Source organism: Lutra lutra, chromosome 16, assembly GCF_902655055.1.
Source record: "Lutra lutra chromosome 16, mLutLut1.2, whole genome shotgun sequence".
Lineage (NCBI taxonomy): Eukaryota > Metazoa > Chordata > Mammalia > Carnivora > Mustelidae > Lutra > Lutra lutra.
Window position 1 is genome coordinate 11513190 of NC_062293.1, and position 261463 is coordinate 11774652.

General features: G+C 47.3%; 5 protein-coding genes across 18 annotated transcripts; 2 read left to right on the top strand and 3 right to left on the bottom strand.

The window, feature by feature from the left end:
- The first annotated feature begins 34462 nt into the window (after positions 1 to 34462).
- On the top strand, positions 34463 to 67342 carry WIPI1 (WD repeat domain, phosphoinositide interacting 1). The gene is made up of 13 exons (XM_047708645.1): positions 34463 to 34656; positions 39428 to 39510; positions 41097 to 41266; positions 46377 to 46473; positions 54882 to 54979; positions 55617 to 55709; positions 56387 to 56457; positions 57067 to 57174; positions 61234 to 61398; positions 62390 to 62497; positions 63221 to 63339; positions 63831 to 63931; positions 66816 to 67342. Exons 1-13 carry the CDS (start codon positions 34577 to 34579, stop codon positions 66861 to 66863), a joined length of 1341 nt encoding a protein of 446 aa, XP_047564601.1. The 5' UTR covers positions 34463 to 34576; the 3' UTR covers positions 66864 to 67342.
- A 36-nt stretch (positions 67343 to 67378) lies between these two features.
- ARSG (arylsulfatase G) lies at positions 67379 to 168374 on the bottom strand. 7 transcript variants are annotated; one of them, XM_047708639.1, is made up of 12 exons: positions 167714 to 168374; positions 129655 to 130381; positions 108806 to 108993; positions 105010 to 105057; positions 103033 to 103144; positions 100318 to 100455; positions 92919 to 93115; positions 91943 to 92023; positions 82129 to 82237; positions 75483 to 75603; positions 71077 to 71167; positions 67379 to 68283 (listed from the first exon to the last, which is right to left on the bottom strand). In XM_047708639.1, exons 2-12 carry the CDS (start codon positions 129870 to 129872, stop codon positions 67961 to 67963), a joined length of 1626 nt encoding a protein of 541 aa, XP_047564595.1. In that variant the 5' UTR covers positions 129873 to 130381; positions 167714 to 168374; the 3' UTR covers positions 67379 to 67960. The 7 variants fall into 7 exon arrangements, with proteins under 7 accessions (XP_047564595.1, XP_047564594.1, XP_047564596.1 ...); XM_047708638.1 differs by lacking the exon at positions 167714 to 168374 and adding an exon at positions 162450 to 162548; XM_047708640.1 differs by lacking the exon at positions 167714 to 168374 and adding an exon at positions 142696 to 142712.
- On the top strand, positions 145746 to 163563 carry SLC16A6 (solute carrier family 16 member 6). Of its 3 annotated transcripts, none has more exons than XM_047708634.1 (6): positions 145746 to 145794; positions 152808 to 153046; positions 155439 to 155582; positions 156707 to 156835; positions 159411 to 160226; positions 161338 to 163563. In XM_047708634.1, the coding sequence occupies exons 2-6, from the start codon at positions 152815 to 152817 to the stop codon at positions 161586 to 161588; spliced, it is 1572 nt and encodes a 523-aa protein (XP_047564590.1). In that variant the 5' UTR covers positions 145746 to 145794; positions 152808 to 152814; the 3' UTR covers positions 161589 to 163563. The 3 variants fall into 3 exon arrangements, with proteins under 3 accessions (XP_047564590.1, XP_047564591.1, XP_047564592.1); XM_047708635.1 differs by lacking the exon at positions 145746 to 145794 and adding an exon at positions 145929 to 146123; XM_047708636.1 differs by lacking the exon at positions 145746 to 145794 and adding an exon at positions 151228 to 151379.
- A 520-nt stretch (positions 168375 to 168894) lies between the features above and the next one.
- AMZ2 (archaelysin family metallopeptidase 2) lies at positions 168895 to 178404 on the bottom strand. 6 transcript variants are annotated; one of them, XM_047708646.1, is made up of 9 exons: positions 178305 to 178404; positions 177758 to 177851; positions 177342 to 177431; positions 176524 to 176806; positions 176029 to 176202; positions 175794 to 175922; positions 172589 to 172752; positions 171248 to 171424; positions 168895 to 170309 (listed from the first exon to the last, which is right to left on the bottom strand). In XM_047708646.1, the coding sequence occupies exons 4-9, from the start codon at positions 176804 to 176806 to the stop codon at positions 170154 to 170156; spliced, it is 1083 nt and encodes a 360-aa protein (XP_047564602.1). In that variant the 5' UTR covers positions 177342 to 177431; positions 177758 to 177851; positions 178305 to 178404; the 3' UTR covers positions 168895 to 170153. The 6 variants fall into 6 exon arrangements, with proteins under 6 accessions (XP_047564602.1, XP_047564603.1, XP_047564604.1 ...); XM_047708647.1 differs by having other exon boundaries at positions 178245 to 178358; XM_047708648.1 differs by lacking the exon at positions 178305 to 178404 and adding an exon at positions 178018 to 178171.
- Positions 178405 to 204058: 25654 nt separating this feature from the next.
- On the bottom strand, positions 204059 to 244167 carry GNA13 (G protein subunit alpha 13). The gene is made up of 4 exons (XM_047706900.1): positions 243687 to 244167; positions 240604 to 240830; positions 213274 to 213324; positions 204059 to 208168 (listed from the first exon to the last, which is right to left on the bottom strand). Exons 1-4 carry the CDS (start codon positions 243967 to 243969, stop codon positions 207596 to 207598), a joined length of 1134 nt encoding a protein of 377 aa, XP_047562856.1. The 5' UTR covers positions 243970 to 244167; the 3' UTR covers positions 204059 to 207595.
- Positions 244168 to 261463: the final 17296 nt, after the last annotated feature.

Below are 261463 nucleotides of genomic sequence, written 5' to 3' on the forward strand. Positions count from 1 at the left end.
GGAGAGGAAGGAAGGGGGAGCAGGAGGCAGTTTTAGACATAAAATCCGTAAATGGATAAAGAAGGCCCTGGGAGAACACGTATCCTTGGGTCTGGTACCTGTTGTATTCACATGGTATATAGCTCTAGGGCTCTGTGTGTAAAATACGGTGGATTTAACACTTGACACAATATATACAAATATCTCAGTAATTTTTATATAGATTCCAGGTTGAAATGGTAACCTTTTGGGTAGACTAGGTTAAATAGTATGAAAATTAATTTTGCCGTTGTTTGTTAGTTTTTATTTATTTTTGTGTTTTGTGTGTGTGTGTGTGTGTGTGTGTGTGTTCTGGTTTGGGCCATCCGCTCTCCTATATCCACCAGGCTGATAAGGAAGGGTCCTGCTCATCAGAATATGTCTTTTATTCAGTTAAGGCTACTCCTGCTTTCAGAAAACCGTAGTCAGCATAGGCACCATCAGAAAGGGCTGATGAGGCCTGCAGGAGGGAAATGTAGAAGGAAAATGTCTCCTCCCCCACAGGGCCCCCACTGAGGGACCACTGGCCTTTCACCAGGGATGAGTGGAATGGGAGATTAAAGACAGAGCTTCAGTCATATAGGATTTCATCCTTGTCAGTACAAAGAACGGCTTAATAAACTGAATGCTGAGCTGGCAGGCAGGAGAGGGAATTCGATAGCACTGAGCAGGCCCAGTCATGTTATAAGAAGAAACACCGCAGGCAGATAAATCTGAGGTTAGTTGCAGGCTTTGCCATCTCCGGCAACTGACTTAATCTCCATGAGTCTCAGTTTCCCCAATCTTAAACGAATAAGCAGGGTTGTATTGAAATTAACCAAAAAAGCTAATAATGGCACACATGTTCCCAGCACTGCCCTAAGTGCTTCATGCATGATAGTTACCTTAGTCCTCATAATAACTCTGTGGTATAGGTGCTGTTGCTTGTGCTGCAGAAGGAAAATGAGGCCAAGAGAAGTGCAGTGACATGCCCAAGACCACATGGCTGTTGTGGCTCACACCCAGGCAAGGATCTTAGCCTTTGCAGAACATAGACGATTAAGTGCCCAACACATTGTGGGATGCAATGAATAAGTGCAAGTGTACCTCCCACGTTCTTCTCTTCTATCCAAAGAGCCACCCAAACTACTAGTCGAAGCTCAAGCTATCCTGCGTCTGCCATTAGTGTTACCTTCCTAAGACAATCAAGACACTTCAAACAGGGAAATGAGCAAGCTGGTGACATTGAACCACTGCGTGCTTTGAGTGACAGCTGCTTCCTTGCTAAGGCCTGGGTGTGTGTCCCCATTCAGCTGCATTCAGGCACCAGTCCAGCCATGGACCATTTCCTGTGTCAGTGGTGCTCAACCTTGTTCGAGCTGCCAAATCCTCAGATGCTGGGGCTTTAAAAGACAAAAAGGGAAACGGGCATTAGATAGTTGAGCCTGGGGAGGGGTCACGGAGACAGCTGTTCTGAAAAACCAAACAGCATCCGTGGTTTCCAAATCGTGCAAATGCTCTTTCAGTGAGGCCGTGAGGCTGGGAGAGTAACAACTTGTAAATTACACTTCGGAAGTGACACTTGTCCCACCATAGTTTCTGTGCCACTCTCCCTCCTCCAGAGGCCTTTTGCCCTTGATTCCAAGGTCTATCAGCCTTTCCTTTGGCTTGTGTCCTTGAAAAATACAACAAAAGCAGGTTCTAAGGCAGTTACAGTTAAACTTTTCTCTTTAAAAAAAGAAAAACCCCTTAGTTGCCATTACAATGTTTGCAAAATGATTGCAAACAATTTTAAAAGCAAAATAAATATCAGCGGTGCATTCAGGAAGCAGAAGTAGAACCAAGAAAGCCCATACGTAGAAGGAAGGAATATTCTGGCAGCCCATTTCTTCCTGTTTCTTATGCTTCGTTTCCAGTGGCGCAGGACAGATCCACATAGTTCAGATCTCCTAGGAGAACTTTTCAGACTAAGAAAAACCTATTTATAGTACACGGGAGGGCTGAGTATTTGTGCTTCTGAAAGAACCCAAGGTCGTGATTTCAAACATAACCCAAATCCAGCAAGCATTCAAATGCCAAAAGTCTTCCTACTTTTTCTCACTGGTAAATGCTTATGTAAACTCAGGAGGGGTGTTTACCTTGAGCATTAATTGAAAATAATGAAACACAAAACCAGAGGAGTGGCAATCCTGGGTCTAATAAAAGTTTTCCAAGCGAAAACAGCTTCATCCAAAACATAGCTTTATCCAAAGTAGTGTATTTAAATCCATGAATTTCAATGAGAGACAGAGAGAGAAAGAGAGTGTATTAAGTAAGGTACAGAGATTTATTGTAAGGAATTGGCTCAGGTAATAGTGGGGGGCTGGCAAATCCAATGTCTGCAGGGTATGCCAGCAGGATAGAAACCCCCCCGGGGAAAGTTGCTGTTTCAGCCTTGAGTGTCAAGGCAGCCTGGAGGCCAAACTCCTTCCTCAGTGAACCTCAGTCTTTTCGTTTAAGACCTTCAACTGATTGGGTGACGCCTGCCCATGGTACGGAAGATAATCTACTTTCCTTAAAGTCTATAATATAAAGGTTAATCATATCTGGAAAATACCTTAAATACCTTCTCAACAACACCCAGACTCACGTTTAACCAAAAATTGGGCACCAGGGACTAGCCAACTTGACATATAAAATTAATCATCATAAATATGAATCAAGTTCAGCCCAGATATCTGTATATATCTCTTCTAAATATTCTTCCTCTGGACATCCATCTCCTATGCCTATGTTATTTTTAACTAATGCTAACTTTATATCAATAGGTCATGAATATGGGGCTTAACAAAAACAGTGGTGGGTCCTTCATCCGCAAAGACCTTTTGGCTGTGTTGAGTAGGGTCAGGAACTTTCATTCTCTCAAATGAATGAAGTCAACAAATCTTGTTAATGTACCTCTATTGGCAATTTGCTAACCATGTATCCATACCTCTTCCAGGAAATCTAATTTTTTTAATTTAAATTTTTTTGGTCATGACCCCTTTGGAGAAGCTCATAAAACAACAGTCTTCCTGCCCAGAAAATATGCCTAAACAGACTCACATATGACATTTACCACCTGATTTCACATATTCTGAAACCCATCCATGCATGGATGCCAGGTTCAGAAGCCTTGAAAAATGTTCCTTGGCATCCACACAGCAGGTACTCGGGCGCCAAGGATGCAGAGAAGAATGAGCCATGGCCCCACCCTCAAAAGCTCACAGTCTTATGGAATCAGCAAGAACATAACATTTTTTAAAGACAGGGTGAAATGTGAGAGAGGGTGAGGAGTACCAAAGGGGCACCTAACTCAGACTCCAGAGGTCAGAGAAGGCTGCCCCAAAGAGATTCTGGGACACATAAAATTCTGCTTGAGTCCTGCCTGGTCTTTCTGGTAGAGGAAACTGATGGGCAAGAGAGTGTTTGGGTTCTTAGGGAAAATATTTTTCCGGATGACTGAAGGCTGAGATGGGAGGCAGCAGGTTGAGGAGGGAGCTAGAAGGGTAAATGATAGCCTCATGCAGAAGGGCTTAGACCAAGGGTCAGTTGGTTCTTTCCCAAAATGAGCAAGGAAGTAACTGATTTAGGCTTTTCTAGTTATCTGGTCACCATGGTAACTTCTCAAGGTGGACTTTGTAGCCCAAAGACAGCCATAGATAACATGTAAATGAATGATAGGCCCAGATTCCAATAATATGTTGGGAACACTGAAATTGATGTAATTTTTAAATCCGTAGTCTTTAGTGTTTGAGATTTAGGTCTACAAAAAAAATTGAGCGGAAAATCCAGAGAATTCCCAGATACCATCTCACCTCCACCCACCATACATTTTCCCCTATCAACATTTTGCATTAGTGTGGGACATTTGTAGCAAATGATGAGCCAATATTGATACAATGTTATCAACTGGAGTCCCTTGTTTATATTAAGATTTACTTTTGGTGTTGCGTGTTCCACGGGTTTTGACAAATGTATAATGACAGGCATCTGCTATTATAGTGTCCTATCGAATGTTTTTATATAGAAAGTTTCACTGCCCTAAAGGTCCACCAGATTCTGTTTATCCCTCCTTGCCTTCCCTGAGCTGTTAGCAACCCCTGATCTTTTTACTGTCTCCAAAGCTTTGCCTTTTGCACAACGTCATACAGGTGGAAACCTACAGCATGTAGCCTTTTCAGATGGGCTTCTTTCACATGATATTATGCATAAGGTTCTTTGGTATCTTTTCATGACTTCATAGCTCATTTCTTTTTGGCACCGATCACTTCCCATTGTGTGGCCAGACCACAGTTTATTTATGCATTCACCTGTTGAGGGACATCTTGGTTGCTGTCAAGTCTTGGCAATTATGACTTGGCAATAAACATTCATGTACAGAGTATTTTGGGGGGCAGGGGTAGAGGGAGAAGAAAAGAGAGGATCCCAAGCAGGCTCCATGTCCCGCGCAGAGGCAGACGCAGATCTCACGACCCTCAGATCATGACCTGGACCGAAACCAAGAGTCAGACACTTAACCAACTGAGTCACCCAGGTGCCCATCTTGTGTAGATTTTTATGTGGACATGTTTCAGCTCATTTGGATAAATACCAAAGAGCACAACTGCTGAATCATAGGATAAGAGTATGTTTAGTTTTGTAAGAAACCACCCAACTGTCTTCCAAAGCGGCCGCACCATTTTGCATTCCCCCAGCAGTGAATGATAGTTCCTGCCACTCCATGTCCTCACTAGCATTTCACGTTTTCAGTGTTTGGGATGTTAGGTATTCTGTTAGGTGTGTAACGACATCTCATTGTTGTTTGTGTTTGCAATTCCCTCATAGCGTATGATGTTAAACATCTTTCTGTATGTTTATTTGCCATCTTTGTATTTTGGCGAGGTATGTCTGTTAAGACTTTTTGCCCAGTTTTAAATTCAATTGGTTGGGGGTGCCTGGGTGGCTCAGTGGGTTAAGCCGCTGCCTTCGGCTCAGGTCATGATCCCAGGGTCCTGGGATCGAGTCCCACGTCGGGCTCGCTGCTCAGCAGGAAGCCTGCTTCCCTTCCTCTCTCTCTGCCTGCCTCTCTGCCTACTTGTGCTCTCTCTCTGTCAAATAAATAAATAAAATCTTTAAAAAAAATTCAATTGGTTGTTTTCTATTTGTTGAGTTCTAAGAGTTTTTTGTATATTTTAAACAAAGTTCACATCCTTTTCACATGTCACATTCCTTGGATTTTTTTTTCAACAATTTAAAAATGTAAAAATCAGAAAAAGAAGATTATCATGTGATCTCACTTATATGTGGAGTTTAAGAAACAAAACAGAGGATCATAGGGGAAGAGAGCTAAAAATAAAACAAGATGACAGCAGAGACGGAGACAAACCATACGAGACTCTTAATCAGGAAACCAACAGGGTTGCTGGAGGGGAGGTGGGTGGGGGGATGGGGTAACTGAGTGATGGACATAATGAGCACTGGGTACTATACGAGACTGATGAACCTCTGATCTCTACCTCAGAAACCAATAATACATTATACGTTAATTAATTGAATTTAAATAAAAAATAAACTAAAATTGCAGTAATTGTCAGCTTGTGGGCCATATGAAAACACATGGTGAGACAGATTCAACCCACAGGCCTGGCATGTGCCAACCTCTGCTGCAGAAGTTGGCTTTTCTTCTTAGAGTCTCTGGAGATTCACTGAATGGTCACGTGCAGTAAAGAGAAGTGGCCCACTATCCACTTAATCACTCTGCTTATAATGAAGCAAGGGAAGAAGTAGGAAGTATGAGGGGCCTAGAGCAAGGACACCTGTTAGGGGTTTTGTTGCAATAATCCAGGTGAAGGATAGTGATGGCTTAAATTTAATAAGTTGATGGGGCGCCTGGGTGGCTCAGTGGGTTAAGCTTCTGCCTTCGGCTCAGGTCATGATCTCAGGGTCCTGGGATCGAGCCCCGAATAGGGCTCTTGGCTCAGCAGGGAGCCTGTTCCCCCCTCTCTCTCTGCCTGCCTCTCTGCCTACTTGTGATCTGTGTGTGTGTGTGTCAAATAAATAAATAAAATCTTAAAAAAAAAAAAAAGTGTCGATACAGGTGAGCAGAGCTGGGCAGATTCCGGAGATATTAAGGAAACAAGAGGGATAGAACCCAGGGACTAATGTGTGGGTACAAAGAAGGGCATCCTGAGATGATGCCGAGGTTTCTGACTTAGACAGTGATTAACGCTGTTGCCATTCACTGATTCAGAGAACACAGGTGGGACAGAGAAGGTGGGTGGGAATACACTGAGTGTGAGGGGACCTTGGGACACCTGTGAGGGACCATCCAGTTGCTGGTTGGAAATCACCAGCTTATTCATTACAAAACCATGGGGGTAGAGGTATGTTGAGAGAAGAAAAGGAAAGAAGGAAGGTGGCATGAGAAGGACCAAGGTTGAGAGGATAAAGGGAAGAGAGGGATCCAGAAGGAACATTTAGAAAACAGGCAGCACACCAGGAGAGAATGGAGTCACAGAAACCAAAGGAAACAAGTGTTTCCAGAAGGAAACCGATGCTACAAAGGGATGGGGTGAGACATGAAGAGTTGGGACAATTCACAGCACAAGTGGGACACCGGAAACCAAGATGCCACTTCTGATCTGCCATCAGGGAGGAAGTGGGCTGCCTCTCCACATGAGCTCATTTGCATTGACCAGCCAGGGAGAGATTAGAGAATAAATAGTCAGGAAGCCGTCAGGCTACTTAATGTTCATTCGCGATCTGTATCAAAGGCACAGGGAAACCACACAGAATGTCAAGACTGCATTGCTTTCATTAATCACTTTTCTAGTCACGTCCCATAGAGTGAATCCTGAATGGTGTCCTTACCCAACTATTTCCGCGGTGTAACTTTGAGTGTTGCCCCAACTGGCACATTCCCCAAACCTGGTCGTCATGCCTTCCCAGAAGTTCTAGGAGTTACCCAATACCCGTTCAATAAATTCCTTTCCTACTCAGGTCATCCAGCCTTTATTTCTTTGCTTACATGTGAGAACACTGACTGATATAAATTTCTGGAAAACAACAGTAGAAAAGTCTCTAGACTTCTATTTGGATAATTATAAAGCAACATGTTAGTTCGAGTGCAGTCTTTATGTCATCTAAGAAAGGAAGACCATGAGACAGCAGTGGGTGAGCAGGTCAGGGAGTGAGATACTCACCCAGTCAAAATTACAGCCATGTGGAGAGCCCAGGCTGGCTAGCCACACTTTGACCACCTTGATCCAGCCATGCCTGAAGGTGGGAGCCCAGAGCAGGGGGGCTCTGCTCCATGGCTATTACTTACAACTCATCACTGTACAGTGGTCATCTCAACTGTAGAGGACCATTAAAAAAAATTCTCTGCTACAAGCTGGAGAAAAGCATAGACAAATTTCTAGCACCTGCACTGGGAAAACCTATGTGCCTTTTCCACTTTGAAATAAACATCTTATTTGCGCTCATCTTAATGATGGCTGTTGGTGAGGCTTAATGAAGCAGATCTTAAGGCTGGTCTTTCTGGCCCAAATCTTAGCTTGCTGCCTCACCCGTGCCTGCTTCTAGATTTGGATTCCAGGATAGAATTCAGTGCCCCGTTTCTGGATGTTTTCTCATCAATTCTTACCGAGTGGGTCTTACCTACTTCTTTCCCTCTCTTTTCCTTTCTCCCACCTCCATGACACCCTTGCTCTCTGAACTGAGTCCAGCATTCCAGATTTGCAACTGGCCTCCTGTCTACAACCCCAGGCTCTCAGAAACCCTTCTTAACTTCCCATCCCCTGATGGGGTCTAACCCCCTGTCTCAGTATTCCCTTGCCCTTCCCCATTTTCCTACTACCCATCACAGCATGCACTTGCTGTTCAGCCTTGATCAGGAGTACAAGGTGTTAGCCTTGTACGCAAAGTACAAGTTCCAGAAGCACTCATTATTTAAGACTGATCCTGAGGAAGGCTGTTCCTTATTCATGGCTAAAGTGGCGCCACCCAGTGGCAGTGGTATAAACAGGGGTTAGGATTCATGCCAGCTTTGAAATTCTGCGGCTGGAAATGGACATCATCTCATTTCCAATTGCATACATTTTTGTCTGGACTGTGTCTTGACTTGACCACGGGAGTCATCCAAGCACTCATTAACAGATTAATGTGTAGCTACTCTACCAGGAACTGTGATTATCCCTTCAAGGGTGAGCCAAACACAGTTTCTGGTCTTTAGGGAGAGAGACAAGAAAATTACAAGTGGGGAGGGAGGATGGAGGGTAGGCAGGAAGGGCTTCCCGGAGGAGGTGGCATCTAAACTAATGCAAGAAGAATGAGGAAGAGTTGGTGAAGTGGGGGAAAGGAATGCTTTCAGACAGAGGAAACGTGTGCAAAACACCCAGAGGTACAAGGGAATGTTCTGGATGGCACTTAGGAAATTGCAAGTAGCTCCAGACATGGGAGCCCAGATGCTGTGTGAGGACAACTGGCTGAAGATGAGTCTGAAGAGCTCATGACGATAAGGCTAGCACTCACACACATAGTGTTTACTTGTGTCTGGAACGACCCCCATGTTTTACACATACTAACTCAGCCCATCCCTCACCACAGTTTCCTAAGGTAGATGCTATTGTCATTTCTATTTTACACATGAGTCTGGAGCATGGAGATGCTAAGGAACTTGCTCAAGTCATAGAGATAGGAAGAGGTAGAGCTGGGGTGTGAACCTGGACCCAGAGCCAAGCCAATGCACTTGGGTTTTCACCTTCCGAGCAACTGAAGACCTCAAGGGGAAGAGGACCTCAATCAAGGTTGTTTTAGAAAGGTCACAGGATGCCAGCATGTTCTCTGGTGCCAACAGCAACACTGGCACCAAGGATGTTTGGGAGTTAACACTCGGGGGAGATATCAACACACATCAGCCAGTCCAGGAAGCGAGGGGGCAACAGCATGGGATGGAATTAAGGTCAGTTGCCAGGCTTCTGAGAACTGAGTAAGGAGCTCCCAGGATGCTAGCCACGGCTGCCGGAGGCGAGGGCATGGGGATTGCAGCTGACCGTGACTGCCCAGTGCCTGACACCAGACAGTCCTCTTATCTTTTCAGACTTACCTGCCTACACTCACCTGAGATACTCACCCAACCAGAACCTACTTTCTTTTTTTTTTAAGATTTTATTTATTTATTTGACAGATCACAAGTAGGCAGAGAGGCAGGCAGAGAAAGCAAAGGGAAGAAGCAGGCTCCCTGCTGAGCAGAGAGCCCAATGCAGGGCTCAATCCCAGGACCCTGAGATCATGACCTGAGCCGAAGGCAGAGGCTTTAACCCACTGAGCCACCCAGGCGCCCCCAGAACCTACATTCTTATGTATACCCAGACACATTCATAAAAGGACCGAGGACATTAGAATAAATAAGCTTAAAATAAAATTAGGTTAAAACATGAATAAGAATAAATAGTAAGATCAGGAAAAAACATAAATAAAAGAAGAAATCAAGCTGGGGGCAGGATGGAAGAGGAAACAAACATAAATATTAAAGCCCTAAGATTTTCCTAACTATTGCTATCATCAAGTTCAAGTGTGAGGCTAAGCTTCCTAGCAAGGGAAAAGAGAGACAAGGTCACTTACATGGTTGCTATTGATAGAAAAGAGGAAATGCACCCATCTGTCAAGAAAACGTTTGTGTCCTTGGCTGACAAAGCTCTGATATGGGTTTCCAAACTGGACTGCTCTCTAGTTCTTTGATAGCCCCTCCATTTTCCCAATGCCACACCCAGGTTCAGGTCATTGGACCCTCCTACTTTACAAGCGCATAGCTAACAGTCAAAATCCTGCCTGAATGTCAAAGACCAGCTTCAAGAGTCAGGCACCTACAAAGATGTCTGTTTCCTCCCTGGTCAGATGTTCTTCTCTCATGCATCTCCCTGTCTTGTCTACATGAAATCCACAGGACCCGTCATATTCTCCTAGATGTCATAGTTCAATGTGTCTAGGTCTTACCTTACTGAGACAGTATTGCTTCTTGGTTAGAGTGACGGCTCTGGAGTCTATCTACCCAGGTTCCACCTCTGCCACCCACCAGCCGCCTGACCGTCAGCAAATCACTCAAACTCCCTACACCCCAGTTTTCTCATCTGTAAAGTGGGAACGGTAAGAGCATTGCCCTTGCTCTGTTAGCGTGGCTCCGGGCACATGGTGAAACCATCAGCATCTTCATAATCATCATCAACCCTAGGGTTGAGCTGTCCACTGCAGTAGCCACCAGCCACAGCAGGCTCTTTAAACTGATACCAGTTATCATTAGAGTGTAAAAGTCAGGGGGTACCTGGGCGGCTCAAGCGGTTAAGAGTCGGACTCTTGATTTTGGCTCAGGTCGTGATCTCAGTGTCGTGAAATCGAGCCTCAAGTCGGGCTCTGTGCTCAGCATGGAGTCTGCTTGAGATTTTCTCTCTCTGTCTCCCTCTGCATCTCCCCCCTTGCTTGATCAAATAAGTAAATAAATAAATAAATAAAATCTTTTGAATAATCAATAAAGTGTAAAAAAAAAAAAACACTCACATATCAGTGACACTAGCCTACCTCATGCGGCTAGTGGCTCCCATCTTGGACAACACAGATATAGGACATTTCCATTATCACAAAAATTCTATTGGACAGTAGAGGTCTAGAGCAAAGATTGGCGTATTTTTCTGAAAAGGGCCAGATAGTGATTATTTCAGGCTTTGCAGCCATATGGTCTCTGTCATAACTACTCTGCCTCATCGGCGTAGCATGAACGCAGCTATAGACAACGCATAAATGCATAGACAAAAGGGCCTGGCTGTGTTCCAGAAAACTTTATAGGCACTGAAAACTGAATCTCCATGATTTTTGTATTTCATAAGACAACTGAATTTTTTCAACCACTTAAGCATGTAAAAATCATTCTTAGCTTGTGAGCTGTAGAAAAACTATAGGTGGACCATAGTTTGATGACCTGCGCTCTTGAGTATAAGCTCCCTCTAGAAAAACTCCCATCTCATTCACAGCTCCATATTCTGGAATGCCTACCCCTGAGATCCTGCTACTTAGCTACATAGCAGGCTCTCGGTACATGTTGGAAATGAGTCATGCGTAAGTCATAGCCTCTGTATCATAAGAGTTCACAGACTAGAGTCAGCCAGAATAATGGCCCCCAAAGATGTCCACACTCCCCAGAACCTATGATTGTTATATTACTTGGCAAAGGGGAATTAAGGTTGAAGATGGAATTGGCATGCTAATCAAATGACTTTAGGATAGGGAGATTATCCTAGATTATCTGGGTGGCCCCAATGTTATCACAAGGGTCCTTATATGTGAAAGAGGGAGACAGAAGAGCCGGTGTCAGAGTGATGTGATGGGACAAAGACTTCCCTGGTCATTGCTGAGTTCGAAGGAGGAGGGGGAAGTCAAGGAATGTGTGGACTCTAGACAACGTAAGATTCAAGAAAGCAAGTTCTTCTCTGGAGCCTTCAGAAAAAGAATGCAGCTCTAACCAACACCTTGATTTCAGCCTAGTGAGACCCACTGAAGACTTCTGACCTCCAGAGCTCCAGATAATGAATTTTTGTTGCTCCAAGACACAAAGTTTGTGGCCATTTGTTATAGGAGCAAGAGGAAACTAACACACAAACTAGCAGAAAAGACAGACAGGGAGCAAATGCAATGAGTAGAGGAGCACCAGAGAGGCAGGCACAATGGACAACATTAGCACAAGCGGTCCAGGCCAATGGAATACACGAGAAAAGAGGCCCAGCATGTAAGGGGAATCCTATGGTGTTTGTCCTTCTGAAACTGGCTTATTTCACTTTGCATGTAAAATTCCACTGATATGGGGTCTCTAACATAGTCAAACTCCTAGAAGCAGAGAATAGAGTGGTGGTGGCCAGGGTCTAGAGGAGGGGGACATGAGGAGATGCTGCTCAATGAGTATGAAGTTTCTGTTCTGCAAGATGAACAAGTTGTAGAGATCTGGTGTACAGCATCGTGTCTGGAGTTAACGGAGTATTTATTGTGCCCTAAGAATCTATCAAGTGGGTAGATGTCATGTTAAGTATTCTTGCCACACACTCTCATACATGCAAAGGGACCCAAGGACACTTTTGGAGGTGATGGCTATGTTTCCTACCTCGACTGTGGTGATAGCACCACAGGTGTGTGTGTATGTCCAAATTCATCAAATTGCATATATAAGCATGTGTAGTTTTGTGGGAGTGTTGGGCACCAATTATACTTTAATAAAACTATTAAAAAAAAAAAAAAAGAAAAAGAGCCCGGGCATGGACAAAGGCACAGAGAGTGAAGACCATGGTGGTTTGAGGAACCTATAAGAAGTCTGAGATTATAGGAGAGCACAGTAGGAGGGGAGGGGAATAAGAGGAAAGGTAGGCAGAGGCCAGATCCGGGAAGCCCTTAGCCCCACTGAGAAGACTTTCTTCGTCTACTACAATTACAGGTATCTATTACTACCTAATAAATTGACCCGAAATTTAAAGCAACAATTATTGTATTACATCTCATGATTTTGTGGATCAGGAATTTTGACAAAACTCGGTTGGTTAATTCTTCTGCTCCATGTGGTCTCAACTCAACTGAGTTCTGAGGTCTAAGGTCTGAGGTCTGAGGTCTCAGACCTCAACTGAGGTCTCGCGGTGGTATTCAGCTGGAGGGTGGGCAGGTCTGAAGGGTTCAAATGGTTTTTCCCCAACGTGTCTGCTACTGTGGTGGGGATGATTCAGTGAACGGACCCCACTTGAGCTGTTGGCTGGGGCACTGACAACACGGAAGTCTCAAGATGTCTTCCATGACAGCCTAGAGCTCCCAGAGTCTCAAGACCACCATGCAAAAACTGCATAGCTTTTTGTGACCTAACCTTGAAGTCCCAGAACATTATTCCTGCCACATTCTCTTCATCCAACAAATGACTTTAGCCAGCCCAGATTCAAAGGGAAGGGCATTGAACCCAGACTTTCTGTGAAGGAGTATCAAAGCTCCTTGACCACCTTGAATCTGCCATACTAGAAGTAGGGGAGCCAGTAAAGGGCTTTATTGGGGGTGGAGGGATTATGTGGATTCTTTCAACATTATATGGAAAAATACCAAAAAAAATTAAAATCATCCACAATCCCACCACCCAGAAATTAACAAAACATTGTGAAGAATTCTCTGTCAGTATTTTTGATGTTCCATCTCTTCAGACTCTCCATATGTTTTTGTACTTTTCCACTGAAAGATGTTAGATAGGAAATGGATATTATTAATTTGCTTGTCGAAATGTTACTTTGGCGTTGGTGCAGAAAATAGCTTGGCAGGGAGACCAACTGGATGGCTATTGCTATAATGGAGACAGTGGCCCCTGCAAGGCTGGAGGGGACAGGGGGAGCTCTGCCATTCCAGGAGTTTCTCCCCATTTCATTTTTGATACGGGCAATTTAACTTCAACAAATATTATATAAAGTGCTTCACAAATATAACTTCAAGACAAGCCCAATCCAGAAACAGGCTGGAAAAAGAGCCATCTGAAAATTTACCCCTTGCTCTCACCATACCTCTCCAGCGGGGCACCTGAAATCTGGTTCCATATTGTCTTCACACCAGTCTCAGGTTTAAAAAGTGACCTCTTAGTCAAGCACTGTGGCAGAGAGAAAGAAATGTTGGAGAAGCACATGCTGGCCCTTAAAGATTCTGCCAAAGAGGGGCACATTTCAGTCCTTCTTGCATTTCTCTGTCAAGGCCAATCACAGGACAACGAGGTTGTACATGGTGCAGAGAAGACTTGTGATGGCCCACAAGCCCTTATGGTGTGGTTGCCGTCAGCCTCTGATCTGAACCCTTTGAACGTCCTGATCATGCACTTCTCCAGGCACAATGATGTCCTGGCTGGTTGGCAAACAAGTCAGGCCCACCACCTCAGGGGATCTTCTCTCCCCCTGAAACATGGACTTCCCCAGACAGCCTCAGGCCTCATGGCCGCACCTCCTTCAGATCTGCGCCCAAATGCCACCTGACCACCCCCATATTCTCCCTTACTCCATATTTATCACTTTATGACATATTGTATGTATCTTACTGTTTGTTTATTCTCTATCTCTCCTTCCTTTTCTCTCTCTCTCTCTTTCTCTCTCTCTCTCTCTCTCTCACACACACACACACACATACAGAAATGTAAGCCTCAGGGGTGCCTGGCAGGTACAGTCAGGAAAACAGGCAACTCCTGATCTTGGGGTTGTGAGTTCAAGCCCCACATGGGGTGTAGAATTTACCTGAAAAACAAAAAATTCAAAAGAACAAAAAAAAAAAAAAAGAAAGAAAGAAAGAGAGAGAAAGAAAGAAATGTAAGCTTCATGAGAGCAAAGCTTTTGTTCTGATCACTGTATAACCTCCAAGACCTAGAATAGTATCTGGCATATAAAAGGTGCTAAGAAATATATTTGAATGATGCAATGATGGATGAATGAATACTAGAAAGAGTACTGGCACAAGAGAAAGTCAGAAAATGTTGACTTAAATTACAACCAGGTGCCTCTTAGAACATAGCGTAGGTCTAAAAAATATTGATGAACTAATTAGGTGACTTTCATTTGAAACTCTAGAGTATAAAATGTACCTGGAGGTAAAGTTTATTTCCCAGCAGTGGGACTGTGGATCATTTTAGTTATTTATGTTTTCCTGACTTTTATTAGTAAAACAGTGTTTTGAGTTCCTGCCATATGCCCAGCCCATTCGTGTGTGCATGAACATCTTGGGAAATGCATGCATCAGCTCTGGGATTACTGTACCCAGTGGTAGAACCAGATTTCAAACTCTGGTTTGATTCCAGAGAAGAAGTACAGCCACACTACGTTCTTACTTTCTATAGTGAGCTTAATTTCTTCTTCTATTAGAAAGGGGAAGGGGAAAGCTTATTTAAAAGGAAAAAAGAGAGAACATGCGGATGGCTCAGTGAAGCATCTGACTCCCGGTTTCAGCTCGAGTCAAGATCTCAGGGTCAGTGGGACAGAGCCTCCCACTGGTCTCCACGCTCAGCGAGGAGTCTGCTTGAGATTCTCTTCCTCTGCCCCTCCCCAACTCGTGCTCACACCTGCTCTTTCTCTGGAATAAATAAATAAATATTTTTAAAACCAACAATAAAAGGAAAAAAGGAGGAGGTGGAGGAAGAGAAGGAGAAAGCAAGGAGGTGGAAGAAGAAGAAATATCTTTGAATCCAGAGCTCGTGTCCCCTGACAGTAGAGCAGACTTCAGCCTGATGATTTTTTCATTAAACAGTCCCCTGGAAAGCCATTAGTTTTCAAGACTTCCTAATCATGCAGACATTGAAAAAAATCTCTCAGGGTCTTCTCTGCCTGGTCCAGACGTCAGTCTGACTAATGCGAAATTGATGGCAAAGTCGGCTGGTTCCTGAGAGAATCTTTTCTTCCATTTTGATCAATCAGAGGTTCAGTGAATCACTAAGTGTGCAATGGACCAGAGCACTCCATCATTGAGCTTAAAGCATATATGTTTAGAAACAATGAGAGGAACAGAATTTTTAAGTACAGAAGATGTAGCTCTTTTAGACTTTGCAAGAATAATTGGAATGATGTTCCCCCTTTATACGCAGTGCCCAAAATCTGTGGGTACAAAATGAAGTCTCTGTCTTTGTAGGTCAGGCATGATCACTGTTTTACAAACACAGAGAAGGAGGAGAGTTTAGAAGATCTCGCCTCCAGAATAAAAGATCAAAGGGTCAGAATAACAAGCTGTCACTTGAAGGGAAATATTTTTAGAAGGCTTAACTCAAGGGAAGTAACAGGTGTCTTCTTTTTACTTTGCCCCCTTTTACAAAGCAAACTTACTGCTCTACTAATACAACATAATCCAAGCACACTGAGTAACTCGGAAGTCTAAGATAATATCCTGTGCAGCCAGAGCTAGGTCTGGAGGTCACTTGACATTGGTCACGCTCTCTGACGGTGAACTCGGTCATGGTCTCTGACTCTTCAACTGCGTGGAACTTACATTTCATTCTAGACATTTTAAAGATGTGTACATTTAAGGTATCCAAAGTGATGTTTTGATGTAAGTATACCTTATATAATGATTGCTTCAATCAAGCTAGTTACATCACCCCACATAGCTACCGTGCACACACACACACACACACGTGTGTGTGTGTGTGGTGTTATTGGTTTCTACATGTTTTAGTCATCTTCGTATCACCTGTGCTTAACACATATGAAGTACTTCAGCGATACCACAGGAATAAATGAATGAGTGGCTGGTGTGATGAGTCATTATCAAGATGGAGACTGTGAGGGGCGCCTGGGGGGCTCAGTCATTAAGGCATCTGCCTTCGGCTCAGGTTCATGTTCCTGGGGTCCTGGGACCGAGCCCTGCGTCAGGTTCTGTGCTCAGCAGGAAGCCTGCTTCTCCCTCTCCCTCTGCCCCTGCTGTGTTCCCTCTCTCGCTGTGTCTCTCTCTGTCCAATAAATAAAATCCTTAAAAAAAAAAAAAAAAAAAGATGGAGACTGTGATAAAGAGGAAACATTCTGGCCATCCATAACTGGAAGTTTGGGATCAAATATAATAAGGTTCTTAATGCATAGCTAAGTTCTTGAAGAGGAAAAGGAAACCTCAGGAGCCAAAAAATGGCACAAACATAGGCAGGGGAAAAAGTACAAACAAAAAGGTACCAAAAACCAGACCTACGGGGGACGTGAGCTGATGCTGTAACTGGGTAAGGAGAGCTACGGCTGTTAGACTTGGTAAATGACAGGCTCAGATTGCACTAAACAGACAGGAGAAATGAAGCTTTGGACTCACCTGTGGCAGGAAATTAAACTGAGACCCCCTACATAAAACCAACATCTTCAACTACATTAATTGATTTTTTCTTAGTTCTCTCTGTGCTGTGTTCCACCTAATGTTATCATGATTTTTTTTTCTTCAAATTAACAAATTTTCTCTTTTGCTGCTCTTAACATGCTGTTGAACCAATCTATGAGCTTGTAGTTTCAATGACCCTGTTTTTTGTTTTTGGAAGTTACTCGATTCTTTTAAACATAGATCAATTTTTTTTTAATTTTTTTAAGACTTTATTTATTTATTTGACAGAGAGAGATCACAGCAGGCAGAGAGGCAGGCAGAGAGAGAGAGGAGGAAGCAGGCTCCCTGCTGAGCAGAGAGCCCGATGCGGGGCTCGATCCCAGAACCGTGAGATCATGACCTGAGCCGAAGGCAGAGGCTTAACCCACTGAGCCACCCAGGTGCCCCAAACATATATCAATCTTTTTAAATTCTAGGATCTTGGCTATTTTCCCTTCTCTTTTTTAAAAGATTCATTTACTTATTTTTAGAGAGACAGAAAGAGCACTAGCAGGGGGAGGGGCAGAGAAGGAGGGAGAAAGAGAATCCCACTTGGACTCCTTGCAAAGCACGGAACCTGACTCAGGGCTCTATCCCGGGACCCCAAAATCATGACCTGAGTCAAAATCAAAAGCCAGCCATTCAACTGACTAAGCCACCCAGGGGACCCTCCCTTCATTTTGAGTCTCTCTTCAACGTCTATCCTTATTTAAGCATACGTGAAAGTCTTTTTCAAACTGCTATATCATAAGAAGTTCTTGTGTGCTAATTTTCTATTGTGAGCTCATATTCACAATAGAGCTGTCAGTGGGAATCCTCTGTGGTCTGAGTTACAGTGTATCCCTCCAGAGAGCTGTTTGTTTCTTCTGCTAGGTACCCCAGAGCTATCATTATCCTGGGACTTTTAAAAATGTTAATTCATCAGTTCAAGGGTTCACGAACAACCCAGCTACTGTACATTTGAGGCCCAAACCCATTTGCAGTACAGTCTGGAAATCTCAGTGTCTCTAGAGATTTTTTATTTTACCCAGAACTCAAAGACACGCTTCTCTGTTTCCCTAAGCTATTGGATAGTTCTCCACTGAGTGACATAAAGATTGTAAAATTGAATAATAATAGGAAATGCTGTCTTATAATGAGTCTTGGTTCTGAAGCGAGCAAAATTTACATGGTCATTATGAAGTAATGGCAGAAAATGTAAAAATAAAAATAGAGTGAAGAAAGAGAGACAAACTGGAAGTAGTAGATGGAAGGGTATCTAATACCCTCTGATAGTCTGTGAGATTTTATACATGATGGGAAAAGAAATAAAGGTTTATGATATGACCATTGCTGTCATATACAAAGATGATCAGGGAGGATTTTCAAATTACTATATTATCAAGGAAGAGTGTGTTAAAGATTCCATCACCACACCAAACAACTGAAGGCATTGTCTAAAATTTATAAATGAGGGGCGCCTGGGTGGCTCAGTGGGTTAAAGCCTCTGCCTTCGGCTCAGGTCATGATCCCAGGGTCCTGGGATGGAGCCCTGCGTCGGGCTCTCTGCTCCGCAGGGAGCCTGCTTCCTCCTCTCTCTCTCTCTGCCTGCATCTCTGCCTACATGTGATCTCTGTCTGTCAAATAAATAAATAAAATCTTTAAAAAAATTTATAAATGAATAACAAAGGGTATGTTACTTTGATATATTGAGAATTTAGGAGAAATTTTGGGAAACAAAGCACTTTGAAAGTAAATGCTGATGGTGTGTTGAGCTTAGGACAAGGAAATGTAAGTTACTGGTCTGCTCCCTCTCTGAAGTTATTTTGTATCATTTGATTTTTGAATCCTGCACATGTATCACCTCTATTAAAACTTAAAATAAGCTTCAAAAAAAAACCCACTGTAGGATAATCTCTAAAAGAATAGTCAAGATGTATAACTTCCGAATCAAAACAAGTTAAAAGGGGGGTGAGGTAGGCAATCATGAATATTAATCAATGAGGGGCACCTGGGTGGCTCAGTCAGTTGGGCACCTGATTCTTGATCTCAGCTCAATTCAAAATCTCAAGGTCATGGGATCGAGTCCCATCTCGGGTTCCACACTCAGTGCAAAGCCTTCTTGTCCCTCTCCCTCTGCTCCTACCCCCACCCCCAATCGCACGCTCTCTCTCTCAAATAAATAAATAAAATCTTTAAAAAATATATTAATCAGTGAGATAAACAGATGCATAGGCACACATAGCAGATAAAAAGCACAAAATAAAATGACAGTAAATATCCAAAAATGACCCAAACCATTATCAAGAAGATTCAAGATTTGAACAACATAACTTAAAAGTCGAATCTAATAGAAATTGGAGAGAGCTCAGCACCCAACCATTATTACACTGACATTATTCTTTAACCACTATAGATCATTTACCAGAATTGACCAGGCCACACACACATGCACACACACACACACACACACACACACACACACACACACACAGGCATTAGGTTGCAAAGGAAGAGCACTGACGACAAAATCAAATAACCCAAAAACTCAACATCACATCACCATGTTCTCTGGGAAACTTGAAATCAAATTTAAGGATAGTAACAACAATAACAAAAACTTGACATGTGTAGAAATTTTGAAATATTACACACACACACACACACACACATTTCCACCATTGTGGAAATCAGAAATTAGAAAATATTTAGGTAAAAGCAGCAATGAAAAAAGTGCATCAGAATGGTTGGGCTGAAGCTAAAGCAGGACTCCCAGGGAAAATCTCATGCTATGCATGTCCTTCTGTTGTTTTTGTTTTATTTGCTCAATATTATGTTTCTGGATATTTTATTGGCACGTGAAAATGTAATTGCCCCCCTTTAAGTGCTATGTAGAAACACAGGGTGCACAGGATATGTTTCTGCAATACATATGCAATTTTCTAGAAGTTTTTGGTAGAAGTTACATATGAGGTGAAGGGAGTTCCCTTCTATTCTCAGCTGGCTGAGAATTTCTATTGTGAATGCTTTTGAAATTTGTCAGTCCTCAAAGAGATCTATTGAGAGGATTGTGTTTTCTTCCTTCATCCTTAATACATTAAAATCACATCACACGTAGAAAGTGATTTTTGAGTGTTAAACCACCCTTTCATTATAGAAACAAATCCAACTTAGATTTTGGAATTTTTAAGACCTTTTTCAAATGTCTTAGTTCCTTCACTAAGTACATAGGAAAACTTGGGGGTCTTGATTTTGAACGTTGGTGTTCTTTGGTTTTTATCTGATGAGCAGGTTGAGAAACTGGCTGGGGAGCTACAAGAGGCACCACCTGACATCCCGCTCTGCTGAACATTCATCACGGGACCGGAGGCAGCCCCCCCAACCCCCGCTTGCTGTCACTCTGTATGACATCAGGCAGCAGGGGATCAAGCAGGCCCCTGGGGCACTGCTGTCCAAGTCCCCCAGCGCTCAGCTCGTCCTGTTCATGCACAGATGTCTAACGCAGGATGTACCCTTCTGCTGGCATTCAATTCAACCCTTCGGAAGCACACCTCATCTTTTTAAAAACAGCCAACAAATGACAGCTGACTCCCTCCCTTTCCAAAAACTTAGGAGAGGAAAAAGGAAAAAAAAAAGGGGGGGGGGCAGAGTGGATCCAACTTAATGTTCTAAATCTAAACATTTTCCAGGCTTCAAATTCTTCAGCTGAATTGAAGAATGCTAAACTATACATAGCTATGTATTATACAAAATGAATATGAAAATGTATTGAACGGCTTTGGAAAGATTGGAAAGAATCAAAACATTACCAAAGAGCATCCAAGGGCTGACATGCATTCCTTTTTTTTTTTTTTTTTGGAGACTTCCTCTTCTTGTTAACAAGTTTTAAAATCGAATGATGAATACATGCCTGTGTTTAGAAAGCCAAACCATGGCAGCGGGCGCCTCACTGGCTCAGTTGGTGGACCATGTGATTCTTGATCTCCAAGGTGGAGTTTCAGCCCCAGGTTGGATGTAGAGATTATTTAAAAATAAAATCTTAAAAATAAATAAATAAAGATAAAAAGCCAAAGAGTAGCAAATTATACAAATTCAGAGTAAGCTCCTTCCTACCACATTCCCCCAATTTCAAAGGCTTTGGGAGTGGGAAATCATCCTTTCCAGTTCCCTCTTTCCAGAAATTGACAATGAAATTTGCTAGGGAAATCAGTTGATTGGATCAGTAGCCAAATGAATGGTTCTATCTCTTCATATTAAAAAATTCTGTGTAAGTCTGAATTTAAGGGTTTTTTAAGGCTGTTTTTTTGTTTTGTGTGTGTGTTTTTTTAGTAATCTCTACACCTAACTAGATCTTGGGCTTGAACGCACAACCCCAAGATTCACGTGCTCTTCCAACTGAGCCAGCCAGGCAGCCCCAAATTTAAGTTTAAATGTAAATCTGTACATGCCATTTTGAACGTTTCCTCTGACATCTACTGTAACATATGCAAGTCATATAAGAACATGAAACTTGCATCCACAGAACAACCCTTCTCAAAATTAAAAATTATTTACAATCTGGCATTTGCCATGAGTGACCTACATCATTTTCATTTCCATCAATTAAAAAAAAGGTTGCTAAAAGTATAAACTTTGGTCACCTAATAAATGAATTTGCATAAAAATGAGCCAGAAAAACTGAATGATGACTCAAGATAATCACATAAGCAAATTACAATTTATTGTGTTACATACAAAATGTTATGTTTTGCAATTTGTAAGTTTATGTTAGTACTCAAGTATCTTTCTTATCCCTATTTTATAAGTAATAACATATTTTAGTTATAAAATATTGTATATTATATTTATTATATATATATTTTTAAAGATTTTATTTATTTATTTGACAGAGAGATCACAAGTAGGCAGAGAGGCAGGCAGAGAGAGAGGAGGAAGCAGGCTCCTTGCTGAGCAGAGAGCCCGATGCGGAGCTCGATCCCAGGACCCCGGGATCACGACCCGAGCCGAAGGCAGAGGCTTTAACCCACTGAGCCACCCAGGGGCCCCTATATTTATATTTTAGCTAGATATAATATATCTGTATATTTATAGTATTATATATATATATTAGTGGTTTAGCATCACTTTTTCCTGCTTTTTTGAACAAGAGACCCTGAGTTTCTGTTCTGCACTGAACCCTGTAAATCATGTAGTCAGCCCCTGTTGGAAGGTTTGTTGCCCTCTAAAGACTCACAGACCATCCCAGTGCCCCTGAGCAGAGAAATCAGGAAGGTGGGTGGAGTTTGTCCTGTGTCTCCTGGAATGTGGGAGGGAAAGATGTGAAGGTGGAGCCTAGTGCTTACTCCCCACCAGCAGGGTGAAGGGAGAGAGTAGCAGTGGGGAAGTCTCTACCCCAGCCTTGACAAGGTAAGGATTCATCATCTTCCCAAGTAACAGAAGCTGGAGGAATTCTCCAGGCTAGAGCCACTTTGAAGGGCCCCACCTGCCACCTGCCAGTGTGACAGAACAGAGTCTGTGGGTGGGCACTGGGTAAAGGAGCTTAGGAGGAGAGCCACAGAGGTCCACCAAAGAGCACATCTCCAAATCAGGAGCTAGGCAACACAGAAGGTCCCCTGAGAGCCCTCTGAATAACCACATCTGGGACCCATGGGAGAGACAGGCTTTAGGAGACATCTAGAGAGCTGTCGTAACGGGAAAGTGTTAGGCAAGAAAGAAGTACAGGAATGTCACTGATGAAAACGTCACCCCTCTCTTGCTAATCCCCTCTCCTGGCTGTAAGGACTTGAAAAGTTAGGGGATGTGCCCATGCCTCCCTTCAAGGTGGTGTGATTCCAGAAAAATAAACTGTCTTCTGTTCATCCTTCCATCTAGTTCATGGAAGACACCAGTCCCATGTGTACCTTTACGCACACATTTTTAAAATAGAAATAGACCTGGTGCCACTCTACATTCTCATATCTTAAGCTGGTTTCAGTACCAAAGGAGCTGCCTTATTCTTTTTTATGACTGCGTAGTATTCCATCTATGGGATACAATTAATGTAACCTGTCCTCTACTGATGGATATTTCACTGTTCTCCTGTCTTTTGCTATAAATGTACTCCTTTCATTTCACAAAAACATGCATTAACTTCTTTAGCTGTACATCACTGAAAGAAAAAAAACCCTGCATTGTTTGAGTCCTTGTTTCATCTGTACAAAACAGCAAGGTTAATTTGTACAGTGAACTCTTCATTTTTTCCATGTCGTGCTAACCTAGCATTTGAGGGTAAAAGAAGAGTTGAGTACAGCCATCGCTTCTCTGTCACTTACTAGCTTGTTTAAGTTGTTTAATTGTTTAAGTTTCCTGAGCTTCCATTTCTTCCTCTTTGAAATGAGGCTAATAATTCCTACCTGAAAGTGTTATTATAAAGAATAGAGATGATCTTTGGAAAATATGGAGCCTATGATATGTGCTCAGTAAAAGTGCCATTTTTGTTAGTGTCGTTCTTGTTTGTGTGCGGATGCATTTTGAGTGTAACAAATTATTAACCTTGGTTTGCTTTTCCATCACTCATCACTAACTATGCATCTTGACTGCCTTTGGCAATGATACAGTTTCGAGAAATATAAACATTTTAATAGTAAGCTAAGTAAAGGAAGTTAAAGAAGGAGATACAGTGTTTAAAGGCCATGTGGTTAAAAGGTAAAGAAAAGTACTCTTCTCCCATAATATCAATCACTCATTCCCACAGTGTTCTGCAAAGATCCCTGGGACTTCAGGTCATCTGGGAAGTCAAAACTATTTTTTAAGTAACACTAAGATATTATTTGCCTTTTTTCACTCCTGTTCTCTCACAAGTGCACAAAGCCTTTGTGACGTGTGATATCACCACTCATTGAGTGTGGAAACCGATATGAGAATCCAGCTGTCTTCTATCAAGCCAGACATCAAAATGTTTTATTTAATGTAAAATAATGCCTCTCTTCTCCCTGTTAATTTGGGGTTTTTTTTTTGAAACAGGAAAAAAAAATATGGTATTGATGCTGACATGTAATGTGTTTATTATTTTTAATGAATTAATAAATATTTTGAACTCTTCTCAATTTTCATTTCTATCACACTAAATAATGGTAGATACGACTCCCAAGAACAACAGCTCTTTGGGGTTTTTCAACAATTTTTTTAAAGGTTTATTTATTTATTTGACACACAGAGATCACAAGTAGGCAGAGAAGCAGGCATAGAGAGAGAGGGGGAAGCAGACTCCCCGCTGAGCAGAGAGCCCGATGTGGGACTCCATCCCAGGACCCTGAGATCATGACCTGAGCCGAAGGCAGAGGCTTTAACCCACTGAGCCACCCAGGCGCCCCTTTTCAACGATTTTTAAGGGTGTGAAGGGGGTCCAAAAATTTTGAAAGGCACTAATATAGTTAATTGACATTTGGTCATAATACTAGTTAGCTTTGGGCAATATCGTTGTTCAAGAGAGTCAAGAAAATAACACTTATGAAGAGTTAATGGAAAGCTAATTTTGTACTGATTTTTCAATTATTGATTCTCTAAGTCATTCAGTTGGCAAATATTCCATGAGTATCTACTATATGGTCAAGCATTGCTCTAGATGCTGGGAGAAGACACATGAGACCCTGCTATCACAGAGCTTACCTTCTAGATAAAGGAGATACATGGTAAATATGGAAACGAATAAACAAACCAGATAATTTCAGTCATCTGAGGGCTGTTTTGAAGTAAATACACAGGTTAATGTGACCAGAATCCCTGGGAATGGGGAGCCAGAGTGGCTCAGTTGGTTAAGCATCTGACTCTTGATTTTGGCTCGGCCATGATCTCAGGATCAGGGGACTAGCTCTGTGTTGGGCCCCAAGCTCAGTGAAGAGTCTGCATGAGATTCTCTCTCTCCATCTCCTTCTGCCTCTCCCCACCCAACTCGTGCTCTCTAAATTAATTAATTAGTTAATTAAATCTTTTTTAAAAATCCTTGGGAATAGAAGGAATAGGTCTACAAAGTCATGAGAAATTGTATGCCTGGGTCAAGAGGACCTAAGAATCTATACTATGTTCATGGATTGAGAGAAAAGAAGCAGCATAGCCTACCCCAAAGAGCCAATGCACACATAAGTGACTCCTGTCCTTGGTGTGGGATAAATTTCTTTTTTAAAAAATGAACTCTCCCACCATTCCCTGGGAGTTGCTGAGGCAGGATTCTTTCAAGAGCTCAGGAGAAAGAGATCCTATCAGGAATGCCAGTGGAAGTTAGTGTTGATGTGCTCTGGGATGAAAGACAGGGGCAGGCAGAGCATTCCAGAGAGTGAGGTCAGACAAAGGTCATCTGTAGATAGAGGCTGACTTCAACCTCCTCGTATGGGAACAGATGCCTCGGGAGAAAGTGAAGAAGAGCTGAGGGTCTAGGAAATCTCAAATATTTTAAGATAAGTCTCGTCCACTTGGTATCTTTCCTAAAGGCTCTTCAACAGCCTCAGAAGCCAAACTTCTGTAAAAAGTTAGAAACCCACTAAAGGACGTCTCTGACCACAGAGAAAAGATGAAAGTCCAAGTTCTACTACTTCAGATATGCAGCAGTGACAACTCTCAGTCCTGTTTTGGGAAAACATGCCAGCTTCCTATTCCTCGTGCCTATTTGCAATCAATAAGCAAAATAGGAGATCGTGGAGATGATAGGTACCAAAATAAACTGGTGCATTCAGCTTTAGCCAATGAGCACTTGCCAGTTCAGGTTTCCATTTATAACAGAGGTTCTCACTCATTGGCAATGTGGGACATAGAGCTGCTGCCGGCTCTGCGCACACACTCCAGCCTCCTTTCCGGTAGCATTCCTAAAATTAAAGGAATACTCCAGACATCAAACCAGGACATTTTGCTCCCTTTCTTCACCAACTGACACAGTTTTCATTACATTTGACCTCCTCTCATGGCTTCAGCGACTACGTCTTCACCAGTGAACCCAGATCTCTCTCCCTCTCTCTTAGTCTCATACAGCGACCCTATTCCAAGATATGCCACATATGCCCCTGAGACATGTCCTCTTTGATGTCACATGGGATCTTCACAGTCAAAGGAACAACTCTGTCCTGCATGTTGTTAGTTATGTGGTTAGCACCCCTTTTCACCCTAACAAGAAGCCTGCTTGGTGTACGCCAGCTGAATTGAAGCGGGGAGGGGGGATATAAACATGTCCAGCCCCAGCTGAAGACCATGTTGCAGCATCAACAGGTTTTAGCTAGAAGAATAAAATAAGAACAGAAAGAACAGGCCAGAAGGGGCAGCCCAGGGTCTGCTTCAGACATTGCCCCCTTGACTTGGCCTGGTGGACTCATGTTTCACCTTTAGATGTTGAACCTGAATGCGTGTCTATAGGTTACAAAGCTTTGTTGCCCAACTGTCAGAGCGTGACCCAGGATGGGTGTGGGAGCCTTGAAAATACGGCATGGCTTTGGCTCACTGCGAGCACTGGGGGACTCAGAACTACTTGAGTGCTCAAGAATTTGCAACTTTGCAGACATGGCATAAAACTCAGTGTTTTTCACACCCACGGGGATGGCTCTAGTAATGGCAAAAATGAAAAGGGAAACTAGCAAATGTTGACAAGGATGTGGAGAGATTGGAGCCCTTGTTCGTTGCTATGGGAACAAAATATGGTTCAGCCTATGGGGAAAACAGTTTTTTAGTGCCTCAAAAAATTAGGGGTGCTTGGGTGGCTCAGTCAGTTCAGTGTCTGCCTTCAGCTCAGATCATTATCTTGGGGTCCTGGGATCGAGCCCTGCATAGGGTTCCCTGCTCAATGGGGAATTTGCTTCTCCTTCTCCCTCTGCTGTTCCCCCTACTGGTGCTTGCTCACTCTCTCTCACAAATGAATTTTTTAAAAAGTTAAATATGGAATTACCATATAGTCCAGCAATTCTACTCTGAGATATATATATATATATACCCAAGACAACTGGAAACAGGCACTCAGATAATCACCTGTACACGCAGGTTCAGAGTAGCACTCTTCACAACAGCCAAGAGGTAGAAACAACTCAAATGTCCATCAGCTGACAAACGGACAAATAAGGGGTGGGATATACCCTCAATGGACTGCTATTCAGCCATAAAAAATGAACTACTGATGACGCAGGCTATAACATCCATGTAAGATGAGCCTTGAAAGTATTATGCTACATGAAAGAAACCAGACACAGAAGGTCACATATCATATCACCTGATTTATAGGAAACATCCAGAACATTTAAAAAAAAAAAGATTTGACAATACAGTCCTCCACGCTTACATAGATCACACACTGGTACACAAGACATTTCAGGCAGGGTGCAAGATCTCAGCTTTAGAGTCACAGAATGTTACAGCTTATATTTTTTTAAAATTTTTTTAAAAGATTTTATTTATTTATTTATTTGACAGACAGAGATCACAAGTAGGCAGAGAGGCAAGTGTGGGTGGGGTGGGGGGAAGCAGGCTCCCCGCTGAGCAGAGAGCCCGATGCAGGGCTCGATCCAGGACCCTGGGATCATGACCTGAGCCAAAGGCAGAGGCTTTAACCCACTGAGCCACCCAGGCGCCTCTTATTTTTAAAACTTTTATTTATTTTAATGTAATTTATATAAATTACATAAATTTATATAATTTAATTTTAATTTTTAAATTTTTATTTATTTTTTATTATTTGTTTTTATATATGTATAATTTGTCTCAAGGATACAGGTCTGTGATTCATCAGTCTTTTCCTTTTTTTTTTTTTTAAGATTTTATTTATTTATTTGACAAAGAGAGACAGAGGGAGCACAAGCAGGGGGAATGGCAGGCCGAGGGAGAGGGAGAAGCAGAATCCCCGCTGAGAAGGGAGCCTGATGTGGGACTCAATCCCAGGACCCAGGGATCAGGACCCCAGCTGAAGGCAGATGCTTCACCAACTGAGCCATGCAGGCGCTCCTTGTCTGACTTGTCTTGAACTTTGTTCTCCAAAATACTGGGGGCAGATAAAGTTATAGGTAAAGACCCCCAAGTTTGCACAGTTGATGCCAATTTTTTAACTTGGTGCAACAGGGGAAAGCATAAACCCAATGGACCATGGGGTGTCTCAGTACGAGGCTCTAGGAAGAGGCTTTTTGTAAGGTTTGGGTTTCCACTAAGGGATTCTAAGGTGGTAAGGGTAGGGGAACAGACACCAGGCCAGGGTTGGAGGTGGTCATGAAGAGAGATGGTTTAACAATTGGGCATCTCACAAATCTTTGTTCAGCAGGTGGGAGGGATGGAGGGAGTCTGCGGAAGACACTGATAAGAAAGACTTAATCATTCAATGTTAGTTTCTTTGCGGCTGTGGTGTGGCCTTGGGAAAAACACTGTTTTCTGTTGGCTTCTTACTGGCCTCATTTATGACTGTTGGGAACATCACAGTCTGCTTATCAGGGCTGACTTTCATTTTCTTGGGTCCCACAAGAAGTTAGTGGCTGCTAGAAGGAGATTGGCGTAAGCCTGGAAAGTACTTGTTCAATCTCATTAAACAATAAGCTGGGCTTCCTGGAGTTTTTAAACATGCTGAAGGGAATTGTGAATCTACCAAGACACCTTTCATTTATTCTCGACACAGCTCCCTGAGTGATTCTGTTCATAGAAGTCAAAATGCCCAGCGGTTTCTCGCCCCTCCCCCACATGCCCGAGCATCATCATTCGGACTCTTTTCCTATTTATCCACCCCTCCTCTTTCTCTCCCAGCCATCCTCACCTCCTCCACGGTCTGGCATAGAATGCTTTTCCCCACACGTTCCCTTCTCTGCTTCAGGTCTTTGTTTGAATGGAACCTTCCAGTGATGCCTTTCCTGCCCATTCTTCATTAAATCCTCCCCCCACCCCAAACCCTCAACGGCTTTATTTTTCTTCTTGGCACTCATGGCCATCTGAACTACTCTCCATTCTATTTTTCTTGCCTGTGGTCTCTCTGCCCATTTAATCAGGCATTTTTATTTATTTTTTTCTCCATGTTGCAACCCCAGGACCTGGAACCTGGCAGGGACATAACAGGCACTGAATAAAAATGGATCAAATGAATGAATGAATGGCCCAACCCATCCAAACTTCGCCTTCTGCAAGAGAGTGGTGATGGAGGCCTCTATATTTTCCATGCACTGGTAGTAAAGAGGTTTTGGAAGAACACATGGAAAGTCCAAGACTCTTCTTCCAGGGTTTCAGGATTAGCTCCCTGCATCTTCTCCTTCAAGCCAGTCTCAGCTTCCAGGTCTTCCCACCAGCCTGAACTGAATACCACAGGTCACTAGATGGCACTGTTCACCAAGAAACATGGGATTCTCACTCCTCTCCTGGGCTCCCCTAAGGCCTTTGAAATCACCTTTCCCCCAGAGGTGAAAAATTCTCAGGAATGGTTACTGTTCTTCATACCAGCTCTCTAGACCAGGAAGAAACCCAGAGTCCTAGAGCCAACACTTATTAACTAACTACCCTTGCCCATGAGCGCAGGTTAACCCTTCGGCCTGGGAGCAAAAGATGTTTCTAGATACGTCTAGTAGTATCTGCGCCAAAATTAAGCAAAGCTTCTGCCCCTTTTGAAAAGCTCCAGGCCTGATGCCCTGCCCCTTGCACTTGGCCTGTGGCCCTCTTGGCACAATCCTGCCTCCACATCTCCACCCTTGCCTCTCTGTCCCTTTAGAGAACGGAGTACAGGTTAAGACACCAGTTCTGTTGCGAGCTTTGAGGCACCGTAGTCTGAGGGGAAGCATAGATGGAGAGGAGACCTGGAAATGTGGTGGGAAGGTGAGTGCAAACCACATCTCCATCATAGACTGCCCCAGGACATTGAGCAACTTATCCAGCATCTCTCGACCTTGGTTTACGCAGTCCAGTGATACGCATAAAAATCTCCAGGATAGGACATGTAGTAAGCATTAAATGAGAAGATGTATGAGGCTTCAAGTCAGGCTTTCTACAAAGCTTTGCTTTCCATTTCCAGATGTCACCTATATTTATACTTTCAAACTTAAGTCAGGGGTGAGGGGAGGGATTGGTTGACCTGAGGAACACTTCTCTAGAATCTTGGATAGGCTTAAGATGGCTCAGTGAACAAAGCTCCTTGATTGAAACTCTCTACATTGCCTAGACTGATAGACGATTAGCTCGTATGTCTGCAAATGCTCACATAGAAAGCTACTGTCTTCATGAATGTCAGCCGATCACCAAGTATTTATGGAGAACTTGTGATTTTGCCTTGGCGTTTGAAGATTATTCTGGAAGCAAAAATAAGACAGATGGTGGAGAGAATGTAGGCAAAGACACCAGTCCACTCTTGAATGAAATACCATTTTTTTTTTTACTCTTGAGAGGAAATACATAAGTCAAGGAATATTAGAATGGTTGTTGGGTTTTGCCCCCCATTCTCTCTTTTTTTTTTTTTTTCAGTGATAAAACCAGATTTAGTGGTTCCATTTGGAGAGCAAAGGAACATTATAGGGACCGTTCATTCACTGCAGCCATGCTCTCCCACACAGATTGGGCCTGGGATGAGTAAGAAAAAAGCCCAATTGTGTCTGCTGTGTAGCCATCCCTCTGGTTGGGTACTTCCTGTTTACCAATCTGATGGGATCACCTCCTTTCCCAGAAATCACCCTACATTTCAAGCCCTTACTTCTGACCCTAGAATAGTAGGGTAGGGCTGACTCCTTAAGCCTGGGACACATCCCTCTTCCCTCTCCCCACTCCCCAAGTCTTACCTATTCTGCATTGTCCCCAGGCCCTTCCCCCTTCTTCCTTTTCTCAAAGCACTACCCTACACATGTCCACTCCGGTTCTACTCCTTCTCAACTCACGTTCTGAGTGCTGAAACGGATCGGAAAAGAAAAAAGGAGTTTATTTCCTATGACTTGATTTTATAAAAATGGAATAGATTGTATACAAAGAAAGGGACAGGAGTGGCATCTGCTTACCTCGTAGTTACTCTAATTATAGACAGTTGGGTGTTGTGGGCAACCATATTGGGTGACATGAGGGTTGAGTCAGACAGGATGTGTCATTTCCAACTTCCCCGGTCATTGCCCAGTGCAGTCCCTAATCAGCATTTTAAAATGACAGCCTGATGGCTGCACAAATAAGGCTTCCCATTAGCTGAATGGTGGCCTGCATTTTGTATTACCAAGAATACTTAATCCCCAAGCACAGCTTTATTCTTCCGGATTTTGCTGATTTATTGTTTCTCTAGAAATAATAGCCATTTTGTCTGGGAAAAGATAGCCACTTAGGCATCTCGCTTGGAAGAAGGACAAAAAGCTGAAATTCTGTTTTTCTTGCGGTAAAGTGTTGTCATCCCCTCTTCCTCCAGATAGCCTCTCCTTCTGTTATTTGGTGTTGAAATTTCCTATTCCTAGAATGTGGAAGGATTAGGATGGCATCAACCCAATATTTAAATCAGGAGTTTCTTCTCCCACGGAACCTAGAACTAGGACTTAGAAAAAGAAAAATCAGCCCGACATTAAATGAACCCAGCACCTCTGGATTTATTCGTAGACTTTTCATTGGATTTTTTTTTTTTTTGAGGGTGTTATGCCTCGAACAGAGGTCACACACTGGACCTCCATAAACCACATCCAGCCAGCTGGTATATTTAATTTGGCCCACACAGTGCTTTTTAAAAATAAGAATTGATCATCAACATTTTAAATTTTTACATAAAATTACATAGGTTTATGTAAAATAAATATTTATTTTAAATGTGTTTATATAAAAATACAGATTTCTGTATTATCTTGGGAAAAATAAAATCAAGTGAGGCAGCCCTGGGGTATTATTTCCAAGGGGGTGGTGGTGGGTGGTGGACCGCTAACTCAGTGGGAAACATCCAAAGGGGATCAATCACGGGAAAGGTGGGGCTGGGAAGGTCATCAGTTTTCTCCCGTACCTACATCTTGAGGCCTGAACTGTAATCCCAGTGAGCTGTGTCAACATGTAACTAATTGCATCTTCCTGAACACCTGCCCAAACACCTAGTTTCTGAAAACAGCATCATGAGCTCCCACCTTCCTAACCCTGGAATCAGACTGGACTCTTCCCTCCTCTTCTCTGCCACACCATCCCTCCCCATCAGCCACTAGGTTCTGTGCTTTATGCTCCCCAGACTTCACTGGGCAATGCCATAGCTACCAGCCACATAGGTATTTAAAATGTGGCTGGCGTAAATTGAGATATGTTCTAAGTGAAAGGCATACTTTGGATGCTAAAGAATGATGCTAAAAAATAATCTAAACTAACCGATTAATACTTTTGCATTGATTACTCATTAAAATGAGATTTTTGACACATTGTGTTAAACAATTATTAAAGTTCATTTACTCATTGCTTTTTACCTTTTTTACTATACTTTTTTACTGTGCTTTTTACCTTTTTTACTATACTTTTAAAATTATAAATGGGGTTCATATCTGTAGCTGACATTTTCTTTCTTTCTTACTTTCTCTCTCTCATTATCTTTCTCTTGGACAGCATTGCCTCAAAATATCTCTTCATGTGGCATGTTAGTGGTCCTAATATGGTGCTAATTATAGCTACAATAGCTATCATATTACAACATATAAGTATCAAATCAACATGCCATACACTTTAAATTTACACAATGTTATGTATCAAATATATGTCAAATATATTTCAATAGAAAAAAATTTATTTGGGGTTTGTCCTAACCTTTCCAGCCTGTATCTTACGTCCCTTCACTCCTAGAATTTCACATTAGTCTAGGCTTTTCCCCCTTCTAATCTATTCTGCACACCCCAAACAAGTTTATCTGTCTAAAACACTGTTTTTATCATGAAACACTCCTGCTCAAAAACTAACACCAGCTCCCAACTCTACCTAATAACGTCTAAACTACCAAGAATAACAGCTTCCACCATAATAACCTTATTCCACACTTTATTTAATTCTCCAAGCAGCCCAGCACCTAGCCTACCAGACTCCTACTTTTATAAATGGCTGAGCTGGGAGTGCTAAGGAGAAGCACCTTTGATCCTAAAGGTTTAACAAAGATGATACAGTTCAAGCATCCAAACAGAAGCTATTTTCACTTAGGATAGTTTATACAACACTTCACAATCAACTCAAGAGCAACCAACATCTGCAGGTCTATGAGCTGAACTATTTTCACATCAGTTGAGAGAAAGAATAGTAACATTGCATGAAGAAACTTATTTTTATGCTTCAGAAAACCCAAATCAGAAATGCAACCAGAAAAGCTTATGTGAAATAGTGCTCTTCCCACATCCATGACAGGTTCAAGTTTCCAAAGTATGTGCGTGTATACACACATATGCATATACAGCTTTGTCACAAAATAGATTTTAATTATGCCAATTTGAAATACTGTGGCATAATTAAAATGTCATCTCAGCTTGAAAAGTATGAGTTAAAAATTCATCAGGAGTTATATAACTCCAAAGCCAGCAGAGCTACTGATTCATGAACTGTGTTGGGTATATTACATGCAACATGCATTTAACCTGGGAAGAGAGACTGTTGTCAGCATTCATGTCAAATATGTGAGTTTCGAATCGGGCCATCTTCGAGATCTCATCCCTTTCATCAAAAACACCATCTTATACACATTTCCTTTCATTTTTTTTTTTCAACTACAGATCAGATGGATTTTGCCAAATTTCCCAGCAGGTGGTTTGATGTGCGGGTCTTGATACCAGACAAATCCACATTCTGCCATCTGTTGTGTTACTTTTGACAGATTATTTGGCTGTTCAGTTGACCCTTTATTTAAAAAATGGGGCATAGGGGCGCCTGGGTGGCTCAGCGGGTTAAGCCCCTGCCTTCGGCTCAGGTCATGATCTCAGGGTCCTGAGATCGCCTGCTTCCTCCTCTCTCTCTGCCTGCCTCTCTGCCTACTTGTGATCTCTTTCTGTCAAATAAATAAATAAAATTTTAAAAAATAAAAAGTAAAAAATGGGGCATAAAACATTGTTCCTGTTTTAAAAATTCAGCGAGATCATCGGCACAGTTAAGACAGCGCTTGGCTTTCCACGGCGGGGCAGGCGGTAAGATAACTTCAGGTCTGGCCTTAGCATCCCCATATTGGAAACTTTTCTCTAAGCAGCTTGAAGACTCCACTAAAGGGTGGGGCTTTGGCGTCTCACGCTGTCTACTAAACTCTACGAGTTTAATAGACAGAGAGCTACTCGTCACAGGGGTTTGGGCGGGGTGGGACCGAGCGCGTCCGCCCGCCGCCCCCGCCACAGCCCCACCGCAGATGCGCCGCGGAGGCCGAGAGGTCGGGCCTCAGCTGCACTCATTCTCGCCATCTCGCGTTTCGCCGCATCTGGCAATGACAACACCACCACGTGGCCTGCAGCCTTGCGTCATGCGCCTTCGCCCAATGGAGAGCCGTCTCACCGAGCCGGGGGCGGGTCGCCACCGGGGCGGTTCCTCCCGCAGCTGTCGTCCATTGGCCCAGGGGGAGCCGTGGGCGTGGACTCGTAACCAATGGCGGCCCGGGGTGGGGCCCCCGCCCCCTCAGCGCCGAGGGTTGGCTGGGACCCGCAGGAGGGTCGGGGCCGGGCCGGGGGGGGGCGGAGCGAAGCAGGGACGGGGCGGAGCGAAACGGGACGGGGCGGGGCCAGGAGCGGAGGGGGGCCCGCGACCCGGCCCGCGGAGCCGGCGCCAGCGGGCTGCTGAGGTGGCTGTCGCCGGCTCGGAGCTGCGGCTTCCCCGGGTCGAGTCCCCGATGGAGGCCGAGGCGGCGGACGGCCCCCCGGGCGGGGCCGAGGCGGCGCTCAGCTGCTTCTCCTTCAACCAGGACTGCACGTAAGCCGCGGCGGCTGCCGTGCGGGGAGCTGGGGAAGAAAGTGGCGAGCGGGGGTCTCGTCCTGTCGGCAACTTGTAGCGGGAGAGGCGCAGGCCTACGCCCCAGGAGGGCGGCGGCGGCGCGGCCGGGGCGACCCGGGGCAGGCTCGGCCTGGCGGGGGCTCCCCGCTCCCGCGGCGGGGGCTCGAGCCCCCCCACCCCAGCCCTCCCCAGCTGCGGGCGGAGGGCCAGCGGCCGGCGAGCGCGGAGGGAGAGAGTTCCAGGGCGGAGTGGGGCGGGCGAAGGCTTCGGAATCCAGTGGGGGCCGAGGTTAGCGACCGGAGCGGGGGTCTGGGGGAGGGGGAGGGGGAGGAGAAGCCAAAACAAAGGAGGTGGGAGGGGAGGGGGAAGTGGCGAGCTGACCCAAGGCGAGGTTGTTGGGGCCCAGGAAGATGGGAATACAGGAAAAACTTTCCCATTTGTCCTTGAGCATCTCAACGTGGCATCTGGGCAGGGCCTGGGACAAAGAGGCAGCCTATCCCTGTGGCCAGGCCAGCCCCGGTCCCAGCCCCACTCAGGGCATCTCGCCTGCAGGCTCGGGGTGTCAGAAACCTTTCCACCCCTCTCACTGCTTGCACGTAGACTCCCTGGGCGAGGCAGCATCTGCTTCTCCGAGTTCAAGAGCCCTTTCCCGGGCCCAGGCTGCCTTCTCTGAGAAACACGAGCTCCAGTTGCTTTTGGAGTGGATTTTTTAATATTTCACTTCGAGGTGCACATTTGGACTTTGGCCAGAGAGTGAGTTGCTGAAATGTGGTTCGGACATCTCAAGGATTCAGTCCCTTGGAAGCAAACGCCTGTTTCCTTGCCTCTTTTCATGGAATTGTTAGACGCCAGTCCCTAGGACCATATGGAATAATCGCTTTGGAATGTGCACCCAGAGCATCAAGCGGGGATGACCGCTTTCCAGTTTCCCACTTCCTGCTGTACCAGTTTCTGTTGTGTTCCTTGTTTGGAGCTGGCTTCACGCTTGTGCTTTGACTGCCTGTGACAGGGCTGTGCTAATATTGAACATTCAGTGGTGTAATTAAGGCCGAGCCGTACCATAAGTAACTCTGGCTTTCATTCCCTTTGTGTTTCTGCTTAAAAACACCCTGTACCAAACAATATGCCTTTGTTCCAAAAAAACTATGTGTAATCGGGTAATCTGGTAGTTGGACAGCTCGGTTAGATGAATGACTTTCAAGCTTTTTTTTTTTTTAACCACAGTTGACAGTAAGAAATACATATTACAACATCTCCTAATACCCACATACATAGAACGTCCCTAAAAAGTGATTCATTAAATAGCGTTTACCCCCTACTTGGGGGATCCCTTCTTTGAAAGGTGTTTGTAACTCACTGAACTGTTTTTAAGAGCTGATGGGTTGAAACCAGCAGTTTACAGAAATGATGGTGTAGATAAAATTCTGACATTTTGTAAGTAGCATTTTGCAAGAGAGGATGGCTGTTGAAATAAATGCCAGAATGTTTTCCTTCCCAACTGAACACAGGACAAGGAGGGGAGTCAGTTTGCTTACTGGAAGTAAATGTTCTAAATTCTGCTTTGTCGCATTGTTTATTAGATTTTTTTTTAAGTGATGTTGATTTTTATTCTAGCTGAGTCCCAACTTTCTATAGCACTTGGGTAAGAATGTTATTTTCAAAGCTGTTGGGTGCTTGGAAAGTTAATTTCCTTGTCTCTACTGTCAGTTCTGTTTTCTTGGATGAAGGCTCTGCTGGACAGCTCTGTCTTACCTATAAATAAAAGTTTTTGTCACAGTCAGTTGCTTTGAGCCACAGAGCGTATGACATTGGATTTGAAAATAAGTCAAGCCCCTTACTAATGCATTTAGGCTTACCAATGTGTCTTTTTCTTTAAGTGCAGGCTGAGTTTTACAGTATTATAATTAAACTTCTTTGATCATGCTTCATGTTTGGCACTGTGCTTTGGGTACATTTTTTCATTTGATTGGCAGAGAGTGAGTTGCTGAACTCACTGTTGTCCCAAGCCCTAGTCCTATGAGAGATGATGAGAACTTGTTTGCCTGCAGGAAGGCCTTATGAATAAAATAAAGTCGTAGTTTGAATTCCTTGATTCAGCATTTTTGTGGCCATTGATCCATCATTTTTAAAACTTAATAGTAATAGTATAAAATCCTTCTGTTCTAGGAGCAGGGCCTGTGTTTGAAAATTATTTTAAATTGCCAAATTTAAATTGCCAAAAATCTTTTGGTTAATATCACAAGACTCTAGTTACATTTTTTTTTTCCTTGCAAGTTTGTTTGTGAAAATCAGTTTGCTACTAAACGCATCTATATTTGTGTGAAGGAAGTTTAAAAATGGTAATGACTACCAAGTGTATTTTAAAACATTTTTTGAATCATAGGAATACAAAGGAGCTTTTTAAAGTTGAGGTATCATTGACATACAGTGTTCTATTAGTTTCAGGTGTATGACCTATTGTGACTCAACATTTGTATACACTGGGAAATGGTCACCACAGTCAGTCTACTAAACACCTGTTAACTTACAAAAGTAATGCAGTATTAGCTACTGTATTTCCCATGCTGTGCATTTCTTACCTTCTGACACTAGCCATTCTGACAGGCGTAAGGCAATATCTCATTGTGGTTTTGATTTCCATTTCCCCTGATGATTAGTGACATTGAGCGTCTTTTCGTGCACTTGTTGGTTATCTGTATGTCTTCTTTGGAAGAATTTCAGTTCAGACCCTCTTCTATTCCTTAATCAGGTTGGGGGTCATTTTGTTGTTAGGTGAATTTATATATTTGGATACTAACCCCTTGTTGCAAATATTTTCTCCCATTTGGTGGGTTGTGTTTTGGGGTTTTTTTTTTTTTTTTTTTTTTCATTTTATTGGTGGTTTCCTTTGCTGTGCAGAAGCTTTTTAGTTTGATGTAGTCTTATTTGTTTATTTTTGCTTTTGTTTCCGTTGCCTTTGGAGTCAGGTCCAAAAAACATCTCTAAGACCCATGTCAAGGAGCTTACCGCCTGTGTTTTCTTCTAGGAGTTTTACGGCTTTGCGTCTTACATTCAAGTCTTTAATCCACTTTGAGTTCACCTGTGTATAGGAGTATCAGATAGTAATCCAGTTCCACCCTTTTGCCCGTAGCTGTGTTTTTTGTTTTTTGTTTGTTTTTTTGTTTTTTTCATAGCTGTGTTTTGAAGTTTTCAGATGCTGCTGGGTTGCCTCTGGAGTAGCTGCTTGTCACCATTAATGCTGTAGTCCTGGGTGCCAGACCCCGGTCCTGGGGCACACTGCTGCTCTCAGTGCAAATGGCTAGCACGTCACTTTCCCCCCACAAGCAGGTGGGAGGGCTGGGAGACAAACAACTCCCTCACCAGTTAAAAGTTGACCATAGTCTCCTATCCCTGTGTTCCAGGGAAGAACAGATGTTTGGGTAGGAAAAAAACAAAAAAACAATTCCATGGAAAATCATGTGATGTCCTCATTTTTTAATTTGAAACGATTTTTTGTATGAAATGAGAACCTTGCGTCCAGGCTTGCCCCAGTAAACGGCTTATGTTTGTATATGCTTCCCTGTGAAGAGCAAATCTCACCTTTGCAAATACTTATTTTTAAATGAGGAAGCTGGGCTAATTTTTAGGTCCACGTAGGACTATTTTAAGGTCCATTTCAGCTCTGACATCCCATTTTCTCAGGATGGAAGTGCTCAAGGTCAGACTGCTTATTCTCAGCGTGCCCTGGGTAAGATTTTCCTCACCACCGAGGCATTGAAGGCAAAGCAGGAGAGAGCTGGATGGGGATCCCAGCTCCTGAACAAAACTGACCCCTTTGCTTTCATCCTAAAGCCAAGGAAACCTGGGTTTACACTCTGTCTTTTTCTATTGGTTGAAAGTGGAAAATTAAGAAAATTTTTTTTTGTTTTTTTCGTTCTTTTTTGTTTTTAGCCCATATTGTTCCAGATGAGTATTTAGTTTTTGTTGTTGGTTGGTTGTGATACTAGCTTTGTGGAACGTGGTAGAAAGCAGAGTTCTCAACCCTGGCTGCACATGGGAGTACTTGAACTAAAAAAAGAAAAAGAGAGAGGAAGAGAAAGAGAGTGAGATGGGGGGTAGGAAAGAAAGAAAGAGAGAGAGATTAACCTAATTAAAAAGCTCAGGGCTGGAGGAGGAGTAAACATCAATATTTTTTTAAAGCTTCCCACATGAACTTAATGTCCATCTGGGGATGAGAACTACTGGTATGAAGTATCTGGGATGTTTTTATGGAAAATAATGAAAGGGTGCATCCATTAAACCGTACTTACTAATGACTAAACCTACTATGATGGTGTATTTATTTTTTAAGCAAAAAAAAAAAAAAAAAAAAAATTTACCTTTTGGTAAAGTCCCTCTCAAACAACCAGAAGACCCCTCCTCGTGTTAGGAGTAGTGCCAGGATGGATATCCTCCAGCATTCCATTTTTCCTATTTCTGCCTGGTTGGGGAAGCATAGCCACCGGTAGGCTTGATATTTCTTTTGATGAGTTTCAGATCTCTTACCCATTTCGCAACTCTGTGTCTCTCCTTGTCTTTGCCCTTTTCCCTTTTAACATGCCTGCCCCCCTGCCCCGGACAACTATTCAGATAGTTATCAAATACCAGAAAACCTGAGGATGGATGTTTGCCCACTGTGAGACTGGGAGGAAAGGGAATGTCTATCTTGGGCAGATCTGTGGTCGGAGTACGGTACCTCTTGTCATTCCTCTGCTGTCACTATCTTCCACAGATCGCTAGCAATTGGAACCAAAGCCGGTTATAAGCTGTTCTCCTTGAGTTCTGTGGAGCAACTGGACCAAGTCCATGGAAGCAGTAAGTGTGTGTGTGAGATCACAGGGACACCAAATCCTCCCTCTAGACTTTAATCTGTGGTGCTCCTGACCTGTCTGCATTTTTCTCCCTTAATTGTCAAGCTGAAGGAGTCCATGTTTTTCAGGTTGAAATATAAATCGTTGCCTCCACTTGGTTTAAAAAAAAAAAAAAACCCACAAGTAAGCCCTTAGATTTGGCAATATCTTAGGTAACATTTTCTTTTTCTATTAAGAAATCCTTTGTTTGATGGGACAAAACCAAAGAGGGAGACAGACTGTAAGAGACCCTTAATCTCAGGAAACAAACTGAGGGTTGCTGGTGGGGAGGGGCGTAGGGAGGGACGGGGTGTCTGGGTGATGGACACTGGGGAGGGTATGTGCTATGGTGAGTGCTGTGAATTGTGTAAGACTGATGATTCCCAGACCTGTACCCCTGGGGCAAATAATGCATTATATGTTAATAAAATTTAAAAAAAGAAAGAAATACTTTATTTGAAACCATATTGTTCACACTTCTTCATATACTTTTATGCACAGCCATCAGTTTTTATAATTGTCAAACCAGAAGGTCACTTACAATTTTTTTTTTTTGCCATTATATTGGCACTGTAGAATATCACTAACAGTCATTCAGTCATGGAAATATTTTCTTTGTTTTAATAAAGTAATATGATCCCATTCACGTAGTTCATATTGAAGGTGTTGATATACTTCAAATGAATATCACCAAAAAATGCAGCTGAGAAATGTGTGTCTTTTATTTTTTCAGGGTAGGTAATAGTTCGTTATCACTTACACAATCTTTGGCTTTCCTGGAAAGAAAGTGGTTTGATAAATAAATAGTTTGGGTCCCTAATATATTTGTAAGATACTATTTTTATTACCCCATTTCCGGGAATACTTCGCTCTGTCTCTGTCCTATGTCACTGCCTAGGGGACCTGCCTACACACAACGAAGGCAGGGATGCAGAAAGAATGTTCTCAGAAAAACACGGAGGTGTCCACCTATGGGCTTACTTATTTACCTTCTTCCTGAGTGTGGAAGTACTTCCCTGGTCATGACACAGATGTCCAGATCATCTTCAACAAGAAAGAGATTGCGGAGAGGCCCAGGGAGCACAAGATGGGGAGGGGTTACGGCTTTAACTAGGTTACTGCCCCCCAAGCCATGGCCATATCCATAGTAACTCTCGGCCACAGGGACCAGAATTCTGAAATCAGACGTTCCCCCGAGCAGACACTCCTTGGAAACCCGTCGCGGAGGAAGGGTGGGTTGAGATTGTCCAAACCTCCCAAATGTGTTTCATAGCAAACAGCGGTGCCTGAGGGCTGACTGTAGCTCCTAGAGGGCATCCGGGGAGGCTCTGGAAGACCTGACTTGGGGTTCTAGTCACTCACGTTTTCTTTGGGTATTGGACTGGGCTTTGGAACTGCTACCTTGGGAAGCAGACAGAGCGTCACGGAGGGGGGAAGAAAATCGTTTTAAATGCAGGCTCAGAGAGGGCCCCATCAGCAAGACCTGGAGGCCACAGGCTGATGGCAGGGGAGGCTGCAGTCTGTGTCACCTTGGGCCACTTTCCTTCCCAGATGAGATCCCGGATGTCTACATCGTGGAGCGCCTTTTCTCCAGCAGCCTGGTTGTGGTGGTCAGCCACACGAAGCCACGGCAGATGAACGTCTATCACTTCAAGAAAGGCACGGAGATCTGTAACTACAGCTACTCCAGCAACATCTTGTCCATACGGCTGAACCGGCAGGTACGTGGGCGAGTCTCTCGGGTTGCAAGGCTTCTGCTCATGGGCACCCAAGAAGGAGATGACTGTTTGTAGAGACGAGCGTCGCTAAACCACGCAGCCAATTCTAAAAGAGATTTTAAGACTCGGGCCTCGTATCACCGGGACCTGGTGAGCCTCCTCCGGACCCTAGTTTCAGGGATGTGTCCTCCCTGGTCATTCTGCCTCGCGTCCCTTCTCGAACACTGGCCCCTGGTGGAGTGAACCCTTTTCTGCTGGACGCAGGCTGGGTGGAAATCTGGCTCTGACACTGTCCCGTGAGCTACTTCGTGGGCACTGAACACAGAAGGACATCTCTCCCTGGTTTGGACCCTGGATGGTGGCATCCACTGCCAACGGGCAGCAATGCTTCTCAGAATGAAGCCCCTGAGGATGAGTGTGCCCTGCACCCCCTCCCCCTCCGCTAGCTCTGAAGGCAGTTCTAGAACTAACCTTCTCTTGCTCTTTCCTTGGGCTTTCTCTGCAATCCAGGTGCCCAGGCTCCTGCTCCCCCCTTTCCTTCCACCAGCTCATCCTTACAGACCTTACTTGTAGTGGTTTGCTTATGTAAGATTTATGTGTATATTTATTTATTAGACAGAGAGAGAGCACAAGCAGGGGAAGCAGCAGGCAGGGGGAGAGGGACCCCGATGCGGGGCTCGTCCCAGGGTCCTAGAATCATGACCTGAGCCGATGGCAGACACTTCACCAACTGAGCCACCCAGGTGACCCAGGAAGGATTATTCTTATCTCAGATATAGAAAACATTCTCTTTAGAAATAGAAATTCTCCTTAAATAAATATTTGGGGGTATTAGTAGAGTCTCCCTTAAATCATTAGGTTCTAAATCCTATAAGGGCAGGCACTATATCTGCTGTGTTCACTGCTACAGGCCTGGTAAGAAAAGACAGTGCCTGGGGGAAAAGTGCTCCATGAATTTGTTTGCCTACTGCCTGTTAAATAAATAAACAAACGGATATATTCTTTATATGACCATGTAGATCTTTCTGTTCAATTAAATATTCCCAAGATGGTGGAGGTCATTCATTGCCTTCATCCAGGATAATGTTTTCTTCTGTCTTCTTACCTAACTATTGAACGCTAATAATTTTTTTAACAAATGAGACAAAGTGCTCCTTCGGCTTATGAGAAGGAAGAGATTGTTTCTTGAGTTGGTCGACTACTTTGGATACTCTTTACGTCTGTATAGAACAGTGTGGTTGAGAAGAGCCTGAGAAGTAGGATGTAGGGATATTTAAGTAAGGAGCAGGAGTAAAGAAGGAAATAAGCCCAGGCTCTTGGCCAGGGAGGGAAAGGCTTTGAGAGCTTTCGGCTTGAAGGTTTTTAAGCCCAGTTCTTGGCTCAAGGGCTCTCTCCGAAATCTGTTGGGAGCACATTAAATTTCATTGCAAAACTTTTTTTTTTTTTTTAAGATTTGTTTGTTTATTTGACAGACAGAGATCACAAGTAGGCAGAGAGGCAGGCAGAGAGAGAGGGGGAAGCAGGCTCCCCGCCAAAGAGAGAGCCTGATGCGGGGCTCGATCCCAGGACCTGGGACCATGACCTGAGCCGAAGGCAGAGGCTTCAGCCCACTGAGCCACCCAGATGCCCCTCATTGCAAAACTTTTTGTCTTTGCATACAGTGATAGCCAGTATATAAAAATTAAATCTCTGGTTTTGGCACCTGATTGTCTTTTTAAGATTGTTTCAGCCAGGAGCGCCTGGGTGGCGCGGTCGGTTAAGTGTCTGACTTCGCTCAGGTCATGATCCCAGGGTCCTGGGATCGAGTCCCGCATCGTGCTCCCTGCTCAGTGGGAAGTCTGCTCATCCCTCCCCCTCGTCCTCTGCCCCTCCCCCTGCTCATGCACGCTCGCTCTCTCTCTAATAAATTTTTTTTAATCTGTTAAAAAAAAAAAAAAAAAGATTGTTTAGGTCAAAGTCCTGTAAAGACCGGAACCCTCAAATATTATCTATAGAATTTATTTCTCTCATTTCTTTCTTAATTGCTCTCTGACATTTTCATTACCACATGGGACAAAGGATCACTCACGGGCCTGAGTCCGCTAGCCTTTCCATGCCACCCTGTCCTCAGTATAACATCCATGACTGTTGCCGTTCTCCTCCCCAGCTCCTTTAGAAGCTAAGTGCTCCTAGCGCTACCCCGCTGTCAATGGCCTGCTCTTTGGAACCCGCTCAGACATCTCTCTCCTCCTGAGCATTTCTTCTCCGAAGATGATTTGAAACAGTCTGGAACGTGCTTGGGGTTTTTCTTAGAACGTGCAGGCTCTGGTCTTGGCGGCTTTGGGGCTGGGCACTTGCCGCAGCCCCCAGTGCCCAGCCACAGTCCCTTGATGCCCAGGCTCTGCCGCCCCCTGCAGGAAACGAATGGGAGTGAGAGCCGCGCGCCCTACCCGCTGTGGGGTTCAGCGGGTCTTCGGGCAGTGAGGTTCCTTTTTTAAAAACAACAGGAAACCATCAAAGATTTGTGTGGGGGGTTATGAGGAGAGAACATCCCTATTTTCTTCTAAATACGTAGAAAGGAAGCACATTTAGTAATTATGTTATTTTTCACTATCGGTTAATATGCCCCTCGTCCTCAATGGAGGAAACGTATCTTGAAGAATAAAGATGGCACACCCGATGTATTTCCATAGGTAAACTCTGACAGTGCTCCTGCCATCTGTTCTGAGGGCCCTGGTTATCCAGATGAGTGTTCGCTGGATTGAAGCCTCTGGATCTATACCTAAGTCTGGTGCTCAGGAGAGACGATATCAGTATTTTTATAATCGGGAAAAGGAGTTATTGCTTCTAAATCCTAGCAGAGTTGATGAGAACCAAAGGTGACCGGGCGGACTTGAAGGCATACCCAGGGTTCGGCTAGGTTTGAAAACTGGTCATTAGCGAGCAATTTGCGGGGTCAGGCTGGCCCTGGAAGCCTGCGTGCACATGAACTCGGGACACGGTGCCTCCTCTCTCCCCCTTGTTATCTCTCCTTTTCCCTCTGTCCCATTTAATTCTTGTCCATGGCCAGCAGGAGTGACCTGAAATTCACTGACTGGGCCACACGACAGCTGGTGGCTGACAGCTGATGGCACAGAGGCAGACAGGTGGGATGAGCCCGGTGTAGAGGCTGGTACCACAAGAGACATGCGTTGCGGACCCAGTGTCCTGGGGACTGGGTGTGGGGACACAGGAGTCTATCAGAAACCTAAGAACGTAAGCACAGAAAGTGTGGGTAAAAGGCAAAGTTTTCAGACAAATCAGGGAATGTGTTTCACGGAGAAATGCTAATGTTTGCCATCAATTTTGAGACCCTATTAGAATTTTTTTTTAAGCCCTCAGCACCCAGGCCTGTGACCACAGAGCCTTAATTAAAATTGAGGAATGTGTTTACATTTTCTTTTTCTGCTGGATATAAGGGATGGTCTCCATTTTCTGAGCTGTGAGAAGTCATACTGGGAAGCCAGCAGGGCAGGCTTTCCCTTGGAGGAGAACCAACCAGGGTTTTTTGTAGTATTTTTAGGTGCCTTCCTTTCTAAGTGTTGTCTTTTGGGATAAGAGGATCTGGCCTGAGAACAGAGGCTCTCAAACTCAGGTGTGCATCAGAATGACCCGGGTACTTGTTTCAAACCTCCCAAACCAGAATTTCCAGGAAGAGGCCGAGCCTTGCCCCTTACGTGCTCGGCAGGCTCATCAAAGCCTGAGAACCACTAGCTTAGAGGAAGCCAAGTCAGCTCATGCAGGGGGTGTGGGCAGCTGCTCCGAGTGAGGAAAGAGCCACTGAACCAAAAAGTCCTTCCCGAGAGCCCCTCACCCACACCCAGCATCCACACTTGCACTGAGCTATGCGGTCCACTCCTTGACACACCCAACGGCAACCCCGTGGCCTGTTCCCACTTGGTAGAAAACGTGACCATTGGGAAGAATCTCTACACCGGACAAGCCTCATTTGAAAAGGAAGTGAAGGGCCTCCTTGTGCTGGAGAGAGAAAGGAGCTGAGCCTGGGGCAGGGCAGAGGGTGGGGGTCACTGGGATGGTCTTGGGGGGGCACCCTGGGACCAGGGGTGCACATGAGAGCAGAAGGGCTTTCCAGTTCCCTTTATCAGAGCTGGAGGCAGCATGCAGAAGTGGGCTGGAGAGTTGAGTGGAACAAAGGTAAATGTGGCAATTCTTCCAAGGGAGTAAAACCTAAGATTGGTGATATGGGGGGAGTAAAGAATCCCACGCTGTGGGGCACCTGGGTGGCTCAGTTGGTTAGGTGACTGCCTTTGACTCGGGTCATGATCCCCGGGGTCCTGGGATCGAGCCCATGTCCGGCTCCTTGCTTGGCAGGGAGTCTGCTTCTCCCTGTCCCTCTGCCTGCTACTCTGCCAGCTTGTGCTCGCTCGCTCGCTCGCTCTGTCAAGTAACTAAAATTTTAAAAAAAAGAATCCCACGCTGTGCAAGAGGGAGACTTTGTTATGAACATTGAAAGGGAGCCTGTCTGATAGGAATAGGAACCAAACATTTACCCAAAATTGCTCCACATGGCAAAGGGAGTCTGATCAGGAAGTGTTCAGGAGTCCCTGTTCTAAAGAGAGGAAAGTAACACACACACACACACACATACACACACACACACACAAAATCTCAATTTCTTTTTTGTTTTTTTAAGGTTTTATTTATCGATTTGAGAGAGAGAGAGAGCACAGGGGGCGGGGCAGAGGAAGAGGAAGAAGCAGACTCCCCACTGAGCAGGGAGCCCAACACAGGGCTCGATCCCAGGACCCCAGGACCGTGACCTGAGCGGAAGGCAGACACTCAACCAACTGAGCCACCCAGGCACACCCCACCCCCGCCCCACAAAAAAAAAATCTCAATTTCTAAAGGAAAATTTTTAAGATCTTGTATTGTGTGCTTCTGTTCAAGTGGATAATGTGTGTGTGTGTGCATACATGGGCTTCCCTCCACGTAATCTTCCACTTGATCATCAAAATTCGTCCTCCTTTAGGCTTAGAAGCAAGTTACGGCTCACAGGAAGGATGAGCAATGTCTGTCCGGTCGGGTCCTTTCGGAGGAACCGGCCCAGTGGACTGATGCGTATGTGTGATTGCAGAGGCTGCTGGTGTGCCTGGAGGAGGCCATTTACATTCACAACATCAAGGACATGAAGCTGTTGAAGACCATCCTGGATATTCCTGCAAACCCAACAGGTGAGCTCTGAAATCAGGGGAGATGCCCTCCCCCACCCCCAGATGTCACACCCAGCTGCTCCTCTCCCAGACTGGACTCCCCGCCTCCATCGAAAACCTGAAGCAGTGTTTGGATGGGTTTTGAGTCTCAGTGGTGTTTACTTTGGAGGTTTTCTTCACGGTGGCGGATCCCAGTTATGTTAGGCTGTACACTCTTCAGGACTGCGGCCTCTGAGAAACCCCTTTCTTCTGGAGCCCCTTCTCTGCAAGGGTGTCAAGGCACTTAAGGTAGACATGTAGGAGATTTCGTGCATCTGATATTAAAAAGTGTTTGCCCCTAATTATTGTCTGTGGTTGTTCAGTACAGAGGAGGTGTAATTATTAGGAGCAGGTTTTAACTTGGTGTGCCTGCACGAGCAGGAGTAAGGCTCCAAAGAATGTGTTTTATGAAGCTACAATGAAATCTCTAGACTTGGGTGATGTGCTGGGAGACTGGTCTTCACTAAACCCCTTGGATACAGCACTATTGAACCAGTCCCCCATGTAAGAATGGGAACAGATTGGATTCGGTGGATTGAAAGAGCAGAGGACTCATGTGAGCTCACTAAGCAGGAAGTAAATGAGAAAGCGGCCACTGGTTGGCTGGGAGGGTGGGGAGTCATCGAGCTGGGACAGCTGGTGTGTGCAGATTCAGGTTAATGTCTGTGAGCCGAATTCATTTACGGCAGTTTCCTAATTCTTCGACTTTTGCTGAATTTCAAGGTCTGTATCGCCTACCCCAAGTCACCGAGGCTCTTTGGGCCTCAGATTTTTTTCTGTAAAATGGGATGGGAATACCCATCTGGTAACATCAGCTTAGAATTACAGGAGCTCATGTTTGTGAAACTGACCAGCTCACAGACCACCATGCGGTAAAATCTCCTATTCCTGCTTTCCTCCTCTCTTCTCTATTCTACCTATAAAATAAACCTAGGTTATATGCATCCCCTCTCTCCTGTCGACCTCAGCGCTTTAAAATTTCTGCCATGGGGGCACCTGGGTGGCGCAGTGGGTTAAGGCCTCTGCCTTTGGCTCAGGTCGTGATCCCAGGGTCCTGGGATTGAGCCCCGCATCGGGCTCTCTGCTCAACAGGGAGCCTGCTTCCCCGCCCCCCTCTGCCTGCCTCTCTGCCTACCTGTGATCTCTGTCTGTCAAATGAATAATAAAATCTTTAAAAAATAAATAAATAAAAATAAAAAATAAAATTTCTGCCATGAAAAATATATTTTCAAAGGCCAAAGCCATTGAGACCTTTAGAAAATTCTGAGAGACGACGACTTTAAAGCATATTTCATAAAATGCAAGATGATAAGTGAAGGAGCTGCGGAGGGTTAGGTTTTTGTTCTAGGAACGTGAGGTTGAAATGGTCTGGAAAGTTATGTACGGAAGATGCACTACGTGCCCTGGCCGACAGAGGGCGCTGACGGGTAGCGATACGAGGTGCCACCCACCAGGGGCCCAGAATGTAGCCACAGCAGTCCCCAGAGACGCGCACTTTGCAGGGCCAGGACCCAGGGTGGGACTGTGAGTGGAGACAGCTGGAAGGAAGATGTGCTTTTCTGCTAGGGCTGGTAGGAGAGGTGCTGCCGAATCGAAGCAGAACTCAGAGCAAGAGTGGACCTGATCTGGACCTTGATGGATTTGGGCAAGGGGCCATCCAGGTGGCCAGGAAGCAGGAAGCTCCCTCGGTTCTCCATTTCTCTGGGAAGATAGGAGGTGGCACAGTCAGGACCCTCTCCAGCGGGGGGGGCCGTGTGTTCGCGCTGCAGTCGCCTTCCCTTGCTTCTGCCCGCACACGCTCAGCCAGCAAGACAGCTCTGCCTGCCTGCAGGACTGGGCCCCTTCCTCCCCTGAAAAGCAGTTTCTCCCCACCCACTCTTAATTTCTAGCAAATGGAGCTGTCTTCCTCAGCTCAGAAAAGTCACTGGTTGCCTTTCTTTCTGCACTTTAAACAGGGAGAAAAGGTTTGAAAGGGTGGGCCTTTTGTATTTTATGTTAGAGAGAATGGGTGTTATTTGTAAAGGAATAATTTTATCTCGAGAAAAATTAGAAACAGTGGGAGGTGTTTTCTCTGTCTCAGATAAATGTTATGAATGGATTCAAGGACAGAGTTAGCATTTCCTTCTGAAAGACCACGGGCGGGTTGAAAGACCAAAATATGTCTTCTGACACCTTTTTTTTTTTTAATTTTATTTATTTGTTTGACAGAGAGAGAGAGATCACAAGCAGGCAGAGAGGCAGGCAGAGAGAGAGGAGGAAGCAGGCTCCCTGCTGAGCAGAGAGCCCGATGTGGGGCTCGATCTCAGGATCCTGAGATCATGACCTGAGCTGAAGGCAGAGGCTCAACCCACTGAGCCACCCAGGTGCCCCTCTTCTGACACCTTTGATGTCTTTTGGAGAGATAGCCCAAGACTTTTTCAAATCCTGAAATTTATAATTATTATCTCAGCTTCCCCTGAGCTCCCTTTGTTCTCCAGGAAGAGAGAGATGATAATGGTTATCCCACAAAGTTATTTTGGGGTGGATTAACTGAGGGCAGGCAGTGAGCAGCGCAGCGAGAGCAAAGGCTCGGCTCTTTCCCTAGCCCGGCCGTGGTCAAAGTCACACCCACCCAGACATGACCAGTTCCTCACTCAGCAGACTGAGAGCCGTCAAACCCAGAAATGTAAAATTTTCAGAGGCCAGGCGTCTCCTTTATTTGTTCTCATTCTCTCATTTATTTTCTTTTTTTTTTTTAAGATTTTATTTATTTATTTGACAGAGATCACAAGTAGGCAGAGAGACAGGCAGAGGGAGAGAGGAGGAAGCAGGCTTCCTGCTGAGCAGAGAGCCCGATGTGAGGTTCCATCCCAGGACCCTGGGACCATGACCTGAGCCAAAGCCAGAGGCTTTAACCCACTGAACCACCCAGGAGCCCCATCTCATTTATTTTCTTAACAAAACTGTAAGATGGAAACTCAGGCTCTTGATTTGATCGATGCTTCATGGGTACACAAGGGAAACAGAGTCCTTTGTCCAACGGGCAGGAGCAAACGGATGCTGAGCGGATTGTAACCTAGTGAATTATAAATAAATGACACACACAGAGCTCTACCACGGCTTCGCACCCTGTCTCTAATGCAGCTGTAAATTTCCTTCCTTGTGTCCGTCTGTGTCACGGCCATTCCCGTTGTGTCAAAGACTGCAGGCTGTTTCCTTTAAAGGGTTTGGCCAGACGGGGCTCCAAGTTAATTTCCTGCCAGCGCCACGGTCTGAGCTGAGGTCACAGCGCCACTGTGCTGAGCAGTGAGGGGGGAGAACTCCACATAAGTTCTGCCAGCTGCAGATCTCGGCTGTGCCATGCTCTTACAACCTTCTCCAGAATACCGAGGGAGCTGTCTATACCACATGGCAGTGCATGTAATCGAACAGAGTAGTGGCTCATTCCCCAGCCAGGGCTGTTTCTGGAAAGGGTAATACAGCTGGGGTAAACGGCTCTGATTTGCAGTCACCTAGAACACTCGCAAATACAGAGATTTTCTGTTTTTGAAACTTGGAAAGCATCCTCTGAGACATTACTCAACCCAGGGAGAACTGCAGGGTATAAATCACTGTTAACTTGCTTTAAGTTTGTCAGGTCGTACTATAAATACCAAGGTGGGGATGATTTAGAATCATAGGACTTCCTCCTGATTCCAGCTGACGCTCCCATTGGCTCTTGCACTGATAACAGGCACTTCTGTTCCAACTGCAGAAGAATTACAGCCCAACAATTTCAGGGAAGTTGCAGCTGACAGTGATTTATGAGACTGTGTGTCGATTCTAAAACAAATCTAGAAGCCACATCAAAACCTGAGTCCTATATAGAAAAAAGACTGGGGGCGCCTGGGGGGTTCAGTGGGTTAAGCCTCTGCCTTTGGCTCAGGTCATGATCTCAGGGTCCTGGGATCGAGCCCCGCATCGGGCTCTCTGCTCAGCAGGAAGCCTGCTTCCCCCCTCTCTCTGCCTGCCTCTCTGCCTACTTGTGATCTCTCTGTCATGTAAATAAATAAAATCTTTAAAAAAAAAATTTAAAAAGGGGCGCCTGGGTGGCTCAGTGGGTTAAAGCCTCTGCCTTTGGCTCAGGTCATGATCTCAGGGTCCTGGGATCGAGCCCCGCATCGGGCTCTCTGCTCAGCGGAGAGCCTGCTTCCTCCTCTCTCTCTGCCAGCCTCTCTGCCTACTTGTGATCTCTGTCTGTCAAATAAATAAATAAAATCTTTAAAAAAAAAAAAGATTAAAAAAATAAAAAAGACTGGAAGAAAATATGTGCAAATATTGAGAATAGTGAAGAGCCTCTAGGTTTTAGGAAAACGAGTGCTTTTCTCTCTCTCTCTCTCTTTTCTGGACTGTGCAAATCTTTTACAATATGACTTTTCTATTATAAAATGTTATCAGAGACAAGGTTTATTTCCTTCCCGAAGAAGGCTTTGTGTGATGCCTGTCAGGGGAACAGAAGACAGGTAGGATGGTAATATCCAAGCCTGAAAGCAAGCTCTCCATGCTTTCCTTGGGGGCTTCCAGAAGGAAAGAAATGCCTTCTTATAGCTGGTTGGATTCGTCTGAGAACTGGACCACAGGAAACCAAAGGAACTCGTGTTGAGCATTTCTGGGGACCTTCATTAAGTCCAAGAAGGCTGGCATGCGGGATCCCTTGGCTAAATTCAGTGGATTGGCCCGCATCTGAGACAAAGCTCTCAGACAAGCAGTTACGTGTCAGAGTCATCCTTTCCCTGTTAGAACCTAGCGCCATCCCACTCTCTGTTAGATATTACAGAAGGTTTGATGTTAGGTTTAAGCTTTTCTCCATTTCTGAGATATTTACGCTCTAACAAAAAAAGAATGTCAGAATGGCTATTATCAAAAAGAAAGAGATCCAAAGTGCTGGCAAGGATGTGGAGGAAAGAGAACCTCCGTGCACTGTGGGCGGGACTGCCAGCTCGTGCAGCCACTGCGGAAAACGGGATGGAGGTTCCTCAAAAAATTAAAAATAGAACTACCCCATGATGCAGCAATTCCACTTCTGGATGTCTATCTGAAGAAAATGAAAACAGTAACCCGGAAAGATAATCTGACCCCATGTTCATGGCAACATTGTTTAGAACCGCCAAGACGTGGAAGGACCCAGGTCTGCTGGATGGGTGGATAAAGAAAATGTGGTATATATGTAGGTACAGTGGAGTGTTATTCGGGCATTTAAAAAAAAAAAAAAAAAAGGAAATCTTACCATTTGGGACCTTGAGGGCATTATGCTAAGTGGGTTAAGTCGGACAAAGAAAGACCAATACCGCAAATACTGTGCAATCTCACTTAGATGTGGAATCTTTAAAAAAAAAAAAAAAAGATACAAAGAATAGGCTGGTGGCTTCGAGGCGGGGGTCTTGGGGGGTCCTGAGAAATGGATGAAGAGGGTCAAAAGTCACAAACTTCCGGTTATAAAATAAATAAGCCACGTGGATGTAATGTAAAGCATGGTGGCTGTAGTTAACAATACCATATTGCATATTTGAAAGATGATACAACAATAAGTCCTTAAGAGCTCTCGTCCTGAGAAAAAATAAATTATAACTCTCTACGGTGACGAAGGTTATTAGACCATCACTCCCTCGAGATGACAAATATCGATCATTATGTTGTGGATCAGAAAACTAATATCATGTGTACGTCCATGACACTGCATGTTAATTTAAATTTAAATATGTCCATTATTCTGCATATACATTTAAATATTAATTTAAAAAAAAAACAACTCTACAAGGCCACTGGAAGTTACCTGTCCAAGCTTTCTGCTCAAAGACCTCCTAGTTCTCTCTGCCGCAAAGAGGGTCCTCGATATTTTCAGATGGAAGATATAAGTAAATGAAGATTTGGCATCTTAGAATGTGAAAGCTGGAAGGATCACCGTAGGTGGCCCCGTCCTGTCATGGATAATAAACAGGTGGGCCTCAAAAGGCCACAGATAAGCCAGCCAGAGTCACACAGTGGATGGCAGGCCTGGATCTTGACTCCGTGTCCTCAGCCCATCTCTGCCAAGGAGATATTCTTAAAACCCTGCCTTTTTTTTTTTTTTTTTCTAACAGCTTTGTTGAGCTATAATTCTCATGCCATATGATCCGCCCATTTAAAGTGCACTATTCAGTAGCATTTTGTATATTCATAGAGTTGTGTAACCCTTACCACAATCAATTTTAGAACCTTCTCATCACCCCAAAAAGAAACCCCATAGCTCTTCGCCACCAACCCCCACACCCCCAGCTGCAGGTGACCCTAATCTACTTGGTCTCTCTAGATGGACCTATTCCGGATATGACATGTAAGGGAATCATGCAATATGTGGTCTTCTGTGTCACTTCCATGTTAGAGCATGTATATTCCATCGTAAGGATATTGTTTACCCAAATTCATTAGCTGGTAGACGTTTACGTTGTCTCTCCTTTTTGAATCTTATGAACGATACTGCTTTTCATGTGGCTGGTGTTTTCATTCCTCCTGGGTATATACCTAGGAGTAGAACTGGGGGCGTATACGACAAGTCTGTGTTTAACCTTTTCAGGAACCGCCAGACTGTTTCCCAAAGCACTGCCCCGTGTTAGCTTCCCAGCAGCAGCGGAGGAGGCTTCCAATTATCTGTCTCTTTGATTATCGCCATCCTAGTGGGTGTGAAGTGGTACCTCATTGTGGTTTTGATTAACACTGCTTTTTTTAAACCTATGTGCTCAGAAACCTCCGGCACATGCCCACTGCATTTGTAAGGTCTTAACTCTTTGGTGTGGTCCTCAAGTCCTCCCCCCGTTGCCATGTCCAGTATGACCGCCTATTCTGCTACGCAGCCCTCTGGGAACACACCAGGCAAGCCAACCCGACCTCCCCTGCTCTTGCCTTCTGTTTCACAAGACCAGAATGCCTTCCACCTGCTAGCTGCTCTTGAAATTGCACTTGGATTGCAAGAAGCCCAGATGAGATGGGGGAATTCAGGTTCCCAGAGCAAAACTGGGAAGATACGAGAGTCTAGACTCTCTCCCTAAGGCTGGGGCTCAGCGGGATCCTGTGCAGGTGGGAGTTACAGGATGCCAGAGCATGCAGGTAAGGGCTGTGCGCTTAGTCACTTTCCTCTCATGGTTCAAGTGATAAGAGCACAGCCCTAGCTTTGTCCTCATCAAAGCCAGGGAGCGGGAAGGAGGACCTTGGTTTCCGTTCTCAGTGTTGGATTTTTTCCTCTGCTCCTCCCCCAACAGATTAGGTTGGGTACATTTTAGCCTGATGTCAGGTTTTTCTTACACAAGTATAAGAATTCCGATTAATAGACTAACTTGTGGGGCACCTGAGTGGCTGTCAGTTAAGTATCTGACTCTTGGTTTCAGTTCAGATCTTGATCTCAGGGTTATGAGTTCAAGCCCTGAATTGAGCTCTACACTGGGCATGGAGCCCACTTTAAAAATGTGTGTGTGTGTGTGTGTGTGTGTGTGTGTGTGTGTGTGTGTATGTGTACACACATATACACTAACTTGTAACAAAGATGTCAGTTGCTTTTTTTCATTTAAAAAGATATCTCTCTGGCCTAATCTCAGAGTTCTTATTCTGATGATGCTTTCAGTTCTGATAACTCCTTGAATTCACGTCTGTCACACGCACACCTCTACTATTAACCCAGCTATTGCTGTGAAAATCCTTTACCTAAATACTTTTAGAACTCCTCCCCCGCCCCCCGACTTGAGTCTCCTCATAAAGAAAAATGATTTATGTCGGTTCAGTGCTGTGATGGGCTGTTTACTCTTCCAGAATATTGCCGAAGCACCTTAAATCCCAAATGTCCTCTTTCTTTACTTTGTTTCAATAGCAGACACCCATCTTCACTGAGGATCCAGCCCTCAAAGGAACTTCCGTCTCTGGATTTGCCCATTTCCCTTATCGAGGCAGACATTTGGCTTAGAAATGAACAGTCTCTGAACAGGTCCTTCCCCTCACCCTCTGCCTCCTGGGTTCTCCAACCTGACATGACTGGCCAGCTGCAGGAAGGCCAAGTTTGCAGTAGGAAGACTTATTTCCATGAAGAGTAAATTCTCTCATAACCTTAGAGAGTAATGAAAGAGAAATAGACGCGGTTTCAGGGCCCCGCGGTAAAACGTGAAGAAGAGCTTTTTCAGTGTTCTGAGTTCTGACTGCTTTCCTGCGGGGAAGACCCGGCCAATGTCAAGTGTGAATTTACCTTCTGGGATTACCTTGATTACAAGAATAATCCACTGGAATATCGGCTAAGCCGTTCCTCCCCTCGCCAGTAGGTGGCGCTGAGGCCACGCTGTCTTCTGCTGCCCGTTCCAGGCTTGCTCTCTCCCTTGGACGCTGCTTTTCATCTGCGGTCCCTTCTTTGCCAGGTCTGTGTGCCCTCTCTATCAACCATTCCAATTCGTATGTGGCCTACCCTGGAAGCCCGACTACAGGCGAGATCGTGCTTTACGATGGACACTCCCTGGTGAGTTGGCAGCGACCCAGCAGACGCAGCCCTCCTGCTCGGCTGTGAGGTCAATGGCAGGTGTTGCACAGGCTCTGGCCTGGTGGGGGAAGTGGGGGAGGAGGGGCAGCCACACTGGAGTTGCTGGTTCCGGCCACACAGCGGTTGGGTGTGGAGAAGGTAATGCCACCTGCCTTCACAGCCATCAGTCAACACATGAGGCAGCACGCCAGGCCGAGTCAGATGTAGACAGTGTCGTGGAAACTGCCCACCAGCTGGTGGCCCATGGTCAGATGGAAGGTGTCGTGCTGTGCCATGTCATAGTGACCATGTCCAGATGTTTCCCGTTTCGGTCCTCTGCTCTCCGAGGCTTCAGGGAACAGGGCAGGATTGCTGGGGAACGTCCCCAAAAGTGCGCGTTGAGCATCCCGCCGGCTGTCTGTGTTCCCGAGGGCAGGAAGAGGGATGGAAACGGAGGCAGAATCTCGATAGACCAGAAGAGGACGTAGAGCTTATACGGCCTGGTGGAGGGCAAGAGAGAGGCAGGGAGCCCGGCAGATGAGGGGGGCATCTTGGAAGAAAAGAGGAAAGGGAGGGAGAGGAAATGTGTCTTCCCGCTTCCCCGGCATCAGGATCCACCTTCCCTTGTCACCAACAGAAAACAGTCTGCACGATTGCTGCCCACGAGGGGACGCTGGCCGCCATCACCTTCAATGCCTCGGGCTCCAAACTAGCAAGCGCCTCTGAAAAGGTGAGTGTGTCGCTGCGCCTTCACCGGGCTGTCCCGTCGGGGCTGTGCTGCATGGCTCCGTTGGGGCCGAAGGTCGGACACGTGGGGACTGGCTGGTCCCTGGGCCTACTTGGAATCCATTTCCAAGGGGCACCTCTGCCCCACGCGTGCTGTGTATATGGATACACAGTAGTTCAACAGGCAAAAGGCCTGGGCTATGCAAGATACGGGACACTTGACACAGACACTTGCGGTGTTACTGAGAAACGTTCGTGCAGGTCCCCCTTGACACGCACTGAGGCTGCATTTAATAAACGGTGCCAACAAAATGTGTGAGATTGATCCCTTCTGACTAGAATGGCCAGGGAAGGTGATCAAGTTGAACCTCAAATGCCATGAAAAACGTGTGTCTTTTGAGAGGCCGAGACTGAACATTCTAGCAAGCACAAGCATTCCCAGCATCCAAGCTTGCCAAGCCTTCGCCTGGGGCGGGGAGGGAAAAGGGAAACAGTGTTGCACACACGGTCCAAGAGTTTCTTCTACGGCAATATACACACAAAAAAGCCCCTGTGTCTGACACTTTGTGCTTCCTCCTCCGAGACAGATGTTCCAAACCAAGAAAACAAGCCCTTCTCTGAAGGGACATCTGTGTACGAAGCCATTAATGGTATGAAGTGTGCACCTGCTGTCTTTTCCAGGGCACCGTCATCCGGGTGTTCTCTGTACCGGACGGGCAAAAGCTCTACGAGTTTCGGAGAGGCATGAAAAGGTCTGTGTTCACTGTGAAGCCTGTATTGCGGTAGCCACCAAGTCCCACAGGGGACGGCTGGTGGAGGTTGGGGGAGGAGCAGGGAGGGGCGGCTCCGTGTCCTCCTGTCCCCTGGAGGAGGGTCACTGCCTGAGACACCTCGCTGGGTGCTCAGCAGACCCGAGAACTCGGCTGCTCTAGCACAGGACCTCGGCCACTGGAGCCCCAGGGGAGCCCCACGGGAGCCTTTTTCTGATGTGCGAGGGCCACTAGCAAAGGAGACGTGAGAGAGAACAAGTCACTGTCCAGAAGCAATTTGTCAAGTGTGATGGCCCGGGATCCTAGTGGCTGTGGGATTTGCAGCTGGATCTGTGCACCGAGCAGCTGGAAAACGTCTGAGATGACAGGAAGGGACCGTGCTTTGTTTCTTCCTGCTGGAGACTGGGACACCTTAAGAATCTTCCCAGTAGGAATTCCTAAATATGAATGACACCGTGTCAGGGGCATCTGAGGATACCTAGACTTTCCAGGACACATCGGGTTTCCTTAAAAAGCTGGTTTTTGAACCAGCGAGCAGTCACCCTCACCTTTCTGGCTCACTGGTCTGTCTCTGCGTCGCTGTGTTCCCAGGTACGTGACAATCAGCTCGCTCGTGTTCAGTATGGACTCTCAGTTCCTCTGTGCCTCCAGCAACACCGAGACCGTGCACATCTTCAAGCTGGAGCATCTCACTCACAGGTAAGCAAGCGCCACACGTCAAACCCACGTGGACCAGCCTTCCTGGTAGGTCTTCCCGACGGGGTGGTGTCACGCAAGGACACACGAAACCCGGGGCCACCCCCCGAGTTCACACCCTGGTCCTGCCCTGTGCTAGGAGACCCAGGCGGGTAATCAGTCCTCCTGTACCTCAGTGCAAAATGATCATCGAGGCCTCCTGGGCTTGTCGTGAGGACTAAGGGAGTTCCCTGGAGCCGAAGTATTCATCGAGGTGCCTGCACCCAGGAGAAGCTGTTGGCGCAGTAGTCTGCTAATCTCCGCCATCTGGCCCACCACGGAGTCGGGGGCAGACACTCCCAGTGCCGGTGCCTGCACCAGTGGCTGGAGCACAGCGTGCCTTAAAATGCAGCCGGGGGTGTGGGCATTAGTTTCCTCTCACTGCTGTAATGAGTAACCACAGACTTCATGGCTTAAAGGAGCACATGTTCATTATGGCACAGTTTGCTCGTCCAGGACCCCATGGCCAAGTTCTCCACCCACGGTCTCACAAGACAGAAATCCCCGTGTCAGGTAGCCCCACTCTTATCAGAGCCCTCTTCCAAATGAGTCCCATTCCTGGTAAGAATCCTGGGCAATGCAGTGGTAGCGGTCAGGTGCCCACATCCTTGGAGTCTCTGCTCAAGAGTCCACCCCCTTCCTTCCACACCTCGCCGTCGGCCCAGCGGTGCCGCACTGATCCCTTCCTGTGCGCTGGAGCGCTCCAACTTTGCCTTCTGCCTTCCTCACCTGCCACCAGGTGGATAGCCCTCTCTGCTTTTAAAGGCTCCTGTGATTAGATTAAGCCCAGCTGGGTAATCTCCCTACCTCCGGCCATCTGGGCCATATAACAGTCACTGGAGGGCTCATTCGTCTCCGTCACATGTTCTGGGGACCGAGGCATGGAATCTTGGGGCCATTCCTAGAAATTCCACCATAGCGTGTGAGCACTCAGACATAGACATAGCGTTAACTACCTGCTGTGGGCATGTCCACGCCTACCCTTGGAGATATCTCACACTGGAAAGGACTCTCCTCCCCACCAGCCATTGTCCATGACCTCTTCCCAAGGTCAAGGTCCTGCTTCTGGTAGCTTCTGGTCCATACCTTCCTCAGAACTTCAGGCGCCTCATGTCTTCTGCCTCTTTGGTGCCGTGATAGGAAATTGAAACGCGAGGTGTCAGCGATGAGCTCGGTTACACACAGAAGGCAGGTGGCAGAGTTAGCAATGACAATGACTCTCATACGTTGATAGAGCGCTGCACTTTATAGTCTTCTCACACACGGCCTCCCTCGGCTCACCACAGGAGTCCTGGGAGATGGGAGAAGTTTCATCCCTAATCAGCTGGGGTTCAGAGCCGTCCTGTGTGTTGCTCAAAGCCGGTCCCTGTCTACAAGTCCCAGGGTCCGCATGGAAGTAGCAAGTTTTATACCCACCCAGGCTTCTAGAGCTTCTCCAGAGCGAAAACTCCAGGGGTGTTTAGGAAATGTCCCAGGGACTTGCTTCCACACTTTCACAGTTGTGCCAAGAGAGGCCCCTCTTCTGTAACTAATTCTCCTAATGCGGTAGAACGTCTACGAGAAAGATCCTTTTGCCACCCACTTTGAAAATACCGTGCCCGGCCTCGTTCTGGCTGTTTGGTGTAGTACATGTGTGTCGGACACCGTACCCCACTCCTGTTGTGTATGTATTAGTGTGTGTCCGTCTGACACCCATACCTGGCTTCTGCCCCCTTCCTCTGAAACTCTATCCAAGGGTACCAGCAACCAGGTGAGTAAGTGCCAAGGATTTTCAGACCTGGCTCCGTCTTCCCACACAGGCTAGTGCAATGCTCTTTCCTGGGAAACCTCGTTCCCCCGACTGGTGTCGGAAACCCCAGGGGCTGCTCCCTCCCAGCTCCTGTTTGCCTGGAACCCCACGAATGTCCACCCCTGTTCATGGGCATCCCAGAGCTCAGTGTTTGCCCTGTAGTTCTTCTGACCCTGCATGGCCTCCCTAGAGCTTCTATTTGTTTTCTGGACTTTCCTATCTCCTCTCAGACAGCTTGTAAAACGTAAGCCCAGATCTCTTTGGGAGCTGGTGTGATAGTGTAGAGCACGGGAGGGCGGCTGGGCTGCTGGGAGTGACCCCGAGGTGCCGTGATGGAGTGACCCCAAGCCCTGCTTCAGCCCTGTCTTCATCTGAGTTCATGACTGGGGCTTCAGACCGGAAGTTACCATCTGAAGGCTCTCCTGCTTCCGTCAGCGATCTCAGAGAGCTGGGAACAACCCCTTCCTCCCCCGGGTGGCTCTTGACCTTCCCATCAGCCATGCATGAAGCAGGAGTCGCCGCGATGGCTCCCACCGGCCTCTGCAGCCCCGTTCCTCGGGCTGCCGCCTGAACTGGGCCTTGAGCATCTCCTGTTTGCTCGGTCATGTCTCACTCTTTCTGGGCTCTTCTTACCAGTCTGTCCTGTATCTCCTCAGTGGGCTAGTTTTCTGGAAGCGTTCCTTTAACCCTGACCCTCCCTCCTCAGAAACCATTACCGCCCCCACTCCCCCAGCTCTGGGAAAAAAGCGCCTGCTCCACCAACCCGGCATTCAAGGCCCTTCTTGGTGCGTCTTACCTGCTGTGCGGCCTTCCCGCCTCAGGCACCACAGCCAGACCAGCTTGGCTGTGGCTCCCATAGGCCTTGTGCACCTGCCTCTGCGTCTGCGGGCCCTCCCCGCTCCGCCTTCCTGTCCCAGTGCCCCCACAGCTGAGGTGGACCTGCCTCCAGAGCCCGCCTCGTGGCCACCACCCCCAGAACATCCCCAGTCGGTGCAGACACCATCTTATCAAAGAGCATCTGTCGTGTGCCAGGCATGACATGAGGTCCTCGGGGGGGGGGGGGGGGGTCACCTGTTCCCATGCTCAGGACAGCCCTGCCAGGTGGCATGTTAGCCAACTGAGGTTATCGTAGTTTCTCTGGGAGGTGAAGGAGCTCCATCCCCCTGTCCCTCCTCCGCAGTCCTGGAGGAGCGCCTACCCGCACCCTCCGCGGGGCGTCACAGTTGACGTCTCTGTGCCGTGTCTGCCCCGGGAACGCGGGGCCTCTTTGCCTCTTGGCACATCCCACCCCTTGGCGCAGAGCCGCAGAGCAAACAGGACGGGTCTGTCTCGTGACGCTCAGGATCACAGAATAAGGGCGAAACCTCTAAGAGGGGCCATCAGTTTCCGATGGGAACATCCAGGCCCAGAGGCTTGTCCAGGGCCCACCTACCCGACTGGTAAACAGAGTGAGAAAGAAGCCCGTGCTTCCCAGCCGCGCATGCGATCCCCACCAGCCCAGGGCCCTGCACACAAGCGGCCTCTCGGCAGTGCTCCCAGGAATGCGTGTGGCCGCTGGTCCTTGATGAGCCCCCAGTACGCACAGCGCAAAGGCAGAGCTGTGCCCCCACCCATTCCCACCCGTCACCGACAGAGCAGCCACCCCCGTGTCCGGCAGATGCCCGGAGATGGAGTCAGGTGACGGCAGGGGGCGCAGCAGGTCCCTTTGATTTATCTCCACCATTGGGAATCCCTGGGGACCCGGGCGGCTTCAGGGCTGTAACCAAACACCGTCCAAAGCGTCTTGCCGGGAGGTCTGCTTCCCACTCAGTCTGACCAGGGAGACCTTGACCCTGAGATCGCACTGTTCTTCCGCAAGCCGGGGACGGGCTTGGGCTTCGTTTTCACCAGAGTCCAGAAAGCGATCCCATCTCGTGCCCGCCCCTGGCCCCCTTCTTAGAAATCTGGAAATCAGATTAATCACCACATGCAATTCTCTAATGTAGGGAAGCGGTAGCATTGGGAACCTCTTAACGGCTTTGCGACGGCCCCTCCGCAGGACAAACAAGCCCTCGGTGCCCTTCTGGCACGGCCAGCAGAGAACGTCCCGAGCTGTGGCGGGTGGGACGCGATGCGAAGGCACAGTTCCTTCCCGCTGCCGCGAGCACATCCCCCAGCACTGGGGTGGGCGGGGAGTTGGCCCAGGGCCCGGCCCGCGGGGCCGTCTCACCTCCACCTGTGCCTTGCTCCCCCAGCCGACCAGAAGAACCTTCGACCTGGACTGGCTACATGGGAAAAATGTTCATGGCTGCTTCCAACTACCTCCCCACCCAGGTGTCAGACATGATGAACCAGGACCGTGCCTTCGCCACCGGACGTCTGAACTTCTCCGGGCAGAGGAACATCTGCTCGCTCTCCACGTACGTACGGCCCCGCCCACCCTCCGCCGGCAAAATCCTTCTCGGGGCTGTTTGCCCAGAGTGCAAAGTCCCCAAACACGTGCAGGGAGCCAAAGAAGGCCAGGAGGTGGCCAAGAGGAAGGGTGAGCAGACTCGAAGTCTGCTGTGTCCGTCAGCTGCTTTTCCTCCCTGGTCGTCATGCCTGTGTTGGGGGGCGAGGGTGCTGGAAGCTGGCAGGGGACCCCAACTTTCTGGTGATGATGACACTATCTTGAAAGCAATTCCCATTTTTTTTTTAAGATTTTATTTATTTATCAGAGAGAGAGGGAGAGAGAGCGAGCCCAGGCAGACAGAATGGCAGGCAGAGGCAGAGGGAGAAGCAGGCTCCCCGCCAAGCAAGGAGCCCGATGTGGGACTCGATCCCAGGATGCTGGGATCATGACCTGAGCCGAAGGCAGCTGCTTAACCAACTGAGCCACCCAGGCGTCCCAGCAATTCCCATTTTTACATAACTCTGTAACAAGGCTCTAGTTCCACAGTCCGGGTTCAGACACCCCTGGGCTTGACAGATACTTTATCTAAGTGGTTTAAAGGAGTTTGTTAAAGAAGCGAAACTTTTTTTTTTTTTTTTTATAAAACTAGCCAGCAATTCGGTGGGCCAAGTTTGTCCTTTGTCCTTTCTGCCCCCATTAAAGGCAGACAGCCACATAAGCCAAAAGCTGTGTCCTGCTCAGGTCAGCGGATATTTTGCTGCTGTGGCTTTTCACGGAGTAAGAGCAGGCACACTCCTCCTTCTGTCTCATCCCCAGTTACTTTCAAAGACAAGAAATAATCCTCCAGGTCGAACACTAAGGCCAAAAACACCCAGAATTGGGGGCCCGTGGGCTGGGTACAGGCTTCTGGGGCCAGGAGAAGCCAGTGTGATGGCCAAGGTGGGTGAGGCTTCGTACCTGAAGCTGGCCCGTCACCTGTCACTGCTGTCACCACAGCACATGTTTCCCTTGGCTCCTAGGATCCAGAAACTGCCGAGGCTGCTGGTCGCATCGTCGAATGGACACCTTTACATCTACAACTTGGACCCTCAGGATGGAGGAGAATGTGTCTTAATCAAGACCCACAGGTGAAGAGACTAGTTTTCACAAAAGCCTTTTAATTGCTGGCTGTGTCGAGCTGTCCCTGGGCCGGGAATGACAAGCCTCAGGGCCCTCGCTTGTCTTCCTCACCGGCCTTCTCAGCGGCAGACCTCGAGCGGGCACCCGCTTTGCGCGGGGCTCGGTGTCCAGTGCCCTCACCACCCAGGATGCTCTAGAAGAGTGCCGGGATGAGTACCACGCGCTCGAAGAAAGGGAATGTCTTCCTGCAGCCTTTCCTCCTCGTGCATAATGGGTGCTCAACAGTGGTGCCCAAACAGAATCTAGAAGTTCTCTTGACGTCTGTGACTGAGAGCAAGGCGACCTCCTCCGGCGGCGACAGGACAGCGTGAGCCCCCCCTTGCGAGTGTGGCTCAGCGTCCTCGCCAGGTGTTTCAGGAAGAGCAGAGGGCCCATCCTCGCTCAGTGCACATAAGAGAAAGAAGCTAAACATTTTTTTTTTTTTAATTTGATAAAACTCGCCAGCAACGCTGTGGTCCAAGAGCAAGAGAAAGGGGTCACTGTGAGTTGCATGATTGACCCAGGCCATTCAAGGTCCCTGGGAGGTCACATGACCCAGCGGTGTCCAGATAGGTCTATACTTTAAGCTCGAGTGGGCAAGCCTGAGCTTCCGGGTGCTTTTCCTTCTGGCAATAGCCTGGATATGTGATGATCTCTTTTTTCTCTCCCCTTACCCCAATTGCTGTAATTAGCTTGATTAGCTCAGGAACAACGGAAGAAAATAAAGAAAATGACCTCAGACCTTCATTACCTCAGTCTTACGCAGCAACTGTAGCCAGACCAAGCACCTCGTCGGCCTCCACGGTGCCAGGTGAGTGTGGATGGGGGGGCCTGGCCGGGGGCACCGTGGGGCCACATTTCCGACCGTGCTTTCTCTCTGCACCATCACCCATGGATGGAACACACTCCCTGAACCCCTTCCCTCCTCCCAGGTGTGGCCGTGAGAACAGCCTTTCAAGTCAGGTCCCTAAACCTGGCAGACAGAGCCCCAAATTACCTCCTCCCCAACAAGTAGTGTCACCCCTCTGAGAACTAGCCACAGGTGGAGAGTTGGCGGTGCCTGGGGTAGAAGGTGGGTGAGGTCAGCCAGAGGCTTGGAAACTGCACCTCGTGGGGACCGGACTCCTCTGAAGCAGTCTCTCCGTTCAATTTTAGTACGTGTGCTGCGGAAGCGAGCACCAGTCTCTCCATTCAGAAGGCAAAGGCAGCTTCCCGTGGTTTCCCTGGAGGTCCCGCCCCGGGCTCATAGCGTAAGAAGAGGAGACCGTGGGGCTTCTCTCATGTCTCATTCTTGGTTTCCAGGTTATTCTGAGGACGGCGGAGCCCTCCGAGGAGAGGTTATTCCTGAACATGAGTTTGCCACGGGACCAGTGTGTCTTGATGATGAGAATGAATTCCCCCCTGTGAGCATTAGGAATCCCTAAGAGTGGCTCAGTCTGTGCGCTTAGAAGGAAACCTTCACCTTGGGCAGGAGGCAAAGTCACTTTCCCTGTCCTCTCGCGCTGTAACAGCTAACCTCCCCTCTAATAGTCCAAAGCCATGGCGGGTGCCCTGTGCTGCAGGCCCCACAGACCAGCCAGCAGGTGTCAGGCTAAAGCTGGCAGCATTCCAATAACCGAATACTAATCCGGGGAGTCTCCGCAGCCTCCAGGCATTTAACCGGGCTTCCTTTGCACTCTGTGCTGCACATGAGGTGAGAATTCGTGCCTGCATAAACTCCATTTGCCTGAGGCTCCTTTAAGGATGTCCTTGCAGAATACTGCCACCTTTTTGCTAAGGACGATGCTCTGCAAGCCAGCTAGACCCTCACCCTCCTCCGGCTCTTACCGCCAACCCTGGGCTCCCCGGGGCTCCCAGCGAGGCATCCGGCAGCCGGGTAGAGGGTGGGAGGCCCGGTGGAGCGCTCCGCTGCCTTTCCCTGCGTCCTGCTTCAGTCCTTACGGCAGAAAGCACCCTCCTGGTGGGCCTGGTGCAAGGCTTGGCTTTTTCCAGCATCCCCGTCTGAAGAGAGCATCCTTGCTCTGGGTGGCTGCTGGGGCCTCCTTAGCTTCTGATTCTTCAAGCTTCCATTTCGAGCAACCTGCAGACAGCTCTTGGGAGCTACGGTTAGTTAGAGTGGGGCACAGATACACCAGAAATCATTTAAGACTCGGAAGCCATGTTTGGGCCCAGACTCAGAGAGCTGCGGAGTCAGGCTCCTGGAGCTGGACTGGGCTCCTCGGGGCCTGTTAGGTCTTGGGCTACAGTGTTTTCCCCTGGGCGCTACTTCACATCAGTTGAAATTCCATTTGCAAAAGGATGGCATCCAGGTCTAGTTTCTTTCTTGTAGAAGTCCTGGGACAACCTGGTAAGCCCAGTCAGCTTTAAAAAAAAAAAAAAAAAAAAAAAGGCTGTTTGGGGCCCTCCGTGCATGACGAGAGGGATGGGTTTGGGACTGCCCATAAAGGCTCTGCAGATTTCCGCCTGAGAGGTACATTTCTGGCTTTTAATAGGCAGATTGCCAAACCCAGTGCCAACAAGTCCAGTTTATATTTTAGGGGTGGAAAGCACTGGTTTTTAAGAATACTATTATAAATATAAAATCGGCTGTCGGCTTGCTGTCTCCTGATAAACCAGTCGTTTTGCCTTCGGGTTCTCATGCCCCAACTAGCCACAAAGGGAGCTCTTCCATCCCCCTCAAGAGTTGGTGGTCAGTTACCCGAGGTTGTATCTTCTAGGAACCAGAGCAGAGCAGACGTAGCGGGGATACCTGTGTCCCACTATGTCCGGGTTTAGAGGCTTCACCCACGAGGTTCCGTTTCAGTAGTTTTGGTGAAAGTCTGTGACTGCTACAAGAGCCTATTAGATTATTAATTAGGTCCTTAACTGTCATCAAAGTAAGCTCTACAACCTCTTGTACTTACACAATTGGTGTACTTCAGATACTGGCTTTCAGGAGGTGGTCCCCTGCCAAAGAAAACCTGCATAAAATAATAGGTACACTGTGTCTATCATGTGTTTGAAGTTTAAAAAAAAAAATGGAGATGCTTAACATCTAGTGGTAGAACTTGTCGAGAGGCCTATTCACCTAAACACTGCCAGGAAGCTGGGTATGAGCCACTTGCTGTCTCCCTCTTAAGAACCAAACGCATAAAGTTGGTTTTACTTGCTTCTGGGATTTTTACTTAGACACAAGGAAGGCTTCCTGCCAGTGAGAGTGTTGCTCACTGAATGAGATCCCAGTTAGACCCTATAGCCGGTGGTTGGGGTCATGGAGGCCATCAAGACCCCAGCCCTGCCCTCCAGCCTCCAGACAGACAGGGAGGACAGGACCGAGCTGCTATAGACTCCCAGTGTGGCGGCAGACAGCCTTGTCCATCTCACTACACGGGGGTCAGAGGTGTGAGGGCCACAGGGACCTCCTCTCGACATGGACCATCTCATGCCCTTATTGTCAATGATGTCCAACAGGAGAGGAGATGTGGACAACTCCTCTCCTTCCCTTTATTCTCTATCAGTATGCCTGTTACAGATACTTGGCCAGAATTCACACCTCTACCCACATCTCTTAAAAACTTCTGGGATCGTGGAAAGATCTTGGAGTCTCAGCTTTGTTAAAACCACCTCTCTTTCAGCTCAGATCACGGGCTTGCCCAGCTAATCTCAGTGAGGGGCTCCCTGGGCCTTTGCCTTCAGAACATAGGTCATTGTGAGTGGGTCTTTGCTTGTTTTCGTTTTTGTTTTTTGTTTTTTTTTTTAAATATACTCACATGTCCCTGGATCTGATCACTCTTATCTGCTCGAGATTTACTCTGCTCCATAAACAATGAGAAAAGAGAACTGATCATTTCTGGTACTGTAGAAAGGTGCCACATTTGGGAAGCTGTTTTTGTTTTAAGAACCCACCAACCTTTACAAGTCTGTGTATTCTCCAACACTAGTCCTACTCTCGTGAGCAGGAGTAAGGGAATTGGGACCAAGGGTATTTACTGACTTTTTAGTAGTGATTTTAGCAGTCTGGGTTTACAAGATGAGCCTTTAAAAAAATGCATATACATATAAATACACACGCGTGTACACACATTTTATACACAGTATTTTTTGAAACTGTGCCATACTCGTCTACACCTAAGATGGGTGGATGTTGTGTGGCCGCGAGTGACGGCCAGTCCGTGGACATGCGGAAAATCTCCACAGTGCCCAGCCTCCCCCTGCTGACCCCACGTGGGCTCAGATCTGTTAATAATGCAGCCTGCCTAACCGCCTCTTCCTGGAAAGAGTAAGGCCATTCTGTTTTGATTTTGGTAGATAATCTTGTGCCGTGGAAGTCAGAAGGGCAAAACGAAGCAGTCTTGATGAGAAGCGCACCTCAGAAATCAGGACACCCCCTGTCAGGTGGTTTTGGAGAAAACAAGGAAGGTGGAAGAATGGAGTACAGTTGTGTGTGCAGAAAGGGGGGCAGGGGCTGCCTGCTTAAGCCACAGGACATGGTTCATGGCTCTCCGAGCTCTCCTCTGCCCTGGTTGCCAGTGGATACGAGAGACACTATAGACACATCTTGCTATCCGAAATGTTATGTTACAGCCATAGTGTCAATGCTAACCAACCATATTGTCTATAACCGGAATTTATATGATGAAGGGCATTCTTTTAAATGTATGCCGTGTAAAAATGTACTTATAGGAAAATCTCTTTGAATTGTATTTCTTGTATATTACGTACATATAGAGAGACTGTTTTCTGCCAGGCAAAGTATTTTTGCAGTGATTGCAATAAATCATTTATTACCTTTTGAGTCCCATTTAGGACACTAATAATAAAATCATGGCAATTCATTTTTGAGGTTTTCAACTTTTATTTCCTGGTTTTAGGAAGCAGGAAGGATGCCTAAAATCTTTAGAATACAGTCCTCCGATCTTTAAAAGTGGGAGGAGGGAGGCAAGCGGAGCCATGGATTTCTGTGGGTTCTTCTGCGCTGAGACCCAGAAACCTCTAACTCGGCCCTAGTTTGCGTCGGTGCTACTCAGGGCTCCCCCCTGCAGCCACCCAGAAATGGAGCCTCTTGGGCCCCACCCCCAGACCCACAGATCAGAGTCTGCACTTCTGCAAGCTCCCAGCTGACAGGGATGCATATTAAAGATGGAGAAGCAGTGCCCTCCACCCCAGCTGGGAAGAACCTATGCTAAAGCAACCAGCCAAACTGGGCAGAGAAAGGAAACTGAAATACAGTAAGTGCTGTGTCAGGGCACGTGGCCAGCATTTTCCTAAATCACCTTCTTTCATCCTCAGATTCAGAGAATCACAGCCGGGGCTTGACCCGGGTCTAGCTCCAAAGTCCGGGTGCTCTTGGCTCCACCACCACATGCGGGAGGGGCCACCGGGGGCACAACACAGGGGTTTCAGGACAAAATTCAGAGACTTAGTTTTACAGCATCTGGAGCTGGAACTTGCTGTCACTTCCTAACACCTTCTGCCTGGGGGTAAATCAGTCTGGCGGGCGCTCTGGCGCTCTGGCAACGGCAGGCGACGTGGTGGGGACTGCAGCAGGGGGTCACGGAAGGATCAAGAGTGTAATCTGCTCTGGAGGTGTTGTCAGCAGCGATGTCTAGGAGGACATCTGCGAGGACCTTTCGGACCACGGGCAGTACGCCCTGGTATTCCGCACCGTCTCTGTCTAGGGGCACAGCTTCCCCAGCGTCGTCTTCCAGGTTAAAGATCACAGGCGGCTCATGACGCTGCGCGGGCCCCACGGCCCCATCACAGGCTCTGGCTCCGCCTAGAGAGAGGGTGACAGCAAGTACCCCGTCAGACTAGCTTTGGCCCTGTGTTGGGAAGAGGAGAACCGTGATGGACCATACACTAATCCAAACGGCCCAGGACTTCAATATTCAAATGACTGTTCTGCCTGTCCAAAAAATCGCCTGGAGATTTTAGGTGCTCATTCCAGGGATGCTCCCATTGTCCAGAATGACTTGGAACTTCTCCCGAACTTGCCTTCAGAGCCCTTAGGGCAGCCAATCAGGGATCTCTCCTCTCTGCCCTTTGTGAGAAAATAAGATCTCTTCCCCCGAACACTGATTTCTTGAACACCAAAATCCTCATCAGGTGGACGGGGCAGGAAGGTAAGGCAAGTAATTTCATTTTGGGTTGCAGTTGAGATTCTTGTATGAATTCGAATCTGGCTATGGAGGCAGCCTCAGAAGAGGAGCAACAAAAAATGGGAGTCATGGCTGCATCCTTAGCTCTTAATGATTCAGGTGACTTTTTTTTTTCACCTTTTCCATACAAAAAATAGGTATCTGGCAGAAGTTAATATAATTCAACTGAACAAACAAAAGGAACCCAGGCAAAGGACAGCCATCAGAAATACGGCAATTCCTGAATGCCTCCTTGGGCTCTGAGCTTCCTGGCAGCCAAACGATAGGGCAGAAACTCATCAGTTGCTCAGGGAAAAGCCATGCTCTTGCCTACTTGTCCTCCTTAATGGTCTTCCTCCTACGGTTGACATTCAGGTCATTCGGCAGAACCTAAGAGTCCCTGTCTTTGCCTAGAATCTGGAGTCCAATTTGGCTCTTCATTGCCAAGAAAGGGCAGATAGAGAATGAGGTTTGCAGTCAGTCAAGCAAGGCCAGCGATGAATGCCTCTTATAAAAATGTAAGACTTCCACTCCACAGAATCATGGAACAAGCCGTCCTATGGATAACACTTCTAAATTCTAGGCAACGTATTTAGGGGAAAAAAAAAAAAAAGGAAGGCACCAGCAAGTTACCAAGGTAGACAGAAACTGAAAAGAACTTGATCACTGAAAGACAGAGGTCACGGGGGTTGGGTCTGCGTTTAAGAGGGACCATCCCCCAACAGAGACACCCCTCAGCCTTCGTAGCAGGGAGGAGCTAGAGCCCAGGGAAGGAACTGTCCTCCCTTTGACTTGAGCTCTTTGGGACAGAGCTCAGGGCTGCCACAACAGGAGAAAATGGATGGGTAGAAATCTCAGGAAGGAGGAGGGAGCCAGAGAGGAGAAAGCCTCAAAATTCGCGGATAAACTCCCTCCACATCATTCTCTAATGTAGTAGATATCAAGACATGTTGTTTATCTGAAACAGTTTTGAGTAATAAGGATGAGAATTTTCAAAGAGAAGGGGAAGGGAGGGATCAAAACATGGCACACTCTTCCTCCCCAACACACACCCAGATGCTTGGGGGTCCGTCCTCCCCATCCTCGTGCTCACAATCCCGGGACTTGGTGACTCTTCAGAAGAAGAACTTCCCTCCCCTGGGTGTCATAATTCCTGTCCGATTGTGATCATTTTTGAACAGTCCGATGACTTCATAGTAACATTCAGGATTCCAATCCCGTGGAGCCAAGGGCTTTCTGGCAGGGCTGTGACTTCTGAAATTAACTCGGCCTGGAGAACCCATACCTCTGAGATAATGTAATGTAAGGACTGTAATCTAGAAATTTTCCATCTGAAAGCAAAGCAAATATCTGACTGGTTTGTATTTTAGGCTTTGGAGAATCAATAATTCTTGTGGCATTTTTAATATCCCTCAAGTTATGAACTCAAAGAACTTGTTTTGTTTTTATGCCACATTTTTCTTCGGGATCATGTCTTTACACTCAGGGAAAATCATTTCTGTTCTTTATAATTCTTTGGAATGCTCTAACATTAAACAACTGAATCAAATTGGAATCTGCACCGGGTCCCAGATTTTTTATTTTTTTTTTGTTTTTCATTCACTGAAAGAAAAATGTTAGGGTCCCTGCGAGGTATGAGGCGCTGTGCTGAGCACTTAAAGACAACATAAATGAAATATCTTACAAAGCTCAAAACTATTAGGGGAAATAAAACATGGACCCAAATGATTGGCATACAAGGCAGAACATGATCGTGATCAGAGGTTCCCCAAACTGTACCCACCCGGGAAGATGAGAGGAAGTTTTATGACCTGACCGGGGTACTAGAATTTGATGGGAGGCCCTAGCCACTGAAAGAGGTTTTGATATGAGGCCAAGGACGAAGGCCATTGCTCTTGGAGAACTGACCCTAGAAAGGTGTGTGAGGACCCAGGCTGGAAGGAGCCTGAACTCAAGGGGCAGCAAGAAGCCATTAGAAGATTCTGAGAACCAAACGGACCCAGTATCACATTTCTACAACGTACATTTAAGATGGTCGGCTAATGAACCACGATGCAGAGACCTCTGTCGGTTTGCTAACTCAACCTCTCAAGTCTATTTTCTGAAACAGTCCATTGTCCAGTAAATTACACTTTAAAATATCCCTAAGCTCCCATTTCATGTTCAGCCAAACTAGCATTTAAAGCCGAACAATGGAATGAAACGTTCTTCAGGGGAAAGGAACCGTGTTAAGTGTGCTGACCGGCTCCGAGCTTGCTGGAAACGTCAGCCAATGGCAGAAAGACCTTGTTTTCCCGTTCGTGGGGGCAGAGGGCCTGTGCTGGGGCAGGGGGTGTGGGTGCCTTGGGCGCAGAGAGCTCCCTGTAGGCAGCCAGCCCCCACCCACTCCTGGAGGCCTCCGGGAAGATCTGGGCAGGGGACACCTGACTCACCGCTGATGTAGAAGGCCTTGTAGCGCCCCAGGCGGACCGTTTGAAGGGCTCCGTACTCTCCAGCCGCCCCACTGTTGGGATGGAAAAGTACCTGAGGAAGAGAAGTAGGACTTCCTAACCAGACAGCCATGCTGGTGACGCCCCGGAAAGCATTCCTTTCTCCGATCTGGTGCCCAGCCCACCACCCCCACTCCAACATGGCCCCAAATGCTGACCAACCCTGGCCTGTGGGCCACACCAGCCAACCCCCCTTGGGAGGCCTCCCTGAAGTAGCTATCTGGCCAGTTAATTAAATCAGAGTGGGCTGTTGCTCGCGTCCGATTCCTGCAGAATGCACAGGGTCCGGGGCAAAATCGAAGTGAGAGAAAGCCAAAGAATGTCAAGAGGGCACAGCATCAGCTCTTGAAACCGGCTGCAGGGCTGTCCTAAGTGCAGGGGACCCCATGTGACCGCGCCGGTCACCCACCTGCCGGGACCCCAGCCCTCAAGTTCACGCTGGGGCCTGGGGATCTGCCCATCTCCCAGATCTTCCCAGGGACTCTGGCACAGGTGTTCCTTAGATCTCCTTGGAAGAACAGCTTCTTTGGCATCCCGCTGACTTTCGGGCTCTCCCTCGAGTAAGGGTGGCCTGAGAAGTCATCCTTGAGAGGCATGGTTTCTCCAGAAGTGAGCACAGCCTAACGTGGATGTCCTCACCTTTGACTCAACCCTAACACTCGGACTGAGGAAATCCTCCCTCATCAGGCCATGGACGAAAGAATCACCCTATAGAGCAGAAACACACCTAACTCAGGCTTTGCCAAGGGCAGGATTTGGTAGAAAATAAATGACCGGTGTCCTTGGTCAGTTGGTGGGTTTGGGCTGCAAGCGGGAGGCCGCCCTGGGATGAACCACGACCGATATATATCACTGGAAAGGCGCTTACATGATTCAAAGTTTCCATGGGGCTAAAAAAAAAAAAAAAAATGAGAAACATCTGTTGGAGCAGTAAACAGCTGTCCCCCCAAGTTTCCCGGCTCCGAGAGGATGCCGCGGAGGGCGGGGCTCCTCCCACACCTGCAGCTTCCGTGCTATGCTCTCGTGACAGTCCCCGCAAGGTCCCCAGCCAGCGTGATGACAGCAGGCTCCTTCCAAACAGGAAAAGAAGTCGTAACTCAAAACCCACTCTCCTGCCAGACCCGCAGGAAGCCAAGCCCGTCACCGCAGGAGGCCGTTCGGTTTCCTCCTGGAGAAGGCAGGAAGTGGGGGACTGGAAAAACGACCTAAGACGTACTCAGACATCCAGGAGGTGGGAGTCGCGCTCCTCTGGTTCAAATCGTGACCATGATTTGAGTCTCAGTCACAGAAATTCCGTCAGGGTGGGCTGCCACGTCCAGGATATTTATGCCGCGTTACCAGAGGCAACTTCCAAAATCCAAAAGGAAGAGGAAGCAAAACTTCAGGTTGGCTCCCGCTCCGAAACAGGGATGGGTTTTGTTTTCCTTCGTGCAGACTGGCCAGGGCGTTCTTGTTTCTATCAACAGAGGAAGAAGGCTGGCAAATTTACACATGAATCACCGCTGAAGACTGGTCCTTTCTGGGGACACTGGGTCTGAATTTCAAAGATAACTTTATCTTCTGCAACCCTGCTGCACCGTCTTCCCCGCCTTCCTTACCTGTTCGCTTTGTTCCATTTTGTTTTAAGCAGGCGAGCATCTCCTCTGGCCCTAGAGGTCCGGGGGTTTGTGGTACACGCGCACACACGCGCGCACACACGCATGCACACATGTGCAGGTGGGGCTGCAAAGCCCTGCTCCAGAAGGGGCCAGCCACCCGTCAGGGCAGCTGCCACCACTAGGGGCCTCCCTAAGAGAAGTGATGCCACTTCCCAAGCCTTGCAACCCAGCGCCCAGCTCCTGGACGGATGGCCTCCTGGAAGGTGCCACGTCTTTCAGGACCCACAGCAGCCCCAGACCGGTTTGGACTGGCAGATGCAGAGCCATTAAAGAAGCCTTCCCTTTGCTGACAATCTGTGGACTTGGTGGTGACCTAGAGCTGCTGGAGGACTCGACCCCTGGGGACGTGACAACCTTGCATGCTTCCATCCGGGCAAACACGAAAGCGGGATACCCGGGGCAGCCTCCCCAGTCAGGCTCTCCACCCCTCCCAGTGGTTGCCCTCAGTGCCCAGATGCAGACCAGGTGCAAGACCGCGCAGGCTGCTGGTAGCCGCTACGGGTTTTAAACACACCCCCATGTCCCTTTGGGAAAACCCAGCAGCCCATGATTTGCCTTTAAATCCCTCCACATCGGCCAGGGAGGTCACCCGTGGGCCTGTGGCTCTAGGTGGCTTGAGCTCTTCAGCTTGCGGTTACTTCATTTGCAAAATAGGGAAGAACCCCACTACCGAGCCGTATTTGCATGCTGTTTTTGAGATGATCATCTAGGAGTTACTTTGAGCTTCTTGAACCTGGATTGGTTTTCTAAACCACGCCATGCTGGAACCCTTGTAAGCCCAGGACCCGTCACAGTGTGGACACACAGTATGCTGCTTAAAAAATCCACGGGGAGTCCCGAAGGTGCCTATACACATCTGCTTATGGTTGTAAAGCTGTGCGGTCACTCCCTGCACCTCCTGGCCTCTCTTTCAGCAAATTCAAGACGATTTACTCTAGTCTTTCCAGCAGGTGACCAGAAAAGACCTGATCCAGGGCCAGCGATCACCTGTGCTGTCCTCAAACTCCAAATATTCTTATCTCCAGCGTCTTCACAAACACTGCGGGCATCTGGTGCTGGGGAGGCGGGGTGTGGCCCAAAGGTACCAGCACCCAAGCGCTTTTGCTCTTGAAGATTCCATCAGAGGCTTCCGGTGAGCCCTGAGTGCTGTTTCCTCCTGGGCCCCGGGGTGTGGTCAGGGAGCGTCCCCACACATCCTCTGTCCCCACAAAAACCCCCAACAGTACTGCGGCGTGGGTCTCGTCTTCCCACCTGGTTCCTGGGCCCCCCCAACCACCCCTCACACACACACCCCCAGCCAGGCACTAGCCCAGCAAGAGAGAGGCCCCGAGCCTGGGCCTAGGTGACTCCGCACAACTGGAGGGAGAGTGAGCGCTCTCGCGTCTGAGAACGGAAGTGAGTGCGAAGGAGCTGGCTTCCACAGGCAGACCGAGCACGTCAAGGAGCCCAGAGTCCTTGAAGCACTTCCTGGTGACCCCAATCATTCTATTAGTAGCCGCCTAATAAACACTCAGGAGCACCTCTCCACTGACGTCTTCCATAAGCCCCCAGGGTCACATACTGCAAACCTCCAGCCTGAAGGCGGAAACCATCTTCCTGCTGCTTCGCTGAGTCTCAGCAGGACTCAGCCTGAATGGATCAGCAGCTCTAGAAGATTCCTTATTGCAGAAGAAGCCATACTTCTTCAGAGGGCATGACTGACAAACCCCAGAAACCGCATGAATGCTCACAGAAGCACGGGGGGCCCCTCTTGGGGCCAGAGTGCTGGCCTGCCCAGGGACGGTTGAGGTACGGGGGCGGCTTTGGTGACGGTCACTGCACATCTGAGCAGCATTTGAGTCACTCCCATGTGATCCTCAGTAAAGACACAAATAGACCCTTTGATGTGTCGGTCCTGAACTGAGAAGCCATGTGCTTGCCGGGCCCTACAAAGGGGTTTGGGGCTCCCTCCGCCCACTTCCTCTTCCTTTGGGTGAAAGGAAAACACACGGAAATGACATGGAAAGGCCATCGGGCCCGACACTTCCTGTCACTGCCTCTGAAAGCCTCAGCACACATGAGGAGGGGACCCTGGGGTGCAGGGGCTACAGTCACAGGCCGGGGCCTCCGGGAGCCAGGGGGAAAGGTGGGGGCATAAAGCGTTCATTGGCCCTGCCTTCCAAGAGCTGTTTCATTCAGGTGTCTGCATTCATTTACTCATTAGATCCACGTTGACTCCATGCTGGCTAGGGGCCAGGCACTTCGAGGTGCATTGAGAATTCTTGGTGAGATCCTTGCCTTCCAGAAAGTTCCATTTTGGGGGGGGAGCCCCATGATACACAAGTCACTCTCACTACTCAGCCATCTCCTCCCACAAAAAAGTGCCAGGTGCTTACGATGTCAGAAAACTCAGTAATTATGAAAAAATCCTGTTATCGGGAATCAGCTCCCCTGTATACCAGCTCTAAGCCAAATTTAAATATAAGTCTGGATTGGCAAACTGGATTGACTGCAGGGGAAGAGGGGAGGGGAGTGGAAAGAGAGGTTTGTCTCAAAGACATCATCCACCAGGCCTTCTCAAACTAGGTCTGGCGCAGCCACCTCCATGTATCATCCCCGGATGGTTCTCTTCACACAAAGGTGGCCCTGGATGAGAGGCAGCAGGCTGATCCCCTGAAAAGCCCAAGCAGAGCACACACCTCCTCCACTTACCCTATGCCCAGTCTGCAACCAGCCAAAGAGCACCTCGGAGGCATCCAAACCATCAAAGTGCCGGTCCTTGGGCAGGCTGGCCCCGGCCAGAGATACCACAGTGGGGAAGATGTCCAGCACACTGCAGGAAGAACAAGACAGCATCGCCCCCGCTATTTCCAGATTCTCTCCCTGGCCACCCTGTGGTCAAGGCCCACCTAAGCCAGCCCAGACTGACCACTGACATTCTCCCTCACAGCCCGCCCCCACCGGCCTGCCTCTCCTTTCTTTAGGTTCCACCTGGATTTCTGCTTCCTGAAGAGGAAGAATGGCACAGTGGTTTCACACTCAAGCCCTGTGGCTGAAAGTTACCTGGCCTCAAATCCCAAGGTTGGATCTATCTGGCTTCTCAATGCCTCAATTTTCTATTCTTTAAAATGGGCATGATGATAATAGTGCCTACCTCATGGGGTTTTGTGTGGATAAGACACACAGAGAAGGCATGTAGAAGACCTCTGAATGGGCTCACAGGGTGCTTGTGTTATAATTATTCACAAGGGGGACACCTGCGTGGCTCAGTCAGCTATGTCTCTGCCTTCATCTTAGGGTCATGATCCCAGGGTCCTGGGATCAAGGCCCTCGGTTGGGCTCCCTGCTCAGGGGGGAGTCACCTTCTCCCTCTCCCTCTGCCCCTCCTCCCTCTTGTGCTCTCTCTTTCTCAACTAAATAAATAAAATCTGTTAAAAAAAATCAAAATGGGGCACCTGGGTGGCTCAGTTGTTACTCGCCTGCCTTCATCTCAGGTCATGATCCCAGGTCCTGGAATCAAGCCCATCAGGCTCAGTGGGAAGCCTGCTTCTCCCTCTCCCACTCCCCCTGCTTGTGTCCCCTCTCTTGCTGTTTCTCTCTGTCAAATAAATAAAATCTTGTTTTTCTTTAAAAAGGATATTTTAAAAAAACAAAATAAAAATAAAAACTGTTCACAAGAGCATTCCTATGGACCTAAGAACAAAGGGGTTCTACCTGTTACCAGCTAAGCCACAGTCACTAGCTGAGAGGGGACAGTGTGTGACAGGTACCTGCTAGAGAAGGTACACTTCATTATTTCTTCCCTGGGTCTCTGTGTCACAAATATTCAGTCTTTGTTTAAAATACCGTGGTACATGAAACAGTCCACCCCTTTATTTCAGTTACTTTTTCCCCATTACAAAATAGTAGATGTTTACGGTAGGAGAAAAAATATATAGAACATGTAGAAATATAAAAGAGAGAACAATGCACAAATAGTGCATTACCCAAAGCTAGCCACTGTTACCATTTTGGTGGATTTTGTTAATGTGATTTTTTTAAGTCATGTGGTACATAAATTTTACTCTGTTCTAGGGCCCATCTCCTGCCAGCTTGCTGTGCTTTGTCAGGAAAAAAACTCTCCAGTGTAAACGAATGCACTGTCCTTTCAACAAGGCTGTTTCTATCCAAGGGCCAGGCCAAATGAGTCAGTGGGCTGCGAGGCAGTCACGGAGGCAGGGCCAAGGTAAGCCTCCCTCCACCCCAGCCACAGAGAGGCCCTGGTTTGCCTGAGGCTGGGCACAGCCCCGAGCTTCAGGCATACTTCTGCTCTCCCCATACCCCCAGGGCAGAATCTCTCCCTGGACGATGGCACAGAATGTTTCTGGTTTGCCTTCAGCTTTCATGGTCCACACAGCTGGTGGCTTGTCTCTGGAGATATTTGGTCCAGGAGCTGGCATCCCACACAGGCCATGTCAAGGAGTACTGAGTAAGCACTAACAGGGTCCAGCACAGTCCAGAAGCCTGTCCAGAGTCCAAGGATCCTGGGACAAATTGGGCAGCGCACAGCCCTGCAGTGCAGTCCGAGAAGGCCACGGTGGCCGGGGGCTGTTGGTTCGAGCTTTCTCTCTAAATTGCACCCCTAAGAGAGTCTGGCGTCATAGACGGGTCACATCCGTGTGCAAGGAAAACAGGATCTGTGCTCTTTTGGAACCTAGAGCATACTTTCTCTTTTTGCCTTAACGTTTTCTCCCCAGTATCAGGAGGCTTCACATCTTCTAATGGATCAAAGCATGAAGTCCAATGCTACTGGGACCTAGCATCTCAGAATTGGTCAGGGTCTCAGAGGTACCCTGTCTACCCAGAGTACAAAGAAAACCTTGGCCCACGAGAAAATCATCAACATCTCTGATGACTTGCCAATCCAGCACTGATTGCCAAGCCCAGGATGTCACCCAGTCTTTCCTTCTGTCCTGGAGGAAGCCAAGCCCCTGAGGTTAGGCCTGGAAGAGGGGGCTCTTGGGCACACGTGGTCCCGGTGCCATCCTGGTCCCCAGCCGAGGTGTGAGCTCGGAGAAAATGTTGGTTCTACGGAGGCCACCAAAGGGAGCCTAGCTGCTCCCAAGCTTAAACCTCATCCAAGAAACTGGTCCTGAGAGTCTTTAAAACCTTCAAGAAAGAGACAACACCACCAAAAACAACAAAAAACAAAAAACCTCCAGAACATACATTTTCAAGTTTCTGTGGCTGATGATACTTGGGATGGAAGCTTTGGGCAAGGCCACATTCTGCCTTTTATGGGCTCTTTGTGGGTCCTATCTTCCATACAAAATATTAAAAATTCCATTTCACAACTGGGTTGACAGAAAGATGCATAGAGAAATAATGCATATTAAATCATTTTCTTCAACCTAAAAGTTCTTTCTTCTCCGATTTTAGAAGAAACTAAAAATCTCTTGCATCCCTATAAATCTCATGGGCCTGGCCGTGGGCCCCCCGCCCCCACCCTAGCCCCAGGGACAAGTCGGTCGTGGCTTCCGGAGGTAGGAAACCCCGCTTCCCTGGGCCTGCGGTCGCTTCCCTGGGCCTGCGGTTTCTCCGCACAGTGACAGAAGATGCTGCCGTCAGAGCAGGCGGGGGTTCTGCTGCCCAGAGAAAAATGGCTTCTCTCCTTCTTAATATGGCTGCAGCCAGGCCGCGCACAGAAAGTTGTTCAGAGGGAGTGTGTGTCCTTGTGCTCCTCTCCACGGTGTTGTCACAGGAACCTGGGCGCGGAGACCCTGCGATGGGGAAGGTGCCGTGGGGTCTGGCTGGCTGAGCACACGGGCTGTCCGGAGCTCGGTAGGCGGCCCAGCAGCCCCAAATGACATGTATCAATGGGAACTGGGGACGGGCCATGCTGGGCCGTCCTTGGGGGAGCACATCCATGGCAGAAGGGCTGGGAAGGGAAGCGTTTCCTAGAAGCTGGGACATTATATCTGGGGAAAGGCGGTGTGATCTGAAGATGGGAAGTGGGAAGGGCAAGGCGGTTGCCAGGGGAAGGATTGGGGGGTACTTGAGCCTGAACAGAGAGGAGGGGACAGCAGAACTTCCTCCAGGTCGCAGGAGAGTGGGAACTGTCCCTAGGACATGGGAGCAGCTCCTTTTTAGCATTTCGTTCTAAGTTTCTTCCTGTTGTACATCCTTTGGCTGAGCCCTGGGAATAGTAGGAACGCACCCCTTCTTGGCCTGAGCCCCTCTGCGAACAGTGGAGAAGCTGCAGTTTCCCCCAGGCTCCTGCCTCAGGTCCCCCTTAGAGGCCAGCAGAACCCCACAGCACTGCTTCCAGGCAACACAGGCGTCCCCGAGTGTCAGAAGCCCCCACCACAAAGCACACACATCGTTCCCTAGCAAAGCAAGGCTTGGGGCAGGGGTGGGTGCAAGGAGCCCCCCTCCCTCCCCAAGCTCCACCACCCATTGCCCACGGGAAGTGGGGGGTACTCTGAAAGGAAGTGTGTGGCTAGACCTTGCCCTCGTGGTGACATCTAAACCACAGCACGCTGATGCGAACGTGGTCTTCTCAGGGCTTCGACTTCGGGCCTCCCGGACTGGGCCTCGGGACAGGGCAGTAGCAGGCCAATCACCCTTCCACACAACTGACGGCATTGCAGGTAACCCAAGAGGGGCTACCTGCTCTCATGCCTCAATGGCACCTTTAGCTGTTTTTCCAAAGGAGATCTGGTCACCTTATACGCGGCACAGGAATCTCTGATGCTCTGTTCTGAACAGAGACAGCAGGCTTCTGGCTCAGAGATGCAGAGCACAGGCTTCGCCTCTTTGTATCTGGCGCTCAGCCGGCCCGAGTCTGTCCTCCCCGGCATATCTGGTGCTGCCTAGAGGCGTTTTGATGGTCACAGCTGGGGATGGAGGGGCCACTGGCATCTAACAGGTACAGGCCAGGGACACGGCTCAACCTCCTACAGTGCAAAAGACAGTCCCCCCCCCCACCACCCCCAAGCAGAGAAAGATCCTGCTCAAAATGTCAACAGTGCCAGGCTTGAGCTGTCCCGCCTTAGAGTCTGAGGTTCAAACCACCAGGCCCTTTTTATGGATGCTGCCAAAGCCCTGGCCTCCCGAGGGTAGGTTAGCTCCTAACCATCAGGAACTTTCTGTCTGATTTGCTCACTGCTTCATCCCTGGTCCCTAGAGCAATGCTTGGCCCACAGCTGGACCCAACCATAAATATTTGTTGAGTAAAGGAATTCCCCTCACTCTGTAATTGTGTCACTGGGCTTTGGGGTTTAGGACATGTGTGAGACCTTTCTTTGACCTCGTTACGTCACATGGGTATGCAATGGAACATTCACAGTGTCTCTGAATGGGAACCAATGGAGTAAGCGTGGACCCCTCTTCCTGTGCCCCCTGCCCCAACACACGTTTTGCTCTCTGTATTCATGAGTGTTCAGATCAACCTGTCTCTCCCCATCACAGCTCCGGGCCACCAGAACCGAGGCATTAAGGAACTCTGGCCTTAGCTCTCGATGGCTCTGTGGAGTTCTCTCTGTTGTGGAAGAAGCTCTGTATCCCCTCGAGGAATCTGGTAGTAGCCCAGGTGCTAAGCGCTCTGGGAGCGAGAGCCTGGCCCGGCGCCCAAGGACATGAAGTATTCTCATCAGTTTCTTGAAGACGGATCGTGAGGCTCTTCTCCTTAGAGCGGACCCTGAAGGAGTCACGGACGAGAGCCACGGGGGCCAGCCCTGGCAGGAAGGACACTCCACCCAAGTCGGCTTTCACGGATGGATTCAGGTGGGGAAACAGCAAGGGGGTGATGCTATGGGGACAAACTCTCTGGCTGCAACTAGGCCAACTTTAACCCCCCAAAATATCCTGCAGGGAGCTGATGGGGCCTTATCAATCTTGTCCTGCTTAAAACTCCGGAGTCCCCAGACAAATACTATCTTGTGCCAAGACTGGCTTTTTTCAGTCAACCAAACCACTCCCAAAGTCGGCTGTCCCTTCTGAGGCCTTGAATCATTAATGCGAGGGACGATGGTTTCACGGTGCTGTGGCTGACCCTAGGTGCAAACACCCTTCTCAGATGAGAAGCACGTGCCTGGTTTTCAGCGATGGGACTTGAGAGACTGCCCAGTGACTCGTGCATGTGCAGCCCAGCCTGTGAACGCTTGGCCCGAATGCACCAAGTCAGCCCCATAAAAAGCAGCTCTTCTGGCCCTCGTCCCGGCCGGCCTGACATCACAGACTGCAGCCCGCGCTGTTGTTGTCACACCTGCTCCCCCCTCGCCCCCAACAGCACGCTGCCCCCTCCTGATTATACTGTACAGGGCTCACCTGGAGTCCTGGGGGCCCCCAGGCTGCCAGGGATGGCGCCTCCCCCCTCCCCCCCACCCCTTGGGATTTAACAAGGATTTAAATACCTCAGTCCTCCCCCCACCCCTTGCTTTCCCCTAGGCTTCAGTCTTTCTCCTCAGGCCCCACCAGGTCCGGGGATGCTGCAAGGAGCCCAAGAAGCTTGTTTTCCTCTGCGAGGCTGTGTTCTTCAGGCCACAACACATTCGGCTGAGGGAAGAGCCTCGCACATCTGTCTCTAACCAGACGCAAAGCTCTGAGCACATGAGCAGCACCCAGGCCCCCTTGTCAGCGAATACAGAGCAGAACCACAGAGAGGAAGTCCCCATCCGAATGAGTGACAACTTCCCATCATAAGTGTCGGTTACAGAGAGCTGCAGGCAACGGCTCTCGGGATGGCACAGCACAGCTGCGGGCCGCGCCAGAGACCTGGCCTCCAGGGTCTGCCTTCATCAGGAGGTGAGGGTGAGGGTGGGAGACACGCACGTTCACGGTCATCCTTCTGCTAAAGGGAGCAGCCCGTGAACTCACCTCACTGGAGAAGCTTCACTCCCGGAGGGAGGAATGGCCTCACCTCCTTCTCCCTCTCCTCCAGGACAGGTGGACACAGAGCCCCCGCCATGGCTAGTGATGTGCTGGCTTCACACGGGCCCCCTAAGGCCACCTGCCCTACCCCCCTGAGAACGGAATGGCTTCAACGGTCTACTCCCTCCCTTCCGCTGAGCCCAGACCCAAAGGACAGATGCTGCTGCAACAGCAGACACTACCACCCTGGCTCGGCGTCACAGCCACGAAACCCACCCAGTCCCCTTTTCACTCCATCGTGATCTCCAGAGGACGGCTCCAAAAGAGCCACTGCTGCTCTCCCTAGCACCTGGGATTGCCTACAGGGAGATCGGAGCTGCCCTCAGAGCTCTGGGGGTACCTGGGAGCATCTGCCCAAGGCACGTGGCCAAGGCGGCCTCTCTGCTCAACGTCGGTCCGTGATTTTCTTGCCACATCCCAACATCTCAAGAGAGTTCGGCTCTCTTACCTTAACAAGGCGGTGCTGGTAACATTGGCGGGGACTGTGCCGGGCCAGTAAGCCAGAGCGGGGACCCGGTGCCCTCCTTCCCAGGTGGTCTGCTTGGCCGGACTTCCCCCTGTGACGGGACACAGACAGTTGGTTCTCTAGGACCATGGTCCTTCCCTAAAGGCCCCCTGAGAGTTTTGGATCACTCCCGCAAACGAAGGACTTGTTTTCTAACCAGCTCTTTTTACTCCTCTAGCTCACATCTCCACTCTGCTTTTGCTGTCCTGGACTCAACGTAGGTACACGGTCGCTTCTGTCACTCTCTATTGAACCCCATCCCTTTATTTTCTTCAGGACAATTCTAATAAATTGTCTGGTTAGCTCATTGACTTGCTGACGGTGTGTCTCCCCATCATGAGACTCCACCAGTCTCACACTCCCAAGGACACGGTACATATTTAACAAACAGGTTGAATAAAAATGACGTTTCTCCCTACTGATCATCATGTGACTGTTTAGGATTTTTTAAAAGAAAGACAATTACTTGAAAAGAAAGGAAGGCTGACACTCCCTCAGCTATCTGATCTGATCAACGCCCAACAACTGATTTGGCCTGGATTTTATTGTTGTATTTCGGTTTACTTCACTTCACTTTGTTTTTCCTTGAGTTAATGAATCGTTCTCATGTTATGGAGACAACATTAGTAATAGCTGCGACCTCTTGCCTCTTGGGGGGTGGGTGCTGGGTGGGGTAAGAACACTCTATGTGCAATCTATGAATTTCCACTTTGGTAACTAAAGGAATTATTTTCGTAACCACGAAGTCAAAAGTGACCACTGGTATGATGATGACCAGCGGGCTGGAAGAGATGAGGTCATGTTTTATGGAAACATCCTGAATTCATGTAGCATTGAATTAACCATGACCATCCCCACCACTCCCACACACACCCCACCCTCGTCCTAGTTGAGCCAAGGATTCCACAAAGTTAGCGTGTGGAAAGTCCTTCCAAGGCAAACGCCGTATGTGGCTCACACATACCGAGGTCATGCAACTTCCCCATGTTTGGCGGACGCAGAGAGGAAAGCAGTGATGATGGGCAGGAGGGGGCTACAAGACCGAGGCGTCTGTAGCTCTGCACTCACTCCGCTGCACACAGAACCTTTGAAGTCCCTGGCCCAGCACACCCCACCGGAAATGCTCGGCATTCTTGGGATTTTCTCATAACCAGCGTTGGAGTCCCCCAAGTGTTGAAGTAAGAAACAAACATAAAACAATTCACGTCTACAGGGCTGTTTATGCTCGGGGTGTGGGACTCTCGAAACCAAGCGGCAGGATGAATGCGAAGCGCGCGGCTCTTCATCGAGAGCCGCCCCCCCCATAAAGACGTACAGAGCCCACTCTCCATTTTTCACGCACATGGAACAGGGAATCCAGAGCTGAAGCGAGCCTGAACTGCACTCCCACGTGGCTCTGGAATGCATAACTCATGCTGCAGCTCAAGGCCAAAGAGCAGAGAGGAAGCATCCCCGATCGTACGTGCTAGGGCCCTGCAGATAATTCCACCCCCAGCCCGGGGAGGGACATCTGTATGGAAGCTTGGGTCGGGGGACAGATCGTTGAAAATAGGAGGACTGTGTATTTGCATATCCACGCTCCACAAAATTCAAATAGACTCGCTTCATCTCTGAGGTCAGATGCAAAGGACAAGTTAAGCCCCCAGTTGGAAGAGGCAAGCCATGCTTCTTTCTTCATGCAAGGATTGCGAGGACAGTCATGTGGAGGGCAGGAGCTCAGGGCGGGCACAGCCATGGGCTCGGGCACCAGGGCTGGGTCTCTGCCTCCAGCATGTTTCCAGAAGGACGCACTAGCACCTCCTTAATGCTTTTGCTAACTGACCTTCACCACCAGGGGTTCTGCTGTGCACCATGACCTTTGTGTTGCTTTTTTTTCAAGCAACTCATTTTCCTAATTCGGTTTTCAGTGGGAAAAAAAAATATATCATTCAATACATTTGTCTTATTTCAGCAGCAGGTTGAAAGCTGGAGGGATTAGGAGGAACCCAGCCAGCTATAAAAAGTCTGTGGGTCAACAGAGTGGACAGTCCACATGGAAAGATTCCGGAGTTAAGAGAAAGAGGATGGCTGTGTATGACCACTTGAGGAGCGATCCCCTCTGTTTTGCCGGGACTGGCCAGCCAGTGGCCGTTTGCATCGTGGCTTCCAGCTTTAAGAGAAAGACACACATATTCTAACCAGGCCCACAGACCTCTTCCTATAGCAGAATTTTATCTTAAAGGAGTCCAGAGGATGAGTGACCAATTATAAAAAAGATCCCCCTTGTTGAATCATGACATTGTACACCTGAGACTAACAGAACACGGTATGTGAATTACACTTCAGTTTAGACAATTTTTTTTTCTTAAATCCCCCTCAACGTGGAATTGTTTGCTGTAAATTCGAGTATCTCATTGGCAGTGCTAGGTGGACAAACTTTAGAAAGATTCCACTAGCATCTTTGGTGGGTCCCCAGAGTCATGGCGTCTGATTATTAGAAACATCTAACAGTGTTTGCTTCGGTTTATCTGCACCAGATAAAGCAGAGTCCCAGGATAGCTGCCCCTGGCTCCCCCAGTACTCTGCAGTGATACCTGCTCCCCCTACTGGGAACTCATTCTGAGTTAAATGTAATAATTACAGTAACAGTATTTATTAAGCCCTTCCTAAGCACCTAGTTACAGTACCTCTAAGTGTAATGCTAAGCGCTTCGCTGCATTATCTCATTTAATTCTAATGACAACATTGCAAGCAAGGCACGATTATCCCCATTCGTCAGATGAAAAAACTAAAGCTCAGAGAGGTTAAGTCATAGGCCAAAGGTCACACAGCTAGCAAATGCCAGACTCAGGATTTGAATCCAGGTCTAACGACACAGCCAGCCCCTGACCCATTATTCTAGGACAGTGACTCCCACCCATTCCTGAATACATATTAGAATCCCTAAGGGAGCTCCTAAAAAAGACACAAGCCAAGTTTCCTTTCCCAGAAATTATGACTTAATTTGCCTGGGATAGTACCTGGACATTTATGTCTTCTAAAGCTCTCCTGGTGACTTAATGAGGAGAGTGCCCAGGTAGGACAAGGGCAAGGAGGGCGAGGGGCAAAATCAGGAAGTGGACACAGTGCATTTCAAAATTAGATGTGGCTAAAATGCATTTTAAGCATAAGTTTTGGGGTTTTTTAAAGATTTTATTTATTTATTTGTGAAAGAGTGAGTGAGAGAGAGAATGAACAGGGGGAAAGGGAGAAGCAGACTCCGTGCTGAGCAGGAAATCAGATGCAGCGCTCAATCCCAGGGCCCTGAGATTATGACCTGAGCGCAAGGCGTACATTTAACTAACGGAGACAGTCAGGTGCCCCAAGGGTAAGTTTTATATTGCCCACACCTTTATACCTTTATGCTGTAGGATCATAAATGTAAGCCTATTAGTTACAGGAAGTAAGAATAATGGTTAAGTCCATAAATTGAACTTCTAGGCACTTTCTGATTTCAAATTAAACTTCTGCACACTTTTTGATTTCAAAAGCTACCCGTCAGTTCAAATAAACCTATTTAAGACTTTGACCAGTGGCACCAGCACATCACAAGTGTTCGTGACATTTGGCTGTCTAGGGAGAAATGCATGTCTTATGGTCGTGAGAACACATTCTAGTGCCCTTGTGGTTAGTTATGACTCTAATTAAGGCAGAACCTCTTACTTAAAGCAATAAATATTTAGCCTCAGCAACCAAAACATAAACAGACCCATGATTCATGAATTTGCTTTCTTGTTCTTCCCTGGCTGCGGAAGTGAAGTGGCATTCCATGATGCGCTGAGGACAGGGAAGGCCAAAGAAGACTCCCCACCCACCCCCCCCAAGCTGGGGAGTAGAGACGTCTTTCCCTGGAAGGACACCCCGCCATGCCTCAGTGAGTCACACAGGGAGCCTGGTGAAGAAGTAGGTTCGAAAAGTTCTCAGTATAAGAGAAGCCCCAGAAAGGCCCCCAGAGATTCTAACCCAGTTAAGTCTGGAGTGGGGGCTCTGATCCTGGGTGATTCGGATGCCAGTGGTCTGAGGACCAGAGTTCGAGAAATCTTAGTGAGGGAAGTAGGAGGATGCCTTTGGAATCAGCCAGGTCTGGCTGCCCTTCCCTTCTCAACGTGTGGACTTGGACAGAATTCTTAACCTCCCTCAGACTTGATCTCCTCAGCTGTGAAGGGGAAAAATGGATGTGCTTATCTCATGGGGTGGTGGGTTACATAAGATAGTGCGTATAGGGGCCCTGGGTGGCTCAGGCGGTTGAGCATCGGGCTCCCTGCTCAGCAGGGAGCCTGCTTCTCCCTCTCCCTCTGCCCCTCCCCCCTGCTCAGGAGCACTCTCAAATAAATAAAATCTTAAAAAAAAAAAAAAAGATAATGTACATAAAGTTCTGAGCAAGGTCCTTTGGCATAGTGCCTGCCGGAAGCGCCTGATAAACGCTATCCAAAAAAGCTCAAAAAAACAAAAACAAACAAAACTACCTACAGGGAGAAAAACAGCAGAAGTTGCAAGCTGGCAGCTCACACGCTGCATTCAGCCCTCTGACAGTCAGGTTTGGCACGGACAGTATTTTCTGAACTGATTCTGAATGCCAATAGACAGGGCCCTCTCTCCAGTTTACCGAATCCCAAACACTGCCCACAACTTAGGAAAACAAACATGCATTCGTTTATATTACCTGCCTGGTGCTTGTATTTGTGACTCGGGTAGAAGGATGTGCCTGTCCTGAGCAGTGCACATTCTATAACCTTCTAAAGAAGGCTTCGTTTCTAAATATAAGTATGTGTCCTTGCCAAGGATACCCGGAGCATACTAGTTTTCTAGAAACACAGGGCAGACCGGCCTCTGTTTGGACGGAGGACTCTGGCTGGCCTGGGGTGGCCTTGAACGCGGTGATGGGGACATTCCAAGCCCGGTGGCCAATGTCCCAGAAGGAGACACAATTTGACTTCCACTGGGTCTCCACCAGCTGGCTCTGCACGCCCCCCGCCCCAACCAGGGCCAACAGCCAGCCTCCCGTGTCCCTCTCTCCCTCACCCAGCCCCACCTCTGACCTTTCTCCACCCCACCCCCTGCCCCAAGCGGAACAGAAGGCCCAGGATGCGGAGCCTGCTTCCCAGTGGGAAAGCTTACGCAACAACCTGATAGCATCAAATTACAAACAACCAAGGTCTCCTAGAAGCTGAGGATGCCAAATTCAACAGAATGTTTCCTCATCACCAAGGGGGAGGAAGGAACAGTTCTGCTCTTCAAATAAAACAAGAAAAGATTTTCCAGACAGAGGAGCAGTCACTTAGGGGACAAACAAGGTGCTGGTTCCGTCCCGGGTAGGAAATAGGTCTGCAGTGGGGAAGGGAGGGCCGGCTGCCGGAAGCCAGGGCTGCGCTGGGGCCGAGGGGCTCTGTGTCAGCCGCGGGCATGCCCCTCAGGACCTCTTGGTTTGGAAGAAAGTGGGGGCGCTCTGCTCTGTCCCCAGCTCCCTGGTCCAGTTTCTCCTCACCCCTGCAGGGCGCAGGCCAAGCCCAGAGGAGCATCTTTACTCCCGCACAGGGCGAAGACATGGCTCCAGGAGACGCTGCCTCCTCCCATCAGCTGAGCAAGGCAGCCTGGCCAGGAGAAGAAAGGGAAGACAAGGAGGGGGCCCGGGGCCCCAGGAACAAGGGAAGACAGCGCGTGGCCTGACGTATCGGGCTGGCCACAGGGAGAAAGAAGCGGGGCCCCGGGCACTGTTTGTCCTCCTCTGTTGCGCAAGCACGACGGCCTTCGCCCTTGCATCTGCTCCCAAGACCGGCCCCTTGCAGCGAGATGTGCAGGCATCCCACTGAAGAGGAAGCTGGATGAGGAGCAGGTGATCCAGAGGGACCCCCAGCCTCCCTCCCGTGACCTGAGCCCCCCGCCGCGTCCCTTCACACAGGGGTCTGCCTGACTTCCCGGAGCCCCCCAAGCAGCATTCCGAGCAGGGAGGCGGAGGAGGGGTGTGGAGGAGCCACACGAGAAGCCGGTTTGGAGAATGAGGAAGGGGAAGTGTTTACCCCAGGCAAAGTTCACCTTCAGGCTTTCCTGAGAAAAGAGGAGAATGGCATCCGGCCCCCTCCCCACCAAGAATTCAGTACTATGCACCACCACTCCCGCCCCCCCAGGCACACAGCAAGCCACACGTGTTTATGCCTCGTCCCCAAAGAGAGTGTTCTCTTTTTAAAAATTTATTAATATTATAATTTTATTTGACTTGAATAGTTTAGCTTTGCTTGATCAGAAAAACAACACACACATGCTTTAGCTGTGAAAAATTCCATTTTCTGGTCCTATGTGAAAGCAACATCTAGAGCAGCAGAGGGGAAGAAGTCATATTCTCAAAAACAGGTAAGTCCGACTATTTCCTGGAGATACCTCATTCATTTTTCATCGTCAGATGTTACTGGCTATTTCTGGTAGGACCAGACAGTAATACTGATCAGTTTAGCTTCCAGACTGTTAACCAACCATCCCACAAGGAACGGGTTTGGGCTGAAGACCCTGTGGTGGCCCTTGGCATACACATATTCTAAAATAGCTGCTCCAAGGAAAAAGATCCAAATTCACCAGAGTATGAAATGAGAAGACCGCAATCCAGCTTCAGAGCAAGACGGAAGCTCAGAACACTGGAAAGTCACCCGTATGTTATTTAAGTTGCCCATGGCCTTTGGTGGGGCTAGACATTAACAGTGACCAGTCTCTTTCAGCTGGGAATGAAGACATGGAGAATCACGGGGGTTAGGAAAGGACACGCACAAGCAGGGTCTACAACCCACTTTACAGGGGAGTTAACTGGGCTGTCCAGGGGAGGGGCCCAGTGGTCAGGGACTCTTAAGCTGAGTCAAGATTCGAGCCCCAACAGGGCTTCCAAAGCCCTTGGATTCCCACACCTCTCTATTCTGCCTCCCGCAGATTCAGAAAGATTCACACCATTCCAGGGGCCAAAGGTATTTTCCTTGATGACTATGGGGTCCGAGGAAGCAGTGCAGGATTTTCCAGAAGGCTGAGCAGTTAGCCGGGTATAACAGGCCATGAGTAACAACCATCAGGCAGGTTGAGTAATGAACTGGTGGAGGTCAAATGACACGGCCCCCTTGACCAACTGCTGGCTGCGGAAAGCCCTCCACCCTGCTCAGCCTCGGTCTTGTGCGGCCGACCGGGTGGCTGGGATAAAGATTGCTGAGGTGTCCTCCTATCCTGGCATTCTTTGAATACAGGGACATTAACAGGCATAAGAAAGGTCTTCTAAACTTCAACAAGGGGCTGGGAAGACTGGGAGATGGGGGTGGGGGGCAAGTGTTGAAGGTACAGGCAGTTTTCACTGGGGGAGGGAACAGCCGGGGGGCTGGGCAGAGGTGAGGGCCGCACCCGCAGCAAATGTGCTCCACGCCACTGAACCGTACACATCAACAGGGTTAATCTTCTGTTACAGAGTCTATAAAATGTAATCACGTCGCCTTTACTCATAAAGCCTTTCCAAGATTCCACGTTTCTTTAGAATTAAGGCCAAAATGGTCTGAAGGAAAATGAAAGACCCTTGACCCCTGGCCTCAGCTCTCCCTTTGGCTTTGTCTCCCCCCTGCTTTATTCACTCCTACAAGCTCCAGACACAAACACAGCTGCTGGGCAGCTCTGCTGCGAATCCCTAGCTGTGGCCTACTCATTCTTCGAAACTCAAACCACTCGGGGAAACCCTTCCTGTCTCCCTCCCTGGTGAGCGAGATGCCCTTGCACTCCCCTTTCTCTTGGAGTCCTTATCCAGGATTATAATCTCCCACCTCAGTGGAGGCTCCCAGCACAGTCCAACTGAACTGCCTGCAGTGACGGAAATGTTCTCTATTCACACTATCCAATAGGGCAGCCATCAGCCACTAGCCACATGTGGCTTCCGAGCCCTTCAAGTGTGGCCAGGGTGTTTGGCATACGAGACAGGGTAGCTCTTGACAGGAGGGGCTCAGGTTTTTCATCTGCATCAAAAATCACCTGAAGGGCATGGTAAAACACAGATTGCCAGGATCCCACCCCAGAGCTTCTGACTCAGTAGGTCCAGGGTGAGGTCCTAGAACTCCCGCATCTAACAAGTTCTCAGGTCACACTACTGTTGCGCGTCTGGGACCACAGTCTGGCAACTACTGGTCTCGATCTGAAAGTTCTAGGCCCATATGGTTTCCACATGGATATTCAGGCTTGGCGGTTCCAGGAGCTGATCCCTGGACAAGCCACCTCAGTGTCCCCTAGGAACCTGTTAGAAATGCAACGTGTCCATGGCCACACCGGACTTGCTGAGTCTGAACTGCAGGATCCCCAGGGGACTGTCTGCGCATTAAAATATGGGAAACACTGCTCCAGACCATCCCTCCTTAAAGTCAGGTGCAATGTTGACCCTAGCACAGAATCCGGCACCGGACTCAATCCCCCCACCCTGAGATCATGACCTGAGCCAAAACCAAGAGTTGGAAGCTTAACCAACTGAGCCACCCAGGCGCCCCTCAAAATTGTGTTTCTCACGTGGCAAAGAAATTCCCTCAAAGAAGAGAGCCCCATGCCCCATCCCGATACCTAACTCGCTATTTCAAAACTGTCTCATAAAGGGGAGAGAGACAAGATAAGGCTGGTCTAGATAGGAGATCAGAGGTCAACTTCTTAGGGAAAGGAGAGCTATCTCCAGAGGAGCCACTTACTGACGTAGTCCCACCTGCCCCAGCCAGATCTCCATAGCCTTCTGGAATTTTACCCTCCAGAGTCCCGATTCCAGGCTCGTTCAGGCTTTCCAACTGAACACTGCAGCCAGTAGCCTTGGCCTGCGAGAGAAGCAATTACACTCAGCTAACGCAAACCACTCCCGGCTCCCGCCCCATCTCTCTAGCCTACTGCTGCAACGACGAGGCACATTCATACCCTCCTCTCGGCCTGGGAGCTTTTCCTGCCCGTTTCTCCGGAGAGCATTTCTGAATGAGACTGGTCAAAGCGGTCGCTACGTTTGAAGAGAAACAACAGGTGAAAATGAAGCTGACCCATCACAGAACTGGAGGGAGTGGGGCACCCAGTTCTCCTGACACCCGACTCGAGGCTCCAGGCACAAGACCGGGCCATAGACGCGTCACCTGTGAAGTTCTCAGGGGATCTGACTGGACCGACAGCAAGTTGAAAGTGACAATGGTCGGCACTTTTTTCTCACCACCAGCCATGAGATACACGAACATTCTAGTTTCTAGGTAACTGCAGATATTCCGCCAGACTAACAGGAAAAGCAGTTTGCGTCCTCTGACCCAGAGACAGCGGAAGCCATAGCCCAGGAGGCTGGACAGTGGGAAAGCCCAGCCTGGAGAGGGGGGAATCCCCCCAAGCCCACCTCTGAATCCCCTGGATATAACCAGCTTCAGAAAGATTTATTTAAAAAAAAAAAAAAAAAAAAGGAAAGAAAAGAAGCAAGGAGGACGAGCAAGGGCAGTGGGATAAAAGTCAAGGTGAAGTGTATTTGTTGGAAGGTCGGACTGAGGGCCCATCCCGAGGGAGTCCGGGGCGGTGGGATGTGGGGTGGTCAGGCTCAGTAGAAACTCTCATCTCTCCGTTGATTTCTTCCCCAGGAGCTGGTGGCTGGTGAACAGCTTTTCTGGGGTTCGTAATGATGGCCAGCCAGAAGGCCTGCAGAGAAGCTGATCCTCCCAGAGACAGACCCCACAGCCAGCCTGGGCTCAGCATCCCCAGTAGGAGGCGCCAACCCCAGCTGAGTCCCTACCTTGATGAACTTGCCAAGATCCAATGAAGGGACCCACGCTACCTGCCAGCTCACACTTCTGCGCCCACGGGCCGTTGTCTCCTGGAAACCAAAAGAAGCAACATGTAGCGAGCGATCAATAGGCTCATGGATGCTTTTGCCAATTCTCTCTCCCTGGTCCCATATCGCTGTCTCAGTCAGAGAAGAATCTGTAGAAACAAGTACGATCCCTGCCCCTGAAGAATGACCTGTCATGAGAGGCCTGCCTCTACTGGGCGCTCAGAGAGGTGCGCTTTCCCTGCCCCGAGTTAGCCCCAGGGGGACGTTCTTGTCTTCGATACTACTATCTTCTATATATCTTTCTTGAGCACCTAGGGGACACCCAGAGCCTCCCCGACATGATCTCGTGATCATCCAACACACTATGCAGTAGACACTATTGTGAGCTCAGTTTTGTAGGTGAGGAAACAGGTTCAGAGATGGTAAAGAGTCCTGGCCCTAGTCCCTGCCTGCCCCGAGAGCAGGGCTTGCAACCACTGCCCCCATTCCAGACAGGCACCCAGGACCCACAGTGCCTGGATAGGCCCTTTCAACAGCTCTCTAGTTCAGCCCACTCATCCAGAAGATGTGACCTGGTGACCGGTAGCGACTGGAGTCTTTGGGACTGGGAAGACGGTGAGGAGGGAACCTGAGAACCACTCAAGGACTACACAGGTTTGCAATGTCAAAGTCACTGCCCAGATGGCCCTAACTCAATACAGAAGAGGCCGGCAGGGTACCTGCTCTCTTTGCAAACTCTCCCAGCGGCTCAGCCTTGGAGGCCCCAGTGGGCAGGTGTTCAGCACTCAGGCCAAAAAACACTAGCAGGACGCCAAGTTCAAAGCAAGCCCCCTGCCCCGTGAAAAAGGATCACTCAGCCGGATTCTGCTCTTCAGAGCAGGGGTGGGCAGGGTTATCCATTAGATCTCAGTGAGCTGGCTGGGTTGGACTACTTCACCTGTAAACCAGAGGAATGTGTTTTCTTTCGCTGTGTGGTCAACTTTGTCCTTGATCTGGCCCACCAGGCTGTCCATCTCCCGGAGACCCGCGCTGTATGGCCTCTGGCGCTGTGAGTCTGCTGAGAGCTGCGTTCTGGATAAGGGCACGTGCATGTGGGCCAGGCCCATGTACAGCAGGAAGGGCCTTCCGCTGGCGCTGAAATGGGAGAGCCAAGAGGTGATTTTCCAGAAGGCTCTGCAGGCTTGTCCAGGGTCTCTGTGGCTCTCCTTTGCCTCAGAGAAAAGCCCCAGGACGCCCTCTGCCCTATGCTCAGGAAGCACACGTCGGTCTACAGCCTTCCAAGGGAAGGTGGAGGTCATCTGGTTAGCCAGTTAAAAACTGGGAGTCCTCGTAATCATTGTGAGTGTCCCCTGTCATGGACTTGGAGCTTATTAAATGTGATTCATGGTGTCTAAATTCACCGTCGTGGTAACCCTCAAGTTCCCTTTCCCAGATGAAGCATCAGAGGCTCGGGGAGACGAAGGGACTTGCCCAAGGTTACCTAAAATAGCAAGTGATAGAATCTGGATTCAAATTCCCATCTGGCTGACCTGCTGCACTTTAGAATCCAGGGTAGATGTAGTTTAAAACTGTCTCTGCTCTTTTGCAACCTCCAGGCCCTCACATCCATTCCCAGCCTCGGCCCTTTCTAAGAAGTGAGTAGATGACTCACGTTGACCACAGGCAATTTCAAGGGCGCACGTGAGCACTGGGAATCTCTAGAACAAGGCCCTATTGGATGCCCAGGTGCTGGCTGCTCCTATTCTAACCCCACCAATTCCCCTCCAGAGCACGGAGAGAGCCCAGATTCTTGGTTTCCTGACTGTCCCCCACGCCCACCCCCAGGCAAGGACCAGGATCCAGTCTCGCCCCTTCTGAAACTGCAGGGAATATCATGGAGCCCCCACAGACCACACCTGCTGGGGAGGGTATCTTTCAGGGGATCTGTTAAGTTGGAACATAGAAGTGACAGAAGCCCGGGTCTTTTCTACACCAGCTCCCCCGGAGATGAGTTTCACGATGGCCCTGCATTAGCTTAGCCCAATTTACACCAGCCCGTGTCAAGTCCTCTGAGTGGTCCCCAGCTCGGCCTCAAATGCACTGTCCCCTGTGTCCTGACTCCCGGGACTGTGCCTGTATTCAGCTCTCATTGTCAACAGGCATAAAAGTCAGGACACAAGTCCCACGACTGGGACCTTGCCTCCATCTTAACCAACAGTTTCTCGGCAACATTCCTAGGGCCGCGTCGCCCAATGCAGCAGCCACGACTCACGTGAGGCTATTTAGGTTTCAGTGAATGAAAACTAAATAAAATGAAGAATTCAGTGTCTCACCGGCTAATGCACAGATGAGCCTTGAAGACGCTATGCTAAGTGAAAAAAGCCAGGCGCCAAAGGACAAACACTGCAGGATGCCACCTAGAGAAGGTCCAGAGAGTGGTCAGCTTTGTAGAGATAGAAAGCAGGACACTGAGACTGGAGGGAAGGGGAAACTGGCTTCTAATGAGCACCGAGTTTCAGTTTAGGATGATGAGAAAAAGTTCTGCAGACGGATGCCAGTGACGGTTGTCTAACAAGGTGAATGTCCTTAATGCCTCTGAAACGTACACTTCAGGGGGTCAATTTCATGTTATGTCTATTGATCATAAAATTCTATATATGATATGATATATATTATCTATTCAATTCAGTGTTTCGGTGGTCCAAGCCAACTATTTCAAATGCTCAGGAGCCACAGGTGGCTGGTGGCTACCATCTTGGATAGCACAGATAGAGAATACGCTCAGCCTGGTGGACGGATGTGGTGGTGGCTAGTGCTGATTTCATGTCTGTTGCCTGTTCTCCCGGGGACGATAATGTACAGTTGTGTAAGCTGTGTCCTGCACCAGGACATCCTGCTGAGAGAACGATTAAATGCCTAATTCCAGCCCATAGTCCACCGGCCACCCCAGGCGCCCCAGCAGAGATCAGTAACCACCCAGAGGGGCTCCTATTTCTAACAGGTAGACATCACATGGCAGTGGTGTGCGGCTGGAGTGGGCTCCAGCTCCAGGAATTTTGCAAGCTAGTTGTTACACATGACCATCATTAAAAATTAAACGATATCAGCTTACAGTAAAATAAATCATGTGAAAAGCCAAAGTCATAAATTCTTACAATTTATCGCATCCTGATTATTCCGCTATGTTTTACTACTATGCATGCCTTGAGATTATCTCTTTCATCTGTGTGGTGCCAAGGCCATTGACTGTGTCCTCTAGTGCATCTCTTACCAATCCACGTTTGGTGACATCCTGTTTGTGGCCTGAAATTAGCCAATGTGAGACTATTCACACCACAGAAATGGACAAATGTTCCAAATCAGGGCTTCCCTGCCCTGCCATAGAGTGCTGGCTGTTACTTATTTACCAGATGGGGGGTGGGGGGGTTCCACTGCCCATACTTTGTCCCATCCCCATCATGAGTCTCTAAGCTTCCACCTTTAATCAAAGTCCTGTCAGCACCCCAGGCCAGAGGCTGAGAGACGTGTGCCAGGCTGAACAAAAGCTGCAGACAGGAAGCACACGCTCTGGACAACTGCCTCCAAATCCCTGGGATTTTTTATTTCATGGCTGTGCAACCCTAGGCAATTAACTTCACTTCTGTCATCTCTACGATGGGGACGCTTTCACCCCCCCCCCCCCCACAATAGAGCTGTGATTGTTAACTGCCTATAGTTAATAAATGATAGCCTTGTTATTGACAATTCTGAATAATACATGATGCGTGGTGCTCGGAGATATACCTCTTTACCCGTATCCTGATGCCACGCTTGAACTCAGGGAGACAGCATCATGCGGAAACCACACATGCTGGCTCCCTGGGCGCACCTATCCCCCAAGCCAGCCCTGCAGTATGCTCCTGTGCTGCACATAAAAATAGTAATACAATCATAAGGAGTGGAGGAAGTCTGCTGCTTTCTAGAAAAGAAAATGCTGATTATGTCTTTTGATATATTTAGATATATGTTTATATATTTATTACATATTTTATTATATATAATACATGTATTTCATATATATTATACACACACACACACACACACACACACATATATGTATGTATGTTTAGGCACCAACACAGAATGAGGCTTCAAGAACTTGCTCAAATCTACCAAAAGGGGTTACGTCTGGGGTATGGCATTCGGGGTGATTTTTCTTTTTCTATTTGTCTCTGTTTTCAGAGGTTTCTAAAGGGGACACATGATTGGTGTGGCAAAATGAGTGGAGTAGTAAGTGAGCAGAGAAGAAAAAAAAGTCAGATGTCAGAGAGGACATTCCAAGAGAGAGAGGATGGGGCACGGCATGAAGGTGTGCTACAGATTAAAACCTAGGACAGCCAACTATGGACAAAATCATTTGAGCTGAGATAGAAAGACCTCTCAGAAAAGGTTCCCAGTATGCGCTTGGCCAGAGAGCCAGACCTGCAGGTGGAACAAGGAGGGGTAGGCATCTGCCTGGTTGGCTTATGGCTTGGACAAAGGGTCTCTCTGGAATGGACTTGCCTCCACATTTCTCCATCTTTCTCTGGGCTTCAGTGTTCAAGACACTGTTCTCAAAGTCAGACGTGAACCCAGGTCCCTGTTCAGAAGCACATGGGGACTCCACTGCAGCCCCACCCAGCAGCCCAGCCATTCCCAACCTGGGTCCCTTCCGGCCCTACCTTCTTCCTGTCCAGAGACTCTTCCTAGATATGCCAGCTTCTCAAACACCTCACCTTCTGCCCTCCTGTGACTTGGTCATGGAATTCCTCTCTGGCAGTAACTTCCTGGTATCTTGCCTAAAAACATTTACTCAATTCTTAAGATTTAGCTCAAAAGGCAACACCCCTCCTCTGCTCCCAGATCACGGATAGCTTCCTGCTCCCTGCCTGTCTTCCCCCTCCCTCACCATCCTCATCAGCATTGATGATACAAACTGAGTGAAAGTCGGCTTTCCACAAATCTGCTCCCTATCAGCTTGCGAGCCACTCAAAAGCGAGGACAGATCTAATTCACGTCTGTACCCCTAGCACAACACTGGCACATCTTTAGGGCGAGATAAAATCACTCACTCATTATTCACTCACTCTGTGAATATTTATTAAGTTCTAAATAGGCCCCAGGTACTGGGGATAGAGCCAGGAACATAACAGGATTTCTACCTTCTTGGAGCTTCACATCGAATTGGAAACAGGAGAGGAAAATGCAACTAAAAATTGAATCAGATAATTACATACAAATTAATAGGAGTAATGGAGAAGAACTACATACAAGCGTGCTGTGGGACGGTGTCATGGGGGAACCAAGCCAGGTCTCGGGTGAGGAAAGAGATCCCTAAGACGTTGAGGCCTATAGCATAGGGGCTACGGGTGGGCTGCGCTGGTGGCCACTGGGGCCAGGCAGAACAGAGCCAGGGAGAAGCTGCAGGAGAGGAAGAGAAGACTCCAGGAAGACTGCCCAGCTGTTCCTTAGCTCCTTCTTTGCCTCATTCTGTATTCATCGGCGCCTTGGCACAGGAGAGAGGGGAAAGAAGGGGGTGGGGCGTGGGCATGAGCTTCTCCTGAACCCGGAGCCCTGATGCAGGTGCCGGGTTGGTGGGTACAGGTGAGCGCTCGGTGAATGGAAGATGAGAGGCAGACGAGCAGGGGGAGGGTGATGCAGGGGCAGGGTCAAGGAGTCAAGTATGGGAGAGAATCAAGACTTTGATGTGGTTCCTTGGCCCCAGCCCAGACAGGCAGGGGGGCTTGTCTGTCACCTGTGCACCTCTGGGACCTAGCTCTGAATGACGAAAGCTCTGCCGCGTTGACTACGCACTCTGATTTCAGATATCCTGAGCTGTTGCTCACGCCTGGGCCCAGCACACTCGTCCTTGTCAGGCCCCGTATTCCCTATTCAGGCTCAGCGTACCATCCCAGACCCTGAGGCGGCGGGGCGGCCAGAGGACTGGCAGGTCCATGACCCAGGAGCCTATGACATCTTCTCTCTTTTTTGTCAGTTAAGAGCTTTGCAGGCTGTTTAAAACATCCAGATCAAGGGTTAGCTTTGGGCATGCTGCCAGGTCAAGGGTCTAAACACAACTAATGATCTAAGTAGAAACTTTCGCAGAAGTCTAGGGAGGGCTTCTTGCCACGGGGAAGCAGGAAACCCCACTCTTGGGACTCCTAGTAGTTTTGACACACAGGCCTAGGTGGGGGAGGGCCTGGCCCTGGGGGCAAGTGTCACAGTGGAGGAGTGCCGATCTAGGGCCCCTTCTTTCTGGTGTTCCAAGAATCAAGGATGGATTGGCAAGTCAAATCCTAAAGCAATCAGTGCGCCTGAGGATTCTTTTCCGTAAGGTCAAAAGGCAAAGGGATTCATATGACTTTTTACTTAATAACTAATTAATAAATTAGGAAACCCTTCACCTTTTTCATATGATAAGGAGGTTGTTTGTGGATTTGTCTGTCTTGTAAGTGATTAGTTAACTGGCGGACGAAGAGCCCCGTGCCCACGTGAGAGCACATGGGCTCCTCCCTCGTCCCCAGCGGGCTGCCACTCCTTCTCTGCGGGATCTGTGCTGTCCCAAGCACCAAAGACTGAACTGTCCCTACCAGCCATGAAGCATCCACCTGTCCGGGACACAGGGACCCGAGCCATCTCCAAGCTGCAAGGAGCACAGAGACGTGTCCAGCCCTCCAGATGGGAGAAGGGCTTACCTGTTTCATACCAACCACCTGGGGGAAACGCCAGCATTTCTCAGAAAGCCCCGAAAAACTTTTAAGCTGCGATCCTTGAAGCCCTAATAGGCTGCTCTCCAGATTTAGGCCATAAGGAGGTTTATGATTGGGAATAAATCACTGTCTCCGCTCTGCCTGTTGTCCTGCTCTCTGGAAAAATCTGTGGCTGAGCAAGGGGTTGGCGCATTTCTTGTACAGTCAAGGACCGATGTGCTCAGTGATCCGCAGGTAGAGTCCATTTTTAATTCTGCTCAAGCAGACAGGCATGCGACAGGTTTCTTCTTGCCCTCTTAGGCTAAGGCTGTGGTGAATACCAAAGAACCTGCTGGAAGATGTCCCACCGCCCTGGAGGAGTTTGCAGTCTTGGGAGAAAGATGAGCTGAGCACACCCAGGCTCGGTAGAGGCCAGAGCAAAGGCAGCTGTGAAGAGTCGGGCGAGGCCGAGGTGGGAGGGGTGAGGCGACCCGGAGTGGGCACAGGCCTGCACCCCGCCACCTGGGGGTGCGCACCCAGGGGTGAGGCATGGTTCTGCTTTCAGTGTTTTGTTATTCTTCATGAGTCATTTCTAACATTTAAAGATCAGGAGATTCCACACATGGACCAGAAAGCTCATGTGTCTTGTGAAAGAGAAGGATCTGAACGTCTCGGCTCCCATTCCTTAAAGAAGCCCCAGGCAGCCAGAGTTACCTACCCAGGCAGGTAGCAGGTGTTCCCTTAGAGGGGGCCTGCGCTTTCGAGTTCACCATAGGCCCTATCTCTCCTTAATGCCTTACACTTAGCCTGCTTCCCTCCGAAGCTACCAGGGCCCTGTAGATGCTGGAGTTTGTAATCCCTGTGTGTTACAGTGAATAATGGCCCCCAAAGGTATCTTGGGTCTCATCCCAGGAATCTGTGAGTGTTACATGTTATGGCAAAACATGTATGAAACTGAATTAAGGATCTGGAGATAGGGAGATGATCTTGGATTCAGCTGCAAGATTCTAAACATAATTGCAAGTGTCCTTAAAGAGGGAAGCACAGGGAGATTTGACTACAGAAGAGAAGAACACAAAGGGATGATAGAAGGGGAGATGAGAATGATGGGGCCCTAAGCCGGAAGACAAGACAGAAGAGCCAAGAAACACTCCTCCCCTAGAACCTCCAGAAGATCGCCCCGCTGATACCTTGATTTTAGCCTCATTGCACTCATTACGGGCGTCTGGCCTCCAGATCTGAAGGAGAGTCAACTGCGGCTGTTTTAGCCAGTAAGCCGGCGGTGAGTTTGTTACCGCAGCAGTACAAAGCTAATCCACCCTGCCAATTAATCAATCAACAAATGCCTTGAGTGCCCAGAACACAGTGGCGGGTCCTACGTCCAGGAGCTTAGAGGAGAGGAAAGAAGGATAATGACAACAGAGCACGATCTGAGCCAGGATGGGGAAAGCTCCCAGGAACTCCCGGAACATACCTGCAGAGCTTCTCACCCAGGCCTGGAGATCCCAGGGGAGACTGTTCTCCAGGGAACAGACACGCATCCATCTTTGTTGCACAAAGGAACTCCAGCACGGCTTGCGGGGGCCCTGAGGCCAGGGGACATGCGGAGTGGGGTCGGGGGGCAGCCCCGGGGAGCCAGGGGACTCTTACCTTGCATGCTGGATGAACTGGGTAGCTTTCTCGGCGTACCTCTGCGCCAGGCTGCTCAGGTTCACGGGCTGCTCCACGATGTTGAGGTTTTCATAGAGAGGAAGGGCCACATCGGTGTAACAGTCCCTCTCAAGGTTCCTGTGTGGAAACCACAGATGGTATTCATTTCCATGACCTAAGTAGCTGTCGTGTCGAACAAATTGCTTTTACGCAGCAATGCGATGTGCATGAACACAAAACACCTAATAACCTGCCCCAGATGATTTTTCCCATCTGTCATTTCCTCCAGGGCAAAATCAATAAAATACCTTCTTCCCTTTCCTTCTAACAGACTTTTATGCTCCTCGGACAAGTCTGGCCACTCTGCAAAGCTCACAAAGACTTCCCTGAGCTACAGATATTATTCCCATTTTGTTGCAAGAGAAACTGAGGTCCAGACAAACTAAATTACTCAAGCTGAGTCCCACAGCCAACCAATAGCCACCATCCCTGGCTTTTTCCGCTGGCCTTCCTAAATGATGGCTTCTGTCTACAGGGCACGATGCTGGGTGCTTTCCTAGGTCAACCATTGGGACTTCATGTGACCTGACATCTGACCATAACCCAGGGAGCTGGGGACAGTTTAAACATCTCAACCGTGTTTGGAAAATTTGGAGAAGCTTTAGCCACTGGAAAAAGTGGGAGTCAAACCAGTTATAGCTCCTGAACAAAAAACAAAGTCTATGGTCTTAGAGCTGGAGATGAACCGACCCAAGAATGCTCCCACATGAGTGGCTGAGTAATAACTCTGGCCGTGACCCGTGGGCGAGTTACCTAAGCTCTTAGAACCTGACTCTCCTTATCTCAAGTGTGCCCCTGCCCTCTGATGAGGCCCTGAAAGGACAAAACAGGACAGCGAGTGTTAATGCTCTGCACGCTGCCCCGCACATGAGCAACACCATCAACCCTCGGCCTTCCAACCCAGCCGCCACAGCGCACCGGGAGAGAAGCTGGGAACCACGGGGAGAGAAGAGGGAACAAGGGGCATCTCAGGGAGGGAAACTGTCCTCATGGGGCGGGAAGGACTGGAAAGAGGAGAAAATCCCCCATCATACCTAGATGCACACACACTCCCTTCCGAAAGCTTGAGACAAGTCAGACTGGGGTAAAGAATCACCAAGGGCCACAGGTTTTGGAAAAGAGAAAAAGGATTATGGCCGTAATAGGCATGCTAATGCTAACCTCACTGTCAGTGTCAAGTTTTTCATGTTGTTATGACTTTGTGGCAACTCCACCATTACCTACAATCTCTCCCCTTCCCCCGCAACCTCACCCCCACTAAGCCAACCCTTTATTTTCTCTGATTTAACATGGACTTAAAAGGACCCAGCTGACCTGTGGCAGGCCACGATATGGCCAAGTGTGGCCCATGGGCCGCGGCTGGTAGGGAGGGCAGAGAGACGAGCTATAGCTTCATTTCTCCTGCTGCCACGTGCACACAAATCCCCTGTGCATCCGGTGAAAATGCAGACCTGGGGCCTGGGGGGAGCGGGGGTCTGACATTCTGCTTTTCTTACAAGCACACACGACAGCCACACTACTGGGCCAGCGACCACAGTCTGAGTGGCACACAGGCTCTGGACTCAGGAGGACCCTGATTGGAATCACCAGCTCTACCTCCTACAGCTTCGGGGTGACCTGGGCAAGCAGGTCCTTACCTGTACCTTTCCAGGGTCCTCAATTCTAAAATCAGGCCACATACCTGCCTCGCACAATGTCACGTGGATTGCGGATACGCACGGAGCAGGCCCACACTGTGACGACGTCTCAGTACGTGGCCGTTATTACATTAACTACCGTGTTATGAATGAGCCAGCGGAGACTTGCCTTCCCCAGGGGCTCAGACACCCGTCACCTTATCAATAACCGTGGTGCGCGGGCTGAGAAACAGGAACACCTGGTTTGTGTTGTTCTGTTGCCTGAGTAAAGTTTAGCACATTTTTCTGATATTAAATGCACTGCACACTCATTGCAGAATATTAGGGAAATACAACGAGAAAGAAAGACGAAATGAAAACCCCTTAGTCCCGCAACCAGAGGGAATGAGTCACTGTTAGCGCTTCGGGCTTCCTCCCTCTGAGTCCCACTGAGTAGGGCCGTGAAGCTATGGACACGGAGGCAGCTAAGAGCACACTGCTTGTGAGTTTGTTCCTGCTTTTTTTACGTCCTAGTATGTCCTGAGCATTTCCCCATTCCATGGAAGAGGATTTTAAAGCATCCCGCGGAGTGACAGCATGGCATTTCAAAGCCAGATGCTGGTTTCTTTGCCAGGGGGCGGGGGGTGGCGAAGCTTGTAAGGAGCCCTAAGTGTCTTCTCCCTCTCTCTAGCCCTCTTACATCCAGTGTCTAGGCCAGGTGAGTGGCCTGGCAGCGAAGCCAGCAGGCAGAGGTGGAGCGAGACCCCACATGGATATGTCCAAGGCAGCACCAGGCTCTTCCCAGCTGAGCTAAACAATCCAAGGAAACCGAACAATTCCAATGAAATAATTTTTTGACCTAACCCTTGTTAAAAGTTTGCTTATACTCCATGCAAATAACTCAAATTTGCACTAAACCTACTCTTTTTTACTGACTTAACTCTCTCCTGTGACCTTCCTCATTGACACCTACCGGACTATACCCTGGGGACTTCGCCCTGGCTCTGGAGCCCACTGCCAGTTGTTTGGATGGGATTACCTTGCTGGTCTATCATCCCGTGGACACGCTGGACAAGGAGGGTGGTTGTAGCCCGGGGTGTCCGTACAGCCCATATCATGGCTGTATGGGATTCCAAAGTAGTAATCAAAACCTGGAAGAGAAGCAACTGGTGAGCACCCCCACTTGCCTTCTGTGCTATGAGTCTGCATTCTTACACCCAGGACAAAAATTTAATTTTCCATGATTTAATACTGCAGGGCTATGGAGTATGTAATTAAAAGAGGATTTGATTAATATCCGTTTGTAGTATGCGAAGAAAACACTTTGTTGGGTTCTGGCTGCAAGACTAGCTTTGCCAAACATCTTGGGATTAGAGTTAACCCAGAGTGGGAGGAAGTGGAGGAAGTGGCACCCCTCCGATCGCCAGTGCACTTACCAACACATCCAGGAAGGAGGTGGTGAAAACTTAGGTAGGGCATGGCACTGTAGGACATAAACAAGGGCTTGCAGGGGCCTGAAGGGAAGTAAGATATGCAGATTCAACTAGAAGAGGGTGTATCTGAATGAGGGTAAAGGAGCACCAGGACAGCACAACGGGGAAGGGTAAAAGAAGCAGAAGGAGACACAAATGAACTCAGAGACAGGAATCAAGAAACCTCAGAGTACCCAAGCCAGCAGGCTTTTTGAGATGAGCTGGTCCAGGGACACAAATGTATGGCGGGTGCTCTCTCTTCTCAGTCCCAACGGCAGACACCACAAGTCCAAAATGGCACCACCTCATCCTGCTCAGCGGGATCCTGTCTCAGGATCCATGCCCCACCCAGCATAGGACTCCAGGTTTCGACACCCCAATCTAGTTCAACCTCCTCATTTGTCAAGGAGGAAGCAACCACAAGTGGGAAAAGTAGGCTCTGTGGTCATTTTTAGTGGAAAGGCCAGGTCTTCACTTCCTTTACCTGCCACTCCTTACAAAGCATACGTGGAAGATGCTAGGGAAGTCCAGCTAAAAAGATGGGGCACAAGGGAAGAGAGGAGGAGGAAGGAGCACCAGAGAGAAGGAAGGAGTGGGACAGGGTGTTGGCCAGTGAGAGCCCGAGGCTGAAGGCTGGTGGCTGGCCGATTCCCTGGAAGCTGTTCCCCAAGTGGAAAAATCTGCAGATGCATATGTCCCCCCACATGTAGCAGAGAGCACTGCAGCCTCTTTCCATGGAGCTAGAGGGAGATCCTGGGGTGGAGTGAGGGGCGGAGAAGTCTACAAAAAACTCAGAGAACCACCGTTAAGGAAAAGCCCGTCCGTTCGCTTATAAAATAGCAGGAGCCACCAGGAAGCAAGCTCAGGGAAGGACCCCAGAGAAGCCTGAGCTGCTCAGATAATGACAAGTCACCTTCAAGAGAAAGTCTGTGGGTTCCCATCTGAAAAGGAGGAGGCAGGTCATGGGGAGAGCAGAGGCCAAAACCACAACTTTGGAAAACCATCAATAACTCGGTGAATTGGACATTCAGAGAACTCATCAATCAGCAAACTGATTTCCAGGTAATTGGCTCAGGCAGCTTGATCTTGGCCTATTCCCCAAGGTCAGAGAGTCAAAAGTCTGAGGCAGTGAATAGCTACAGGGAGAAGGCAAGACGGGGCATTTCCTGTGTGGGTTTATAGCCTGCTTCTGTGAACTCACTGGACAATTTTTACTTCTTACCACACTAGACATGTCTGGATCTCCCAGGGGCCAAATGTTTCCTGAGATGTGGACCCTGATGGGCTTGTGACGAGAAAGCCAGAAGGGTTGGCAGGCACCAAGGTGGGGAAGGGGCCAGGAAAGATGCCAGGAGAAAACAATGTGAGACCAAGGGGTGCCATAGGTCTCCCAACTGCACCTAAGTGACCCCGTGAATGAAGACATCCTAACTTGGGAGGGGTGTCCCCCAGAAGCAGGATGGCTTAAATATTAATGGAAGCCTTTTACACTACGATCTGTACTTTCTGTTTCCCAGCTAACAAGTATCCCAAAGAATTCTTACCACGGAAGTTGGGGTGATAAGAGCCATGGTGTCCGAGATGCCATTTGCCTGTAGGAAAGCAAGAGAGAGACTTTCAGAGGGAACCCCCAAGGGGATTCCCAGTGCCTCTGGGGAGCTGAGCACATACCCAGTCCTCCATCCGTGTTGCCCTTTACAGAAGCAAGCAGAGAGGCTGCAAATGCTGGGTGAGAGCCAAGCCTCACTCTCTGGGACTGAGAGGGAGTCCACGGGGACACAGAAAGCAAGCAACGATGACTCAGGACCTATGCAGGAAAGCACACAAAGAAAAAGAAGGCAAGCCTTCACTGGGGGCCCACAGACGCCAGCGGGCTGAGTTCTGCCCCTCAAAGTGGGTTGGTTCAGTGCCCACAGCAATCCCACAGTGCCCGTTGCACCTGCTCCAACCTCCCTCGCTGGGGCTCTACAAAGACCCTGAGGACAAGTGCGGGCCCCATATTGCCTTGGAGATGCCTGGTTCCCTCCTACTTTCATCATCTTCCTCTCTGACCACCCTCAGCAGCCCGCAGAGGCTGGACGGAAGACCACCTCCCCCCTTCCCGAGGCTGTTCCCCTGCAGAGAGACTGGCCTGGACCTGCATGGCTGCTCCTCACTCCGTACATGTGTTTGGTAGGGAAGAATGACTGGGAAACGCGTGCCAGAAGCTCTGACCGCGTTGAACTCTCGGACATAATAATTCCTCTCGGAGTAAAGACCCCAGGAAAACCACCCACAAGGCAAGGGACAGAGAAAAGAATGTGGTCCAAAGATCTAAACAGTGCCAGCACTGAACAGCACGTAAGAGAAAGAAACGCACAACTGTGGGAGGATGGCTAAGTAAACTATTTAGAGGCCTTGACAAAATACCACCAAACTATCTTTTAGAGACAAATGCATGCAGCAAAAGGTAATAATCAGGAAATCTAGGGAAAGGGCAGATGAGTGTCTACTACTCCCTTTTTGAAATTGCGCTGTAGGTTTGGGGGAAAAAGTGTAATATAAAGCAAAGGCAAACGGCTTTGGCATGATGTGGAAAGCTTGGATTAAGCATTACGTGGAAATCCAAAATTAAAGTCTTTAACTTATTTCTAAAATTATTAAAATTATTGTAAAGATGTAAAATTGTGTGACACAGAAATATATAATAACAAGAAGGGGTTAAAAGGAGGACCAAGAGGTATGTATACAACTAGGTAGAAATACATGACTGTGGACCCATGTTAGAAGCGAAGCGTGGGTGGGGCAAAGGGGTTCGATATTCCCTTGATGGGGTGTTTTTTTTTTTAATTTTTCCCCTAAGCTTGCTTATAGGAAGTTCATGATGTCAACACACGGATATGGTTGGATATCCTCTAACATGCAAATGGTGGGATGAGCAGTGAGGGGAGAAGGGAGCCGCTGAGCAGTTAATACATAATCAGTTGTTCACCTGGGGTTCAAAGACATGAAGAGGGAAGGGCAAGTGGGACCTGGCTCAGCTCAGGAAGCACCCAGCCTCCTGCTGCCTCATGAAACTGTAGAGTCAGGGAGCCCCAGGGGCCAAACACTTCTGGGCTGTTAGTGTGACCCGGATGCAGGCGATGGGGCCAGTTAGGACACTCAGCCCAGCGTGGGGGCTTCACAGTGAGTATACCTCAGGGTATGGGCAGGCAGGGATTGAAAAGACGGTATCGTAATTTGTATCTCCTCCCACCGGGGCCTGCCACACTCCAGTTTGACCTTCTATAAAAGTAGGTCCGGGCTGATATCCAAGATCTATAAAGAACACCTCCAACTCCACAGACAAAACAGATAATCAAGTCAAAAAAAAAAAAAAAAAAAAAACGGGCAGAAGACATGAACAGACACTTCTCCAGTGAAGACATACAAATGGCTAACAGACACACGAAAAAATGTTCCCCATCAGGAGCCGTCAGGGAGAGTCAAATCAAGACCACATTGTGATACCCCCTTCCACCTGTTAGAACAGCCAAAATTAACAAGGCAGGAAACAACAAATCTTGGGAGAGGTTGTGGAGAAAGAGGAACCCTCTTACACTGCCGGTGGGAATGCAAGCTGGTGCAGCCCCTCTGGGAAACAGCGTGGAGGATCCTCAAAAAGCTGAAAAGAGAGCTTCCCGACGACCCTGCAATTGCGCCTCTGGGTATTTACCCCAAAGATACAGATGGAGTGAAAAGAAGGGGCATGTGCACCCCAGTGCTCATAGCAGCAATGGCCACAGTCGCCAAACTGTGGAAGGAGCCAAGATGCCCTTCAACGGACGAATGGATCAGGAAGATGTGGTCCCTATACACTATGGAGTATGATGCCCCCATCAGAAGGGATGAATCCCCAACTTTTGTAGCAACACGGACGGGACTGGAAGAGATGATGCTGAGTGAAATAAGGCAAGCAGAGAGAGTCAATTATCACATGGTTTCACTTACCCGTGGAGCACAAGGAGTAACACGGAGGACATTGGGAGACGGAGCAGAGACATGAAGCGGGGCGCGGGGCGGGGGGATCAGAGCGAGAGACGAACCATGAAAGACTGTGGACTCGGAGAAACAAATAGGGTTTTAGAGGGGAGGTGGGTGGGGGGATGGGTGAGCCTGGGGGTGGGTATTAAGGAGGGCACGTATGCGTGCAGCACTGGGTGCTCTGTGTAAACCATGAATCTTGGAACACTTCATCAAAAAATAAAATAAAATAATTCAGAAAATTAAAAAAAAAAAAAAGGCTCCTTGACCTAGAGGAGGAGGCGGGGCCAACCCCCCGGAAACTGGGGCCTCCTGTGGGTTAACACCCCCACGGGGCCCCTCCCTTGCCACTTCAGGGAGGTTTGGAGGAGGGAGGCGGGAATCCCACGGGACCAGCTCTTGCGAAGTCGGAATAACAGCACCGGCAGCCTGAGGCGGCCACTGGGACCGAGGCCCTTGGCCTCGGGAGGGAGGACCAGCCGTGAAGCAAAGCACCAGGGCCAGGCAGGGCAGACACACCGCTCCTGGGCGGTGAGCACCCCCTCGGCCCCCTCCCCCGGCGGAAACTCGGTTTCCTCACACAGAGAAGGGGAGAAATCATCCCTTCAGAAGGCATCTCCCTGCCCTGACGCAAATAAAAACTTAGGGCCAGGCGGGTAGGAACTTCCGAATCACAGGTGCCCACGCAGATTTTAAAAGGAAAGGAAAGTGCTGCACAGTGTGGCCGACGCTGCCGCGTGCCCCCACTTACCCCGCAAACACAAGTCCGGTTTGGTTCCCAGGTTAGAGACCCCCGCCCCAATCCGGGTCCTAAGCCCAGTTTCCCAGCCTTCCTTGCAGTGGGGCGTGGCCATGCAAATCCACCAATCAGATGTAAGTGCATGTCCACGGGGAGGGGTGGGCGTGTCTTTCCCTGCCCGGCACCTGCTCTCTTGTTTTTCCTTTCCTCGAAGCCGAATGATGATGAATGATACTGAGGCCGCTCTCTTGCAACCAAGGAGCAACAAGCATGAGGACGAAAGCTAACGGACTACGGAGAGCGGAACAGAAAAATAGAAACGGTTTCCTAGAGCAGCTGAGCCAATGAAAGCAATCACTCACCTCTAAGCTTATTACAATGGGAGGAAAACCTAAACCCTATATGGTTTAGTTCCCTGTTGGGTCTTGTCAATGACTTATAGCTGAAAGCTTTCCGACCTTATAGAGCAAGAAATAAACAAAAAGGAGCAGAAGAGGCAGCATGCTGGGTCTTCGCAAATACAAGGCAGGCACCGCAGGAAATGCTGTAGGAGATGCAGGGTGGGGGGGGGGTCCCCAGTTCCGGAGCTCCTGTGTTACCTATCATCCCAGTGACGTAGCCAGATTGCTGCAACACCTCCGCCAAGGTGGTCTCGTTGAGCGGCAGACCCCCCACAGAGGTGACCGCAAAGTTGTGCGTGACTCCATTGCGGAGGCCAAGCCGGCCAGTGAGCAGGGAGGCCCGAGAGGGCGAGCAGGTGGAGGCAGCTGCGTGGAAATCCACAAACCTGCACAGAAAGAAAAGGGATTGGGGCCCTTCGGTCCACAGACAGCCCAAACCAAGAGAAGTTCAATTCCCACCCAGGTCCCAGGATTCCAGTGCTGGGAAAAGCTCAAAGACCACCCCTTGAAAGGACAGGTTAGGAAAATAAAGCTCAGAGAGGTAATGCAATGAATTCAAGGTCACACAGCTCGTTCAGATTGGTTTGATCCAGTATATTTAGTGGATCCTCTTTATCCAAAGATTCCATATTTTGAATTCATTGACTCACTGAAGCCCAGCTGTTATCTCCAAAATCAATACTGGTGGCTTTCAAGCCCTCATTCATGGACATTCCAAGATGTCCCAAAACATTTTGTCTCCTCACATGTGCAACCCTAGCCGAGGATGACGAAGGTGACCTTGTTTTGGCTCCCATACGACAAGCAGATGTCCTCTTCTCCACAGTCTACTGAGTGCTATGGTTTTTACGTTTTTGTGCTTTGTGTTGGTGATTTTGCTGTTTAAAATAGCCCACACGCGTAGGACTGAGGGCTGGCTACTTCAGCATTATAGAGATGTGATGTACCTTACAGAGAAAGTACAAGTGTTAGATAAGCTTCATTCAGGAATGCATTACAGTGCTGTTGGCCATCTCAATGTTAATGAATCAAAAACTATATTAAATCAAATGTTTTAAGACAGAAACACACATAAAACAAGGTTCTGTGCTGATCTGTTGGCTGTAACCAGAGGCTCACAGAAGCCGAATTCTGTAGATGTTCTGGAAGCAAAGTTTCAGTATTCCTTAATTCAGTGTTCTCAGTGACTTTATAGAGGAACTACCGCCAGTAAAAAGAACCCGCTGTATCTATTACACTTAGTGGTTGCTCAAACTTTTTTGGACCCTGTGGAGAAATATAAAAGAAGTCTAGCCATTCTCCTACCATCAAGGAATGTGATTAAACTTCATGTCACTAATAATGGGAAAACTGAACTTGTGTGTCCCCTGATAGGATGATACCAAGTTGATATCATCAAGGATTCTTGTCAAAAACATTTAACCTGAATCTAATCAGACCTCTGGACCTAATTTCCAGGTTATGGGAAATGTAGCTGATAGAAGAACAAATTAAATGACACCACAAGGAAATAATCTAACAAGCCATTCTACACATGCTACGACAACTGGTGTTGTTCTTCAGAAAGCCAATATCAGAGGGAAAAATGGGATAGAAGGGGGATGTTCTGTACCGAAGGACACTAAAGAGACAAAACAAATGTAATATATGATTCTTGATGGAATCCCAGCTCAAACATGCTAACAGCACATTTGGGGGCCAATTAGGGAAATTTAATATGGACTGAATATAAGATGACATTGCATGATCATTGTCCATTATCTTGATTATGGCCATGTAGGAGAATGCTTTTGTTCTTTTTTCTTTTCTTCCAGTTGTATTGGCATATAATATTGTATTCATTGAAGGGGTACAACATAATGATTTGATAAATATATATATGGGGAAATGATTGCCACAAAATTTGGTGAATGGCCATCACTTCCAGTAGTTATGAGTTTTTTTTTTCTTGTCATGAGGATTTTAAGATCTTCTCTCTTAGCAACTTTCAAACATACAATACAGTATAGTTAACTAGAATCACCATGCTATGTATTACATGCCTAGAACCTACTTATCTCACGACGGGGAACTTGTACCTTTCGACCACCTTCACTCATTTCCCCCTACCCCCACCACCACCCCTGGCAACTGCCAGTCTATTCTCTGCATCTGTGAGTTTGATTTTTTTTAGATTCCCCATACACTTGAGATCATATAATATTTGTCTTTCTCTGTCTGAGTCCTTCTACCTAGCATAATGTCCACACCCATGATGTCACAAATGGTAGGATTTCCTTCTTTTTTACAGACGAATAATCTTCTGTTGTCTATGTATATCACATTTTTTATTTCATCAGGAATATATTTTTATTACACTAAGGACGTCATTACATTAAGAATGTTTTTATTCTTAAGAGATATATACTATGATGTTTATAATAAAGAAGTACTCTGCACTCTTCCAATGACTCAGGAAAAACACCACCCTATTTACGGATAGAATAAGGACAAGCAAAAATGGCAAACTATTAATAACAGTGGGATATATTGGTGTTTATGTGACTATTCTTTTCGCTTTCTTTTATGTTTGAGATTTTTAATAAAGTTAATAATTGGGACGCCTGGGTGGCTCAGTGGGTAAAGCCTCTGCCTTCGGCCCAGGTTGTGATCTCAGGGTCCTGGGATCGAGTCCTGCATCGGGCTCTCTGCACAGCGGGGAGCCTGCTCCCCTCCACCCCACCTGCCTCTCTGCCTACTTGTGATCTCTCTCTGTCGAATAAATAAATAAAAATCTTTTTTAAAAAGTTAATAATTAATGTATAATAGTTTCAAAAGGATGACAACCCGGAGTCTAGAATGAGCAAGGCAGTGGCAAGGTCAATGCCGGAGCCTGGCGGAAGGGTAGGGAAGGTAGGGAGGGGCGGCTTAAAATAAAGCTCGGTGTCTTAGAACCACAGGTGTCCAGGGTGCCTGGAGGCGGGTCCATCTGCCGAGCCACCATCCTGGGCAGAGCGAAGCCCAAGGTCTGGTGGGTAAGGGACTGGCCCACAGACACCAGGTCAGCACAGCCGAGCAGGGCTCAGTGCCTCTCCTCTCCTCTCCCGGGTCTGCAGAGAGCAAACTCCTTCCCAAAGTCAGCCTCCGCCCGGTCCGCTCTCCCGGACTTTTGCATGGCCTTTCTTGCCTCCTCGGTTTTCCTGCAAGGGGGCTTCTGTTGTCCTCTAATCGGGCACCCTGTGGTGTACATGGTAGCACTGACCCCAACCCCAATTATCTGGTTTATTTTTGTATCTTTTCATTCTGGGCCATCCTCCCTCCATGCAAGCTCTGAGCAAAGAGGGCTTGGCCCATGCTGCTAGCTGCTTATCTCCAGCTCCCAGAACAGGGCTCTGTAAATACAGGGGGAAGGGCAGGGAGAAGATGGGGAGAGGGGAGGGGAGGAAAGGGGTCTTTCCTTCCCAGCAACTTCATTGTAAGTGTAACCAAACCTCAAAATAAACATTACTGGGAAGCGTGACAGGGGGGTGGGGAGGTCCACTGGGCACATTCGCCAAAAGTTTTAAAGATAATGAGCTGGCATGGAGGTTACAAGCATAAGCATCATGATGTGAATTGTCATGAAGAGAGGACATCAGGGGACCCATGTGAAAGCAAGGGGATGAGGTCACAGAAAGCAGGGCCTGTTTAAATACTCCCCTCCCACACACCGCAGAGCTTGGCTCACCACCTGCCCCCTACGTTAGGGCCTCAGGTCTCCGCCCTAACCCCACACCTGGACGGTGGCGACCCCCAAACCGACTGACAGCAGCTCTAGACCAAGACTGGCCGCTTGCCCAGGCCGCCTGCCCAGGGCCGTGTTTTCTGTGGGATCTGCGTTGGGGGGGGGATTAGAGCAGCCTGGGGACATTTTCTTGTTTTCGTGCCCTCACAGAGGCCAGCCTGGGGCAAGAAAATGTGGAAATGCATACCAATCCCTGCTTCTCTGAGCACACAAATCTCCGGAAGACTTGGGACAGAGGGGGGTTAAAACACCGTGTTTAAAACGGCTCCAGGTCCCACTGGACTAAAGAAAGCCTTAGGAGTCTCCATGATGCCCTACAGAGCTCCTCCCCCACCCCCCAGCCTGGTTACAGAGGGCCCTGAACACCCTGCCCTTCACACTGACCTTGGCACTGGGAGGGGTGATGGCCCTGGAGGGTAGTCAGGACTGCAGCACATTTCAGCAACACAGTGGTTTCCTCTTTTCCTCCTTTCCTTCTCTCTCCTTTTTTTTTTTTTAAGATTTTATTTATTTATTTATTTGTCAGAGAGAGAGAGAGGGAGAGAGCATAGCACACGCAGGGGGAGGGTCAAAGGGGAGAGAGAGAAGCAGGTGTCCTGCTGAGCAAGAAGACCGATGTGGGGCTCGATCCCAGGACCCCAGGATCATGACCTGAGCCGAAGACAGATGCTTCACCAACTGAGCCACCCAAGCACCCTTTTCTCTCTCAAGCCTAGGAATTATAAGGAAAAACTTTTAAAATCTTACCAACTGACTGACCATGTGACCCAAAAATTCCACCAGCAGGACTGGGAGTCCCCACAAGAAGTGAAATCAGGTACTCAGACACATACTGACACGTTCATAGTCACAGCAGCCCTGTTCCCCGTGCCTGAAAGGTAGAGGTGACACACCCAGTTATCCAAGAGTGGGTGGACAAAGTGTGGCCCATCCACCAGCTGGGGGAATTACGTCCATGAAGAAGAATGAGGCAATGACACCTGCTACAATGCACATGAACCTTGAAAATAAGACATGAATGGAGAAGCCCTTCAAAAACGGTCAAATGCCCCAAATCAGTAAATCCACAGAGATGGAAAACAGGGGCTGGAGGGAGGAGGTCCACGGGCAGAATCTACTTCCTAAAACGAAACCTCGTTTTAGGATGATGAAAGTATTTCGAAATTGGATAGGGATAGTAGTTGTACCATGTTATAAATGTACTAAATGTCTCTGAGTTGTTCGCTCTATTTTTTTTTTGAAAATTTTATTGATTTATTTGACACAGAGAGAGAAAATAAGAAAAGGAACACAAGCAGGGGGAGTGGGAGAGGGAGAAGCAGGCTTCCCTCAGAGCAGGAAGCCTGATGTGGGGCTCCATCCCAGGGCCCTGATTTTCCCATTAATTTTCCCATTGATTTTCTTTTTTAAAAAAAATATATTTATTTATTTATTTGACAGAGAGAGAGAGATCACAAGTAGGCAGAGAGGCAGGCAGAGAGAGAGGGGGAAGCAGGCTCCCTGCTGAGCAGAGAGCCCAATGCAGGGCTCAATCCCAGGACCCTGAGATCATGACCTGAGCCGAAGGCAGACGCTTAACCATCTGAGCCATCCAGACACCCAAGTTTTTCACTTTAAAATGGTTAATTTGGGGCCACCTGGGTGGTTCAGTTGGTTGAGCGTCTGCCTTTGGCTCAGGCCATGATCTCCAGGTCCTGGGATCAAGTCCCACATCAGGCTCCCTGCTCAGCAGGGAGTCTGCTTCTCTCTCTGCTTCTCTCCGCCCCCATTCCTGCTCTCTCGCTCTCTCTCTCTCTCTCTCACTCACAAATAAATAAATAAAATCTTTTAAAGATTAAAAAAAAGGTTAATTTTATATCCTGAGAATTTCGCTTCAATTTAGAAAATCATTCAAATCTTACAGACTGAGAGGAAAATGCCAGATTCCAGCTGAAGAGGAGCACGAAGCTGGGCGTCAGCTCCGCGGTTCTTCAGACGGGAAAACACTCATGTATAACTCAGGTGTCGATCTATCGTTTCATTCAATTTAGTCCCAAACTAGCAGCGAGCAGGGACGGATCCATGACAGACGCTGAGGAAGGACAGAGCCATTTCCCGTCCTCAGTGACCGTTCAGTCTAGTTTCTGAACAAAAGCCTTATAAGGCCATTTCTGCTTTCCTGCGAATGATTACAACCACTTCCGTCGCACTAACCGTGGGCATGGCCTTTTGTGAGTGTTAATTCATTGAACATGGCAGCCCTAGGTTGTGCTGTTGTATATAGGTGGGGAGTATATACCCAGTATATAGATGGGGAGACTGAGGCAGCGGGACCCATGGCCGGACACGGGAGAGCCGCGGTTTGTACCCAGGCATTCTGCTCCATGCCAGTCCCCTGCCTTAAACTAGGGTCCACAGGCAGCCTATAAACTCAGACCCATCCAATCCCAAATCCCCTGTGTGGGCCCTGTAACCACGCCACCTCCATCAGGAAGGCCAGAGCCCGTCTGGAAAGCCTAAGGGAAGGGGCTGGGAGTACCCACTCCACAGACTGTCTTGGGAGGAGAGCTGCCCCGAGAGAGAGAGTGGGGTTTCTAAGCAGAGAGGAAATGTCCACAGACCCTCAGACTCAGGGCGCTGGCCCAAAAAGTTTTGAGGCATCATCCAAAGACGGGTGTGGGACACATGCACCCACACTCCCCGCACCGCGCGCGCACACACACACACACACACACACACACCTCCAAATGCAGCTGGCCAAGAAAGGAGAGGAGTGCTAACTGGGCGTCAGAAGACCTTCTTGAAATAACATGACAAAACACTGTTATGGTCAATCCAGATTTGGCCCAGGAGCCTCCAATCCTGAAAACCTGCAAGAGGAAAACCAGGCACCTGCACACCTGGGCTCCTTGGGGTCCTGCCTGAGAACGAGAGGCCACACTCAATGGCTTTGGGGTCTCTTTGTCAAGCCGTGGTTCTGGGAATTCATGTTTCCGGAAGGAAGAGCTCTCCACTGGGCTTCCTCGGCTCCAGACCTCCTCAGCCCACAGCAGCGGGTTCCCACAGCCTCACCTCCCCAGAAATCACCCCGAAGATGGCTTAAGTCCCTGATGCCATTTTTCAAGGCGACCAATGGCAAAGAAGGGACATCATCAGGGAGCCGTGACATGGCACCTCGAGGTTCCAGAAGCTTAGGCTTGGACCCGCAACCACTCTTGGAAACAGGCTGTGGGTTGCCTCCATCTGACAGAATGAGGGCAGGGAAGTCGTGGGCCCCAACATGCACTGCTGGGTACACAGGTGCTGGGTGAGGCCTCTCTCCAGGCCTCAGGGAGACCAGGGGCTCTGGCCTCCCACCCCCCACCCCTGCCAACATTCCTACCTGACCCTCAGTCCCCCGGGGCTGGAAGATGCGCTTGCAGCTTTCCCTCCCTCAATCCCTATGTGCCCATTTCCCAGGCACGTGCTTCTCCAAAGCATCCCCACCTGCCAGATATCCTGGCGGCCCCAAGGGTCCTGGATGGGGCAGGCAGCCAGCAACTCCTACTCTTGGAATTCCAGACCAAGTTCCACCTTGCCATCCCACTGTTGCTTCTAAGACAAATGCTGATCTCTGCCCAGCCTTTTCTCTTCAACCTGAGATTGATGCTGTGACCTGCCCAGCTCCCACTCCTAAATATTTGTCCCTTATGATAATTCTTATCACTCCCAGCTCAGGCTTAGCAAGCCCTTACCACAACCCAGGCACCTTGCATACATAGCAGGTCTGAGCATCTGTTAACCTCGGATTCATCCTGAGTTGAAACTGCACGTTCCGTAAGCTGTGTGCGGGCTGGCCCAGGCTTGGTGTCATCTCTTTATTACAACAGAACCAGCTGCACAATTTGCAGGGCCCCGTGCAAGAGAAAACAAGGGATCCCTTGCTCAGAATCTACTAAGCCCTTCAAGATGGCAATGACAGGGCTTTGAACCAAGAGCAGGGCCTTCCTAAAGCGGGGGGCCGTGTCTGGCTGCACCGGGCTGACACCCATAGAGCGGGCCCTGCCTAGCCGCATGGGCTCTGTCTCAGACCCCACTTGTCCCTCGGCCCACCAGGCTTTCCAGAGCAAGAAGAGGAAGATCCACTGGACTTGGGACCCAGACTTTGCTCCCATGTGGTACGTGGCTGTGCTCTCTGCCAGTTCCTGCAAGTTCATCTGGTCTAGATGTTTAGATGTGTCCCTGCACACCTGCTCTCCCCCTCCAGCCTTCCCTATCTCGGGAAATAGCATTGCCTCTTACTCGGCTACTCAGTCAAAAGGAGTCATCTTGATTCCTCTCTTTCCCTCCCCTTCCACAGCCAAACTATTAGTCCACTCCTGATAGGACTCTACTTTCAAATATATCCAGAATCTGTCCGTTTCTCTCCACCTACCTGCTAACGTCCTAGTCCAAGCTGCTATCATCTGGCACCCAGACTACTACCATAGCCAATATTATAGTCTCCGCAGGGGATGCCATTCACGCTGTTGTCTGGGGTTAAGCAGTGCGCCATCTGCCCAGCTGTACGTGGCCACCCTGTTCCTCACTTCCATTCCTGCTCCCAACTACCCTGCCCTCTATTTTCCATGGGGCAGCCAAAGTAATCTCAAAATCTGTTTATCAGCTAACATTAATTTTTGCCTGGAAGCCCTCTAATGGGTTCTCACCGCAATCTAAGTAAATCCAAATTCATTATGGTGGCCTACAGACCCTCCATCATTGCTGCCCAGGCTGGGCATTGGAGCACAAGCCAGATGGACCACAGGTTTTTCGAGATAGAGTTCCTCTCAGCACCAGGGACAGCCAGATGGGGCCCCAGGCAACTGGAGGCCCCAGGGCAGTCTTAGCCCAGCAGGGTGTGTGCCCTGTACAATTCCCAGGAAAGCAATCCTCTGAGAGCACAGCATGGAGATAGCCCTTGGGGTAGGGCACGAGGCTGGTCACCTCCAGCCACCAGGAGCCTCAGGGGACTTCAGCCAACCGCAGCAGAACTTGCTGGGGGAGCTACAAGGAGGAACCCACAGCCCTTTCCATCAGGTAGCTCTGCTTTAGCAGAAGTGTTGGAACGTGTGGCTGAGAAGACAAGGTCTCATCAGAGAAACACCAAGCAAGCAGGCAGAGTGATAGGAGGGCAAACACGTGGACGAACAAGGCCTTGCTAAATCCTCCACTCCCCCTAGGTTGAGACTAGACAGGTAACTTCATCTAGGCCTCAGTATCTTCTTCTGCAAAATGGGCATAACACACCTGCTTCACCAGCTTATTTGAGGGATTCAGTGGGATGATGTGCACAAAGCACCCAGCAGAGCTCCAGGAACAGAGCAGACTTTTAAAAACTCATGGCAGTCAAGGTAATCAGTGTCATGACTCGCTAAATGGGGGGAGAGAGAACATTCCAGATATGCAGGAGAGCAGTGTGCTGGGCACCAACGGGTGGGATTCGGGGCAGGCGTGGCCCTTGGCTGCCTGTCACACTCCCCAGGCATCACAGTCCCTGCTGCATGCATGTGACACAGCACCTGGGCCTCCGTGTGCACAGCACTAAGCTCAGCATCCTCCCTCCAAGACCCCGTGCCCTCCTCCTTCCCAGTAAACCTGGCTGGAGGCTGAGACCTCATCTGCAGGTCCCTCTCTGCCATTTCCCTGTTCCTTTGGCTCTGCCCACTCCACCGCGATGCCACCCAGGATGTATACAGCCATTGTGCCTCACCCAGATCACTGCAGTGACCTCCCAAGATGCCAGGCTCACTCCTATCCCCCAGCCCATGCTAGCATGCAGACCAGGGGGTCATACCAACCCCGGACCCCACGTCTTCAGTGACTTCCTTCTGCGTGGGCACCATAACCCACCAGGCCCTGGCTCCACCTACCTCTTCAAACTTCTGGGTCCTTCTGCTGCCTGATGTGGCTGAACTGTGTTCCTCAAAAAGACAGGTTGAAGTTCTAACCCCCTCCCTCAGAATGTGACCCTATTGGGAAATAGGGTCATTGGGGATGTAAGCGGTTAAGGTGAGGTCATGCTGGATTAGGGTGAGTCCTTCACCTCCTGGGACTGGTATAAGAGAGCAAGGGGAACACCATGAGAAGACGCAGAGACGCACAGAGGGAAGTGGTCACATAAGGACGAAGGCAAGGGATGGACAGTGCCATGAGCTGAGGAATGTCTGGGACTACGAGAAGCTGGAAGAGGCGAAGACGGAAATTATCCTAGAACTTAAAAGGAAACACGGCTCTGCCAACATCTTCATTTTTCGCTTCCAGCCTCCAGAACTGTGAAAAAATACATTTCTGTCGTGTTCGGCCTCTCCGCGCGTCATACCTTGTCACGGCAGCACCAGGACACAAACACTCCCTCCTACTGAGCCCCGGAGCTCAGCCCAACGGGACTCCTGTTCCCAGGACATCTGCCACCCCTCCCTCCCTTGTGTCCCACACACGCCTCTCCAGCACCTCGACTCTGCGACACGTCAACCCAGAAAGTCGGACAGACTCCTCCTCCTGCCCTTCCAAATTCCTGCCCATCCTCCACGAGCGAGCAGCATCACGGTGTCCTCCCAACCCCCACCCAGACGATGAGTCTGGACTTTGGCTTCTAGAGCACGTGAAACCTCCCGGCAGCCTCTTCGTGTCTGAATGTACACTTTCATTGGATAATATCTGGGCTGGACCAGACAGGCGTCAGGCGCGATTTACTGTGGGGGGCCCCAGGCCTTCTGCACCCACCCCTTCCCCACGACTCCCGTGCCCCACACCCACCCACCCCACCACGGCAGGGGCCTCTGCTGTGGGCTAAGCAGAGCGGCACAATCTCGTGTCCTCAAGGATCTGGCCCATGGCCTGTGACCTGGGCAGGCTCCCCAGAAGGCTACCTCTCCCGTCATATGGAGGAGCCTGGAAGAAAAATGAAGCAACTGGCTCAGGAGCCTGGACATCAGATGGACTCTCTGCAGAGTTTAGTTTAAGAACGTAAGCTCCGCCCCTTTTGCGCATAGGCGGGCTGAGCCGTGCTGCTTCCACTTAAAATCAGAGTCTCGGCTCTCCCAGTGTGGGTGTAATAGGATAGGAGCCCAGAACGTCACGGAAGAGCATCAAGCCCTGCCCTAGGGTGGCCCAGAGTTCAGTAAGGGAGATGCCTAACCCCAGAGTGTGAGAGAGCTCCGGGAACGGTCAGCACAGGGGGTTCCGAAAACATGCAAGGCATGCATACAGGCATGTTGAGGAAGCGAGCAATTCTCAAAGGAACCTACATGGAAGCTGAGACCTAATGTAGAAATAGGCATTAACTTTAGGCGTGTCTTATCTTAATAGAAATAACTGCCGTTTATTGAGGGACTGCCACCCCAGTTGTACTGCACGTCTGATTTCAAATGCCTAGGATTCCCATTTTACAGATAAGGGAGGTGAGGCAGAGAGAGTTTCAGCAGCTTTCCCAAGCCCGTGCAGCTGGTATGGGTGTAGAGGCACCTTACTCTGTCCGTCACTGTGCTGTAGGCAAGACTGTAGAGCCCTATATTTGGGAAACAACAGAGCTAGAACCTAAGTCAGGCGTCCCCAACCAAAAATCCCATGTTCTTTCTACTACCTTTACCTCGGAGAGAAGGCTGGGTGGCACTGGGCCAATCGGGAGTTTTGGTAAGGTAAACCCAGAGGGAATTACTTTAGGCAGGTGACTAGTCTCGGGCTAGGGAGGTCCCCAGACTCCCCTTCAGTGGTGTCCGCCCCAAGAGCCTGACTCACATCCGCACAAACCACATGAGCCCAAGAGAAACACGAGAATGACTGTCTCCCAGCTCGTTCCAGGGATGAGGACAGGAACCACAGTGTCACAGCGGTCAACGAGTTTTCTTCCTATGCATGAACTACAGGGGAAATCAGAATCCAAAGTTTGCCTTGGTGATTATGGAATTAATTAATGTGAAGATAATTCTAATGGATCAGAGAAAAATCCTTCAATTTGCTAAGTTTAGGGAAATACCATCCTCCAAGCTTTGTCAGTGGGTCTGCACTGCACAAAGGCTATGAACCACAATTTTCTGCCCTAAGCACTCGGGACTGAAATCCCTACACTACGCTTTACTATATGGTATTTGCAGGTGGGGGCTTGGGGAGGTCCCTGGTTTTAGATGAGGTCATGAGGGTAGAGTCCCTATGATAGGATTAGTGTTTTTATAAGAAGAGGAAGAGACCAGAGGTCTCTCTCTCTCTTCCCCCTCCATGTGAGGCACAATGAGATGGGGACCACCTGCAGCCAGGAAGAGGGTCCTCAGCAGGACCCAACCCTACTAGCAACCTGATCTCGGACTTCCCAGCCTCTGGAACGGTGAAAAAATAATTCCCATTGTTTAAGCCACCTTTTCTACTGTATTTGTGACAGTAGCCCCTGCGGACCAGTACCCATGGGCTGAACTGGAAAGGCATTGCCTAGATACTGTCTCTGCTTGGCTGTCTTTCACAGCCGTCCTGGGGATGGGCTCTCCTTGATCACACACCGCCACCCTCGTGGGAATAGCTGTCATGCATTTCTACGGCACGTGTAACTTTGAGTTCCTCCCAGACTGCGGGCTCTGGGAGGCAGGGTCGGAGTTGCAAGGGCAGCCCCAGACAGCGTGCCTTGGTGGCATGGAGCCACTCCGGCAAAATCTGGTGGGCGAGCAAACAAAACGCGAAGAGGTCATTTAGTTGGAAAACATACATTTGTCCATTTGGCCCAAAATCGCTCAAACTGATGCCTTTGAGGGTTCAATTAGTCCCCAGCTTGTGTTAACGTTCACATCGCTTGATGCTCAGAAACCATCTTCTCTCCCTTATTTCCAAGTCTTTGGGGAATCCTGTTGGTACCCTCACCATACTCCCCCCGCCAAAAATACTACCAACACTCCATGCAGCCCAGTGAACTGACCTGCCCGTCACCTTTCCTCTCTCCCAGCCTCTGTCTCCGTTTGGCAGAGACTAGTTAATAAGCGATAAAATGGTCTTGCTATTTGGAAAGCTTCTTTTGTTTTTCCCCAAATCTATGTGGGCAGGCTCAGGCCAGTTCACCAACAGGGGTCCTAATTAAAGTCTGAACATAGATTGTAAAGGCAGACTGGAAGTAGAGAGCCAGACATGACAGCAGCCAGTTAACAGGAAAATCAACGCAAATTAAGCCACAGCCAGACAGAAACCAAAGCAACTCACCATCGCATAAATTATGTGTATTAGAATCAAAAAACCTTAGTGCTGGAAACGCTGTCCCGAAAGGCCCTGGAGAGACATAACGTTGCGAAGTTAAGCCTATCCAGCCTTCATCTATGAGGAATTTAAAATAGATGACAAGGCTTGCTGTGGCCACTGTCTGAATTGTGGTGTGCCTAGAATAAGAACTGTCTTCGTTCCATTCATAATTTAAAGTCCTGGAGGCAGAAATAGGTTTTAAAAATTATTTGCTGTGTCCTTTGTGTTTGGAGGGATGGAGCTGGAGGTGAGAGCTGGAGAAAAACTCTAGTGGGACCCACCAATGCAGCTTGGCCTCCATGTTGCCTTCTGTTAAATGGGAAGACTGCCAAGTCAGTGCTCAGAAAGTTGTCAGGTGGGGTCACTGATGTGCAGGCCTTTTGTAAACTACATGCAAATTAGGCAGCAAAGAGTACACCTGGTGTGTTTTGTTTACTCATCCATCCAGCCAGCCAGCGAGCCAGCCATCCTTCCTTCCATCCATCCATCCATCCATCCTTCCATCCATCCATCCATCCATCCATCCTTCCATCCATCCATCCATCCATCCCTCCTTCCATCCTTCCATCCTTCCATCCTTCCATCCATCCATCCATCCATCCATCCTTCCATCCTTCCATCAATTCATCCATCCATCCATCCATCCATCCTTCCATCCATCCTTCCATCCTTCCATCCATTCATCCATCCATCCATCCATCCATCCTTCCATCCTTCCATCCATCCATTCATCCATCCATCTTTCCATCCATCCATCCATCCATCCATCCACCCATCCTTCCATTCATCCATCCATCCATCCATCCATCCATCCATCCATCCATCATGCCATCCTTCCATCCTTCCATCCATCCATTCATACTCTTGCTCTTTAAAAAAAAAAAAAAAAAAAAAAAGATTCCTGCAGCTGAGCTGGGTATGATCCTTAGCAATTTTCCCCTTTCCTTTCCACATCCTCATTGTGGATATGAGTACAATTTTGCTCAAGGAAGGACACACACAAGGCACATGACACACACACACGGGCATCTTGGTGCCTCTTAAATTGGACACCTCCCCATTACCACAACCCTAAGCCATACCATCCTGGATGCTCCTGCAATCTGCCCACTGCCCTCCCAGCCACCAGGGTGGGCCATCTCGGGGAAGCTGGAGCAATCCATCTCAAATGCAGGCCGATGTCTTCAGTCCTCAGGGCCCCCACTGCCTCCAGGACCAAGTCAAACACTTGAACATGTGCATGAGACCCTTCACCAGCGGCCTTATCCGTCGGTCCAGCCTCACGTTCCTTGTCCCAGCCATGCTCCACCACTGGAATGGCCGCCCTGGGAGAGCAAGGGTTTCTTGTTTGGATGAGGGATGGCTTCCCAGCATCGAGGACAGTGCCTGCGGGAGCCTCCAGTAATCTGTGTCCAGTGAAAGGGCAGCTTTTGTTTCTGGGTCTTCGCTCCTGTTTTTCCCTCTGCCTACAACACGCTTTCCTCCCCCTTCATCTGGCTAATTCCTACTCATCTTTAAGGTCTCAATAGTGAGGTCCAGGACCTCTTGGCTCCCCTCTGGAGCAATGGCCTCTTTTCGTAGCTCCACCCAAATGTCTTTAACATGCTCTGGCTCTTGGTTCGATCATTCAAAAGGCGAGAAGCCCAGCATGGACCTTTCTCATTCTTGACTGTGACCCAAGGGATAAGCAACGTGCTCAATCCATCCTAGAGGATCCAAGTTCAGTTCCACCCAATCCAGGGGACTAAAGCCCCGAGGCAGAGAGAGTGGGAGATAGGTGGTTTCCTCCTCATACAGCACATTTCCATTCTGCATGCTAAAGGCTACCTTTCTTGGGGCACCTGGGTGGTGCAGTCGGTCAGGCGACTGATCTTGGTTTCAGCCCAGCTCGTGATCTCAGGGTTGTGATCTCAGGGTCACGGGATTGGGCCCCACATCCGGCTCTGCGCTCAGCACAGAGTCTATCTGAGACTCTCTCCCTCTGCTCCCTCTCCATACTCTCTCTCTCAGATGAATAAATAAATCTTTATAAATAAATAAATACATAAAAATAAAAGCTGCTTTTCTTAGCTTCTTCTCCACCTGCTTGGAGCTTCTTAGGGCACAGTTGGCTGGAGTCTCCCAGGATTTGTCCTATGATGGGCTCTTAGCGGAGACTCTTTGCCAAATTACGTGAAAGGAGAGTGAATAATAGCCGCTGGACAGGCAATTTTGAACTTGCGGTTGTGAAGCAGGCTGGCACCAAGGCCTCACGGGCTAGTATTTCAGTTCCTTTTCTCGAAGCTTGGGTGTTATCTAGACAGTGGTATTCCTGCTGGTCCCCATCTATTAAACAGAACCACGAGGCTAAACCCTGCCAAACCCTCCGTGTAGGCTTCACCTTGGCCCAGCTGGTAGGTGGGCACCGCGTGATTTTATGTCCTTTGGATGTACTACCCGAGGGCAAAGATATAAAGTCGCCTGTCCAGTAACGCTGAGCAAATTTCTCGAAGTTAGTGGGGAAGGTCACAGGACAAGAGGCTCTTTTCTCTCGACCCTGAGTCTGAATCACTGTAGGGGAAGGAATGGAGATAAAGCCAGAAGGGGTTTACATGTGGGGAGGGAATCTTTCTCTTATAAGTCTCACTCAGAATTTTCTTTTCACCCTAGCTCTCAGGAAGACCTCACTACCTTCCCCTGCCTTTGTGAGTGCCAGCCCAGCTCCCAGTTTCCTTGGGATTGCTGCAAAACCCTTCCGAAGGCAGCAGGTTAGCCAAGAAAACTCTGAGAGCTAACAGGAGATGCCTGTTTGCAGAAAACCAATGCTGAGAACAGAAATCACACGAGGTGTTTGGCTAAATTGACAGATCAATTCATTCCTCTCCGAGGCCCTTTCTAGAAACAGACTCAAGCCCTTGGGAGCCTCTGACCTTCCAGTGATGAATATTGATCTTTGGTTCCTAGCTAAGTCCCAGCCTGTACTCAGCAGCAGAACTGACCTGACTCAGATTAGACTGGGGACCCAGAAGGGCTGAAGCAGGATGGAAGGAAATCAAGGGGCAAAGTAACATACTTCCAAGTCAGTCCGCACAAGTGAATGGTTTACAGTGTTTGGTCAACCTAACTTCTGAGCCAGCCTGGGAGAATCTGGGCTTGCCTGGCTGGGCCCACTTCCCCCAAGAGACTTACAGGTCATGACCACTCAGGTGCTTAAACCCCAGTTTGGACACCCTGAGCTGCTGCTAGAACCCAGGCAGCAGCCAGGAGCCACCGCTCGCTCCCAGAATTGCCAAGAACCGGTTGCTGGTTCATCACAAGGTGAACAAGGTGAAAGCCTTCTCTGGTGTGCGGGGGACAAGCACCAAGCTCCTGTCGCATTATCAAGGTTATTCACCAGGTTCTCGTAATCATTTAAATGATGCGACTATTTTCAGAGTTAACTCTCTCATAAGAGCCGGAAGAGATCCCTGTGAAATACTATTTTTCCCCTCTTTTTTAAAGCGTGAGTGCTTCCTTCCGCTAGCTCCCATGGCCACGGAGGCTGTCTTGGACTCCCTTTCTCCAGTTGCTTGAAAAGTTTTGAGTTTTAGTTCATTACCAAGTCTCTGGCCTTTTCACCTGAATTCCAACATTTTGATTTTCCTTGCGTTATCTTATTGTGTCTTAAATTTTCATGTTCAGCAGCACCGCTCAGCTCAGATTTGCACCGGACAGTGACAAAACGCCCAGCCCACCGGGTCAAGAGCAAAAGGTACATTGTCTGCTGAACCCACTGACAGGTGTGAGGGGCCCAGTCGCCTGGAAGTGCCCAGGTGGGCTGTTGCTGAATGCTTGGGAGCCCAGAACAGCAATGCCTTCTGATAAAGAGACGTCCACTGCTTTCAGGAGACTTCAATTTTTTCACAAATACCTTGTACATTTTTAATGGAATCGATCTGCAAAGTGGATAAACAGATCCCACATGCTGGAAAGCCACTGGAGTAGTAAAATCACTTCACTCCTGCCTGGGCTTCAGTTTCCCCTATGTGATAGCATGATGGGGACGCTCTTTGACCTGGACTACCGTACGTGACTAAGGTCTATCATAACCCTCAAGACTGTGGGGGTTCTGGCCACATTTACCGCTATGTAAATGGAAGTGAGGACATCTATAAGGAACCAAAATTGGGGTACTAACAGCTCTGCCTTTCTTCCCCCAAGGAATCCTTTTGTTTGCAACATTGATGCCATCATGGTTATGCTGTGAATGACGCCTGCTCCATTGACAGATTTGGAAAATTGCATCTATCCGAACTAAGTGGGGAATTTAAAAAAAAAAGAAAAAGACACACTGCTGGTGTGTACTGGCAGGGAAATGTCATGGAGACACTTAAGCGTTGCCTTGGGGACTTGTTCCAGGAAGGAATAGACTCAAGCAGATCCCAAGGAGACAGCCAAGTTGGGGCAAGTGGCTTGACCTTGACTTTCTCACCTGTGAAAGAAAAGAAGCACAGGGAGGTGGCCAGAATTAATAGGGGGTGATGCCCAGAGCCGGGCAGCTCCCATGTGCTCAGCACAGGTTAGCCATTACCGCAGCTGTCACGTGTGATTCAAATACAGATGTTGGCTCCGTGTGGACGGTCCACCTAGAGAGTAACAGGGATTTGTCTCCGGAACCCACTTCTCCTTCCATCATATATCATCTAGACCTTTCGTTATGCAGAGAAGCCAATTCACATCAACAATTCAGGTGGGTATTATTTCTAATACCAACACCAAAGTTAACCATAACTCACACATATCCAGGTCTACCGAGAGCCAGGCTCTGTGCTAACTACCTGCACGGGTTCTGATTACTTAATTTAATCCCAACAACATCCTTTGAGGTGGGTGCTACCATGGTCCCCATTTCCAGGAGAAGAAAACAAAGCTCCAAGAGATGATGGAACTTGTCCAGAGTCCTACAGATGGAAAGCAGTAGAGCCGGGATTTGAACCAGGCCACCTGATGCCAGAGCCCGACCTCTTCAGCAGGATTGTTAGTCTTCAGAGTGACACTCGTTCATCCAGCGCCTGCTACATTACAGATTATGGGAGGAGCAGGGGTAAAGATACAGGCGGCTGGCTCATTGTTCTGGGTTGACGAGCATCCTCCACCCCCAACTTCATGTCAACCCAGAACCTGTGCACATGACCTTATTTGGAAATAGGGCCTTTGCAGATGTAATTGAGTTGAGATGAGGTCATACTGGATGAGGCTGGGCCCGAAAGCCAGTGACGGTGGCCTTATGAGAAGAAGGGGAGTTAGACACGCGCCTGTAAGGCAAAGAGCGGGGGCGGAGAACAGAGCGATGTGTCCACAAGCCCCGGAGGCCCAGGACGGCCTGCAGCTACCAGAATCGAGAAGAGGGTCATGGGACTGATTTTCCCTTGGAGCTTCCAGAGAGAACCAACCCTGCTGACACCTTGATTCAGGACTTTTAAGTCCCCTGAGAGGATAAGTAGGAGCTGCTTGAAGCACACAGTGGATGGTAATTTGTCGTGGGAATCTGAGGAAACAATATTCTAAAAGGAAAGAGACAAGAAAAAAGACACTTTCTCAAGTCACCCAGAGACCCTGTTTGGCAATAGGAGTTCTTGTCTGAAAGTCACGGTTCCCCACCGGCCGTGAGTAGGCAGGGGCCGAGCCCGGGATGAATCAATCCGTGGCCTCACAGGAAGCCCGCTTTCCTGTCAACAAAGCACAGAGAGAAAAGCTGCGGCGGACACAGACGTCGCGCCAGAGGGCCGGCCGCCGGGCCCCTGTCACAAGGCCCAGATGGAGAGGATACTTTCACAAGGGGAAGAAGAAATAGGAGAGCGCAGCACACAGTGCTTGCTTCTGGATCCCAAGGGGCCATTTCTGCTCTGGATGAGATGATGCTGGGGGGACGGTGGGGGGACAGCTCGGAAGGGGAGGGTCTAGGCCTCAGAAATCTCAGTTTCAATAATGGGCCAGATACTTCCCCACAAACCCACTCGACACCAAAAGCGGAAGTTGTTAAGTATTTGGCCACCCGGTTCCCTGTAAGGATCTAGTCAATGCTGTGGATTAAATCTCTTCTTGGAAAAAAAAAGAAAATTCCAACACACAGAATTGGGGATGACATGTCAAGGGATCTTGACCTAAAGCCCATTCACCGATAAACAATGATGCATAAGTTGCCTCCTGGGCACCAGACACTGTGCTCTGTGCTAGGAGTACAAGCGGGGAAGAAGAGACATTTTTCCTCCTGAAGGCCAGAGCTAGAAGGGAGGTGTCTGATTTTCCTTGGCTACCACAGCACATGAGCATGAACGAGAGGCTTAAAAGGACAGAAATGTAATTCTCTCCCGGGTCAGGAGGCTGGAAGTCTGAAATCAAGATGTCAGGAGGGTTGATTTCCTTCTGGAAGCTCAGAAAGAGAATCTGTCCCATGCCTCTCTCCTGGCTTCTCGTGGCTGCCAGCGGTCCCTGGCATTCCCAGCTCGGGGGCACATTACCATATTCCCTGCTTCTGCCTTCCCATCACCTCCTCCGGGTGTCTCTCTGTGTCCTCGCCTCTTCTTATGGGGACACTAGTCACTGGATTTACGGCCCACCCTCAATGGAAGTATCATTAAGATCCACAACTAAGGGGCACCTGGGTGGCTCAGTCGGTTAAGTGTCTGCCTTTTACTTAGTCATGATTTCAGGGTCCTGGGATTGAGCCCCACATTTGGCTCCCAGCTCAGCGGGGAGTCTGCTTCTCCCTCTCCCCGTTTGTGCTCTGTCTCTGTCTCTCAAATAAATAAAATCTTTTTTAAAAATCTTAAAAAAAAAAAAAAAGGAAATACATTTGCAAAGTCCCTGTTTCCAAATGAGGTCACATTCTGAGGTTCCAAATGGGCATGAATGGGGGTGGGGGAGTAGCCCTCTGCTCAACCCGAAACAGGTGGTCATGTGATTACACAATCACCACGGGGAGAAGCAAGGTAGTGGACAGAGAACCCGGCAACATCTGAGAACAATTTCCCGGAGGATCTCGGGAGGCAGCAGGGCCCCAGGTGGTGAGTAGAACCTAACTCAGCAGAAGCAGTAGAAAGTGCACCAGGAAGATGGAATCAGCTGGCTGAGGCCCAGACACAGGGAGGCCCCAAGTGAACGGAGGGGCTGCACAGAGAAGAGTGTGGAGGAGGGGCTGGTCTTGTAAGCTGCAGTACAGAGTTGGGATTGGATCCCTAGGGCCACAAAATGCCTTTGAAGAACTGGAAGCAGAGGAGTGTTCCTCGAAAGCTCACTATGGCTGAGCTGGGGTGGATGGACCAGAGTAGGGGAGACCAGATGCGGGGACCCACCACGGAAGCTCTGGGCTCCAGGATACAAGTGGCTGAGACACTGTGGCGATGGCCCCAGCAGGGTCCTAACCAGCTAGCTGATTCCCACTGAGCCAGACGGCAGAGTTAAACGCAGCGCCGGTGAGATCTGAGCTGGCGGGTCAGATCGCCGTCCGCCTAAGATGTGTACCCAGAAGTCTGAACGCTCTGATCCGTGTCCTCTTTCTGAGTAGGAAAGGGGCTTATGAACATCCAGACCCACTGGGATACACAAGCCTTCCCTTTGATGGTCCCTTGGAGTTACATGTGCCCTTCCTCGGACCAGTAAGTCCTGTCTGCTCACAGCTAAGTCCTCTTACCTTCGTGTGCCTCGCTGACTCCCTGTTCTTCAAAGGTCACTTCTCCCCTGAACCCCCAGTTGGATTCTGCAACCTCCCTTGCAGACTCCAAAAATCCCCGATGCAGGCTCGTGTCCTCAGTACGACTTTCCTTTAACCTGTCCCCTCCCGCAGACGATAAATAGCAGAGGTAAGTTGTTCACCTCTGTATTCCCAGCTCCTAACACACACACACACGCACACACATGTACCCCGAATGTTATCAGACGGGTGAGTGCATGGATTTCTTCAAGATGCTGTACTGGCTTCAAACCAAATTAGTCAATCAATTAACTAAGTCAACATGGACCCATCAATTGTTCTTCAAGGGCACTAGGCTGACCCTTCCCGCAGAGAGTCAGGCATCCCAAGGGATGCTGCCTCGCCCTCTTCAAGACTTACCTCATTCCTTCAGCAGCCATCTGATCCAGATGGACAGTGTCCTTTGTTTCTGCCCAGTTCGCCCCCAGGTCCCCCCACCCCATGTCATCTGCCAAAATGATCACGAAATTCGGCTTCTGGCCTCTTGTGTCCCCATTGTAGGAAAAATCCACAAAGGGATACAGGCCTCCCAAGAAAGTCACCCCCACAAGCAGAACCTTTAGAAAAAGCCAGCCCATGGTGGGGTGATGGGAGGGTAATAGTTGTCTGGAGTGACCGTGGGCCACAGCTAGAGATTTTTCCAAGAGCTTCCTCCTGCTCCCGCTCAGGGCAGGGATTGTCAAGAAGATACCGGTGGTGGAGGTCCTGTTTGGGGTGGTCCCTAGAAGGGTGGTGGGCTTACAGAAATGAGCCCCCCACCTGGAATCCTCATTCAAGAGAGTCAGGAAACTTGCAACCCTGAATGTGGTTTGTCCCCCTGCAGCTCCGAGGGAGGGACCGGCTGTGTGCGACCGTCAGCCCTCAGTGTCAACAACGGCTCTTTGGCCACTTAGCAAAGGACCCGTCTGGACTCGGGGATGTCAGCGCCGGATCCAGAGCTGTGCGTCTGTGTTCGGGACTCCAGCTGGTGAGTGCAAGATCGATTCTCCCATCTGCAGAACACCTGGACGTTCTAGAAGCCGCAGTCAGCCTCGAGTGAGTTTCTCAGTTCCAGATGGTTGACGGCTTCATGTTTCTGCAAGGTTTCCTGAAAGAACAAAAATTGACAAGAAAACAGAGTTAAAACTGCCAGAGCAGCTGTGTTTTACTCAGTAGCTTAGGAAATAATCTCTTTTCCATGCCAACAGATGTTTTCCTTCTCACTCGAATATGTAGCTGGTTCATCAGTTTCTCCACCTGAGGCATGGTGATGATGACAGTGCTTGTGATGGACCTCCGATCATGGGGTTGGGAGCGCCATCAGGGAGGAGGCCTCTGAACTCACTCACTATATGGATGGGGACACTGAGGCCCGGTGCCCTGGATGAGGCAAGGGCCAGCACCCAGCTCTGTGAAATCCCAGTTCTCCCCCATGCCCACCCTACCATGCTTCTCTGATTCCCAAGAAATCATGACCTTCTCAAACCCGTTGAAAATTCTGGAAGAAAGAGTGAGATCTGTGTGATCAAGACATGATTCTTTCTAATGGTCATGCTGTCATGTCAACTACTATTTCTCTGTAAAATTCTTGACGGAAAATGATTCGAGAAAAAAAGAAACGTAAAGAAAATTAGTGGTATACGGGGCGCCTGGGTGGCTCAATGGGTTAAGCCTCTGCCTTCGGCTCAGGTCATGATCTCAGGGTCCTGGGATCGAGCCCCGCATCGGGCTCTCTGCTCAGCAGGGAGCCTGCTCCCCCTTCTCTCTCTGCCTGCCTCTCTGCCTACTTGTGATCTCTCTGTCAAATACACACACACACACACACACACACACACACACACATATATATAAATAAATTTTTTTTTTTAAAGAAAATTAATGGTATAATCTAGGTGGAGAATGTACAGGTACTTAAGGGAGAACATTTGAGTTTATGGTTTGAAATATTTCAACATAAAATGTCAGAATTTCCAAAAAAGGTTAATGGAAATTGTCCCTTTATATCTTGATGATGTAATTTTTATTAAAATCTAAAGATATGCTCAACCAGAGCTTCTCCCACTTGGGTGTACGTAGAAGTCAGCTACAGGCCTTATCAAATGCAGGTTCATGGGAAAGGCTGGGGTATGTTTAACAAGCTCCCAGGTGAGACCTCCATCGCTAGCCCTTAAATTGCACTTGGAACACCAACAGGCTTAGAAAGAAATACATCATGATTCTTGTCCAAGAAGAAAATGAATGTAAACTGGAGATGCTTAATCTACTGGAGATAATGCAACTTCAGTGACAAGATGAAAGGCATAAATCAGGTCAAATTTTGAGAAACAGGAACTGTGGGGCGCCTGGGTGGCTCAGTTGGTTAAGCCACTGCCTTCGGCTCAGGTCATGATTTCAGGGTCCTGGGATCAAGCCCAGTGTTGGGGTCCCTGCTCATTAGAGAGCCTGCTTCTCCCTCTGCCTCTGCCCCTCCCCTCTGTTTGCTCTCTCTTGCACATTCTCCCTCTTAAATAAATAAATAAATAAAATCTTTTTTAAAGAAAGAAATAAAGAAAAACAGGAATTGAAGGTTATGTTTTCAGCTGCAGATTGCAAATGGGGACCATAGAATAAAACCATATCACCCCAACTTCACTTGAAAGCCCTAAATTTACAAGGTTCGTAAGGAGGCACAGGCTTGAAATTCTAGACCAAGTAAAAAAGCTGTTGGGACACCCAAGCCATTGAGAGGATTAAGGAGAACCAGTACATAAAAGATGCTACTGGGGCTGGCATTACGATAGACGTGATGTGCAGTTCTGTATCCCTTCCCTTGAGGAAGCCAACCCAACTGCCAGTCCAAGCGGATGGGGGTGGTTGGAGGTATGTAAATTCTGCAAGACCCAGATAAACTCAAAAGGATGGGCAGATACATACTTAATCAAAATAAAAGGGAGTTCAAGTAAACAGTCATGGTCATCTGGAGGCCAATGAATCAATTGTTCAGAAATGCAAATTCTTCTCTTTTCCAAGAGGAGAGTTATTCTTTCAAACTCAATTAGATTCAACCAGTATTTGTTGATCTTGAGGCCCCAAAGACTTCTCCCTTTCTAGAAGAAGAAAGAGCCCTTGCACAAGGAGGGCGCCCAACAAACACTTGTTGACCTGCTGGTTGATTCCCAGCCTCATTCTACTGGCTTCTGACCATGAGCAACAATCATAGGAGGCTTTTCTTCTTAAAGCTACTTAGCTTGGAGCTCTAGAGTGGCCTCATTCTTGGTCAATAATCCATTTTGGAATGACCCAACACGAAGGACTCCAGGGGGAAAAAAATTCACTTAAGAAAAAAGCTGAAATTAAGGTGGGAACATAAATAAACAGATTGTTTTTCTTAACAGTTCCATAATAAAACATTCCTTTGAGGATTTTCAAAGAGAATCATTAATACTTAAAAATTTCACCAAATGGAAATAAGCTAATTTAGCCAGGACGCCATTGCATTATCCTTCATGCCATACCTCCAGGGAGATATTTAATCTTTTCCCATTTATTTTTTTAAACTACAGTGAAAAGGCAAGCCAGACATTCAAAGAATGGACCCACAGCCATGGACTTTGATTGAGCTCCAAACTGACGTTATAGAAAACAAGATGGCGGTTCCTCAAAAAATTAAAAATGACCATATGATCCAGCAATCGCACTTCTGGGTATCTATCCAGAGAAAAGAGATCAGTATCATGAGATATTGGCATCCTGTGTTGACTGCATTATTCACAATCGCCAAGATACGGAAACAACGTCAGCGTCCACGAACGAAGAAAGAAAGAAAATGTGCGGCATGTAGAATCTATACACAATGGAATAGTATTCAGCCTTGAAAAAGGAGGATCGTGGAAAAGAAAGTTTTGCCATTTGCAAAAACCTCGATAAACCTGGAAGACATTACAGTGAGTGCAATAAGCTGGGCACAGGAAGACAAATACGGTATCATCTCACTTACACGTGAAATCTAAAAAAGTCCAACACGTAGAAGCAAAGAGGAGAATGATAGGTGTTAAATGTCCCCACCACAAAAAATGTAAAACACGTGCAACTGCACGAGGTGATGGGCGTGCTCATGAGACTGTGGACATCATTTCATATTGTTTATGTAATAATCAAAGCATCTCATCATACACAGGAAACACATACGCGTTTTATTTGTCGATCACACCTCAGTGAAGCTTGGGGGAGGTTTTTAAAAGACGCAGCCTGAGACTTTTTGCCCAGGGCCTCATCTGAGGTTCTCTTCCCAGTTTTCTTTATGCACCACCCTGCCCCTCTCAGAAGGGAGAGTGGGCAGAGGCAGGGAGCATTGTCTGTAGTCTAAGGAAGAAAAGGGGAGTCTTTGGGAAATAGAGCGTCCCCTTCTCCAACCCCTGGGCTGGAAGGAACGTGACCACCTGACATAATAATCCCCCACGGAAGCCCCATGTGCTCCATCCAAGCAGAACAAACTGGGATAGATCCCTGCTGAGCGCAAGTATGAGCCGCCCCCCACGCCTCGATGCTCCCCGGGCAGCCCGAGAGTGAACTTGAGTTGTTCATCCACTCAGCAATGATCGGTCTTCTTCTCTACGAACCCCACTGGAAAGCAAGCGTTCTGGATCTGCTAAATTTTGGTCTCTCTTTCGGTTCTGGGTTCGCTTCTGGGGAAAGGTGCTCTTGAGCGGTGGAAGGACTGGCAGGCAGTGGCTGGCCAGGAGGACCGGGGACGGAATGGCATGAGTCAACCGAAGACGCGATACGGTGTCTGAATCCCAGGCCTGGGAGTCCATCACCTGACCTGGCTCCCCGAGGACCTCCCTGCGGCCAAGCGGCCTGCTAGAGGGCCTTGAAAACAGCTGAAATAACAAGAAGGTTGGGCAGAACTTCTGGCAGAGGCCTCTGTTGGTTTTCCAGAGACAAAGCTTCTGATGAGCCAAGGCCAAAAAAGACAGAGGCGCAGGGGGAGCGTGATCTCCGGCGGCCGAGCTCTGTTGCTTTACCTGCCAAGTCATAGCATGGTCATGCGCCGGCGGGGACCAGGAGTCACAGGGGGACGGCCGGAAGGGGAAGGGGTGGAGCCTGGGGTCCCGGCTGCCCACGTGCAGTATGCACCCATCACAGCCCCTCCACACCCTCCCACCCCCGTGCCTTGTCCAGCAAACTCAGACTAAATGACAGGCCTCAGTCTAGACACTGTGCGTACAGCAGGGAAAGAAACACAAAATCCTGCCCTCAAGGTGCTTCCTTTCTCATGATGTGGGGGGTGGTGGTTGGGGGGAGCGCGGGGGAAGAAATGAAATGAGCCAAACATCAGTGCTAAGGAGAAAAAAAATCAAGGGGAAGCAGCTCATGGGGTGCAAAGTGAAGGAGGTCCAGGGACAGCCTTGTGGAGAAGGTGATCCTTTCCAGAAGGCTCTGCAGGAGGTAAGAGAGGAAGCAGTGCAGCTATGGGAAGTTGTACGCCAGAGAGGAATGCCAGGGGGGCCAGCGGGGCAAAGGGCTGTCGCTGTGAGGGCAGCAAACAGCGGAGGGAGGAAGCCTGAGTTCCGACCTACACGTCCCAGAATTCGGCCCCTGCCCTGCCAGGAAAACGGGGTGGAAAGGAAGGTGAGAATCAGGGGTCAGTTGCACCTGTCCAGGAGAGCCCAGGTGAGAGACAGTGCCGGGGAGAGGCAAGCCCAGTGCCCAGGGCACAAAAATCTAAGGTGGTGGCACTCCTTCTCAGTGCCCACCTGTGCTCACGTGACTCTAACAGTGAGCACCTCCTGGAATTTTGCCTCGCCCACATCCAGGTTCAAGCGGTGAGGAACCAGACGGTCTGGGGAATCAGACGAACAGTTATTCAGGGTTATTTAATGTCTGTGTGTAATCAAGATCCTCGTGGGAAAAGACAGACAAACATCTTCGTGGTCCCTTTCTTTGTCCTGAGGTCCTCCCTAACATGCCAGTTTGGGGGGGCCCCAGCTCGGAAAGATTGCTTTCTTTAGAGTATATCTGGGGGGTCTGTCTTAGCTCAACAGAAGAGGTAAAGGTGATTTTTTTTTTCTGTTTCTTTTTCTTTCAGTTTTATTGACATGTAATTGACATACAGCACTGTCTAAGCTTAAGGTGTACAACATGATGATGTGATTTATATATACTGTGAAATGATCACTAAAATAAGTTTAGTTAACAGCCACGGCATTCTGGGGATCCTGGGTGGCTCAGTCGGTGAAACATCTGCCTTTGGCTCAGGTCACGATCCCAGGGTCCTGGGATTGAGTCCTGGGTCAGGTTCCCTGCTCAACAGGGAGCCTGCTTCTTCCTCTCTCTACTCCCTTCTCCTGTTTTCTCTTGTTATCTCTCTCAAATAAATAAATAAAATCTTTTTTTTTTTTAACCCATCACATCACAAGGGAGAGAAATGGTTTCTTCTTCATGGTGAGAACTTTTAGGATCTACTGTCCTAGCAACTTTCAAGTAGACCAAGAAGCAGTGTTAACTATAGTCATCACGTGATACCTTATGTCCCCAACAATTATTTATCTTATAATGGGAGCAAGCCAGACCCTATTGTTGGGAATATTCTTTCTGTGAACCCAACAATTCCAGGAAGCTTGTCCACATGTGGGGCATATGACATCCTGCATAGCGTTAGCTCAAACCACCTGTTGGAACCGTCACAGCAGGAAGCTATGTGGCAGGAGCCAATTTGGGAGAGCAGAGGTAGCATCAGGCCATGCCTCTGTGAGTTCAGCAGCCCTGGAGAAATTATATCTGGGTCCTCGAACGCATGTCAGAAGAAGAGAGAAAGTAGATGGGCCTCCGAATGACACCCTTTCTCTAAAATTCTATCCTCCCCTTGAGAAGAAATGTCACAAGAAACGTGACCAGGCACCACGGACTCAAGGTCAATCACCTGAAATCCACTCCCTGCTTGCTGAATTTTGAAGGACTTTTTACAAAGCAGTATTTACTTCTCATTTACAATAAGTAAATTCTACAGAAGTTGTCAAACATACAAAAGTTGAGAAACTCATGCATCCGGACGCAGCATCTTGACTCAACAGCTATCAGCACGTGGCCAGCCCGTTTTCATCTGTCCCCGCTTCTACTTGTCTGCTTCTCGTCCTCCACATACCCTGGATTATTTCTGAAACAAACCTCAGGTATCACGTAATTTCATCCAACATTGTTTCTATATGTTTCTCTAAAAGATAAGAATTCTTTCAGAATATAACTACAGGGGCGCCTGGGTGGCTCAGTGGGTTAAGCCGCTGCCTTCGGCTCAGGTCATGATCTCAGGGTCCTGGGATCGAGTCCCGCATCGGGCTCTCTGCTCAGCAGGGAGCCTGCTTCCCTTCCTCTCTCTCTGCCTGCCTCTCTGCCTGCTTGTGATCTCTCTCTGTCAAATAAATAAATAAAATCTTTAAAAAAAATATAACTACAACCCTATTCATAGCCACTTTTCAAAATTAACAACAATGTGTTAGTATTCTCAACAGTCCAACCAGGGTTTAAGTCAGCATTTATACTCTGCTGTCTTGCCAATGTTTTATTTTATTTTTTTAGTTGTAAATGCTTTTACAATTTTTTTTTTACTCTAATCTAGATCCGCACAAAGCCCACCACAAATTATATTTGGTTCATGTGTCTCTTCTCTTTTCATTTATAATTTCCTCCTCTCTCTTCCCTGCAATATATTTGTAAATAAATTCAGCTGTTTGTCCTGTGAAATTTCTTAATTTTGGACCTGACTGTAGCCCATGGTGGGATTTAAAATGTCCCCAGAGCCCCCAATTCCGTGTTCACTGACTTGTAGATCTAACGGTGAGACCTGATTCAGGTCTGAATTTTTCTGGCAGGCCCACCTCCTCCCTCTTATCTTTCTCCCTGTCAGGGTAAGATTGATTCGTGGTTCGTGTGTCAAACTTTCATTATTCCCTGTGTCAGTTTTGCATGAGAATTGGAAACTTTCTACTAAACGCCACGTGCCATCTTTTCTATTTTTGCAGATGTATCCTTTCCCAGGTTTTATTCTACCTCTGTAATGCAATGCACGAGATTCTGCGGGGAGTGGAATATTCATGTCCTCCCAAAATTTGTATGTGTGATGGTACTGAGCTGGGGCCTTTGGGATGGGATTGGGGTTGGATGAGGTCATGAGGGTAGGACCCTCGTGATGGGACTGGTTCCCTTTTAAGAAGAGACCGGAGAGGGGTGCCTGGGTGGCTCAGTCATTAAGCATCAGATGCCTTTGGCTCAGGTCATGATCCCAGGGTCCTGGGATTGAGCCCCATGTTGGGCTCCCTGCTCAGTGGGGAGCCTGCTTCTCCCTCTCCCTCTGCTGCTCCCCATGCCCGTGCTCACTCTCTCTCTCTCTCTGTGGAATAAATAAATAAAATCTTAAAAAAAAAAAAAAAAAGAGAGAGACCAGAGAGCTGGGTCTTTCTCTCTGGCAGGTGAAGACACACCAAGAAGGTGACCTTCATCAAGTCAGAAGAGAGCCCCCGCCAGGCACTGAATCAGCCAGCACCTTGCTCTAAAACTTCCCAGCCTCCGGAACTGTGACAAATACTGTTCTGTTGCGTGAGCCCCCCAGTCTGTGGTGTTTTGTGATGGCAGCCCAAGCCCACTAACACAGATTCTAGCTGGGCTCTAACCCAGAACCTCTGAGGCTGAGGTCAAGGCAAAGGAAGTAGGGGAAAAGACCAAAACCTGGTGGAGGGCGGGGCGGGGGCGGGGGCTCATGTTCAGTGCAATGAAGTACTTGGCATATGTGCCCTTTGGGAAATTGATTTGGGGGAGTGTGGTGACCTGTTTCCAGAAGAATGTGTGCCCAGGATTTGGCACCATTGTTTCCTAGCTATGTGATCTTGGATAAGCACCAAAAATAAAAAAAAATTTTTTTAAAAATCCCTGTGCTTCAGTTTACCCATTTACCTGAAAAACAGAGCTACGGTAAACTTCCTCCCCCTCCACCAAACACAATGTGTGGGTGAAATAATGGAGCTTGAGTATCCACTGTCAGTAAGTGCTCAGAAACATTGTATTTCATGCCCCTGTTGTGTTGAGGATAGAGAGCAAATATGAGAAGGAGAATGCTTTGAAAAAAGTACGATACAGGCCCAGAGGCTTCCTAAAATTAATATGAAGCACAACTATTCTGAGTGTCGATGGTGAGATTTGGGCTCTGTGTAGCTACTGGCTGTCTTGGTCGGTATCCCCATTTGCCAGCGTGCTCTGCTGGTCAGTTCCGGAGCCACAAACGCCATGGTCACAAACCAGCGAAAGGGAAAGTTAAGAGTCCTCCTGGCTTGTGTTTTCAAAGCTTCCAACTACAGTTCCTTGTCACACGGTGCCATGGTGGTCTGTGCCATTCTGACTAAACCTGAGCTAGGTCCCTGTGCCTGGGCAGACGCTGGTGAGAGTTGACACGGTTTCTGGAGTACACGGCCTACCAGCAAATCTGGTTTTAGACAGTTTTAACAGTATGAGGTTAAGCTGAGATGCGGAGAAGGTGTGAAGGAAATCTCCCCTTGGATGCCAGTTGAAAGTGGGAATTACATGTTAATATCAGAAACATCTGAAAAATGATTTGCTGGTGACCCTGGGCTAGGTGCTCCAGCTGGAAAGGTCACAAGTCTTGGCTGTAAGGTGCATCAGGATAAGAATGTCTGTGTGTTTTATGCACTGCACAATCCTGGTACCCAGCCCAGAGGGAGTCCAATCAATATTTGCTGAATGAAGGCATCTAACACAACTAGGGCCAAGCCTGCTCCGTCACCCCAGAGAAAGCTCAGCTCTGTCTCATTGCTTCCCTAACCTCAGATGGGCTTTGTGAGTTCCCCTTCCTCTGAGGTCCTCCCTTGTAGAAGTGCACTTGGGGAAGTGCTGCTTTAGGTAATAATCAACACGAGTGTCCTGTCTTCTGAACCAGACAGTCAACACTTGGAGATGAGGGACCACATTCTCTGGAGTGTGGTTTTGTGGTCTGGGAAACAACCGCACTCATCAGGGCTGCGATGAGCAGAGGCTGCCCAGATGGCAGAGTGATGGCTGTGGGAAGGAAGGACGGATGCTCTGTGTCCCCAGTCCTACTGTGGACCCCTACCAAGCATCTGGGCTCCCCTAAGGAGGCCAGAGCCCTCCATCAACCATGACCATGACAGGACAGAGGCCCTCCAGGCCTCCCATCATAGAGCAGCCTGGAGCAGCCTCCTAGCTTCCTCAAACCATCCCCTTAGCCATATGGAAATGAGCAGATACATGGCTCCTAAAGGGTTAAAATTGAAGCTTAACACTGTGTATTGTTCCAAGGAGCAGCAGGACAGGCTGTGCATGTTTAGACAAGAAGCGGGGAAGAGCCAGCATCTCCCTTTAGGCAAGAAACATAGCAGGAAAGCAGGTTTTTATTCCTTGGCCTTGAGCAACATGATGGGTGAGGCAACTTCAACAATTCTCCAAAGAAAGCCTGATATAATCGGGGCAAAACCCAGTGGTCCCACACTCTTTCCAACCTGGCCAATTAGATATCGTGACTGCAACTGTGGCTTAAACTTTTAACACGGCATGTTATTTATTCCTAAAAGCAATGTGATGAAATTCACATTGTTCTGACAATCCTGATTCTTGTGTTGCTGTTAGTACATTCACAATAGGCTTGAGATCGTTTTTAGAGACTTTCTCCAGGCAGCATTCTCTTTCTTCTCTCTTTAAGTAGAAAGAGGATCACAAAACTATAGGACGTGTGGGGACACCTGGGTGGCTCCGTCGGTTAAGTGGCTGCCTTTGACTCAGATTGTGATCCCAGGGACCTGCTCAGTGGGGAGTCTGCTTCTCCCTCCCGCTGCTCTTGCTCTCTTTCTCTCAAATAAATAAATAAAATCCTTAAAAAAAAAAAAGACTAATATGTCTAAGAACAAATATCAGTGTTGGGAGCACCTGGGTGGCTCAGTGGGTTAAGCCTCTGCCTTCGGCTCGGGTCATGATCTCAGGGTCCTGGGATCGAGTCCCGCGTCGGGCTCTCTGCTCTGCGGGGAGCCTGCTTCCTCCTCTCTCTCTCTCTCTCTCTGCTTGCCTCTCTGCCCACTTGTGATCTCTCTCTGTCAAATAAATAAAACCTTAAAAAAAAAAAGAACAAATATCAGTGTTAAAATCAAGTAAAAGTTACTTCAGAGTGAATGAGATGTACCCAGTGACATCAGGCATGATAGAGGTCAGATCATCAGAGGCCATGGGTGGGGAAGTGACCTTCCTGTCTGCAAACCCAGCACCATCTGCTGTTCACCCCTCTCCCTCCCCCTTGCCAGTCCTTGTAAGGTTTTTCCAGGTTCTAGGCCTCTCTAGTCTCCATCCTCAACCCCCAGCCAAGAATTAGAGAAACTCACATCACTAAGCTGCTAAGCCCCTTACACACTTTAACCCAGTTAACCTAGCAAGACAGCACTAAGCACCCACCCCCCACCCAGGACAACCCTGTGCAACATTATTATCCCCCTTTCACAGATGAGCAGACTGAGGTAGACAGAAGTTCAGCGATTCGCCCAGCTAAGTGACACGGTTAGGTGAGAGCAGGGCTGGGATTCAAGGTCAGGCTCCAGGGTCCACACCCACGTGCATCTTACACTGTAGCTCTCAGTTATACAGACCCTACCTTCCCTCACATGGCCCATGTTTGTTTTCTCCAAAGTTTTCTCCAAAACTCCAAGTTTGTTTTCTCGCCCGGGGAGAACTGATCCAAGAGGGTAGGGACCACGGCCTTCTTGTCCTCCTTTTAATATAGACCATCCCCCGTGGCCTGCCCATGTTTGTGCTGGGGTATCCTCTAAAAGAATGTGGAAGAACAATAAACCCTCCCCATATCAGTCAGCATAGACCGCCATAACAAAACACCTTAGACTGGGTGACTTAAACAACAGAAATTCATTTTCTCACAGTCTGGTGGCTGGAAGTCTGGGATGGAGAGCCCAGCACAGTCTGGGGGAGGGCTCTGTCCCTGGCTTACAGACAGCTGCCTTCTGATTGTGTCCCCCAAGGCTCTCTTCCTCTTCTTTAAAGGGCACTCATCCCACATGGGGGCCCCACTTCATGACCTCATCCAACCTAATCACCTCCCAAAGGCCCATCTCCAAATCCTATCACACTGGAGGTCAGGGCTTCAACATATGAATGGTGGGGGGGGGGGGGGAGTGGCAAACATTCAGCAAAAATGCAAACATGCAGTTTTAACAGTTATAAATTATGTTCAATGCTTCATCACAGCGTCAAAAGATATTGTTTCAACTGTATCCATAAATGATCTTTATAGTAAAATGATTTTACACCAATCTTTCAAATGTATCCAGTGTAAGATAAACATCAGAGTAATATAAAAACCATCATCATTCATTTAAAAATTACATGGGAACATCATTCATTAGGTCCGGAATTGTCTATCATTTCTTTTCTCTCTTTTTCAAAACGGTATTTCCATTCTGTCTCAATACGATGTGCTTATATATTCAAAAGTACTTAATGACCCTATTTCTGTGAACACAGATTTTGTGTACAAATTGAAATTTACACCTTTGTGTGTAAATGGAAATTGTTACTTACACTTCAAGGTTAAAGAAAATCCCTTCCCAGTTGAATTATTATCACAATTAGTACTATAAGGGATCATTTGTCAACGAACAACATATATGGTATATTTGGACAAGCTCTTACTACTGCAAAAGCATCTTTACAAGATGGATGGGGGATGGGACATATTGACTTGAAGAAAGAGGCTTCCCTGGCACCGTATTTCAGTATTAGCCCCAGAGACGGTTTCAGCTGGAACAGAGCCCCCTAGTGAGATCCTGGCTCTGGTTACGAGGGAGAAGCCACGCGTGCGAGACTAACCCAGCACCAGGCCTGTCCCACAGTGGGTCCTCGGACAAATCAGCTTTAGGACAGAGCTCATGTTCCGGAAAACGATTGCCCTAAAATTATCTGTGTCTCAGGCCCCTTGGCAAATCTGCAAATCTCCCCAGGAGCACATGTGCCCATCTGAAGGGTCCTGTCTTCCTTCAAACTGTTAAATGTGGGGATTGGGGGACGCTCCACCACCCACAAGATAAACCCCACGAATCTACCCGGAATTCTTACAAGAATGCCTGTGGCCTTCTCTGCTGTCGGGAGACGCAGGTATTGAGTTTGAAAGCAAGAATGCGCTTCGATCAAACACACATGGGTCCCGTTTCCAACCCCCCCCACCCCAGCCCCCACAACACACTCATCTCCTGGCACAGGCCCTCAGGTGAGATGGTGGGTGGTGGTGCGGAATCAGGAGGAGGAAGAGTAAATGAGTGGGAGAGCAACACCTCCCAAAGGAGTCCCCTCCAGTGCTCCTCCTCTTCGTGGCTGCTCTGAAGACCCAGCCCGAGCTCCAGACGAGATTCCTTTCAATCTACTTACCCAAGTTTAAGTTCTCACGGGCTGGTAAATGCAGTGAGTTTATTTGCAAGCCAGGGTCATATCTGCCTAGCAACCCAACATGAAGACTAGAAGGGCTGTAGACGTAGACAGAGAACAGGCTGGCCAACTTTGCACAAAAGAATCTGTTCTCATGCAAATGACCCAAAGCTAGATGGCTAGAGAGAGCAAGCAGAGGGGAGAGCCTCAGGAGCCAATTTATTTCCCCAGAAGATGTTGACGGACTTTTTAAGGGCATCATCACAGCCTTGCCCACTGTAGATGAAAGACCCCAGGGGTTCTGCTGCCACTGGGGTTACGGCAGACACAACAGAAGAGGCTAAACGGGGAGCTGAACCCTGAACTTAATATCCTGATTTTTCTGGTTCTGTACTCCAGACTCCAAGGGTTCTTTTGTTTGTATTTAGAACTAAACAGAGTTAGTTTTGTTTTGGGGGGGTTGATTAGCATGGTAATGCAGTGCTTTCCCTCTCTTTGCTTTCACAGGGTTTTCACGCTTGGTCTCGCTAGGAAAGGGACCAAGGTGAAGCCAGCCTCTAACCAGGGCGAGCAAAAGTCACTTGCTTGTGGCTGGCAAGACTAGGCCGAGATTGGGTTTCCAACCCCACCCCCCCTTCCCCAAATGCAGGTGGCAAATGTCATCTCTGGATGAGCTTTAGTTACAAAAAAGGGCCAGGGTGTGTCTATAAATGTTCTGAAGCCTTGGGTGAAGCCCTGCAGTGCTCTGTGCCTCGACTTTTCTCATCTGTAAAATGGGGATAGTGCTGACTGCAGAATGTTACTGATGGGGTGAATGTTAGCTCACATGTATGGCATTTAATAGTATTGGGAACAAAGCAAACATGCAAAAAATTAATATGTCTAATAATATTAATAAAATAATAGCAATTTAGTATGACTATCATCATTACAGTTATGCCTCCCCAACAGCCAGTGCTTTTCACTCTGGTCAGATACTCAGATGTGACTTTCTCAATCATTCGTTCATACCTAGAGCTTTTGGCATGATTTGCCTAATGTTTTAAATCAAGAAGCCCAAGCACCAGGAACTTCCAGGACTTGATCAGAATCACTCAGTTATAAATACTGGGCTACACCCATAGGTTCCCAAGACCCAAAACAGTAGATACTATGACGATTCCATAGTGAGCACAGTGGCAGGTCCTAAATGCACTGTGAGATCCTAAATCTCAAAGATAACACTTACAGTCAGTTCTGTTTTAGCACTGTTTTCATCTCAGGGATTCAAATCTTTTCTTTCTTTCTTTCTTTCTTTCTTTCTTTCTTTCTTTCTTTCTTTCTTTCTTTTTAAAATCATCACGTGTGGATTCTTGAAAGAACAACCAAAAAAAAAAAAGATCCCTGGAGGGGCGGGGGGGGGGCGGTGCTTGGAGTCACTAATCAGTATGGTAAGCCATAAATAATAACAATAAGAGCTAATGGGCACCAAGGGTTCATCACAGGCAGTCACTTTGATCCACACTTTACAGGCATCCTAAATTAATTCTGGAAATACGATTATTGACCCCATTTTACGGATGTGGAAATCGACCCTCCAAAAAGTTACGTTACTTCCACAAGGTTGCAAAGCTGATCGGTTGCCCCCTGGCCCGTAACAGAGCACCTGACACGAACACACCTGCTCCCCGCCCGACACACGCCAGAGCTTGCAACAGCACACAATGGCACTTAACGCAGTAGACCCTATCGCCAGGTCGTGTGAGAAAGCAGGCGGCGATTGCAAAGGGATTTTTATTAAAACTCAAACCGCCAACTCCTCCCGGCGGCGCCGCCGCGTGCGCGCGCTCCCAAAGTAGGCTTTCATGAGTTTCTGACATCAGAACCACTTCCTCGAACCCCCCCCCGCCCCGTGGAGGGAGCAATCCGTATCCAAGTCGACGGGGAAACTCAGAGAATAAGGTCTTTGCTTCCGAGCAGGTCTCAAATTGGCCCTGGGTAGGTGAGGTGGAGACCAGGAAACCAAGTCTGCGCCCCCGCGGGCTCCGAAATGCCAGGGATACGACACACTGCTTTGTCCCCCATGACAAGCTCATAACTGGTTTCCCGGGCTTGATCCGCTGAGTTCACAGTGACCTTGGGGTCGGGGACTTCGGGATGAGGGGCACGTACCCCCTAAACGTCCGGGTGCCTCCCCTCCTGGCGGCTCTCCGCGGATTAGGCAGCCATGCACCTGTATGCACGTCGCCAAACGCCAGCAAGGGAGGATGCGCGCGCGCCCCGAGCAGGGATGCTGACTCAGCCCGGCTGCTCACATCCCTTTCGCGCAACGCGGATGCTGTTGCTGCTGCTGCACACGGGGGAAAGCAAGGGACTCGTAGCAGCCGGGCCACTAGCTGTCTGGGGCTCACTGCGGCACTCCCTCCCCCGCGGCCCCACAAGGGGAACCAGGCGCGAGTTGACGAAATGGGGGGAAGTGGGCGCTGGAGGAGGAACTCCGGGTTCGCGGCGCCGCGCGCGCAGCTCACACCCAAACTGGAAGGAACCTGTTCCGCCCCGGGCGGACGCGGAGCCGGCGGAGCCGCCGCAGCCGCGAGCACCGCGCGGGTTTAGCCGCGGCGCCCCTCTCCCCGCCTGCCCCCAGCTAATCCCCAGATCCTCCAGGCGCGGGTGGGACTGGGCGGTGGGAGCGCCGGGGCGCTGCGGGAAAAGAAGCGGCCCCGGGGCCCCCCGCGCGCCCGGCCAGGGGTGCTGGCGGAGAGGTTGCAGGCGCCCCGAGCACGCCCGCGCTCCCCGCGGTTGGTGCAGCAAAGCGCCCGGGTCCGGTTGGGCCGGCGCGCAAGACCGCGCTCGGGTGAGGGGAGCGGGGCGGCTGGCCAGGGACCCCCGCGGCAGGGGCGGGGGTGGCCCCGCGGGACCCTGCGGTTGGCTTCAGACCGCGACGCCGTTACCTTCCGTGACCCCCAGCCCGGGTTCCAGGCGGGCGCGCGCCCGGCGCGGCCCCGGTCCACGTGGGCCGGCGCGCGCGCGCCAGGCCGGCCCCCTCCTTGGCGGCGCTCGGCGCTCGCAGCACATGGTCGGCGGCGGCGCGCCCCCGAGGCCGGCGGAGACCGGCTGCAGCCGGTATAGGATAAGGGATAGGCAGCGGCGACGCGGGGCCGGGGCGCGGGCAGCAGCACGCAGGGCCCGGGCGCAGGAGGCCGGGGTGGGGGGCGGGGGGGAGGGTGTGGCCGGGGTGCCCGAGGCGCGGCTGTGGGTGGGGGGCCGGGGCCGCGGCGCTGCGGGCCGGGCGCCCGGTGCTCACCCGCCTGAGCCAATTTGCGGTAGGCTCGGGCCCACGCCTTAAGGGGTTAAACCTTTCTCATGTTACCGAGCGGCTTATAAGGAGGGGGAGGCCAAGCCTCCGCCTTATTGGGAGCCTTTTGGGGTTTATTCTCTTCCCTTCTAACTTGGTGAGTTGGTTTTATTATTTTACATGTTTAAAAGTTTGATTGTGGTGTGTGGGGTTGTTTTTTTTTTTAATCTGTGTTGGGAGCTTTAATTAATTAATTAATTATTTTGGTTGGGGAGGCGGGAGGAGATCACTTCACATCTTAACATTTTGGAGAGGTTATTCTGAAAAATATTGACAGTTGGGAATGCCTGGGGCCACCGGGATGACGCGCTCTAGCCAATGTGGGCAGCTTAGAGTTGAATGCCCGTGGCCCTGGCAGTTGGGGTCCGGAAAATAGCTAGAGGCAGGCTTGGTTTGGAGTGCCTCCCCCGAAGCCCCGGGGTAGGGGCTTCAGGCCATCGGGTGAGTGGGGAGGTTCGGCTCACCCCTGCGTGGATTTTCCGCATGAAGTTGCCTGCGCGTCATAAGAGCGAAATGTCAGAGGTACCTTCCCCAGGCTCCCGCGCGCGCGCAGGCGGACCACTGAGGCAGCGCGAGGGCAAGCGGGAATCCCTGTGCCCCCCCCTTCCCGCCCCCAGCTGGCACACACACCCGGGGCAGCCAACGTGACCCCGCAGAGGGAAGGCAGGGATTGCCTTGCAGAGCGCGGGTCCCACACCTTGCCCGTCCGAGCTGTCAGCGCCTGACGGCTGGTCCCGCTCAACTTCCTAGGTTCCCGGTTGGGGCTTCAACCGCAGGGAAGCGCCCGGGTGGCTGAGCGGTTCCGTAGTGGCGGAGAGTGATTTTGCAGAGGAAACGGGTTATTAACTTCAGGGTTTTTTCCTTTTCTTTTCTTTTTTCCTCTTCTTTTGGAAATGAAACCCGCCCCCCTCCCCACTATCCCCCCGCAGACAGGTGACAGATAGAAGTTTGTTAGGTGGCACGGGAAATGTCACCAAACGCGGGGGGCGTTAGTCTTAGAAAAAGCTCCCCGAAGCCAACTGGGGAAGAGCATTACAACTTGACAACCTGGAAGCTGGTTTTGCTTGTGCTATTAGACGCTCTGCGCCAGCTCCTTCTTGCGGGAGAGGGTTTCTACACTGGGAATGAGATTTCTCAGCAATCTTACTGTTTTGCAAATCCTGAGTGTCTTGTCTGCAAAAGACTACCACGTGCTTAGGCTGAAATTTCTAAGCGATGCATCCTTCCATGTCCCAAGCACCATTACGCGGCATTTTTGGGGTCAACAATACATCCTGCCCCAGGGGTAAAGAAATACCTCTTCTCATAATTAAGGGAAGGGTGGCCAAGATAGAGAGTTCCAGTTCGTGAATAAACAATGCAGCCAAGTGGAAAAGCTCCTTCTGTCTTAATGAGTACCACTAACTGAGTTTTCCTTCTGTGGTTTCCAAAAATGGACCTTCCTCAGTGGAACTCCTGAGGAGGACACTTAAACTAGGGGTTCAGGTTTCAGCATCATGATCTTGTAAAATGGGGGTGTCGGGGGTAGCCGATGATTCAGAGCTGCTGAGGCAGACCTCCAGGTTAGGCTGGGGACTTTATAAATAGAGAATTCCGATGAACTTCACCCAAATGCAGACTGGTTTTGACAACTGAGGGTGCAAACCACTTGTCCAAAGCTGCTGTCTGCAGGCTACGCCTTTCAGAAGGAGGGAGATTGGCAGGGCATTTGCCGAGAACCTTGGCTTATCCCAGCCATTTCAATCCGAAGGCTGCATTTTGAACTTTGCTCTGAACTGACCCTGGAGTGACGCTCGAACGTGTAATAATCCGATATTTTGCATTCTGGATGCCCCCAGATCAAATCTTTACTCAATAAATGGACTCATGGTGAAGTCCCGAGGTAGAGCAGATTTCCACGCCTTGGCAGAAGCCTCACTGATTTAAAGTTAAGACAACTGATACCCAGTGTATTTGGTCGTCGGATGTCCTTTGGGGGAACAGGAGGGTACAGGAAGGTTGACTGCCAGGAAGCCCCGTTGTAGAATTTTACCGTTGGGAGTGCCCCTCAAGTCTGCTGTGTCTAATCCCCCCTTTACAGATGTTGAAATTTAGAGATTAAGTGACTTCCCCAAGATGGTGCAGCCGGTTAATGGTAAACAGACGTTCAGCAAATAATGCCCAAGAGCTTCGAGACAAACCCATGGGCTTTGTCGCAAAGGGCTCAAGAGTTAAGAAGAATGAAAGTGTAACTCAGAGCAAGTCGGGCTCAAAAGCTGTGTTGGAACGGTAAATTCTTAGGGCAGGGCGAGATCAGAGACGAAGAGCAAATATCTCCTCCCTACTTACCCCTGACGGCAGGAAATCAAGGAGCAAAGGGATTCTGCCCCTCCCCATGCCTCACCAGTTAGGACCCCCCCCCCCCCCCCCCGTAGTAGGCCAATTCCCCTTTCCGTAAGCTGAGTTCGCATCACCAAAAAACTGAACCAGACAGTGTTTCATATTCTGGAACTCACAGAGGGTTCTAAGTAACTGAGTTCAAAATTCAAGCCTTTGTTTCTAGCGTTGAGGAGCCGGACACTTTCAGCCAGTTGGCCTACTGAATGAATAAATGTACAAAAAAGGAGAGGAGTCCAGGGAAGGATGTAGTCTGCGAGCAGGGACTTCCCCACTTGGTTTTATGAGGCTAGAGCAAGGCCCTGCTTCAGCGGCACGCCCAGACTCCTGCTTTGTCTAGGGAAATTTTATTGAGCACATACTATGTCCGAACGTGCTGCCAGGCCGTGGGTCTGGAAAGAGGTGCTGACCACCCTTCTAGGTGCTCGGGACATGCAAAACACAGAGCTTCCCATCCAGAAACCCATCCCATTCAGAAACCAGGTTACTCTATGATGATTCTAGACTGTGGTCTTATCTTCAAAGCTAAATACAACAGGAGATGCGACACTTTAGGATGATAGAGGCATAATGTTTGGAGGAACAGTGGGTTTGGGGGTGTCCTCTTCCCTTTATGATGTTCCCAGTAATGCTAATAAGAAAGCTTCTGTTGCCCAGAAACCTAACAATGCAAGTGAAAGTTCTGTTGGGATCTTGCTTCAGGGGAGTAGAAGGGATGTAAAGCAAAGTTTACAGAAACAAAGGAATCGAACACCAAGAGGGAGTTCAGAAAGTCCACAGGCAATAGCAGTCAGGTCTGCCATGTAATCAGTGACCACAGGTCAGGTCTAAGCAGGGTTCAACTACTTTTCACCTACATTCACAAGAACCATCTAGAATTTGGTTTTCTTTTTCTTTTCCTGCTCGCTCCCAGGTTCCCTGGGCCACCAGGTTTTGCCTGAGGAATCAGGAGATTCCCAGAACTCCGTGCTGAATATGAGAGTATGAATGGCCAAAGCAGAATGGAACCTTCAAGAGCCTCCTGGCCAACCTCTGTGTACTAATGGAGGTCAAGGATATTTTTGTCTCTGAGAGGCATTCCTCACAATCCCTACCTAAGATACCCCCTTCTGGGCCTTTAAAGTGCTGTTCCTTAGACAGCTGGGAGGCAGATCTGATTCTGGACTGTTTAGGTCAAGCGCCTTCCCACGGGGTTAGTTCCCCCACTTTGCAAAGTGTAAGATTTTACAATGAGGTGGACAAATGAGTTGCAAATCCCCTTTCTGCGCTAACATTCCATCATTGTAACCCCACTGGGCTCCCTGTGGTTGGGGTCCCCTCCCGTGTTGCACATCTAAACCGCAAATCATAAACGGCAAAGAGGGCGTGAGGTAGGCACCCATCACCAGAACCTTCTGACGACCGATAGGAACCCCCTCCTCACACAAGACCTGCTGTCTTGTCCTACGTGCAGTCCCAACGAAAAGATTCTTGTCTCTTGATCCCATAGTGGTTTTAGGCTAGAGAGAAATTTCTGTCTCTTGGGGGCCTTGATCAGTTTCATCCCAATGTTTTTATTCAGGTTGGTCCTGAGCCCTAAGGTCGTCTGGACACCCTTCCGGGTTAGAACAACCGTGCTAATAGGCCCTTGGACTCGGTTACCGCTTCTAACTGCTTTTTAGAAATAACGCTGAGCTATGGAAGGACACAGCAGATGGTTTTACTACACATTTCAGGTATAGGATTCCTGTCATTATCATCGACAGAGATTGAAGTCCATAGAGACAGAGACCATCCCTCTGTCTTTCACTGGGGTCTCTCCCTGGTGCCCAGCACGGGGCCTGGCCCCCTCCTAGGCACTTCGCTGAAAAGCGAAATACCGGCTGTGTGTGGGGGGGGGGGTCCGAGGTGAGAAGGGAGAAGGTACAAAATGATGAAGGCCTCAGGCTTTGTTTTCCTTGAGCTTATCATTTAATTGAGCAAATAAGATAAACATGCAAGTAAACAGTATCCCGTTACTAAGGGATACTGATCTCAGGAAGAGAAGCCCCTACGTGAAGTGGGTCAGAGGAGGCATCATGTTAGAAGCAAGATTTGAGGAGGGCCTGACAGGTGCCGGCTGTAAAGGGGGTACCCAGCCCCCTTGGGGGTGGCGGGGGAGGGTTTGGTGGTTAACCACTGGGCAGTTAGGGACTGCAGGGCAAGGAGGAGTCCATCTGGACCAGGGCCTGAGTCAAGTCTTAGAAGTGGAGGTGAGAAGGCTACAAAGAGGGTGGGGTCCAGCGACTAAGGCATTGGAAGCCAGGCTAATCCGTGGGTTTTATTTGTCCTTCAGAAAGAGGAACGCCACTGAAAAAGACTGAGCAGAAAAATGTCCTAACAGTGCCGCATTTCAAAGAGAGTCACCTACCGGGGCACAAGGGGCCAGCCAGTTAGGCGGGTAAAGGAGTCTGGGGCTCCGCAAAGGAAAAGCCCAAATGAATGGCCTGGTAGGGGGCAGGGATTAGAAGGAGCTAAACTGTGGGCTGCACCACCTCCCCCTTCCCTCCTCCCCCCTCCCCCCTCCCTAAGGATAAACACTCAATACTAGTTAGACTGTATTGCTGGAAAGTACTTCCTTATTTTATTTTTGGCCTTCTAGATCTCAAGCCCAGCCCTATCTCACTCCTCTGCCGCAGCTGCCCTCCTCTTGGGAGGGAGTTTTGGAAGTCTGATGCAGGAGGGGCGTTGTGAAAACCTCCTGTCGGAGAGGGCTCCCCGCTTCCACCTTAAATCAGCTGCTTTCCATGTCGGGGAAGACCAGTGGCAAAACTGTTCTGTCAGTGCTCAGCCTACATCCCGAGACATTTAACTGGCCTCCCCCGCTTTGCAAGTGCTCTCAGGAAGGACACACTGACGCACATCAAAATGCAGAGGTCTGCTGCAGAGAGCATAAGCTTTTTTAAGCATCTTATGCCCTGTTTCATTCTATCAAATATTTAACAGTAAAGGACAGAAAGTGAGTATACTGTCCTTCTAGAGACCTGGGCTACGGTGGGAATGGCGCCCTCGAGAGGATGAGCGCTACTAAGATCAGGTTTGCTGCTTTTTAAGATGGACAGGGTAAACTCTAAATATTAGATCCTAATCCCAGAACTTGGCAGGTCGACTGGATAGATGAGGTGGTGTCCTCTTATTTTTTCAGTTACCCTGTATTATCAGTAAAACCTGCCCTAGTACTTGAACATGGCAAGTTACAGCCAGGAAAAGGACACCAACGCATCCAGAAAAATTCACCTGTATGATCGTAGAGAAGTCTTAAATAACTGTTCTAAGACCAGGGACTCAGGTATTATTATAGATACTAATTTGGGGTTGGGCTAAAAACCCATCACTGTTTTGTTTTTTCTTTACTTTTTAAAAATTATTTTTTTATTATGTTGAATTAGCCAACATATCCTATCACGGTTTCAAAGCGCATGTCGCTGCAGGGGGCTCTGCAAATGTAACCCAGTGGGGAAGAGTCAAGTTCACCCATCCTCCCTCCGGGGTTAAATATGGTGTTTCCCCTTACTAGTGTGTTAGGAGCATAGGTCTGTTGGCTCTGCTGTTTGTTGAAGAAAAGCATATTGAGGTCCGAGGGGACTTGGCAAGGTTAACTGGCTGTCCAGGCCATACAAATCTATAGTGCTTTCTTTGGCCACTGTATCCTAGAGTATTTGTCCATTGCTGATACATCAAATGGTGATCGACTTTGAGGAACTTCCTTATGCTCAACAGACTCCCAGAAGACAGAGTTCTCACGTGTAGTTACATCCTCAGGGGACCTCAGATCATAATCAGAATGTTGCTGACTGAGCGGGAAATGGGCTCAATGCTCTGAATGGCCAGTAGCATCAAGCAGAGACGCGTAGGGTGTCTATAGGACGTCCCAAACACTTATCCCATAGAAGGTGCTAGACGGAATGTCAGTAGTGGCTGACCTCCCAATTTCCAGGCTTCAATTCTGATCGATACGCCTTATGATCAGTTCAAGCTTCCTATACCTAACCTGTCTTCAAGTTCACGGTCAGCATCAATGCTTGGGTCTGGTGGCCATTCTGTATTTTTTGGGCTGCCTCTACCTATGCTGTTCTGATTCCTTTTGCTTGTTTTCCCCATTTATTGTCACAGCTGGAAAGTCTTGCTTCCAGATTCTTTGGGGACTCCACAGATAACACTAATACAAAATAATTTGGAAGTAACACTTCCCAGCTGTGACCATTAAATAAATATGTAATTGTTACCCAAAGACTTTATAGTAACTGCATGTTATTTAAATATTCATCACCCTAAGAAATGTGGTAAGTACTTCTTGTCTATTAATGTTGGCTAAAGGGTTAGCAGAGTGACCCTCATGCTATTGCTGGTCTGAGTTTTTTGTTTTTTTTTAATTTTTTTATTTCAGATTAAGAATGACCCAAAAGACATCACAGCTTTGTTCCACAGCCAATGTTTATACTCAAGTGCCTGATGGAGGATGGGGCTGGGTGGTAGCTGTGTCTTTTTTCTTCGTTGAAGTCTTCACCTACGGCATCGTCAAGTCATTTGGCGTCTTCTTTAATGACTTAATGGACAGTTTTGATGAATCTAACAGCAGGATCTCCTGGGTCATATCAATATGTGTATTTGTCTTAACATTTACAGGTTAGTACCTCTTCCTTTTAAGCAACATGTAACCATGCGTCAGTTTTCATTGGCTTAACTACATAATGGTACCCATCCTGTTTCCGAAGCATTTCCTTCAATGACCTGTGGGCCCTTTCTAGCCTCAAATTAAGTCATAAGGTTTTCAGGAGTTTGGGGATGGCGAGAAACACGAGATGCCGAAGGAAAGGGCCTGATTTGCCACCCTGATGACCTTCAATGTATACACGCATGCATTAAACACCTGCTGTATGCATGCTCTTAGGACACGGTAGATGACTTTGAGGCCAGCAGTAAACCCCTATCCTGTAGAGTCATTTTCTAAAGAAGGAACAGCAAAAGCATGTGGTGTCCTAGGCCCTGGTCTTGAAAAACATGTCTGGCAAACAGGGTAGGCACGTGAAATGTGGGTAAGTGAGGAAGAACGAGGGGTGTGAAAGAGCGTGTGATGTAAAGTGACAAACCTCATCCAGAAGGGATGAATTCCAGACACCTGCTTCCCTAACACTGGCTAGCCACCATTCAGGACTCCCACGTCCAAAAACACTGGAGAAAATGGGGTTTGAGTAGAACTTGTAACACGCTCCTTTTCCCTGAGTCCCCTACAGGCCTGAATCTCATGACGGTCCCTCCGTCTGCCAGGGGCCACACTGAGGGCTTCCAAGGAAACACAGCCACTGGACTCACCTCGGAAAGCCAGTGGGGCTGACCTTACACTTCCTTGACTTTAATATCCTGCCAATGGAGCTCTTACCTCTACAGTTTTCTTTCTTTAATTCTAATTAATTTTCAGCCATATAATGTCTTAAAGAGGTGGCTCCCCTGTCCTTCCCTATCGAGTAACAAACTTATCTTACAACACCTAATATTCTGTCTTGCAAGCTTCACAGAAGGGTTCCTAGTTCCAGTTTCACTGAATATTAAGATACTTAATGTTTTAGCTGTGGAAAGTTGACTTTCTTGGAGTGATAAGTGAATTAGAATTAAAATTTTACCTTTGGTCATCCAAATAAAATGTCCAAAGCTTTGCTTTGAGCTCTTTTATAACCAAAAACAACAATACGGTCAACAAGAAATTTCCAGTTAATACTATTATACCAGAAAATAGATCTCCTAAATGCTATAATTATAGTAGTTTATGCTTTGTGCCAACAAACCACCTAAAACTGACAAGAGTGGTTTCCTTATGAGCTATATTCAATATTGGTTTATATTCTACTAACATGAGACTTACATGCACCAACCCCAACAAAATTTAGTCCTTTTTTTCCCCTTCTCTATCCGCCATGTTCTGTGTTGCCCTTTTACCCAATTCTCAAAGGTTCCCTCATCTCTGTATATTCCAGTCAGCATCGGGGTCAGCCCAAGTAACGTATCACTGGGAAAAGATTTGTCAGACTTAAATGTTCTGCAGGGTTCAGAGTAGAGAAGCTAAATGAATGACAATTGATCAGCCACTCTGAATTATTTATCCCATGGCTATCCTCCTTTTGGGGTGTTCAACGGAGAATTCAGTGACTTTCATACCATTTTCAGAAAAGTCAAATGAAACTGAGCTAGAAACTGACCCCAAATGGAGCTTTTTTCAAAAGGAATCCAAAGCAGTGACTATAGCAAAAGGAAACAATTCAAGCCATCAGGGGAAAGCCCATTTTTATGACAGAATAACAGACATTAAATGCATAACTAACTTTATAGGTGCTCATGGCAAGTTCATGTCACTTGTATCAAAAAATATCGCTATAAGTTTTGTACCGTTAGTCTGGCTTTCCCTTTAAGAAACTCAAAGAATTTTGGGGCCAACTGTCCAATTGAACAATTATAAGCATTGTGTAAAATGCGTTATATATCGATAGCACATCATCCCTCAGTGTTCAAGACTTAAGAGAAGGAATCTTTTTTTTTTTTAATTTATTTGAGAGAGAGAGCGCACACAGGAGTGTGGGGGGGGGCAGGGGTAGGGGGGCAGAGAGAGGGAGAAGCAGACTCCCTGCCGAGAAGGGAGACCCACAAGGGGCTCAATCCCAGGACCCTGGGATCATGACCTGAGCCGAAGGCAAACACGCAACCCACAGAGCCACCCAGGCGCCCTAAGGAAAGGAATCTTAAGAAAGCTAATGCTTCCGCCTTTGGAGTTAAAGTGTCACATTACGGAAGCCGTTGGGTGGCTCCGTCAGTTGAGCGTTTGATTCTTGCTTTCAGCTCAGGTCCTGATCTCCGGGTGGTGGGATCCAGCCCCAAGTCTGCTCCGTACTCAGTGCAGCATCTGCTTGAGAATTTGCTCTCCTACTCCCTCGGTCCCTCCCCCTGCTCTCTCGCTCTCTTTCTAAAAATAAATAAATAAAATTGTAACATAAAAAATAAAATATCACATTATGGTCCTTATCTGCAGCTCCCCTCTCTGCTGTCCTGAGCACCCGTTTCGGACACCGTCTGGTGGTGGTGGCCGGGGGCCTGCTTGTCAGCACAGGAATGGTGACGGCCTCCTTCTCCCGGGAACTCTACCACATGTATATCTCGATCGGTGTCGTATCCGGTAAGGGCTGCTCCCGGGCTCGCAAGTTCAGATACCCAATCAGAAGAACAAGGAAGGGGAAGAAGGGGGTCCAGCCCGCAGAGTCCTTCTGTCTCCCTTTCTCTTTTTTTTTTCTTTGAAGTTAAATAGTGTCCCAGATCAGTGGTTCTGAACCAAGATGGATGGACTCCAGGGGAAGGGAAACTCCTCTTACTGCCGCAGAGTTTTTGACGGGGTTTTTAAAAATTTAAAAAGCTTTAAGAAACCCAAAGAATTTGGGGGCCAGCTGTCCAATTGAACAATTATAGGCATTGTGTAAAATTTACCCCTTAGGGGTGCCTGGGTGGCTCAGTGGGTTAAGCCTCTGCCTTTGGCTCAGGTCATGATCTCAGGGTCCTGGGATGGAGCCCCACATCGGGCTCTCTGCTCAGCGGGGAGCCTGCTTCCCCCCCACCCTCTGCCTCTCTGCCTACTTGTGATCTCTCTCTGTGTCAAATAAGTAAATAAAATCTTTAAAAAAAATTTACCCATGAGAAAGAGAACTTCTCTCTTGCGTGAGTTTGCAGCCAAAAGGTATCATTTCCACAAAGTAAAATGTGAATTTCTTTAGTAAAATGTGAATTTCCACAGTGGGCATGCGAGGCTTCTGGGGCATAGCGGAGAACACAGCAAGAAAACTTTTTTTCCCTTTGAAAGGAGTCCGCGTGTTACTTATGATATTGTATATTGTGAAGATTTGCACTTTTCCTATATTTCTGCACTTAACAAACCTCATTTATTTCCAAATATTAGTCTTCCCCTTTGGCCCAGCAATTATTTCAGAAATGGACTGTTTGGATTGCCAAGAGATTAGATTGTCTGGATGTTAACTTCTTTGGTATCATTTTCAAATTGTCATGCATTGTGACCAAAGTCCTTGTTGGCACATAATCTTTTGGGAAACCCAAAATGTCTTTTTGACATGGCACAGAATATAAAAATAAATAAATAAATAAAACTAAGAGATCCCTAAAAGCGCATACATACATGCGTACATTGAATTAAATATTAAAACAAAAAGAAACACAAAAATCCCGACTCTTTGAACACATCCTTCTGGGATCAGTCGGTACGGGGCTCTGACTGCTTTCCCTGGTTTCTTCCAGGTTTGGGATACTGCTTTAGCTTCCTACCAACTGTCACCATCTTATCTCAGTACTTTGACAAGAAACGCTCCATGGTCACTGCGGTTGCTTCCACGGGAGAATGCTTCGCCATGTTTGCTTTCGCCCCAGGTAGGCGGACCGCAGTGGTCCACGGGGGCCTCTGGGCTGGGGGCAGCCGATCGGCAGCTCCCGCCAACGGGCGGGGGAGGGGGGACTTGAACTCTGTGCACAGGGAGAGGTTATTTGCCTTCTGTCCTCCAGCGCATTGGTAGGATCTGTCCTCCCTAATCCCGTTTTAGGATTTCAGCCGCCATTAATACTAATCCGAGTTGACATCAATAGGAAGACACAAGACACATACTCAGTGGGAAGGTTTGAAACCTCTGTGAGGATCTGAGGTCATTCATACTGTGATTTCTCTCCTCCGTTTAAAGAACCACATTCAGTGTGGATTTAACGTATGCTAATAAAGTTAGTTTTCTTATCTGTGAGTGGGTAATCTCACAGCAAAAAAAAAAAGAAAAATTTATTCATTTATTTTAGAGAGAGAGAGAGAGAGAGACATGCCCGTGCATGAGGAGGAAGGGGCAGAGGGAGAGGGAGAATTTCGAGCAGGATCCAGGGCCAGCCAGACGCGGGGCTCGATCTCACGACCCTGAGATCATGATGGGGGCCAAAATCAAGAGTGGGACGCTTAACTGACTGAGCCACCCAGGCACCCTCACAGCAAAATTTTTATCGCTGTTTTTCTTTTTGCTACTTCAACATCAGGAGGTGAATTACACTCTAACGAGGAGTAGACAGTTAACCTTGGAGACCCAGATTCATTTCTCACTCTGCCGTTTCTTCAGAATGTGTCAGTAGACGATGCTTTGTTCAAAGGAGATAATGTAGAAGTATTTAGGGGTGACATGTCCTAATGTCTGAAGCTTTTCACGTAGTTCAGAAAACTGAATGTGTGTGTGTGCAAATAAATATATCGGAAGACAGGCAGAGAGATAGGACATGTTAATTATTGAACTTAGGCGAAGGGCAGGCAGGCACTTTCCACGTTACTGTTCACATAAAATTTTTCAAAATTACATGTCAAGGGGAGCAGCAGTGCTCGTGAATGCCCTCTGAGGGCAGAAACCGTATCTTGTATCTTGGTCGCCTTTGTTCCTTAGCACGGGGCATCTCTCAGGGTGCCGGTAGGCCCTCAAGACATGTGAAATAGAGAAAAGAAAATTACACCCACTTTTTGCCAGATGAGCACACAGCTTTTCCAAACCCCCAAGTCTAGAGGCACCTGGCTGGCTCAGTGGGTACAGCCTGTGACTCTTGATCTCTGGGTTGTGAGTTCAAGCCCCACGTTGGGCATGGAGCCTACTTAAAATAAGTAAATAAATAAATACCAAATAATAATAATAATACCCAAGCCTAAAGTATTTTGCAATTGGAAGTTTCCCACATGAATGGGAGGACTGGGAGGTATAAAAACATGCTATAAAATAAATGCCCCCCCACAAGGAATGTGGGGCTGCCTTGCTAAGCCTATCTTCTGGATAACCAGCTTAGTGTATCTTCGTATACATGCTCTCAAAGAATTAGACTATAATAAAAATCTACTGAATAGGGACGCCTGGGTGGCTCAGTTGGTTGGACGACTGCCTTCGGCTCAGGTCATGATCCCGGGGTCCCGGGATCGAGTCCCACATCGGGCTCCCAGCTCCATGGGGAGTCTGCTTCTCCCTCTGACCTTCTCCTTGCTCATGCTGTCTCTCACTGTCTCTCTCTCAAATAAATAAATAAAATCTTTAAAAAAAAAAAATTCTACTGAATATCATTTAACCTTTCAGGGTTGCTTACGAGATATTTTCAGGGTCTTGCGAGGCCTGTGTTGTTTGATTATCACTGTGGGGCTCTAGGCTTCCTATGGCCATCGCCCCTACCCCCCCTCCAACCGTGTCCAGCAGCCAAGGACCCTGGTCAGCAGCCGAGGACCCAGCTTCCTGGTAGGAAGGAGCAGGACTCTGGTAGTAAAGGACAGTCTGTAAGCAGAAATCCTAGAACCCTGGCATCGTTAAATTCTGGGATAACCAGGAGCTCTTGGAGTCTGCGTTTATCCTTTTACTTAACCCGTCATGACTAAGGATCGCAGGAGTGCAGGGACAGTGATCAAGCTCAGAGGTGGGAAATTCTATTTTAAAAAGACCAGACAGCGAATACTGTGGGCTTTCGCGGGACCATGAGGAGCTGTCAGAAGCCCTCAGATTTGTGGTCCCAGCTCAGAAGCCGCCACTCGGCGCATCAGCCCAAGGAGCATGGCTGCGCCCGGGGGAGGCTTTATGATCGGAGACGGGCAGCGGCCCGGATTTGGCCTGCGGGCTGCTGCTTGCCCAACCTGCAAGTAGGTCACCAACTGATTTCACATCTTACGCTGCCACCTGGCAAAACGCACCCTCCAAAGCTCTCCTGGGGACCTCGGCCTCTGAGCATTGCTCTATAGTTAACCATCCCTGCGCCCGTTTTCTCCTTCCCTCATTCCTAAGAGCATCGGCTGTGAGGATAAAGCCTACAGGGCAGGTGGGCTGCGTTCGCACGGCCCAGTACATTCCTACGGCGGTCCTAAGTCTGAATCCCCATGTCGGCTCGCTGTTTTCTCCCGGGTCTGAGTTGGTTTCTGACCTTCACTTCTGCTTCCTCTCCGCCCCCCTCACCCAAGCGATCACGGCGCTGAAGGACAGCATCGGCTGGAGGTACAGCCTCCTCTTCGTGGGCCTGCTGCAGCTGAACATCGTCGTCTGCGGGGCGCTGCTGAGACCGATTGTCATCCGAGGACCTGGGTCCCCGAAAGCAGCCGCCCACGAGGGTCGGAAAGAAGTACAGTACATGCTCGAGAATGAGAAAACACGCACCTCAATAGACTCCATTGACTCAGGAGTAGAACTAACTACCTCACCGAAAAATGTGCCTAGTCACGCCAACACAGAACTGGGACCGAAGGGCGACACACAGCAGGTCCTCGTGGGGACGGGCTCCAAGCCGAGCCACCAGACAGCCCCTTTGTTAGACTTCTCAATCTTGAAAGACAGAAGTTTTATCTGTTACGCGTTGTTCGGTCTGTTTGCCACCCTGGGGTTCTTCGCGCCTTCCCTGTACATCATCCCCTTGGGCATCAGTCTGGGCATTGAGCAGGAGCGGGCTGCTTTTCTGTTATCCACGATGGCCATTGCCGAAGTTTTCGGAAGGATCGGAGCCGGCTGTGTGCTCAGCCGGGAGCCCATCCGCAAGATCTACATCGAGCTCATCTGCGTCGTCTTGCTGATGGTGTCTCTGTTTGCCTTCACTTTCGCCACCGAGTTCTGGGGTCTCATGTCATGTAGCATCTTTTTTGGTTTCATGGTTGGAACAGTTGGGGGAACCCACATTCCGCTGCTCGCCGAAGACGATGTCGTGGGAATCGAGAGGATGTCTTCTGCTGCTGGAGTGTATGTCTTCATTCAGAGCATAGCAGGCCTGGCTGGACCACCCCTTGCAGGTAATTTAAATACGTAAAAGACATAATCCTTGGCTACTCTTGCCTTATGAATTGTGCTCGCTTCTTGTTATAGTCTTAAAAAAAGAAAAAAAAGAAGGCTGCTTTTTATAGTCCCATAGAATTTCAGAGCTGGTGGGATTAGAGATGACCTGAGCCAGTCTTGAGTTATAGATGAGGAAACGGAAGGTCACAGCGCGTCAGCCAATAGTCATATGGTAAATGAGTGACGAGGTCGGGATTAGAACCCACATCTGCAGTCCACGCGGCCCCGGGTTGTTTTTTTTTTTGCTACCGTCTTGCCTTAGCTGTGCCGGAGGGCACCCATCCACGTGTCACCCCACCGCCCTCTGACTTTGGAACAGCAGCACTGAGGGACTTTGTATGTCATCTGCCCTTCTAAGGAAGGGTGTGAGGGCAGAGGGCACAGAACGTATTCTGCAGATACTTAATTCATTTCTACACAATATTTCTTGTAGGAAGGACTTGGGTGTGCTTCATACCTTAGCCCTGAAATAGGTCCTCAAATGTTGTTACGAGAGAAATCTTCCTACCTTTTAAAAGATCCCTGAAGTGAACCCAAGGGAAAATAATGAGGCTCTTCCTTCTCTTCGAAATCTTTCCTTTTCAAAGGAACATGCAGGGGCCGCTGGGTGGCTTCATCGGTGAGGTGTCTGCCTGCGGCTCAGGTCATGGTCTCTGGGTCCTGGGATCGAGCCCCGTGTTGGGTTCCCTGGTTGGCGAGAAATCTGCTTCTCTCTCTTTCTCCCTCCCCCCCGCACCCCTTCCCACCACTCATGCTTACTTTCTCATAAATAAATAAAATCTTAAAAAAAAAAAAAAAGGCATCTAACTGTCCCAAGTTTTGTTCTGTACGAGCACAGATTAGCCCGTGAGGAACAGTCTAGCAACCCCGTGGCCTCCGCTCTATTGGTCCCAACTGACTCCTCCCCAGTCCAGAAAAGCTGCCCACCGTCACCACTCCTGTTTCTTTCGGAAACCCAGATAAAACAGAAGGAGGCAAAGGCACGGAGAAGCTTCTGCGCTTGAGGGGAGCCTGGGTGAGCGAGGGACTGTGCCCGCGCTGCTAACAGCTGTGAATATTCTCCCTCAGGCCTGCTGGTGGACCAGAGCAAGATCTACAGCCGAGCCTTCTACTCCTGCGCCGCTGGCATGGCCGTGGCTGCCGTGTGCCTCGCGCTCGTGAGACCGTGTAAAAAGGGACTGTGCCAGGGTCACCCTGCGGGTGAAGGACAGGCAGAGAGTCCTCGTGGGAAAGCTTTACAAGACATACCTGAAGACTTTCTGGAAATGGACCTTGGGAAAAATGAGCATAAAGGTCACGTGAAAATGGGGCCAGTGTGACAGGCTCCCCGGGCAGGGCCGCCACCCCGTTGGCCCGGAGGCAGGTGGACGGGGTGGCGGGGGGAACAGGGAGGTACAGGGGCTATCCACTCTCCCCACTTTTAAAGCTACATTTTAAAGGGAACGTACATGAGAATACCACCACCTCCCTTTTTTTTTTTCCTTTTAAGTTTTCCTGTTCGATTGTTTCTTAAGCCAAAACAAAAACAACCCAGCACTCTTCTGTACATACGTCTGGTTGTATGCAGGAGCAGCCGAGAGATACAAAGAAGGACCCAGTGGCTCACATTCTGGTTTTAAAATAGTGACGCGAAATGGTAAAGTGGTTTTAAGAGCTCTTGCATGTGATACACAGCTCACTTACAAAAGGACAGCTAGCCCAGATCACGGAGATGAAATTGGCCACTCAAAACAGACAAACAAAACTTAAATCATTTAAAAAATTTTCTCATTTTTGGGAATATGAGCAAATTGCTTTAACACCCCCTTGGAAAACACTGAGGTCTCCATTTGCCAACGTGGCCTCTCCGTTTTTCAAAGATTCCGTGGGAATGAAGTACAGTTTAAGACCAAACATTTGGTGAATAAACAAATTTCAAAAAAAAAAAAGAAAAAAGATCCATAACTTGAACTTACTTCATCAATGTGAAGATTACCACTTCTTTTTATGGCCAGTCATTACCAGAAGTATTTCAACACCGAAGATAGAGAATGACATTCAAAAATGTGTTTCCTGTTGCTTTCAATTACTTAGAAATATGTGACTGTAGTGTCTTTAATTTAAACCACTATTTATTATTAAGTTATTCTAGGATGATTAATCAGAAGAAATAAAATCTGAGACCTAAGCATCATTTTTACCTCCTTTTTGCAATCCTTTCAATGCCTCTTATTTTATAAAGTCACTCTCGTAAGAGGGTCAGGTTGTAATGATTCTTCGGTTTGGTCAAAGGCCACCTGTGCTGTTTGAAGGGGAAGAAAATAATCGCCTTAGCTTTTTAAAATAATCTGTTTTATCACCTAAGAATACTTGAGGATCTCCTTTGATCGGAATTATATTTCAGTGAATTGTTGAAGAATTTCTGAGTTTTTTTTCTTTTTGTAACTGCTAACTGTTGAAGCATTTCTGTATTTCACATGGGGTAGCAGAGACGTGTGTTTTTACCATCATGAGTTAACAAGTTGCAATTTACATCTTATATAAACCTTGATTGCTCTAGTTGCCAGTTATTAGGTTAACTGCTCACTGTTGGTTGGGTTTTTTTGTTGTTTTGTTTTTGGAATTACACTACATGTTTAAGTATTTCTCATTTTCTCATTTTTCTGTAAAGAGGGCAAGTGTGGCTACTTACTTACACGTACTGAATCTCACTCTCCAGGTGATGGTCGCTCACTGCTCCATCTTTTACTCATCTTTACTGTTAATTTATGACAACTCAGGGGGAAAAAATGTAACAAGCCTAGTTTGGTTACAGGTACACACAAGCTTGAATATTTCTCTGCACTGAAATGAAAGTGGCATACCGCATCACCACCTGCTACATTTTGTATAGCATTTTATCAGCCATAAAAATAGGACAATCTGGAAAACTCTCGGGGGCAGGGGAGAAGATGACAAAGTGTCTGTCACAGACACACCTAAATCAAGGTGGATGTAGCAAATCTCTGTCACTGCTTGAGAAGGACTTTGAGCTTGTGGCAGTCTTGCAAACGTACATGACTTCAGCACTTTACAACATTTTTTACTATGAATGTTCAATACAATTTAATATTTATAACTGATTTCTGAGCAACCGGATCTAAGTCCGTTCTGTTAACTGCATGAAAAAAAATGTATGCCAATTTAAGTATGTCAATAATCAGGTTTTAAATGTTTGGAAGAAAATTAAAACAGGATTGCTGATTTGTTCTGTATTCGTGACATTCTGGTACTTCTAGATTTGCAATAAATGTATGGCTTTTTTTTTTATTAAGAGACTGATTCAGTTTTTTTGTATAGACTCTGGCATTCATTGTTTGATCCAACTCAAATTATAAAAGCTCAAGGAAGATTCACTTCAAACAAATAATTTTTTTTCACAAAAAAAATTTTCACTTTTCTGCAAGATCTTTTACCTCTACGGGAGACACACAAACATTTCCAAGAAGTGTTTGTTGAACTTGATTATTTCTTAATGAAAAATATATGAATGAAATGAGATCGTGGTCACTATAGAGTAATAGCTAAGCTTATCAAAAGTAATAAATAGTGGAGATTATCTATATCCAGTTACAGACTAGTCCTAAGAGCTACTCCACCTCCAAGTGAACAGCATAGTCTCCATGCCAGGGATCAGCAGACTTGTTCAGGAAAGGTCAAGATTGTAAATATTTAAGGCCTTGTGGGCCATGTGGGTTCTGTCACAATGACTCAGCCCAACGGCTGCAGTGTGAAAGCAGCCAAAGACAATATATAAAGTCATGAGCATGGCTGCTTCAGTAAAAATTTATTGATGGATACTGAAATTTGAATTTCATCACAATTTTTTTTTTAATTTTTTTTCAACCACATAAAAGTGTTACCAAACAAACAAACAAACAAACAAACAAAAAACCTTATTAGCTTGTGGTCTGGAAAGAAAAACAGGCAGTGGGCTGGATTTGGCCTGCGACCTACAGTTTCTAACCCCTGCCCCACGTAAAAGTGATCCTGGAAGGCTCAGGCCCACCAGGGGCACCTCTCTGGAAAGGAATGTCCTGGTAGGAAAGGATCATTGTAGTCAGAGTGGCTTTTGGCTCATAGGTGCCAGAGACAGGAAAGATCAAACTGCTGATGATGGCACATTAATTATAAGTTTTCATTTCCTGGGATTAAAGAGATTCTGCTCCGACCTTGTTGATTTAATAATGTTTCAGGCTAAACGAAGACTACTTCCCTCCTCAAAAGTAGAATTATTCCAGTGGTAAAAATGAGTTAAGATCATGTGCTCTTTTAAGACAAATGCACCCTTCATGGATACAGTGTTTCCAAACCTTTTAACAAAGTTACCAGTTTTGTCCTCCCCTGCTGTGAAATGTAGCTTTTGTACATTTCTTTGCCTGTCCTGCAGCTTAATACCTGGTGAAAAAATAGAAAATAGAGCCCCAGCCAGGGTTCCCTTGGCCCAGTTATCCATTCAAGTCTCCTAGACGTATTTATAACATTTAGATTTCCATACTCTTTCTCAAAAATATTTGAAATAAGAAATAATCACGTATGCTTATTTTAAAAAGCTCCCAAGTATCAGGCTCACTAACAGGGATTTAAAGTTCAGAGAACATTGCCTAAACGTTATGATCTTTACTTGAAACGACCAATTTAAAGACAATCCAGGAAAAAAAAAAAAGACAACTCAGACTTGTTATGCGCTAAAAGGTTAATCCTATAAGTATACGTAAGTATATGGAGCCTTGAGAAAAGAGAAGCTGGATTTGCTTTCCAATTTGTCTCTGATACAGATGTTAATCAGAGGGCGGCAATGTCCCAACAGGTGGGCCAGCCACTGTATAAGCAAGGAAACTAGCTCCCCCTGGTGTTCAGCTTCTTTAAGGACTCCCGGGGGGGGGGGTGCAGAAGAAGAAAAGAGACAAGTTTCAGAACGCACAACACTGCTTTTCATGGAAGAAAATCTCTCCCATCCAAATCAAAATTACTTCAGCGATTATGGATTTCCTAGAGGGAAAACTGGCCAGCAAAAGTGATATTCCAGAACATTTTATCTACAAACGCGTTTTAACTAGAGCTCAGCAAGTATTACGGAGAGAAAATACACATTGTGACCATGTATTTATATTATTTAGACACCTTTCCAGAAACTCAAGAAAAAGCATGGCAACTGTACTGACAGCAATCTACTCCCCTGGAATTCAAGCAAAACTGTAAGCCCTTTTTCTACATGGACACCTCCTGTTCTCAGATCCGACTGTGCCCCGGAGATCCAGACTCACACATGCCAGTGACAGCACCTGGTGCCAACCAGGCATTTGCAACGTCACGTGTCCTCAGCAGAACTCTTGACCCTCTTCCCCAAACCTGCTCCTCCACAAATCCTATTGGCTTTACTTTCTAAATATATCCAGAACCTGCTTTTGCCAATTCTACCAGTAACCCTGATCCAAGTCAGTATCATCCTAGCCGGATTATGGCAATCGTCTTCTAGCTGATTTGCCCAATTCTGCTATTGCTTTAATTTTCCTGCTTTAATTTTCCAGACAGAAGCCTTAATGACAATCCTCTGAAGGCACAAATCAGTCACAACCTCATTTGAAACCTAAAACCCCTAACTAACAATGAGTTCTTCATTGCTCTTACCTCCTTCCCTGCTCTAACCGCACCGGCCTTCTTCTTGTTCCTTGAGAACACAAGTCTCATGCCTTAGCATCTGTAGCTCCCTTTCCCTGGTCTGCCCTTCCTTTTGATGTGTACATGATGTGACCCTTCAATTTGGTCTCCTCCAAACGTTCTTGAGGAGGCATTCCTGACTCTCCTATTCTGCCCTTTACCCTGAAAAAAAGTTCTACAAGTATTTGTTTTCACTCATTAACCAGGCCTCATCCATTTGCACCTTAAGGTAGTGGGGGTCTTTTTTTGTTATTGTTGTTTACTGCTACCTCCCCAGGCTTTGAGCAGGGCCTGGCACGGAGTAGGTGGTGCTCCAAAAATATTGTTCAATGAATGAATGAGTTTATTTCTCTTTGGCTTTTTCAAGAGGAAAGGACATGGTATTGATTTACATTTACAGCTCAAGACAGTTGGTGCTGCTAGAGAGCGGCTCGGTACCTCCAAGACACTGAAGGCTGTGATCCAAGCCCACTGGCCCTTCCTGAGCAGTAAGGAAGAAAACATAGATCCATTGCAGACTAAACAAACAGCGGGAAGAAATTACTCCGGAGGGTAGGTATGCAGATGGAGGGCCCAGGTTTAACATATTGCTGGAGCAGATTTTGTTTCAACTTAACCTATTTTCCAGTAGACTTTTTTTATGATGCCCCCCCCCCTTTTTTTAATGCCTGCATGGAGAGCAAGTGCTTTTCTGGATATTGGGTCTCTTTTTGGTGCTATAGTAGAGTCCATGGATTGATTTCTCTGATTTTGAGCAACCCCAGATGGCTCCACTTGAATAGAAAAGAGGTTGAAAGAAAGTTTAATCTCATAACCACTTCTATAAACAGTCCGGGAGGAGGAAAAAAAAAAAACCGATTAGGTTTCTGGCTCGTGGTATGTTACTTCTTATGAGGTCATGCAGCAGAGGGAAAACAAAGCAGAATTCGTAATTAGGGAGACTTGGACCCGGTCCATCTTTGGGTTGGTGCTACTGCGAGCAAGTGTACTTCGCTACTGCAGGCCTGTGTCTCCGCGTGTGAAATGAACTGAGCAGGATTCACTTTATTCACACTCTACAATCCTGCATTCCAAAAGTGAAAACGCGTTTAGAGGACGGACCAAGCCCTTGGCAATGGGAGACAGTGTAAACAAACATAAAAAACAAACAAACCCCAGCGCCTCAGGAAGTAACAGCAAGATCTAAAAGCCAATCGAATCCTTCCAGCGTTCACACCCTCTGGGCTCGAAGGGCAGCACTCCCGGTACTGCCAGAAGGCGCGCCAACCCTTTTCCTCTAAAGAGCCTTCCCCGTGAACTCCTAGCAATTCCGCTTCCGAGGGGCGCCCTCCCGAGTGCAGCCGGAGACGGTACTAACGTAGTTTTGGTCCAGGACCGTCGCCGGAGCCACACGGAGCCGCGGAGCCCTCGCCTACGGCCTTGGGCGCTGAGATGCGCTCTCAGGGTCAAGTGCACGCCTGAGTTCGAACACTCGGGACGAGAGGACCAGGTAAACTCTCTCCGTTTCTACATGGACTCCAGGTTGAAATGATAGTATTTTGGATGTATTGGACTCAATAAAACGTGAGACTAAGCCTGCTCTCCTGTGCCCTGGCCACACGAGCTCCCGCGGCCCCAGAAGCCATCCAGCTGCCACCAGCGGCCCGTGCTCTCCCCGCAGTGGACGACGCCGCTCTAGCTTAGGGGCCCGGCCCGCGGAAGGGGCTCCGCCGCGCCCCCGAAAGCCTGCGCGGCGCACACGCGCCCCGAGCCCGCCCGCACTCACTGCTCCGCCGCCCGCCGCGCCGATCTGCCGGGCTCCCCGCGGCTTCTGCGCCCCCTCGCTGTGGAGGCTACGCTGTGGGCCGGGGGCGCGCGGGCACGGCCAGGGGCGCGGGCCGGGGACGCGCCGCGCGCGCGCTCGCGGAGGGGCGGGGCGCGGTGCAGCGCTGCGGGCACACGAGGACCGAGCCCCAAGCTGTGGAGCGGGGGTGGAGGGGTGGACAGCGCCGCCCGCCCGCAGCACCCCAACCCTCGGGTGCAGAATGCACATGGCCTTGATGGCGGGGGGCGGGGGGGCCTTCGGGGCTGCAGGGGGCGAGCCGGGGAAGGCCATGTTCTTCCGTCCGGCCGTCGCAGTTACAGGGCTTTGCGGACTAAAATGTTGCTGCTTAATCCTTCTCCTGACCGAAGGGAGACGACTAATTCCGCCCGCGCCAACACGAACATTTCCGATTCGCTTGTTTCTGGAACGGTGTGTAGACCATGGAAAACTACTAGTGCTCTTCCCTGTTTGTTCATTCAGCATTTGCAAAGCAAGCTCTGCGTGGATTTCCGTTTGTTACTGAGTGAAAATCATTTCTCAAAACAAGGTTCACCTATAGTACATAAAATGTAGTTGCAGTAAACAAATTATAGTTTTTAAATTTAACCCTAAGAAATTGTCCAAAAGTGGGGCGCCTGGGTGGCTCAGTGGGTTAAAGCCTCTGCCTTCGGCTCAGGTCATGATACCAGGATCCTGGTATCGAGCCCCACATCGGGCTCTCTGCTCGGCAGGGAGCCTGCTTCCTCCTCTCTCTCTCTGCCTGCCTCTCTGCCTACTTGTGATCTCTGTCAAATAAATAAAAATTAAAAAAAAAAAAAAGAAAAGAAATTGTCCAAAAGTAAATACAAGGCAATATTATACACTTGATGATTGCTGAATAAATGGCCATTAAACTTAACATCTGTCCAACTTTTAACAGGACTCTTATGATTTGATTCTTTAAATAGAAGACATTTTCCTGGTCTCTCCATGCAGAGTTGGTACAAATGGACTCTAGTCTTGTCCAAACAATCGCACCCCGCAATTTACACACGCAGCCAAATCTGAATGTGTAGGTTTGTAACTCATGCTGACCTATAGGGCCAAACCTGTGCTTACCTTGTGGGAAAACAGAAGAAAACTGAACACAGGGCCAATAACAGTATGAGGAAATAAAACTTGTAACAGAATCCATAAAAGTCCATGCTCCCTTGGGTTCTCTCTTCATATTAGAACCACCAAGTGTTTGCCCTCCAATGAGTCTGAACACAAATCACCATTTTTTGTAAATGACCTTAAGAGGTCTCATCAAGGAAGAAGGTGAATGTCATAAAGGAAAGCATGTTCAGTTAGAATATGTGCTTTCGATCGCATTGCATAAATAAAGTTAACATGGAAAGAATTTAGGTTCCAAACTTCAAAATTTAAAACTATAAGTTTTACCCTCCGGGTGAAGATGGGAACACGGAAAAGGCAATCTGCTCACCAGCGTTCAAATGATCTGATCTAATTTCTAGATGCGTGAGATACATTGCTCTCGTAAAGGTGATTCGTCAAGCCTGTGGTTTTCAACCTGTTCCCCCACAGTGGAAACCCAGCCGATGTTCACAGCCTGACAGGTCAACACGGGCATTCCTGCCGCACCAACAGGACCTCCCATCACACTCTCTGCCCTCCTCAAGTGAACACTGCACAGTGCAAAGTGAGAGTGATACTATTGTAGGAATAAACCTAACACCTGCTCGAAGCCTACAGGAAAAGGGCAACACTCACAAACATAAGGCCCATTGTAACAAATTATGAGCAAGACCCTTCACAAATAATATGTGTGTTGTACAAGTCCTGTTAGTTTCACTTGTAAATATGGTTGAGAGGAGGTCACATTTCATAAGCTGCCAAACCCCAAGTGAACTATCGCTTCCTTCAGGCTCAAGGGACAACCAGCGAATAAAGGGAGAGCAGGCAGGCCCCCTGGGAAGGACGGTCCACAGACGAGGGATGTACATGGAGTAGGTGACTTGCCTGGGTCTACAGGAGGCAGAGCACTCCTTCTAAGAAATGAATCAAAAATCACCCCCTGGAAATTACATTCCTTGGATATCCTTTCTTGGGACATAAACAGTGATTTTTATATTTACTTACTCATCTGTTAGTCCTAGCTCCCTTGTGAGATATAAACGTATTTCAAGGATGGAAATGATGAGCTCACTACCACGACCAGGCTAAGATGGAAGAGGGAGGGTTTATAGTTGTCAGCATTCCAAGTAAGCCTCATTTCAAAGTTCAGATGCTTTAAAGAAGGTTCCATTCTGTTACTTGACACAGGGCAGAATCAGTAAGCAGTTTGTTCTAAGGAAGTATGGCATCCAAGGGAAAGCATAATGTGCAAGGGTTTACGGGAATTACTCCTAGGCGAAGGTCCTTATTTCTGGACAACAGCAAGGCATCTTATTATCCACTCCTTCCATTCCTTAAAGGCTTCCACAGGTTTTGGTAAATTCACGTGATCCTCCCGACTGTGCTCCCTGCTGACTCCAGGGCTGTCAGCGGACTCACCGTCAATCCACCTCACCAGCGCCTTGAGAAACAAAATCCAGATCCACACGTTCATAAATCAGGGCAAAATAGTTTGAGGCAGCAGAAACACGCTGACTTCTAAATCACATTATCTCAATCAGTGGCTCCTATTAGCCCCGTAAGATATTCCGTCTGATAAAGACATTTGTGAGTGTGGAACACACACCGGGTGAAGGAGCAGTTGCCAAAAATACACAAACTACGACTACAGATGGCGGCCAGAAGTGTGCATGGGAGAAAAGACGAAAGAGAAACACACATCCTCACAGGTTTTTCTGGATGAGAGGATTATGCTTTTCTCAACATGCCAAATGTTCCACAGGGCAGTGGGCAAGTGCTTTCGAGCTGATGTGCAAGTGGTCCCCGTGTGAGTGTGCACAAAGGTATAGGCAGACACACGTACGTAAAGATCACTGCGTGAGCAGTCACACCCACGAGGAGCTATGTGATGGGTACGGACGCATTTGTGGGTTGGCGTGGATGCACGGACATGCACACACGTACTGAGATTACATACTCTCCCTCTTCTTCCATCAAGAAACTCATCCTTTCCTGTGCGTGAACAGCATACCCCCGTCTCATATGTGGGAAGATAAAGCATCTCCACATATACTTATGGTTTAAAAAAAAATGAACTCTGCCACGCACATCAGCATTCAGCCTGTTCTCCCAACTCAAGTTCTCTGGCACTTAGCGAAGGGGACTAGATACTCCCCCACGGTTTCTCACGGAGCCGCAAGTGCAAGGCGCTCAGAGGCAAGGCAGTTTTAAGAGGAGATTTCTTTGTGTGTTTTTCTTTTTTTTCAAACCACAGCTTCCTGCTTATCTTTGCACTAATTTCCTCTGATAAATTATAGCTCCACAGAAGGGCCTAATAGAAAATGGCAGTTTGCTAGTTAGATAACCACTTCCCTCCTTCCTTTTCTTCCCCTCATTTACCTGGTATCTGTCTATGATGTTGAAGCCCACAGCACACTGCAGCTTGCGTAAACAGATGGGGCAAAGGTTGAGGGGGCGCCGGTCAGCTTCCTCCAAGTGGTTGGAGCCTTGCATGAGGCATGCAAGCCACTGGCAGTGTCGGAGTCCAAATATGTGTCCAATCTCATGGGTTAAAGTCTGCAAGACACGCATAGCAAGGCCTGGTAGCGCCACCGTCAGCACAGAGTTACACCTGCCTTCTTTTCCTTGCTTTTCAAAGAAGCGAATTTATAGGGATCAACTCCCTTACTGTCCTCACCAAAACTTCAATCGGCCCAAAGACTTAATCCTTCATTTTCCTAAGTGTCTTACCACCTTCCTCCCTACACTTCATTACTTCCTCTGGAGCAGGGTTTCTCAGCCTTGATACAGCTGACTGTTGGGTGGGATCATTCTTTGCATAAGCACACTGGGGACAGGGGAAGGACGCAGCTGTCCCATGCATTATAGGATGCTTAGCTCCGTCCCCAGCCTCTACCCACTAGACACCAGTAACCCCCACTGTCCAACTGCAACAACCGGAAATGTCTCTAGACACCGCCAGAAGTCCCCGGTGGGGAAAACTCATCCCTCGGTTACAACTGCTGCACTAGACCAGTGGGACACTTGTTACCCATTTAGATTCTGGGACCCTTCCCCCACAGATGCTGAGTCAGCAGGTTAGGGAGGAAGGGCGCTCAATCTGCATGTCAGCGGGCACGCCGGGGGAGGCTGACATGGGGCACACACTCTGAAAACACTATAGCTTGCAGTGTCTAAGCACAACTTCCCAGCTGCAGGAAAAGCCCATGTTTCTGGCTACGGAGATGGTGAGGGAGGGAATCAGGAGGCGGGCTTTCCGAAGAGCAGGGCTTGGGTCAGGAGCTGTCAGTAGAACTAACTGTGGGAGAAGGTTGCTTTGGGCCAAAAGGAAGCCGTTCTCACGATGCCTGAGAGCAGCGGCCTCCAAGAACAGCTTGACTTGGTGGCCACCACAGCCTCAAAGAGTCAGTTACCTTACTCATAGCAGAATTCTGCAATGAAACTAGTGGCGAGGATATGCAGACAGCCAAGGCTGCGCGTCACCAAAAGGACAAAAGCCAGCATGGATACTGTAAATCTCAGTATTAAGGTATCCATTATAATTCTGTTTTATTGATGACTTCAATCAATATCCATCAAAAGTATGCAAGTTGATACAAACTCATTTATAATTAGGACCTGAAGGACTATTTATAAACAATTTAGACAATTAAGAGCTTTTTAAAAAATACTGTTTTTTTTTGTTTTGTTTTGTTTTGTTTTGTTTTTTTAATGACTCACCTTACAGGAACGAAGCAGCAAAATACTGGTCACTTCAGGGACATAATAGTTATCAAAAATGGAATAGTCACTTGAAGATACTCTCTGTAGCTTGTTCACTTTGCCTTCATAGTGTGAGCTATAAAAATCACTGCCGTACCTGGCAAAGCTGAATATCCCCACACCTAGAAGAGGAGGACAAGCAACAACAGAATGGGAGTAAGATTCCTGGATGAAAAACCAACAAAGAGAGCCCGTTTGGGCATCTAGTCCCTGGGTACAAATCTGTGCTACTGCGTTCACAGTCTAATATGCTTATAGTTTGCCAAGACAAAGGAGGAATTTTGCCCCAGATTTCCCTGTCTAGCTCTTCTGCTAGCCACATTGCCCTGCCCTGTAAGATTCAATGGTCTCGAGATCAAATTCTTGAGAATGGAAAATTCCAGAATTTTTTCCCCTCTAAGATTAGTCTTTTTTCTCAAAGAGTAGTCCAAATCAAGGACTCCAAGAGGAGCAAGGAAAAATGGTGACACACACACACCACGCAGCCATGACTTTACTCTTTAGGAACACGACAACCAGATCTCTAGGTCCTACGGGTCAGCGAGGGTTCCTGCACTGCCCTGAAGCTTGGAGACCATGGTGGAGACCATGCCCTCACACAGAACCTCCTCCCACCTCCCCCTTCTCACTCAGAGCGTGACTCTATGTGGCTGCCGTCTGGTGACCAGAATAAACACTCCTGTAATGACTTCCTGTCACACTGAAGCTTCTGCGCACATAGAGAACAGGGTTTGCTGCACAACGCATTCTAAAGGGCATGGTTTTATAAGGTGACTTGTTTACGTTATCACTTTTATTTATGCCTCTTTCCGTTGTGATTTAAAATAAGGCATTTTTTGAAAAGGCTTTTTTTTTGTTGTTAAAGAAATGAATTCATAGTAAGTTTCTCCAATCCAACTTGATCCAAAGAGAATGCTCACCCCACCCTTCCAAGAGTCACCTGATATTTGATATTTAGAGCGAAAGAGAGAGAATATTCTGAAAGTTAAGGAAAACCCAAGCCTCCTCCTGTCATAGCTGACCTCCTCTATCCTCTAGCCAACTAAGTGTGGGCATATTTCACTACAATACCTTTAGCAAGAACATTTTTTCCTTCTAATAAACTTACGGATGTAAGATTATTTTCTTTAGTAATTAAGTATTTCTCCATTTTAAATCCCCCATCTTTGTAAACTTGGAGAGTATAGTCACTTATAGTAAGATACTATCTCACTGCCCAGCACATCAGCGCTGCTAGCTTACACCTTCTCTCAGGCCATGCACTATTCAAAAAACTTACTAAAAAGGGCACCTGGGTAGCTCAGTGGGTAAGCCTCTGCCTTTAGCTCGGGTCATGATCTCAGGGTCCTGCGATAGAGCCCCTGCATCAGGCTCTCTGCTCAGTGGGGAGCCTGCTTCCTCCTCTCTCTCTGCCTACTTGTGATCTCTCTGTCAAATAAATAAATAAAATCTTTATAAAAAAGAAAAAAAGAAACTTACTAAAAAAGGGGGGGGCCTTAAAGTAGAAACATTTTAGGAGAATGCCTCCTGACCACCTCCAATGCCATAAGATAAATTAGCTAGCAATGTCTAGGTAAATTTTTTTAACCTTTTTTTTAATGTTTCCATCACTGTCAGGTTAATTATAAAAGGAGAGAGAAAAATTCAGCTCATAAAAGTTTATTTCTGATAGGGGTGCCTGGGTGGCTCAGTCGGTTAAGCATCTAAGCCCTAGGTTCAGATCATCTCAGGGTCCTGGGATGGAGCCCCGGACTCCCCCCAGTCCCCATGTGGAGTTCCCTGCTGAGTGGGGAGTCTGCGTCTCTCTCTCCCTCTACCCCCAGCTTGAGCTCTTCCTAATAAATAAATAAAATCTTCTTTTAAAAAAAAAAGTTTATTTCTGATAAAAAGATAGCTCTTAAAAAATCAGAAAGACAGCAGTGGTCAGAGTCTCCAAGAGGGGGTTGGGGATACTCTAGGAATGTAAATGGAGAAGTCACCACTGAAGGAGCGGGGGAGGAAGAGACTCTGTGGTGCCCTGGGCTCCCACCTCTAATGAATGTGTCAGAAAGGGAAATGCCTAATAGAAAAAAAACATTTGTTAAAGAAAGGGTCCACCCCCAACAAGCCCCAAGGCTGATGTGACACCTGGACAGTCAAACTGGTACTCTGAAAGCACAATCCTGGGTACCTACTCCCCACCCCAGAGCGCTAATGGACCACCACTCCCCTCAGTGCACTGGACCCCCCTTCAAACCTGTCAGATCCTAGCGGACGAGGGTAGAGAAATTACAGCACAAATGGATGGGTGGAGAGAAAAGGAGTGGAGAGAAGGCAAAAAAGAAAGAAATACAATAAGGCAAAAATGGGATTTACTTCCAGATCCTTTTCTACCCTCAGTATTACAGTGCAGAATTCCCAGTGAGTCAAGTTTACTATATCTCAAATCGAAAACTGAAGTTGACTTTACAGAAGTAAAATAATGTCATGAGCCACAGAATAAGAACATTGCACACTTGTAAATCAGCCTATGGTCACTCTAGCTATGCAAGAGATCTACAAAAAGAATTGAAAAACAGCAGGATTTTCACTTATGTTAACGATAGTACAAACATCCTTAACATGTTTAATTCACCTCGTCCCTGAATTACTGACATTTACCATCTGTTGTGCAGAATATCTATATGGATGCTAGGCATACATATACACTTTTTATGTATCAGCACAGGTAAGCTATCTCAAAAGGACTTTCTAAAATGGGTATCATTGGGATGCCTGGGTGGCTCAGTCGGTTAAGCTGCTGCCTTCGGCTCAGGTCATGATCCCAAGGTCCTGGGACTGAGTCCCACATCAGGCTCCTTGCTCGGCGGGGAGCCTGCTTCTCTCTCTGCCTCTGCCTGCCAGTCTGCCTGCTTGTGCGCTCTCTCTGACAAATAAATAAAATCTTTAAAAAAATAAAAAATAAAATAGGTATCATTGGCCTCAAGGTCATGTAGGTAGTGCATGGCTCATCGATCATCAGAATCCAAGCATACTACTTCCTGAGCGTAGCACCATACACCAGAAATAACATAGTCCGAAGTATTAAAATGATAGTTGGTTGGAGACTTTCTTCCCTTTATCAACAGGTTCAAATAACTCTCAAGGTGAAGAAACTTCTACCAAAAATGTCAAAAAGAAATACCATCTGTCAAAGAGGCCTGTCCAAAGACAAAATTCCAGGAGTCTCGTGGGTAAAGATCAATCATTGTTATTCCCACAATACAGAAGGCATCTCTAGGTTTCTTCTTTTTTAAGAACCTCAGGATATGCCCTATTTGAAAAAAAAAAAGAGTCCATGTGAGATATATATATATATAACCGTACATGTATCTAATAGCTCCTTTCCTCAATTCAAATTGTAAAGTTGTTTGATTCACCTGCATGAATTTGTAGGTTTTGTGTGTTATCATTGACTCTAAAGGAACACCTCGTGACAGAGACAGGAACCGGTTCTAGGAGTTTTACTGTCAAGCCATAGAAAAATGCTTCACAGTATCCCTTCAGCCACTTAATATATTCTTCACTGATAACTCTGGTGTTTCCCAGAGACCCTAGAAGACAGAAAAAATGTAAGACAGACTTGAGGATGATTAAACATTCAGTCTCTCAGTCTATAATTAGAAATTTGAAGTTAGAAGCAAACTAACTCTAGATTTTCAATAAACCTCTATCAGTCGTTGATGTGAACATGAATTACAAAGAAACGAAATGTCCCTTTTTAAGGCGATTTGGGTACAAAGGTTCCACCGCTGTAACGAGTGTCAAAAAATGATCATAAAACTGCCCCCTTGAATGAGATCAGCAGCCCAGGCTATCCCTGGCAGCAGGCCCAGTGCGAACCAACCCGAATCCAGCACGTTACCAGTGTATACCAATGCACTGTATATAAATACTGCGTTTCTCTGGAGACGGTGCCTTTCTAGAAGGATCACTGAAAAACTCTTCGAAGTCTTGGGAAGCCTCAGGATGGGAGATGATCCAGTCTGATTGTGAATGCAGGGTAATGGGTCCAAACAGATCATTGTCCGGCTTGAAGGCTTGGTTCAGCAAGCGCCGTTCGCCAGCATCTAACTTCTCATACTGTGACACGAGCGTCGGGTTCTTTGAGATGAGAGCTGTTTTTAGAGTCTGTTCAGAGTGCTGTACTGTTTGCATCTACCAGGAAAACACAAGCAATCAGATAGACAATGCACATCCACTCCGGTGACTTGAATCTGCCTATCCTCCACATACATCTCTCATTTCTGCCTTTTTTTTTTTTTTTTTTTTTTTACTATTATTCGCACCAAACAACCGGTGTTCTTCCCCATTTCCAATCCATTTCTTGGGGAGGGTAGCTGAAAAGGTGAAAAGAAAAAATCGCGAAGTTCATTCCTCCTTCTCTTACGGAACCTGCTCCCGTTACAAAAACCGTAAGAGAATAAAGAGGATAACCTGATTCCCTATTTCCTTCTGTCCCTGGGGTAACAATATTATGAATTGACCCATTAGGGCCGCATGAAAAATACTCATCTTTTCCAAGGTGACTCAAAGATGTTCCAGACCACACAAAAAGAGAACTGATGTAAGTCCTGCCATTTCTGTAACTTAACTGCAGGCTGGTAATAGATCTCAGCCACTGAAGTTTATTGCCTCAAAGTCATGTCACCCTGGGGAGGACATCAGGTGACTAACCAAAAGCCAGACTCACAATGACAGGTTTCTTCCATTCACATCGTGTTCCTCTGTAGGGCTGTCATCCTTCCTTCTGAATGCGTCAAACAGCTGTTCCGCCACGAGGCTTTTTGAGTTAGAAAAGGGAAAAAAAAAATTGTGGACTCACTCTCTGGAACCCATCATATTTCCTAATTCTCTAGATTTTTTTTTCCAGTTTAATGATTGACAATTGATGGGAAAATTCAAGCTAATGTAATGTCTGTTCGTTCTCGTTGGACATCAGAATCCTGAGGTTCCAGAGAGAGGGCGGAATTCCCAAACGGAGGTCACTAATGTCAGAGCTCTGATATGTGTATAAAATCGTCCTCAGGACTCCCCAACCGGGCTGACCTTTCACTTATCCTACAGGACAAAATAATAACCAAATGTGCCCTCCTGCAGGCCACCTACCTTTAGGGAGGTAGGCTCCCATCGAAGATTTTGCCTTACAAGGACGGGCATGCCTGCGCCTGGTCGGGGAAGTGCTGTGCGGGGTGCCTTCGCCCTAACATTACAAAGGCAGTGTGAAAGGTTGGCCACCCTGGGTGGAACCGCGGGAGGCAGGAGAGGATCGCTCATGTGGGCTGGAGGCCTGCAGTGCTAAAACCAGCACATCCTGGGCAAACCTCGACAAGCTGGCCGCCCCCGCCGGTTGCTATAGCAACCCGCACCTTGGCCTGGGGCCCGTGCAACCGCGACCCGGTCCCTGGCTGGGGTGGAGTGGGGAATCCCCCGGGGAGTCTCGCTTCGTCTTTCCGCCCGGAGGAAGCCTCCTCAAAGGGCCTTGCTCTCCGGAGACGCCCCCGTCCCCCGCTGTCCTCCCCTGCTTCCGCCGCGGCGGCCCCGCCCAAATCCTCATCCCTCCCCACCGACCGCGACAGTCCCCATCCTCCACAACCAAGCCCCCAACCCGGGAGGCCACAGCCGGGATCTAACGGCTCCACAACACTGCCCTCACCCCGCCGGCACTGGACACCGCCCGCTTCCTGCCGCAGCCCCTGCGCGCCCGCACGTCGCGCCCCGCGCCGTACAGCGCGCCCTCCCCCGCCCCGCGCCGGCGCAAAGCCACGCCCCATCGCGCCGCGCACCACGCCGCCGCTCCGTCGCGCCCCGCCACGCCCCTTCGCGCGAGCCACGCCCCCGCGTCGCGCGCCACGCCCCATCGTGCGCGGCTCTCCGGCAGGCTCGGAGCCGTAGTTGTGGATCCGCCGTCGGGGTCCTGGTCGCCGTGAGCGGGGAGCGAGGCGTCGAAGTCAGTCCCCATTGTCCCCTTCCGCCCCCCGGGCCGCGCCGGCCTCGCGGGTTGGCTTGTTTTGCGAAGGTGCGCGGGGGGCCGCTGGTTTGAGGAGCGCCCTCGGCGTGACTGATGTCACCAGGCGGCTCCAAAATAAGTCAGCCGTGGCCGCAGCTTGACGTACGGCCCGGGCGCGCGCCCCGGTGCCGTCACCGCTCGGACTTTCCCTTCCTCGGCGGCGGCGCCTGCAGCGGTCTGGGCGCGGCCGCAACCGCGAAGCGCAGGTGGAGCGCGCGGAGGCGGACGGCGCGGAGGCGGGGGCCCGGCCTGGAGACGCCCGCGGGGTTTCTCTCCGCCGGGGGATGCGTCCCTCTGTGCCTCGCTGGTGCTGAGAACCCGAAATGCGTGTGCGGGAGCGGAGGAGAGAAGTAGGACGGTCGCGGGCGGGCGTTAGGGCTGAGCTAGCTGTGTGGCCTTGGCTAGGCCGGTTACCCTCTCTGGGCCTCTCGGTTCTCCCGTGGAAGATGAGAGGAGCCAGCTCTGACCCCTGGAGCACCTCAGCACTGGGAAGTTGTGTCTGAAAGCAGAGGACCCCCCCCCCCCCCCGCCCCGGCCCACCGCTCGACATCCTGGTGCCCAGCAGACGTTAGGGCGTGGTAGTGGGTCAGGCTGGGTCAGGCCATCTCGTACTGCCAAGGACAGATCCCGACCTGATCGCCATACCCTCCCCCCGCAGGGGTGTGGGCCTCCAGCAGCCCGCCAAACAAGCCCACCCACCGCTCGTGCCCTCCTTCCTTCCCAGCTCAGGTCATTCTTGCCCCATGCTCTCCAGACTCCGTTGGACTCAGCAGCTTCCTACAAAAGAACCCCCCAAAAAACCCGAGTCCTGTGTAAGCCTGTTCCTTCACACCTCCCCCTTTCCCCCAAAGTTCTCTTCCCAAGACCTCACCTTAAGGGACTCAACTTTCTTCCCTGAACATCACTTCTTCCCTCCCAACGGTCACTCAGAAATACTCCCGAGCCCCAGTTTTCATTTCCAAGCCGTTGTCCTACTATGACCAAGCAGCCTCTATGTTTTTGAAGCTCAGGCCATTTTACCATTCTCTGATTTTTCTTCACCCTAATAGGCCTTCTCACTCCCCAGGAAGGACAGACAACGTGTTTTCTTGACAACTTCAAGCCCCTCTGATGGTTACCTTCTCCCGCCTTAACCCCATGTTGTCTCTCCTTAGAGGACTAACGAAATAAATGTGTCATTTTTTCACCTCAGTCTCTAGTTTGTTTACTCCGCGTGGATCTTGAACTGTCCGAAGTCATTCTTTGACCTCAGTGCCCATTTCCACCCTTACCTGAACCCAGTCTTCAGTGAAATGCATCCATATCCTGCCTGGTCCCCAAATTTAAACTGAGAAAATCAATGCATCAGCCTCGCTGTGTCTGAGATGCTTCTTGGCTTTCTGGGACGTTGTGCCTTTTGACTGAATGCCTGTCTCCAGACATCCCAAGAGTCAGTCAGTGTAGTGCAGGGGCTAAGATGATGGTCTGGGCTTGAATCTCGGAACCCCTGTTGTTCATTAGCATGTGGCCAGCATCCGTTTTTTTAGCCTTATGCATCTCTTCCTGGTTTGTACAATGGAGATAAAAGTAGCACAAACCTCCTGTGGTTTTTAGGGATCAAATGAGTTACTTTGGACTTTTTACCTTTTGATCCAGTGGCCTTCTTATGCCCCGGGAAGCTTCGTTGAGCTGTGTTTAACTCTTCGGTAGAGCTCTCCCTAACCCCACCTCCTGCAACACAAAATTCCCTCCTCTGCAATGATCACTACCTTGTGCACACTGCTAGGTTTGTCCTTACTGCAATGATCATAATATTTCCTCAGTGTCTCCTTAAACTGTGAGGTGCTTAAGGGCAAAGACTTTCATTCAAGGTATCTGGAACATAAAAGTTATTCATTGGCTTCTCATTCAACTCATGTATTCATTAACTAGAATTTTTTGTTTTTTTCATTTAAACTAAATTCACTTTATGGTTGCCCCTAAGTTTTAGAAGGATACGTTATTTCTGTATAGTCTCAACGTATGTAATGCTTATTGTTTAAAAAATTGAGTACCCCATGTTCGTTAAGCTTTATTTTTAGAATAAAAAGAATATATATATATATGTAAAGTACATTTATATATAATTTTTCTCTGAACCATTTGTAAGTTGCAGACATGATGTCTCATTACTCCTAAATACCTTAGCATATATTTTCCAAAACCAAGTACACTTTCATAAATAACCACAGTACAGTTAAAACATACCAGTATGAACTCATGAGATAATTTACCTCTTTACCCTGCCCCCCAACCACTTCCCTACAGCTTCTGAATTTTACTCACTGAGATTCCACTAGAGATCCATTCAGATTAGCAACCAATCTATCGTTCATTTACCTAGTTCTTGGACTTTCTTTAAAAATTACTAAATATATGAAAATATTCCAAGTGCATTTTTAAAAGCCAAATCATACTGAAAGGGTTGTCAAGAAAAGTAACAGCCTCACCCCACAGACCAACTTCCAGGAGGTTCTCAGATGTTCTCCCTAGTATTTTTGTTCATTTCTGAACGGGATGTATATAATGAGATTTCTTGCTCTGTTGGTTTAAGGTGGTATCTATTGATTTGCTGCCGTGATATATGGGGACAGAACTCTCCTTTGTATCCTCACACTGCCCATCTCCCGCTCCCCACCCATGTAGTTGTATCACAATGACTTGGGCCTGACTCTGTAGTCAGCGCTTCTATTATGATAATTACTCATTGTTTGCTGTAGAGCCCAGCAGTGTACTGTGACTGTGCTTTCTTCCTTTTCTTTTTAAAAAGATTTTATTTATTTATTGGGGGTGGAGGGAAGGAGCAGAGGGAGAGAGACAGCAGACTCTGTGCCAAGTGCGGAGCCTGATGCAGGGATTGATCCCATGACCCTAAGATCCTGACCTGAGCCAAAATCAAGAGTCGGACGCTTAATGGACTAAGCCACCCAGGGGCCCCTGTGCTCTCTTTCTTGTAGAACTCTTTGTTTTCACCTGGAGTTAATCATCATTTCATTTCTGTTATTGGATTGGTTTTCTTTTTAAATTATGAAAAATCCATTTACCAAATTTCTTAGGCCTCCTCTAATTCTTTATTATTAAAAAAAAATGCTTCATCATCTCTGTTGTCAATATTTTCTGCATAGCCTAAGCACATCCGTTGTTTGTTTGTTTTCTGGGAGCTGTTCTTCTGCAGCTCTCCATCCCCTGTACCCGTCTGAACCATCCCTCTCTGGGCCTGCTCTGCAGCTCTCAGCCTGGGACTGCGACTGTACTCTGCTCTGTTGGATCCTTTCTCTTAAATTTTGTGTCTTCCTCCTTCTTGGTTTACTCCTCTGGTTGTAGTAGCAAATGCCCTAGATCCTTTTGGAATAAAGTTACATAGAAATAAATATTTTGAAATCTTGGCTATCTAAAAATGCTTCTAGTCTACCCTCATACTTGCCTGAGAGTTTCGCTGGACAGGTATGGAATTTTAGGTTGAAAATCATCTTGCCTCAGCACTAGGAAGGGTTTGTTCCATTTTTTTCTGACATACAATGATTTCGATTTCTAATCCTTATGTTACTTGCTTTTTTTTTTAAGATTTTTTTTTTTTAATTTATTTGACAGATCACAAGTAGGCAGAAAGGCAGGCAGAGAGAGACAGGAGGAGGCAGGCTCCCTGCTGAGCAGAGAGCCTGATGCGGGACTCGAATCCAGGACCCTGAGATCATGACCTGAGCCGAAGGCAGAGGCTTTAACCACTGAGCCACTCAGGCGCCCCTGTTACTTGCTTTTTTAAAGGAAGATCTTGGAGTCTTCCCTTTTTCCTTAGAGCCCTGAAGAACTATGTTTTTTAAGTATATACAATTTTTCTTTTCCGTAACTATTTATTATAAAAGCATTTTGGATGAATAGTATGGAACAAAGACAGTCAATTTCTCTACTTATAAGATGTGCAGAGTACAAGAGGCCCACGGAGAATTTTCTCCTAATAAGATAAAGATGACTCAAGGATGGTTGAGGTTTTTAAGACTCTGGTTCTCCTTATATCATTGATATAGTTCTCCAGAAGTTCCAAATGAAAAACTGAGAACCTGGGAATTTTCTATGTCCCGTCTTTGTTGGACGGCCTTGAACGACAATTTCTGTCTCTTTAACAGTGGAGCCTGCCGAGAAAAATGTATTCTACCTTTCAGTTGATTTCTTTTTCTTTTTTAAAAATTATTTTTATACATTTAAAAAATATATATCAGTAATCTCTACACCCCAAATGGGGCTTGAACTCACAACCCTGAGCTCAAGAGTCACATGCTCTTCTGATGGAGCCAGCCAGGTGCCGTTGTATGTTTTTTAAAAGACGTAACCTGGTCTGAGCTCTTTTTTCCCTCATTCATTTTGTTGCTCGCTCAGTGGGCTCTTCAATCTTGAGTCTCTTATCCTTCCATTCTGCAAAATTTCTTTCTTTCCTTATTTTCTGGATGTGGGACTTCAGGATGGATGCTCTCCTTTTCTTATCTTCAATATTTTCCCATCCATCTTTTTGTACTGTTTTCTGAAGTTTTCATCTAGTCTTTTCTTTTGAGCATTTTCCCCCAAACATCCTATTCTTTAATAGCCAAACGCTCTTTCTTGTTCTGAGTGTTTATTTTGCACCTTTTCCCATTTAATGGGTAAAATGTCTTCTCTTGTCTCTCTATCGCTATGAACTATGCTACTTTTGAAGTTGAGTTCTGCTGTTTCCTCTGTTTGGGTCTTTTTCTTTCATGTTAGAACTTTCCACAAACATCTGATGATCCTTTGCTATCTGTTAAGCTTTCATGATGAGGCACACAAAGCTGGTTGATGGTTTTGTGTACATGAAAGCAGATTATCCACGGGCGGGGGGGGGGGGGGGTTTCTCAAGGGTGAGCTGGCAGACAACCAGCCGATTCACTGAGGGGAGATTCCCTAGTCTCTGAACCTGTGACCCGACATTTTTTCAAAAAAAAAAAAAAAAAAAAGGATTGTTTCCTAACTGTCTGCCAATGTTCTGGAAACAGGGTGAGCGTCCCACTCATGAGTGTGTAGTTTCTAAATGCTTAACCCCTTTGTTTTCATCCTTTATAACTTACTGCCCACAAGGATTCTCAAGTGTCATGAGAATACGTTAAGAGGGTTTCAGTCATTTACCCACTAGTATGAATTCATACTTGCTCAGTTTACTTTTCCCCTAGTCCTCAGCTGGTATCAGCTGCTCTGGGGAAATGAAGTCTGACTGGTCAGGGAGTGGAAACCAGTAAGTAATTGAGAGTCACAGGGTTGCTCAGCCAAAGAGCATCCCAGAGCAGATAAGGCAGATTGGGGAGGGTCCTATGATCTGGGTGATTAAGGCACTGGGACCTGGATGCTCCTGGGAGGTAAGAAGATGGAAAAGAAAATTCACTTACATTGAAATTCTGCTGAGCCAGGGCTATACCCGGAAAGCAAGAGCTGACTTGATCTCTCCCACCCGCCCTGCAGACAACCCTCCCAAGACCCCAAGCACCCAGGAGCCATAAGAGAGAGAGAGGACTCAGAACAGCTGGTATCAGCCAAGGGCGAGAGAGAAAGAGAGAGAGAGAGAACCGTGCAAGGGGAACCCGAGAGCCCAGTCACCCTGGCAAACATCGATTTTAGGGAAAACGCAGTCTGTGTTCCAAACAACCAACTTATAAATGGTCTTTTGGACCAAGTCCTGCTTGCACACTGAGGCTCTATCTCTCGGTCACGGGGCAGCTCGGGTGGTGCCAAGTCCGGGGAGGCCATTAGCAGAAAAGCTAAGGAAGAGATCTTGGAGTCCATTAGGTGAAGAGAGGATTTTTCTATCTTCTATTATTTATGACTTGTGATTTCAGTGACTGTTTCCCGGAACAAATAAAATGTTACAGTTCTGCTTCAACTTACTGGATCAAGTAGATGCTTATCGTTAATCACGTAGAAATTGCGAGGCAGTCTCGAAGGGTTTCGCTGTTTGTGGCCTCTTTGCAGTCCTTTGATGTCTTGTCAGGCGAGTTACTTTCTGTGCCTCAGACAGTTTCCAAAAACTACCACAATCTGCGTGTGTGTGCGTCTGTCTGCGTTCCCTATATCTGTCTGGCTTGCAGATGAATAGTCAACTCAATGAAGGGAACCAAAGCCGACTTGAGTTTTTACTTTAGGAAATCTGCTCCCTAAAAAGGAGAACCCGGGGTTACAAGGATCTCCAGGAGCACAGAGGGTTACTTGGGTGGGAGCTACAGCCAGCGTGAGGGGTGGGAGAAAGGCCAGGTCCAGAGGCCTCTCTCTGTGACCTCTGGAGGGTGCCGGCATCCCCCCCGCCCCCCCGCCGTGCCTCCCGCAGCCCCCCAACCCCCCAGGGACGAGCTCCAGCATTGCAGCTATATCTGAAATTTTCGGTTTTCTTTCCCCTTCCCCTTTTTCAGTCTCCATAAAGGGGGAGGGGGGAGGGAGGAAGCCTGAATGAGACACAAGTGAAAGAGGAAGTGTCTCAGCGCTAACCAAACACAGAACAGCCCACTCAATCAGTGACCTCTTTGGAAACATTGAAGACATCTTCTGCGTCCTTTTAGACTTTTCTGGGGGAGGGGACAGCTGCCGCCCAGAAGCAGTCAGCTTCCCTCTGGTGGCCAGGTCACTTCGGGCAGCAGCTGAAGGAGACGCTGGGGGTGGGGGAGTTTTGCCACAGGCTGCCAGCCTGGAGGTACAAGGGGGACAAGGAGCGCTGCCCATGAGTTCAGGCAGGAAAGGCCTCCTTGCCCTGGTGTGTCCTGCAGGCCTTCTCCCTCACAAGCACAACCCACTGAGCTCACAACCCGGAGAGGGCCCGGCCGCGTTAACTGCGGGTGCCCCCTGAGAGGGACCCCAAGCCCTTGCCTCCCTCCACGCTCGCCCCCTGCCAACTGCGGGACAGGACGGAGGGACAGGACGGAGCAGCCCTCTGTCAGTGATGGCGACTGATGGCAGCAAGCGTGCACACAGGACACCGGAGGGAGAAGGCCCCCAGGGCTGACACCTGAGTGGTTCTAAAGCTCGTACTGGTGCACGATGTGAACACACATTCCTACTCAAGTCAACCTGATGAAAGACACGTAGAAGAACACGAAAAGGACAGGAGGGTAAACAAGAGGACAAATCACTCCTGGTCCTTCTGCCCACTGGCTACACTTTCAGACTCTTCGTGGTGAGCACTTTTAAGCACTGCTGGAATCAGAGGAGACCTCCAAAGTCGTACATACTGAGTTTTCCATCTGTCCCCCTTCTTCCGGGAAGAACACTGTGCCTACAAGGGTGTTCATCACGGTGTTGTTTCAAATCCCCGAGAACCTGAAAATGAATGGTCATCACTGGCATTTCAGGTCTAATGTAAAATTATAATCTCATAATAAAATATGATGGAGCCATGAAAACGATTAATCTCGTGCTATATGTATAAACATGGAATGATGTCGCCAAGGCCCTGCTGAATGTTTAAAAAGGTTTTCAAGGGGCGCCTGGGTGGCTCAGTCGGTTGAGCATCTGCCTTCAGCTCAGGTCACCATCCCAAGGTCCTGGGATCGAGTCCCACATCGGGCTCCCTGCTCAGCGGGGAGTCTGCTTCTCCCTCTCTCTCTGCCTGCCGCTCCCTCTGCCTGTTCTCTGTCGAGCTCCTGCTCGCTCTCTCTCAAATAAGTAAAATATTTTTAAAAAATAAAAAAGGCTTACAAAACAATATATAGCTTGAGCCTGTTTATGAAACTGCCTGAGTGTTTGTGTGCGTACAGGCAACGTTTGCCAAAATGTTAACGATGGTTCTCTCTAGAAGAAGGGCTTTCTGTGTTGTTTATTTTCTTCTTTATATCTTTTAGTACTATTTAATTATTTGTGGTGATAAGCATTTATGAGTTTTATATCTTTTTAAGTATTCTGAAAAAAAAACTTATGTAAATCAGTACTTACTGATAGAAAATATATCCATTCTATGGTGAGTAGAAATGAGAATTATAAAACCCATACACAGTATGATACTGTTTTGTTGCTTTACAGCTTTATATACAAATGTACATATCTTATATGTAAAATTTACTGGAGGTACGAATACAAAAACATAAATTACCTCAGGTATAAAATTCATGTATTAGGCATAATATTCACATATTAGGTATAAAATTCACATGAGGTATAAAATTCACATGTATTAAAAACAAGTTAAAAAAATTGTTGCCTTGCATTGGCTTTTTAAAATAATGACGCTGAGTTAGATTTTAAACACAGTTGATATTTCCACGGTGCGGAGAAAGCCGCAGTATTTTGGGGCTGAATCTTGGAGGAGTAGGGACTGGCCAGGACAGGACAGTCCAGGCACAGGGAACAGCACGTACCAAAGGCACAAAGTCACGATGGAGTGTGGCATGTGACCAGCCGTATCACCCCTGGTATCTGACACCAGAGCATTCCTGCCTGCAAACGCTTCTCCTTGCCTTTCTGGGTCACTGCTTTCTCTGGGCTGTCCAGTGGCACCAGTCAGCCAAGCAGGCACCGGGGACCCTAAGGGAATGAGGTGCAGGCCTAACAACTTTGGTTGAGAGAGGGGGAGGTCCTGTAGAGATCATGAGGATTAAACCAAACTACTTCAGAATATTCTAGAAGCTCAGCCCTGTGCCGCAGGCAGAAAATCTAGTATCCATCGTCAGTGGACTCGGGTTCAAGGTGAGGCACCACCGCTCCCTCCGTGTCCCCTCTCAGACAATGTCCTTCACCCCATTGAGCCTCAGTGTGTTTATCTACAAAATGGGACAGTAAGAACCTCTACCCCATAGGGCAGTTAAGAGGATGAAGCAAGACTTGGGAAAGCCCCCTTACAACTATTTATTATCAGAAGAATCTGACCACATTACTAACAGCATGGCAAAACCCCAGACAAAAACGCGAAGCCCTGACATTTTAGCAGGTCAGTTTTTGCTAAGAAACCAGCGCTCATGACAAGTCCTTGTGATAGAGCCTCGTGGCTGGACTTGACTGTCACAGGTTCTAATTATGGAAATGCACTCTGACCAAACGGCCTGTTGGCATGACTCACTGGGGTGGTTTAAGTCCGTGGGCAGGCCAGAAGCTCTCCTGGGAAGGGTTTGGAGATGTGTATATTGGGAATGACAAGAAAGCCGTGATTTATAATCATTTTTCTGACAGCAGATTAATTTACAGTCGCGACAGTGACCGGCTTCTGAAACAGCAGGTGTAAAAAGAAACTGGCCGGGGTCTCCCCCTTGTGCTCCCTTACAGACCCTCCTTTTCCCTCCTATTTAGGGTCTCTGGTTTGAGGTACACCCCTCCCTTGATCCAGGATCCAGCCTAGTAACCTGGGTAAAGCCTTTTAAATGGTAATTCAAATCCCTTCCGTCCTCCCATCAAACAGAGCATGGAAAGGTTCTGCTGCCTGTGGGTGGCTATCCAGTGGCTTTGAAACAGATTATTAGGCTTTTATTGATGGCCCTGGATGTGAGAGGGCGTGAGGATGTTTCTTTCCAGGATGAATATTTCTTACTCCTTCACATTTGGATTTCGTATCTGGAATCTTCTTGAGCTTGTTTTTGTTGCCAAAGTATTTGTTAATGTTCAAAGCTCTACTTTGCATGGTTCTATGGCATGGCTTTTGGGAGCACATACCTGGAAGGATGTCCCCCACACCTTGCTGAATTTTTTAAAAAAGATTTGTGGTACCTGGGTGGCTCAGTTAAGCATCTACCTTTGGCTCAAGTCATGATCTCGGGGTCCTGGGATCAAATCCGACATTGGGCTCCCTGCTCAGTGGGGAGCCTGCTTCTCCCTCTCCTTCTGCCTCTCCCCCTGCTTGTGCTCTCTCTCTCTCTCTCTCAAATGAATAAAATCTTTAAAAAAATAAATAAAAATTTTAAACAAATTTTTAAAGTTTCTTTTTTTTTTAATAAAGTTTCTTTTTTAAAATTTCCGAACACTGTATATAACTTGAGACTATTTCTCTAAAACCATGGGTGTATGTGTATGCAAAGAAAGAGGCTTGTCAAAGTGTCAATGAAGGTTAATAAGCATGGGAAGAAGCCATGGGTTTGAGTCCCAGCTGTGCCACTTACTGAGTGTGTGACCTGGGAGGAGATGTCACGACATCTCTCAAGGTCGATTTCTGTGTCTCTGAAGCCGGGATGGAGTTGTTACAAGGATTACGTAAGATAGAGGAAACATTTGATAAAGGCTGCTTCCTACGCTCTTGGCCTTAGACCCTGGGGAAATGGATTGTGCCGTTTGCCGTGGTAGCCAGCCGGCAAAGCAGAGTGAGGGAATTGAAAGAAAACTCAAGTTACTGTCACTGGGTGTCCCCTGGGGACACAAGAGAAAATGGTGCAGAAGAACCCCAAGGACATTTAACAGTTGCCCTGCAGAGGCTGAGTAGACACGAGTCCCAGATCAGCACACTCAGTCCCAGGAGGCGATGGGACACCTGATTAGTAAGTTTTGCTGGCAAACATGGGGACTTTGGAGTGATCCCAGTGGCCACTCAAAGGCCTGGTGAGTCTCTCTCCACAATGAGATCAGAGCACCCTCCAGTTTCCATCTCTGGCCAACCCCCCACCTCCCCGATGGGCACATTCTTAAGATATGTCACAATAGGTTTGAAGTGTTTCTGTAAATATGCTTTCCCTATATTCTCCAATTGGAATCAAGTCTTGCTGAAGGACCCGTTCTGACTTCCAAAGGTGACTTTCCCTTTCTTCTTTCTTCTCCTTCCTTCTTTATGGTTGAACTCTCAAAGTAGGGTTGCCCGGACACAGCGCAGGAGTCCCAGCCATTTGAATTTCAGAGAAACGATGAATGACTGTTCGGTTTATCTGTGTCCCAAGTATTACATTGGGTACACTTATTCTAAAAAGTGTTCATTGTTTCTCGGACATTTTAATTAACTAGGTATCCTGTATTTCTATTTCCTAAGTCTGGCAACCCTATCTCCAAGGGAAATCTTATTGTCCTATCTCCAAATTCTTGGAGGTGGGAATGACCTCTGGCTTGCTCACCTCACCTATACACAGTTCTGGACAGATAAGAAAGGTAATTCTATATGCACAAAGCCAAATTCCACACAATTAGCAAATACTTACCCACGCAAGGCACAGTGCCAGGTGACTCAGGGAGAGTACAGTGTGGTCCGTCACAAGCCCAGCGCTTACAGTGCAGAAAGCAAGTAACCCTGTATAGGACCCATGCAGGAGCCACACAGAAGGGGCTCTGAGTGTTCCAAGCTTGGAGGAGAAGGAGATCCCATTTGCTTGGAGGGAACCGGATGAAGAAAGTCTCCTTGCAGGGGTGGCAATTGTACGTTTCTCAAAAAGTATCAGCAGGTGGAGTGAGCATGGTCTGGCATCTTCGATGGAGGGAATGACTGTACACGTGGAAGGTAGAGGGAGAGGATGAGGCGAATTTTGTGACTTTCTTCGGGCAGAGCATAGAAGACATAAAGAGGCAAAGAAGAGAATAAGATTGGAAAAAGGAGGTTGGATGAAATAAATATGCAAGCAAAAAAACAAGCCAAAAAGGGAACCCAGAGCCCCCAAACCTTTTCCTGAGTACAGTTTTCAAATATGGACATGTTTCCAAAAAGTCTCTTGGGAGAGGAAGGTGGGGGCTCATCTTGTCCTCCAGGGAACTAGCGTTCTCCCATCTGGAGTGAGTTGTCTTCCCAGACGCTGCCTCCATGTAACTCATTCTTGGGTTCAAGCAAAAGCATGAGAAACGATCAGGTACATCCAAGCAAAGCCGTGAGCGTCTGGGTGAAGTTTTGGGGAAGAAAGCATGGATATCTTCTGTTTTACAGATTAGATGCAGCTCGGAAAAGTTGGTTAGAGAGAAAATTCTGAAAAGTAAATTTATCTCCCTATTTTTCTTCCTTCCTTCCTCCCTCCCTCCCTCTTCCTCCTCCTTTCTTTCTTTCTTTCTTTCTTTCTTTCTTTCTTTCTTTCTTTCTCTCTCTCTCTTTCTTTCTCTTTCTTTCTTTCTTTCTTTCTTTATTCCTTCTTTCTTTTCTTTCTTTCTCTCTTTCTTTCTTTCTTTCTTTCTTCCTTTTTTTCTTTTGTAAGCTCTTCACCCAACAGGGGCTCGAACTCACAACCCTGAGATCAAGAGTCACATGCTTCACCAACTGAGCCAGCGGGGTGCCCCTATTTCCCTATATTTCAATAAAAAATTAGAGTCCTGGGCTCTCAAACCTCATGTGCTTTTTTTTTTTTTTTTTTAATGTGGCCTTTAGCAAGTGTATGAGCTAAAACCTCAAATGAGACTCGGTTTTCTCATATGTAAAAGAAGAAGGTGACCCAAAGGCTCTACTTCCCTCCAGCTGATCCAAAGGGAAGCTCTTGGGGCCCAGGGCTGGCAGTGTAACAGACCACTCCAATGGGGTCACGGCACGTGGGGCCCCCTGCTCCTCCCTGGAGAGAACAGTGGAGCCAGCCCGCAGGAGGGGTGCTGAGGGGTCCAGCCGCCCCTCTGTATCTCAGGGAGTTAGGCTCCCACAGGAAGGACGGGACGTGGAGAGTAGGTTGTTCTCCCGGTGGCCACCAGGACCCACACCGCTGGGAGTCACCCCTCCTGACGTTGCCGGTGTCAATCCTAGCGTCTGGGCTGCTTCAGACCCTGCAGTGTGGCGGATGACACGGCACCAGCTCTTGGCTTCCCCTCAGGGACGCCCGGTGGAGTCTGCCCTTGGTTCTTGGGGCCCTGAGTTACCAGATGACAAGTCTGACTCTCTGGTTGGGGAGGCCCCCGTGGAGAGGCAGAGGCCCCTTGCCTCCGTGAAGGAGAACAAGGCCACCCCCAGACTCTGGAGCCAAACCAGCTGAGCACCCCCTCCCCCGCCCTGAGAAGTGCTGGAGACTCAGAGGGTGCCCCCCCCACCCCCACCGAGGGAGACCAGCCACCCACCCCTACCCTGGAGCCTCGTTTAAATCCTCAACCCACAGATGCAAATAGCGCGGCTGTTGCCTCAAGCCACTGAGTTTTGGGGTAGTCTGTGACACAGCAACAGGTCTGGAAACCCCACACTCCCCGGAGCTAGGTAAAATGCCCAGAAAAATGTCAGGAATCTGCGCCATCTGGCTGGTCAGGTTTCTCGGGCTCAAAAGAAAGGACGGGCTCAGTGGAACCACAGGCAGGAGTGCTTCGGACTGGGGACCAAACAGGAGTTCCCCGAGGACCCCAGGCTTCTGGTCTCTGGGGTGGGGATGGGTGACAGGCACCCACGGGGGGTCCTCAGCTCTGGCACAGAGCACCCCGGGCGGAGGGACCCAGCCTGACCTTGTTGAGCCGCAGCTGTGCCCCCTCAGAGACACAGCGGCACCAAGCAGAGCGTTCAGAGTGGGGAGCTTTGGGGTTCCTCTGCTGGGCAGACCACCGAGGTGTCCCCTCCCCCACCTGCCAGGCGAAACCCACAAGAGACAGGTGGAACGGTGCGGGGTTGGAGGTGGAAAACCACCCTATGAGGCAGCTGACAGGGGTTCCTTCTGTCACCCAGGATGGGAAGCAGGACCAAGTGTTGCAGAAGGATCCATACTGGCAAGAGGGCTAAGTTCAGGGCTCTGGGCTGGAGTGCCGGGCAGGATCCATGGGTGGGGCCGGGCACATGCACTGCGGAGTCAGGAAGGGACAGGCCATTCTGCACACAGGGGACAAGCCCCTGACCCACTCCAGCTGTGGGGGTGGGCTGCTTGGGGCAGTGGGAGCCTGGGGAGGCGGGGGGCCCGGAAAGGCAGGTGCCACACATGAATGCTGGGCCATGACAGTGCATAGCCCAGATGGCGATCGAAGGCCAGGCCTGGGTCTGGTTCATCATGGACCCTGCCTCCCGACATCCCAGCAGCTAGCACATAATAGATGCTCAGTACAGGCGTGCTGACTCGTTGAACTTGGCGTCTGCGTCGCAGGGAGATGCTGAAGCTATTTCCACAGGGCGGGGCGGGGGGCGGGTAGGATGCAAGTCAGGTAAAAGCAGTGAACGGACGCTGGGGAGACTGGGCAAACGGGAGGCTGGAAGAGGGGGTCCCAGGTGGTTTCTGTAGTTCCCAGCGGAGAGTAGGAGAGAGCAGGGCTGGAGATGAAGGATGGGGGAGTGGTGTCCTCAGGAGGACCCTGACCAGGATGGGCAGCCGGGCTAGGAGGGGCTGGGGGCCTGGGACTCTCATCCAGCCTTGCCATTAGACCAGCACGTGACAAGGGCCAGTCACCACCTCTCTCGGGCCCTGCCCTGTCTCTGAGTCAAAAGTATTAGATGGGAAGTTTCCCTTCTGCTCAGAGACTTTGTGATTCTGAGATCTGTGACTCATATAAAGCATGGGTGGGGCAGTGGCAGGGTAGGGAAGGAGTTGGAAGGGTCAAAGATAGCTCCCAGGAGGATCCTGGAGAAAATGATGCGGTTGTCCCAGAGATAGGGAGTCAGAAGGGAGCAAGGCTGGGCCAGATAGCAGACGTGTTTGCTGTTACCAAAAGTTGGAGAATAGGAGGGCACGTCTCCAGTGCAAATCAGAGGGGGAGGTGCGGAATCACAGCCCATTGGAACACTCCCCCTACCCGCCCCCCCACCCCACCCGGGGGAAATGTCCAAGTCCTAAGCCCTGGAACCTGTGAATGTCACCACGTATGGTGACAAAAAGTCTTTGCAGGTGTGATTACTTAATCATTACTTATGTCTTGAGATGGGGGAGAACATTCTGGATATTTGAGTGGATTTGCTACTGCAACAGCAAATACATTCGGGAAGGCTCTTATAAATATATTACCTCAAAAAGGAATAAAGAAATGTAGACATCTGAATGCAAAGATGCAGAGCGAATGGGTTGGGGAGAAAACCTGTTAACTGTGTCCATTGGCCTCTGCCTTGTGCCCTGGGAGCTATGTAGGAAGCCCAGGGCCATCTTGAAGCATGGGGAACCATCAAGGCTTCCATTAGGATGGGGAGTGAGGATGTTCTAGCCCCTTCCAGGAGAGCTGCCAGGATACAGTGTAGCTCTCCCCAGAGACAGATTGCTCTGTCTCATCTCTGTCTGTCTGTCTGTCTCCATTCTCCAATTCGCTAGGGGGACCGAGTCTGATTAATTAATAGCTTGCTGCATGGGAGGGCTCTGTTCTGGCCCACCCAGTCAGCAGATGGGTGGGCCCATTTTGGTCAGGTGAGTTCCCCAGACCCAGTGATGTCTCCACTCGCCCGAGGTGGGTTTGCAAGGGCGTCCTCTCTACTGAGACAGGTTCCGGGAGGGAGCCTAACTGAACCAGCTTCAGGCAGAGAACACGTCATGTTGCCTTTCTTCACTTTCTAAGAGTCCAAATGAGATGGGGCAACCCGGGACCCCATTTGCTCTGTATCAATCTTGCCTGAATTAAAAATGTTGGAAAAATGAGTGTTAAATCTTTCATGCACTGAGGAATATTTAGTACCTGCCTGAACATAATGCCAACTTTAAAAAAAAAATGCCTGTTTCGTGTTTTCCCATTGTAAAAATGGAGTAGAGCTGAACTCTCTTGTCACTAGTCATTGATTTAAGTTTTTGGTTTTTTTTGTTTTGTTTTGTTTAGAATTTATGTAGGTATTAGAGCGAGAGAGAGAGAACAAGAGCACGAGCAGGGGGAGTGGCAGGCAGAGGGAGAAGCAGGCTCCCCGCCGAGCAAGAAGCTTGACGTGGGATTCGATCCCAGCACCCTGAGATCAAAACCTGAACCAAAGGCAGACGCTTAACTGACTGAGCCACCCAAGCATCCCATCATCGGACACTGATTTAATAACACTTTCTACCTGTAGAGCTCAGCCGATCAAAAGATGGAGGTGCCCATGTATTTTGCTTACAGATCCTTTTAATATAAGGTTTAATTAATAGAAGGCAGACTTCTCCATCCGTACCCTCCCCCTCCCACCAAATAACAACACAAGTCCTTTCTCAGGAACTTCCAGCTCAAGTGTCACCTCTGGGAGGCAAAGGTAGTTTTACAGTTGAGAATTTCACACATTGGTTTCCGGTTTCTTCAAGTGGGAAATCGTTAAGGTGCAAAAGGAGAAAAAGAAGGTGATGAGAGGGCAGAAGGAAGACAGAAATCGAAGGGAATAGAAGAGAGAAATGAAGATAAAAATCAAACATTCTTAAAGACAAAAACAATAGCCATCCCCAAGTCTTATTCCATGCCTAACACTGTAGCCTTTCTGCATTTCATGTTTTAATAACCAACGTATAGCGGTGGGTGTGACAGAAGAGAGTCAGTCAACGCCCAGAAAAGCTAAGTAATTTGCCTGAAGTCACACAGCTTCATAAGAGTTTGGATTTGAATCTAAGCTCGTCTTGCTTCCAAGATCACCCTCTTGTTTATCAATCACAGAAACATCCCATGATCATTCCTTAAATAAGCTTCCAAAATGAAAAGAAAAGGCAGTCCCGCAATTCTCTAGAAATGTCCTAATTTGGATTCGAAAGCTTGCGTGAAAACAATGTAACGGGGTGTGTCCTGTGCTGGAACGGGCGGCTTGGACCTCTTGTATTACTGAGCACAGAGGCCATTACAGAGATGGATGGTCGGCAGGCTGGAGAGAGCGGTAGCCCCATGGGGCTTTGTGGGAAGGAGGCCACCCGAGGAGTAGCGAGAGGAGATAGCGTCTTGATGTCATAGATTTGCCATAACTCGGCCCTGAGTGCCTACTGGTAGGGGCCCGACTCAAGTCTAGGCTTTGAAGCTGTTTTTAATATTTACATCACCACCGCCCACAGGGCCATGATGTCTTTCTTTTTTCTAGCTTTTTATTCTTTTTTTCTTTAATATTTTATTTGCTTATTCGAGAGGAAAAGAGAGAGCACAAGCGGAGGGAGCGGCAGAGGGAGAAGCAGACTCCCCACTGAGCAGGGAGCCCCATGTGGGGCTCGATCTCAGGAACCCGGGATGGTGACCTGAGCCGAAGGCAGACGCTTAACTGGCTGAGCCACCCAGCCACCCCTCTAGCTCTTTAATTCTGAAAAACTTCAGCTACACAGAATTTGCACATAATGAGCAATGAATATTTTGCCATGGGTTTTGCCTCTCTGGTCCTCTCCGACTCTCAGGGAGGGTTCTTGCTGCTCCCCGCCATTTGTAAGCTCCTCCTGGGCCCCCTGACCTTTACACATGCTGTACCCTCTGATTAGAGCTCCCTATGACTTATTCATCTTTTTTCATAGCCTTTCCTATTTTTGTTTCCCTTACTGGACAGTGAGCTTCTTGGGATGGGGTTAGTGGAGATGGTTCTCCTATTTCTAGTGCCTTACAGAAGACTGCTCAGTGAAAAGTGCTTCTCATTTCTCTGCCGTTCCACCCAGCCAACATGCAGCCTATCCCACTCCTCACATTCAGGTATGTGTAAGTCATCTTGGAAGGCCTTCTCTTCTGCAAGAGTGTCCCCGAGGCCATCTTGGTGGAAGGAATTACCTTTCTCTGAAGGCACACAGCAATTTATCGTCCCCTTGACTGGTATTTCTTACTGTATAACTGGCCTTAATTATTTATGCACATATCTTTTCTGTCCCGCTAGACTCTAAGCATCTTTAAAAAACAAAAAAAGATTTATTTATTTAAGAAAGATAGAGTGAGAGTATGAGCAGGGGGAGGGGCAGGGGGAGAGACTCTCCAGCAGACTCCTGCCAAGTGCAGAGACCAACATGGGGCTAGATCCCACAACCCATGAGCTCATGCTCTGAGCTGAAATCAAGCTGAATGGACGGAGCCACCCAGGGGCCCCTAGACTCTAAGCATCTTATATTCAATTTCATAAGGGGGGTCTTAACTCATTCACAGTGTTATGAGAGCATTACCGCAATCTAATTTGAGGACAATGTTATCATCCCCCAAGGAAGCCTGTACCCCTTACTAGCGCTGCCTGTTTTCCCCAAATAATCATCAATATATGTTCTGTATCTACAGATTTGCCTGCTCTGGGCATTGCCTGTAAATTGAATTAGATAATATGATTGTAAAGATGAAGCCCTTAGTGTCTGACTTCTTTAACTTGACATGTCTTCAAGGTTCGTCTATCTTACAGCATGGATCAGTACTTTATTCATTGTATTAAATAATATTTCCTTGTACGGATAGGTCATATTTTACGGATTCATCACTTGCTGGGCATTTGGGCTGTTTCAACTTTTTGTCCATTATTGATGATGCTGGCATAAACACTCATGCACACATTTTTGTACGGATGTATGTTTTCATTTCTCTGTGGCTTAGACCAAGGACCGAAATTGCTGGATCATACAGTCATCCCATATTTAATGTTTTGAGGAACTGACAGACTTTTTTCCAAAGGGGTTATACACACCGAGGATGCCTGAGGGTTCCAATTTCTCTACATCCTCACCAACACTGACACTCATTAAAAAACAACAACAACAACAACAAAAAACAATTCTAGTCATCCTAATAGCTGTGAAGCGGTACCTCATTGCGGCTCTGATTTATATCTCCCTGGTCGCTATTCATGGTAAGAATTCTTTCAGGCGCTCATTGAACGTGATTTAAATGTTGTTACAAAAACCTTGGTTACTTGAGGACTGGGCTAAAGACAACTTCTCGCCCAGACCTGAGACGTGATCGGTTCTGACAACAGTAACAATGACGACACCCACTTCGTTTTCGAATGCTTGCCGCTCAGATGATTGTAGAGCCTGACTTTTTCCTCCTAGACACCAGTGCCTGGTTCTGAGTCCTCCTATGTCCCTCATACATCCCACATCTCAAAGACCTTGACACTGTTTGAGGCACTGTAGGAGAGAACAGAAAGGTCTAAAACTGATCCCACATAGGGCAGATCACTGATTTTGCATGAATAATTCTCCATTTGGGGAAGATATCTCAAATCGTGATGGTAGGCAATTTTATTCATTTAGTAATAAAACAGGCAGGTACTAGGTGAACTATGCAACTATTTAAAACAATTATCCTGGGGCGCCTGGGTGGCTCAGTGGGTTAAGCCGCTGCCTTCGGCTCAGGTCATGATCTCAGAGTCCTGGGATCGAGCCCCGCATCGGGCTCTCTGCTCAGCAGGGAGCCTGCTTCCTCCTCTCTCTCTGCCTGCCTCTCTGCCTGCTTGTGATCTGTCTGTCAAATAAATAAATAAAATCTTTAAAAAAAATAAAAAATAAAAAAAAATAAAACAATTATCCTTGGGACTTATGCTAATGACATGTCACTGAATCACATACCGGGAAGACTGACGAAGACAGAAAGATCACACTTACTTACAGCATTTGTGATCGAGTGGTAAGATTAGGGGTGGTTTTCCACCAAACATTTTTTGTAGTATATGAAAAGAAACATACCAAAAAAGGTGTCGAAACAGAAGATGCTCAGAAGCTGCTGGGTCCTTATCTCAGCTCTGATCACTGAAAATAGTGGTTCTTCTTGGAGGAGGAAAAAAAAAAAAGCAGATCAAGCTGGATCCAAGCCAGTCGTGATGACATTTTGGTGGACTGTTATGAGCTGAAGGTCACCCCCTTCCCGCCATTCACATGTTGAGACCCTGATCTCGGTGTGATGGTATTTGGAGATGGGGGCTTTGGCCATGATGGTGGAGTCCTGATGGATGGATTAGTACCTTTAGAAGAAGCGGCCAACTAGCTCTTTCTGCCAGTGAGAAGTTGGCAGTGTGCAAAGCCGAGAAGGGTGATCTCCAGAACCCCGTCGTGCTCACATCCTGATCTCGGGCTTCTGGTCTACAGATGGGGAGAAGCCCACTGCTGTCCTTCGTGGGTTTTATAGCAGGTTGAACTAAGATGGTGGCCATTAACACAAATGAATGTGGAAGTTCCCACGACTTTCAGAGGCTGCCAGATCCTAACTTTCAGTACCTCAGGAAGACTAACGTGCTCTTGTTATGGGGAAATTCCCTCTGAGGGCAGAGTGCACGAAAAAAAAAATAGCAAAACACTGGGGGTCCGTTTTTTCAAAACCTGTTGGGTTACCTTTAACATCTTCAAAGAATTTCCCCCTCGCAGTCCCCTCTTTATTATGTTTCTTTCTTTGAGGAAAAACTAAAGACCTTATCATAGGAATTTTGTACTAGAGACTGTAATACTATTATATTCTTCTATAAACAATTTTTGTTACATGTTGGAGTATTCTAGTAGGCTTTCGAGAATCTGAACGTAGGAAAGAACATGGAAGCCATTAGCTCAGCCTCCTGGTGTCTCAGATCAGCAATGGAATCAGGTCCCTCCTGAAGCTGGTGATAGTCAACTCAGAGGCTACTTCTTCACAGTCTGGCTTCACTCAGGCTCCTGTCAGAAATGGGAGTTTCCTGAGAAGTGGACACTGTGTTGGTTACACTTAGGGGTAGTTAGGTGTGGGGCGCCTGGGTGGCTCAGTCGTGAAGCGTCTGCCTTCGGCTCAGGTCACGGTCCCGGGATCCTGGGATCGAGCTCTGGGTCGGGCTCCCTGCTCTGCGGGAAGGCTGCTTCTCCCTCCCCAACTCCCCCTGCTTGTGTTCCCTCTCTCGCCGTTTCTCTCTGACAAATAAATAAATAAAATCTTTAAAAAAATAAAATAAAAAAGGAGGGGCACCTGGGTGGCTTAGTGGGTTAAGCCTCTGCCTTCGGCTCAGGTCATGATCTCAGGGTCCTGGGTTCGAGCCCTGCATCAGGCTCTCTGCTCAGCAGGGAGCCTACTTCTCTCTCTCTCTGCCTGCCTCTCTGCCTACTTGTGATCTCTGTCTGTCAAATAAATAAATAAAATCTTTTTTAAAAAAATAAATAAATAAAAGGAGGGGCGCCTGGGTGGCTCAGTGGGTTAAAGCCTCTGCCTTCAGCTCAGGTCATGATCTCAGGGTCCTGGGATCAAGCCCCGGGTCGGGCTCTCTGCTCAGCGGGGAGCCTGCTTCCCCCTCTCTCTCTGCCTGCCTCTCTGCCTACGTGTGATCTCTCTCTCTGTCAAATAAATAAATAAAATATTAAAAAAAAAAAAGGAATAGTCAGGTGTGTCCAACAGGCACTCAGGGAGCTTAGCGAGGACATCTGCATAGCAATTTTGAGTTCACGTCACCATCAGGAGAGGAGCTGAGAAATAGCTCGAAAATAAGGTAGAAGGCTTGACGTGTCCAGGGAGAGGAAGAAGGTGGGAGAGGCACACAAGGGAAGGAAACTGCTACTGGTCTCGGGGAGGGCGGGAAACCAGAAGTCTTCTTCAGAGCTGGGCTTGAAGGTGAGTAGGATCTGGCCTGGGGCAAAGCGCACCAGAGAGAAGGAGGCGTGGGGGGAAGCAGTAGAGCTGGTTTAAGTGGGTGAAGGCAGCTGGAAGGGAGGGTTGGCCGGCAAGGGAGGTCGATGCTAGATGCCTTGAATGTTGGGCAGATGGGCTGAGTGTAATTTTGTCCGGTATACTTTACAGAGAGGCTCATGCCGTACAGTATGCCTGGGTTGAATTGAGACTCTTTATTCCCATCCAGGTCCTAGCCTGGCATGTCACCATTTCTACACTGATTCACAGCATTTTCCCCCCAAACTAAGCCCGCTACATACACGCAAGGATTGCGTGTACAGAACTCACTTTAATATGTGACGTCACCAATATCGCTGAGCCACAGGTGCTGTGATGCTCTCTTTATTCGGGATGAAGTTTGGAGGAGCTCGTTCTAGCGCTGAAATAAACCAGCTAGTTAAATCCTGCCAGACTTACACGAATTGGGTTTTTCCGCAGAAAAATAAAAAAAACGAAGTATACTTTTTCGCTCTCAAGGTCAGCAGTTTGACCTTCAGTTTCGTCTTATAAGCATGTCCCCCCTCTTCTGCGATGTTTGACCCAGACCAAAGCTCAAACGGAAGCCTGAGGCTGCGGTGTAGTAAATTACAAAAGGACAATCAACTTTGGGAAAAAGACTTTGTTGCTTACATTTTCTTATCATGTACCTCCACGGGGAAAGAAAAACCAACACACTCCTCCACTCAGTATAAATGTTAATTCTGGACACAACTTCCCTCTGTATTCTTTTGGCCGGCAGAGAAGCTGCACACAACTGCCCTGAATGGTTCGCTTGTATCGAACCCTTGTGTGAGCCTTTTGTTGTCTCCGTGTACTTGAAAGGGGACCCTTGTGAAATCTAGCTGCGCAGTGTTTTCGTAGATACTCCTCGCAACCACAGTACTGTTATTTTGGTTGCCCCACTAATTTCTGAGGAAAAATTACAGCATATATTTTAAAACACTGTCCTCGGTCATTTGTTTTTTGAGGATTTGCCAAATTTTCCGTCACCAAAACAACCTCTGGTTGAACCTAAAAACTCTCTTGAGTTTCCGGCCTTCTTGAAACCAGTCTCTTTTCTCTTCCGACAACCCACACTGTGGGCAAGGGAACAGGTCATTTCAAGAGCATCTCACGCCCATTACCACGGTGGTGCTCATACATTTTACTGGACAATAATAATGGAGTCTTAAGCTACTTCCTTTGACAAAGAAATATCCTTTTTTTCCAACAATAGCAGGAGAAAAAAAATTTTTTTCTTAAGCCTTCTTGATTTCTTTTGGGGATTCAAATGCTCATGATTTTAATTTCAACCTTAAAAGATCTTCAGTCTCTCAAAGAAAGCTTCAACGGCCTGTTTTCAAGGTATGTTTGTAGATATTTGTAGATTTGTAGATATTTCTCAGTCCAAATTTTTCTACCTCCCTTTTTCTTGGGACCAAGAGTGAAATTCATGTTCAAGACGAGACCTCAGAACAGAATGTTTCTTTGCCGCTAAGGCCTGGAGCCAACCAGTCTGGGGCAGTCATGGCCACCGAACCTTTATTCGCACCTGCTGTTATGATTCTGACTGCGGGGAATGGCCCTTCATTCTGCTTCAGGCAAGCACATGCTGTTTTCGATATATGCCACCTAAGCAAAGGTATGAGCATGTCCAAGGTTATTTAACAACTTCTAATTTAGCCAAAGTTAAGATGGGTAGTGTGCGGGACAGGATTTGATGAGGACGGGGCTTTACCTCTGCAGTCTTATCAAGAGAAACTTATCAACTGAGACTTATCAAGAGAAACGCAGCAGACAGATCCCAACAGAGGGGCCACCTAAGTATACCCGACCAGTGTTCCTTCTCAAACCTGCCATGGTCATCAGCAATGATGTCTGAGAACCTGTACTGGCCAAGAGGAGCTGAAGACAGGACAATTCTAGGCACTCTTGTATCCCGGATGCATTCTGGAGCAGAAAGGGACATCAGGGAACAACTAAGGAAATGGGAATGAAGTGTGGGCTTTAGTTAATAATAAAATCCCAGTACTGGTTCTTTATGACAAATGTACCTTGGGCAGAATGTATTAACTGGGGCAACCATGTAAAGGATGTGGTGTATTGGGGAACTCTATGACCTTTGCAATTTTTCTGTAAGTCACAATCTAAAATAAAGTTTATTAAGAAAAATGAGTGGTCGTATGTTGGTTTTTAAAAACACTATTTCGATCACAACAGACCTAAGAGCATTACTCCCGCAGGTGGGCAAACACAACTCCCAACATTATAGTGTGGTTTAAGCAATCTTAAGAATGGAGAGATAGGGGCACCTGGGTGGCTCAGTGGGTTAAGCCTCTGCCTTCGGCTCAGGTCATGATCTCAGGGTCCTGGGATGGAGCCCTGCATCGGGCTCTCTGCTCAGCAGGGAGCCTGCTTCCCCTTCCTCTCTGCCTGCCTGCTTGTGATCTCTCACTTTCTCTCTGTCAAATAAATAAAATAAAATAAAATAAAATAAAATAAAAAGAATGGAGAGATAAAGGGGTGGCTGCCCTTCCCCCATTCCTATATGCAAACATATTAAGTGTCTGGGAGCTTCCTTGGATGAAGTCTACCTCCCCATCTACAATAAGGACAAATTTATAGGTTAATAGGAATGCAAAATATTGTTGGCGATCTGCTAAGATTTCAGTGTTTCAAATCACTACGCTTTTGCTTCCAAACTTAACTATCTGCTTTATATTTTACATTTATCAAACTGTTGGTTTAAATAACATCATGGTATTGAATAGTTTATAAATGTTTATTAAATGTAATTTTTACAAAGCAAATATTAATAGCAAGAGGCAAAATTTTTGCAAAATATGTACAAAAGTAAAAAGCCTTCATGACTAGCAACTCATTTGTGTAAAATCAAACCATGCTTTCCACTTTCAGATCTCCTTTAGAAATAATTTATTGCCAATCCTGAACTAAAGCACTGACAGGAAAAAAAATGTACAATATCAGATAACGTGCTTCTTAGTTCCTGGAAAGTTATAAAAAGATATAATACGTATAAAAAATCTAAGCCACAAATACTTTTATACAAAGCTAATACAAATCACGTTTTGTTGGGTACAGTATCTGTGAGGTTGTTACAAAATATACTTTCGGATAAGGCTTCTTGTGGTAAATGAGCTCTCAGGTAGAGTGGTACAGAAAAGCCATTTAAAACATGCTGCCATTCTGCTTTCAAGTAAGAGGTAAAGGAGAGAGTAAATGGTATAGTTTGTTGCATTGTTACATATACCTTCCAAGAATTAATTCCTACCCGCCCCCTCTGTTCCCCCTTGGTACCATCAAATGGGCGTCACTGAGGACAGATGTATATCACTTACTATGGCAAGAAATATCATGAACAAGCTTTCTAAATACAAGCCCAAGTCAGATACCCAGGAAGTAGCATATTCCTATCACCACTTCCACAATGAAAATGTACGCATACTTTGAGCTGGAAATTTTTTTCTCAACAGCAGATATGGCTAGGTCCCCAAACCTGCCATCAACCCAGGAAACAGTGCCCCATCATTCACTTTTTGTTCCATATAAGCTCTGGCATTTGAAATCAGACGGTTAGACCTGGATGCCATAAGAATGAGTGTGTCCCCTTACATGCTAACTATACATTCAAGTATAGTTACAAGAATGATAATGGTACAAACACTACTTCAAATGTTGTTAATAACCACTCACCAGCCCAAGGTTGACATGGCCTTGATGGGACTTGAAAAAACCATAAAGTCCAACCTGTTTCAAATGTTCAGGTGTAGACCTCTACTTTATTTCTAGTATAAACCTTTGAAGCCCTAACCTCGTACCATAAGATAATGGGTAAGGATCATACCATCCGCCTCACTTGGACTGTGGAGACTCATCCACACCCGCTCTCGTGCAATCCCCAGTCCTCATGCTTTACTAGGCTGAAAGGGCAGGCTGCACCCTATCAATGGAGGAAAATCAGTCCTTAGAGGGAAGCGGCACACCCCGTGCGTATCCAACGGACGGAAGCGAACATGCGGAAATGATGGGAAAGCGACATAAAGTGACCCAGGACGAAGTCAAACTTCCGACCGGAAAACACCCGTGCAAACTTTCTGTGCTTGATTCCTTCCATTAAACTAAAAGCAATAAAAAGGTAACAGAGCGACTTTCTCTAGATTTATTGGGGAGTTTGTTACAAATGTTTGACTGAGCTTTTACAGGCATGATTTCATGGATTCAAGCAAGAAATTCAGAGTTAACACTGATCTTTAGCCTTCTTATTACACAGACAGAAATAACATTGCTACAAATTGCAATGGAGAGAAACTTGTTCCAAACAGCTTGGTTTGGGGTTTTGTCTAAATGGATCATTACATAATGAAAGCACCAATTTGAGGCCTTCTCCAATAGTGATTTGAATTTCAGAACATAACAGAACAGGACTGGGGTAACTTCATTCTTCACATAAATAAGGCATAACCGGATATGTGTACTAAGGCTGAAAATACATTTTTGTCAAAAGCATAAATACAAGTACTTGGGTCCACACTGCAAGTTCAGATTTATTCATTCTCTCTTACACAAAAATGGCAGGGGCGTACTATTTCCGTTGCATCAAAATCACTACTTCTCATCATCTCTGGGATTGACATACTCTTACTTCCTTCTACTTGAAACCAATCACTGCCACCAGCTGAAAAAGGGTTTCCCTAAACAACCTCAACTTGAGAGGTTCACCAGCGGAGCTTCCCAGCCTAGGTCGCACCGGTGCAACTTCCAAAACAGAACAGACACGGGTGGTCGGGGCCGCCCCCCACCCCTCGGCTGCTCTCCGGCTACCGGGTGCCTCTGCCACACGGTAACGCTGGAGTGAAGACCTCAATGTCATACACTGGTTGGCAGAAAGCAATGATTCGGGTTATCAAAAACAGAATATTTAAGTGGCAGAGGCAAGGCTTCCGTGATGTGGATCCTCAGAAAACATTTGGCAAAACCTTTTCCCTATGAAAATCAGGGCCCAAATTTGTAGCATTCTTTGATTTATAAGGCAACTCTGTATATTATACATTTCTCTGAGGCCAATGAGGGCACTTTTGTGACATTTCTTAAGAATTCAACGAGAAGACATTTGAGTTGAGGAACACAATGTAATAGAGAATTAGGCACATTTCATTCCAAATCATGACCTTGATTAAGACTTAAAAAAGCAAAGACACCAAAGAACCTTAAGCCACTGTTTTTAGAAATGAGGGGAGCTAGCGTGGTGAAAGCTGTGAGCACCTTTTAAATTTGGTTCACTAAGTTCCATCTCCTTCTTCATATAGTGGTATTTCAAAAGGATCTAGTTTTCATAATACAGGTATTAAGACTCCTTCAAATGGTTTTAAAATACAGTCTATAAAAACATGTGAGCCAAAGCCTTCAGACTGAGCCTCACACCTCCACTGTCTAAACAAGCCTGCCATTAAGGAGAAGTAACCTGTTGCCTCAAAGTATGGTCTAAACTTTATTTTAAAAGAACGTTGAGACATCACAAACACCAGGAAGGAAAATCACAAACACCCAGAATAATACCTTACCTATCTGGTGTTTTGACATGTCTTGGTGGTAGTCGAAAGGGACAACTTAGTGACTGCTGCTGTCAGGCAGTGTTTACGGTTTGCATCACAGATCTTAAACACAACTCGAGTAAGACTAAGTTTCCTCTTTGTACCGGGAACCTTAGCCTTCGCTGGAGGGCAATGGTTTGGGCCATTCAATTAAAGTAGTTGTGCAATCTGTGCACAGACTCTCCAGCAAAAAGTCCAAATGTTACTGTGCATGCATTCTGATATCCACTAGCACTGATGTTACTCTAATTTGTGAATTTAAACACTGTATTCTTTTTGGCGAGAAGCACTGGATGTAGAAGTATTCAAACATGCATGAGCTATATACTATGAAGACTTGCTTTAGGATGCTGGGCTACATGTCTGTAGCTCGTGCATGACCAAGGCATGGACACGCTGAAAGTTATGGATAAAATGATGGTGGAACTTCAAATGCAAGAAAAGTCAGGAACGGTTAAGAACAATCCCTGGTTAGTTCCTGGGAAAGCCCTACTTTCGCACTAGACACCAGACAGACCAAGAGCCATGGCCTTGGAAAGGCTGCGTGATCTGTAATGTTGACCAATCTTTCAAGGACTTTCTAGCCAATAGAATACCTGAGAACACAGCTCTACAGTAAAGTCACAGATGTCACAGTCTTAATCCCAATTTCCAGGAAAAGGAGAAAAGCTATCCGATTTTCCCAACTGTCACCAGGCCTGGGGCGTTTGCCTCTTTAGCCCCCGTCTCACACCACACCCAACCTAGCAGGCACTATTCTAGTACTGCAAACGAACCCTTCTGATGAGTTCACCACCACCGTATCTGTCCTCAAGGGTACATGTTCCTCTCGTATGTGCTGAGGAGAGGTCAAATGTAACCATCTTTCGGTGTGAACTAAAAAAATCACTACTTGTCCTTAGAAGTATCTTCAAGACATTCAAAATGTACCTCAATAAAGCTAGAATTTCATTAGCAATAATGATAGAAACGTATCTTTTGGAGACACATGAACAGGAATCTCAAATCATGCCTTCTTGAGTCGTTTGACAGGAAAATACTGCCCTTGGCAAGCTCCAAATAAACAAAAACTCCCATGAACGCCACAGTCGGAGTTGGTGGGAACAGACGGGAGAACAGAAAGATGTCTGCGATGGTACAACAGTGCTTCTCTGCAGCGAGGACCTGAAGGCCCCGAGACAGGACGAACAAGTCTGAGCGTAAAGCACCTAACGCCCTGGAAGGGGTATGTTTTATTCAGAAAGCTCTGTTATCAACCGATTTGTAATTTTTATAGTTGCTGCTATAGCCAGAATGCCTCATATGTGGCACATTTATGACATGATACTTAAATATGAAAAGGGCACATTGTATTTCACTCATTACTCTGCACCAAACACTCTGTAGGGCATTGGCTCGCCTCTTGTTCCCCTCCCCCTGCCCTGTACCATTTGTGAAACTCCACGAGCATCAGACTAGGAATCCTTATGTAAACTGTAAAACACCAAGAACATTACCTTCAGAAACCACAGAAATTTTAAAACTAATCAACTGCCGCTATACAAGCAATTAAAAAAAACACGAAGGCTAAATCTGTGTACAGCTACAAAATGCCAGTCCTTAGGTCGAACCTTTTTCCGACAGCCCTTCCAAACAAGGTCACCCTAAAGCTAGGCACGAGGGTCGCGGCCGGGCGCAGGGCAGATAAAAGGGGTCTTGCTTTTTTCGGAACTGAATGTCCTTAACCTCATACCAATAAGGCTTCGAGGACACCTTCGGAACTTGGCACTACAGAATTCAGCTGGAGAAGTGGGAGAAGCTGGAGCCCGAACTCTCCCCAGTCAGAGGCTTGGCAGGAAGCTACAAACCCCTCAGAGGGAAGCCACAGTGAAACAGATCAAAGGCTGAACGTCAACAGGTTTCGGTGATGTGTTACTCAGCAGCTTTCGGCCACAAACCCGAGTCTGCAGGAGGGGGACTAAGATTTCCAAGAAGTTAAACTTAGAATCCAGATTTTTCTAATTCCTGTTGTAAACTGCTATTTTAGAAAAACAAAATGAACAGAAAACAATCAAAAGACAGAAGGTATTAAACGGCCAGTCTTTCTGTACATCACTGTAGCATGAGCTGCTTGAGGTTGTCGTGAAGAATGGTATCCTTCACGTCGCGGAAAACGAGGCGGATGTTCTCCGTGTTGATAGCGGTGGTGAAGTGGTGGTACAAAGGCTTCTGCTGCTGGTCCCGGCGTTTGTTCCGGAAACACTCCACCAGGAATTTTTGGACGTCTCTTAAGCAGTGGGGATCCCCTTCGAATTCTAAGAAGTAGTCTTTGATGCTCACAATTTGCACTTTCTCCTCAAGCAAATCTGTCTTGTTTAAGAAGAGAATTATGGAGACATTGCTGAAAACCCGGTTGTTGACGATTGTTTCAAAAATGTTCAGAGATTCTGTGAGGCGATTGGTCAGTCGGTCTTCCATCAGCACCTGGTCGAACTCACTTGAGGAAACAAGGAAAAGTATTGACGTGACGCTGTCGAAGCACTCAAACCATCGTTTTCTCTCTGATCTTTGACCACCCACATCAACCATTTTGAAAGGCACATTTTTAATTTCAAAGTCGTACTCATGAATGCCTTTGGTGGGTCTTCTGGCAAGCAGGATATCTTGTTGTGAGGGAATGTAATCCTGGAAAAGAAGAAAAACTGCTTTATACTCAGTAACCCAGGAGTAAGTAAAGTTTCTACTGAACTAACTGGTTGAGTGAATGGATACGCAAACAAACCGATCTTTTTATTTATTTATTTTTTAAAAAGATGTTATTTATTTATTTATTTGAAAGAGAGAGAGAGAGAGCGCATCAGCACGAGCAGAGGGCAGGGGAGAGGGACAAGGAGACTCCCTGCGGAGCAGAGAGCCTGGAAGCAGACGCAGATGTGAACAGGGCTTGGTCCCAGGTCCCCGAGATCAGAGAGCACGACCTGAGCCGAGGTCAGACGCTTAACTGACTGAGCCACCCAGACGCCCCACAAACTCGTCTTTTTAGTGGCTTCTCCTGGCTGCGCTAAAGCGTTGGTACTATTATTCTCGTTACAGACAGCCAAGATCGATAACAATGTTAGGGAAGGAAGACTGGTTGAACATTCTGTTTCTCACTCCTGCAGTGTCTGCAGACTGAAGTCTCACTGACCAGGTGTCCCCTCGCCCCGCCCACCGCCGCGCAGCCACCTCCACTCTCACCGACCCACCCTCTGCTCTGGCCCAGGACCTTCCTGCTCACTTGTCCACCCGCTCCTTGCTCTCTGCGAAAAGCAGGGAGGGCTGAAATGCCAGATCCTGAGGGTCACCTCCCAGTGCAAGGTTCTGCCTACCTCTCTCTAGCTCATTCTAAACGCTTCCTGCCTGTGCCCCACCTTCACGACCAAGAACTCCCATGACGGTCACTCCACGGCATCACCACGGCCATACCACACGCATGGCCAAGGCACTGACTTGACTTTGGGGCGCCGCCCAGGTTTGCTTCCAACGTCCAGCCCAAGCAGCTATGCTCCTGCCCTCTCACTCTGACACAAGTAGTCACTCTGCCTGTGCCTCGGCCCGTGAAGCAAAGGTGACCACACCAGGCCGACCTGCCTCAGAGTGACAGCTTATGCAAAGACCCCTTCTCTGTGCACGGGACCAGTCAGCTCCTTGGACAGACAGAAGCTGCCGGCCTCACGAGTCAGCGGCTATCCTGGACAGCGGACTTCGGGATGCAGTATAACTGGTTCTTTCTTCCCAGGCTAGTGTTTTTCCAGAACGTTGACTTAGCTCTTGGGCAATACTGAACAGGAGAACTTTTTAATGCTCGTCGTCAAGGTCAAAATACATATTTTTTCTAATTGAGGCAAGATTTTAAAACAACGCTGATTGTTATAATGCTGTACCTTATGCTTTTCCAAATAGTGTGATATAATTTTGAAATTTCAGTACAACGTGATTATTCATCTCCTCAAAATCGTGCAATGGAGTTAGAATAAAAAAAAAGTAGGCAGTTCTCAGTTACCCGAAATCCACAACCACTTATTATATAACACTAGGGCTTCATAAAACATGTTAGGTTTCCAGGTTCCCTTTTAGCTTTTGTTCACGTACTTACTAGTTTACCTAGAATCAGCACACCCAATTTTTACCTACCCCTAATTTTTTGTTTAACATTTCATCATGGACTGTTACACATGCTGATGTAGTTGTATTTCACTTCAATGGAGTATAAATAAATACGCCAAATGAGTGAATGTACTGTACTTTAAATAAACATTCCCTGACTAGTGTTCACTAAGGTTGTTTCCAATTTTTTACTTTTGTAAAAATCCTGCAATTAAAATTCTCATACACATATTCCCCCTCCCCTTTTGGACTATTTCCTGAGACTAAATAACCAGGAATAAGATCATGAGGCCAAAGGTTACGAACATTTTAAAGACCCTGGACACTTAGAGCCCAACCACTTTCCAGAAACGCCGTGCATACACGTGCCAGCTGCTTCAGGAACATGCCAGCCCTGGGTTGTTGTTTTTTAATTTTCTAATTCCATAAAAATTACAAGTTCTAACTGCCTCACTTAGAGGCTAACAATCTGGTTAGGAAGCTGAAGGCTAATTCCTACGCAGCCCCCAAACCAGGACAATGTCATCAAGTGCTAACTGGTGTGGCAGAACACCAGCGATTCGAGAACTGAATTCTGGAGCCAGCACTTCACAGACTAGCTGTGTGACCCTGGCCGAGTCACTTCATCCTGCTGTGTCTCCACTTCCTGATTTGTGAAATGCAGACAATAACGTTCACTGGCCCTCACATCAAGGGGGTTGTGAGTTCAATAGGGGAAGTGCTTGGGCACCGGCCCAGACACACGGTGTACGCGCCATGTGGTCTCGTGTGTGGTCATGTCTCCCGCCAGCCACTCCCCTCCGCCCCACTCCTACATCATAACCTCAGAACTTACCGGGAGCTTCCTCACTGCATCCGATCTGAACTCTGCTGACTGGCTTTCGTGACCCGCTTTACTCCTTGTTTTCTGGAACTGGCAGACTCTGCTCTACACTGTCCAGGCTTACCTCAGAGCCTCATGTCAGGACCTGCCCAAAGCTGCACGTCTTGGTACCGCTGCATGACCATTCACTTGCACAGTCGTGCAACTACAATGAACAACGCATCCAGACCCAAGCTACTGCCTTCTAGAAATCGGTTTTCATACGTTAGAGCCAAGAACATCACAGGTCCTCTGTCAGACAGACGTGCCTGCTAACATTAAACCCACCCTGCTGTCCCCCATCTTGGTGGGCCGCATCTCCTCTCTCTCTCTGAGTCTAAATCCACCTCACCCTTCTGACAGTTTGGATCCCCGTTCTTAGGGGCTAGCTCCAGCTCCCCAGGCCAGAGCATCTCTCCCCCTCTATGGACGAACACTGTCTTCACTGTCTAGCACTTAATCGTCCTCTGCTTATTTTATGTATGGCACAGTTTTGTCTCGAATAGAATGAGTTCCTTAAAAACAGGGATCACAGAACCAAACAGCTAACGAGCCTTTACTACTACATGCGAGGCTCTATTCTGAATAACTTAGTGAGTGCCAGGGACTGAACCCTGTCTCCCACAAGTTCATACGCTGGAGCCCTAACCCCAAAGTGACTGTATTTTGGGACAAGGCTTTTATAGGACATGACTCAGGTGAAATGAGGTCAGAGGGGCCTAAGAAGACAGTCTTGGCGGTCTTGTAAGAGCATGAGATCTCTGTGTATGTGTATGCGCTGAGCCAGAGCCCCGTGAAGAAGCCCCAGAGAGGAGGCCGCAGTCTGCAAGCCAGGAGCAAAGTCCTCCCCCAAAAACGACCATGCCAGCACCTCCACTTTAGACTTCCAACCTCTGGAACCGTGAGAAGTCAAGGTCTGCTGTCGGAGCCACCCCGTCTGTGGTGTTTCGTCATGGCAGCCTGAGCCGACCAAGACCTGGGGTTTGTTCCATGTCATTATCCCATAACCCTATGCACTCTCTCACTACGCCCATGACATGAAGAAATTAAGGCGCAGGGATGGCCGTGGTCACACAGAGCCGGTCCGTGTGGGAACTGGCCTCGGGATCCAGGTGGTCGGGCTGCAGAGCCCACGTTGCCGACCCCTGTGCTGTTCCCCTGCCCAGAGGGTCACGGGGCTGGGCACACCACAGGGCTTCAGTGGCTCCGGTACTCCCATCAGAGATGGAGAAGCAAATACCATCTTGGGACTGGTCCGACACGCACAAAAGGAAGGACCCATCTGTGGTGCCACCGGGGCCATTCTTCCCTCCTTTACACCTACCTACTGACCGCAGCACTCTCTTTGCTTTGTTCCAGACATGGCCTCAGAACCGTGCTCAACTGACTGTAAGCAGCTCGCACAGCCGGACTAGAGTCGGCCTGGAGTCACTCACTCCCTGTTCGCTGGTGCCTGCTGTGTGCCGGGCACTGTCATCAGGCCTCAAGAACTCTACTCTTCAAAATCAAGAGATGAGGCCCTTGCTCTTACGGCAAGAGGAAGGTACAGGACAAGTAAACATACAAATAAATAAGCCAACTGCAGAAAGAGCAACGATCTTTGCAAACAGCAGGGGCTGATGCAAACACAAGAGGGGGACCTGCTCCGCATGGTGCCATCGAGGACAGCTTATCTGGAAAGCCAACTGGGAAGAGCAGGTCAAAGCAGCCCTGTCTGGATGGGAAAACATGCAATAACTCTTACTGGGGGTCTCTGCATTTGGCCTACATGTAACTCCCCCCTCCCAAGGCTCATAATCTAATCAGATGGGAAAAAGACAATGAAATAAAGTCTTAATACAAAGTTTCACTGATGGAGTGAGTAAAAACCCATTAATATGGAGATCCCAACTTCTGGAACACACATGTCTAGGAGAAAAACACACTGGCTTAAGGGCAGACAAGCACAATTTTGCAAAATCCAAAGCAAGAGAATGTAAAAATTATCTTGCAGAAAGAAGGCACACTGTCGCATGTCCTGGATAGATCAGTGCACCACTTTCCTCCTTGCCGTGGGTTTTTCATTTTGTGCTTTCTTTTGGTTTTATTTTTAAAGGGAATCTCAAAGAACCCATACGATTAAACCAACATGTATTACAGAAAGCCGCTTTAAGAGGAGGCAAATAATGCTTCGGTAACTCCAGAGGGTAACACGTGACTCTGGGGCAGTGACTTTCAAGCATTTTCTGAGCACAGCAACCTTTCTTTCAGTCTTTGGCCTGCATCCAGCCCAGAGAAGACAGAGCAGCTGCGAGTCTGCAGGAGGCCCAGGCAGCCAGAGCCCGCCACCGTGCCAGCTGGGAGGAAAACCATCCACCCTCCTTCCAGGGCCGACTCCTCCTCCTGCTTCGTGGAGGCTCTTCGGCAGGCCTTTACCGAACTGAAAAATACCGTTTCCTAAAGCGTTTTGAAATCCAGCAACCCACTGTGTTCTGTTTCTTCTGACCAAAAAAAGCCCACATGAGAGACCCCAAAGTCGAAGAGATAATGTACAATCTCATTTTCAAACATGAACTTCTTTCTCTACAGTTTCACATTCATGAACTAGTGGACAAGGCACCCCCAGGGAAATGGCAGAGATCTGGATAACAGAGGGAGGAAAAATGGAGCAGCAGGAGTCGGAGTCTTGCCACTAGGAAAAAGGAAGAAGCAAACAGCTATTTTAATACATAATTTTTCTAAACCTCCCACTAATATCCTGACTACTGCTTTCAAAGGGCAATAAACATAAACAAAAACTTACTGCTTCTCCAAGTTTATCCAAGTTATCCAGGAAATATTTTACAGATTCACCCTAAAACAAGAAGAAAATAAACAGTTATTAGAGCTTAGAAATGGAAGATTCTGTTACAACAGTTTACATTAAACTGTCTGGTTGTACACTTAATCTAAACACCATTTGTTTAGTTACAAATTTTAGTTACAATTTTAGTTACAACTGACCCCACTAAGAACGTATACAGTGTCTGCCTCTGCCCAGTGCCACAGGCTGGCTAATTTCACAAATGCTTTCCATAGGTGGTGCCCCAGTGACCGTCTGCGTGGCTGGGATTACCTGGACGCTTACTGATAGAGCCATCTAGGTAGCCAAAGGGAAGATGTAATTAAAACGTAAAAACTGGGGCGCCTGGGTGGCTCAGTGGGTTGGGCCGCTGCCTTCGGCTCAGGTCATGATCTCGGAGTCCTGGGATCGAGCCCCGCATCGGGCTCTCTGCTCAGCAGGGAGCCTGCTTCCTCCTCTCTCTCTGCCTGCCTCTCTGCCTGCTTGTGATCTCTCTGTCAAATAAATAAATAAAATCTTTAAAAAAAAAAAAACGTAAAAATTGCTTTTGAGATAAACAAACAATTTAAGGGGGATTCTTTTTGTCTATATTTTTCTACCTTTAGTGTACACCAATGGTGGTTATCATTAGTGACAAGAGCAAACCAGAGATGAGGTGAGGACACCGTAACATCTTTCAGTAACAGGCACTTGCCTGGACAGACACGCCTACCTCCAGAAGATTTTGAATTAACGCTGCAGGCTTCATGTCTCCCTCAGGTCTTCTCCTGAGTGACCAGCCTACTCTCTCTGAGCCCAGATTTCTATTACACTCCCACTCAGTTTTGAATATCTAGAATACAGTCCTAAGAGGAAATACTTGAACAGAGGACAGAGAAGAGGGGAGCCATTTGGGGCAAAAAGGGCTCTTTCTCCTAGGACGCTCTCCCTGCGTTTTCACGCTGCTGCTGGATTTCTACTGCCGTATCACAGCACCCCCCTGCCCGCAGCTGCTTCCGTAATTTCTGGAAGGCAGTGCTTCTTTCAGGTACAGAAGAAATTATTTGAAGATCTTGGGTGACTACAGGTTCTGACCTGGGGCTGGGAGTGGGGGTGGGGTACAACCGACTAGTAGTTTCTGCAGTTCAGGTGACTTCTGGGACCACACTGGGTCACAGACCTCACAGGAGTTCTCGATTTGTTTTGGTGTCAGAATCCCTTTCCACATCTTTAAGATTCTTAAGGATCCCAAACAGACGTTGTTGATGTGGGTTATAGCTATTAGCATTTACCGTATTAGAAAGGAAAACTGAGAAATTTAATATTTTGAAAATTCATTTAAACATTTTAATAATACACACATTCCGTAGTAGCACATTTTAGTAAAGCTCAAACGAAGACCGTGAGATACTCATTTGCTTCTGCATGGGAACGGCTGCTATAGGTTGTCCTGCCTGAGTATGGACAGAAAATCTGGTCTTTCACAAAAATGTAGTTGGAAAGGGAGCATTTTCATAAAATATTTTCAGATAACTGCAGACATTTTTGCTACTATACCAAAACTTGACAAGTGGTAGTTTTTGTTTTTTTTTTTAAAGTTAGTTCACTGTGTCACAGGAAGCCTCCCAATGAACTTTCCAGTTTCCAGTGAACTTTGTCACACCGAAGTTCACTGGTTTACCCGTCCGCAGAAAGGATCTTTCACCTGACCACCCTCCTGTAACACCAGGCACGGGTCATGGGGGTGACCAAGTAATGCAGACCTCCCAGACGCCGGCGTGCTTCGTTACATCGTATCAAGAAAATCCTAGTCATGAGTATGTGTTTCACCTCTCTGTCTTAACTACTGGGAATCAGACAAGCGCACAGTGGTGGGCCAAAACAAGTTTTCCTAAAATTGTGATTTTTACTTCAAAGCTCAAATTTTATCAATGGCAACAAATACTCTCCCATATTTTCCTTCAAGCGATAGGCTACCTTCACTTCTTTTCTAAAAAAATGTCCAATGCCCAAGTCTGAATATGTTGGTTGGTTTCTTGAGTAAAAATGTGTGTTCCATGAAAAATATGGTTAGTTCAGTTCATGCTCTGACCAGCTGCCAAAGCGCTTTTCATCCTGAGTCAGTGGGCGCGGGGGCCTCCCAGCCCATCACACAGAATAGGAAAAGACAGGGGGACTCAAAGGTCGAGATTTAAAACAATAATTTTTAATGTTTATTTAGGGTTCATCTTAAGTGACAGAGGGGTGTGTGTGTGTGAAATGACAACCACAAGTGTATGGTGGTGAAGGATACAACAGCTTTGTGTGGGGCCAAAGCCTGGACCTGTGCCTCGGCGCCAGTGTGAGCACAGGGAAGAAGGGAAATGGCACTTAGTACCACTAAGAAGAGTGCTCACTTGAAGACTCCCTTTCTGCGGTGTCCGGGGCCCCCAAGAGATCTGTGGGACACACTTTTTGGAGCATGGCTGCCTGGAAGTGCGTTCATGGACAAGTACACAGGTGTGTCCCTGTGGGGAGCGCCTGGCTGACTCCCTCAAGGCTGTAAGCAGTGATAGATGGTTTTGCTTTTTTCTGGACCTTGTGGAGTATTTAGAGCATCTAAAGATGATCTTTAGAAGATGGCTAAAATCTTCAAGGAATTCATTTTGCGTTAATGAAGAGATTATCTGAGCAAACTTGGATTTTTTTTGCATTATATCGTGAATTTTAATGAAAAAATTAGTTATTTTTGTGTTCGGACTGAGATCTACAGACCAAAAGGAATCTGGGCTTAACCTATAAATTTCAATATTTATTTACAGGACTATAAATAAATAACCCGAAAGCATTTAAAAAGTAAAAATTCAAACAATAATGAATCTGATATACTGGAGTCACTTGGACAAATATGACAAGAGATAGTCACTCTGTTTATATATGAGTCTGACTAACAAAACTGTTATCCTTTCAGTAATGTGCATATTAAATACTTACATAATGTCAGATACCTTAAATGAAATTTAGCAAATTTATAAAAAAGGTGTTTTTTTTGGACTGGGAGTGTTGTATATTGCATTTATTGGCTTTTCCCTTGATTTTAGATTTAATATAAACCCACTGTGGAAACTGATAATAAAAAGAACCAAGAAAGAAAGTGGCAACAGCCACCACCTCCACCACTCAGGGAGGACCACAGTTAACATTTGATGACATCTTCCTTCATGCACCTTTTGTATACTTATCATGTTGAAATAAGACAGACAAGTTTGTTCCTCATTTTTCCACTTAAATAACTGTTAAGTAAATTTAATGGTCAAAATAATTCCTAGTATTTATTATCTGAAAGATTAAATAAGACCACCGACCTAATGTTGACTATTTGAACTTTTTTTTGGTAAACATTTTTAATACTTTAAAAATACTTTAAAAATAAAGAATGTTGTGATAAACAGCTTTGAGTACAGCACTTTGTGCTCTTAAACTATGTCCTGAGTGATCTCAGAAGAATTACTAAGGCAAAGAGGATAAATGTTTTTAATATGCTTACCACTCACTGCCACAACGGTTCTACTGACTCTCGTACCCAACGGTGTGAAGTCATGATGAAAATAAATGAAGCTGAGACCAGAGAGGATGTGTTTTGTGGATGTGTTTGTAATAAACTAAAGTGCAAACCCTGATTGGCTCCATACTGGGACCCCCGATGCTTCTCATGCAGACACCCCCGAGCAAGGGGGCCCTGTGGAGCACAGAAAATGGCAGGTTCCACATCCAAACTGACAATAAAAATCAGCTACACAGAAACATATTTCAATTAGTACTGCTGTTTATCTTAACTAATGGCCAAATAAATGAAAGTTAAAGTCACCTTAACATGAGCATATGGTCTAAAGCAGCAAGCTCCTCCTTTCCCATTTAAAAAAGTAAATGCTTATAACCATCCCATTGTTTCTGTGGATATAGAGAAGCTGGTTACTCATTCTAGTGACCTTGCAAATTCAAACATTTTAGAAAATTATGAGTAGTATGGGTGAAAACTTTTAATGAACTTTCACCCATTCTAGGGAATTTATTCAACATAAACAAAATGTTACAAACAAAAGATATTTTATTCAACATTACCTCTCACAGCAAGATTTGGAAGTCCACTTTTCCATTTATCATTAGGGGAATGATTTAATAAATGTTGTTATACTAATACAATAACATTACATGTCATCAAATAATAATTATTTTGATACAATTGCCATGTATGAAGTATTTACACCATTAAGTGCTAAATTAACGTACTAGATCACCAAGTGAAGGTTACAAAGAAATTATAACCCCTTATCTACAAGCTTTTGGTAAGCTTGGCTCCAACACTTAACTGGGAGCAAAACTTGACCTGAATGGACGTTAGGTTCTTTATGGTCTTTATTTCACCCACTTAGTAAAACTGCTCAAACATTTTGCTGCAAAACTATGGATTTTACAAAATGAACAGTATATGTACTATATTAGCTTTCTGAAATCTAAAAATTCATAATTCCATTAACAAATCCAGACTCAAGGATTTATAAGAATGGGTCCGTAGTATGTATGCTTTAACTATTCTCTTTAAATATGGAAAAGGTAACTTTGTAGTTCAATGAGTGACTATATTCTCTTCTCAAAAAAAGAAAAAAAAAGAAAGAAAATGGTTCCCATTTGTTCTTCTCTTGGTATTACAAATATAAAAAAAAGCTTAAGTTCTTTTCCCCGATGTGTCCTGATTTAAACACATTCTCTAAGAGTGGATCTAAGATCTTTTAGGTTCAAATTACTGCAGGCCTCTCTGTTTACTGGGAATTCATAGTCTCACCCAAATCAAATGATAATAATTAGAGAAATATGCATTTGCTCCTGTTGTTAAATTTCAACATCTACTGAAATTTCATCTGTTGAAGTTTTTTTTTTTTCATCTGCTGAAGTTTCTACTGAAGTTTCATCAGTGTAATTACCCAGTCCTTTCTGCACCTGAGGCTCTACACAATATTTATAAAATCACTTCCACATATTTGAACGCATGGATTAACTCTAGTATTTCAAGTCCCCAAGAAGGTGCCCAACTGCCAGCTGACTGTACTGTGACTATGTTTTGCCTTAAGGAGTATAAATACTTCAACTTATCATTCCTATAAAAAATACAGTATGGTTAAAATAACACCCCAAACATAAAAAACGATGTTAATTCACCATTCTAGACCATTAGGTTATACTATTGATCCTTCCATTATGGTTAGAAACCCGAGAGTGGGGCAGACACAAGGACGGCATTAGTACATTTTAATGCGCACGGCTGTAAACTGAAGCCAGAATCCTGTTAAGTGGTCATGCCTCCCAGATTAAGCTACTGTGAAACCCATGCACACACAGACGTAAGCGTGAGCGTGAGCGTGTGAGCACACACAGACGTAAGCATGAGTGTGAGCGTGTGAGCACACACAGACGTAAGCATGAGCGTGAGCGTGTGAGCACACACAGACGTAAGCATGAGCGTGAGCGTGTGAGCACACACAGACGTAAGCATGAGCGTGAGCGTGTGAGCACACACAGACGTAAGCATGAGCGTGAGCGTGTGAGCACACACAGACGTAAGTGTGAGCATGCGCGCACACACAAGCATGTGCAAACACATGTGTGCGATAAAAAGACAAATATTTTCAAAGGAGAAGTTTCCCACAGTAGCTTTAGAGGGTGTTACTGCAAAAAAAAAAAAAGAAAAAAAGAGAGAGAGAGAACCTGTCTTTTTACAACCTCAAAAAAAATTCCAAATTAAAAAATATAAAACATGTGTTGTTTGCAATCTCATCATGAAGGATATGGAAAATGAATACTCAAGTCTGTTCTCAGTAAGCCCAAGAGCTTCTGAAGGTCCCCTTCTGTTCGTGCTTTACTGCTTCTAGGCAAATTTTATATCTAGTTCAGTGCCCAGCACCCGCAGGCTCCTCTACCTCCCCAGAAGTGGCGAATGAAGGATGAATTACCAGGGGGAAATTCCCCTCAGGTATTTTTTCTTAGCAGTTTCAGAAATGATCAAAAAGTCTTCTAGTTGTCTACTATTAATGTTAAGGAAAATATGTGCATTTTAGTCCTTTTTCTAACAGCAATCTGGCAAGTTTCTAAACTTCTCCAGGCCTCAGTTTAACTGTCAATAAAATGAGGAAGTTTCGTGGTTCCATGGATAATTACTGAAGTTCTGCTCTATGCAACAATTTCAGTTTATACAAATGATTTAAGTTCTCCTTTCCCTATATCTCTGCGTCTGTTAATCTTAAGTCCACTTTTGTTGTGACTCATTATTCAAGTTATGCTGTTGCTTAGTTTCTTGGCTAATACAGAAGTAAATAATTTCATGTATCAGGCAAGAAATTTCATGGGTCTAACACTCACTTTTTGCTGGTGATGACCTGAAACTCTACTATATCGTTCCTCAGTCTGTTTTATATTACTAAAGAGAAATTTTCATAAAACTGCAAAGAAGAGCAGTAAGTCACACTTACGACTTTTAAAATGTTTTAAATGTTTCATGTCATCCCTTAGCCCTTTTCCCTCTGTTCGGAATACTGGCATAACTGTCTAAGTGTGGCATAGCAGCCAGTGGGCCTGGGTTCTAGACACAAGATAGTTCTACTCAGCTTAAGTTACCTCAAGAACAAAATGCTAAGAGAGATAATTAGCTCCAGTGTCCCGGTGAATTAAAAAATCCTATTAGTTCTACAAACTGAATTTTGTAAGTTGTGTCTAAACTAGGAATGGCCTGAATGTTATCCCACAAGAATCATGTGCTACAAAGGTTCTTTCTTTGCTTGGGGTAAAATAAGCCAGAGACCGAGTTTAAAGGTAACAGAGAAGCTGAGAACACAAATGAGAATGTGATTTTATTAAGCAAATGTGTAGTCAGAGTATGGCAAGCTTGGCAGTTTATCTGCCCAATTACTGAACAAGAGACCCATGTATTCAACAGTCTCTTCTGCACAGCTAAAATGTATAAAGGACAGCACTTTAGAATCTACAACTTTAAAAGGATGTGGAATTTAGGCTGACTTTAATACAGATTTTTAAAAAGCAAGGCATGCATATTCTAGATAAGGCAACTTGGCAATGGGTAACAGGAACTTTAAACAGGATCCTCACTGCAGAACTATAGGAAAAATCCATGTTCGTGCGGCAGTGATAGTGCCACTGTGGCAGAAGGAAAGGCTGGCTTGGGGCTACCTGAGGTCTCCTCTTCCCTATCTTCTAGAGCAGGGATCCTCCCCAACCATGACCTGCAGGCCAACGCCAGCCCACTGCTGGTTTCCGTATGGCCCGTTTCTGAACGGTTGGGGGGAGAAAAAAATCAAAAGCATACTTCATGACATCTGCAAATGATACGAAATTCAAATTTCAGGGTCCATAAATAAGGCTGTATCGAACACGACCTCCCTCATTTGTTTGCGCACGGGCGACGGCTGCTGCGGACGCCACGAGCGGTCACGACACCGCTGAGTGTGGGGCTCTCCTCACCGTACGCGACACGATGCTGACGCAGTGACAGCCTGAAAAGGTCTCACGTGTCCCCGGGAGTGCCAGAGCGTGACCTCCTTTTCTTTTCTTTTTTTTAAACTAGTGAATATCCATCAAAACACAAAGCAAAATAGGACTTTCAATGTCCCGCTGTTGAGGCACAACGGAATGTGGGTAATCCTGATAAACCACACACGATGGAAAAGCACCGTATGTATTAGCAGCGGTACCGTGGCTATGCTAAGAGAATACAATATACGTCCACATCACCAGACTAAACACTCTTCAAAAATAATCCCAACTCACAGGAAAGCAACAGGGGAAAAAAAAAAAATCACAAAGTTTAAAAGGGAATAGTTCATCACAGCAGGATTCCTTCGTGAAAGATGGAAACAGACTGAAACTGAAGTCAGTTTCCAAGTGCTTCAGGTTTGCTGGCCAAGCAAGGACTCCCACTTACTGCTCCGCGGTTGTTTACTCAGCAACCAGCGCCAAGTCTGAAGGCACTGAAGATTCAGCCTGTCTGAACAGTGTGTGCGCGGGAGCTACACGTGAGCATACACTCAAAGAAGCCGAGAAAGCTCGAGGGCGACTTCACCTAAACTGTAACATTCCAGCGTGTGTCACAACTGATGTACACAGTAGAAGTATGTGCGCAGCAGAAAAAAGGACAAATTTAGGAAGACTGTACAATGACTGCACATTGCGTGACTCGGTACTTTGTGGAAAGTAGATGGGTCTCTCATGTGTTTCTGAACCAGAGAAGTGTCAATAATTAACTTAATTCACTTCCCATGGACTTATGTCTCATCAGCTCCGTGAATTCTGTAAAAAATAGAAGCTGAATATGCTGATTTGTCCTATTACACAGTTCAAGAGCTTAGCAGAGGTAAATCTTTACGGAGATTTTTGGAACTAATGGATGAAAGTGAATTTCTCCCAATAAGAATGGCCTTCAATCACTAATGCGGACCATGAATGGCTCTAGAAATTAGCTTTAGGGAACATCTGATTATATATCTTAAGGAATTGAACCTCAAATTAAAAGGCAAACCAGTTTTTGCAAAACTTATACTGTGATAACTCATTTCAACAACTGGCATTATTTTAATCATAAGCAATGTTAAACTGTTTCATATATATATATATAATTTCTTTGCTTCCAAAAGTTAAAACAAGAAGTGAGACCACCATCCTCACATAAATTTGCAGCATGTATTTTTCCAAAATCAAACTATAGTTTTTGCAGCATCTTTCAGATCCCAATGCAAGGACAGAGGATACTGTCATATTTCAAAATCCACTTAACTGTACAATGAGGAGCTTCCGCCTAACCATCAACTGGAAATGGATAATTTGCAATGTAAATGACACGCCAAGAGGCAAACACTGAGAAGAATCTACTAGAATTTTATAAATGTCTTCCAAGCAATGACTATGCTCAATTAAAATCATATGCTCAGGGGCGCCTGGGTGGCTCCGTCAGTTGAGTGTCTGCCTTCAGCTCAGGTCATGGTCCCAGGGTTCTGGGATCCAGCCCGGGAGAGTGGGGCTCCCCTGCTTAGCAGGGGGTCTGCTTCTTCCTCGGCTCCCCCAAAGCTTGTGCTCTTACTTGCTCTCTTTCAAATAAATAAATGAAATCTTTAAAAAAATCACATGCTCATTTGGCAGTACCTATCTGTATGAAAAGACATCTTTTTCAAAGATGAACTGTGTAAAATCTCAGTACAGATCAGCATTAATAAACATCTGCAACTTAGTTTGGTGAGAGGGAACCTTCAAATTTGAACCCCAATTAAGCAAACTGTTACTCATCTCCAAAAGAATCCCACTCTTCTCATTAGTAAACCTATATACTACAAAACACTCTATATAATTTTTATTATTCGATTTTGAATTTCACCCACAAAATACTTGTGGAAATTTGTGTTTTTTGTTATATAAATACCTATGTAATGCCCTTGATTCTGTCTGCTGGCATGCAAAGTCTAAAATATTATACTCCTACTACTGGCCCCTTTCAGGAACAGTGTTCTGACTCCAGTTCTAGACCCAGGGTCTTACACCTGGCAGTGCCTTAGCACTTCTAATGCGCTTGGCAAAGATACTGACTCCCGGGGCGCCTGGGTGGCTCAGTCCATTAAGCATCCAACTCTTGATCTTGGGGTCGGGGGACTGAGTATCGAGACCTGTCTGTCTCTCTCTCTCTCTCTCTCTCTCAATAAATAAATAAATAAATAAATAAATAAATAAGTCTTTTTAAAAAACTACAGGTTCCAAGGTCCACCACAAATCTATCAGATCAAAAACGAAAGCTCTAAAAGAGGAGACTCTGATGTAGCCATTCCAGAGTCAGCTCAGATCTGGACACCCATCTTACTCAAAGCTGGATTTTATATTGACATTTTCATGACTTTTGGTATTGATTACACCAAGTCAGTTGTGTTTTTTAAGCCTTGCAAAAATGCCAAGAATATTAAGAAACTAGATTAGAGGATGCGAGGGCGATCTGGCTGGATATGTGTCACCACACGGATCGCCAGGGCTGATCTGGCTGGCTAGGCAAGGCCTCCCCTTCCTCCCTCAGCGCTCTATGTGCGTCCCTCCCGAAGCTGTGCGCTCAGTCAAGAGGAAAACCTTCCCCGACTGAGGAAGACCATTCTTTGGTCAAGGATATATGAGCAGCTACGTCCCCCAGCTAGAAATTCCAAAAGCAAGCTCTCAAGAAACTAGATTAGAAACTTACCTGGCTTTATCTTATTGTAAAAGTAGGTTTCAAGTATCACTTTCGTTCAACTAGGTCTCACAAGTAAAACATTACACCTTCCTTTGACAGATCTGAAATGTGACATAAACAGCGGACTTAAGACTACAAGCAGAGCTTTTCCTTTATTTGGTCACTCCAGGCATACCTTACTGCCATTCTAGCTGCCTTCCTTTCCATATCCCTAGGGCCTATTTTCAAACGTCCACCAGAGTCTGCAGCCTTCGGAGATAACTCCCTGAGAATTTTATGGTCAAAAATTGATGAACCTGGTAAATAAGTATTACACTATTAAAATGTTATAAAAGCATAAATGAGAAAAGTGACTAGAACGACTACTTATATCTTAGCATAGGATCCTGAAGAACTGAAAACCTCAATTAAACCTAGGAAATTAATTTGTTCCTACAACAGACACTTAAACTTTGCATGATAAGGTAAAGCAACTCAAGATGCTTAATAAGGAAGAAGTACTCACTATCTTTTTACCTGCTAAACAAGTACTCTGTGGGATGAAAAGGTCAAATAAAATTCAATCAAATGTGGAAAAAAAATGCAGAAAATGTATCAGATTTTAGTTTACTATTAAAAAAAACTGCCATTGTTTAATCCTGTAAAATATCTAGAATTTAACTGCAAGCTAATTAACTGTGCCTATAAGTGGCAGAAAACTCACTGAAAAAAGAAGTCAATCAGAAAAAAATAAGTGAATTAAAAAGTATCCCATTTTTATGTGTTGAGGCCCTTTTAGTTAGTTATGAGACCACCACTACCTAAAACAGTTTTCTGTTGTTTTTTTTTTTTTAACATTTATTTATTTGAGACAGACAGGCAGACAGACAGCAAGCGAGGTGAAGGCAGAGGGAGAGGGACAAGCAGACTCCTGGCTGAGCAGGGAGCCCGATGTAGCCCGATGTAGCCCGATGCCAGGACCCCCAAGATCATGACCTGAGCCAAAATCAAGAGTCAAAGGCTGAACCAACTGAGTCACCCAGGAGCCCCTAGTTTTCTGCTTAAAAATAAACATGGCAGTACAATAAACAGTAGAGAAAATCTATACTACCAAGGTAATTAAGCAGTGAGAAATTTCCTTCTGAAATCTAAGTATACATGTGATTCTAAAAATGAGAACTCGAAGTTAATATCCAGTTTCTCTTTATATAGAGAACCAATCACTAGCCAAATGCTAAAAACAGCAAAACATTACCTGAAGAAGTACTAGTGAACTACAGAATAGATGTCTGTGCTCTAAAATGGCTAAGTGCAATGGTTTAAAGCTGTTTACACACTTCCCATGCGTGTGAAGTCTTTCATCTGCAAGTTTGGAATACTTTAAAGATGAAAAACAATCAAGAGATTAGAGAGAAAACCAGAAATCTGTTTACTCCTCAAACTGATTACCCTTGGGAGTTGTACTACTTCGATCGCCACAAGAAGGTTCTGGTATGCCTGTAATGCGCCTTTAATTTTCATCAGTCTTATAATCCCCCAAACTAAGCCAGATCAAAGTTTCCCGAATATTCATTAGGTAGGCTTCATTAAGCATATGTTTGGAAAAATCTATTCAAAAGAAAACATCCACTCACCTTTAAAAGTGACCTATATGTTCTTTAATTTTATTTTTAAATTTTTTGGAAGATTTTATTTAAGAGAGAGAAGACATGTGCATGAGCGTGGGATGGGGTGGGGGAGCTTGATCCTGGGACCCTGAGATCAAGACCTGAACCAAAGGCAGACACTTAACCAACTGAGCCACCCAGGCACACCAACATATATGTTTTTTTTAAAAACAAAACAAAACAGTAATTTATATTGGTATACACTAGTAATTTAAGCCCTGCAAATATCATGATGAAGTCGTATCTAAATAAGGAGACTTTAGGACAATATTCTATGAATAGATTTTGAGCAATGTAAGCTTTTCCACCTAGCATTTACTTATGTAAGTTTACAGTAAGAAGCAAATGGCAAATATAAATAAGGTACAGAACAGAAAAGTTCGGGGTTAAAGCTGGTTAATGAATCAAGACTCTTCATTCAATCTAATGATGTGGCTAATAACAAAGGCAGAAGATAGTACATATTTTTAAAATTATTTAAAGACTCAATTTCCCATCAGATTGGTCCTTTCTCTATTCTCTTCACACATTCACATGAAAATATGAAAGTTACCATGATACTGCTCTGCTCACACTATTTGTCTGAAATCTAAGATTCTAACATTATACTTAATTTCTCAAAGTCGTTAAACATAAACGTGGCCTAGTTATATTTTAAGAGTTTATTCATACCTTTGAAAATGACAATAATGTGAGAAGAGCTTGAAACCACTGTATTTCAAATATGTGAAATATACTAGCTCTCTAAAGAGTTCCATGTCTTTCCCCCCAGCTAATTTTTTTCTTCAAACTAAAATACGATAAAGAGGCCAGCCAGCTTTACACACAGCGTAGGCACATAGGGCACAAACAAAACTCTCCCCCCCTGGTTCTCAGAGCTGGCCACGGGGCAGGCTCACTTCTTCTGTTAGTGTCTTCAACATTCTCCTTTCACCTGTTCTTCACAAAGGACCTATTATTCCAGATCTTCGAAATGACAACGCCCTCCCCCCCTTTTTAAAAATGGCTTTCCCTATTCCTTTTTCTCTGGAAAAAAGCATTATCAAGTACCGATGTGATACACGCTGCATGTCTGGAGCGAGGGTCATGCTGACATCTTCATGATGAAAGCATACTTACTGAAGTAGTATCACTCGTGCAGGTTTGGTTCACATGGAACAAGACAGTATTTACTTGTATTAGAAATACATAAGCTCTTGTTCTTTGTCAAAGGAAAACAGGTCAATATTCAGTGGACTCCAACTGAATGCAGTTTCAAATTCTGGCCAGCGTTTTCCATGTGTATCACTTAAAACTTCCAGAAGAGCCAAAAATTAGTCAGTTACATTAAAAACCACCCCAGTATTTGAAAACATTTTTTCAAAGTAAATACTTTTCCTGACTAATCTATGATAGTTTATAACAGCCTAAACAGAATTTCCCCAAAAAAGTTTTGTCTCATTTAGGCAATTAATTTCCACGTTGCCTGTATATGAGCTGTAAAAACAAACCCGTGCACAAGATTAAAAACAGGAAAATTTTGGACCAAACTAAGTTATCGCTTTATTTTGTAAACAGCCCTTTCCTTGCCACTGCTCACAAATTAGTAAGTTCCTTTTTACATCCAGGTTTTCAATGAGATTTCTCACCAGAAAAAATTTAAGGCTAATGATCATAGTTTTCTAAGAGTACTACTGTAGTCCTACCAAATTCCAATTCACACATAATACAACAATGCAGATTGGTAATTCTTCTACTATAGAAATCACAAAAAAGAACCTTACTTTCATTAAAACATTTCATCCCGAAAAAACAAAAAAGTTTAGTCATACATTTAGTAAGTATTTATACATACATATGTATGTACCTACTTATGTGCACATACCTAACATATATAAGCTATTCAGTTTTGTTATCTTGAGTACCAATTATTCTCTAAACCCTACTTAAGAACTACAATCCCGGGACGCCTGGGTGGCTCAGTTGGTTGGACGACTGCCTTCGGCTCAGGTCATGATCCCGGAGTCCCAGGATCGAGTCCCGCATCGGGCTCCCAGCTCCATGGGGAGTCTGCTTCTCCCTCTGACCTTCTCCTCGCTCATGCTCTCTCTCACTGTCTCTCTCTCAAATAAATAGATAAAATCTTAAAAAAAAAAAAAAAACTACCATCCCTTCTTTAAAATAACACAGGTTTCAGAATGGAGGACAGCATTCCTTTTTAAAAATCTTCCCTCAAAAATTAAGCATTTTAATTAAAAAGTAAAGATTTTATTTATTTGAGAAAGATAGAAAGAGCCAGGGAGAGCACAGGTGGGGAGGAGAAGGAGAAGCAGGCTCCCTGCTGAGCAGGGAGTTCAACCAGGGGCTCGATCGCAGGACCCTGGGATCATGACGTGAGCTGAAGGCAGACGTTTAACTGAGCCACCCAGGTGACTCTAAATACAGATTTTAAATGTGAAGAAGCAGTTTAATATGGTAGAGATGGAGGGCCAGAACGATATCATATATAATGTTGTTCAACTGGGTAGCAACTTGGTAAGATTTAGCTCATGTTCCCATGTAGCACCACCACCTCCTGCTCATAAAAAAATATATACAGGAAAGAATTTACATTTAAGTCAAAAATTCACCCATTTCTAGAAAGAAAGGATGAATCCCCAAGTTTTGTAGCAACATGGACGGGACTGGAAGAGATTATGCTGAGTGAAATAAGTCAAGCAGAGAGAGTCAATTATCATATGGTTTCACTTATTTGTGGAGCATAACAAATAGCATGGAGGACAAGGGGAGATGGAGAGGAGAAGGGAGTTGAGGGAAATTGGAAGGGGAGGTGAACCATGAGAGACTATGGACTCTGAAAAACGATCTGAGAATTTTGAAGGGGTGGGGGGGTGGGAGGTTGGGGGCACCAGGTGGTGGGTATTGTAGAGGGCACGGATTGCATGGAGCACTGGGTGTGGTGCAAAAATAATGAATACTGTTATGCTGAAAAAAATAAAAAAATTTAAAAAAAAAAAATTCACCCATTTCTAGAAGAATCCCTTACCAGTTCTCTGAGAAAAATTACCTCCTCCAAGAAATGCTAATGTTGCAACATTAAATGAATAGGATATAAAATTGTACAGAAAGTACAGAAACGTTTATCTCCACCTCCAATACTATTTTCAAGTATCAGAAGGAAATATACCAAAATGTCAACAAAGATATCTTAAAATGGTGATTAGGGCTAACTGGATGATTTTCTAAAATGGATATATACTTTTAAAATTTAAACTTTAAAAAGCTAATTTGGATTCTGGAGCCTTTAAGTAATTTCCTCAAAAAACAAAAAGAAAATGATTTTCTTATTTTTCAGTTTCCACCTAATGATTACACTAAAAAGCTTAAAGTTTTTTGAGCTCTGAAAAAATTCTCCAAAGTTAAAATACTTTCTTTTGCAAAGGGTCAATCATACACAATCCTGCTAATATATAAAGAAACATTAAGCTCTGCCAGAACGAAAATCTTTAGTAGAACATCTTTTTTTTTTTTTAACTCTCAAAAAGAAATGACCTCAACTGTTAAAAAAAAAGGAAAAAAGAATACAGTCTTCCAACACAGGACATACTTCCCAAAAAAAGTTTCAATTCCCCTGCTGTCTAAATAGAGGGCCCTATCAGAGTCCTTCTGAATGCACACCAGATGGAAATTTCTGCTCTATGATGATGTGCTACAATGCATCTTGAAATCCCCACAACTCAAACATTATGCAATAATTGCAACATTAATTAACATTAACAATCAACATTAATAAAGAAATTCTATGCCTAAAATCACACAGCAGATGGGAGGAAAATCCAGATCACTTTATTCCGTTTTAGTGTTCAGTCCACCAGCACAAGTTCTCTTGTCAAGAGAAGCTCCACACAGCCTACAAGGGCATTAACTACCTTTCCTTTCCCCATCTGCCGATCAATCGTGTCAGACAGCAAGGCAGTGCAACCTGTGAGTGTTTCTAAACACCGACCAACGTGGGAAATAGTTCAAAACGTATGCTGGCCTATCAGTTCCTGTTTCCAAATCACTGTTGAGTTAATTATATTACGAAGGGATGGAGGAAAGCATGGTAGTGAGTATCAGACATGGGCTATGGAGTCATACAGCCCCGACTTTGAGTAGTGGCTCTAATCAAAACCTGCTGTGAACCTTAACCTCTACGGACCTATGTTTTCTGTACAAGATGAAGTGAACGGGACCCATACTCTCTAAGGTCTTTTCTAGGCTAGTAAACAGGGATTGTGCACATTCCTGGCGGAAAGGCAGCAAAAGCAGCATACTAGAGCATTCGTCGTCTCACTGGCAAGCACTGGGGCTGGCTTATCCGGCTCCCACCAGACCGAGAGCCTGCACCCAGGCAGCCAGACAAGCAGTTCGTAAGCTCTAGGGCCTACCCGGTCCAGAACTCAGTGTGGGCAGGTGTTCAGTGCGTGTCTGCTGAAGGAACAAAGGAATGAATGTGTTTTACTGATCAAGTTATTGCCCTCACTAAACAGGAAATGGTCATAAGTAAAACAATCACGTACAAAGTGAAAAACTCTTCTGTGTTTGCCTGGCCTAATGTTAACAGCATTATCGCCTGCTATGAACTCTTACTTCTGAGACAGTGAGAGGCAAAGAAACTGGTCAGTATAAACACAATGTCCTTTTGAACTCTGAAAAGGCTTGGAAAAAACCCAACCTACGAAGCCAGGTGGTTCAAAGTCCTGCAAAAGGGAAATGAGAACAGTCAACTTAATCTCAAGTAGATCCTCTCCACTTCCTCAACTCTCTTCCCTCTTCCAGCCCTGCCAGCCTGGCTTGTCCCTCACCAGGTCACCTGCCCCAGTCAGCAACAACCTTCCAGATGCCAAAATCAAGGAACACATCAGTCTTCGCCTTACTGCGCCTCAGTGGCATGCGGCACCGCTGTCCACTCGTTTCTTCTCCAAAACACTTCTCTGGCCCCCAGGGCTCTACACGTTCCTGAAATTCTCCTACCTTTCTGGCCATGTCTGCCAGCATCCCCTTCTCTGAATGTTCTCAAGCGGCCTGAAGGTCCCTAAAGACTCCACCCTGAGCCCTATTCTCTTTCACACCCTCTCCGAATGCATGCCACATTCCGTAGACTGTAAAGATCACCGGAATACAAGTAACTCCTGAATTTCTAGCTACAGCTGAAAGCTCCATTCTGGATTCCAGACTCCTGTGTCCAACTGCCTACCTGATTCCGCCTCTATGTCTCACAGAGATCTCAACCTAATATGCCCACACTGAAGTCTTCATCTTCCCCCTCAACTCTCGCTCACAAAATCTTTTCATTTCATCAAAAAGCACCGCCATCTACCCGTTCATTTAAATCAGAAGCCGAGTCACTCTTACCGTCTGCCTCCCCCTCACACCTCATCTCCAATCTGTCAGATCCCCGTGATTCGCCCTACAAAGCGCATCCTGAAGCCACCATCTCCCTCCATCTTCACAGCTTCCACCTGATGACCAGCTGTTCCTTCCGCAACAGTATCCTAACGCTGGAACCGCTTAGCATCCAGGGCCTCTCAACAACGGTCTGCTGACTAAGCGTGGCTCTTCTCATCTGCCCCCAATTTCCACACTCCAGCAAGCCTTCCCCCACCCACGTCCTGCACGCATGGTGCTCCTTCTGCCGAACCTTCCTTCTCCTCACCTGGCTAACCCTTTCTCACCCACGGGGTCCTAACTTACAGGTCGCCTCCTCAGACCATCCTCTTTTTCCTTCAGGGCTTCCTTTTCTTGTCCTTCAGAACATTTACTACGAATGTAGGTTCCTCCATCAAGCAAGATCAGTGAGAACAGAGAGTGCTCTCATTGGATTCACTAGCAAATGTGCAGCCTGTGGAAAGGGCCTGGCTCATTAACAGATTTTCACTACCATGTGACTGGAGGGCTGCTGGGAGCTCCCAGTTAACGGTTACCAGACTTGTGAAAGAACAGATCTCCTGAAATCTGCTACTCGAGGCCTTCTTACCCACATTGTCTTTCCTGTTTGCTCTTTACTTTTCCTATTTAAGATTACAAGGAACATGGATACTCAAAGTAATGCTCTACACCTTCATACCTGCATTTCATACAGAATAGAATTACATATAAAAGCACAAGATGAGGGGCGCCTGGGTGGCTCAGTGGGTTAAAGCCTCTGCCTTCAGCTCAGGTCATGATCCCAGGGTACTGGGATCGAGCCCCGTATTGGGCTCTCTGCTCAGCGGGGAGCCTGCTTTACCTCCTCTCTCTCTGCCTGCCTCTCTTCCTGCTTGTGATCGCTGTCTGTCATGAATAAATAAAATCTTAAAAAAACAAAACAAACAAACAAACAAAAACACAAGATGAGGGGTGCCTGGATGGCTCAGCAGAAGAGCACATGACTCTTGACCTCAGGGACGTGTATTCAAGCCCCACACTGGCTGTAAAGATCACTTAAATAAATAAAACATTAAAAAAAAAAAAGATGAACATACACATTCCCTTCAAAAGAATGCAATTCTACACAATGAAAGTTTAAAAAACAAAACAAAGGAGCCTTCTTTTTCAAAATGAAGTTATCTTACATTATGACCTGATGTGCAAAATGCTATTTAACAGGTAAAAAAATCTTAGTTTCTTACTAAGTTGTAACACCAACCTTAAAACCGGTTGCAACATTTAATCATAAGATAATTTTAAAAAGTCAAGGAAAAAATTAAGGAAGTACATATAATTCTCCTTGCCCTTTTCTAGAACTAGAATGTGTGACATCTATATGGTATAAAGTCCCTATAATTTTTGAAGCTGTAGCTAACAAACAATAGTTTTACTGCAAACATAGCAAGTAACAGTTAAAAAGAGCAAATCATTACTATTGCAATATTTTAACTCAATAGGCTAAATCACATTACTCTCTTTTAAATATTTACACTAGGATAAATAGTATTTGCAGCTTTGTGAAAATACAGCACTCAGTTACTTAGGCTTTTAAAATCAATAAATAGGAATTTAGGGACCATCTCACACGGGAACAGCAATCTATCTAAAGCACGATCTCCTCGTTTGTTACACCTCCTATAACAGGGAGTCGGCCAGGCAGTAAGTTGTGACTCCAGCAACTAGGAAAACCTAGTAGCTTCCATTTTTCTTTTACTTAGTATCAATTAGTGCACATCATGAGGCCTAAATGAAAAGTCACACAGCGACGTAAGATGACAGACACTCCTACTAGGCAGCTGGTCTTGGTTAACAGAAAAACAATTCTTAAAAAGACTATCCAGGGAATAAGAGTAACCAGGATACTGAAAAGGAAAGTCAAAGTCTCTCACACCAATTATTCCTTAGTTCCACTCTTTTAACCATTCTAGAAGGGTGAGAAGAGAAATGTCCTACTAACAGGATAAATGGGGCAGCTCTGGCTCAAGAAACCCAAAGACACCGTTTTACTAGTGCTTTTACCTGGCTGTTACGCAAAATGATCAGAAGTTATAAAATCTCAAAAAAAGTAATATGAAATTTAAAAAAAATCATTCTGTATTGTGTAAGGAATTTTTTTTTTTTACCTTGGAAAAGCATCCCAAATAGCCTCTTTGGCCTGCGTACCTGCAAAGCCTGCAAAGCCTCGACCAGCTGCAGGCACAGGACCGGAGAGGGAGAGAGCACGAGTGTGGGGGTGGAGGGTCACCGCGGAGATGGAGCAGAGAGGTGCGTGCAGTGGCAGGGCAGAGCGCCGGCGCCTCTGCCGATGGCTATCCTACCGAGCCGCCAGCAGGATGAGGATTTGGTTAATTCAGCCCACGCATCAGATTAAAAATCAAGCGAAGTGATATGAGAAGGCAACACGAACCAGTACAGCAACACAGAGGAACTCAGTTCTCTCTCGGATGTTCTGCCTTCAGCAGAGACAACATACGGTGTCATGAGAATATGAGTCGTATTCTGCATGTTTTAGAATTCAGGATTTTTATATCGGTAATCAAGTTCAGAGAGGGAAGCAAATCAATGCTTATAGGGCTTTATTTTGTTAAAAAGCTACATGTGGTTTATGCGCGTATGGCTTATTAGAAATAGTAACAGCTCATGTTAATAATATGGTTAATATGGGTCAGGCACTGGGCCACAGGCTTATTTTATAGGGATCATCTCGTGCAATTTCTACATCAACTAATAATAATAATAGGTCTTCGGATAGTCTCCCTTTTACAATTTCAGAAACAGAAAGGCTGAGGGACTGCCTCAGGCTCACACACTGAAGGGCAGAGCCAGGACACAAGTTCTAGTTGGTCATTCAGCTCCACGTTATCCCTCCGCACAGCAGATAACCACATCAAAGTGGAACACCATCACATTAAAACCATTTGCAAAAATGTCTTACAACATGTAAAATAAATCAATGAATTTGGATATGGTTATTTTCTAATCTGCTTGGAAAATACAAAGTTTCATGGAACAAAACCAAGCACACATGTTTTAATGACTTAGAACTATAGCCAAAATAAACCAATGGAGAGTGATTCCACTGCTAGTTTTCTGCATCTCTTGTGTAATCGTTGGGGATATGAAACAGTTCGCCCACTGCACTGATTTAAAAATCTTTTTTATTCATTTTGCCAAGAGAAGAAAGAGATTAAATTGGAAAGAGTAAGACAAACAGTGACCATCACTGCAACAGATTGGTAACTTTAACCAAGGCCACTGAAGTCCGATTCTCGAAACAAAATTACTATTCCCTTGATCCCTATCAGCCCATTCTAATGATGCTCTGCTAATGCAGATGAAACAAATTCTTCTGGATAAAAAAGAGCATCTGTAAAAAAAATATGTTATAATAATGACCAAAGTAGACTGTATCATACAGCTGGAAAAAAAGACAAAGTACTTTCAAACGAGGAAATAAAAATAATTGTCAACTTTCAGAAATATGCACTTAAAAAAATAGGCAGTTTCTAACTGGAACAAAAACTTAAATTGCAATCTGGAAGGCTCGCAAGCAGCATAAAAACTGTGGCCGCTCCGTGAGAGACACTGCAAAGAGCTCATAAAATAAGAGAACACAAAGGATCTGATAACCCCTTCTGTACACCAAGCACAAAGTTGGGCAACTATATGCCAGGCAGGCCAATTCCCAAATGACACTTGCCTAAAAAATACAACAGCTGCCTGTCAGATAACAGGCAGCCGTCATTAAACGTTCCCATTTCAGGGCCCACGTTACAAACCATGTTCACTGACGGAACATCAGGTGAGGATACTAGTATAGTGAGTTTTCAAGGAGGTGAAGATTCAAACCACCTTTATCATGATGAATGGTGGTTAGGATGAACTGTGCCACTAAATGAGTAAATCTACCATCAGTCATTTAAGATTTATATCATAACTATAATCTGAATTTAAAAAAGGAACAGCACAAGGACATTATGAAAGTTCAGAACAGAACTGTGCAACTACCAGTGCAATGCCATGTATTCTTAATAAAACCTTACACATATTTAAAGTGATGTGCTAGAACTTTCTAGGGGAGTGTTAATTATTTGTGTGCATGGGTGTTGGCCAGAAGAGGCTGGGCATGGAAGGAAAAAATGCTCCACGGATGTAATGCTTGAGTGCTCCACAATGGTCCACTGGCCAGCGTTGCGGACCAGTGGAGTTGGCAGACCAGGATTCCAGGGTCCAGTCTATCCTTTCATTAGCTGTGACCCAAAGCATCAAGAAACCTCTCTGCGTCTGAACTTTTTCCTCTGTGCAATGGAGACAATAGCATGTATTTCATTCCTCTCACAGTGTTTTTAAAGGATTATATGGTAATATACATGATAGGGCTCTGAAAAGTTCAAAGCAATTTTCATAAAATGTAAAGTAATAAGAAGTGATATAATTATCAGCCCTTGAACTGATTTTCTAGAGAAAGAAACTGGCACCTGTTTTGGGCTAATAGGACAAGGTGTCCCAGCTTGGTCAGGCTGCTTCCTATCTGTGAACAAGGAACAGGGACTATTCAATCCAGGGAGGCCTTCGGCAACTATGGTTTTCTTAAACTAAAGGCCACAAGCCTTTCTCCCCGGCTAGGTCCACTCTAAGGAATTCTGAAACCAAAGTCTAGTTTTCATAACAAAACCATCTCCTGGCTTCATCTCTTACTGTTTAGTGAACATTTTCCGAGCAGCATAAATTACTATACCACTAGCTTTATTCAGCAGTAAAACATAATATAGCAGCACAGTAATCTACAACACCTGGCTAGAACCCAGACATCCCATAGCTAGTTAAGTTTTCACCAAAAAGATAAATAAATTTAAAAGATATAAACACAAACACACCAACATACTATGTCAAGAGATACACACGCATATAAATGCACACACGTCCAGACAATCTCACGGAGTTGTATTAAAACCATAAGCACATGCCAAACAGCCTCTTTGTTTTTAACATACAGTACTATACAGCTCTGGGTTGCTAAGATTTGGATAAAAAGAAACCACTTTCTTCTGATCGAAAATTCACCAAGAAGCAATTCTATCTATGGAGACCTAAAATTTTAAAATCTCTGCAGTTATATATAATCTTTTTGTTAGATATGTTCAAGTGTTTTACCATAATCCTCGAATCCAGAGACAATAGGTTTTTTGCAACTTGAAGTCAAAATCCTGTTTTGATTTTATTCATGGAGAAAACAGACCAATTCCTTCCCCAGCAGAAACATATTCTGTCACTGAAAGTAGTAACTGATTCATTTTTTTAAAGCCAATCCAAATTAGAGTTAAAGAATAAACCAGTGCCTCTAATTCTATAGCATTTCAAATCCATTTTGCAGAATAAATACAGAAATAAATATGTTAGTCCTAACTGAAGTTCCTATTTTACTTAGCCCTCAGCTCTTTATAGGTCAATGAATGGGGCTAAATAGTTAGTCTGTTGCCCAGACTGAGAGCAGCTCTGTCTTAGTGGATAAACTACCTCATCGGCTTGAAGAAGTGTGAAGTCCAGCACAAACTGTACTGCTTGAGTAAGAAAAATTAAGTCTAACTGAAAGTACCACGATAACAAAGAAAATAACTTTGGTTTCAAGAACTGCAAAGACAGACTGGTCATTACAGGAAGCTGTATTAGTGCTGACAAGTTATAAAGTGTTTACAGAAACTAGGAAGCTCTGGAGTGTCCCTCCCAGTCACACACTTTCCTGCCCTATTTAACCTGTCCTGTTAACGTTGCTTACACTTCCAAAGAAGTAACTGAATATTAAATATCTAAAAAAATTAACTGACAAGCATTCCTGGCCATTTTGTTAGTTTTGCTCCGTTATCTGCAGTTACACACTTTCCAGCCAAGCCCTGACTCCCATCTCTAGTCATGTAAGTTACCGAATTCCCTGACCACAGTCACACGCTGTTCCAGAGGGGGTATCTCACGTGTGTAGTGGTAGGCCAGAGTGAACACACAGCCGAAACTCAGCATCACAAATAGTTAATCCAGTGCTAAGAGACCGCTTCTGAGTATGTATATCCCGGGAGCTCGTTTATAAGAATTAGAAAGGTATCTTAAAAGCTAGAAGAGCAATGTAAATCTTGGATTCTTCTTTTTCCACAGTAAACTATTTAGCTTACCCATAATGAAACTAACCAGAAAAGGAAATGTTTGCCTTTGGGAACTTGGAAAAGAAAACATTCATGTTTGTACCTGAAATTATTACTAACAAATGAATGGCTGGCTAAAAACCTAAGCTGTGATCCCACTACCCTATCCCTTTTGCCCTGAAGACTGATTACAAGGCAGTTGCTCATCTTAAGCAAAGAAACCATAAAAAGGCTTAAAAACTATTCCTGTTTGGGTTTTTTTTTTTTTTTGGTATTTCAATTTGCATTAATAAATTTAATAATCAATTGTTAGTTGAAACAAAAAAGATGAATTTTATCTATCTACTAACTTCTCTCTTCACCTGATGGTTTTACTTTTACTTTTTTTTTAATTTTTAATTTTTTATTAACATGTAATGTATTATTAGCCCCAGGGGTACAGCTCTGTGAATCGCCAGGTTACACACTTCACAGCACTCACCATAGCATGTACCCTCCCCAATGTCCATAACCCAACCACCTGGTTTTACTTTTTCTATCCAAGACTCAAGAATATACATTGTTAAACATAAAAAGAAAAATTATGACTGTAATATAAGGACTTCCCAGCTCCTAAAAAATTAACAGACTAGCGTACAGAAATGATTCCTATTTCCCAGAAGACACTTAATGTGGGATGTTTCTTTTTTTCTAGAAGAACCTTATAATTCAGAATGTCTAAAAAAGGAGGAAATAAAATAAGTGTCAGGCCTTTATGCTAGTGAGAGAGAAAAAGACGAACAAGGCATACCAATGGAGCTTCTACTTTGGTGGGAGACCCAAACACAAGTGCAAACAAGTGGAGTACAGGCAACCAAACGGGGGCTGGAAGCAAGTACAGCAAGGAGAACACAGGGCACAGAGCCACATTCCAGCCGGAGGGCTGGAGAAAGCTCTGACCCTAAGGCACCGTTCCTCAAGGCGGCCCAAGGAGCGAATTCATCCAAATCACTGATGACTATCTGTTATACATACACATCACCGGGTCCCATCCCAGATTCCTGAATCAGAGCCTCTTGGGATGAGTCTAGAACTCTGCTTTTGTTTTGTTTTGTATCAAATAGGCATTCCAGTGAATCTGATGCAAGGGGTCCGCGGACCACATTTAGTCACACTGAAATGTGATTACCATTCTTCTAAGTCAAGGGTAGGACGTACTGATATATATAGTCGTGAAAAACCCTGACAGAAAGACCTTGTAAAGACAGCCACAGCAGCAGAAAATCAGGGTATGTGGAATTGAGAGGTTATCAGGTGTGTGAAGTAGTCTAATGAATACACTGTCGGAATCATAGGCAAGCTCGCTAGGCTTGACTCAAAGAGTTGAACTCTGTTCTGGTGGTAAGGGGGAAAGAACACAGTCTTCTGAACAAACCCGTGTAGTGTTTGAACAAGATTACCTGGGAGTCCAAGCAAGAGGTACTAAGACATTAATGGAAAGAGGGAAAGGAGGGAGCGGATGCAAGAGATTTTTCATCAGTGGAAAAAATAGGACTTGTGAATTTGCTGCATGTGGAGAAGAAAAGGAACTAAAGAGAACCGGCAGGAATATTTTAAATGAGCCAGGTGCCCTCTCGATGTCTACCACTGTGCCAAGCACCACACAGCAGCCAAAAGCACAAGAGTCATTAATTCAATGTAATACTTGAACTCCTCCTATACGTTGACAGGCACCATTAACAATGCCAAGGATACACACAGGAAAAAAAATCCTGTCCTCCAGGAGTTTAAAATTACATCCTTCCCTGTTCCTCTCTTCTTCTGTCCCTACTTTTTATGGGGCAAAGTCTTTCTGGAGCTTGTCAGTCCTTGTGCTCAAGACCTTCTTCATTCCTAAAGCATCAGCTGGGCCCAGTGAAGAACATGTAGGCCCTCACTCTGACTGGTTTTGGTTATTTGTTCTTAATGGCAAATACTCAGGAATGCTTTTTCTCCACTACGATGACAGCACAGTCTTGATACAAAACTGTTAGAATGTAAACGTCCAGGGATGCCTGCGTGGCTCAGACGGTTAAGGCGCTGCCTTCAGCTCAGGTCATGATCCCAGGGTTCTGGGATCGAGTTCCGCATCAGGCTCCTTGCTCAGCTGTGAGCCTGCTTCTCTCTCAGCCTCTGCCTGCCACTCTGCCTGCTTACGCGCGCTCTCTCTGACAAATAAATAAATAAATACGATCTTAAAAAAAAAAAAGAAAGAAAGAAAGAAAGAAGAATGTAACGTCCAAAATCAAGTGTCAGTGAGGCCCAACTTCAATGAAATGGACTTACAGAACTTTCCCTCAGACACCTTTAGAGTCCAGCTGTTTATTCCTTCACCCAGTCAATACCAACCGTACGCTTTTGCAGCTGGATGTTTCTCCCCTGACCTAGAAGGATGAATAAGGTCTTCAGAAACCTTAGAGTGGAAAGTATGGTTTGTTCAAGAAAATGAATTAAGAAGAAAGGAGAATAAGCAGCACCTAAAAGCAAGATGGAGGGTGACAAGAGACGAGAAACAGTGTGCGGAGGAACTATCGGCTATAAAATAAGAAATACTGACCAGAGGACAAAAATCAACCACGAGTCTGAGAACTGGACGGAGGTCACTTGTCAAGTTAAATTCATAATTGTCAGCATATAATGCTGCCAACGACTCGATTTTAATAACACGAGACAGTCTCTGCCTTTCGTTAATGGACAAAGTACCTGACGAGATACACACACCCAAGAGGAAAACTATACAAGACAGTCGGTAACCAGCAGCTACCGTTGCACGGCGCCCGTGAGAGCCATAATGCAGAGAAAGTAAAGATCCAAAACTGAGCTTTATAAAAAGCCGTCGTGAACACGGTTCTAGAACTTTTAATAGCCAAGACAGCTTCTGAGTACAAACTGTAGCAGCAAAGACTGCCGGCTGTGTGTCGTTCTGGAGCCACACCCGTAAGTGTGGATCACTTCAATGCCAATGACATCATCAAACAACTTTCTAAGCAGTTTTACTTTCAAATGTCACTCCTTTGGGATCAGATTACAGTAAAACACTTCAAATCTGAACTACCTCCAAAGTGCATACAGTCTAGATTGTTATCATTCCTGGGGATCTTTCCGGTCTTCGGCAAATAAAACCCAGAATACAATCAAAGCACTCACAATTAAACTGCAAAACACTTGATTAAAAAAAAATTGATTTCAATCATTATTTGTGTATCTTTAACCTAGATCCTTTTCTTTTCCCACCCTCTCCACAGCGCTGTACAACGGCTATAAACGTTACAGTAGTCTAAGATTATTTTGCTTCTGAAGAAGAAACGTTTTGTAAAATGTGCTTAGGAACCTTAGAAAAACACACATAGATGCAACAATGACTTAAATGTTATCAAGGACTTTAATCTCTTTCTAAATTAATCTGAATCATAAAAGGAGTACATCAAAAGGCCACACAGATGACACATCTGAACAACGAGGGGCAGTTACTGAGCTTGCAGTTCGAGAACAAAAGGTCAATTTTTCAGAAGAATGAATATTGTTGCTACAATTAGGAGGAAATTGTTTTCAAAAGTAGAATAAAATTAGGAGAAAGTACCTAAGAAAATCATCTCACTCACAAAAAAGAATAATGACCAATTACACATAACTGTTTCACCAAATCTCAGGGGTTTACTTTATTTTTATCTTGCTTCAGAAAGAAGCTCATCTATATAGCAATCCAAATTTCTGAGGCTAAAATTCTGGAGAGATACATTTTAATGTGGAAGTCAGTGAAAAAAGGTATGTTAGAATCAGTCACCGGTAAATGTTATTAAAATAAAATGGCAACAATGTAAAAGAACAAATCTCTTACCAGTTGAAACTCTCGACGCCGGTCATAGGCATTCTGTATACCACTATCTGCCCATAATGCTCTTATAACAGGGAGGTATTGCAAAAAAACTTGAGTTTCCACCATTCCCTGGGACGCCATGGGAGAGCGGGTGTCAAACGCCATCATCTTGTCTCCGTTGACTTGGTTTGAGTTATCTCCCCATGGAATATGAAGCTTCTCTCGAGCATCTACCAGCACCCTCATACCTTTGTGTAAAAAGAAAGAGAAAGGTGTGCTAGGAGTCATTAGATATTCTCACTGATTCTATTCCATTATTAGCTTCTGAAGCCTCTTAACTACTCCAGGCTCACCTCCTCCCAAACTGGAGACCAACACTGAAACAAACACCCTTAACTTCTCAGAGCTTAAAAACAACTAACACTTGTTCACAATCATAAGATTAGAGCCTTGAAAAGCAAATACTATAAACACAATTGCTCTTTTTGAACGATTTTAACATGTTCTAATTTATAAGATAACTTTTTGTAAACTTTTAAAAGAAGGTAGTCACGGGCGCCTGGGTGGCTCAGTTGGGTAAGCTGCTGCCTTTGGCCCGGGTCTTGATCCCAGGGTCCTGGAATAGAGTCCCAAATCGGGCTCCTTGCTCGGCTGGGAGCCTGCTGCTCCCCCTGCTTGTGCTCTCTGTCAAATAAATAAATAAAATCTTTAAAAAAAAAGAAAAAAGGTAGTCACAAGAGAACCAAAACCAGTAAAGGATAAAGAAATCACGCTGCACAGGCCAACTTCCAAGCTCTGAAAAAAACAGCTGCAGCTAAGATTTTCTGAGCCCCTCAAAGACATTTAAGAAATGCCAAGAGTCAAACATTATCACTCTGAGTTCGTCTGCTCCCTGAGCAGCACCCGGCTGTAACCCAATATCGAGTGGTCTCTCTTTTTTTTTTTTAAGATTTTATTTATGAAAGAGATAGCACAAAGGAGCAGAGGAGCAAAGGGGGAGGGTGGGAGAGAATCCCAAGCAGACTCCAAGCTGAATGTGGAGCCTGATGCAGGGCTAGATCTCACAACCGAGATCATGAGCTGAGCCGAAAATCGAGTCAGAGATTAGGTCACCCAGGCGCCCCAACACCAAGTCTTCTAAGAACCCATCTGAAACTCAAAAACCCCCAAACCAAGCGTCTAGTCAGTGTAAGTCACAGGAAAGCCTTAGATTTCCCCAACAGGGAGGAAGAGCAACTGCAAAAAGTACATAGAAACAGAGAATTCAACTCACAGAGCTTAATCCAAACCCAGGATTTCTAATCACTGAACCGTTACCTTTGGTCCATCTTAATTAACAGTCACATGACTACTCAGTCAATTGTCTGGATAACGTTTTGCTGTCAATCTTCCAATCACGCCAACTCAAAAAAGTAGATGTCTAGTGACTTATTTCATCTCATAACCAGTGCTCAAAGTAGGTCACACTTACGACCCAGTGCACAATAAGGACCAGGTGTTTACCTGGCCCATAATCAGTTAACACGCTAACCCTATTCATTGACATAACTCCTTAAGTTCAGCGGCATCAGGATACAAAGGTACTTTCAATTAAGGACTGGCAAGGCGGATCCCTAAGCCTTGAAAGAGACCTTAATTAGTTTTGTGCTCAACAGTAGGATGGGAAAAATACAACTGTTTTATACAGCCTAACTGCAGCAATGCCAGGGCTCAGAGCTGGCTGGCTGTCTTCTGTGAGCTCCCGGCCTAGTGCTCTTCTAATTACCCCACGACCCCCACCCCCTCGTGGAGGGTCGGGGGTGGTGGATATTTTTCCTCAACCCAATTCTGGGAGGGAAAAAAACAGGTGATGAGAACGTGTTGCTTAAGAACTTCCTGAACAAAAAAAAAATCCCACTGAAAGAAACGCTGCTGGCAAATCTGGGGAAATCTGTAGCAAACCCCTGGAGAACTGCTACCCAGATGGTGGCTTCCTGAGGCACCTGAAGTACCAGGCTCTGTATCTCAAATTTGCCAAAATGCCTCTTACAAACTAGAAAATGTTAGTTTCAGTGAACGTAACTGTCACTGAAATAAGAACCACCTTCTCCAATTCTCTGAAAGCCCAAAAAATTATCTGCGTATTTTTCACTTACAAACAGCTTAATTAAAAAAAAAAAAACACTTGTCAAATAGAAGCAGAGCCTATGATCCAAGCCGACAACGACTTACTAACTCAACCTGAACAGGCTCCGCATCACTTTTTAGGCCAAAGATTTTTTATACCAAAGCACGACTTCATTTAAATAGGAGAGCAAGTGGTGGTACTCCCCCCTCCCCAGTTATTAAGCAAAAAGGAGAGAGGAACGTGTTGCAGAGTGATTGCAGGCAAAACATCCTGCCCGACCGTGACAAGGGGGCGAAAAACCACTGATGCTAATTTTTTCAGACTAACTGTATGGGTCTACTCTTTCCTGATGCCAGCCCAGTACACAGGACTCCCTGAAGTTGCGTTATCTTTGCCCAAAAGGGCCCAGGAACTGTCACCCTTCGCCCTTGGCAAGTCTCAGGCAAAAGTTTCCTTATTGAGCCGGTTCCAGGACTCCCTTGCTTAGGAGGAAGCCAAAGAAGCAGGGAGTTGGGAGCAGCCCCGACCCCATGTGACTCGGGTCACCCACCCGGGGCGGCGAGGCTGGGCAGGCAGTGAGGGTGAGGGTCCGGGGCTGACTCTTGGGTCTTTTGGCCTCGTCTGGAGGAAGGCAGGCGCGATCACCCAGCACCCCGAGAAGCCCGACTCGCCTCACTTCCCTCTCGGAGGGGACGAGGCCAGCGGCGGGGGGTGGGGTGGGGGACCACCCATGACCCCCTCTCGAACGGCAAGGGGGAAAGCGGGGCGCCCCCGGGCATCCCCTCCCCGAAGGCGCGAGGGCTCCCCGCGCAAGCAGGACCGACGCCCGGGGCGCGCCCCCTTCCCGCCCGCCCGCCCGCCCGGCGGGGCCGGTCCTCCGCCAGGGACAGGAGCGAACGAGGGCGGTGCCCGGCCCCGCGCCGGTCGCCTCCGCCCCCCCACCCCCACCCCCGGCCCGGCCCGGGCCCACTGTCTCCGCGCGACCCCCGCCCGGCACCTTTAATCACGTTGCTGTAGATGGTGGGGCGGAACTCCTCGCGCGCGCGCTGGTCGAAGTCCTGCCCGTGGATGATCCGCATCTGCTTCAGGAAGGTGGACTTGCCGCTCTCGCCCGCGCCCAGCAGCAGGATCTTCACGAGCCGCTTCACGTAGGTCTTCTCCCGGGACAGGCATTTGTCGATCTCCTTGGACTTGCGCTGCTGCTCGGCCTCGCCGCTCGTCAGCACGCAGCCGGGGAAGCACACGGACAGCACGGACCGCGACGGCAGGAAGTCCGCCATCTTGCCGCCGCCGCCGCCGCCTCGGCGGGCCCCTCCGGCTCCCTCCACCTCCTCCTCGGGCGGCGGGCGGCTCCTGCAACGAGGCTCGAGGGCGGGGAGCGCTGCGGCGGGCCGAGCGCGCCCGCGGAGGGAGGGAACCAGCGAGGTGACTCGCAGGGCGGGCCGGGCAGGGCGGGCCAGGCGAGCCGGGGAGGGAGGGAAGGAGGGCGGGCCCAGGAGGGGCGGTGGCCCCCGGGCGCGCGCGCGCCGGCCGCCTTTCAGGAGCGCGCACGCACGCACACCGCGGCCGCTTTCCAGCCTCCCCGGCCTCCGCGAGTCAGGCTCGAGCCCGGCGCGCGCGGGCGTGGGGGCAGCTGGGAATGGTCACGTGGTCCCCGGCCGGTCCGGGCGCGCGCTGGCGGAGCTCGACTTTCTGTTTCCCTTTAATTAGCTGCCCTCACTGACGGGCAGAAGCCTCTTCCCGGATCCTCTTCCTTCTCGGAGGCCCGAGACCAGGTCCCAGACACTGCCCTTTGGGCTCTCCTACCGCTCTCCACGCTCTTACACCTGGTTTACGTGCCCGTCCCCTCCTGTCACCCTTCGCGCGCTTTATTTCGAGCCCCTTGCCGCGAGCGGTATTGAGACCGCGGGCGCGAGTCTGAAAGGTTTTCGTGCATTTTCTGAAGGTGGTTTCTCGGACATCCTGCTCTCCCAAGCCCAGAGTGATACCCAGACATCATCAGCCCCCCAGCTCCGTTTTTGCAGACCCTGCAAAAGACTCTCCTTTCAGGGGAGGAAACTGGAGTTGTTAATCTGAGACGTGCGGGGGGGGGGGCGGTTAATGTCTCATTAATGTGGATTCCCACTCGAGTTGTCGCACTGAAGTCAGTGGATGGTGGCTGCGGAGGGTGAGGTCATGGTGAAAATCCCCCTAAACCGGACACTGTGAAGCAGACTCTTCCCTACAAGGAAGCAAGCAGATAAGCAAACAGACCGAGGACCGGAGCAAGCAAATTTTCGGTTTCCTGCCAGATTACAGAGGATGTGACCAGCCAAGGGACTTTTTTCTGCCCTAAGAGCAGATTCAGGCCAGGATACCTGAAAGGGCTGCTAGGGGACCAGGGATAAGTGACAGCTGGATTGATAGACTGCGTAGCAAGGACCCCAGAAGCCGACTCCTTTATTCTCGGTATTTAATGGCAAGTGGAAACAGCCGTTTTGGTTTCTCTCTTCTGTGCAGGGCAACGGCAGTGCTCCTTGATTTGGGCCTCTGTAACTCCAAAGCTGCCTATGTGTTGGGGAGCTGAGGTAAGAGGTCGGCACTCTGAGTTGGCCCATGACAGGTTTAAGTGAAAAAAATCAGTGCCAGTCTACTGTCAGGTTGGCTTAATGGCTGAGAAGCCTCGTGACTCAGTAACTAGGCTGCAATGAACAATGGCTGTAGTAGGATTATCTCCTGTTGTCCTGGCTGATCCCAGAGGGTGGAAAATCCACAATACACAAAGCAGGATAGGTCCAGCTCCAGTATCTATGGATGGATAGGGTCAGAATCACGGGGTGGTGCCTTCACACAAAATGTATGGTAAAAGCCTGACCCTGGATGGAAAATCTCTCTAGAGTCTCAGTTGTGTTCAGGAGGCCCCACTCTCCAACATCTGTCCACAACCGGAGAGCAGGTTTGGCCCCCACGCACCATTTCTATGTGGACTCCAGATGCTAATTTGAGCTCTTCTGCAAAATCAGGAGAGATGCCTGTAAGTTAGGCAGGGAACATATATTTTTTTTTCTTTGTCCAAAAGTGTGTGCAGCATAATGGAGAACCAAGGATGCCCAGGAGGCAGGAAGGTTTTCCTGCCTGGCCGGTTCATGTTGTGACACGCAGAGCAGCAGCGAAAGCTCTTCAAAGCCCAGCGTGTAACCTTGTGCTGGAACAAGGTTGGCTCAGATCAGACCTAGCTGCTATAGTTTCTGAAAAATAGACACCTTTGGGCCCAGCCTGAGGTTTGGGTAGATCAGTCCCACTGCTTCTGTCTGATAATCAAGTCCACCTTGAAGTTATAAGAATGAAAGTAGGTTAGAGTTTTGGGGTTCCTGAGAAACTTAAACATAGACCTGCCATATGAGCCAGTAATTTTACTCGTAGGTGTATATAAAAAATAATTGAAAATAGGTATTCAGACCAAAAATCGTACACCCGTGTTCATGGCAGCACCATTCAGAATGCCAAAAGATGAAAACACTCCATATATCCATCAGTGGATGAAGGGATACACAAAATGTAGTATGTCCATAAAATGGAATTATTTGCCATAAAAAGAAACGGGATACTGATGGACAGATGCTATAATATGGATGAACCCTGAAGACATTATGCTAAGTGGAAGAAGCCAGATATTGTAAGGTTCCATGTGTAGGAAATGTCCAGAATAGACAAATCCGTAGTAACAGTAGATCAGTAGCTGCCAGGAGCTAGAAAGAGGGAAGAACGGGGAGTGACTGCTTATGGGGACAGGGTTTCCTTGTGGGGTGATGAAAATGTTTAAGAACTAGACATTGTGATGGTTGCAGAACATCGTGCGTGTACTAAATGCCCTGAATTGTATACTTTAAAATGGTCAAACAGGGACGCCTGGCTGGCTCAGTGGCTTAAAGCCTCTGCCTTCTGCTCAGGTCATGATCCTAGGGTCCAGGAATGGAGCCCCGCATCGCATCGGGCTCTCTGCTCGGCAGGGAGCCCGCTTCCTCCTCCCTCTCTGCCTGCTTCTCTGCTCACTTGTGATCTCTGTCTTTCAACTAAGTAAATAAAATCTTTTAAAAAATAAAATGGTCAAACAATGAATTTGATGTCATGTGAATTTTACCACAATAAAAAAAATGAGGTGGGGAAAATAATATTTTCTATAAAAGAAAAGGCATCATGTAACAGTAAAGCACTACAGCTAGCCAATGAATGAACGTGTGATTGTGTTTGTTTTAATATAACAAGGTAAGTGATCTGTACCAAAAGAAAGTGTACTCTAGCAGCTGCTTCAGGTTACATTGTAATGATATCAGTGATCTTTTAATTTCCGGATAGATTGTTTTGTAACCAAAAAAGAAAATCTGAACTTTTTAAGGGAGTAGAGTCTACTGCTTAGAATTGAATCTGCTGGGTGCTCTATTTCCAGTAGAGCCAGATGTTAATTCTTTGGAAACATCTGTCTCTGTTGCTAGCGCATATATCCACGCGCAGGTAAGGGGTTCAGATGCCCTGAGGAGCTGTGATAAAGTCATCCAATGGTTGATTAGGTGCGATGCTCTATTCCTTCTGGAAACCCAAGGTCTGGTGGCAAACAGTCTTGCAAGATAAACAGTGAAGGTGGGACTAAAAATGTAGAAACACATTTCTCAGTGGCTTCTCTTCTCTGACATAATCACTTGGAGAAGGATTCCAGCCCTTTCCAGCAATACTGCCAATTTTTGAAACCAACCACGAGCCACTCTCCTGTTGAAACTGAAAGACAGGCTTCCTATCTTGTCACAGCTTTTTTTTACAATTTAAAAAAATGGCATTATTTCGCTCATTTACCAACCTTCATGCCAAATACGTTGGGGCTATTTACAAAAATCACTATTATCCAGAAAGGACAAGACTTTCTCACCCTCAGACATATTCAGAAGAAGACACCAGAAGCTCTAGGAACAATTTCAAAAGAGGAGTTAAAGAAACCTTTTTTTTGGAATGATGGAAAATATGATTTAAGTAAGCGATTCCCCTGTCCAAGTAAGTATTCGCCACTCAGGAAAGGACACCACCCATCTAGGTATATTTATTTAAAAGTCATTCATGTCACTCGGTGGTTAAACCTTGTGCTAATTTTCTAACAAAGATGACAACACATCCAACATTCTTGTCATACAACTCCATTTTGCCTCCTCAGTAATATAAAATAGGTCGATTCTAATTATTTCTTACACATAAATCAGGCATAGGTTTTTCATATCTTCCTTTCCCATACTAGAAAAAGAAGGGGATTCCCTAGCCCTTCTGTGACACAAATCCCTTATATGTGTGTAATGTTTGAAACGCCCCAAAGCACTTTGACCCACTTTTATCTCCTTCTCTGCTCACAATAGCCTGACTAGGAACACCCAGTATCACCCTCAGTCCCCTCCTGTCTCACACTGGGAGGCTGACGGGAAGAAAAGTGACACATTCTGAGCCTCATTCAGCCCAGCCAGCTGCAGAGCCCGAACCAGGAATGACCCTTTTTTGACTCTGAGTCCAGTGCTCCTTCCAATAGGCCAAAATTGCACTAGTGCCCCGGATGTCCAGACGTAAAAAACAAGTAGCTAACTAACTGTGCTTAACCATGAGGCACACAGAGTCCAATAGTCTGGTGGGCTGGTTGGTCGGTCGGTCGATTTCTCCAGAATTTTTGCAGCTGGCTGTCATCTTGAAGTTCACCAGCTCTCTTAGGCTGATTCTGGTAAGATGTTCCATGCTTTGAGATCAGCCCCAGGTTTGTCAAATGTTCCAGGTGGCCGATGTAGAAATTAGAAAAGAGGAGCCAAGCTTATGGCGATATTTACATGATGCGTAAAACCCCAGACGTTCCCTTAACGTGAGTTAGATACAAAGAGGCGACTTTCTTGGGTGATGAAATGTGCCTCTCATGTGGAAAGTTTTGTGTGAAACGAGGCATGTGGAATTGCATTGTTGGTGGGGTTTTTTGTTGTTGTTGTTGTTGTTGTTGTTGTTAGTGGAAAACATGACTTTAATTACCGGTTGTATTTTTCTCAGCCTCTGAGAAAGATCCCCGAGCTGCTGGTGACCAGCTGTGACCTTACTCGGCTTATCTGAAGTCAGAAGCCCATGCTGTCTTCAAGACACAAGCCAGCACCCATAGAAATTCTTACACCTTGCTGGCTGCCCCAGACTCATTTATGGGCAGTCTATTTATATGACACTAACAAAAAGCTTTGCCTGTAAATCTGAGATTCTTTCTGAGAAACGCAAAACATCCTGCTCGGTCCTTCTCCTTTAGTTCCCCTCAGAGCTTTTAAAGACGAGGGATATTTTTTAGTTCTATTGCCTGTAAATGGACTGCCCCTTGCCAGAAACAGGTACCTTGAACGTGAGTTCTGTTTCTCCAGAGAGGCTGAAGGCTGCAAAGTCTCAATTTCTTCCTGCATCTTAACATTTTCTGACCCAAACTGGGTGGATGCAGTTTTCTTTCCCTCAGAATACTGGAGTGCATGCTTGGACCTGCTGTTTCCAGAAACCATGCTCCTGGCCAGCTGGCTAGCCAGGTCGCCTTTCCTGGTGCAAATAATGTCACCCAAGCCTCTGTCTCCAAATTCCTGTGTCAGCTGCTAAGGAAAGCAGGGCTAGCCATGGGAGGATTCAGGGAAAGGCAGCTGCTGAGTCAAAATCACAGAATCGAAGGTCTAGAAACAGAAGCTGTGTCACCGAGGTTCCTGTCTCTTGCTTTAGTAATTAGCTTTCTCCTGGCTATGGGAGGGTGATGCCAGGCCTGCCCAGAAGGAGAAAGGAGGAGGAAACAAAAACGAGCGGAAGCCACTCCCCTTGTCTATCAATTCTGTGTCAAGCAAGTTTGCCCTTAGGATTGTTTTCCTTGTCTTTGCTGTCATGAGAAAAATTCTCTTAAGTAGTGAGGTCATCCACTTTTCTGTCTAAACCATACGAATCATATCAGATTGTTTGCTGGTGGGTCATTTTGGCTAGTTTGCCAGAGAGGGGATGTGGAATGGGTGCGGGAAGCTGGTGAGAACACAGCCTCATTGAGACTCGCTCAAGTTCATATCTGTAACATGCAAGCATTTATACAGAAGGATCTGTCCTGAGGATTAAATTATAGAACAAACGCACTCAGTCTCTCTCCACACACGAGAGTTTCAGTTTTAGGCCATTGGAGGAAGGAGCATCTTTAAGAATGCTTTGAAGGTTTAGGAATGTTGTCCTGGTCCTAACGGTCTCCCCATCTTTCATGAGCTCTTCCTTCTGAGTTTAAAGGCACCCCTTCTGCACAGGTTCCCCTGTGGCAGTTTCTGTGTCTTCCCCAACAGGATCTCTTTCTGGTCAAAAGAATCTAATACAAGAATGAGAAAATACACGTATATGAGGGGTTGTCCTCCACATTTGAACTCTGAAGAGGGGCAGGCTGTATTAGTTCCCATCCGTACTGGGAGTGTAAGGGATCAGCTAGGAGAGCAGAGGTTCAAGTGGAGATGTTGGCACAGACCAATAAGAGCATGGGCTTCGGTTTCCAATCTGTAAAATGGGCAAAATCATCTTAGAGGTTTTGTGGGGAGTTATATGAAATGACAGAGCAGGCTTTGTGGTCAGTGTCACCACGGTTCTTTCTATCAAAGAGTTTAGTTGTCTGATTCACGAACTGGTGTCTATGTTACGAAGGTTATGGGTAAGGAGGGATGTCTCACGAACATGCCTGTGGGTACAGGCCTGTGCACAGATCACACCCCCACCAACAGACACCCCTGGACAGCCAGGGGCCTATATATGGGCACACCTGTGGTGCCATCACCCCTTAGGACAGACCCATATTCAGGGAAACGGCCTCAGCCTACCTAGATAAGGTAAGTTTGGGATCCCGGGTACCTGGCTTTTGTTCTGGGAGAGACACAGGCTCTGGGTGGGTCCCTTGGTCTTACCCTATAAGTAGGGACAGCACCAGGACAGAGCCAGCAGAGGACCCTCTAAACCATAGGCAGAGCAGGGACATATAATGAGATCCGGGGGATATAATGAGATCATATCTAAATTGCCCCCATCTTATAGCCACAGGACCTAAATTCAACCTCAGAAACAGTCAATTTCCCCGGTAGAAATAATGGCCGAAACACTGCATTTAAGTCATTCCTGAGCCAGTCCTTGTTTGGGAACTTTTATGCCTCTCTGGTAGAAGCCCACTAAATTTCGGGGTCATCACTGCCCTTCCCAAGGCCGCTCTGGGCAAGAAGTCAACGAGTACTTTATGGACTAGGAGATACACAATGAATGCCTTTTGGACCATTCCCCAGGTGTTCCTTCACCCCAAATGTCTGCTAAGGTCCTCAGGGAAAGCAAAGGAAGTTACCGCCTAGAAGTTAAACCCAGCTCCAAGAGGGGAGGCTGCTGTGCAGGACTCCCCCAGGCCAGGGGTGATGCCCTTAAGGCGAAACTCATCCTCTGTAATTTAGGAACTCGGTATATTTTGGAGGGCAGAAAGGGTCAGGGGCTCTGATTTAGACAGACTAACACCTATTGCCTTAGGCAGTTTTCTCTCTGAGAATCACACAGAGTCTTTGCTAATTTGTTACAACGATTAAGGCATTGGGTTTGGGGGCTATTTAACTTCTCCTGGGACAAATATATTTGACCCAATAGGCTCACAGGGGGAAGACGCAATGATTCCTGATGGAAAATCTGAACAAACTATAGACCTCCATTGCTGTCTTGGGTCCCCAAGTGATTTGTTCCTCCATGTCCCTATTCTTCGTGATTTAACCTTCTCCGTAAATTAGGGAGCAAATAATACTTTATTGATGGCCGGCTAGGAAATGTTTCTGAAAAACTTTCTGACAAACCCCCAGTATAACCCTGTCATGGAATAATAGCATTTTCCTAGGGAGATGTTATATGAAATGACTCTCTTGGTAAATTTCACCCCTTCCTAACAGTACCACCCATGTTTCTAGCTTGGCCAGCGGTGGTGAAAAACACCGGAAGTTCTCCCTGTTTGGGTTTCCAGACTATCTTCCTCTATCTCCCATCCTTCTTTCCCCAGCTCCTTTTCTTCCGGCTTCCCCTCCTTCTGTGCCCTCCCTCCGCCCTATCCTTTCTTCCTTACTCCTCCCAGCCCTTCCTTCCCATCTTTCCCTCCCCAGCTTGGTTCAAAGGAAGTACCTGGCCCCTTTGGTCCTACAGCATCCTTGCTTCATCCCATCACAGCACAGGTGACACTGTAATTGTCCCTCCCTCATGTACTGCTCAAGAATGTGAGCCCTTCGAGGCAAGGGACACAGCTAACTTATCCAGTATCTTCAACACCTAGCGTGTCATATCCTGATGGCTTGCTAAATGTATGTAATTTAAATGAGTATGCCACCATCTGGCTATGTCCAAGTCTCTTTCCTTCATTTCTGAGGGTGGCCAGCTGGATTTGCAGCCCTCCAGGACTGGAGGGATCTATACACGGAGTAGGGCAGATACCTCTGGCTCAGAACGACTTGTCAGAACCAAGGACCTGGGCCTTGCTACACACTGCGTTAACTTGGAATGGCTAGATAATATCACAGTATGGGTTACTGAGTGACTTGAACTAGCTGGAGGGTGTGTGTGGGGTGGGGTGATCGGACACACCATCACATGTTGGATGCCAGCCAGGTAGCCTGCTCACAGAGGGGGCAAGCGGGACAGTGCTTCTACCTCTCAGTGAGGAACTTGAACTTGAGCAACAGCAGATACTTAGTGGGTGCCCATTCTCGTCAGGCATGAGCTGGGGTCACAAAGAACGTCAGCGAGAGTTGGACAGGTGTGGGATCAAATCCCAACTCGGCTGTCTCTTGTATCTGTCCTCAGGATCCTGGCATGAACCACATAAACTTCCTGAGCTTCGTTTTCCTTATCTGAAAAATGGGGGCAATTATGCCCACACCTCCCTGGGTTGCAGGGGGAATGAAGTGCCATAAGATAATGCAAAGCACGTAGCAAAGTACCTAGTCCCAAATAATAGCTGTCAGATGATAGTAGCATTTGCTGAGAGGCATTGGGGGTTAAAAGCGGTTAAAAGGATTTTTGTCATATAGAGATTTTTTTTTTAAATGCAAAGTTGCTTATGCTAAGTTTTTAAAAACACTTTTTAAAAAGATTTTATTTATCTATCTATCTATTTCTTTAGAGCAAGCAGGGGGAGGGGCAAAGGGAGAGAGAAAACCTCAAGCAGACTTCTTGCTGAGCACGGAGGCCAAGGTGGGGGTGGGGGCAGCTACTCAATCTCATGACCCTGACTGAGATCATGACCTGAGCCAAAATCAAGTGTCAGACACTTAACCAACTGAGCCACTTAGGTGGCCCACATATGCTAAGTTCTAAACGGATTATACTGACCATTGCTTCAGGGATCTAGAGTGGAGAGCATGGCTGCCTATGAAAAATATAACACAAGCCACATACGTAATTTTAAATTTTCTAGTAGCCATATTAGAAACATTTTTTAAAAAGTGAAATTGATTTTAACAATCTGGTTTATTAAGCTCAGTATGCCCTAAATATCATTTCAACATGTAACTGATGTAATGATTATTAAAGAGATGTCTTACATTCTTCTTTTTTGGTACAAAGTCTTAAAAATCCCGTGTGCATTTTACATTCATGACAGTCTCAATTCAGGGGCTGAATTGTCATCAGAGAGACCTGGTCTGTATTGAGATGTCATAAAATTTAGAGTTGAAAAGGGGTTCACAAAAGTAGATTTCCAAACATACTTAAATATTTTCCACTAAATCAATCAAATATCACTCTTTAAATTTATTAAAATTAAATAAAATTTAAAAATGAAGTTCAATGAGTGTCACTCGCCACATTTCAAGTGCTCTATAGATACACGGAGCTAGTGGCTATTTCCTGGGTCAATCCATGGGAAGTAGACAGAAGCCTTGAACGGCTGGTTACAAGGAAAGGATTAAGGAACAGCATTCCAGGCAGGTGGAACAGCCTCAAGATGGGCACGCCCCTGGTGTGTGCCCAGGACAACACGGGAGCTAGTTTGATCAGAACCAGGTCAAGGGTTTGGATCCTGGGTTATGACATTATGATTTTATTCTGCTGCTAAAAAGGAACCACTGGAGTATTTGCTTTAAGATTTTATTTACTTATTTATGTGTTTATTTAGAAAGAGAGAGCGCACAAGTGACAGGAGGGGCAGAGGAAGAGAGAGAATCTCAAGCAGACCCCCCACTGAGTGTGGAGCCCAAGTGGACCCAAACTGAAATCAAAACTCGGATGCTTAACCTGTTGAGCCATCGAGGCACCTGGTACTGGAGTATTTTTAAGCAGGGGGGTGGGTGACCTTGGTACTGTTTTAGCAAGATCCATCTGGTTCCCATGAGGGGATGGAGAGGGGAGAGTCGGCAGCCAGGGAAAGCAGCTTGGAGGTGGCTGTGGTAATTCAGATGGGCAGTGATAGCAGCTGGCCAAGTGAAGAGAACCCTCCAGAGACTTCCTGAAGCCCAGTTTATGGGCTTAGAAAGCGATGAGGCTCTTTAGGGCAAGGGTGAGGAAAGGGGCAAGATGGCGGGAGGCTTGGGGGCTACACGCTTGGGGGACAGGGTTAACATGGAAAGTCTTAAGGGACTAGGGTGCTGGTGCTTATCAGAAAGTGATTCCCCTTAGACAAGTAGCTGAATCCACGCCCAGGAGACTGTGTTTTTTATGGATTTTTTTTTAAGGCAAATGTATAATTTATAACACTGACTCCACCCGCTGAATTACACAGTGACCCTGGACTTTGCCCAGAGTTTCTGAGATTGTGGAAGATACTCCTTAGTTCTAGGGAACTCCTTGGGGTGTGGGGTCTAGGTCGGAGCAGAGTTAAGGACTTCTCAGTAGTCAGAGGAAAGGTCTAACCTTCCACTCCCTGGCTAGTTTTTTGTACACCTGACACCTTCTCTGAGAAAAGCATTACTTCTACCTTGAATTCAGGTTTTGTTAGATGCAAGGGAGAAGGTTCTGCTGGAAAGGAAGTCCCTGGGCCCCCCTAATCCACCAAACAGACTGAGTTACTGTCATCTCCTGTCTCCAAATGTCAATGGTCCAGGTCAAAAGCAAGCCTCTGGGGGCCGCTGGCACATAGTCAGATCTGACCTGGCACTAGGAAACATACCGGACACTGCATTGTCTGAACATGTGGGGATTGCCTGCTTGGACCAGGCCCTGTGCTACTTGTGGGGGAACAAAAGGAGAATGAGTTCACGAGGAGCTCACTGTGGGCACAGCCAGCTGGTCAGCCAGCCATTACTGTGCTAAGTGATGGCAGCAGGGACAGTTGCCCAGGGACCCGAGAGCTAGAACATCTCTACCAGCTACAGAGCTCTGTGTGGGGCCTCTTTGGAAGTACAGTTTTTTGTTTTGTTTTGTTTTATGATTATTTATTTATTTACTTATTTGAGAGAGACAGCGAGAGTACACGAACAGGGGGAGGGACAGAGGAAAAAGCAGATTCCCCACTGAACATGGAGCCCAATGTGGGGCTCGATCCCAGGACCCTGAGATCATACCTGAGCTGAAATCAGACACTTGACAGACTAAGCCATCCAGGGGCTGCTGGAAGCAGAGTTTTGAAAGAAGAAGGGGTTGGGAAGGAGGGCCCTGTAACACCCAGATGAAGCTCGGGAGGCGTGGAAGAAAAATGGACTAATAGTAAGAGTATGGCAGTGGTCATTGCTAGATGCTGGGCACTGTCCAAGAGCACCTTATCTGTTAGCCTGCTACCCAGTTCTCAGATGAGGAAACCAAAGCTCTGAGCGGTAAAATGCTCTTGCCAAGGTCAGACTCAAGAGCTGGTGCTGATTTGAATCCAGAAATGACCAGCTCATGCCTCTCCTCTCAGCGCACAGTACACTCCAGGACTGGCAAATTCCCCGGCCTCTTACTGGGAGCCCTTAGGACCTCCACACGGATCTACAAACATTAGGTTTTATTCCTGTCTTGATAAGTGGACCGAAGTCATGTCTTAGGATGTCATGAGGGCCTCCCTGGGGCTGCCGGGGATAAGCGGAAGGGTTGAACAGGTGGTTCCATTTAGGACACGAAGGGGATCCCTAAAGGATCCATTTAGGACATGTCCATTTAGGACATGAAGTGACAGTCAGAGCCCTGCCCAGCACGGCAGCAGCCAGCGTGGAGGTGAGCTGTGGAAGGGAGCTCCAGCCCTGGAGGCGTCCAGCAGGTCCGAGCCTCCTGGCAGGGTGGGTCCGAGCAGCCACTTCCTCCCGGGGCTGGCGGGGCAGCAGATGTGGGTTTTTCTAGGTCAGGCGGGTCTGTCTTCTGCAGGCCTGAGCAAGCTCCGTTTGTATAAACTGTAGACATCGCAGCGTGCTGTGTAAACACTGACTATCTCCCCCTCCAACGCTTCCTCTGGAGAGACTTCTCCAAGTGGGATGCTTGGTTCTGACTTCCTTATCAACTTGAAGCTTCCCACCCTGATAGAAGGAAGCTATTAAAGTCCATTTCCTGGCATTGCCTTGACCTCTCCAGGGCAGCCTTGCATCGAAGTGAATGTCCCTTAGAGGAGAATATTTTTTCACCTTCAAAAAGCCGTCACCCAGCCTCAACTCCCCCACATCAAACAAGCCTGCAGGCATTTTGAAAATGTGTTTAGCCAAAGCCTTCTGCCCTTAACGTTGACTTCCTACCGCAGCTGGTTTCAGCCTATTTACCTGGCTTGGGGGCCCAGCTGTCTCTTTGTTTCTGGACTTTGTTCATGCCCAACGTCAGTCTCTCTCTTACTATCCCTCCCACGGGTCCTGTTTACCCGTTTTAAACTTTTCTCCATACTTCCTGCCTCCCTCTCACCCTTCTGGTTGTAAGAGTCCTACCGTCCTCTCTTCCCAAGTGCTGACAGAAGTAAGGAAGATGAGAAAAAAAGAAATGGTCAAGATTTAGCTTAAAAAAAAAAAATCCAAATGTTCCCGAGCACTCCATTATTCTCCCTCTCATCTGAACTCCTACGGAAATCATGTCTTTGCTGCACAGCTGGGGACTTGTGGTGGCCAGGCTCTAGGATGGTCCCTAGTGAGTCTTTACTAGTAATTGCACCCTTGGGTACCCCTCCCCAGATGAGCAGGACCGGCCTGTGTAACCAGTGGGTTATGGTGGCATGGAGTTTCACGATACAGCAACCGTGTCTCTGCCTCGCTATCTTGGATCACTCCCCGGAGGGGAAGCCAGCCACCATACCGTGAGGACACTCAGGCAGGGGTCCAGGTAAGGAAAGAAAGGAAGCCTCCTGCCCAGGGCCAGCGCCAACATGCCGGGAGGGGAGCGAGCCACCTTGGAAGCAGACCCCAGCCACAGCTGTCTGCCAGTCCTTGACAGGCTCTGAGCGAGAACCATGAAGCGATACACTCCTGCCCCATTCCCGGCCCAGGCAAACTATGAGAGATCAGTGTGTGTTGTTGCACAAGGCTGTGAAATCGGGGTGGGGAGTCACTTGTCATGCAGCAAGACATAACTAACCCAGAACTTCAAAATGCAAATGACACTAACAATGGCTGTTAGCATTACTGACTGCTTGAGAACTACCAGGCCTGGCTTAGCACTTCATAAACGGTATCTCATTTAACAGTATAGCCAATGGTAATAATCACATCAATGAACACCGACCAAGTGGCAGAAACTGCCCTCAGAGCTTCACACGTACTCCGTCCCAGGCTCGGCAGTGGCCCTACAAAGTAGTCGGTAAGATGATGAGTATCATTCCCATTTTCCACTTCAAGAGAATGAGACGGGATGAGGTTGGGGAGTGGGTCCAGCACACCTGGAGCCGAACCTGGAAGCCGGCCTGGCTCTAAAGCCCGTGACCTCTCCCCATTCTTCCCAATGCTGTTTACGCTCTTCTGGGTGGCTCTCGGCTCCCCCATACAAGCAGGATCTTTCTTTCCCTGGTGACTGTGTCCTTTGCCCTGGATTCTCCACCACCATGTGCACATCATAAGTGCCCGACAAATGCTTGCACATGTACGTAACCCTTAGCTCAGCACTCAGCCTTCAGCCGCTGGACTGAGGCACTAATCCCACGGAAATACGGTAAAGCTTTTCCAGAGCAAAGCCACCACCGCACGAGATGACATCGCGGCAGGAAGAAATGCACTTTTGGAGACAGACTCCTGCAGGACTTGGACCTGTGGCCACCCACGCGCCTTGTTCCTCTCAGGCTTCTCTCCTGTCCATTCCATGGTGCTTAGCTCCCACCAGGGGCCTGGGGGATGTTAAAAGTACCTTCATCGGTGAGACGAAGCGCTGGCGTCAGTTTCGTTCGAAAGCACAATCACTCAGGTTCCACGCAAAAGTCAGCCCGCGTCAGCTTCTGTCTTTTGGTCTGGGGGTCCAGGCTGGGAGGGCCTGGGGGAAGAGAAGGTGTGAAATCTGCGCAACTGAGCCCTTGTTGAAGACGGTCACCATACGGAGCGCAAGAGGGAGCCTGATTGAAGGGGTGTCCGCAAACCTCCTCCAAGTGGTTCCTTTGTGTCACTTTGCTCCAACGTTGACCTGCCTTTCAATAATTGTTTTAAAAATTAAATTTAAAGGACCGCCTGGGGGCTCAGTTGGTTAAGCATCCAACTCTTGATTTTGGCTCAAGTCATGATCTCAGGTTCGTGAGATCGAGCCCCTCGTTGAGCTCTGAGCTCAGTAGGGGGAGTGTGCTTGGGATTGTCTCCCTCTCCTTCTGCCTCTCTCCCCCAATAAATAAATAAATCTCTAAAAAAAAAACCCTCAAAAGTGGAGATGCAATGTGGGGGGCTTGGGGGGGGATCGGGAAGGAGACAAACCATAAGAGACTCTTAATATCACAAAACAAACTGAGGGTTGCTGAGCGGCAGGGGGTTCGGGAGAGGGTAGTGGGATTATGGACATTGGGGAAGGTATGTGCTATGGTGAGTGCTGTGAAATGTGTAAACCTGGCAATTCACAAATCTGTACCCCTGGGGCTAATAATACATTATATGTTTATAAAAAAATTAAAAAATAATTTAAAAAACACAAAAAGCCCCCCAAAACACCTCATTTACGACACATTTGTTGAGGTCCTGCTAGGAGCTGAACCCCAGCCCATAAAGATTCATATGACATATGCCCCTGCTTCTGAGGGTCACGTCTAGCAAGGAAGACTGATTAAAAGCGGATGTATTATCAGACCACTTTAAAGGTCTGGACATGGGAGAAGGAGGGCAGTTGCTGGGCTCCTGTTTTCAAATAGGAACATCATGGTCATGGTCACTCGAATGTCATCTCTGTGGCCTGCTTGGCCTCTTGCCTTTGGAAGCAGGATGCCTGGCTCCATGAGGAGAGTTGCTTTTACATCCTGTTCCAAGAGCTTCTTGTCTTTCCTGGAAAGACAGAAGGAGAAGAAAGCCCAGGCTCTTGTCCTGACCTGCTACTCTCCATGGAGCTGTGAGTGGCCCCTAGGAAGCAGTCTGCAGAACCCAAACTATGTCAGGCTGGTGGACACCCCTCGCCACCCCGAACCCTCCACAGACTCCTGTTCCCTCAGCTGGCCGGAATTGACTGACTCTGTATGCCTGGCCTCGGAAGCCTGTGGGTGTTAGGTCTGGGCTGGGAGCTGGGGATTTGAATGTACTTAGGATATGTCCTGGGGTGGGGGATTTGGGGCTCAGGTTTATAAATTACCCCATGGTGCAGAATCTGGGGTCACCAGAGCCAGCTGCGAGCACAATTTTAACTCCCTAGGGAGGCACTCAGTAGTCTAGAGGGTTCTCAGGGAGCCTCCACATTCAGCTGTGTGTCCATCGCTGGCCTCACAGCAAGGGCGTGCTGAAGCCCTTCTTAGGGTCAGCACCCCCACCTGCAAGAGCTCCCCAGGGCTGCCCTAACAAAGTAGCCAAACTGCAGCAACAGAAATTCATTGTTTCGGTTGTGGAAGCTCAAGTTCTAAATCAAGGTGTGGGCAGGGCTGCACTCTCTCCCACAGCTCTGGGGGAGAATCCCCCTTTGCTGCTCCTGCCTCTGGTGTCTGCCTGCACTTCTTGGTACCCACGGCTTGAGGACACATCACTCCACCTCCATGGCCCTCCCCTCCCTGTGCGTCTTCACATCACTTTCCCTGGGTCCAAATATCCCCCTGGGATGAGGACGCCAAGCATTGCAGATTAACCTGGCCTAATTTTAACTGGATCTCCCCTGTGGAGACCCTATTCCCAATAAGGTCACATTCTGAAGTACTGGGTGTCAGGACTTAGGTATATCTTTTTGGGGGGGACACAACTCAATCCCTACCAGACCAGACCATTCTTGGCAAGGCCCGTAGCCAAGGGAAGAGACAGAAAGAGTCAGAGACAGAGACAGAGACAGAGAGTACTAGAATAGAGCAAAGTCACGGAGGAGAGAGTAAGAAAAAGACTCAAGTGCAAACACAGCTGGACAAGGTGGCCTTGAACAGGAGAAATGACACCTTACGCTCTTGAGGAGGCGTTTGTGGCGGTGGGGAGGAGGGGGGCGGGGAAGGTTCAAGGCTGCCAGCTGCTTAGCCAAGCTCATACCGGGTGGCCTGTGGAGAATGAGTGGTTTGGGGGCTTGCTCAAGCCTGAGAAGAGGGCCGATGTGTGGGAGACCTGCAGAGGGAGCAGCCAAGGTCAGTGAGGGGCTGACCCAAATCTGATAGTAGCCTGGGACTGTACAGACCAGGTTTCACAACTGGGGTTTTCCTCAGTTTCTCTTCAGCAACTGCACATGGAATTGCCCTGCCTGGGGGCTGTGAGGGTCCAACTGCTGGGTGGCGGGGACGGAGGGGCTCAAAGAGTCTGTGGAGAAGTTAGTTCATTCCAACGACCTGCAGTCCAGGCCCAGTGGGGTGGGAAATGTGGGTAGGGAGGGTCCGGAGGGCTGGTCCCTGGCAGTGAGGGGCATCTGAGAGAGCACGAGGGAAACAGCTGGAAGGGCTGGAAGCAGCTCGCAGTTGAAACCCAGGTTTTGAAGGGGGCCTATTTCTGGGTGAAGAAATGTCCAGGGGGTGGCCTCGAGCATGGGTGTCTGACGTGAAGAGGCAGCAGAGATCCTTGGGAATTTATAAGATTGGGACATCGGATGGGTCACCTGGGGGTGGGGGACGGGCTCTGAAGTCACCCAACATGAAGACTGAACACCGGGGAGAAACCTGGAGACCGGTATCTGGCAGAACGAGCCCCAGAGGAGGAGGGCTTGTAGCATCTGAGTGGGGGAGTGTGGGAGGAAGCAGGAAGCCACTGCTCTGGGCGTGAGGGAGGGGGCAGGGGAGAAGCAAGGGAGGTGGTGCCCTCAGGCTGGCTGCGGAGTTCCCCAGGCAGGCTGAGTTCTGCGGGGAGAGGAACTGAGGGAGGAGGACAGAGGGGAGTTTGTTCAGGAAGGGGGCTTCTGGAGCGTGGCCGAGATGGGGAGGGAGGTGGGTGGTGGACAAGGATGTAATGCAGGGGCAGGGTGAGGGGTGTGAAGAGGTTTGTTGGAGCCCCTCGCTATGCCCCTGGGGATGTTTGCAGCCTTGAGGGGTTGTGGTGTTTCCACTCCGGCTCCCAGAGCAGCCAGGGTCACAAGCGGGCACCGCACCAGGGTCACAAGCGGGCACCGCACCAGGGCCAAAGAAGAGGAAGGAAACGCGACTCTGCTGAGGGTGCAGGGAGCTGTTCCCAAAGCGGGGCTTTGGGACTGCAGCAACGGCAAAGGATGTGGAGGAGAGGATTCACGTAGAGGGAGAGGCCAGAGCCAAATGCAGGTTCATCGTGCGCCCAGAAGAAAGCAAGT

Bases quoted from the DNA above. Each gene is read 5' to 3' on its own strand.
- WIPI1 (XM_047708645.1), top strand. From the start codon at position 34,577: ATGGAGGCCGAGGCGGCGGACGGCCCCCCGGGCGGGGCCGAGGCGGCG. The intron at 55,710-56,386 runs GTGAGTGTGTCG...TGTCTTTTCCAG, and splicing joins TAGCAAGCGCCTCTGAAAAG to GGCACCGTCATCCGGGTGTT. The intron at 63,932-66,815 runs GTGAGCATTAGG...TGATTTTGGTAG, and splicing joins ATGAGAATGAATTCCCCCCT to ATAATCTTGTGCCGTGGAAG.
- ARSG (XM_047708639.1), bottom strand. From the start codon at position 129,872: ATGGGCTGGCTTTTTCTAAAGGTTCTGCTTGTGGGGGTGACTTTCTTG. The intron at 108,994-129,654 runs GTAAGTCTTGAA...CTTTCTGTGCAG, and splicing joins ATGGCTGCTGAAGGAATGAG to GTTTGTGGATTTCCACGCAG. The intron at 68,284-71,076 runs GTGAGTCAGGTG...CCCTCTCTCTAG, and splicing joins CAAGGCCTTCTACATCAGCG to GCGGAGCCAGAGCCTGTGAT.
- SLC16A6 (XM_047708634.1), top strand. From the start codon at position 152,815: ATGACCCAAAAGACATCACAGCTTTGTTCCACAGCCAATGTTTATACT. The intron at 153,047-155,438 runs GTTAGTACCTCT...CCTTATCTGCAG, and splicing joins ATTTGTCTTAACATTTACAG to CTCCCCTCTCTGCTGTCCTG. The intron at 156,836-159,410 runs GTAGGCGGACCG...CCCTCACCCAAG, and splicing joins CATGTTTGCTTTCGCCCCAG to CGATCACGGCGCTGAAGGAC.
- AMZ2 (XM_047708646.1), bottom strand. From the start codon at position 176,806: ATGCAAACAGTACAGCACTCTGAACAGACTCTAAAAACAGCTCTCATC. The intron at 172,753-175,793 runs GTATTTCTTTTT...CTCCTCTTCTAG, and splicing joins ACAGGCCTCTTTGACAGATG to GTGTGGGGATATTCAGCTTT. The intron at 171,425-172,588 runs GTGAGTCATTAA...CGTGTCTTGCAG, and splicing joins TGCTGCTTCGTTCCTGTAAG to ACTTTAACCCATGAGATTGG.
- GNA13 (XM_047706900.1), bottom strand. From the start codon at position 243,969: ATGGCGGACTTCCTGCCGTCGCGGTCCGTGCTGTCCGTGTGCTTCCCC. The intron at 240,831-243,686 runs GTGCCGGGCGGG...TTTTACACAAAG, and splicing joins CTACAGCAACGTGATTAAAG to GTATGAGGGTGCTGGTAGAT. The intron at 213,325-240,603 runs GTAAGAGATTTG...TTCTTGTTTTAG, and splicing joins GGCGTCGAGAGTTTCAACTG to GGTGAATCTGTAAAATATTT.